The following is a 245,365-nucleotide window of genomic DNA, read 5'->3' as shown; positions in this document are numbered from 1 at the left end:
ACAGAACTTATCAAGAAGTTTTTAATAATAGTTTAAGTAACCTTACATCAATTTAACATTATCTAAAAAGGAAACTGGTGACTGCTGCAATTATTAGCGGAAACGCGGCATCGCAGCGGAACGACTTACGACATGGAATATAGGGTCCAATTGCAAGTATTAGCGTGTTAATTATACATTGGCTGTGTAATTAAATGTGTTTGGAAAGTGCGTTTCAAAATCGCATTGAAAAAACGCGTCGCAAGTGAGTGCATATTTTTGAATTAGTTTTTTGTTGAATATTAGTGCAGTGATTTAATATAATAGAGTAGAGTAAATACATAAATATAACTTTTTCTTTACACAAATATTTCTCGTATACGAAAAACAAAATGCTTCCAAACCGTATTCTTAGGGTGCATTTCTACCAACAATCTGCGAGGAATGAGGATGTGTAGCGAGGAATGTTTTTTGTAAATAACCAATCATATCGCTTCATTTAGTTTGAAGTTTGAAGCGCTGCGTTTGTAGCGATACTATTGGTTATTTAAAACACATTCCTCGCAACACATCCTCGCACATTATTGGTGTAAAAGCACCCTAAGAATACGGTTTGGAAGCATTTTGTTTTTTGTATACGAGAAATATTTGTGTAAAGAAAAAGTTATATTTTAAAGTGAAACTTTTATTACATCGTCTCAAACTTTTTGGTCTGTGTAGCGCATGTCGCGTGACGCACGATACGTACGATAATTATCGTACAAATACGATAATTATTTTTAGTTAAATGTCTATAGTAGGAAAAAAAGTTTCACTTTTACCGTGGTTTCATAAACCACACAACATTTTTTATGTATTTAAAACTATTAAGTTTCGATACTACCTATTTTGATTAAATATTCATGTATAGTTACATATTTTTATTAGATGATACAAAATACATAAAGTTGAAAGATATTTTTCGGCAAGATCTATCTTTAATCTTGTTTATTTTTTACTACCTTTCCACCCGCGGCTTTGCCCACTTTGTCTGAAACCTAATATATTATACACTTAAACCTTCTTGAATCACTCTATCTAATAAAAAAAACCGCATCAACATCCGTTGCGTAGTTTTAGATTTAAGCATACATTGACACATAGGAGCAGAGAAAGCGACTTTGAACATACTATGTAATGATAACCGCGTCAAGTGAATTATCGCTATATCTCATAACTTAACACATTAGTTTGTTGCATTGGATAATAATTTTCGCGGCTAATAGAACCGATATCGAAGGCCTTTGCTCAGAATGATCTAGAAACTTTCAATGCATCAAATATCAATGCTATTAGAAGGGACTCGAATTAATGTCGTGACAAATACATTATATTATCATGTGAATTAATCTTTGTTTTGATTTTACTAGCCGAATTACAACAACAAAGAACAAATACTACAACCAATTTTACTATTAAGAAGTTAAAATATTAGTTTATTACATTGTTGTAATTCAGGGTTCAATAAATTTAAAAACGAATCATCTCATTATTTTAATTATTTTTTAACGCTCTACCATCGATCATATTATTCAAATTTCAAGCTATTACAAAATGTACAGCACTCCCGCTACAATATTGTTATGATCATTATGATCATAGTCATCACCAAGCCTATATAGTTCACTCATCAGAAATACAACCTTATGGGCTCTCTTCACAATGGTCAGCGTTAGGCGAGTAGAGGCAATCACAATATAGTGTAGAGGGCTTGAATGTCTATGATCGGCCGTCATTGTAGAGTTTAGACGTTTATTCATAATCGCCTGGTGGCCAACATCGCCGATCATTTGTTGGGCCAACGCTGCCCATTATGAGGGCTCTTAACGAATTGTCAGATTTCATTCAATTCAATCATTAATTTCATATAATTTTTCGGTTTTTCGTCATGCCGACCAACGCCAATCTTTATATTTACAATTAATTAATTATAATTTGGTTAATTATTGTAAATTAAATGCGAAACATTCGCTTGTAACAACGGAACCCTTCACCGCACGTGCCGCCACGCACTTGACCGATTCAAGTACAATGATTACTTAATTAAAAAGAATTTTATAAATAATAATTTCATAACATTTCGTTAATAAGATTAGCTTCCGGTAATGTAGTTTGTGGTTAGTGAGGGCGGAAATAAATTTAAGGGGTTTAAAACCGATCTAAGTAATGTCCATCTTATATTATGAATTTTAGTTAGGTATGACTATACGTTCATTCATAAAATTAAATTGATGTTATAAACTGCTTTCTGAATGGTAAAAATGTAATATGACGTTTCAAAAGTGTAGAAAAAATAAATGTTGGAGTTTGAATTTATTTCTACCGTCTGCATCGGTTCATTAAAATTCATCAAACTCTCTTATGTAAGTAACTTGAACTTATAATTTGTAAAGTGTGTTTATTAAGAAGGTATTCAGTTACTTTTATTATTGCTTCTATTATCTTTTTTTCCTTTTCTTCATTAGTCTGATCACCGTTTCAAACAAACTGGCAGTCAGAATGTATTTTTTATTAGATAACATAAAAACACAATTTAAATTAATAATATTTATTTAGAATATTTACACTTATTGCTATTTTATTGCACGTAACAGTTATTTACTACATTGATACAAGTTTATTCAATTTAGATTGCAAATGATTTTGCGTACATTTTCTAGAACAAGGTTATCAACCTTCAAATATATTGTGAACTAAAATATAACACAAGTTTATAATTATTTATATTGAACTAAACCTAACAATATTGTGCCACTATTGGTATCTAATTTTTTCATTCACATAATGATGAGATAAATAAATAGCTTTAAAAATCGACCAGTTGTATTGGTTAAGCCTCTTTTCGAATTATTTTGAGCTAATATATTAATATTTTCAAGAACAAAGATTTTTTTATTATATCTAAAACTATTACTAAATCCATTTCTTTATGCCCAAATAAGTTATCAGTTACATTTATAATAATCTCTGTCATGGTATTTTAAAGTTATTTAACAATTAACACACTACAATAAAGTACATTCTAATTATATATATAATTAAATATATTATGAAACTAAGGTTGCTTGACTCATAGAAATTGGTCGAATTATAAATACTAGAATAACTTAGATGGATAATTAGTCCTGACGTTATGGTTAAACGACCCTTACACGTACTACACAAAGTACAAACCTGCACAAATCATGAAATATATTATTTACATTAAATTATACGAAATCAGAGAAAGCATCATTTTTATCTTCCTTAGAATCAGACTCGATCTCCATTTTCTCTGTATTATAATCTAACGAATTAAAAAGGTCCATTGGCTTCACTCTATCATTTGTGCTCTTTTTATTTTGCTTTTTTGTATCGATTTCTTCACTAGACATACTACTAACTGGGTTTGCGTATTTGTCCATGCGTTTTTTACTTGTTCGGGTAACAAGTCGAGCCTTGTGTGTCCGACGAGCTTCAGTAGTTAACTTCGTTGTTGATTCTGTAACTGGAGAGGACATTTTGAGCTCCTGATCCATTTTATCTTCAACCCAGTCCAGCTTTGGACTAATTTGAAATCTGTCGTATTTTGTATTAGTGTCAAGTGTTGTTTTAATTTCATCTTTATCTTCTTTTATGTCTGTTTCAATATTATTTTGGAGCTTTTCTTTTTCTTTGTCTATTTCTATTTGAATTTTATAATCATCAAGTTTCATTGCATCTGCGTTTGACTTTTTAGTTGAAGTCTCTATACCATCATACTCTTCTTCGGCATCGGCATTGTAAATATCGTATTTGCTCTTTATTAATTTATCTTCGAATTCATCTCCTTTGTGCGCTGAATCTTGCTTGGTGCTTATGTATACAGGAACCGAGTCACTTGTTTCTTCTTCTTTTGTATTAAATTTCCTTGCATTATGAATATTTACATTTGAATCATAAGCAGGTGTAACATGCTTGTCAATCTTAATAAATTTCATACTTTCCTCATGACCAAATGATTCAATTGTCTTCAAAAGATTGTCTTCGCCATTCATGATTTTATTTTCAACCGTATTTAAAGTTCTCGAATCATTTTCTAACGACTCCGTGGTTCGCGTAGGACTTGGTCGCACAGGTTTAAATTTGACAACATTCTGTCTTATATACTTTATAGGTTTTATATCAGGTGCATTTTTGATGGCTTCTAACAATAAATCAATTCCATCATTTACTGGAAATAAAAAGGACATTAATAAACTTCGAATTCAGAACATAATGTTGGTTAAGAAATTATTTGCTCCTATTAATATTATTTATATAAATTGTATAATAAAAATATTACCTGGAGTCGCATCTACAGGCTTATTCTGCTTCAGTAAATATTCCATGAGCATTAACAAATATTCAATAGCGTCTTCATCTCCCATTGCTTCTCTTTTAAACCGTTTCTTAGGATTCAATCTCTGGCTTAAATTCATAAGCTTTCTTAGATTTTTAATAACTCTTTCAGAATAAGCATCGAGAGTAGAATTATTAACTTTTGTTTCTCTCGGTTTGATATCTGTGCTGTTCACGTTACCTTGTAAACTTAATAAAGCATTATACATTTTGGACATGAACCTATTCTGAACCAAATTATAACTCAGCAACAATTTCTTTAATCTATTTATTTTATCATCAGTGGTTTGAGCACTGTCTTGTTTTGTTAAATTTTTGGTACATCTTGATGACCTGATATAATTTTTATTCTTAGACTTACTTTGCTTTTCTATTATATTCAGGACATCACTCAGTGTTAAGGCAAACTTTTCAAGTGACTTTACAAATTCCTGAGCATTTTGCTTTATATAATCAACTTGAACGCGTTGCGTCTCCGTTACATTAAAAAGAGAGGGATCTATCAAGTAATTTTCCCTTAAAATGGCCTTCAATTTCTCAATATCATTCTTTTGTCGTGTATTTAAAGTAACATTTTTGTTGTTATTCAATAAATATAACAACCCTTTGATACTTCTAACAATCTTTAGAATATCATAAGTCTCCTGTTTTAAATGTTTCAATTTTGTTTTCAATGTTTTATCTTTTAAATTGGGATGGCAAGCACCGAAGTTTTTACATAGTGCATTAAGAATATTTTTTTGTTGTGAAGGTCCTTTTATATATTTCTTGCTTCGACTTTTCTTCTTATCGAAAATTGTTCTCAACAAATTTTTTAAAACTGACATTATATTGATTTTCTTTACTTTTGCTTTAACTTCTTCGGTATTATTTGAATGTAGAGCGAAGAAAAAGTCTTTAAAGATCTTTTTAAATCTACAATAAGACGTTGAATTAATTTTCTTAGCGATGTTCTGGGATTTATGAATGAATTCCTGATTTTTATATTTTGAATGTTTCATTTGTTGTTTTGTTAATATTTCATTGTGATCTTCCCATCCATCATAAAAAGTTTTGTTATACGTTGAAGCTAAGGATTTTATCAAATGCATGCCAATTTTAGTGTTATTATTACCTTTTGTACATGTTACACCGTTAAAATTAGTCTGTACATCAGTATTGTTATCTTCTATAATCTCATTTCCATCGTATGTAGTACTCATGGTACTTTTCAATGTTTTTTCATCGGTATGGATTTCATATCTGTAATAATTTATTGGTTGAGACGATAATGTGGTTGAATTAAGATGCACATCTTCCATTAATTTTATTTCTGTGAAGTTGTTTGATTCATTAGGCGCTGGTGTAGGCACTGAAATATAAATTAAAATTATTTTATAACTGAGGCATATATTATAGCATTTCTAACATTTTAGCAATTGATATGAACACAGCATCTTACAAGCATAATATAATATATTCAAAATAATGTTCGTAAGAAGTATATGGTAGAGTATTGTTTCTACTATACACATCATTTGCGTATTTTAAAGCTGGCCTTGTGTTAAAATACGAATATTTACAAAAAAATTTACCATCAATATTGTAGATATTTTCCGATAGTGTAACGCTCCTCTTTTGTCTCTTTCCCTTGGTTGGCTTCCCTGTTTGCTTTTTCAATGTTACTTTCTTATTCCACGGCTTTTTGTTCACTTTCTTCACAGTCTTCTTTTGTTTAGCATTTTTGGATTTTGCTTGCGTTGGTTTCTTATGATAATGTTTTTGCATTGAACGTTTTTGAACTACTTTACCTTTAGCTGCATTTTGATTTTTCATTTTATTATCAGACATTATTTTGTCCACTTTAGACATAACTCTTTTTACAATTGCCTCCGCTAACTTGTATGTATCATTTTTATGTTTTACATTCTGTAGAGCGCTTCGATAGGATTTTTTTGATAATTCTTGTGGAGACGGCTTTTTATTCATAAACTTTTTGTTAGCAGGTTTAGTATTTGTTGGCTTTTTCGGTTTTCTTTGTGTTTTATTAATAGAAGGCATTTTCTTAGTTTTATTTATTTTCGTGTTGTTTTTTCTTGCGTTTGGCTTCTTTACGGGAGGCTTTTTTGATGGTGGTTTATTTTTAGGTTTCTTTAGAGGTTTGGTGCTTTTCACATTCGGTGCCTTTTTCGTCCACCCCGTTTTCCCGATACCTTTATCATTCCTCTTGACAATCCTTTTTCTTGATGGTGCTTTCTGTTTGGTTTCTTGTTTATTGCCTTTTTCTGTAAAAAAATATCACGTTTTATAACATCACACATACTGACCAGAGCCAATATTATATCAATGTCTTTGCTAAATCAAGAAGGATTAGATGAATATTAATGATGAAAAACAATTCTACCATGATTTACCGAAATATTATATTATGAAAGAAATCTGCATTCTCATGACCATAATATGATTTCATAATATTATTATTGTGGTAGCTTGTCGCAAACAAGTTTCCCAGCATACCAACTGATGTAATCAAGATTCAAAGTTTCTTGTGAATTTATTCGATTATTTTTTTTTAATTAGGGGTAAACTAATCTAAATTGATAATTTCATAATTTTTAAATAAAATGTCGTTGAAGCTGTTACAATGTATTTTTTACACGAATTTTTAAAAAGATGTATAAAATGAAATGAGTCCAATAATAATTATAGTTATTTTATGTCCTAGAGAAATAGGTATATGGCATACCTATTGCAGTTTTTTCTATACTTACTATTGGGACAGAAACTCAATATGTGACAATCCCATCGGCCATTTGCGTCACAGTCACACACTGTGCAGCCAATGCACCAATCCGCTGCAAAAAAATAAACATATGCTTAATACTACATATATTAATAGTTTAAATTTAAATCATGGCTAACTAGAAAATAATTCAAAATAATATTTATATGTGGCTATGGAAGGCTAGAGGCTGCAAGTTGTTAATTTACATGATGCCTACCTTTTCGCAAATTTTTACGATATTTTAATAGTATTACTTCTTATGAGATGAAAAAAATCCAGAACTCAATAAATTATTCAATGTTATTCGTAACTAAACCGTATGATATATTTATAAATTGTCACCTGGCGGACATCCTTCACTGAAACTCGACTCATATGGCTTGCATTGTTCCGAAATTCGCTTGTCGAAAACTGAAAAAAATTGATATGATAGGTACACTAGCAACACAATAAAGTTCTAAATTAAATGAAAATCCTTGTAGTACTAGTTTTTAAAAATATCAAATACCTACTGATCACTAAAGTTATAATTTTCTATACCTATACTACGAAAAGGTTTTCTATTTAATAATGTAATTACTTGAAATTCATTGTCATAGATTATTATAAGCTATTTGCATAGCTTCTATCGCGGGCCTTGAGCGCGGGGACCGAATCGAGAAATTCCGTAACGAAAAACCTCACGCCCCCCCACTCCGACAGGCGGAGGTGTGGCATGAAGGTGTGGAGGAAGGAAGGTGGAATTCCTTCATCGAAAAAGAGAGACTTCACAACTAGTCTACTCGACTGGCCGGCCGTTAAGGCCCCGATGGATTATGTCGGAAAGTTGTATATATAGCTCTGTAACGAAAAAATTTCGCTTGCGCGATTCAGAGCGAGGTGTCGCGACAAAGGCATAACATGCAATAGCTTTACCGCGGCAGTCCCCGAGTGCCACACGTCGTTTATTTTTATTGAAGCCAGATTATGTTTTGCTCTTTATCAACGTGAATCGAACCTAGAACGCCTCGGCTTTACGCGATAAGCAAAAGTTGTTAGAGACTAGTTACAATTAGAGGCGGTTGAAAGTACAAAAATGTAACATTCCTGAACATTTCAATGCTAACATATATAATTATTATTGGACATATCCAGGAAGGGATACCGGCACTTGGCACCAATGAACTGCGAAACAACTTAATTTGTGTAAAAGTAAACAAGGTTGTATGTAACGTATCCGAAATCATAACGTGATCGAATTAGCAATGTATAACGTTAACATTAACGTTACCTATTTACATATAGGTAGGTATCAAATAGAGCGTGTGTGCCGAACATACGTGTCATAAGTGAAACTTATTTTGCAAGATTCAGAATACCGAAATCGTCGCCTTACTCCATGACGTGTCGGTATTGCCATGACGCGACCTTGTAATTTTACTCTTAACGCGCCTAATGAAGTTTAATAATAACGAAAAACCGACAGAGGCAAATAAGCATCTACTTATTTCTTCATATCTATTTCTTATGTTAAACTGTGCATCGTAAATTGTAATTAATTTCAAACCCAAAAAAAAATATATATTTTAACATTAACTTGAAATTTTTGTAGAGATTATCATACAAGTTCTTTTAGATACAGTACCTAACAAGTAAACTCGAGTAAATAAAACTAAATTGGACACCATAAAACACAAATGGAATTATGTCATAGACCGTATTTTTTTATCGCCATGCCAAAAGACAACATTTCGTAATGAATTACTTAGTCCAATTTAATGCATTCAACCTTATGTATTTCTAAGAATATTATTCAAAATGTATGAGAATGTAGTTTGTTTCATTTAAGGCTTTCAAATATTTAAACATAAAGTAGGCTTCTAACACACAATAACTTTTAAGTCTCAAGTATTTTCCTTGAAATAAAGTTCAAGATTAAAACTTAAAATATGAATAATATACTAAACTAGTTTCAATTACCTTAGTCTAAGATCGAGAATTTAAAAAATTGAGAAAATTAACAAATATTGAATACTTACTGTCTCTTGCAGCATCTCGGAAGAAAATATCAGTGAAAGCAGGACTTCGTTTGACTCTCGTTTCTCTGTAAACAAAAATAAATTGCAAGAAATCACTACCTAGTAAAGAAAACATAATTATTTCAAGATCATAAATAATGTTACTTTTTAAGACCGTAGCTAAAATCTACAAGGAGATAATTTTTTTTTATTGAAATTGGTGGTTCAATTGAATCCAGTTAATCAACAAACACAAGCAGTGGTGGCTCAGTGGTGAGACCTCGGACTTCGAATCGATAAGTCCGTGGTTCGAGACCAGGCGAGCGCGCAGGAAATAAATTGATTTTTCAATTTATCTGCGCATGTTGTAACATCACCACTGCTCGAACGGTGAAGGAAAACATCGTGAGGAAACCGACATGTCGAAGAATTAAAAAGTTCGACGACATGTGTCATCCGCCAACCCGCACTTGGCCAGCGTGGTGCATTATGGCCTGTACCCTCATAGGAGGCCCGTGTCCCAGCAGTGGTAACGTATATGGGCTGATGATGATGATGATGATGATGATGAATCAACAAACATAGTTTGTTACCTACTTACATTACGTTCGCGATTCCTGTAAAAGTAAAACTTGACAATATAATACTTCTTTCTCAGTAGAAAGTCGTATTTAATTGCCAGATCGAATCAGGACCTCTAGGTAACAACGTCTATTCCTGTAAATATAGGAACCTATCACGATAATATAGTTTAGAATTCGTCGGGCCATTCATCTGTTGTATGATGGTTGAACAACAAGGTGACAATATCAAACATGATGACTAAACTAGTATTGTTACTATGAATGGCCAAAATTATTGTTGTTAAATCTAAACAAAGATAGATGCAGTCATCTTATTGAGACTTTGCTTTAATTATTATAGAAACTAAATTAGAAATTTTTTAGTCTAAATATTTCTAAATCTAAAATAATTTTTAATTACAAAATTGTGTGTAAGCATAACGTAACTTGATAATTCAACAATTAGGAAAAACATGGGATGAAATTCAATAATCTTACAGTAAAATGATACAAACACACGTGTCAAAGAAATGTAGAGCTTTTGTTTCAACAATATTATGTAAAATCTGAAACTGTTTTACGAATATAGTAAAGAAAAGTTTAAGAAAATATGTTTGACGCAAAAAATTATAAATTATCACTGAATGAATGAAGAATACGTAAATAAAACTAAACTTAAAAATTCGCATTAAATTGGTAATTTTTAGTTTGTACCACGTGTTCGATGCCATAATTCTGAAATTTCTGGAAACGACTATTTACTAATAAGTAATAACAGAAGTTTTTAAATTTTCTGTTTCAATTCATAATTAAAATGACGCTCTCCAAAGCGAGCCAGTAAGAAAAACAAACTTACAAATACCTGCATAATATGTTTCCGCTCAGGCAGTAAAAACAGTTACAAATATAGTCCTATACTTGTGAGTTTCCTATATTCTTCAAAAAGTGACTGGCATTAGACTATAAAATATCAATAAAAGTGAAGTCCCGTGTCGCCAAGTGGGGTAAGGGGCAGATGCATTATTCATACATCTGTTTAACTGATCGATATTCTTTAGGGACAAGTAGGTGATCAGCCTTCTGTGTCCTGCCAGACCGAGACTTTTTTTTTTGTCTCCACCGGGAATCGAACCCAGGACCCCTCGATTCTACACTCACGCGTCAACCACTGTACTATGGAGGCGGTCAAAAAATATCTATACCTTATACCATAATGCTTATAACTGCTCGTATCACAGCGGCTCCTCTCCCGTCTCCAACACACAGCAGATTGATCCCTGCAGAAGCAGAGCAGACAGGGTCCAAGGTCTATCGCATTTGGAACTACTTCGCGCTGGAAGAAGTAGCCGACGTCGGGGCACGATGTGATGTTCTTTATGATGCTGGGAGCTTGCGGTAGGTCTGATGAAGTAAATATACAATGCAGAAGAAATTATATTTATTTTTTGTATTGTGTAAAGATTCAGAATACGAACACAAGTTTCAATATAAACATATAGGTAGAAACGTTCCTTGAGGAGAAACTGACCAATAGGAGAAAAGGTGTTTTAGATGCGTAGAAATTAAATTATGTTATTTTAATTGGTGATAGAAGAATAATAATATAATTTTAAATTTTACATACACATTCAACATGAACCATAATATTATGATTGAGTGGGGATTAGGGAAATTAATATATTTTCGGCGATGCTCTTTTTTTTCAAAAAGAACGAAATCTAAAATAATTACAACATAATGTAATACAATAATCTCACCCGCCGTTGCCTGCTGAAACAAGAGCAGTAGAAGCAACATGGTGAAGGACTGATATCGGTAAGTGCAACTGTAACACGGCTGCTCTGTTTGTAAACATTGCAATTTTACACGTTTCGCCACAGAGCGGGACTTTCTTTGATAATTACTTATGGTACAAAAATTATTAGAAATTAGATTATGTATCTAATGTAGATTATGTGTCTTTGATAATTATGTTACAAAAATGCTAATAAGAGATGAGATAGAACATAGGAATGCGTATAATATGGCTTTTAAATTAAAGGATTGGAGATGAGACAGACGATTTTGTAAATGTAAATGATTTAAATGTTTACGCCAGAGAAGTTCCAACTTAGAAAATATAGGTTATGGTACGCTACGTAATAAAGTATAAATGCCCTTACGCACTAGCGGTTAACCGCGGGGGCGGCTAACCGCGCGGTTAGCCGCTTTCCCATTTTAATATGCAACCGCTTATGATTGTACGCACTAATCAAAGCGGTTAACCGCTAGTGCGTAAGGGCACTAAGTCTTCTACATGACGTGTCGTGCTCGTGGCCTGTAAAAAATCTTTTGAGATAAAAGTTAATTTAATTATGTTATGAGTTAGATTTTTCTATCGTTGCCGGCTCGCTAGCAAATAACTATATCATCCTTTAGTCTACTGTGTGCATGCCCAATATACTATCGTTACTAACCAAGCTGACTAGAGGTTTTATAACAATAATGTCTTATGTCATGAAAATGTTTTTACTTGTATTTAAATGTTATTTCTATGCTTTAAAAAAGAAATAACTGTAAAGCCATCTCAATTTCTCCTACATCCGAGTCCACCCCATTCCACAAGCTGTAAACACATTACGAAACGCGACCCATTGTTCCTGCGATGCGCGCGTCCGTCCTCCTCGTGCTATGCGCTACCTCCGGTATGTGTTAAATATCTTTCATTTTTACCTACTGTATGAAAAAGAGGGTACTGATACTGGCACTTACGTTGGTAAGGCTTTGTCATAGAAGAGAGAGATTGCGCATGAAAATTAAGACTATTTTTACTTGCGTAAGCTTCCCCCGCTTTTCCCTTTGCCAAAGAAGTAAATAGTCTATATCTGAACTTTTATCAACAAAAAATGTTTACTGAATAATTGATTGTATTTTTTCAAACTCAAACTCAAACATTTATTTATTCAATTAGACTTCTTCGAGAAGCACTTTTGAAACGTCAATACATATTTTTATCATTTACCACCGATTCGGAAAGCAGTATCTATGGAGAAGAATCGGCAAGAAACTCCATAGTTGCTCTTTTAAATCATTTCAGTATTACAATTTAATTTTACAAAATATGTAAGTAACCGTACGTATATATTATCATAATATGCCAAAGAACTGTCCTGCGGTTCTCACGCGACAACCCTCCATGGGTTTTTATCTTCCATATATTCCTTAATGCTGTAGTAGGCTCTCTGAACTAAGACGTTTTTTACATAATTCTTAAATTTAGCACTACTAAACTCTTTAATACTATGAGGAATTTTGTTGTAAAAAAGTATACCTTGACCCATAAATGAATTTTTAACTTTAGCTAACCGGTAAAATGGCATTTCAATTTTATTTCTGTTCCTTGTGCCATAACAGTGTCTATCTCCTACTCTTGTGTGTAAGTCTGCGTTTTTGTGTACATATAAAATATTATTAAATATATACTGTGATGGTACAGTGAGGATACCAGTATTCTTAAAGAGATCTCTTAGTGAGTCCCTAGCACGTAAATTATATATAGAGCGTATGGCTCTTTTCTGTAATATAAATATAGTTTCAATATCTGCAGCCCTGCCCCATAGAAGAATTCCATAGGACATAATGCTATGAAAGTAGCTAAAATAAACCAATCTAGCCGTGTCTACATCGGTGAGATGCCTTATTCTTCGAACTGCATATGCAGCTGAACTAAGCTTAGCAGCGGTGGCGGCAACATGGGCCCCCCATTGTAACTTCTCATCTAGTGTCAATCCAAGAAAAACAGTAGAATCCACAGGGTATAATACCTCCCCGTTTAAAATAATATCCCTTTTTACCTTTTTTACATTTGGAAGGATAAATTCTACACAATTTGTTTTTTTTGCATTTAATAATAAATTATTAGCAGTGAACCAATTGGATATGCGTAAAAGAGCAGAGTTTACTTCGTCAACGTTTGAGTCATGTCTATCCACATTAAATATTAATGAGGTATCATCTGCAAACAGTACTATTTCACACATATCCTGCAAATAATAAGGTAGGTCATTAATATATACTAAGAACAAAAACGGTCCTAAGATAGATCCCTGCGGAACACCTATGTTAATCGGCGCACCGTGAGATTTCTCTCCATTAACAACAACGGTTTGTACCCTGTTCTGAAGATATGAAGCTATGAGGTCCTGAGATAAACCTTTAATACCATAAAAATTTAGTTTCCGTAATAGAGTGGTATGTTCTACACAGTCAAAAGCCTTAGAAAGGTCACAGAATATCCCTAAAGCATTCTTTGAATTTTCCCATGCTTTATATATATGTGACAAAAGAGCTATTCCAGCATCAGTAGTAGAGCGCCCCTTTGTGAAACCAAACTGTTTGGCGTGCAGTAAACCATTTGATACAAAATGACTACATAATTGGTTTAAAATTAATTTCTCGAAGACTTTGCTCAAAGTTGGTAAAATGGAAATTGGCCTATAGTTATTACAGTCTTCCTGGTCACCACTTTTAAATAAAGGAATTACTTTACTTAACTTTAATAAATCAGGGAATATACCACAGTCACAACATTGATTAAATATAAACGCTAAGTGGTTGGCAATGTTTTCTATAATATTATTTACTAAATTTACAGACATTCCCCAGAGATCACATGTTTTTTTTAAGTTTAATGTTTTAAAAGTTTTAACAATTTCCTCTGCAGTCACATGTCGCAATTCAAATAATACATTACACTCAGCAACATGGTCCCTCAAGTAGGACTCCGCAAGCGCTGATGACGAATTTAATTTTTCGGTAATACTAACAGGGACACTACTAAAAAAATCTTCAAAAGCAAGCGCCACATCAGCACTTTTGTCAATGACCCTACCAGCATTAACAAGTTTTATGGTACTATTTGATTGGCTTTTGCCCATTTCACCATTAATAATTGACCAAACCGTTTTAACTTTGTTATCAGAGTTGCGTATTTTATCTCTGACATACAAGCACTTGGCAGTGAAACAAACTTTTTTAAAAGTTTTTGAATAATTTCTAACATAACTAAGAAATGACATGTCTTTGTTATATTGCTTCATGCCATATAACTCATATAAAACATTCCTGCATCTGTGTATACTAGGTGTTGCCCATTGGCTAAATGGTAAATCCTTGGTAATACTTAAAGATTTAACTTTAAAGATTTTTTCAAACTCATTATGAATTAAATTAAAAAGATTTGTAAACATTTCACAAGGATTATTATGAAAGGATTGATCATTCAGGCCAGGCAATTTATTATTAATATTATCTCTAAATTTATGAATGCCTTTTTTAGTTATAGGCCTAACATTAATTCTTTTAAATGTAGGTATGCAATCCCATTCAAAAACTACTTTCTGGCCACAGTGATCCGAAGTCAGTGTATTGAGAATATTTTTTTCTAAAAAGTTACAATCACAGTAAACATTATCAATACAAGTTGCAGAACTAGGTGTAATTCGTGTGGGTTCATCAAAAAGTTTATGTAAATTAAATGATTGAAATAAATTAACTATTCGTGTTGCCGTTTGTGTGTGTGAAAGTAAATCAATATTAAAGTCTCCACATACTATAACCTTCTTTTCACTTCTGCTCAAACGCTTTAATATTTCTTCCATGACTGTCTCAAACATATTATAGTCACTGGAAGGAGGCCTATAAACGCAAACAATAATGTAACGCTCAAGTTCAACACAGGACAGTTCAATGGTGCGTTCTACAGATAGACTAACAATGTCAGTTCGTTCTTTGCATTTTACACTATTGTGTACAAAAATAAGAGAACCTCCATGAATAGCATGTTTCCTAAAGTATATACTTTTTAACTCATAATTATCAACATTTATTAACAACTGACATTGTTTAAGCCAATGTTCTGTTACACAAAAAACTTTAATACTATAATGATTTAAGAATAATTCTATTTCTAATAATTTGCTAGCCAAGCCTTGAATATTTTGATGTACAATGGAAAAAGGCTGCTTAGCTGTTGTCTTACATACTAGTTTAAATCTAGCTTAGGGCTAAATTTTCTGTCAACACTTAACCTAGGTTGGTGTATATAGTTACTACTACATAAAATTATAGTAGATCGATGGTCTGATACAGAACATGTACCAGACTGGTTAATAATTTTATATGCTATTAACATAGCAAGTTCTTTCTTATATCTAAATGGCAGATACACTGTATTCTTTGTCAGACAAAAAGATTTTATACAGGAATTTAAGTCAAAATATATAAATGCATCACTATGATGATTTGTTAAATTATACAATTTCAAGTTAATATTATAGATAAACCTATATTGATTTTGTGTCAAACCAGGCAAATACGGTAATGTACACAACATAAATTTACATTTTGTCTCACCACTAATTTTTAACATTTTTTGAAATCCTATATCAATGTCATGTTTTTTTAAATTAAAACTATCTCCGTATAATATAATAACAATACTATTTTCATTAAAACTAAAATTATCTAAAGAATTCATGATATATGTAAATGAACTATTAGGAGTGCAAAAATTAGTAACTTTATGCCCTAAGTTGTTAAGCAAAGCGCCAAAACCCTGACCTATATTATCTGACAACACAATAATTTCCTGCATGGAAAGATGTTTTGTTTTACTAGATGAAAGTGTTGCCGTTGGTTGAATACTATGTATGTTAGTGCAGTCAATGGTCTTATGGGGCGACGGTTGCTCATTGTCACTTATGGAACACTTACATACATAGTTATTGGTCAGAGACTCGAAGCGTTCCATATTTTCATTGCTTAACTTTAATATATAATCTGCCTCTTTTATGTGTTCATTAATTTGTAACTGGGCAGCAGAATATTTTTGGTTGAGGTCATATAATGTATCATTTAATGAGTCTATTTTCTCCTTAAGTTCTGTAGTTTCTACCTCATACATCATTTTATAATGTTCTAAGTCCCTATGATATCTATCTAACTCTTTCAAAAGGCTATTATTTTTAATTTGCAATTGTGCTACATTTTTTAATGAAAATCTATTTCTCATAACTGATTTAGTGCGTTTAATGAACCTACTTAATTTGAGATATTTTTTTAATTTATTATGTGAATTTAGCTTGATTTTTGTATTGTTTTCAAAGCCACTTAACTGTCCACATTCAAGCAGTTCACCAAGAAGACTGTTCGATGAAGTGCATAGCCGCTTGGAGTTATCTTCTTGAACCTCCATTAAACTGCATTCCAGCTCAACGATACGACTGAGAGCCTTCTCGTGGTCATTGGAACACTGTTGGAAGCTGTCAACAATGTCTTGGAGGGCTGTGCACTTGTTTTGGCTGTCTATATATTGAGTGTGGAGTTCAGCTAGCTCGGCCTTCAAACTTGTGTTCTTTTTTATAATTTTCTGGATTTCAAGTTCATGTTCCTCTCTCTCCAGCAAGAGTTGTTCACACAGGGATTGTGAAGCCTTTAAATCCTGTAATGTGGCCTTTAGTTTGTTTTCCATGTCTTTGGCCACCGCCTTGCGGGTCAGCATGTTGTAATTTTAATTGCTGAAACAGGTGAAATAGATGTTAAAAAATTGTATTTATGATGCAGTTATACTAAAAATTTACTTGTGTTAGATAGATAGTGAATAGATAAAAAGTAGTTTTTAGTAGAAATGAAGTATATTTTGTCTGGAGCTATTAGTTTTTGTCCTCTAAATTGCTTCCAACTTGTCAAGCAAAGTGAGACGATAACTATGCGCTCATGTATTTATTGTGACGTTACTCATAAAATATGAGCAGTGTTATTAGTTAAATGAATGGGAATGTTGTGTGTATCTTTAAATAAGATATATTAAAACTAGTACTCCCCTGGTTTATCCAAGACGAAATTCGAATTTGAATTTCCGTTGCCGTTGACAGCCACGTTATACAAAACGCAGCTTCAGTCACGTAATTATACGTATTTCACATGAAATAACACTTGTACGTTGAATATATAGTTTACTATTACTAATTTATACTGTTTTTGCTAGTAATTATTGAATTTAATATGATTTTTTAATTTAAAACTAAGGAGCTGATATTCACTCAGCTGTTGACATCTGTCCAAAAAAAAAATTAAAATTTTAGTACCAAATATTTCCGCTAGAGGCGCCCTTAATTTAATTGTTTGTTGTTGAATGTCAAGATCGGATTAATAATTTTTTAATTTAGAATTTTAGGCTATTTTCATAATTCACTTTATTTACTAATAATGATAATTATTATGATATAGAAGTTTCAATGTTCAAAGTCTAAAATACAAATTTCAAGTCACATTTAAAACTTTTGAAAAATTCAGTGAATATGTATTTCCATTGTCGAAATAACAATGGATATACTAAATACTAAAAATAAAGCAAACGAAAACTTTTATTTGTACGAACATCGGAAATATGCACAGATGAATATTAACAGAATGCCGCATAGCATTACTTTCTATAAATTACGTCTTTTCTTTTTCAGTATCCATCGCGCTCGTCAACAATTATATTCCGTATTTCACAGACAATTCCAGGAGCGAATATTATGGTAAAGTTAAAAACATTTTGTATACTGATGACGTCACTCAAGATGACCCGAAAATGAGAGTTATTGATGGAATGTTATATGATTATGTTGATATCGGTAAGATAATAAGTAAATAAATTAAAATACCTTATGAAATAATGTAATAAAATACTTCAAACTTAAATACTTTAGCATAGTTGTTGTTCTTTTTATATCGTAATCTGATCTGTATCGTGTCACATAAAATTAAATAGGAACGGAGCATAGAAAAATATTCCAAAAGCGGGAAATAATTTTCCTTTCAAGGGCCGACAAAGTTGCGTAGATCAGCTAGTAAAATATAAATATAATAGATAAAATAGGTAATTCTTTATAATTAAATTGTTTAAGCTTCCACACCACCAATATTCAAGGATTGTGTGCCGTTTGTTTCGCAATATTCTGACTGCTCTATCGGTAAGTAACTCTATTTTATTAAGAAGTTTATTAAATTTTACCCGACCACACTAAAAGGAGACTACTGTTTTGAAAATGTATAGGTACGTATGTTTATTTCATGCATACTTTTGTGCATAGAGATAAAAATATTTTCGTATATGATGTGTTTCACCTCAAGTTAAAAAACCTTTTAAGCTGAACATGTTTTACTCTGTAAAAGAGTATCCTACTGGAGTATGGACGTGTGGCACTCGGGGAATGCCGCGGTAAAGCTATTGCATGCTATGCCTTCAAGCCACACCTCCGAGCCCGTCGGAGGGGGGAGCGTGAGGTTTTTTCGTTACGGAATTTCTCGATTCGGTCCCCGCGCTCAAGGCCCGTGATAGAAGCTATGCAATAGCTAATAAAAATCATCAAGAACACCATTCGCATCTAAACTCAGTGAATGTCATAAATAAACACATGCAATTATATTTTTAAAACGAATAATTTCATTGCAGAAAACATATGCGTCGGCTGCACAGTCTGCCACTGCGATTTGCTCGGCAGGTGGAACTGCAGCCAGCTGCAGAAGTGTAGACCTGATCCCCAACTAGTGGTGGACCATCAAACCCTGGTTATAGCTATGGAGAATTTGTTGGAAGGTCCAGTTACACTAATATCCATAATTTCAAGATAATAACTAATATATTATGTAAAAAGAAATTGAGCGGTTGATTGATGAAGCAAACGAGAAACTTAATTAATCAATCATCAATCGAACAATATATATAAGTTAAAATTATAAACTGCACCAAAACGTATTTCCATAACCTTTAAAAATAATCTTTTAATAGGCTGTAACGATTATGATAGACCTGAAATTATTTGAGGTATAACCTTATGAATGGAAATTATAAAGGAATAAAAAGACTCTCCCTGAAATTAAGTAGTTAATTATTTATTAAAATAAACTAAACATCTGAAGTGAATTGTAAATTTTCTTCCCAAATTATCGACATCACTTTTGGCGCCAAATTGTTAATGCAGAACTATTTAAGGTTGTAGTTTGTTTGTCACGAGTCACGACTGTCTTTTCTGAGTAAATTATTAACCAATAAAATAAAAGCGAACAGAAAGTGGTTGCGGGATGAATATTGATGAAACAATGCTATATAAACTTTAAATCAGAGGTCGCACCTTGGTTTCTTACAATACAATTTCAAATATAGGGAAAGGTTTTCCTGATATCAAATAGATATATGTGGTAATCATGATCGATGTTTTAGTAGGTCATCGTATTATTTATTAATAAAAAGTATGTTGATGTCAGTGCATTATTGTGTTAAATCTTTAGTTGAGAGATCATATATATACAGCTTCCTAAATACTTTAAATCTAATTTTCTCATTCCAAAAATTAAAATGCACGCTCATCAGTTAAGAGCCAGAATGTTTAAGAGTCTTTGTAATCTGTAATCTAACATCTTTGTAAATCTACATTCTGCAAATAAATAAAATTTAAATTTGAATTTGAATAATTCATTAATTTTAATATGTTAAAAAATTTCTAGAAGAGAAGGCATTAGTAAGAAGAAGAAAAAGGTCTCCTGACTTCGAGGAAACTTTGAAAAATTACGAAGATATTTCAAAATGGATGTATGGGATAAGTCCGTTTGATTTTGAAGATATTAACAATGAGACAGAACACTTTGAAATTGATAGTAAGTAAAATAGTAGCTTTATAATAAACTAGCTGCGCTTCGCGGTTTCATACGCGTGGCTCCGCTCCTGTTGGTGATGATAATATATTATAGCCTTTAGCCTTCCTTGATAAATCGGCTATCTAACACCGAAAGAAAATTTCAAATCGGACCAACAAGCGCATTCAAACAAACAAACAAACTCTTCAGCTTTATAATAGTTGTATAGATTTTTGAGTTTCAGATAATATGATACATTTATTCTATTTTTATTTATCAAAATTGGATATATCACATATTCTTTTAAACACCAAAAAATACACTTTATCATTTTATTATTTTTCAGAAACAACAAAGCGTACAAATACAATTGATTCTGAGATATTTAACTTTGAACAATTTTTAATAGACGTTGGTTATGATTTTCACATTGATGAAGAAGAAAATGACACTGTAGATGAAAAAATAAATAAAACAACTATGCATACGCATAATTTAACTGATTATAAAGATTTTCTCAACATGCTTGAAAATGTAACCAAAACTACAGATGCCATTACATCAATACTTGATAATGCTTCTTGTGTCGTTGAACCTAATGAAAGTTCTTACAAAGCTGGTAAACCTATAATTTATCCATTTTTACTTAATAATATTCATACAAAATCTTATAATATAATTTTATTTTAGATTTACCAATAAATGCCTATGAGTTATTATCTGATTATTTGAAGAAGCAAAATGAACTATTAACTCACATTATAATGCCTCATAATATAACAAAAAGAGATGTATTACATACGCATATTGAAAGAAATAATACAAATAATATTACAATCTTCATCAAAAATATAACTGAGAATAGTTTTTATCCTCTGGAAAATATAATTAAAGAAAAACAAGAAGAGTTAAGTGAACTTATTAATATACGAGACAATCTGTTGGATTCAATCAATGCATACGTTGGTTTTGAAGTGTCGAATATAACCAATAGTAGCAAAATTCAAAACACTGATCTTCGCTTTATCATCTTTAAAATAGATAAAACAGATGATGAAAATTTAAGTAACATTCTTAGAATTGATAACCGCAGTCTATTAGAAAAGTATCAAATAAAACTAAAAAAAGACATTGGAGAAGTTATAAGGGACATTGCTGTAATACAAAGGTTGCCAAAATCATCGAATATTGCCCATGAATTAAAATACCTCATTAGGGCATTGAGACACTATGTTAAAAATCTGCCTGGAAATAATAACGTAAAAAGTAACAAAAATATTACAGACAATAACTTTAGACGACGTTTTAATAGCGATAAACCTCGAATAACTAATCCAATTTTATTATTAAGCAATATATTAGAATTATTAGACAAGGGCACACCCCAGGTCAATATTCTCTCTTTATTGTCGAAAAATGTAATGAAATTAATAAAGCGTATAATAAATCAATTATATACTGACGAACTTGTTGGTGTACATTCAAAACTGAACGATGAATACAATTTGGCTAATAATTTGAAAGAAATCGGTAGCAATTGGCCAAATAGAATGACTGATATAAATGATTGTATTCCCTCAGAAAGGCTTTATAAAATGAAATTATTTCATTTAGAATTATCAGGCGATATAGATACTCTCAAAGACGTTTTAATTTTACGTGTATTTGCTGAAAGACGACGAATGTCTTTGATGAAGGATGTTTACAGCGAAAAGAAAGTCATGGAGAATTTGATTAAAATACATAATGATATTAAAATAATCAGCAAAATGGACAACAAACCTTTTAAAAGGAATTCTCCAAGTCTTAATCGTAAAAAGAACAAACACGGATTTCTCCAAAAAGTGAAAAGATTGTTGAAGAAATCTAAACAAGGGATTCGCGGAATGTTAAAGAAGAAGAAGGCCACACCAGATATGATCAAGGAAATTGCCAAGAAACAGCTCGATGATATTATAACCAAGAAAAAGTTTTCAAAGTATGAAGAACCAATGTATAGATGGCAGGACAATTTAAACATTGTACCAAGAAACAAAAGGTCACCAAATGGATTCCAAAATTTTATGAATCGTGTTAAAAATATAATACCAGGTTTTCTGCACAAGAAGGTTAAACCAGCTGTAGATTCCAAGAGAAGACATAAAAATGGAACCAGAAATGTAACACGTCGTGTGAAAAAGCATAGTAAGTACTTTAGTCTGTATAATGATAGAAAAAAATAGATAACTGGTAAACTAGCGACCTACAAAATTATAAGCAATAAAGAGTATCAAAGATTTTTGTTAGCGATGTCGTTTGTGATATATTTAAGTTCATTCCCTTTGCAGTTATACCTACACATATTTATTTTACAATAACTAAATTACTGTTATAGTTACTTAAACAAACGAGCTTTTTTCAGTTTGTCTCTCATTACATTTTTTTTATTACTTAATCTTGATGATACACGTTTTTATTGATATAATGTTGCATCTATTTTCAGGTCATAAGACGAGCAAAATGCCTGAGAAAATCTAAGCACCACAACTGTGAAAACAAGGCAGAAGAATCAAATAAAACATCATTAAGTGTGAAGCATTTCAATTTAATTTCAATAAAGTACAATTTTTCATCGTTGTATATTTTTTTATATTTTATTTCCCAAATACATCATGGAATTTCGAATAAAAAAATCAAAATCTTTCGAATTTCGATGACATATTTTGTTCAATCAGTAAAAAAGTTATGGTACAGAAAAGAGGTGATGTTAAATTATTCTAGAGAATCCGTAAATAAAATAAAAAAAAATAAATAAAATCTTTATTTTGCCAAAAACATAATCTTAACAAAAATAATATGTGCGCTGACTCTTGAACTAGAGTAACTCTGTGTCTCAAGAGCCAGCGTTCCTCCATATAAATACAACTACATAAGTAAGTACATTTTTAAAGCAAAACAAAAATTCGGTTTGATTACAAAAAGTTTAAATTAAAAAAATATATAATATGCATAATATGTATGTGAGAGCGTGAGCGTGAGTGTGTGTGTGTGTGTGTGGGCGCGTGTGTGTGTGTGTGTGTGTGTGTGTGTGTGTGTGTGTGTGTGTGTGTGTACGCGTGAGTGGATGTGTGTTAGCGTGTGTGTGTGTGAGTGCAGAGCGTGAACTTATTTCCCTCAGTTCTTACTATATTTTTTTAAAAGTTGTAATTTTCTCTGTCTCCAAATAATCTAATGTTTGTAATATTTTTGTTAACTTTTTTTTTTAAGTCATGTTTGTTAAGATCAAAAATCAAAGTGCGGCGATTTATTTTATCGTAAATCAATGAACTCAAAACGCGGTACTGATGCTTGGCAAAGCTTGTCCTGTGGGGTACTAAGGGACAAATATCTCAAGAACTCCATTTGGCTGGGTCACGTGAAGAGGGAACTTTTGGATGTTTTTTGATAATAGTTCGCAGAATGTAAAGCTGTCTTACCGTGAGGACTTCACAGTGAGCGTAGAGTTCGTTTGTTGGAAACCTGAATGGTTTGTGAGACATAACTTTAAGCACAGAACGTTGTGCTTTTTCTGCAATAAGCATAATACTCTTACAAGCACCACCCCAGGCCGGTATGCAGTAGCTTAGCACCGATTGACATAAACTAAAGTAGACTAATTTCATAATATCAAAGCTAGCCGAGTTACGCAACTTTTTAAAAATAAATGTAAGTGATCTTATTCGTGCTGCGATAACATTAATTTGTGGATGCCATTTTAGTCGATCATCAATGGTAACACCTAGGTATTTGTAAGTTACTACACGCGATAAGGAAGGACATCCACATGAGACAGTTTCAGTTGTATCACACGAATGAACATTTATTTTAAAAGTTAATGGTGGCGCTCCCCGGTTATTTATATAAAATGGAATAAATTAAGTTTTCACAACATTGACAGTCAACAAATTAGATGATAGCCATGACATAACAATTCTTAAACAATTTTCAGCTCTGTATTGAAGCTTTGTCCAGTCTGAGTCCCAAATTACAAGTGCAGTATCGTCTGCATATGTAAATATATTGCAGTTCTGAAGTTTAATTTGGCACAGTTTATTTATATATATTTGAAAAAGTGTAGGTCCAAGTATACTGCCTTGTGGCACGCCATAGGTAATAGGCACATCGTCACTTAAGTGTAAAGTCACGTTAGTTGCATCATTTATAGTTCAAGAAAAGCTGAATAGGTTTTAATGATTTTCGGTTCTTTAGAATCACTGAAATAACTGTAAAACAATTTGGAAAACTACAAAAAAACAGCGACGCACGGACCGAGCCCACAAATGAAATGCAAAAATTGAACCTACAAAAGTACATAGATTTTTTTAATAGTTCACTAGCCATTTTAAAGTCGACAAAGTTAATAGTTACACCAACTGAAATAGGACTGAATAGTTACAATTATTGTATTTAATATGAATAGAAATGAAAACGTTTAGGACTATCTGCAGTAACATGACGTGTGAAAATAGAAAATCTATCAATTATTCTATACTATTAATATTATAAAGCTGAAGAGTTTTTTTGTTTGTTTGTTTGAACGCGCTAATCTCAAGAAATACGGGTCCGATTTGCAAAATTCTTTCGGTGTTAGGTCATTTATCGAGGAATACTATAGGATAACGCTAAAATCAACAGGAGCGGAGCCATGCGGGTGAAACCGCGAAGCGCAGCTAGTTAGTATTTTTTTTTTTTTTGTGGTGTCTCTCAATGTTAGCCAGAAGGGCTTCTACATTTTAACGCGGACGCGGGGGTGAACTGAAGGTTCACCCTGGTAGCGACATGCACAAGGGCGTCCCCCCTTGACGGGGATCTCGAACCTCGGCTTGGGCTGTCGCTTGAGTGGAGGAGGCCAGAAGGGCCCTAATCGGACGGGAAGTTAGTAATAATGTATGAACATTATTACTAAATAGCTGCGCTTCGCGGTACCTATGAAGGTATTTTAAAATGAAACAACCACATTTCTAATCAAAAAGTTTATTATAAAAGTATAAAATTACAAATACATCCTTATCATTTAGCAAATAATAGATCTTGCTGTTTTTCTCGAATATTTTCTCTAGGATCTCGAATTTTCAGTAATGGTTCTTTTAGTGCGTAAAGAAAAGTACCTTTTAAATCTTTCCTTCCCACTTTTTTATGTGGATCTGCAATTACAACAAAGTATTAACAAAGGGGTTATATTATGTTGTATTGATAAATCTATACATATAATAAATCTGTAGAAGGGTCAATTCTGTACATTGAAAATATTGAAAAAATAACTAGCAGGGGGTGTTACTGGATCGATACCAAACCCAAATATGTGATTAAAAAAATTTTTGTCTGTCTGTCTGTCTGTCTGTCTGTCTGTCTGTCTGTCTGTCTGTCTGTCTGTATGTGAAGACATCACGTGAAAACTACCGGTTCGATTTCGATGAAACTTGGTATAATTATACCTTATTATCCTGGGCGTAAAATAGGATACTTTTTATCCTGGAAAAATATGTAGAAAAAAAATTAATCTCAACTTTTCAGTTATCCATAGACGTTATTCTGTAGTAGGTACCGCGAACACACGTTGCGTATTATTATAGACCTAGCCGTATTTGGGTCCAATCGATATTTATAAGATGTCATTGTCCGAGTTACTCAAAATGGAGAAATAAACCATCCACGCAAAGACCGACATCCGCGCGGACGGAGTCGCGGGCGGAAGCTAGTAATGAATATTCTTGTGTCGAAAAATACTTACTCATTCTCCTAGTCTGATTAAGTCCTTCAATATTTTTGTTTTGCACTAAAATGTTAAACAATTCCCTTGCAAGGCTGCTGTTACCACGCCGTAGAGAAATTAACGCTCTTTTCCCAATATTATAATTAATATCATCTGACTCAACACCTTCTTCTTCTTTTATTTTCAGATACAATTGAATTCGATTAGAAATAAGTTGATTTAATATTTGTTCTCGTGATAGTTTAAAATCTTTATTAACATTTTTAAGAATGTTCGAGTTTGAAGATTTAGTAACATCGCTTGGTATTTTTAAATTACTTTTCCTTTGCCTTTTATTTGATAACTCATTTACAGTAAAGCTTGTATTTATTGATTTGATCTGGCGTTTAGGATTAGCCTTATTCAAATTAGCAATAACATTATTGCTCAATTTAATATTTGTAGCTGTATTGTCAATGAATTCAACAATTTCTTTCTGATTCTCGGAAGGTACATTTTCAACAGCATCATAAGATTTTTTGATGTTTTCCAAAACGTTTTTATGACGTGCTACGTCTGCTTCCAGAGTTTTCAACAGCATGAGCTTTTTGTGTGGTGGTACAACGGACAGCAATGCAAAATTTTTATACGTATTACTTAATTTTTCTATATTATCTATCATCTTTTTCAAATCATCATAGGACTTTTGTTCTTCGAAATCAAAACGTCTGTTTTGCTTTTGCAAATGATTAATATTTGTTATAACACGTCTCCATACTTTAGCTGAAGTAGGCCTTTTTGCATCGCTCGATGCACTTCTTCTTGACAAAGGAATAGACTTAAATTCTAATGTTAAAGCCTCCATTAAATTTTCCATATTTTCTAAAGGGGAAGGCTTTTTAGTAGTTGAATGTTCCTGCTGGTTATCATTCAATATGTGACTTATACAAGGTAGTATATCAGTAATGTTGAAATTTGTATTATTTTTAGTACCACGTTCCTTTTGTAACTCTGCTAAGTCATTTATTATAGATTGTAAGTGTAGTTTTAGTCTCTCTTTAGCAGAAGCGAGCTTTTTCGGTTCTTGCTGGTCTGATTGTCTTAATAACTCAAGTTTTTTAGTTGTCGTTGTCGATTGGGTAGTAGTTGAAGTAGTAGTGGTGGTAAATCTTTCTGGTTCTATTAGTTTCGATAAGTCAATAAAAGATTTAATTTTTAAAAACTCAGTCAGAGTGTCGATTATTTCACCTTTAAGATTAATCGACGGGTTTATAGATTCTTGTGCAATCTGGTTCAATAAACACTGAGGATTATTCTGAATATGATTCACATAATCTAAAACAATTTTGTCTTTAGCTGTAACAGTCAAGTTTACTAAATTCGTTCTTCCATTTCCTTTTATATTATTTTTCATGTTCTCGTCATTGGCTAATTGATTTAATTGTTTCATTTTTCTATGTATTCTATTAGATTTTTTCGTAGGCAATAACAATTTTGTTATCTTTTCTAATACATTAGCGAACATATCAAATTTACTTGTATCTGGGGATACATCTTCCTCTAGGTCAATTTTAATAGGGGTGTGACCTTTTAAGTTGTTCAGAGCTTTTTGTGTATTTTCAAACTTTTGTATTAAATTTAGTACATCTGTCAATTTCTGTACAACATTAGATGTAACATTTTTCGCTGTTTTAATGTTTTCTGGCTCTTTTATAGTCTTATTACATTTACCTTTGTTTTGAGTAACTAAATCCTGTGTATTATTGACTTCATGTTGCAAATTTTTAACTTCAATTGTTTCGCAGATCGAAATATTGTTCACATTTTTATTGTTATTCAGAGTATGAGACAGTTTTTCTAAAGCATTCTTAAGAAACGTTTCTTGTCTCAAATTGAGTGGTTCTTTAAATAGTTCTAACAAATCATTTATTTTCTCGTGTTTTAAAGTTTCAGTTTCAAATGAATCACTGGATTCTTTATCCATATTCCAGAGTTTATTTAATAAATTTCCCGCAATAAAAGCCATTGCTGTTAACGTGTCATTTTCTGGTGTAAATGTTATATTAGATACTGGTATGACATTTTTATCACCTATAACTTCATTACCTTTAGTTAACTCATTAACAACTATTTTGGATAAGTTTTTATCTTTGTCTTTTTGCGAATAATTCCCAATAATGTTCTGCTTTTCTTTATCAAGTGCTAATGATTTTTCATCATGTGGGAAAGAGTCAATTTTATTTTCAGCAAATTGATGTTCATAATCTTGAGGCGTGTTAAACTCAATGTGTAATGAACTCAATTCGGTTTTATTTATTCCTTCCATTAACCCTTTTCGTCGTGATATTTTGACGTTAGGATTAATTTTTTGAACTTCTATAGTACCAGATTTATTTGAATTCTTCAAAGTATCTGTGAATAGAATATAATTTTTTTAACGAATTGTATTTTTATTATTTAAATATGACTATTTCTTTAATCTTACCTTCATTAATCTCATCAATAGTATTGTAGAATTTGACTGTGCCGTTATGTTCTGGCTCATTTTGATCTATAGATCTTTTTTCACGTGCCAAATACGCGTCGAAATCTTCCTCATAACGATTTTTATCTGCAACTTTAAGAATACGTTTTCAAGTCTACTTTTTACATTTTCTATACTACTTACCTTAAAATAAAATAAAATGCCAAATAAACAGTGCTTTGTGCTTTATTTAATAAAAAAGTGCGCTAGTGCTTTTCTTTTACAGCAATTATATAACCTGGAAGAAAGAAATGTATTTGATACAGTTACAATGATTGAAATCGACGACATTTTTGGAAAATTTGAGAAATGCTTTTATTTTTACCTAATAAAACATCTTCTTCAGGTCCCGGAGGAAGAGGCACTAATCGTTGTTTAGTATTTTGCTTTTGTTCTCTTTTTTTCACCTCTGTAAATAAAATATTTTATTACTTATAAATAAAGAAAAATAAATCCATTTTTCTTTCCCAACTTCAGCTTCCGTAAAATTAAAGACAAAATTGTTTATATTAAATATTAATCAATACAAAATAGAGAATATACGGCGACAAAGGTTAGAGGTATTAGTCGCAAATTAATAGATAAGTAATAATAAAAAAAACATTATTTTTAACAATTCAAAAGATTCTCTACTAGTCTCTAGTGCAACAGTTTTGTATGATAAAGATTGCTATGTATAATTAACCGTTAATACGTACCAGACATCAAAACATCAATAGCACTATAGACGCTGTCACCGTTGATGCTGTTGTCTTCACCATCATCATCATCAGGGCAGGAGATGACGTCCTTACATGACCACTCGCCTGCCTCGGTACAGTGGCATTTGGTGCATCCAGTGCACATGTTTGCTGAAAAACATCGTTTTAGGGGTTTAGAGTTTCTTAATAATCTGCTAGTGAATCGAAATTAATATCACAAAACCTATATTTGAAACGGTTATATTACTTTTTCTATTAGTTAGGAGGCATATTAAATGTATTTTGCTAAATTATTAAATCTAAGGTGTCTGGGGTATGCGATATACAAATTAAATTCAATAGTCTCTCTGCCTTAACATTACTGATTTTTTAATAGCAGATGTATATTGAAAATTTCATAATATGTATTTCATTGATGAATGCATTCATGAGAAACCCTTTCTTTGCATTTGACATTATTTATTGAGAAATTAAATGCCCTATCCTTATAAGTTTTATTAAATAAAAAAAACTTACCATCTGTACAATCTGAGTACTCCGACACGAATGGGACACATTTTGAATCATCATTTTTATCACCCACTAAAATATTTTAAAAGTGTAAAGTATTATTCTTAGGTATTACTTATTATTGATTTTTGAAATAAGAAAAGTCGCTATTGCTCACATAAAAAAAGGAATGCATTTTAAATTAAAAATTCGCATTTTTGCTGCAATAATGGTTACAATACAAATATTGTAGAAACTGATCGATTTAATAAGCTCAATAAGATGGTTTAAATTTGAATATACAATTTATTCATTTTCAAAAGTTACAGTATGCTTTTTAAAATCTTCAGATACAATTTCATTTCAATAATTATTATTGTAAAAATACAATTTAAAACGTGTAAGGATTAAAATTAAAGATCAGTTAAATTATGAAAAAAAAGAAGTGCCAGTGCAGTTGAATAGATTTTTGCCAAAAACGTGCAGAAAATTCATTGTGCGGGATGTGCAATTCCTAACAATATCTCCAATTGTAATTAAAACAAAACAAAATTAGTTTCATACGATTTATTTCAAACCATTAAAAAAATATAAAACGATCAATCTCGCTAAATCAGTAACAAACATAAGACAAACGTTCAATCACAAATTCGTAATTTTAATACTGTACCACAGAATACATAATAGTAGCTAAACGCTAAAAATGTGCCAACCATAAAGCGTTATAGGTCTACCAGAATCTGATGGCATATTTTTATTTATGAAATAAAAGATTTTCATGTGGCAACTTATTTGACAACTATCAAATTGGTTGTCAAATTATTTGTCTTTTTTGCAGTTGATGAATAATTTTTAGGATTTTGTCTAAAAAATCTTCGAAAATGTCGAAAAAGCCGCTGCGATCACAAGCAAGAGGTGTTGTTTATAATGTGTATAGAAAAACATTCGATGAAGAAGGGTCAAACACATCACAATTTTCAATTTTGAAGATTTTATTGGTAAATTGGACTTACCCGTTTTGATACTTTAAATTAAAAAGATTATTTTATGTAGGTAACTATAATATTGTTTGTTGATTAGAATATAATTTTATGAAAACTTATTACAGGAGTTTCCAATAAGGCTATTTATTCGTCATGTCCAAGCTGTCCAAGTCATTTTTATAATGTGTGTATCTGTTAATACTTACGAAAATAAACATAGTTTTATTTTTATTTTATTTTATAAAAAATTATAAGCAGTTTTGATCTACATTATCATTATATCGATATTTTCACATGGCATACTGGTAATGAATATACAAATATAGGTATGTGTAAATAATAATATGTATAACCTGTATAAAAGTAATATGTATAATTGTATATTATACATATAAGTATGTACCTACATAATATTATTAAGTGGATATCTCATTATTAAGTACAGACTACAGTATTGTCCACTTATGTAATGTGACTAATGATATTGAGGACAAAATAAAAAATAAGCAGTATCAAGATCGTTCAGTCCATTTTCCCCAGGGTTGCACACTCAAAATTTTGATTTCCCTAATTGCCATCAGATTCTGGTTTACCTATAACACACACATTTGCAGTCTCTACAGTGTGACTGTCAAAACAATCATTTTGTATGGAGTGTCCGGGGTGTGACTGTACTGAGAGTGGAATGTTAATGTGTAAGAACCGTTTTAAAATAGAGAAATATAATTTAGAAAACATTTTCATTGCAATGTTTAAGAAATATAGAATCTTCATAATTTGTGCTACCGACTGTCGTTTCAAACTACAGATATTTTATCTTCTTTTACGCCAGTACGTTTTTCACAATTTATATTCCATAACCTTGCTCTACAATACACGAGTCAAAAACATCTTAATTGAAATAAATAAGTAATTCGCGTAAATTCTAATCATTATTAACGATAAAGTCAACGTAGTCCCCTGTCGGACTGCCAGCTAGAATATTTTCTTTTGGCACTTTTCTTCGCAACTGTCGGATCTTGTTCCTCACTTGGGCGTGGAGGTTCCTCCGATGACCATTCGGATGATTACAGCATAACGTGTCGCCTCCTGCAACCAATCTTACATTTAAACACCGAACATAAAGAAAAACAGTTTAAATTTAAAGAAATTTGGAACGCAAGATTGGCAACAGGGGGCTGAGAGAAGTTTCTAGTATTAAATGGTCATAAATTCCTATACCTACCTAAACAACCAAGACTTCGAATTCGTTTTGTTTTAACCAAATATTCAATTGGAGATATTGCCGTTAACCAAACACCTAGAAACCTTATCATACCCTTATCTATCAACTCAAACATAGAATCGTCCATAGTCCGCCGCAATCTGTACGAAAGTTGTCTGAAATACGCGGGTCGGTCTTGCTGGAACAGTTGCTTGTATTTATGCCTCATCGCGTCTGGTTCCTTAATGATTCTGTAGTATTCACAGAACCAGGGGTCTCGGTTGATGCAACTAGCTGCTTTAGCGTCAACAGAACAGACGCAGAAGAAGCATACATCGATATTATCGTAGTCTAGAAGGGACTCGATCTCACTGGCTACATCTATGTCTGTATCATTCGCATTGAGACTGTTACTGTAGTAGGACGTGCCTCGGAGACACTTAGATTTCGCCTCGTAGGGAATCTCGTCTCTATGCCAGATATAATCTGTGATGTTAATAAAATTTGACATGAAAATAACTTGGCAGTAATGATGAAAAGCCTATTAATATAATCAGATTAATATAAACAATTAGCAATGTTTAGCCTAGCCAACATTGAAGCTGTAAAATATGACGCTATATAAGTGATATTTTATTGCATATCCGGTACCACGTAAAACATTCACCACAAGAATTGACTATTTTTGTGAACCTATCAACTGCACTGGCCCGTTCAGCACGAACCTCTCCTAATTCTATACGCCAAGGCTCTATCGTGTGAATAAGGCAGATTTTTCTCCATCTCTTCTCTCAAAGAAGCTAATTTCATACATTCATTGATATTTCTGGCTGGTCTTTTAGAACAATACTCGTCTTTCCCTTCTACAGAACACACGCAAATTTCACAAGTTTCATCTTTAGCTTCGAAGTTCATGTGACTGCGTCTGAATTCACCCTCTTCTTCAGTTTCATATTGAGTAATGTTTGGTTTTTGAGCTATTTTAATAATGGTACGACCAGGGACACATTTGAGACCTCTGTCTTTTAACTCTTCTATTTTTGGAGGATTGGGATTGTAAAAGAAGTCTAGAAATGTTTTTAAGTTTAGGATTATTATCCAATCTAGTATTTATCATTTAACTAGGATTCTTCGAGCTAAAATTATGCGACAGATAATATAACGACTACAACTTCATAACCTGATTTTAAATAATCACAGCATAGCTACAAGCCATTGCTCTACAATTTTATCAGTTTTTTTTTTACTTTTTGAAGATATTTATCTAGAGTTATTTACTTAAAGGCTATTTTGTTCTAAAGATTTCTCGATGATCTATATTCTAGCATATCAAAGCCATATAAAAAACCGATGTTATTTATTGCTGGACGATTGAAAATTAGCATCTACTTATCATTAGAACTATAATACCTTAGACCATTTTACTCAATTATAACAGTACATTTTCAGAATATAATAATTCTCCTCTAGACCCTATTATGTTATATAACGATGAAATAAGTTTATAGTCTTACCTGCAATCACAGGGGTCCCCACGAAGGCAAGGAACACCAAGATAGCAAACACCAGACGCACTTTCATGGTGAAAACCAACTATGTGACAATACCACGCTCGGTTGGGTTTATATGGGACTTTGTATTAAAATCTTGTTATACTTTTTGTAAGAGTACAGATATGTATTGTGCATATTTCAGTTTAGGGTTAAAATATAATATGTGAATTAATTTAGCACTGGCTTAGCAAACTAAAGAATTATGTTTCCAATAATGCATTAAATATTGAGCAACTGGTATTAAAATGCAGAATGGTGAAAAACATTACTGCAGGTGATAAACTGAAATCTTACAACTAAATTCACGGAGAGCTAAATCGCTTCTAGATAACTTATTATTTTTTACTTATAATCACGACAAGAAAATAACTAAAATCAGTTTCTTACTCTAAAAGAATCGCTATATCTTATACATAATACGTTATACGGTATGATAAAGCCCTCTTTCAAGTGGAAAATTAGTCATCTCTTTTTATGACTAACAGCCATCATGAAATGTTTAGTAGCAATCTTATATTTTTGAAAAACATTAATTTAAATTAACTATATTTGTGTTACATACTTTATTAAAAATTCAACAAAGAATTAGCATAAATTAACAAGAATTTATAGTCAAGTGCGGCCCTGTTCCAATCAATGAATCAGAAATACAAAAGTAACGAACATTGAAATAAGACGACTCGCTCGTAAAACTTTATCAGTGCACCTGTGATTGATGTACTTGCATCATTTTCTTTTATATTTATTATTTACATATTTTTATAATTCTGGCAAGCAGGAATTCTCATTTCTCAATTCTCATTCTGTGGAATTCTCTTCCATCGTCGGTATTCCCGGACCATTATAATCTGCAGATCTTCAAGTCTAGAGTGAATAGGCTTCTTCTAGGCAGGCGTGCTCCTTCATAGATCACACCGCTTTACATCAGGCGGGATAGTGGTCAAACGCCTGCCTATCATGTATAAAAAAAAAGCAGATCACCATAAGTAGACTCTGTTAAAAATATCAAAATTTATTCAATAAGGATGCAATGAAAATCTTCCAGGCACTTTGCTAATAAATAAAACAACAAATAAAAAGTAATTATTTATTTATTTTTTTCATGTTTTCAGAGAGCAATATTTTGTATCATGTTTACCATTAAGAGCCGATTTTTCAATCCTTGGTTAAAATTTATCCGTCCAATAAAGAACACGAACATATTAAAATGTCACCTCTAAACTGTCAAATACGGACAATTACAATACATTTTTGAAATGGTGGTTTAATACGTTATTCGAAGAATAAGTTTTAAACAAGGATTGAAAAATCAGAATCAAAATACTCAATAATTTACAAAAATGCTTTTATAATCTAGATGTAACTGGTTAAAAGTCAGTCAAGATTACAAATAACTATTACATACAACTAAAACGTAAAATTAAATCTTGTATTGGTTATAATAATAACAAAATAACTTTTAATTTTATATCAAATTATAGCGCGTTCAAGCAAACAAACAGACAAACTCTTCAGCTTTATTATAGTAAATTATTCATAAAAATTGTAATACATTAATAATACTAATTTGGCACAACGTTATCACATTTTGTTTTGAACTTTGCATAAAGTATACTGTGAATAATCATTAAAATATGACTAATTGCTATTTGTCATCCATCCAACCCTAATTATAAATTTTATTTTTAAATTAATATTACATATTCAAACCATGCCTCTACAATTTATAAACAAAATTAATAACAAATTAAAATAAAAGCCATTCATAAAATTTACCAAAACAAAGTTTTAGAAAAATCTCTAAAAATCATGGGTTGTGAATTATTGTAATTATGAGAATAATTTCTGTCAAACGTGACCCCCATTTCAGAATCTCATTGAGGCTTATTTTTTTGTCATCGTTAAAATATCCATACATTTATAAATCAAATTAATACTACATTTTAAATAGAAACTAACAAACACAAACATAGTTTTATTATTCTCATAATTACGACCCATTTGTAACCAACATAACGCCCCCTTCAGAATCGAAGACTTTTTATCGTAGTTTTTTAATCTATCAATATAAAAGCCATTCACTAAAACTATCAAACGCACAAAAAGTTTCATTATTCTCATAATCCCGACCCATTTCTAATATACGCGACCCCCATTTCAGAATCTCTTGGGGGTTTAAACTGTGGGCCGATGCTAACCCCCAATACAAACAACTAATCGGTAACCACGGTTTATACGGACTTAAACTACGATCGTGGGTTAAATTTAAACCGGCGGTTTGGTTAGCGACTAGATACGTAAAATAAACATCCTCTAAGTTAATCATGGGCACTTTATATGCCGCTTCTAGGATTTGTTGTATGTATTTCACTGAAAAAAAAACATGGTATTTAGAATTATTAGATTCTCCAAAATAAAATTAGGTTTTACAGTAATGGAGGGTAATAATTCTATAAGCATTTTGTCCCAAACGACTCGATTTTTTTTTTGTAAAATTAAGGCAAATCAGGAACATATGACAAGAAATAGTCATGTTATGATATAAAATGAAAATTAAATAAAATTTTAATTTAAAATAATTATGAAATCGAATGTTTGAGAAGAGTATAATTAATCATAAGATATAAAAGTCCTTTTGCGGTAAATGAAACTTACCATTAATTAAATACCCCGTACCAGAGAGGTATTGTGGTACATGATCATTTCGTATCAGCCATTTTGGTACGAACCACTTGTTGTAAGGATCTCGATGGAGGTAGTTGTTTTCTTTCCTGTACCCTGGAAAATTTTTGTTTTCTACAAAATTTTGCTAGATATCAAAATCGGTTTAGTATTCAGAAACAATTTAAGAATTAAATATAAGTACAATACATCAATAAAAGTCGGCGAATGTCTAGATTGGAATATTAGAAATAAATGGCCAAGATATCGGAATAAACATTCATACGCAAAAAGTATTAACTTTGTGTAACACACTTGAGATTTTAGTTCTTATTAACACCAGCTCATATCTACAAAGTTGTCAAGAATTCAACAAAATTTTCAACAATTTAATAGAATAACTAAATAAAAATTAACCATAACTTCAACTACAATTCCTAGATTTACCTATCAGGGCTGCCTGGGACCCATTCACCACTTCCCTCATCCTCCAAGGGTTAACCAGTACATCATCATCAGTCTTCAACAGCCAGCTGGTTGAGGGACATTTCTCCAGGGTCCACTTCATTATCAGACCGGTCTTGAGGGTCAGGTTCTGGTAGTGGTCGTTGAACTGGTATATTATCATGTCACTGTGTAGCTTCGCCTCTATGTAATTGTCTACCTGTAAAGTTGCTGTTTTTCAATATTCTGTTTTACAGAAGTTTATGTTAATACAGATAAGAGTTTATGTTTAATTCTAGAATAATTTATTAATCGACAATGTTAAGAAATTTTATCAATAGGAATAATTTTACATTATTTTTAATCTTATCCTTTACAGAATCGAATAAATCGAATTTCAATAACTATTAGGATCAGGGCAAACGTGCCACCGATCAGCCCATTATAAAACCTCCATCCCTTTCGTGATAATTAGCTCAATTGATATTAAAGTCTGCCATAGAAGATCAAGTTTTATAGAAGAAGAAATCGAGCAAAAAAAAACATCTTATTTATTATTATTTGGCAGTGTTTTTCAATGTATTAATTACTAATTGAAAAACACTGCCATCTGAAAAAAACCTATATTATCTAATCTCAGTTTAACTCACCAGTAGATCTTCCTCCCGACCCCCATTAACCCCAAGCAAGAATAACGTTCTCAACCCCTTTCCCCATGTCGCGCGAATCGCGTCGCGTTGAGCGAAACGGAGCGGCGATGACGTCACTATTGCTAAGAGATTATCGCATGGTGGTGTAGATGGCTCTATTAGCAGTTGGCTGTAAACTACTGACGGTTATAGGGAAGTTTTGAACAAAATAAATAAATAAATAAATATTTCGGGACAATTTTCACACACGGCACGATCTGATCCCATTCTAAGCTTTCGCTTGTGTTATGGAAACCAGATGGCTGATAAACATACATATATAATTTTAAATGAATAGTTATATAGATAACTAGCGGTCCGCCCCGGCTTCGCCCGTGGTACATATTCACGTTTTCTCTACATAAGAACCATCCTCGTACTTCAAGGAATATAATAAAAAAAGAATTATCGAAATCGGTTCAGCCGTTCTCAAGTTATGCGCTTACCAACACATTTTGGGATTCATTTTTATATTATAGACTAGCTGGTGCGTTGTGCGCGGGCTGCAAGCAGCCCGCGAGCCCCTTTTGCCCCTGGATTGAAGCAATAGGGCAGTCATTACAAAATGTGTTAGAATTCCCAGCCCATTTGTAATTTTCTGCTAACAGCGATTCCAGAGTCAATCGGAAGTGCTTATAAATTCCCAATTCAAATATTTTCTATTCTGGAATGCTGTCAACCTTCGAGGGTGCGTTGTGCGCGGGCTGCATGCAGCCCGCGATACATCCCAGGGACAAAAATCTTCAGTCATTTGAAAATGCGTTAAAATTCGCCGTCAATTTGCTATTATCTGCAAACAGCGATTCCACAGTCAATCGGAAGTGCTTATAAATTTCAAATTCAAATATTTTCTATTCCGGGGGGCGGTTCACCTTCGAGGGTGCGTGGTGCGCGAGCTGCAAGCAGCTCGCGGCTCATCCCAGGGCAGAAATCTTCAGTCATTTGAAAATGCATTCGAATTTCCTTTCCATTTGTAACATCTGCTAACAGCGATTCTACAGTCAGTCGAAACTGCTTATAAATTACTCATTCAAATATTGGTAAAATTTTTGAAACGTCTTATCGATAGCGGGCAGTGACTTTTCATAATAAACTGTTCAAGAGTTAACCTAACACGCTCGTCGCTTCGCTCCTCGCTACCTATTTGAATATTTAGGCCGGCCGCTGCCGCAACTCGCTCGCTTCGCTCGCTTGGCTCGTGCGGTATGTAGTTCAAAAGTTAACCTAACACGCTCGTCGCTTCGCTCCTCGCTACCTATTTGAATATTTAGGCCGGCCGCTGACGCGACTCGCTCGCTTCGCTCGCTTGACTCGTGCGGTAAGTAGTTCAAAAGTTAACCTAACACGCTCGTCGCTTCGCTCCTCGCCACTATTTGAATATTTACGCCGGCCGCTGCCGTGACTCGCTCGCTTGGCTCGTGTGGTAGTTCAAAAGTTAACATTACACGCTCGTCGCTTCACTCCTCGCTACCTATTTGAATATTTAGGCCGGCCGCTGACGTGACTCGCTCGCTTCGCTCGCTTGGCTCGTGCGGCAAGTAGTTCAAAAGTTAACCTAACACGCTCGTCGCTTCGCTCCTCGCCACTATTTGAATATTTACGCCGGCCGCTGCCGTGACTCGCTCGCTTGGCTCGTGTGGTAGTTCAAAAGTTAACATTACACGCTCGTCGCTTCGCTCCTCGCTACCTATTTGAATATTTAGGCCGGCCGCTGACGTGACTCGCTCGCTTCGCTCGCTTGGCTCGTGCGGTAAGTAGTTCAAAAGTTAACCTAACACGCTCGTCGCTTCGCTCCTCGCCACTATTTGAATATTTACGCCGGCCGCTGCCGTGACTCGCTCGCTTCGCTCGCTTGGCTCGTGCGGTAGTTCAAAAGTTAATAAATATTTTCTACTCCGGGAGGCTGTCGACTTTCGAGGTTGCGCGGTGCGCGGGCAGCAAGCAGCCCGCGGCGCCGTCTTTTGCCGTTGCTATTCAATTACCCTTCCTACTATGGAAATTTCCATACAAAATTTTAGAGAAAAAAAAATTTCGCTTTTTACCAAAAAATTTTATATACCTGGAAGCGGACCAGGTTTTGAAGCATTTTTTACTTAGGCGACCCCGACCTACCTGCCACCAGTTCAGAGAGCCGTTGAATTTCGTGATGTATCGAAAATGGAAACCGGGGGTCGGAGAGAAATTCTAAGTATGAAGTTTTGTAAATCTGGCCGATTCAAGCACAGAAGTCAATTTTCAGACCGATCGTGAAGTAACCGGCGCCACCATCTTGCCTCGAAAAATCGGCCATTTTTGAAAAAAAAAATTGCGTCTAATTTAAAATTTCTCGATTGCCCTGGTAGCGCCCCATCTTCTTGATCATTTTTTAGTTCTACACCCCCCACCTATCTCGCGCCGTTTCGGAGAGCCGTCGAATTTCGCGTTGTATGAAACTCGGAAACCAGCGGTGGAAACTCAATTATGAGTATCCCACCTTAATGTGCGGCTCGATTAAAGCCCCTGTGCCAAGTTTCAGCGCGATCGGACCAGCCACGGCCATTTTAGAATTTGTATGGCGGCGGCCATTTTTTCCGCCATTTTGAATTTTTTTCACACTCTGTGGTAATTGCTCGAGGTCTACTACAAGTTTAGTTCGAGCACCCCAGATGTAGCTGCTACCGTTTGCGCGGGCCGTTGACCGTCTCCGCGGGCTGTGAGAAAGTTCAAGATTTCGGATTTTTCTGGATATCCTGGGAGCTGGGCGAGTACAAACGTGGTGAGAGTGTTTTTCGGCGTTGCGCCACCTCGGCTAAATTTACGTTTTTATGTTTGCGCCAAAAATGGAAAAATTCCAAAATCGAGCGTCCCACTACGGCTCCCTGGTAGCGTCCCAGGGTGGTGATCATTTTTAGTTCCGGGACCCCCCACCCAACTCGCACCGTTTCCGCGGGCCGTTGGAGTTTACGTTGTATGGAAGTTGGAAACGGGGGCCCGGAGCCACTCGAACGGGGCACCGATCGATTCGCCGGCTCGAACAGAGCACGTGTGCCAAATTTGAGACGTAAGGATTCATAAACGGCGATTTTGGCAAAGTACGGCGGCCATCTTGTTTTCGCGAAAATCCCCATTTTTCCACCACCCCTGGTAATCGCCACCAGTTCCGAGCATTTTTTGTTCAGACACCCCCCCTCCAGGTATCACCGTTTTTGCGCACCTCCAGGGGTCCACTCTCTTGTCCAGGGTGTTGGAGATGTCAATATTTTTCCGGTGGTCACTCGGCGCACCTCTACACGATCACGTCGAAATCCCCCCAACTTTCCGCGTAGTTTCCGAGAAACCCGATGTCAGTCAGTCAGTGGTAGTGTAGCTTTATATATTATAACTAGCTGGTGCGTTGTGCGCGGGCTGCAAGCAGCCCGCGAGCCCCTTTTGCCCCTGGGTTGAAGCAATAGGGCAGTCATTAGAAAATGTGTTAGAATTCCCAGTCCATTTGTAATTTTCTGCTAACAGCGATTCCACAGTCAGTCGGTAATGCTTATAAATTCCCCATTCAAGTATTTTCCACTCCGGGAGGCTGTCCACCTTCGAGGGAGCGTAGTGCGCGGGCTGCAAGCAGCCCGCGAAGCATCCCAGGACAGAAATCTTCAGTCATTTGAAAATGCATTAAAATTCCCCGTCAATTTGCTATTAACTGCAAACAGCGATTCCACAGTCAATCGGAAGTGCTTATAAATTTCAAATTCAAATATTTTCTATTCCGGGGGGCGGTTCACCTTCGAGGGTGCATGGTGCGCGAGCTGCAAGCAGCTCGCGGCTCATCCCAGGGCAGAAATCTTCAGTCATTTGAAAATGCATTCAAATTTCCTATCCATTTGTTACATCTGCTAACAGCGATTCTACAGTAAGTCGTTAATGCTTATAAATTCCCCATTCAAGTATTTTCCACTCCGGGAGGCTGTCCACCTTCGAGGGAGCGTAGTGCGCGGGCTGCAAGCAGCCCGCGAAGCATCCCAGGGCAGAAATCTTCAGTCATTTGAAAATGCATTCGAATTTCCTATCCATTTGTTACATCTCCTAACAGTGATTCTACAGTCAGTCGGTAATGCTTATAAATTCCCCATTCAAATATTTTCTATTCCGGGGGGCTGTCCACCTTCGAGGGTGCGTGGTGCGCGAGCTGCAAGCAGCTCGCGGCTCATCCCAGGGCAGAAATCTTCAGTCATTTGAAAATGCATTCGAATTTCCTGTCCATTTCTTACATCTGCTAACAGCGATTCTACAGTCAGTCGAAACTGCTTATAAATTACTTTTTCAAATATTGTTAAATTTTTGAAACGTCTTATCGATAGCGGGCAGTGACTTTTCATAATAAACTGTTCAAGAGTTAACCTAACACGCTCGTCGCTTCGCTCCTCGCTACCTATTTGAATATTTAGGCCGGCCGCTGCCGTGACTCGCTCGCTTCGCTCGCTTGGCTCGTGCGAAAGGTAGTTCAAAAGTTAACCTAACACGCTCTTCGCTTCGCTCCTCGCTACCTATTTGAATATTTAGGTCGGCCGCTGTCGTGACTCGCTCGCTTCGCTCGCATGGCTCGTTTGGTAGTTCAAAAGTTAACCTTTCACGCTCGTCGCTTCGCTCCTCGCTACCTAAACTGCTTATAAATTACTTATTCAAATATTGGTAAAATTTTTGAAACGTCTTATCGATAGCGGGCAGTGACTTTTCATAATAAACTGTTCAAGAGTTAACCTAACACGCTCGTCGCTTCGCTCCTCGCTACCTATATGAATATTTAGGCTGGCCGCTGCCGCAACTCGCTCGCTTCGCTCGCTTGGCTCGTGCGGTAGGTAGTTCATAAGTTAACCTAACACGCTCGTCGCTTCGCTCCTCGCTACCTATTTGAATATTTAGGCCGGCCGTTGACGCGACTCGCTCGCTTCGCTCGCTTGGCTCGTGCGGTAAGTAGTTCAAAAGTTAACCTAACACGCTCGTCGCTTCGCTCCTCGCTACCTATTTGAATATTTATGCTGGCCGCTGCCGTGACTCGCTCGCTTCGCTCGCTTGGCTCGTGCGGTAGGTAGTTCAAAAGTTAATAAATATTTTCTACTCCGGGAGGCTGTCAACCCTCGAAGTTGCGCGGTGCGCGGGCAGCAAGCAGCCCGCGGTGCCGTCTTTTGCCGATGCTATTCAATTACCCTTCCTACTATGGAAATTTCCATACAAAATTTTCGAAAAAAAAAATTCGCTTTTCAACAAAAAAATTTATATGCCTGGAAGCGGACCAAGTTTTGAAGTATTTTTTACTTCGGCAACCCCGACCTAAGTGCCACCAGTTTAGAGAGCCGTTGAATTTCGTGATGTATGGAAAATGGAAACCGGGGGTCGGAGAGATATTCTGAGTATGCAGTTTTGTAAATCTAGCCGATTAGAGCACAGAAGTCAATTTTCAGACCGATCGTGAAGTAACCGGCGCCACCATCTTGCTTTGAAAAATTGGCCATTTTTGAAAAAAAAATTGCGTCCAATTTGAAATTTCTCGATTGCCCTGGGAGCACCCCATCTTCCTGATCATTTTTTAGTTCTACACCCCCCGGCTATCTGGCGCCGTTTCGGAGAGCCGTCGAATTTTGCGTTGTATGAAACTCAGAAACCAGCCATGGAAACTCGATTATGAGTATGCCAACTTAATGTGCGGCTTGATTAAAGCCCTTGTGCCAAGTTTCAGCGCGATCGGACCAGCGATGGCCGTTTTAGCATTTGTATGGCGGCGGCCATTTTTTCCGCCATTTTGAATTTTTTTCACACTCTGTGGTAATTGCTCGAGGTCTACTACAAGTTTAGTTTGAGCACCCCAGATGTAGCTGCTACCGTTTGCGCGGGCCGTTGACCGTCTTCGAGAGATGAGGGAAAGTTTAAGATTTCGGATTTTTCTGGATATCCTGGGAGCTGGGCGAGTACGAATGCATCATTGGTGTATTTCTCCATTGCACCACCTCGTCTAAATTTACGTTTTTATGTTTGCGCCAAAAATGGAAAAATTCCAAAATCGAGCGTCCCACTGTAGCTCCCTGGTAGCGTCCCAGGGTGGTGATCATTTTTAGTTCCGGGACCCCCCACCCAACTCGGACCGTTTCCGCGGGCCGTTGGATTTCGCGTTGTATGAAAGTTGGAAACTGGGGCCCGGAGCCACTCGAACGGGGCACCGATCGATTCGCCGGCTCGAACAGAGCACGTGTGCCAAATTTGAGACGTAAGGATTCATAAACGGCGATTTTGGCAAAGTACGGCGGCCATCTTGTTTTCGCGAAAATCCCCATTTTTCCACCTCCCCTGGTAATCGCCACCAGTTCCGAGCATTTTTTGTTCAGACACCCCCCCTCCAGGTGCCACCGTTTCTGCGCACCTCCAGGGGTCCACTCTCTTGTCCAGGGTGTTGGAGATGTCAATATTTTTCCGGTGGTCACTCGGCGCACCTCTACACGGTCACGTCGAAATCCCCCCAACTTTCCGCGTAGTTTCCGAGAAACCCGATGTCAGTCAGTCAGTGAGTGGTAGTGTAGCTTTATATATTATAACTAGCTGGTGCGTTGTGCGCGGGCTGCAAGCAGCCCGCGAGCTACTTTTGCCCCAGGGTTGAAGCAATAGGGCAGTCATTTGAAAATGCATCTAAATTCCCCGTCAATTTATTATTATCTGCTAACAGCGATTCCACAGTCAGTCGGTAATGCTTATAAATTCCCCATTCAAGTATTTTCCACTCCAGGAGGCTGACCACCTTCGAGGGAGCGTAGTGCGCGGGCTGCAAGCAGCCCGCGAAGCATCCCAGGGCAGAAATCTTCAGTCATTTGAAAATGCATTCGAATTTCCTATCCATTTGTTACATCTCCTAACAGCGATTCTACAGTCAGTCGGTAATGCTTATAAATTCCCCATTCAAATATTTTCTATTCCGGGGGGCGGTTCACCTTCGAGGGTGCGTGGTACGCGAGCTGCAAGCAGCTCGCGGCTCATCCCAGGGCAGAAATCTTCAGTCATTTGAAAATGCATTCGAATTTCCTTTCCATTTGTAACATCTGCTAACAGCGATTCTACAGTCAGTCGAAACTGCTTATAAATTACTTATTCAAATATTGTTAAATTTTTGAAACGTCTTATCGATAGTGGGCAGTGACTTTTCATAATAAACTGTTCAAGAGTTAACCTAACACGCTCGTCGCTTCGCTCCTCGCTACCTATTTGAATATTTAGGCCGGCCGCTGCCGCGACTCGCTCGCTTCGCTCGCTTGGCTCGTGCGGTAGGTAGTTCAAAAGTTAACCTAACACGCTCGTCGCTTCGCTCCTCGCTACCTAAACTGCTTAAAAATTACTTATTCAAATATTGTTAAATTTTTGAAACGTCTTATCGATAGCGGGCAGTGACTTTTCATAATAAACTGTTCAAGAGTTAACCTAACACGCTCGTCGCTTCGCTCCTCGCTACCTATTTGAATATTTAGGCCGGCCGCTGCCGCGACTCGCTCGCTTCGCTCGCTTGGCTCGTGCGGTAGGTAGTTCATAAGTTAACCTAACACGCTCGTCGCTTCGCTCCTCGCTACCTATTTGAATATTTAGGCCGGCCGCTGTCGTGACTCGCTCGCTTCGCTCGCATGGCTCGTGTGGTAGTTCAAAGGTCAACCTTACACGCTCGTCGCTTCGCTCCTCGCTACCTAAACTGCTTATAAATTACTTATTCAAATATTGGTAAAATTTTTGAAACGTTTTATCGATAGCGGGCAGTGACTTTTCATAATAAACTGTTCAAGAGTTAACCTAACACGCTCGTCGCTTCGCTCCTCGCTACCTATTTGAATATTTAGGCCGGCCGCTGCCGCAACTCGCTCGCTTCGCTCGCTTGGCTTGTGCGGTAGGTAGTTCATAAGTTAACCTGACACGCTCGTCGCTTCGCTCCTCGCTACCTATTTGAATATCTAGGCCGGCCGTTGACGCGACTCGCTCGCTTCGCTCGCTTGGCTCGTGCAGTAAGTAGTTCAAAAGTTAACCTAACACGCTCGTCGCTTCGCTCCTCGCTACCTATTTGAATATTTACGCTGGCCGCTGCCGTGACTCGCTCGCTTCGCTCGCTTGGCTCGTGCGGTAGTTCAAAAGTTAATAAATATTTTTACTCCGGGAGGCTGTCGACCTTCGAGGTTGCGCGGTGCGCGGGCAGCAAGCAGCCCGCGGTGCCGTCTTTTTCCGTTACTATTCCTATTACCCTTCCTACTATGGAAATTTCCATACAAAATTTTCGAAAAAAAAAATTTCGCTTTTTAACAAAAATTTTTATATATCTGGAAGCGGACCAGGTTTTGAAGTATTTTTTACTTCGGCGACCCCGACCTACCTGTCACCGGTTCAGAGAGCCGTTGAATTTCGTGATGTATGGAAAATGGAAAACGGGGGTCGGAGAGAAATTCTGAGTATGCAGTTTTGTAAATCTGGCCAATTAAAGCACAGAAGTCAATTTTCAGACCGATCGTAAAGTAACCGGCGCCACCACCTTGCTTTGAAAAATTGGCCATTTTTGAAAAAAAAATTGCGTCCAATTTGAAATTTCTCCATTGCCCTGGTAGCACCCCATCTTCCTGATCATTTTTTAGTTCTACACCCCCCACCTATCTCGCGCCGTTTCAGAGAGCCGTCGAATTTTGCGTTGTATGAAACTCGGAAACCAGCGATGGAAACTCGATTATGAGTATGCCAACTTAATATGCGACTTGATTAAAGCCCCTGTGCCAAGTTTCAGCGCGATCGGACCAGCGATGGCCGTTTTAGAATTTGTATGGCGGCGGCCATTTTTTCCGCCATTTTGAATTTTTTTCACTATCTGTGGTAATTGCTCGAGGTCTACTACAAGTTTAGTTCGAGCACCCCAGATGTATCTGCTACCGTTTGCGCGGGCCGTTGACCGTCTTCGAGAGATGAGGGAAAGTTTAAGATTTCGGATTTTTCTGGATATCCTGGGAGCTGGGCGAGTACGAATGCGTCATTGGTGTATTTCTCCATTGCACCACCTCGTCTAAATTTAAATTTTTATGTTTGCGCCAAAAATGGAAAAATTCCAAAATCGAGCGTCCCACTATGGCTCCCTGGTAGCGTCCCAGGGTGGTGATCATTTTTAGTTCCGGGACCCCCAACCCAACTCACACCGTTTCCGCGGGCCGTTGGATTTTACGTTGTATGGAAGTTGGAAACGGGGGCCCGGAGCCACTCGAACGGGGCACCGATCGATTCGCCGGCTCGAACAGAGCACGTGTGCCAAATTTGAGACGTAAGGATTCATAAACGGCGATTTTGGCAAAGTACGGTGGCCATCTTGTTTTCGCGAAAATCCCCATTTTTCCACCTCCCCTGGTAATTGCCACCAGTTCCGAGCATTTTTTGTTGAGACACCCCCCCTCCAGGTATCACCGTTTTTGCGCACCTCCAGGGGTCCACCCTCTTGTCCAGGGTGTTGGAGATGTCAATATTTTTCCGGTGGTCACTCGCCGCACCTCTATACGATCACGTCGAAATCCCCCCAACTTTCCGCGTAGTTTCCGAGAAACGAAATGTCAGTGAGTGGTAGTGTAGCTTTATATATTATAATAATTAAAACCCAGACACAGAACAAACATCTATGTTCATCACACAAATATTTGCCCCGGGTGGGGATCGAACCCACGACCTTTGGCTTGGAAGGCAGGGCCACTACCAACCAAGCCAACTAGCCAGTCAAATAATATACGTGTATACATAATGATAATACTTTAAAAAAATAAAAGCTTAATTTTATGATTTAGACGTTCTAGGATGTACAAACTGAACAGATTTGAAAAATTCTTTAATAGAAAATGTCGAAACAGGCTTTAACCTGAGTAGAGTTGGGACGAGCGGCTATTTATACTAATTGTAATTGTATAATAATTAGTGCCATGCGTTTTCACACCCTATTTCACGTAACTAAATGTTTGATTTAAAAAAACGTGTTTGTCTCATCTATTTTGCAGTGTAATTTCATCCAAATCAGTTCTCCAGTTTGGTCACGAAAAATAGAGACATTCTCAATAATGTTTTATATGTCAAAATAATAATTTAACCTAATTCATAGGTTACACCACAGTTGACAGATATATACTACGTACATACAGTTAGGAAACTAAGCCCCTGCGATGAAATTATGACGTATAGCTATAGGGCTGTTACCTTTTTAATATTTAACCGACTTCAAAAATGGAGGAGGTTATCAATTCGGCCTGTATATTTCTGTTTGCTTTTTTTCACAGTTGACTTTGTGGTAATTTTGAGATTAAAACCCGTTAAAATTAAAAAATGGTGTAGCCTAAATATGAATTTACAAGAAGAAACAATCTCAATAAAATATATACCTTGTAAAAGTAAATAGGTACGTTTTTTTCAGTGCTATATTTCGAAATCTTGTCTTTTTTGGACGCCGAAGGCTATTTTAATGTAGGTACCTACCTAAATTATTTATAATGCTTGATATTTGTATGATACATATAAGTATTCAATAATTATTTTAAACCAGAATTAACAATACTTGTATGTAGGTATACCTACTAAATTATTTTTAAAACGATAAATTAAATTAAATTAAAAAACACAAAATATGCAAAAATAAATTAAAATTATTATTATACGAACATAGAACCTCCTTTTATATAACCTTTTTGTTTTAGGATGAAAAAGAAAATAGTTTGACAGGCTTAGTGCTTGACAAAGTGGTAAAGTCACTATCGATAAAAATACAATAATTATTATAATATCTATCTTTTTCTTCCCTAATATTTACGTAATTATGCACATAAATTTAAACAAGATTTTTTAAGGTTTCCATTTTTTAGATTTTCGTGCTCTTCTAGATTGCGTAAAAAATAGATGCGGTCTTTAAACAGACTGGACTCCTAATAGGTACTATTTGTAGCTATCATTTTGGTAGAAAATATGTCAACATAATTTAAAACTCATACTGCCATATCTATAGAAATTAAAAAAATAGTCTCTTTTTAACTTGTAGTCAGATACGATACAGATATATATTTATTGAAAGGGCTACAAACTGAAACAATCGATATTTATTTAATGTGAAATGACATCACTTTAAACTTTTTTCCATACTATATTCAAAATCTGTGGATGTGTCACCCGCTACTATCGATCCCCCTCAATACCCTCGAAAACACGCTTTATGGGGGGGGAGCCATTTCGAACATTTTGTATGAAGTTTCCTTACTGTATGTATCTGTATATTGTGGTTACACGCTCAGTCTGTCCATCAGTTTCATCCGGCTTAGACTGATGCCAGAATGACGGATGAAAAACACGGTAGGTATATTTTGAACCATCAGTCCGTCAGTCAACCGGTTAGACGATAATTCTCCCGTCATTCTGAGCAGACTGATAGACTGAACTGACGCCAGACTGAGCGAGTAATCTATGTCTAAGAATTTAACAATAAAAATGTGGAAAGTAGAGTTCTAGTAGATTAAAGTACAGACTTTACATAATTTTTAAATTGTAATTTCAAACAAAAAGTAAAGTAAGTATATTTTCAAATTTAAAACATGTTTATCTAACTATATGCCAGTTTCTGAATTGAGAATAATTGATTTGATGAAGGTTTGAGAAATATTTATTTATGTAGGTATATTTATTTATGTACTTGGTTTATATTATTTTGTGCAATAAACCAAGTACTTACATAAAATAACAATTTACAATAAACAAAAACACAAAGAGCGGCCTTATCACTATGCAGTGATTTCTGCCAGGCAACCACGAAATATTATGTCAAATACTCAAATCAGAAACCGGCCGTAAGTCTTATTTCTTATTTCTACGAGCAATTATTGACCGTTCACCTACATATTATCCACATACTCCTTCAGATTCCTGTTCCTTTGCAGATGATCCAAGTCCTGCAGTACCACCGCTGGCAGCAGACCCTGCGCTACCACATCCACGGTAAACCAGCACCACAGCAGTGGTATGAATACCACGAGCGCTAGGGAGAGACGCATTATGGTGCTGCGGCGTGGTACTGGAAGAAATTTTATTTGGTTTTTGGGTTGATGTGTTGGAATTTATTTGTCTACTAGCGGTCTGCCCCGGCTTCGCCCGTGGTACATATTTACGTTTTCTCTACATAAGAACCATCCTCGTACTTCAAGGAATATAATAAAAAAAGAATTATCGAAATCGGTTCAGCCGTTCTCGAGTTATGCGCTTACCAACACATTTTGCGATTCATTTTTATACTTATATAAGAAGATTTATTTGTCTGACATTTAACAACATAATGTTTACCTAATTAGCCGTTTAGGTATAATGTGGAAAGTTTATCTGGATATACTTTTAATACATAATATTACATAGTGCATGTTGCAATAAAGTGTTTTATTACTTAACTAAGTAAGTACACAATATTCTTGGAAAACAAAACTTCCAACTCAGCAGAGCTCGAGAATGCAGCTAGTAAATAAAAAGTGAAAACTATCAATAAATCGTTAATCACTGAACCTCAACATAATCCTAGTAATAAAAATTACGAATTGTTATGCTCATTAACCTATTTTCTAATTATAAGTTTTATCGCACAGGAACTACTAGATATTTTACGTTATTTAACATCGGATGTCGGATTCGTGTAGGATAGTTAGGTATAGTCTTTATCACATTCTATAGTTAGGTATGTCGTAGAATGTAGATACATATTTTACCTACACTTATGCTAGGTAACTTTTAGGTTTAGGCTCCGTCATAGCATTTTTATTATTTAGAATGTAAATTTAGAATACGTTGTCAATTTAAAAACACCACTTTTTACCTACTAGATTTATAAATTGGTAGAATACGAGGAAAAAAAAGCGCAGTCCTAGATCGAATTCTCAGTAAAATTAAAAAAATACCGCTCTATTACACAGAAATCTCATTTACTACGCCCAGTACATTGTTTAAAAAAATACATTCAATACACATGCCCTCTTCGGTCTTCCCTTTAAATGGACAAGGGAATTAACCTTATATATCTATTTAAATAGCCTATACCTTCATTGTATACGTAAAACCATGTTCCGATAAGCGATATTGATATCTTATCGACTATCAGTATCGATAAGTATTTATCATATTTTATAAAATCGTATAACCACAATATAGGCTATAAGTACCTCGTATAGCTTATTTCTAACCGCAATTGAAGATGCAATGGATGCATTTGTATGTGTATAAGGTTTGATATAGATAGGTAAATGTTTTATTTCATGCCAAATACCTACTTGTAGATATGAATAAAACAATATTAAGTATAGGTACCAACTAAGTATCTCGAGGGACCGTGTATCTTTGTAAATTTGATCGATAAATTTTGTTGTTTTTATTAACACAACGAACATAGTAAATATAATAACGCTTTTGTATTTATAATTTTTTTTTTAGTTACATCTTTGTATTTTAAACATACCTACCTACCTAGTAACTACACAATAATATGAATTATTAAATAACTACATACTTATATAGCGATAGTAGTTACCTTACTTAATTGTTTTTTCTATGTTTCATAATAGGTAACCGACGAAAATAATAATTGTGAATTGAAACTGTTATAAATAAGTTCACTACATTGTAATAGGTAGGTTCTTTATTTTTCTTAATGAAAGGGCAAAGTTTGTATCATAGAGGAAGGATGTCTAACTGAGAGTTTGTATCAAACAGGAACTCCAGGAAAAGATAACTGATAAGTAGGTACATAATGACTTACCAAACAACATAACATAATTTTTGTATCTCCTCATATTAACACAATTTCATCACATTGCACTAAACACATTATTTATACACTCATATTAAAATTAATTACAAAATAATAAAAATAACAATCTTTTTTTTTTCTATATCCGGGCGGGCGTTCCCGCCAAAGCGTGGGACAGATAATAAATTATCGATCGTTTGGAAATGGACTCATAGAGTGGACTTCGTTTATTTGGAAATTTATCAGTACTCCTACGTTATCTTTGACGCGCTATGTGCGTTTAAAGAATCTCGTAATCGACATGACAATGAGTAAATAATGATCGCATTTTATAAGGCTGACCAAGGTCTAATCCAGATCTACGGAAATTATAGCTAAATTGACACATGTAGAGTCAAAATTCGATCGCTTTTATTTTTCTGTCATTTATTTATAGGCCGTTTTCATGAGAGTCCTATTAGACCTTTTTGCTGAGCTAGTCATAATACCATGAAATACCATGATACCACGTGATACGTTCATTGCCAAATATGGACTTACTGGCTGAACCGATTTTAGTAAAAATGTTCTACTAATTTACCTATGTACTGTGAGGATGTGAGTAATTTTAAGTGTTAAGTATACGGAACTTGTGCAAAAATAAAATACAGCCTTATCACTTATATATTTATTTACATTATGAATTAAGTAACATTACATTAAATAATAAGATGGTAAGTACAATCACTTTTGGGAAAGTTAGGAAGTCGAGGACAGACTCACGAACAATCGATAAATTAAGTAATATCGATAAAATAATTACTTAGGTATATAAGAATTGGATAAAGAACTATGAATTGAAAATCTCCATAGCTACATACATTAAAAAATAAGTAAAATCTTTGGTAACGCCACAGCGTAACATAGATACAATAAATAAGAAAGCCTTAAGACTATTTGAATCTATATTACTTTATCATGTATGAAAAAGGTAATATTTATTTATCATCAGAAGGTTGCTTCACCCAGAAGCCCCAGGGCGCGAAACCATCGTGTTTTGTTGGACCTCTGTACACCTTGATTTGAACACGTGGTACTTCTTCTGAAAATAAAAAATTAATAATAATTAATAAAATAAATTAGACGATTAACTATGTCGGGAGGACTTTAGAAATTAGTTTATTATATTTTATTACTGCATGGTATATAAAGTTGCTTCCCGCTGTCTGTCTATCTAATGTGTGTTTGTCTTTCTTTCGCGTCTCAACGGAGGTATTTATGTTTAGAGCTGACCGCAGTGCTACTTTTTGCAGTTAAACAACTCATTCCCATGATGATGCGCTTTGAATCACTATAAATTCCAATAGATGGCGTTATATTAAAAAAATGATGTATGACAACAGCAGCTGCTAATTTTCTTTGAAGACGCGAGCGAAGCTGCGGCCTACGACTAGTATGTATATGAAAGAAAATCGTGTTACGGACTTAAATGATTTTTCTTAAATATTAAAAAAAAAAACTACTACAAATATACTTCTTACCTCTGCTGTTATAATCGCGGTCAACATCGTCTTCATCTTCAAATTCCTGCGGCCGAGATGCCGCCAACGCGAGCAAAGACAATAGAAGGAATGTCGTGAGATATTGTCTCTGGAAATAAATAAATGCACATAATATTATAAAAATTGTTCCTCCATTAAAAATATTGAAATCATTTCACATAAGTTCCATTACCTGTAAGGATTACACACAAATTGAAATCTTCAGATATATTTAATTTAGAGAGAAAGAAAATTCGCAAATTGAACAAATTGTTTATTCCTTACTTAACCTACAATAGTCGTTTAGACAGGTACATAATGTGGTATGTAATTTAAAAATTTACAATTTTATAAAAATATTGCGGTTAGAATAAGTATCCCTAAAAAAGTAACATTATTTTTGTCATAGGACAGACACATTCAAATTTTGAACACTTAACAAGGATAGAATAATTAAATAAAAAAATTGATAAAGATAAATTATAGCATACAGTCAATCCACATGTACAATGGATGGTAGCCAATAGCCATACAGATTCTATACTAAGGTCTTATTTTATGCCATTATAAATTATGTTCATAGAAAGGTGTTTTGAGAAATTAAGTTGTAAAAAGATAACTGTAATTTAATGTTGGTATAAAATAAATACATCACATATTTTCTAAAATTAATTTTAGAACATATTTTAAATACCCTAAAGTTGTCTAAAGTCAATTAAACCGTAACAATTACTTCACTAAAATCACACTTTACTACTTTCTGCGGTATGATCAGATTCATTTCCACTATCTGTTGACACAGACTTGGCCTTTGGTTTCTCAACTTCTTCCTCATCTTCACTCAAAGAGGAACAATCAGACAGTTCAGCGTCAATCCACAGCTTAGCTTTCTTTTTCTTTTGTTGAACCTCATCAGATTTGCGTTTCCGTTCATTAGATGACCCCGCAGCCTCCCAACCAGCTTCTACAGCTGAACTCACACGCTCCGGCAGCTCTTCACGCTCTTTTTCATAGCTAGGGTTCAAATTCACGTCAATTTTCGGCTCAGCGAGTAACTTTTCAAGTTTTTTCTGCTTACGCTCAGCAGCTTCGCGCTCACGATCTTCCTGTCCTTCTAACCACTTCCGTAAACGCTTCTCTTCGTTTATATCACGTAAGCGCCTTCCTGATAAGTCACGGCACGCTTCTCGGTTGGTCGTCTTTTCGATTTGGGCGCCAATAGCTCGTAGCATAGATCCAAAACCACCTTTCCCTCCAATTAATCTGGTACATACTCGAATAACGCTGTCCGCGTGTAGGCATTGATCAGAAGAAACTATCTTCCCATTAGATGTTACGTACAGATCGTCATATGGCACACCATACTTCTGTGAGACTATTTGTTTCAATTCATTGGTATATTCACAAACCACATCAGTTAACTTCTGGTTCTCAAAGAAAATATTCATTGAAGTCATCTTGATGTCTGAAGTTAATATTTAACACTATTTATTGTATAAAATTTAATCCTTAATACGATTGGATATAATTTCACAAGAGATTATTCACAATAAAATTAAAATTTTACGTGCTTCATCTATCCATTCCACAACAATAATTCAGAATTGTGACACTTGACAGACGTCAGTACAGATATAGATAATGAAAATCTACAATATTTTTCATTGTCGCTGATGAAAAATACGACGATCATGACGATGATTTGTAAAAATACCTTAAAAATACTGATTCGTCGTAGATTCATGGATCGATCACTTTCGAAAATAATTTAAAGAGCGAAAATTATATTTAGTCAATTTTGAAATCATGTTTGATTTTAAACTCAAAATTACGTAAATGCACTTTATGGCCATCCATGAATATTTTACCTACTTCTAATTATGAATGTAATTAGCTTAAGTTTAGTACACAGGTTTAGTACTTTAGATATGCAGTAGTAGGTACTTACTTTTAAAAACATTTTGAAAATAATATATAGGTTGCTTCACTTTAGTTAACTTTTATACACATACTACAAAAACGCGGCTTCGACAGTATTCTTTTATAGATTCGGTTATACAATCAACGGCTTTGATTCTTTCTTTTTTTTAATTTCACGGTCTATTAAAGATAGATTTAAGAGAAAGTGAAAGTCGGAAATAAATTTTAACGTACATAATAAAACAAAATAAACAATAATGAATAACTTTTACACTTAAGAGTATATATTACAATAGATAGTATATATACTCTAAGCTTTTACATTATTAATAACTATGTATTTACAACGAATATGATCCTCATATTATTATAATAAGCATTAGTTTATATTAGAAAAATTATAGCATGATTTAAGCGAAAACGAATTCATTATACATATTATATTAATAGTTAAAAATATTTAGTATTTACATGGATTACGTATCTTTTTTTAACTGTTTGCATTTTGATAAAGCCGTTGTTCATCGTAGACAGAGTAACTAATAGACCCAATGACGATACCTTTCTCACTTACACAAGAAAGAGAGCGAAAATACCATAACAAATGCATAAGACAAAGACACAAATACCCAATTTTTTGTCCCTTAGTGTGTAACCTGTTTTTCAAGATCCGCAACTTGAGTTGCGAAACAAACTTTGACAGTTCGTGCCTTCATCGTCTAAGAGCAATTAACCTATAGAGTTCTTTTATTAAGACAGAACAAAATACATATTTTCTAATCTACTTACTCTTAGTCAATAACAGCATAAGCCAGATTGAGATAGCGATAGAGTATCTGCACTGTCTTCAAACGTAGCGCGCCGGCAGTCAGTTTGTTTTCCAACCAGCTGGTGGGCTCAGTGCGTCAAGTGTTTTTAACGAAATATTTAGAAAATATAAAGTGTACAGTGTTTCTTTTTATTTGTCAGTGTGCTAAAATAACTATTGTATGTTTAGCAACCGGCTATCACTAGTCGAATGGGAGTTTTGGATAAAAACAATGTAAAAATATCTTTCCATCGGTAAGTGATTTTCAGCAAATTGATAAATATTTATGTTTTAAACCTATTTGAAGGTTTTATCAAGCGCTTTTTCGTAATTTTATGTTGTAACTGTAACATTTACCCACTTTATGGGGTTGTGGAATATAAAATAATGAAATAATTTTTAAAAAACGTCACAATAATATCACGTTTGGCATTTTGTTTACCACCGTAGTGTTGTAACACATCTAGCGTATATTATCGATTTATGACAAAAAATCTATTTCATATTAACGTTGATTTATTTATTTTGTTTCATAAATCAGATTTATATGTAGTTGTTGTTGCAAATAATAGATGTAAATTTTTTACCGCAGGAAAATAAAACATACCACGTGGTTGTTTTATTTGCCCTATGTGTTTTAGTTTTCGTTTGTTGTTTATTAATTTCTCTTTCAGATTATTAATAAATTCATTTTGTTTTAGATTTCCAGAGCTAAATAAAAAATGGGTATAAAACGTGAGACATGAGTTGATTGGACGCCGCCACAATTTGCAATATTGTGTTCACTGCATTTCGAGCCTACGTGTTATCAAGATGGATACTCTAGAAGAATTGTGCAATCTTACGCTTACGTTTTTTTTTTGTTCCTGTAGATAATAAATACATTTGATTAAAGAGAGTGAATTTTTATTTTGAAATTTTTTACACATAAGTTACCTACTTTAAATGTGTAACTATGTGAAAATTAAACGGTTGATTAAATGATAGTTCTCATAGATGAGAAACTACTATTGAAATACATACTTAATATACATGCGTTTTCAAAGAAAAACCCGCATAGTTCCCATTCCTGTTGGATTTACGGGATCAAAAGTAATTTTTCCAAATTTCATTGTAATCGGTTTAGTAGTATTCGCGTGAAAGAGTAACAAACATCCATCCTCACAAACTTTCGATTTATTAGTAGGATGTTAGGAAAATGTTTTCATTAAGACTGTCCTTTTATTAACTTGTTAAAATGCTGCATGATTCCTTCATGCTGACTGTGCCTTTCTCCTCACTCCTTTAACTTTATCATCATTTCCTTCTTTATTTTAAATTACATTTCAAGTTTTAAAATTTCTTTTATAATGTACTAACTTTCCGCCCGCGTTTTTAAAGAAAATCCTGCACAGTTCCCGTTCACGTGGGATTTCCGGGATAAAACCTAACCTATGTGTGTATGTACAAAATTTCATTGTAATCGGTTCCGCAGTGAAAGAGTAACATCCCTTCTCACATAATTTCGCATTTATTATATACGTAGGATTAAACAAATAATGTATTCAACTGAAATTAATTATAAGTTTTGTTTTTTTATTATTTATTATTTCACGAAACCGTAAATGCAAAATACATTCACGATTTTATCGATTGAAGCACATCCCATCACTATCACCTTCTATCTATCTAAATACGTACCTATAGTAAAAATGGTGCCATGACTATGTTGAAACGTAGCTTGTTGTCTATAGCTGTCTCATTCTTTCATACGACGTTTTCTTTAGATAGAGAGAAACAAATATATGTAAATTGTATACGCTCGATACAAGTACTCTATAGGTTAATTGCTCTTAGTTCATCGTGCTTGGTGTTCGAATTTTGGTTATTATTTAGTAAAAAATCGATACGAGTACATTGAAAAGACGGTGAAATTATCTTAATATAGACATCGAAGTAAATAGAATGGTGCGTTGTCGTGTTATTGCATGTATAAGCGATAGTGAGAAGAAAATTGCCGGTGTGTCTTTTCACGCGTAAGTACGACTTTATTGTCCTTATTTATAGTTTCTCAGTGATGATTATTTATACTTTAGCCTAAAGTAACAACAAGTCGCGTTAAAACAAGGAAAATATTAGCGTAATATCGATTTTTACATTCAATAACCTATAAACATCAACAAGTAAGTGTTGCCAATGTCGGGAAAAATAATACCCCGATCATCAATAAAAAAATATTGATTTGACAATATGGCGAAACTCGAAAGTAAATGAATATGAAATCCCATAATAACCCAGTGTTTCGGGAAGACTTCGGCATCGAAAACATATTTTAATTTATTATTTCTCATAGTAATAATTGTGATTGACATAAAATTACACTTATAATTTTAGAGAACCTGAACTACCTGCGAGCATTAATTATTATTAACCTATGTTTATCGATTTGTTTCCAGATGATCCAGACCTACGTAATTAATGGATCGAAGTGGTAGAAAAGATTGGATTCTCACAAAATATTGTAAAATATGAACAAGCCAATGAAAAAGTAAGAAATGTGTTTCGTCATCAATAATCAATCTGCTTATATTTTTTGTATCTACTAAATTGATTATAAAGACAAAAGAAAAATCTCATAACTGGTTTTATTTAATTGCTCCTAAAAATATTTACCCTTTCCAAAACATCCGGGAGCTCGGATACTGTGGCAACATTCAACTTATACATTGACAAACTATCTTTGTCTCAGTCGCGGTTACAGAGTACCTTTGTCTATTAGTTTCTCAGTCTACGTTGTTCATAATATAATATTATTTGTTTCGTATCAATATCCGGAATCCATCTTGAGTCAAGCACCCCCTCTTTGTGCCTTGAGTCAGCGTTTCCCCTACCTCTCCGCTGGTGGCGCCCTCTATCGTACGGTTTTGGTACTACTTACAAGGCGCCTGAGCACCGGGTGAAGTCTCGTCATTATAGCGTCGTTCTTTGTGCCGTGCACAAGTCAGCTAGAAGTGTATACTTTACGTTTTTATTTTAATTAGTTTCTTTGTTTGAACGTTTAAAATTTAAATTTAAATCAAGTGTAAAGTGCAACCTCTCCGTTTTTTATAATTATGGAGAATCAGGACTACGAGCACAATGAGGAACCGGTTAATAAAGAATCGGGTTCTGGGAAGCGTCGCCAGTCTTCTCCACCGAGTTCGGATTGTGAAAGCGTCTCTTCGAGCAGTGACAGTGATTCACAGGATACACGTGTGCACCGAAAAAGGTTTAAAAAGTCGGGTAAAGAAGAACAAACCGTGAGTTTTGAACACTTAAACATGCTATCGTACCAAGTTGCATATCTAACGGATTTAATTACCAAAAATGCCGCGTTTGCCAACGGTCTTTCTACTAATCAGAACGTTGAAAATGTGCTTCATTCGAATAGCGATTTAAATTTACGCCCACCTACCCTAAGTACGGAAGGCGCGTCTACATCTCAATTAAATTTATCCGAATTAAAAACTACCGTCAAAGATCCGATTTATTCGCAATCAAGTGAAATTTATCTAAACAAATTGCACAATTTACAACGATTTAACCGTGATGATTGGTACGCTATTCGTTTTGTTGATGTACAAAAGAAGTATTTGACAACACCCGGTTTTGTGGAATTGAGTGTAAACGATTCTTTAAAACGGTATGAATCAGGTATGCTTCGCGAGGACCCTCGTTCTTATTTAATCGAGCGGTCATTTGCAGCCTTAACTAATGCTATACTATGCCAAAAAGATGAATTACAAAAAACGTTGCAATCATTAGTAGATTGGGCTAGTCAAGAAAAAGAGTCGTTAACACCAAACTCATTGTTTAATAAGATAGAATCGTTATTTTCTAAAGAATCGGCATACAATAAAGTTACTGACGATTTATTACAAATAGTTTGTGGCAGACGGGCAGACTGTATTACTTTACGCCGCGAGTCGTTGCTTAAACAAATTCCGGAGGAATTTCACCGCGACGTTTTATTTAAAATACCTCCAAGTGCGTCAACGTTATTTAATGATGAGTCAGTGCAAAACTATCTCCAAAAAATTGGGGGGGCCGAAAAATTAATAGCATTACCTCGATCAGGGCCTCGCATAAAGGATAATTTCATTCGTAATCAGCACAATCAATCTAAACCGTCAACAAGCTCACAATCGAATGAACATTTTTTTCGACACAACTCGTCATCATCAAAAAAGGGTAAACGCACATCTAGGCAACAAAAATACGCAAATAGAAACAAATCGGGTAGTTATAAACAAAAAGAAAAAGGATCGCGGCCTTCATTTAAAAATAAAAATCGCGAATGACTATCAATTATTTTACGGCGGCTGTCTCAAACAATTTCAATGTGTCTGGAGCAATTTTGGTGCACCAAAACAAATTTGCAAACTACTAAGTGGAGTATGTATTCCCTTTATCCGAAAACCGCCGCTGATATTTCCAAATTCGCTTATAATGGAAAAATATCGAACACAGACGTCTCCAGACATGACCTTACAAATAAAAGACATGTTGAAATCGGGAATATTAGAACTAGCAGAGACAACTCCAAGTTACCTTTCGACTTTCTTTTTGATACCGAAACCCGACGGCAGCCACCGTCCAATTTTCAATTTGAAGCGGTTAAATTTCTTCATCAAAACAAAGCCATTTCAATTATTCAGCCATTTTCGCGTGCCAGCCTTTTTGCAGGATTCCGATTGGATGGTGAAACTGGATTTGAGCCAGGCTTACTTTCACGTGCCTATCTGTCAACGCCATCGCAGATTCTTAAGACTCAATTATCACCAGGATCCAAGTCGGCACCAATTGCTGCAGATGACGTGCCTGCCCTTCGGTCTCTCCTCGGCACCAAGAACGTTTGCCACGTTGACCAATTGGGTGGCAGAGTTTCTCAGGAGCAAAGGCATCAGGTGCGTAGTCTATTTGGACGATTATCTTCTAGCAAGTCAGTCCATGCATCAGCTGGCAGACGACATAGCTCAAACAATCAAAATCATGTCGCTATTGGGCTTGAACATAAATTTCGAAAAATCTGTGTTGGTACCGACCCAATGCCTCGAGTTTCTCGGCATTACCTGGGACACAACGCTCAACGCAAAGTCCCTGTCGGTGCCGAAGTGCCTAACGCTACGCAAAGCACTTCAAAAACAGATCGAAACAGGCAGTTGGTCCCTAAAGCAATATCAATCCTTAATGGGGAGACTCAACTTCGCCGCATTCGTCGTTCCAAGGGGACGACTTCACTGTCGTTCACTGCAATGTTACAGTCGACAGCTGCCAATGAACCATCCCTATCGCAAGATTCAAATCCCGAAAAGAGTGATAGAGGACCTGGTATGGTGGAAGGACGCAATCGAGACGAGCTCGCCAATTCATCTGCCTGCAATAACTCATCTTTTAACGACGGATGCCTCGGATATCGGTTGGGGGGCTTGTCTAGGAGGCAAAAACATATTCGGTCACTGGACAGTGCGCCAATTAGCGTGGCACGCCAATCAAAAGGAGATGTTCGCGGTATATGCAGTGATTTTGCAGGAACAGAACCAGTTAGCAGATGCTCATATTCTTCTGCAAACGGACAATCGAACAGTCGTGGCATACATAAACAAGGAAGGCGGGACAAAATCAAAAAAGCTTCTAAATTTAACTCGACAGCTTCTGGCGATTTTGGACGGGCTCAACATTCACCTTCAAGCGCAATACTTTCCGGGCAGGTACAACGCCGAAGTGGACGCTCTGTCTCGTCAAAAACCTTGTCCCGAATGGCATCTGCTACCACCTGCCACGATGAAGATATTTCGAAGGTGGGGAACTCCAGTAATAGATCTCTTTGCCTCAACGTCAGCTCATGTGATCCCAAACTATGTGACAGTGGACTTGCAAGACCCCATGGCGCAGCATCACAACGCCTTTTGTCACCAGTGGAATTACAGTCTAGGGTGGTTGTTTCCCCCGCCAAATCTCATCCCGACAGTCCTACATCACCTGAACGAAGCTACGGGGAGGTACATTCTGATTGCCCCCAAATGGCACAAAGCGTTTTGGCGGGCAGATGTACAGCGGAGAGCGCTGGATCATCCTTATCTCATTCCAGATCTAGCACAGGTGTTAATCGACACGACAACGGGTGTACACCCACCACAAGTACAAGACCTGCAATTGGAAGCCTGGTTGATGTCGGGTGGCAAGAAATATTAGCAGGTTGGACGAATCAGGAACAAGAACTTTTAATGTCCAGTTGGCGAAGCTCAACATTGAATACTTACAAATCGGCATGGGTTAGATGGAAGAAATGGTGTGAGTCAAATTTAATTAATTTTAAATGTCCGAGTGCCGATCAGGTGGCGCGATACCTGGCACATTTACATTGCGATGTTGGACTTGCATATAGAACTATATTAGTACACAAATCAGTTATTTCAACATTTACTAGTGTTTCTACTAATATTGACATGTCATCAAATTTTTTCATAAAGCACATGCTTAAAGCTATATCTGTTGCTCGAAATAAACCTGTAAAACCGCCTATTTGGAATCCAAAAAAGTTGCTAGATTATATTGCTTCACATAGTATAGATGAAAATAATATTTATCAGGTTTCTAGGCTTACATCTACTTTATTATTACTAGCCTCTGGTCGTAGAGTTCATGACCTTACTTTACTTCGCATTGACAGTGACAGTTTAGTGGATGAAAATAATTCAATTGTATTCTGGCCAGCTTTTGGTTCTAAGACTGATAGTATTAATCATAGGCAGTCTGGGTGGAGGCTTAGAGAACACCCTATTAAGAACTTTAACTTGATTTTTTGGATAAGACAATTGTTGAAAATAACACTACAGCGTCGAAATAACATTAATCATCTTTTCATCACAGCTAGAGGTGAATCTAAGCCTGCATCTAGAACTATTATTGGCGGCTGGATAAAATCCCTTTTGAAAGAGGCTGGTATAGAGGCTTCTCCAGGTTCTATAAGATCTGCTGTAGCCTCTTTAAATTGGGTAGAAAATTTTTCAATAGATAAAATTCTTGAAACAGGTAATTGGAAGGCAATACATACTTTCCAGAACTATTACCAAAAAGAATTGATTGATTATAATAGGTTTAATTGTAATGAATCGGTATCATTGTCTAATTATTTTGATCCTGTTTAAAATTAAAATATTAAGTAAATAAAATTAAAGATTGTATATTCACATTGTATGTTGATTAGTAAGAATAAATAGTGTATTAAACATTCAATGTTTATTATTTCTATTACATACACATTATAGCGTCTATTACAAGCTATGTACATAAGACATAGCTTGCGCACCAGGTGATAACAAACAAATCACTCAAGATGGATTCCGGATATTGATACGAAACAAATAATAGAGAGTTTTACCAACAAATAAAACTTACCTATTATTTTTTCTTCAATATCCGGAATCCAGGTAATGTCTACCTGGTGCATCATGAGTGCCATAATGACGAGACTTCACCCGGTGCTCAGGCGCCTTGTAAGCACAGATTACTTGTAAGTAGTACCAAAACCGTACGATAGAGGGCGCCACCAGCGGAGAGGTAGGGGAAACGCTGACTCAAGGCACAAAGAGGGGGTGCTTGACTCAAGATGGATTCCGGATATTGAAGAAAAAATAATAGGTAAGTTTTATTTGTTGGTAAAACTCTCTATTACTTATTATCAAAACACACTTAAAAAATCGTTAGTCCCAACCCGAGAAAGGAACAAAATAAACATGTAAGGAATAATTTGCACAACTAAAATAACAGATATTTATTAGTTTAATACAGCAATAATTTATATTAATACAATTTATAATTTTAATAAGGTTTCATTTCCATAGCCAAAATTTAAAATAAAGAATTGATTTTTTATATCTATGGTTAGTTTAATTGACCACCATTTCAATACGTCTGTCAAAAGGAGATATCCAATAAAATTGGAGCTTTTTAAAATTTAACAGGAAGTAGTCTCGTTATAACAGACGACGGGTGATAAATAATTTCAATTTTATTAAATACTATGGCGCAGAATATTAATCCACACTATGCATCATCATCAAATCACCCCAAACAAAATGAGGACACGATAAAATTAAAAGACAATCACGCCGTAAGCAAACGGTAAGTTTTCATTTATCAACTTCTACTTTGTACAACTCAAAATTATTTCTAACTCGCTTATTTGTTTCGTAGATTGCAAAAAGAGCTCATGGAACTGATGAGGTGCGCAGACAAAGGCATATCAGCGTTTCCAGAAAGTGAAAACTTGTTCAAATGGATAGGAACGATTAACGGCCCCTTAGACACGGTATACGCGGGTCACAAGTACAAACTGTCTCTCGAATTCCCCAATTCATATCCGTACGCTCCGCCTTTAGTGAAATTTATCACACCGTGTTTTCACCCAAACGTGGACACCTGTGGCTTAATTTGTTTAGACATTCTGAAGGACAAATGGACAGCATTGTATGACGTACGCACAGTGTTACTGTCCATTCAGAGCTTGCTGGCCGAACCCAACACGCAGAGCCCCCTCAACCAGCAAGCGTCGTGCCTTTGGCCCAATCAACCAGCGTTTAAAAAGTATCTAGATGAATTTTACAGTAAACATAAGGACTTACAGTTTGTTGAAATTTAATAATGATTTTTACGAGTGGAATGTGTGCTTGTGATGGAGGGTTAAAATTTATTTTCATATTGACTTTGGAGTGTTAGGCGAATAAACTGTTGATGATTAAAATGATTTTCTAATTTATTGTAATTACTTGATGCCTTCTGTCTCCGGATTGTAACAAGTGTAACTTTATGTATATTGAGATCACTGGCAATTATAATTCTCTAGTGCAATTCAAGTCTTTGTTTTATTTAAACCAGCTTTTACATATAGAAATTTTGATAAGTCAGTGACTTATCGAGTATCACAAAAAATAATTTTGTATGTGATATATCTTTAGATAATCTTGTATTCAACCATACTTTATAAATAAGAAAGTTTTGTTTTTTGTATGTTCTGATATTAAAATAACTTATCAAACCTTACCAGTTTCATATGAGTTAGCAATTAAATATTATCAACAGAATGTTGTTCTGATTTACACTAATTTCTATGAAATTAAATCAAACAAATAACATATGTAAATTATACCTGAGCGGCGAGCACACCAAAGTAAGCAACTATAACAAGTGGTGTAAATGTTCATTTATTAATAACTAGCTGCTCCGCTTGGTTTCACCCCGTGGCTCCTCTCCTGTTGGTCTTAGCGTGATGACATATAGCTTATAGCCTTCCTTGATAAATGAGCTATTATATTATATAACTTATCTAACACCAAAAGAATTTTTCAAATTGGACCAGTAGTTCCCGAGATTAGCGCGTTCAAACAAACAAACAAACTCTTCAGCTTTATAATATTAGTAGATTTAATTAATAGAGGGTACCTATTGTACATGATTGATGAGGATTGAGGATACAATTTCATTAGAATCATAATTTGGTAGATAGGTATTTAAAATGGTCATGATATGAACAATTGACTTGACTATACAATTAATAATTATTATACATACATTCAGAAGCAAGGTATGTATGTATGCTTTTAATTCATCAACTCTCATACAGTGGTACGGTACAGTAAAAGGTTCCAGGTTCGATTCCCGGACTAACTCTCTCTGCTAAAGCCGAAACGGCTGAACCGAAAGGTTTATTAGCGACTGCATCATAAAAATGAGACTGAAATAAGTGTTATACCTAAGTAGAGTAGGTATAGAAATTAGTAACTATGATGCGTGATTACTGTATTTTATCGCTACACGCGAGAGAAATCGCTAAGTAGATACCTAAGTAATAAGTATATAATGCTGTATAGTATTTTATTATCTGTGCTAATACAACGTTACATAGGTTTATTTGTGGGTTTATTGCTCTGAGACGTTACCTACATCATCATTTCTTTGTACCTACCGACTGAAAAATACTGATAAATGCCTTACAAAATTGTGAAGATTCTGCATTATTTTAATTTTGTTTGCATGCTGTTTTATCTAATGGGTGCGGCTGGTTACAAATACGCTAAACCATTTGAGATACTATTACTACGTAGTAATAATAGCTCAATGACGAAAAGTCATTTTTAGATCATATATATTATCTACTAGCTGCGCTTTGCGGTTTGGTCTTACCCTATATAATAATATAGCTAATAGCCTTCCTAGATAAATGGGCTGTCTAACACCGAAAGAATTTTTTAAATCGGACCAGTAGTTACTAGTTCCTGAGATTAGCGCGTTCAAACCAACAAGCTCTTTAGCTTTATAATATAAGTATATTAGTATAGATATTCTATTCTAAAATGCGGTGTAATCACTACTCTCTTTGTTAGTAAAATCAACATTAAAAATTAAAATCATGAAATCCTATTGCGTCATAACATTCTTATAGGTAGGTACGTTGACCCACTTCCTATACCTTAGTTCGCTGAGGTACAAATCTAGATTTTACCTGATTTAGCAATTATTTTTTGTAAATTGTACATGGCGTGAAATAAAAATCTCTACAGATTTAAACATTTTAATAAATTGATTGAACCAAAGAGAATACAATTTATATGTAGGTACCACTATGTGATTGAACCTCGAATTTCTGATAGTAAATATATAGGTAGGTATACAGCGCGCAAAAAGAAAATTACCGCGACCCTAACCGTTGAAAAGTTAAAATAAAATGCTAAAACAATTACAAATACACATTTATTATTCCTAATAATAATTAATTCATAGTTAACAAATTTTAACAATGTGTAATTTCATTTTCTTAAATTAACTAAGTGATTAATAAATTGGAATGATCACTTTTCGCATTTTTCACAGTTGTTTATTAATTCTGGCGCTAATTTATATCCCAAAAAAACTGCAGCGAAGATTCAAGATATTATGTTTATTGAAATTAAAATTTCTAAGTAGGTATATAGGTACTGCACCAAAAAATTCTAATAATGTAATATTGCACTTGAAATGGAATAAATTATGACAATGAAAATTGGCACATACGCAATCAAACTTTCAACAACTTTATAGACTATTTTAAATCAATATTTTGCATAATATTTTACTTAGGTAGGTACTAGGTTTAGGTTATACGTTTTTATCTGGCAATACAAAAGAGGAATAGTGTAAACTAAGCACTAGGCAGTTGATTATAGTCTACAATTAAATACGTTGAAATATTTACAATAAAAAATTTCTCACATTTACAGTGCAAATAAGCTAGTCACAAGCCTTAACATTAAATTTGAATTACACACAAACAATTACAAAAACATTAGCAAGTAAATAAAACATAAATATACCCCAAAAAGGACATAATATGTTGATGATCCATAAGTTTTGCATGGCTAAAGTATCATTATTCAATTTGAAGATAAAAAAAAGCAAACTGCGTTTGTAAAGCAGATATACAATACCTTTACAATACCATATTTGAATTGAAGTTTTTAATATGTAAAAATTCAATGTACACCTATGCTTGACGTGTGTTAGTAAAAATTTGCTTGTGTTCTTTTAAATTAAATAAGCTTTGAATATATTTATTACAACTAACTTACACTAATATAAATATGGACTAGAATATATTATTTATAAACGCACCATTTTTGTTATAAATGGATTTGCTATAAGTTAATAAAACCTACCTAATATTAAAAATTCAATATACTTTTCAACGTTTTGTACAAAATCTATTTTCTCACTTTATTTCATGATTATGTTTATATTTGTTTTCAATAAAGTTAAATTTTATATCATTTTTTGTCTAACTACGGAAGCTTGGTAAATCAGAAGCCGTATTATGAACTCTTATTTCCCCCAGATTACGTCGTCAATTGAACTGACTGGCAAATTCATATTATGATCGCAATAAGAATATGAATTTGCCAGTCAGTTCAATTCACGGCGTAAACTGTCTGGAAATAAGAGGTCATAATACGGCCCCCGATATATTGCTGATGGTTATAAATAATTGTTTATAATGGCTATTGTCGTTTTATAGTTGATAGTATAGGATTTAAATATTTACAATTGGTAACAAAATTCTATTTAAAATTTCACTTTGACTATAACAGAAAATCATTTTAGTTAGCAAAGGTATAACATTTGTAAAGGTATAAGATTACTGTATCTGTATCGCCTATAAGAAATAATAGATATCATAGACAACCTATTCCATTCTTATTTTCGATAATCTATGGTATAAACTCAATGCTACACCTTTGCTAGCAAGTAGATCGCATATTCTGTGATACTAAAAGTGACCAATCAAATCTTTAGTCTTGTATATATATGGAAGTCATTCAATATTAATTATTAAACTCCACGAATCGCCCACTAAAATAACTTTTCAAGGCATCCCTTTGCTTTCGCTAGCATTTTAATCAAACCCATTTACGGGTAAGGCGTATAGCTAACTTTTAACAATAATCAACAATATCGACATAACTATAACAACAACTGCCAATATCAGTATACAATGCATCTTTCTATTCTTCCTTTGGTACCGTTCCGCTTTCTGCAACTGCTTATATCCTTCATGTACTTGCACTTGCGTTTGTTCAATGTTATAATCTATTCTATCCAATATAGTGCCTTGTTCGTGCACCATATGAGCTAAATCCTTGAAAATGTCGTTAAGGTCGACTATCGAACGTACAATTTTGTTCACTTCTTTCTCTCTCTCTGCTATCATTTGCGTGTTTTCTTCTTCCATAAGCAAGAGCTGCTTTTGATTCTGATTCCTACCGTCTTCCTCGTAATTTGACGTACTAGGTAACGCGAAAAGTAAGTCTGTCTGGTTGTTTGTAAGGCCGGGAAGTAGTTCATTATCGTCGAGGCTTAGTTCTTCGAAATTTGGTAGATCGAAATATACATTTGATCGCTCTTCTCTCGATGTTAGCGATTTGAGATAATTTGATTGTGCGGTTCGGAATGTTAGACTGAGGTCTTGTAATGTCGTTACTAGAGCTAGTACTACGTTGTTTGCTAGTTTCTGTTCCGATTTGTTACCTGGAAGTTAAAGAGTGCAGTGTAAAAGTAAAGAGAATTAATTTTGACTTATAAAATTTTTAATACATGTATTTAGAAAAGATATGTCTTCTACAAACTTTTATTCATGTTTAGGAAATAAGGCAAATTGCAATTATAAATGTTTACTTTGCAATTTTATAGCTATTAAAACAAATCAAATTGTTTGTTTTGGATATATGTATATGGATTACAACAAGTAAAGTTGCTTTATACAGTTTCAATTAAAATCTAAATGCATTGAATCAATTACATACAAAACAAACCACATACCATGTCGAACCTGCGCCCTAATATTACTGATCCTCGCGTGTGCCTGCGTGAAATGTTTCCCGATATCTGCTGCGACTCTCTCAATGTGCTGCTGCTCGCTACTGTCATCTAACGCGGGACGACGGATCTGACGCTCGTGGCGAGCTTGTAACTCTGATATTTTGCTTTTTAACCTGCAAATTATTATAGGTTTCAGTTAAGAGTCTCATCATTATAGACGATTGAAACAAAATAATAGTATTTTTAGTATTATTTTTAGTATGAACCAGCCTATGCGACGTCTGTCTACAAAAAAAAACTGCTGTACTCATTATTATACTGTTCTATAGTATGGTTGAATAAAATTAAGTTAAAGATCATGCCTGCAAAGCCGCGGGCTGATAGTTAGTTAGTAAAAATTGATATTATGTATTTGGGTCGATCAACTTTTATTGGTCCGACGGTACACGCATCATGTCCCTGAACGATAATTAATAAACATGAAATCATAAAGAGTTAAATTGGTTTTAATTATATTCCTTTTAATATTTTCTAACATTATTGCGAACAATATTTTACTTGTTTTATTAATTTGTGCGTAGTTTCATGGTTGTCCAGAGACTAAATGCAATTTTCCAGTACTAACACATTTGTCCCCAAGCCACTATGCATTAACAAACTTCGCATCACAAACACATACTATCACGACCATAAATACCAAATACACTCCTTGTTTCAGTACATAATTATTGACATAAAAACATACAAACAATTTTTTTTTATTGGATATAATACGATTTTCAGGCATTTTACTTTTGTCCCTATAAATCATCTACATGGCACAGGTCTCACAGACAACCATAATTTAGTTATGAAACCAAAACACAGATGGCACGGTAGATTCCTAAACAACAAGCTTAACACTATAATTAACTGTCGGGCTCAAACGCCATTTTGATTTGTATAAAATCACGGCAACAGTCATCCGAGCGACGTTGGTGAGTGTGGGGTGGCTTTTTTGTCAGTCCGTCAGACAACTGTGATTAAAACGTAAGAACTTGATGCATTGTTATCAATTATACTACACGGGATGCGCTTTCATCTATATTTTAGTGTGAGCTGAGATTAATATATAAAATAACAATAGTATTTGCTTGGCGGCTCAAAATTTTAAAAATGTCCCGCGGACAACCAGTCACTTGGTCAACCAAAGTGGTTGTACCATGGACAATTTGGTTGTCCCTAGGACAATTATTATATAAAACTTATACTTTAACAGTTAAATAGTTCATGTTTTGTTTATTACTCGGCTGTTTCGGGAACACATTTTTATTACGCGTTTTTATGTCTAGTTTAATTGTAATTTTAACATTTCAAAAATCAAGACGCTACTACTACAACTAAGATGTCCCCATATGAAAATCACATTAAACTTCTTTCATTCAGTTTTATCGAGAATCAGTTCATTTTAATTAAGTTAAATCAATAATACGATACGTAACAACCTCGCCTTAATAGTTTTTTTGTAAAAAATATCACTATTTCCGCTTTACTGAAACTTTTTTATATATGAAACATTATTTGGTTGTTCAAAAGACATCATTCGTTTCAATTTTAATAAAAATATTTCGTATTTTGGGTGTAAATAGAACAAATATCAAAATATTATTTATTATTTAATATTAGAAGAATTTGTTTTAATTCTTAAGGGAATTTAACATTTAAAAAAGTACTATTGTGTAAGTTGTCCAAAGGACATTATTTCCCGTGAATAGATCGATTCGTGAAGTTAAATCCACAAATGTATTTAATCAACATCACTGCTGCTTATATAATCTTAATCTACGAAGAATTATCTTCTAAATGAAATAGTAAAATGCTGAAAATTAAGTAAAAAAAAAAAATACGAGAAAATTATGATCGGGACCTTTAAAAATTGATTGACCCATTTAGTCTTAATATTCTTAGTCAAAATATACCTGGTACAATCCAAAGCCATCTTACCTTGAAATGATGTAATGTGTTTCTTCTAAACAGTCACTCCAAGGTGGTGGTGCATCTGATTCCGATCTCATTTCCATGCCAGCTTCCATGTCATGAGAGTTAGACCGCATGAGCCTAACTTTTTCATGACCATGATCATTGGCCTTAGAACAAATAAAATAATATAGAAAAAACAAATTAAAATAAGATGTATCATGAAATGATTGTATTGTCACCAATCCATGACAAGTGTAGAAAGTTTAAAAATCTGTCCATTTAAATTGGATCAAAATTGAGTCTAAAGGAGTCGGTTACATATAAACTTACAGGTGAAGCCACTAAAAGTGTGTTAAAAAGTGGATATACACTTCCTATTTGTAATAATGCAGGCATTAAGATGTTCTCTGCTTAAGTACATACTTTCACTTTCATTAAAAAATAAAATAGATAGGTCATTTTCAGGACGATACTTCATCAATATTTCATATAGCTTTTAGGTCAATATTGAAAAAAAATAGACAAGATACATCTTCAGGATTTTGGATTAATCATTTTGTTATTAAAATATGAAGCCACTTCAAATAATAATCAATATTACACTAATGTTATCATACCTGTTCTGAAAATATTTGTCGAGTGTGTATTGCATTATTTCGCATTAGCACAAATACTTCAGTCAAGCTTCTGGACGCCATGGTAGTAAAATATTTTATATCACTATAAAATTTTTACGTTTAGACACTATTTGTATTATTTTCATTTAATCCAGTGATTTTTATCAATACCTACTAATCAAACGACAAAGTGACAATACACTTATTATTGTAATGACATTTTAGACATCAGTTCAAAAATGCTAAATGTATTTCAAAGAGAGCTTAATATAAGTTAATATTGAAATTTATGGTAATAAAAATATCTACCTACTTTAAAAAAAACCGATTTCAAAAACGGAAAAGTAAAAAATAAAAAAGGTTTGAAGTCAAGTCACAAGCACTAAGCACTTAGTATTAAGCCCGTGTTACAAACGGTAAGTTTTACATTGGTATGTCTAAGTTGGCTGCACCGACATCCAATAATATGTTTATATTATATTGTAGTAATGAATAATATCAAGGCTTTTTTATTTTTCATTTTTCCGTTTTGTGATCGGTTTTTAAGCTATTGCATAGCTTCTATCGCAGGCCTTGAGCGCGATGGCATAGCATGCAATAGCACTACCATTACGTGACCACGCGAGTGCCACACGTCGTTTGATTTTTTTATTTAATACTTTTTAGTGTATTTTTCAACATGAATCAAACGAGCCCGCACTCGATAAAGTTGATTCAATTAATTACTGAGTTCCCATGGTCATCTTCCGATTCCATCATCAAATCAGCTCTATTGTCATGATAATTTTTCATCGCTATCCAATTTACAAACGTATACAAAATTTCAACTGAATACACAGAACACTAAAAACAAACTGAATAGGTAACCGACCGGGAAGAGAATCAAAGTTACTGGCTCAATTTTCATTGAGTCCCCGAGATCAGACAAAAATACTCATAAAATTAAATTGGGGCCTACCCTCTTGCTCTGTGGGACCAATTCGAAACCATTCCGCATCAAACAAAAAGAATCACGTAAACCGTTCATAAACCTCAGCGTAATCGGTGTACACATACCTTAACACATACATTAAAAAAATATAATTTTAATACCGGCCGAACTGCGTCAACCTTGCGTCATTGTTTTTTATAATAATCTATGTTTTGTGACTTTGTGTCAAATCACAAATGTCAATTAGGTACCTAGCTGAAAATTATTTGAAGGTTATGTTTATATTATTGAATGGATAGTTATTGATTGGAATACTTCATAAATGGTAATTAATAATGTGTGAAATACATACAAACCTAGTGAGCGTGTAATACAATTGATTATAATCACGATGAGTACCGTACAGGATGCCGGCTCCGAGACGTTTCAACAGTTTCCATCAAATAGAATTATTGTCATCCACCCAGGATCCCTCTATGTGCGTATCGGAAGAGCGTCTGATCTGCTGCCCGTAAAACAATTACATTGCATTGCTAGAAAACGGCGCTCCAATGGAAAAATATATCGCGATCCCTTCGTCCCACCTAGTGTGCCAAAAACAAAAGATCTGATAGAGGAATTGGAAGAATGTCGCTTGCAAATATCGCACACGCTACAGTCTTGCATGCAGTCGAATGGAGCCAGGAGATACGCTACGCCTCCTCAACAGATAGCAGCATTTAATCGTCGATCTCTGCCTGAAATCGTGAATGACGGGGAACCATGGCCTCAAGTGGAATGTGACATTATTATCGGCGACTTAGTACTCGATGTAGATCCAGAACTGCCATACAATATACACTTTCCATACAAGAGAGGCGATTTCAACATACATTCTGAAGTGGGTGGTTCAATTTCATCAGTACTTAATGATCTTTATACTATATGGAGTTCCATAATAGAGTTTAAGCTTGGTATACCTCTAATAGAGTTGGTCAAATATAGATGTGTGCTGCTCATACCAGATATTTACTCAAGGACTCATTTAAAATATTTAATGTCTTTATTATTAAGGGATTTAGGCTTTGGAGATTGTTTCTTGGTACAGGAAAGCGTAGGTGCTACATTTGGAGCTGGTATAGGATCAGCCTGTGTTGTTGATATTGGTGACCAAAAAACTGCAATTTCATGTGTTGAAGATGGCATTTCACACAAAACAACTAGATTAAGAATGGACTATGGAGCAGGAGATGTGTGTCAAGCATTATCTTGGATGTTCCATAAGAGTGCTTTCCCATACAAAAATTGGAATGAAAATATACCCCGAGATGTAATTCTCATGCGAAATCTTTATCAAGATTTCTGCCATGTAAACTTGGATGTGTGTGGCCCACAAGAGAAAACGTTTTTGGTTGACCATCCTGGAGATGTTGTAAATAAGTTCACTCTACAAGTTGGTGATGAATGCATTATATCACCTCTTGCATTATTTTACACAGATCTACTCAAAATAACAGGACCTAAAGTTACCAAGATTCAGAATCGACAAGCAAGTGATCCTGAGGATCCTTTTGATGCAGAATTTCTGAGAGAAACAGGAAGGAAGAAGGAAAATGCTGATGTATCTGCTAATGAGAGTCAGCAAATTGAAACAACTAATGAAGTACAACCATCAGCTAATCCTGATGAAGATATTGTTGTAGATACGTTAGAAGGTGGCCCAGCAGACATAGTTTCTCTAGCTCCTGGTCAAGTATTAAGCTTAGACGCAGCTATACTACAAAGTATAGATCGTTGTCCCAATGAGGAGTTAAAACGAAAGATGTATAGCAGTATTTTGATAGTTGGAGGCGGTGTGAAAGTACATGGGTTAAATATTTGGTTACAAAACAGATTGGCATTGCAAATCCCATATGCATACAAGACTGAACAGTTGGAAATAGTTACTTCACCAAAGGATATAGATCCTGCAAGTACTGTATGGAAAGGTGCTGCGGTTATGTCATGTTTGGAGTCAGCTATTGAATTGTGGATTAACCAGAGCGAATGGAATAAATATGGATTGAAGATATTGAGAGAAAGAGCACCGTTTATTTGGTGACCCTAATTTTATTGTTTAAGTTGGACTTTTGAGTATTCGTTCAGACATTTGTCTGAACGAATACTATTACATTTTGTACATAGTGGTTATATTTTGAAGATTAAAGCAAGAAGGACTTAATATAATTATGTTACATAATATAAATGGATTGTGACCCAATATAACTTTTTTTTCAAGGATCAAATAGCTATACATATAATACACTTTTAAGAGCTTGTAAAAGTCTACTTGAATAAAGATCATTTGAATTAAATTTAAAAAAGTGTACATAAGTGTAAAGTAATAAAAGTATGTAATAAAACCTCACATAGAGTAAACAATATTTTTATTTTAAAAACTGGTACAAAACATATAACTGTTAAAAACCGGATAAAAAAGTTTGCGAAAAAATCTGTATAAAATATAAGACACAGTTTACAAAACTACAAGAGATTCACATTCCGATTCTTACAATAATATAAAGTATAATATAAATGCTTAAAATTATAACATGTATTGCCAAACGTTAATTACACTTGAGTATATTTCATTGAGATTTCTTAGTTGTTTTTTTAATGCCCTATAATATCTATATGAGTAAAAAGTCTTTAATTTCTAAATATCTATATGACTTCAGAATCGGCTCTTAGTATAAAATACATGAACTTTATAAATAAATACTACAGTTATTATCATTAAACACAATAGGATAATTCATGGATACAGATTGTTGATTTTTTTTTATTTGGAAGATAAAACGCAGACCTGTGTGCAATATCTTCAAAAATTAAGATTCTATAAAGTAACTATAACGGATAGAGAAAATCTATTCCTTATACAAATATTGTGGTCACCCATCACAGATAGACAGCTCACAGCTGATCGAGCTGGACTATGTAGCGAAAAACACCAACATGAGGTTTCTACTTTCTAATGCACAATTTCAAACGCAGACAAAGCTGTTGTAGGAATGTTAGTATACTCTTTGCATACTATACATAGACTAGTATTCTAAAAAATCGTGGTTTATTCAATATTGAATAAAAAAAGTTCTTTTATAGACATAAAATGGAGATTTTTTTTTGTATTAATTTAAAATGCAACTTTGTACTTGATAACTTAACACATAGGTACAGCATACTTAAATAACAAATAATAATTTTCTATATAATTAGGTCGTTTTTATCGGATTGATAGTACATGATTATTTTGTACGTACCCACATAAATTGAAATTAATTTTACCCACACTAAAAAAATAAAATTTCATAAAACAAAGGCAAGATGCAGAACTTATAATATTTGTTTTTTTTTAGTTATGCAGTTGTAAATGCAAATTATAATATTATGTATTGATCATTATGCATTCGTTACATTTAATTTAAAACCATTTTTCTATGAGAGATAGTGTCCTCACTCTAAAACTACTTTATTTTTTTTATTCAAGCGATTTTTTTATTTTTCTTTACATGAACGCTAATGAGGGTTATGCCTCCTCCACATTACTCGCGAAGTTGAACGAGGTTAGACGAATAGAATAATGTGGAGAGGCACTTCGGCTTACTTCGTCCAACTTTACCTCGCCTCGGCCGACTTCCGTTTGTTGTCGGTTTTTGCGCCCGAGTCAAAGGGCACGAAGTTACCTGAAGTTCGTTCTGAATATGAACGTATGCGCTCCTCGCGAAGTTGAACGAGTGTGTAGTGTAGCACCGCGGACTTCATTCAACTTCGGCCGAGTACTTCGCCGAGGAACTTCGCGAGTAGTGTGGAGGAGGCATTAGAGTTGTGATATCACACTTTCCGTAATCAATACGTTTCCATACATTTCTATTAATTAAATACTACAGGAATATTTGAGCGTTCTAATACTTCGTTCATAATATTTTACATCTTTTGTTATAGCATAATAGTTACCATAAAACTTTGGCACGTTACTAAGAACTTATCTCAGCTTCCTCACCTTTAAACGAAACCGATAAACTTACACTAAGTTTCGGATGAAAAAATCTATAATAAATTAGCATAAATACTAAACCGAACACATATGGCACGACGCTTAAAACTAAAATCGGATAATAAAATATTGAAACGTTCAAATCGTTTCCCGCGTAAATAAACCACAGAACACCACAGACAACATTTTGGACAAAGCATAGACTATAGAACATTGTGTATCTGTATCTAGTCCGACCTTCGACGGGTAGAATGTATGTGAATAAATAAACTCCGCCCAACGCTAATGAGAAAAAAACTTCGCCGAATTTATTTTGCGCGCAAAATGCGGATTGTTCGAGGAGTTGCAGCCAAGTTGTCATTATGAGGATATGGATCGCGCAAGCTAGTATCGTCCAATAGGGGAAGAGATACGATATAATCGATAGTGATGTTATTCGGCTCACTGAAAAAAACGTAAAAAAATTAAATCTTTTAATATTATTAGACTAAATTCTAGTTGACTCATGGTTCACATGCGGGTAGTAAATATTAGCTCAAAATAAACATTTTGAGTTTGTAAAGCATACAAATCATATATCTAAACAAGACGCAGCTCACTCACGAACTATCCGGATAATGAATAGCATAAATGCTATTCCAATTATATTATATTTGGCCGCCTCCTTGGTACAGTGGTTGATGCGTGAGCGTAGAACCGAGGGGTCCTGGGTTCGATTCCCGGTGGAGACGAAGAAAAAAAAATGTCTCGGTCTGGTAGGACACAGAAGGCTGATCACCTACTTGTCCCTAAAGAAAATCGATCAGTGAAACAGATGTATGCATGATGCATCTGCCCCTTACCCCACTACGGGGACGCGGGACTTCACTATGCCATTCCAAACTATAATCTACCTTTCCTATCAGTTGCTATCAGCTGTTTTTTCATAAATGACTAAAAACATGCTCAAAACTGTGAATGATTAGTATAAACAAGACTCACACGTAACCAAAAAGTGCCACAACACTTGTAAAACAGTGCCACACCACGTGATGTTGCCCTTGTCCTGTTGCGCGAACCGAATCGCTCGCTGGTATGCCGCTAAGCACCAGCCCATGCCAATTATGGAGGAGCAGATTGAGAGTATTTGATGCACTGGAATAAAAAGTTTTTTTGGCACTTAATGCTTTGGTAAATCGTTCCTTCTTCTGTGCTTAATATTTTCAAAATTTTTGCTCTGAAAATCGGTTGTCACTACTACTAAGAAATATGACTAAGAATCTTTTTGATACATAAAACTAGGGATGTCGAAAGTGAAAAAAAATATCGATATATCGATACATCGATATTTAAAAAAAATATCAATATCGGCATTGATATATCGCGGAAAAATTATCGATATATCGATATATCGGCAAAATTAAAAAAAAAAAGTGGTTTTAAAATAACAGTGTATTTAGCGCAATAATATCAATTGTAATCTTATCTTAATATACATATATAAATCTCGTGTCACAATGTTTGTCCTCAATGGACTCCTAAACCACTTAACCGATTATAATAAAATTCGCACACCATGTGCAGTTCGATCCAACTTGAGAGATAGGATAGTAAACAACTGAAGTAGTGAAGTGTCAAGTGAAGTGCCAACTGTCAACTGTCAAGTGTGGTGTCAACACAAGTCATAGACTATACAGTTATTTTTTCATTTGTTTTACGGCTTTGAATTCTAGCGACTTTAGCCAAAATCCATAAATAAAATAAAAATATCGTTTTTGATACAATTTTCGATATTGGATATTTTATATCGATATATCGATTTATCGGTTAACAATATATCGGCAAAAAATATCGATATTTCGAATTAAAAATATCGATATATCGATGTATCGATATTTTTTCAACAAGCCTACATAAAACGTTGGATTAAAATGAACCTGAATGCAATACCAAGGACAGGGGTAAGGGCAAAAAGGGCATGTCTAACTTATAACACCCTCTTTACACTTACAAGATTTCAGAAGCCAAACAGTTTCCGAGTTTCGAAATACAAAAGGAGATTGAGAAAAGTTTTCTGGAAGAGTGATTATGGCTAATTGCTGTTAATAAATATAAAGAATTTAAATTGAAAGTAGTAGCGCGCAAAAGTGTGAGAACAGATTTATTTTTCTCAAACAAACATCAGCCCCTTCTTTTTATACAGGTAACAAACGATAGAAAATGTTACAAATTCCAAAACATACAATGTTGTTTTAATTTAATTAGACGCGAACACTGCAATGAATACCTAAAAAGAACTAACTAAAAAAAACTCACCAGCGAACAAATCTCTATCCACATCCGAGAACTGCCTCATCAGCAGGCTCATTTGCAACACTTGCTGCGGCGCTGCCTCCAGGAAACACTCGAAGATCCTCAACAGTGCAGCATCGGAGTCCTCCTTGAGCATCAGGCTGTAATACATGCGCTGGGAGGCCTCATCGCGCTTGCGTTCCGCTCGACGGGACTTCATTGCGTAACTGAAAAATGAAAATTATTTATTTTAGCAAGAAACAACAATACTAATCTGGATAAATTAAATAAAGAAATATATATGTATTGAGGGTAGATCTTTTAATTTTTTACCCACAAAATGCAGCTTAGATGAACGAACCACTTTTTCCATGAATAAACCACTTTTTCCTCATTCAGATGGCTACTTTATCCATAATAATTATTAGTTGATTTTTAGAATAGGTACTTTATACTAATATTATTATCAGTCATCAGTTTAAAATTGGGAAATGAAAAATAGCCGACATTCCTTGTTAAAGGTTAAATAATTTTCAAAATAATTGAAGTAGATTTTAAGTTAAGTCATAATAATTTATGTTCATAATAACAATGTCAAAACACAATTAAACTATTTTTCTATTTACTACAAATAGAAAAATAGTGAATTTGAATACAACTCACATCAAGGCATCAGCAAATCGGAGTATGGGCGCCATTTGAAGAACCAGAATGAATATTCGTAACCACTTCCTCTTTGTGAATTCGTTGCTTAATGAGTTCTGCTGTTTATCTTGAGAATACCTGTAATATGTATTAAACACTTGACCGTAATTTGAAGCTTACTTATTGAGAAGGTACCTAGCTTTTTCCGCCTATTTTCCCTCTCTTTCTCGTTGTATATATGCTATCTCTCTCGCACACGGCACACCTCCCACCAGGTGGCGCGGCCGGCGCACGATAATGTGCAGGCGCTAGATCTTCTTCATTGGCGTCTAGCTTCCGCCGCGAGAAGGTTGTCTACAAGACTACAACCTTGGTGCTATTAAGTATTAAGTATTGCATATTGCAAGTGCTAAAAGTGTGAAAAAGTGTATCCCGTCGGATCGGTACAGTGAGTTATTTTTACATCTATTGTAATGACATTTTACAAATGAGCAAAAATCTTTTAAATCGACGGTATATCCGTTGGACTTTATTTAAAATGCTGAGGTCTTTTAGTGAATCCTTCAGCAATAGTTTATTTTTCAATATGCTTTAAATACTTAATAGCATGTTAGATATTTAAAATTAACGATACAACCGTTACATTTTACGTGAAATAGTAACTTTTCTTTTGAAATATTTTATAAGTAATGCAATATATACTAATGAATATTTGAATTTCTAATACTGTGAGTAAAGCAGATTTTAACGGATTTACCGTTCGGCTTTACTCGTATCGTTAATATTACTTTTGTGATTATTTGATATTGACTAAATATATCAAATACCCTCTCTTTTATATAGATATTTTTATTTTATTTCATTTTTAATGTGTTTTTATTACAAGGTTACAAGTGAATATTAATAGTATGTATGGATAAATCCAAGGCTAATCCTATGAGCCAACTCAAAGCTTAACAGGCATGCAATCCATTGCTACGACTTTATTACATTGTCGTTATCACTAGGAACGGTTCGGAGTATAGTTTATAACTAAAAATTATCGAACGAGATGAGTCAGCTCAAAGAACAAATTATATAGGTATTACCTATAACAGGAACAAATTGATGTTAGCGTAATTGCACGAATCACAACGTGTCCGAACATGTCGAGATATGTTATAAATCGTCCGGGAGTTAGCCGCTCATCTGAATAATGATGGAATACGCACAATGCACATGTTCAGTAGGTACCATGAACGTACCACACATTCAAAAGTATCCGTAGTCTATACGTGTCCTTTTATGAGTATTAATCTGATCCGTATATAAGCGAAAATAGACATAGGTATTACACACAGCAATTTTGGTTTGAAAATTACTTTTATTTATATTACGTTTCCTATGTTTCAAATGATGCAACTTTTTGGTTAAAACGAGTAAGTGCCAAAATTTTACATTTAAATTTTCTAGTTTGGAAAGAGACGTTATCGTATAGTTATCGAGATACCTTAATTAGAAATTAAATTTAGAGACATTTCAAAGGATTTACTATTCACATATTCTAACGTTTTAGAATAATATTATAAACTTGTACACCTTGACAAAAAGTAAAAAATTGCGGGTGAGCGGAGATTATTTTGTGCAATAAAACCGTCCTACGATGGTATGGCCACGTATGGCTGCGTTCGTAAGGAATGTTAACGGATATAAAGCAACTGAATGTGACATCGATTGTATGAACTAAATTAAATATGAATCGAAGTTCATTTTAAAATTTTGTGTAAATGATTTGAATTTTGACTTTATTAAATAGTTAAAGCCTTCTTTTTATATACATATACATAACAATTAATTACCATTGTCAAATCAATTCTTATTTCATCCTTGACAGCTGTTGCTATATTATTGCTATATTTGCTTGTTACTATATTATTATTTTAAATGATTATTAACTTCTAATTTTATATTAGCACCTTAAATCTTGCTCGAAGCAGATTACATAAATGTGGCCGCTAGGTTTAACCGCTACTCCTCGCAGGTTAGGTTCGTTAGCCAGGTTAAACCCACCCTCGCAGGGTGACTATTAAGTATTTTTGGGAAGGCCCTACTTATTTCAAATTACAAACATCCCTCGCGCAGCTGTCGCTCGCAGGGAAATAGGTGCAAATATATCAGCCCTCGCGGGGCTTTGATTACAACCGCCCTCAAGGAGAAATGGTGGAAATATATATCAGCCCTCGCGGGGCTTTGATTACGACCGTCCTTCACGGGGAAATGGTGCAAATATATATCGGCCCTCGCGGGGCTTTGATTGCGGTTGGTGCAAATATACAAAGGATTGATCATTAAAATGATCATAGATATTTGCTTTCATCAACGAGGACCCACGAAAATGTTAGAGATGACAGTAACGGATCTTCACTCTTCTAAGGTAGGTAGAAAAAGGTTTTGAAATCTAATTCACAGTGGGCCATCTATACAATATAAGTATAGTAATATAACCTAATAAATACAATAAAATAGGTAAGAGACGTTAAATAATGGACGCATGAAATGAATACTTTGTATCCTAAAAGGTTAGCTTACGCTTATTTAATCAGGAAACCACCATTGGTTTATCAATTATGGAAATTGCGACTTGAACAAATTGTATTTACCAATGCAGAGCCTCACAATGCAGAGAATCACAACAAAGGGAGGCGAGTCGGATCAAATATCATCTCGCAGATGATTTGTGGCGGTGGTTTCCAGGATTGTCACCAAGCCTTGTGTCAATGGTATATTTGTTATCGTAATTCCATGGCACTAGCCGACCAATTTTCACATAAAATCACCTGAAGAGATTTTTTAATCGCAAAGCGATTGAATGTAACAAATTACGATTGGTTATGTATAGTTGACCTCTCATAGGCCTACTTTAGTTGCCCGATCTTGTAGGCAATTTATTCGACTCGTTTATCAACCCGTTTGGCCTCATTATGGCACCCATGAGTTTTTCTTCAGGGCTCAAACAATAAATCGCTGAGGGATTAGGATAATCATTTGCTTAGACAAGTTTCTTGTCATCCCACCAGGATTATTATATTATATAATAAACTTATATGCAACTATTAACGTAAAACGTTTAAGGACTCAACGAGTGCTGTGAATTCTGACTATTGAGTTACTTAGGATAGAGGATAATTAATAACGGAAGGTCAATCCTTCCAAACAAAAGCCTCGTATTATTAGATATTACTTGGAACCCCTACCCTTCACGAGAAAGCTCTGCCAGATGACTTCACATTTCTTTGATTTGAAGGGGGGGGGGGGGGCAATAAATGCAATGCAATACAGACTATACGGCTTTTGAAACATTATAAATTTACCAGATAAGCGAACTAAACCTTTCTGGTTTAGTTCTTGCTATATCGATATCCGTGCCTGCTTCTCGTGGTTGCGGTTGAATTAAGTTTATCAATGGTCATAAATGCAATTCTATACAGATGATATACTGCATTTTAAACATGACAAAGTCTAGTAAGCCAACTAAACTTTGCTAGTTTAGTTCTTACTATATCACTGTCCGTGGCTGCCTCTCGTGGTGGTTACAGATGACTAAAGTAACGTCCTGTCTTCGCATCCACAACCAACTGTCCTTTCATAATCTTAAAACAGATTCATTCGACATAGATCCCCACGAGTTCAGTTCTTCATTTTTGCACTCGAAAAACTGTGGACAACCCACGAGCAGTGCCTCCATTGGTAGCAGTTACAATCAAGGGGTAACTAAGGTAAGCTAGCCATATTAGGGATGTTGGAACAACCGACCATATTCAGGGCAACTTTCTTTGTCCAGTTTAACGTTTAGGCAGTCGTAGCATTCCTACGGAACAAAAATGGGATCAGATCTGCACCCTTAATGCAGTTAATCGAAAGGAGATACCTTCAGACGACGATAGTATTCAGAACGCACCATATTCCTGAACATAATAATGCATATTAATCTGTTGCCATTGTCCTGCAGCAGAATTCCTTAGCGATAATTTGTTCTCGTTAGAGCGAGCGAGGGTTGTAACGATAATATGAGAAATCCTAGTCAGTTCGAGGCCTGAACGACGTGTAAGAGTACTGCTATTTCAGTAGTAGTAGTACCGAGAAGGGCGAAGGTATTCTGGAAAGCAGAACTGAAGGCCCGGTCAGCAGCACCATTCACCTAATAGACAGTGTTTAGTGCTGCACCACTAGAATCTGACTCTGAAGGTATACAGAAATGTATACATTTTCCAAATATCAAATGTTATAGTCGGAAGAAAAATCCTATTTGTATCCGTCTACCCAAAAGACATACGGAGTAGCTAGTAGAAGTTGGTTGAATTAGAATAAGTATAATTAAAAACCTTTGTTACTTACTGGATAAATTTGGCTCATTTCCTATCTGACGTTCATATAGCTGTTGATGGCCTAGATGTTATGCACAAACACTTTCATTATAAATAAGTCACGTTATGTAGTCCCGAGACTTTTGGTATATAAGTTCTGATGTAAACCATAACTATACCTTAAAATTAATTTGATTAAAACTTAACGTACTTAGCTGTAGTAATTGCAGGTTTGGGACACAGATAAGCTCTTATCATTTTAGTCTCTAACTTCTTGAGTTCATTATATGTTTCCAGTACAGAGTTTAAAACCTATCAGTTTTAAATAAATAATTCATGCATTGCACTGAAAGTACCAGCCATGTTTATATTATGATCGGTGGCGTTGGCTCTAAACATTAATAGACACCGCACGCTTTGGTTGGATGTTACATATTATCTGTATTATAATTTAAACCGCTTACCTGGTTTATTTTATTACCTTATCCAAGGGATGACCTTTTAATTTATTTGACCCTAAAAGTAAAGACCAAGGTCTCTACTTGTCCGCTAGTAGCAGGTTGGGTTAGAACTGTGTGAGTTGAGACAGCTGGTAAATCTATGTTATGAGGATTCAATGGTGCTTCTACAGAAGTCTAATTGAATAAATAAAGGTTTGAGTTTGAGGTATTCTTGCCTCGTCGGTGATGAGCTGTTGCTTAATTTTGTAAGTAACATCTAAATGCGTAATTAAAAGTCGTTACTTGCTCTTTCGCAGATTTACGCTAAAGATAGTGGAAATTGTAGTAACTTTAACTTTTCAAGCCCAAAAGGTTAACTAAGGTACGCTTGAACCAATCTCATAAGTTCTAATACTTTTAATCATTATGATTTACTTTTTGGTTCTTATTTGATTAACTTTTTATTGTTAATATAAATAATATAAAAATTTAAAAATTTGTGTGATTTATTGGTATACTATCTGCACACCTTACTCTTTCAAATAAAGAAATAAGTAATTACTTATGTACCTATTCAAATTCACATTGGCGTCCATATATTGTACACCAGGTGGGTAACAAACAGGTCTCAATAAGTAAGCTTCAAATTACGGTCAAGTGTTTAATAGCTGTGTTTTACCTGAAATAAAACACATATTAAATACTTACCTATATTTGAAGCTTACACTTAACGTCCACCTGTTGAGTATTTCGACTCAATGAAGAAGATCTAGCGCCTGCACATTATCGTGCGCCGGCCGGCCGCGCCACCTGGTGGGAGGTGTGCCGTGTGCGAGAGAGATAGCATATATACAACGAGAAAGAGAGGGAAAATAGGCGGAAAAAGCTAGGTACCTTCTCAATAAGTAAGCTTCAAATATAGGTAAGTATTTAATATGTGTTTTATTTCAGGTAAAACACAGCTATTATTTAAAGAAAAAAAAAAGTTGTTTATGAGGGTATTTGTTTGTGGGACTTCTACAGAGCAAGTACAAAAATATGTCATAAAGTATGATTTTGAATTTTCCAGTTATTTTTACAAAGATTTTTTTAAATAGGACCAGTAGTTCCTGAGATAAGGGCGTTCAAACAAACAAATAAACTCGTCAGATTTATGTATAGATTTGAGCCAAAGTTTTGATTATTCTTCCTGTATGGTAAAACACTTAGTAGCATCACTGTATATTTAAATTGAGTTCATTGACCATTCTATGTTAGAATGTTCCAATTAATGTAACATTTATCAAGACTAAGGTTATGTGTTCTGTTTACAACATTGTATCACCTCTGAGTCACATTTATCATTGGATTCGTGTTTCTATATTCTTTGTTTTATTTAGCTCTTTTTACAGAATATAAAACCCGTATTAAGGATGAATTATAATTTAGCTCCCTAGTTGTAACTGATTAATTGATCTCTGGAGTTGGATATAGCAGTGCGGAAAATATAAATATAGAGAGAAGATGTATAAAAGTCGATGTATCATCTATCATCAATTGAATGTTTTAGGGAGTGATAGGTTGTTATTTCTACGAAATAAATGATACAATACTTAACAAATTGATAATTTCTAGAGCTTTATAAATAAAAGAGATGAAATTTACTTACATCCTCACTGAAACAGCGGTGTTAACAAATGCTGGTAAAAGTATAAAAATCAGGGTCCAGCCAAACTCTAACATTCTGCTCGCTAAGCAGTATTGAACAGCTACATTTATGTCTAAACCCAGATCCACAAAGTGGCCTATAATAGCAACCACATACATTATTATATCCAAATTAGATATCGTAATATTTTTCGGCATTCGATCGGGCTCGTCGTATGAATGCCCATTTTCAAGCATTTCAGTGAATGCTTTTGGCATTTTGTGTTATAATTTGCTAACATATGTATTATGTTAGTTTATAGTTAACGCACAAAATAATAATTAATACCCGAAATTCACCGATCGCGTCATGTAAACAAAAACAGTTTTAATCACTAACGTCAAACTCAAATTATGAAATTATCGACTGATATCTACCACAGACTATGTAATACTACTACAATATGTACCATAGACAACTTTATACATAATCTTTCTCTAATTAAAAGTCTTAAAAACTGTGCTTAAAAATATCGACATTATTTAAGTATTTCATTTATTTTTTCTTCAATTATCATATTTATAAATACAAAGCTTTAACTATATCTTGAGATGAAATGTTTGCCGCAAATAATGTCATGTATAATGGCTCTTGAGCGTAATTTTTTTGTGATTTTGCCCTGAAAAATTCAACCATAATAATTTGATGTTACCGACAAACAAATTTTATATCTAAAATATAATTTTTCATACTTTTCCTTTAAGTTTGCGACTAATTTTCCCCATTTCTTGGGAAATAAGGTTTGATTGCTATTACGCCATTTATCCTGTATGAAGTCAACAATCGATGCATTTATTACCCTTAAATATTCGCAGTTAGCTGAAAACAAAAGAAGATTGTTTTGTATGTATATAGTATTTTTTCTATAGTATGAAATGAAATGGAATTTATAAATGACAATACATAGTTTATTGTTTGAAAAACAAAGTTTGTAAAATACTAGCAGCTCAACCCGAATAGGTAGAATGCTCTAAGGGTAGAATAGTCTATCCTCTGTAGAACTTTATTCCATTTTTTTTTTTAATTTTTACTGTTGTATACAAATGAAACAAACTGAAAATCAATAAAATCCGTTCAACCGTTCATGAATGGTGCACCAAACACGACCTCTTTTTAAGAGTAAAAATTTTATGTAGAATAATATTCTACATAAAAAGTAGAGTACACATATTATGTGAACTTAAAGTATTACATACTTAGCATCTTACCTGAATATGAATCCACAAGAAGTTGTTCAAAGAAATTTGGAACAAAATTATTTAAACACATATGTACATCATGAAATGAGGAATTTACATCTTTTGCGGTCTGCTTTGTTTTTATTTCCACAATAGATACCAGACTGTCTTGCATTGTTTCATTAAAACTGGAATTATTATTAAAAGGTTCACAAAGTTTTGTCTTGAAGATTGTTTTTTTTTTATTATTTTAAAGTTATAGACAGGGTTGCCAGCTAGAAGAAATAGAATGTTACTGATTTCAAAGGACAAAGGAAGTAAATAGGAGTTTACAGTACGGAAACGGTGGGTGTGATTTTAAAATTACTTTAATATCAAAATAGTAATTCTGTTTATTCTCTTCTCATCCTTACTTACAGTACTGCTTGATGCAGTATACAATGCGCAGCAGCGACCTCATCTGGCAGTTCATTGTGGCACTTGTCCACCGTCTCGAAGTGCCGTACATCCTCGAAGTTATTTATCATACCGTGAAATTGGTTCCGCGTGAAGTTTACCTTTTGCACTGGCCCTATTAGACAGTGGTCTAATATGTCCATTGTCTATAGTGTAGAATTGAATTTTAAAAAAAGAGAAAAAAATCAAGGAAAATATGCTTACGTTACGATTTTTACAAACCTCTTCCATACTTATTATGTAATTAGAAAAGTCATGCAAGTACTTAATTCTATAAAACTTGACAACAGCGCTTCTTAGCTCTTTTGCCATCATTTCATTTAGTATTTCAACAAGATCCAAAAACATGTCCATGGCCGTTAAAGATCGCCTTTTCAGTTGATCGTAATTATTACGCCCTTGCACAAATAACGATTTCGCTATTTGGTAGGCTTCGGAGACCAGGTGGAACTTTTTATCGAGGTCATGAAAAGTGCTAGATACCGCCTAGAAATATTGTATACTTAATTAGATTTATTTATTTAGAAAACAAAAATTTCTAAAAATTATTTTAGAAAACATTAAATGGCAATAATATATTAAAAATTTATTATAAATATTCTTTACGAATGCTAAGTAGGTAGGTGCCTATCAATAAATTATTAAAATTGAATAGAAATTAAAATTGTGAAATCATTTGATAATTTATCAAGTTGGTTTACTTAACTAATCAAATGTTTTCATTTTATATTTTATAGGATATCTTTAGCTAACTACAATAATTATTGTTCTAAACTAAATTGTTTAATATTTACACTTTTGATTAAAAATATACCTGCTGTACAAGAACAGTAAATAATACGAAGGAAAAACTTCCAATTACACGCTTGTTCATTTCAATATTTGTTTGAAAAATGTTAAATGCAATGAAATTGTTAAAGTCACAATAAGTTAAATATTTTCGTGATTGTTTTTAAAATTTATCTAAAAATTGTTTACGCTTTATTTTTTTTTAAATATAGATTGCTTTTTTATTTATTGATTTCGAAAATCAAAATATTTTTTAAGGAATTTCTGTTTTTAACACCAGGGTTGCCATTTACTCCCGAATCCCGATTGAAATAAAATACAATTTTTTTACATATAGGAATATATTATGTAATAACTTAATCTAGATACAAATCACGGATATAACATTAAATTATTCATATAAATTGGATAAACAACTCCATTAAATTCGTAACTCGTTGTTTTATCTGAAAGAAGCCAAACTTATTTTATTTGTAAACTTTTACGATCGTTAGGTTAAGGGAAAGTCTTTAATTAAAAAGAATAAGTCTACTTAAAATTCCTCACTGTTACCACACATTACTAATTAGTTTATACATCTACGAGCAAGGAAGATTCTTAAACGCAAGCGCTTATACCTATACTAGCTGCGCTTCGCGGTTTCTCCCGCGTGATCAGCGTAATGATAATATATAGCTTATAGCCACCGAAAGAACTTTTCAAATCGGACCATTAATTCCTGAGATTAGCGCGTTCAAAAAACAAACTCTTCAGCTTTATAATATTAGTAAAGATTACTCATAGTATGAAAAATACAACCCTAAGTAAGATTTGTGTACATTACAGCTTAATTAAATACTAAGCTGTTTATTATAAATCAATTTTTTCTTCAAACAAATCACAATACACAATTAAATAATTCTTACCCAAATGTAATCAATGTAGCACTTTATTGAATGCTCCGTACGATGTCTCCAAGTCGAATATCAGCTGACGAGCCTGCGCTTCCGACAGTTCATCAGACGCTGACATTTCTGACAATTTGTCCAACCATTCTTGCACCTAGTGGAAATAAAGATTATCAGATCTATGTTATGTGAGACCGAAAACGCTCATTTAGCGAAAAAATAGCTCATAACACGTTGTGGTGATTGTAAAAAAGCTACGGCCCACGACACTACATACAAACACATAGTTATAGGTTTTTGTTTCTCACAACATATTATGGCGATAAAGATTTGCCACAGCGCATTCTGTACATTACGCGGTTTTTGCACGCAACATCTAATAAATGTAATAAGTAATAACATTGAATATTTTGAAGTGAAACTTCTTTAGACGCATTGAGAGTAAAATTTCACGTGGGCGTCATGGCATGTCATGGAGTAAGGCAATTTTGGTAAGTATCTTTGATTCTTGTCAAGGAAGTTTCACTTCTGACACGTGTGCTCAGCAAAATTTAAATTATACTTGGTGCTTTCTACAATCAATATAAAAATCAAAAATATAGCTTTTACAATTTTGTCTTCAAATAAAAAAAAAACGACGTGTGTCACTCGGGGACTGCCGCGGTAAAGCTATTGCATGTTATGCCTTTGTAGCGACACCTCGCTCTGAATTTTTTCGTTACAGAGCTATATATACAACTTTCCGACATCTTCCATTGGGGCCTTAACGGGCGGCCAGTCGAGTAGACTAGTCGTGAATTCTCTCTTTTTCGATGGAGGAATTCCACCTTTCTTCCTCCACACCTTCAAGCCACACCTCCGCCCGTCGGAGTGGGGAGCGTGAGGTTTTTCGTTACGGAATTTCTCGATTCGGTCCCCGCGCTCAAGGCCCGCGATAGAAGCTATGCAATAGCTTAAAAAACTTCAACAATTTTAAAAATTCTTTCAAAAATCTTTACTACATTTCGTACTTATAATGAAACAAATTTTTTTTTTCAAGACTATTCATATAATTTTCAAAACACTACCTTAACTTTCCCTTCAAAATCCTCCGGCAGCATAGCAAGGCAGTCCATGGTGTCCCTTAGCTCTCTGAGTTCAGGTTGAATCATATCCATGGCTCGGAGCTCTAGACGTAGCTTGTCCATTAGAGTTATGAACAACTGGAATGTAAGAAATATCATTAATATAATAAAATAAATTCTTTATTAATGTAAATAAAAAATTAAAGAAGATTTTCTTGTGTGTTTGTTAAGGTTTTATAACTAAACTAGTACGCTACTTTGACACAAGTGATAACTGCGTTAAAAACAACCAACTTCAAACTTGCACTTGCAAAATTTACAAATACCTACAGACAAAAATGCTCATAAAATAAAAACTACTGGGCCTATCCGAATAAAATTTTTATGGGACCAATTCGACACCATCCCGCATCGAACAAAAAAAGAATCACGTAAATCGGTTCAGAAACCTCGGAGTAATCGGTGTACATACATAAAAAAAAAAAAATATATATATATACCGGCCGAATTGATAACCTCCTCCTTTTTTTTGAAGTCGGTTAAAAATAATCCCAGGATGACAGATAATATTAATCAGTGTATTATTTTTGGGAAAGAATATCAGTATTATAATTTATACTTATGTCCTTTCTTAAATTTACTTCTTATATGAAGTATTGAAGAGGTTTGGATACATTTTCAGTTTTCATGTAAGTAAAATTAAAATTTATCTGTATAAACAGATGTTTACTCACAGATACAATTTCAGCAATATATTTATTAGTGTTGCCTTTGTCATCCTTAATCAAGTTGGGTTTGTTCTCTCTGATTCTCTCTAAGGCTGCTGGACAGTCCAACTATTTCACAAGAAAAAAATAAATTAGTTTATGAGCAAAAGCTTACCTTACACCATTTTTTTTACATAATTTAATTTCCTGTTTTTCTATACTTATATCTATACTAATATTATAAAGCTGAAGAGTTTGTTTTGTTTGAATGCGCTAATCTTAGGAAATACTGGTCCGATTTGAAAAATTATTTCAGTGTTAGATAGCCCATTCATCCAGGAAGGCTATACGCTATATATTATCACGCTAAGACCAATATCAGTGGAGCCATGCTTGTGAAACAGCGGAGCGCAGCTAGTTAACTATAAGCAGATTGGGAAAATGACAGTGTTTGTTCATGTATCATTCAAGAAATATTATGTCATAGAACATACATAACATGTACATTAACAAATTTTGGTCAATTAATAATCAATTTGCTAATAATAAGACATTAATACTCACTCTAAACTTGCTGACAAAGCTCTCGATCGTAGGAAACTCATCACCCTGCACCTGTTTAAACGCAACTCGGTACTGCACCAGTAACCTACTGCATGCTGCCGTGTACTCCTGTGCTCTCACACAGTCACGCATGTATGCCTTCTCCAAATGCTGTAGTGTGCTTACTACCGCGTACAGTTCTGCCATATTGTCGTGCCTGTAAAAGAAGTGTGTGAAGTATATTTGGTCTGAAATGTTAATCAATGTTAGAAAATTGCTAGTAATATCAGTGTGTTTAAAATCTTATTATTGAATATAAACATTCGTAGGAGGTAGGTTAACAATATGAACAAATTAAGTTTAGACCCAGATTTAGGCTTAGTGATACTGCTTTTGGTCAATCTGATGTGAAAACATAAAATAATATTGTACTTACTTTTCACGCTCCCTGGCATTTCTATATAACTTGATTTCTTCGTACAACTCAGGTCTTGATTCTGGAAAGATTTAATTAAAGTTTAGGTCAGAATATAGATTCGAAGATCAAATAAAACACAAGTATCCATGTACAAACCTTGCATAGTGTTTTTTTTTATATTTAACGTATTAATGGCACAAACTTCGCTCAATTATAATACTTTTCTATCTTTTTCTTTATCTTTTAAAGTATTCTGAATAAGAACAATGTATTTTAATAGCTTCTTTCCATGTAAACAATTAATCATTATTCACTGTAAATTCATATTTCATAAATGACAAAATATGTCAATTACTCATTTGACATCCTTTGAAATTTGTTTGAAATTTACAAATTAGTCACGATGTTGCCTCTTTCTACCTCTCAAACTCCAAGAAAATCATTGAATAATCTCAATAAAATACTAAACATAAAGCTATTTATAATGATAATTTACACCCAATACGAGTCACTACTTGAAAGAAAATTAATTCATATATTCATTTTCAAACCATCAGGTGGTTTCTACAATTCAACAGCATTTTTTCTTTTTATAAATTTTTCTCAAGTCTTGGAATAAGTTTCAGTTTTGCGATTTAACGGGAAAATTTATGAGTTGGCAACAAAAGCCCATAGACTATAGACATTAAGAATAATATTGTGTCTACACCAATGAATAAGGAATCACAGTCTACACACTAATACACGCATTTAATGGGCAAGAGGAGTTTCCGGTTACTGGTAACCCTATTCCAAAGTTGTAGATGACGTAATCATCCAATATGGCGGATGACGCGAGTCAGTGACTTCGACCCTTCATCCCGCACCCCTCAATTCAGTTTCATCGGTTGGGCAACGTAACTGCCTCGTCTCGATTGATTTCACTCTGTGATGAATGAAAATAATAACTACGGTGCATAATCCCTAGTGAAATTTACACATAAACTCAACAACGATCGGTATACGTGAATGTGGTAGTGAGTAAAAAGGTGGATTCGTGGATTTGTGATAAAACCAGTTCCTCCTTTGAAATTGTGACCTACAACTCATGTTTACGTGCTAAAACTTAGTTGAGTGAATAATTTGAGTTCTTCGGCATTTCGTTTCGTCTTAATGGGATCTTGTTGAACTACAGGTACGTTGGAATTAGAAATAAAACCGGCCGCGCTTATTAAATAAACGGTTGAAAATTAATTTGCATACGACGCCGGAAAGGATACCGCTATCCTTGTTACAGAGCCTTAATGCGTAGTAAATGTGTGAAAGCCATTCACGCACGTACTGCTTATGTATTGTTTTTCATTTTTTATCTTATTGGAATGTTCAATGTTATAATACGGTGGCGTAGCCCCGGGCTGGGCGCGGCTTTGTCCTAGTTTTGCGATTTGTATGAACTACTTGGCAAGGCAGCGATGTTTTCTTTTTCGACTAAGGTACTGTTGGTAATTGGTATTATAATATAGTCACATGTATTGTAAGTAAACTGTTTGTGTATTTTATCAGAAAAGAACTTTCTAATTTTATTCTTTTCATATATTCATATAAAGCCTATGTTAGTTTTCAAAACAATTTATTAGTAATGCATAAGATTTAAAAACTTTCCCTAATTTCGTAATATTAAAAATGCGGCACAATTTTTTTGATTCTTCAACCTCGAAAAATGATGTCATACTTATACTTAAGGTCATGAGCAAAAGTTGTTTATTTATACAAATAACTTACTATCATAAGTAGTTACTTATATCTTCAAAGTGGAGCAGAGGGTGTCAATAGTTTGACTTTTTAAGTGTGTGCTATTTTCTACACAATAACTTAGACCCCGGTGCAGTTAAGTTGAGCAGTCTACTAGGTAAATTTTTTGTAACAAATAAGTGTTTATTTGCACTATTAATTAATTGTACAATGAAGATGAATACACAAAATACATAATTTTTACTTACATGGTCAAAACTTATCACTAAAAAGTAGGTAGTGATGCAACGAATACTACTTTTACGAATACGAATATCAAACCTACTATTCGGCGAATACGAATACGAATATCTCGCCTTGGTAATAAAAGACTTATTTATTTAATGAATGTTTACTCTTCTAATAATTAAAATTTACAATAGGCAAATTTTTATTTAAAAAACATAAAATTCGTAGATTTTCTGGTTTTATACGATTTTCAGTCTGGGTTAAAAACCCACCCGTTAAAAAAGTCTTTCCGAAGCGACTGTACATGGCTTCAGTGAAGAATATTTTTGGGCGAGTTTTTTCTGACTTGGAAAATGGACATCTTCTCGCCAAAAGGCCAGTGGATCAGCAATCTCTGCACACGTCATATTTTTTCGCGCGATTTTTAAATTTTGTAGTAAATAGAGTTGCGTACAAAAATATTCGCTTTTAAAAATTCGTATATTCGCCGAATACGAATATTCGGTAAATGTCTACTATTCGGCGAATACGAATATTCGTATTCGTATTCGTTGCATCACTACTAAAAAGTAATTGCTGTTGCCTGTCCGTCTCTTTAATGTTAATTAATAATTCAATTCACATATTTTCCTTCTGAGATGTTTCTTTTTAATGTTATGTTTGAAAGTGATCAGACCAATATAGCAAAAACTAATTAAACTTATAAAAAAGCATTTTGGTTTCAATTTTTTGTGGTAAATCTATAGATGCAATGAAAAAAGATATACCTAAAAGGTAAAGGTCAACTCAAGTGACAGGTTTGAGGCTAACACCCCCTAATGGGTTCTGTGCAGCCTCTGCATGCATTTTTAATGGTATCACCTACTCGCCTAATTTATTGTTAACAATGTAAACACATTTCTTTCTTGTTTTGTATAAACTGTAGCATTCAGTTGATTAAACAACACTAAAAATATTACCTTTATTTTTTTAATTTTCCATGATCAAAGCAATAATATTTGTTCATTTTCCAACTATTCAAATAATGTATTTTCTCTTGAGAAAACTTTTTCCACATGTTGTACATTTCTTATAAAAAAATAATAGTTTAAACATTTAATTAAACCACGAAAATGACCTCTAAAATATTTAATAATAAAAAAATATTAAATTGAAAGTGAACTAAACTAAATAAACGGTAGCTTCAACCTCAACCTTTACACCGGTGACATCATTGCTAGCCAGATGGTAGTTCAGATTGTGCTGCCTCATGACATCATGGTGCAAGGCCAATATTATAAAATTGCCGTTAAATAAGCCTGAATTGCAATTGTTATTTTGTTACAGTCATCGATGTTGGTTTTATTGTGATGTGTGTATGATACACTAGCTTTTTTGTGTTGATAGGTAGTTCTTGTAAATATTATGTCTACTATGATTAATAGTCAATTGCACGCTATATGTGACATTAAAAAACCATTTCATGTATACCGCTAAATCAGCAAATATTTGTATAATATAGAAGTACAATAATCGTACATTCTCGACAAACTTTCAAAAATATGTAAGTCGCTTATGAGTTCAAGCACTCAAGCATTTGTAGATTTTTTGCAATTGCTGCCATTTCTTGATTTACATCCCTACTTGATACAAATAATTTCCAAAAATATCCTGCATTTATTTCCGAATTCCCGCAATCGCGCTGCCCATCAAATGATAAACAGACATCAATAAAATAAACTCACCGCAAATTCCTGTTAACTTCGTGTATGTTAACATTAATTTGAAAAATCTTTTTCCTTTAATAACTAGAAGATTTCATTTGTATATTAAATAATTATTTAAAGCAATAATCCTTTCCATGCAGAGAAAAGCTGTAATCTAATGGGAGCATGGTACATAATTTTTTTTGCAATGATTTTCAATTGATTCATTATTTTACTAGAAGACCGAATAAATCGAAATTCCTAACCTCTTCGGTTATAATCTGGATGTTTTAGCTTTAAACAACACTTTATCATCTTTTCAATGTATAGCGATTTGTTGTATTACATTTTCAACTGAAAACCAGTGAAGTTATCTATTCTAAGGTTTAGCGGCTACAGATAAGACAATATTTTCGTCATATTTATTATTATGCACCCTTATCTCTGGAATGCAAGCAGATAGCGTTTCTTGAATGGCTCTGTTACTACAACGTGAGTCACTCGACTTTGTTTACTGAAGCGTATTTATGTTGGTTTATGGTTATCTTCAGTAATGCTATCTTGAGTATGTAATGCGAAAATAATTAGCTGTTTTTTGTTAAAATATACTCTGTATATATAGCTCGTTAGTTCTGAAAGTTTTTAAAAATGTTCTTCTTTTTGAAGTGCATCTGATGTTTGATGTGATCGCTATGCTATTTATAATGTAGGTGAATTGTGAAAGATATTTTTTTGGTTCATCAGTTTTCGTATTTATCTTAATATAGGAATTAGCCTTTATTTATTAAATTAGCTAGGTATGTCAGGGGCTGCGCGTGGGAAGTCAATACCTTGCGTTTTTTCTCGTGTCTTCGGTTGATATACCTATTTTTGGTTGATGCTCCGCTCACTATTGATCCTAAATATGACATAGCTTTGCTCGATAAATGGGTATGGGATATATTCAACACTAAAATATTGGTTTAATTCAAATCAGTAGCGCTATTCCGGAGATTAGCACGTTCAACTAAACAAACAAGCTTTAGCGCTATAATGAGCGTAGATAGATTTACTGGTGTAATCCTAGCTTAATATAAACGTTTGTATGTGCATAGTTACAAAAATGAAAAAGTTATTGTTTTACGTCAACTTAACTAAGTAACATAATTCAGTCTTTACTTTACTATAGTTTTCTGATCCTTTATCAATGTTCGAAGCGTTGTTGTTAAATATTGGTTAGTCATTGTATTTCTTGTGTTCTATCTTATTATTCTATCTCCTAACAAAATATTGTTTTAAGATATTAAGATAACAATTGTCTTCATACAAATTTAACCCCAAATCTCGTAAACAATTACAAGACTCCCGACCGTGCTGCCATTTGTCTTAATTAATTTATCACAAATAGCGAGTACTCGTTAGTCGCCAAGGTTACTGTGCTTTTGTTTCGAATACAACACAACGGAATTGGTTACGTAGGTACGATTATTCAAAAACAAAAAAAAAAAAAACGAAAATTTAATTAGCCGCAGAAAGACAAGAGATACCTAGGTACCTATTTTGTTTTGTAAAGTGTCGCTGTTAGCCTGAGGGGCTAGTCAAGTGGCTTTCTATTAGCGTAGCGTTCAATAGAATAGACTACGAATGTATGAGATTGACGTATGCTGTAGATACGTTTGTCTACAGCTTACGTCAATCTCATACATTCGTAGTCTATTCTATCGAACGCTACGCTAATAGAAAGCCACTTGGCTAGGGGGGCAGGAGGGCTTCTACAACTGAAATGAATTGAATATATATTTTTTTTGTTTTTATGGCATTCAAATGCTTTATAAATATAAATTTATAAAGGATAGAAAAAATTCGATCACGAGGCGGGACTTGAACCCGCATCCTTCGCGCCATTCCGGGGCGGATGCCTAACCAACTCAGCCACTCGTGACCCGCCTGAGCAATCGAATTTATTCTATCCTTTCAGTTTTATGTGTCTTAAGGGACACACCGCGCGCCATCTATTGAGATGATTCAACAACCATTTCAACCAATATGAAGCACTTTTCAGTGAATACAATATTGTAACGATGGAACACGACCTTTTCTTGAATTTATATTTTTTTTGTTTTTATGGCATTCAAATGCTTTATAAATATAAATTTATAAAGGATAGAAAAAATTCGATCACGAGGCGGGACTTGAACCCGCATCCTTCGCGCCATTCCGGGGCGGATGCCTAACCAACTCAGCCACTCGTGACCCGCCTGAGCAATCGAATTTATTCTATCCTTTCAGTTTTATGTGTCTTAAGGGACACACCGCGCGCCATCTATTGAGATGATTCAACAACCATTTCAACCAATATGAAGCACTTTTCAGTGAATACAATATTGTAACGATGGAACACGACCTTTTCTTGAATTTATATTTTTTTTGTTTTTATGGCATTCAAATGCTTTATAAATATAAATTTATAAAGGATAGAAAAAATTCGATCACGAGGCGGGACTTGAACCCGCATCCTTCGCGCCATTCCGGGGCGGATGCCTAACCAACTCAGCCACTCGTGACCCGCCTGAGCAATCGAATTTATTCTATCCTTTCAGTTTTATGTGTCTTAAGGGACACACCGCGCGCCATCTATTGAGATGATTCAACAACCATTTCAACCAATATGAAGCACTTTTCAGTGAATACAATATTGTAACGATGGAACACGACCTTTTCTTGAATTTATATTTTTTTTGTTTTTATGGCATTCAAATGCTTTATAAATATAAATTTATAAAGGATAGAAAAAATTCGATCACGAGGCGGGACTTGAACCCGCATCCTTCGCGCCATTCCGGGGCGGATGCCTAACCAACTCAGCCACTCGTGACCCGCCTGAGCAATCGAATTTATTCTATCCTTTCAGTTTTATGTGTCTTAAGGGACACACCGCGCGCCATCTATTGAGATGATTCAACAACCATTTCAACCAATATGAAGCACTTTTCAGTGAATACAATATTGTAACGATGGAACACGACCTTTTCTTGAATTTATATTTTTTTTGTTTTTATGGCATTCAAATGCTTTATAAATATAAATTTATAAAGGATAGAAAAAATTCGATCACGAGGCGGGACTTGAACCCGCATCCTTCGCGCCATTCCGGGGCGGATGCCTAACCAACTCAGCCACTCGTGACCCGCCTGAGCAATCGAATTTATTCTATCCTTTCAGTTTTATGTGTCTTAAGGGACACACCGCGCGCCATCTATTGAGATGATTCAACAACCATTTCAACCAATATGAAGCACTTTTCAGTGAATACAATATTGTAACGATGGAACACGACCTTTTCTTGAATTTATGTTTTTTTTGTTTTTATGGCATTCAAATGCTTTATAAATATAAATTTATAAAGGATAGAAAAAATTCGATCACGAGGCGGGACTTGAACCCGCATCCTTCGCGCTATTCCGGGGCGGATGCCTAACCAACTCAGCCACTCGTGACCCGCCTGAGCAATCGAATTTATTCTATCCTTTCAGGTTTATGTGTCTTAAGGGACACACCGCGCGCCATCTATTGAGATGATTCAACAACCATTTCAACCAATATGAAGCACTTTTCAGTGAATACAATATTGTAACGATGGAACACGACCTTTTCTTGAATTTATATTTTTTTTGTTTTTATGGCATTCAAATGCTTTATAAATATAAATTTATAAAGGATAGAAAAAAGACACATAAAACTGAAAGGATAGAATAAATTCGATTGCTCAGGCGGGTCACGAGTGGCTGAGTTGGTTAGGCATCCGCCCCGGAATGGCGCGAAGGATGCGGGTTCAAGTCCCGCCTCGTGATCGAATTTTTTCTATCCTTTATAAATTTATATGAATTGAATATTTCAAACTTTTTAGCTTTAACTGCCGCGTAATCTACAATTAATATAGGTACCAAATTAAAGTAGTAGGTATCATTGTACCAATCTATATCAGACAGCGTAGCTTAAAATAGTTATCTTCCTAGGTTCAGTGGAAACCGCCTCGCAAAAATAATTTAATGCGACCTGAAGAGCAGGTTAGTCCGTCGTAAAATTTTACTACGAAAAAATTACAAGTGGTTCATTATTATTAAGAGTGCGTTTGGTCCCGTGCCAAGGCATAACGAATGCACCGATATAAAAACTCCTCATTATAATTTATTTATATTGACTCAGTGTTTCTGGAAATGTTATCTTGAATTTATTATTGCTTTCCTTAATGTTTGCAACGGTTTTTAGAATAAGGTTGATTGCGCACAAGTTTAGGTCGAGATTCGATGCCACAAAAAAAGCTAATTGGCTTAAGATCAAGTCGATATCGAGTGTCGAAGATTACCTACTTTCTATCAATTTATCTCGTACCACTATTTGTTTGCTATTAAAAAACTCTGAATATTGTCTGTGTACCCGTAGCTAAATAGATATTTAATGAAATGTAAGTAGATTCATTATCATTATTTTAATTCTGAAATTAATAAATATTCTAAAACATAAGCTCAATAATTTAACTATTACAATCGCTTGACAGTAGATAAGTCACGAACTATATTTTAAGGTCATTACTCAGAGCAATGAAGTCATCAAATCTAAGATATACAGTATAAGCTGAGAATTGGCTAGCCCAATTAGAATCAATAAAAATGTTGGAATGTACAATAAAAACAAATCTATTTCGACCGGTGATTAGAAACTTAAATAATTTAGTGTTTATTTTTAATGATTTACTTGTCTAGTTCCGTTATCGTGATTTCTTTTACTATATTATTGAGTTGAATTATCGCTTCCCAAGATTGAGTATCTGTTTCCTGGCTCGGATTTTCAAATAACGGTTATTTTGCATGATATTATGTTAATAAAGTGTAGAGATTAGTAAGACTTGGTACGTGAGTTAACTTTGTTAGCGCGTAGGATGAAAGTTATGATTATTTGAGTAAGATCTCCTTTATCTAACGGGGTCGTCGGTTTTTGCTATCGCTTATTATTGCGAGAACAAGACTTAAATGATGAGGATTATATACAAAAAGTGGAAACAAGTAAATTGTTATTAATTTGAATAAAAAATATCTGAAAAAAGAATGCCGCAAAATATTGGATATACTCGTAGGTACGAGGAAAACACTTAAGAAATTCGTTACAACAATCGTAAAAGATCAGATCGCCAAAAAGTCAACGGGCACAAAAACCTGCTAAACCAAAAAGTATTAAACAACATAATGCGCAATTTAAAAGTCGACAAAAAGGCGAAACGAGCCCCTTTCATAGCAACCGGTTTCGTTCAGGATGCTGCGGCGATCCTTAACTTTTCGATTCCTGATTTGAGCAAAAAACCTCCGGGTTTCTTGTTAGCTTATTATTTGAGTCCACAAAAGAGGAATTATAATCCCTCTATAAAACTCGACGCAATGCTTTTTTATTCATATAAACTTTGAGGAGTGTTTATGAATGGTAAATTATGTAACCACCGATTTGGAATGTCGCTGAATAACACAGAACTAATATACACATTTCACATACTGAAACATAAGACACTATTTAAATTATATTATTGCTTATCACCAATTATGTACCTTAACGTTTAACCCGCAGTCCCTAAATCGGTTCAAGCACCTGTTTCATAACAGGCACAAACTGCAGCCTTCAAGCCTCGATTAGCTCAACCACTAACCCTTTATCTAGGCTACATAAAGAATACAATGAAGCTATTAATCATGGTGACCCACATATCATCAAGTAAGAAACCCGTCTCCGCCGGCCAGCTTTCGTGTCCATATTGGTAGATCTGACGCTGGTAATTGAATCAATTGCTTCTGGAAACTGTGGACTTGTATGGATAGTTTGAATTGATGGTGCGGAAAAACATTCACCTTTTTAGTGTTCATTTAGTTAGTAACTAGATAGCTGCCTTTCCCGCGTTGTCTAAAACTTAATTTATGTATGTACCTTCCTCGAAAACAAACGCTATCGATTGGTCAATAGAATGAAAATTGATTCAGCAGACAGAATCGCTGGAGCATTTTGTTAAATTATAATATGTAATGATTGTATAGGTGTCTTTAAGATAGTTTGACCATAATAATTTATTGATGAATCGATGTTTGGTAACACCGTCTATAATTTGGAGTGGTTTAAGCAAAAACAAACTCATATTTATCTTCAAACCAAGGTGTATATAAGCTCGACGGTACAATATAACTTTTTATATTTATAATATCTAGGAACGGGTTTCGCAAAGATCACACCGGGCACAGTACACCCACGCTCGAGGCAAGCAAGCGTGGGCGACCGAAATTATGATTAACTCTAGGACACTTCCTCTGTTGTAAGGAAACATCATTTGCGTTTATTAGAAGATTCATTTGGACGTAGTATAGTGTGTTTATGGTTTTGGGAGGTGATGTCGCTTGAACTTAGATGACCCCAGATTCGCGTTTGATACATTTCTTAAAGTATATATCTTCTTCTAATAATATATTTTATGTAGTTTAGAAATTATTTTCGTAATTAATTTTAAATTCAATATCTGTACGTGTTACGTGTAAAAGGAGAGTCAAAATTGTTTATAGCTACCCAGTGTGTAATTAACCAATTTTTACTTTTATGTGATTAAATCGTATTTTATAATCCTTAAGTATATGTATACCTCTTGTATTTTCCAATTATATTTTTTTTAATTTATTTATGTTACGAATGATACTCAATTAATGTCGCCTTTCACAATGGTTCAGACTGAAACTAGGTGATATAAGATTTATATGTCCATTCTTTATTATTTCTCACACCTATCACAATACTGTGAATGTCTCGATTCTAGATCCAAACAAATAGGATTATTATTCAAATGTTAACATAATAACGGGTTGTTGCAAATTATAATTTTGCTCCCGTAATTATCTGTAGGTGTGTTAGAATTTGTTTAACGTTTTCATGAAACTTATCTCGAATCTCGATGCTTTCTCGTAAATTTTGTTCTATTATAATTGTTTCCGATTTAAAATCATCTATGTATTTTCTCCTAAGCTAATGTTTTTGACAAAGTAGGATGATGATTACTTCTTAATATCATCAGCATACAAACAAAAATGAAAACAGAATTGATTAAGCCAATGTTTCTAAAAATTCTGCAGAATGTGTTACAATTTATATTATAAACGTTGACATTAATCTTTATCTTAGATCAAAGAAATAAAGATGTGCTGCTATTAGGTCTCTATCAAGTGAATATATCAAAATGTCAGCAGATGTTAATTTAAAAATATGTGTAACCTATCTGAAAGCCGAAATTAATAATTATATTGAATCACAGTGAGCTGTTGTATGCTATTTCTTTTGTATATTTATATTTTTCGTGTGAGAAAATTATTTGTCTTTAAACGTAGTTACACGTAGTAGGTATCCTTTTTAGTACAATACTTTGATAAATTTTTTATTTGTCACAGTAGGTAAGATAATTTCTAAAGAAAATGTTAAAGACTGCAAAAAGTAACTAAATGTAAGGATTAATTAATAAGTACAATTACGTGCATTGATAAATTTTATGAAATTAATTTAACAACAATATACCTACTCACATTTCACATATTCCTCGTTTTTCATTTTAACGACTGGCTTCGTTAGTTACAATCCTACATAGTATTGAGTGGCGCTTGCATTATACAATTATTATTTTAACCGAATATTGTTTACATTAACAACATTATCATAATAATATCCGTTATTCATATTATGTAACTTGTACGAGTGAGGTCACGCGAGAGTCAGGGTGTATAAATAGAAGGTGACAATGAATGTAATCACAAATGTGATAACCTCCGACTCTTACCGATTAGCTGTGACTCAACTGTGATATGAGAAATCGAAGAAAAAGTACTTAATTTACGTGTAAGATTGTTTTCCAAACTCAAACATTTATGAATTCAAATTCAACTACAATTCGTTTAGAAGCGCATTTGAATCATACAAAATACAGAAAAAATAATAATTTACCACCGTCTCAGAAAGTAGAATTGGTTAGTATTGCTATGGTAAACTATGTTGTGACAAAAGTGTTCTAGAAGAAGTCTCATTGAACAAATAAATGTTTGAGTTTGAGTTTCAAAAACTATTTGTCTAATAGAGCTATTACACATAATATATGCAGTAGATATTTCTAAGGCAAAATTTACTATTGTTTGTATGTTTGTCCTTGCGTAGATACGTATATAGTATTTATTTTCAGTCAGATTTTGTTATTTTTTGCATAATCATCAATAGCTCGAGTCATTAAGACAAACATTTCTTAAACTACCTGCTCTCGACTGTTGTTAATAATACCAAAATGAATAAAAATTATTAAATAAACTTATAAATGTATGGGATTCTTTCACATTACATCGGTTTCATGAATTCTGTTAATGTTTTTTTCTTTCACACGGAACTTCATTCATTCTTCAACATTAATTAAATAATTATTCATAAACATATTAACTATGTACAATGCAGTCTAGAGAATGGAAATGTATCAAAACGTGAATTGTAATCGATGTAGCAGCTGTGAAAGGTGATAATATTAATGCATATACATTTTCTCACATGACATTAATTTGCATATTTTAAACTTTTATTATTCCTATTCATACATTACAAATAATATAATTGCTTGAATTTGTATAGTTAATTCTCACTTCAATAACCAAAGAGATCGATATAATAGCTATAAAATAACAGAAAGAAATGTTTTAATTGGTATACAGTAGTCCCTGAAGCAGCAGAATTTGATTCGTAACAATGATCATAAAAAATATGTATTCATATTTTTTGATACAGCGTTCTCAGTCTATACATATAATATGTACCTATAAGAATATTTAAAGAAAAAAACATAGATAATCAGAAATACAAATTTAATTGTCCCATACTCATAATATTATAAAAATTAAAAGAGCGTGATTCGGTTGCTGCCATTACTCCTGTGTTACGAACCGAAAATTTCATCGTAAACATTATATGATAGTATGATTTAATATCCTCGGAGTTGGAACCGACAGCTCCTAACGTAAAATGAGTTGAACATCAAAAATAACTATGACAATACGCGGCCTAATTGCGGAATGAGATAACTTGAGATCTTCGCTGACTCAGGGCAATGTAACATGGCCTCATTTGCTTGTTTATTAGGATAATATTCAACAGCTGTGATTGGAAATGACACACAGGAGATGATAAAGTTTCTAAAATATTGCATAAGTGTGTGAAGATCCTAAAACTTGGTATACTGGGAGCATCGTTAATGGGATATTTTACGGATAATTAATTATAGGAAATAGATTTAGTTAGAAATAGTTTCTTGGATCAGATTAAATATAATCGTTTCAGAAATTTAATTATCCCGAAGTTATTTTAAGATCTCTTCACTAATAGGATTATATTGAGCTGGAGTATCATATTTTTATTAAAGCCGAAGCCAAGCAAGATCGGGTATATATTAAGCTTTGTTTTATAATGCACCAGTTTTAGTGATTAGGTTATGTATTATGAGGAAAAACTATTTGCACTAGTATTATTCTAACTTGATATTTTTTTCTTCGTATCGACCAGTATAGATCTTAATTAATCTTTAGAAAGGATTAACTGATACACGAGACATGACAATTGCGTGTCGTTGAACTGCTACTCTTGATCGTTAGATCGATGACCATTTAAGACAATTCACTTCCTATAATTCCAGTTGACTTAACGAAGTATTTGAAGTGTAAGTACGCGCTTGGAATAACTTCGCTTAGGTTTTCGTCTTCTGAAGAATTTAGGGAGGCCTGTCGTGGGAGTGAGTTGTTTGTTTTGCATATTACTTCGCACACTGTTCAAAATAGTTGTGTAGCTAAAAGCGGATGTTTTGCTTTATCGCCCAAGGGTCAAATTACATCTTATCAATACTTACCAGTTCTAATTTCGCTAGATGCTTTTTAATTCGTCAAATGATTTTCAACAAATATTATTTTAGATTTCTTCCACGAGTCTCCAATTTTATTGCTCGATATTCGGTTACAGCAATTCGCTTCGCTCGCTCCCCGCATTCGGAAGTAAACAAAAGTTTAGCATTTTTACAACACAATGGTATGCAATTTGAGCCGGAGTTTGCGAAGTTTTTGAATATAATCCGCCCAACTATTTATAGGCGCCGTATCGTACAAGTTACGGAATGGTCGGGGTGGTCCCACCCCGTACGGTCAACAAAGGAAGATAATTTATTGAGCTTTGAATTTGTTACTTTGATACTTTTATTTTTATTATGCTGTTCATAAAGCGCAATTAAAATTTCAAAGTAAGCTAGTTGTGTAATGGTAGGAAAATTTTTCAATGTATGAACTTAAAACTATCTGGTGAATTTTCTTGCTGCTTTTTTTGTGTAATTATGTTTTTATCTATATTCCCTGAACAGTATTGAATTACTCTGTCTGTAATTTTCCCTATTACTCATTATAGATTCAGGATATAGTAAATAATCAGTGGAATGTGTAGTTCCCTCACCACTAAGAAGCCGCCCCTTCACTAGGAGGGTAATAAAAGTATGCAGTAAATAACTGTACATTGCGGATGGTTCCGATTCCGTCATTCCGTGCCACTGTTTATGCGTTCGTCTAGACTGAGACACACTCCGGACCAACTTGAGTGGTTTTATGGCCGTTTAACGGCAGGACGGTCGGTCTAATCATCTGCCTTGTATTGGTGTGTAGAGGTTGATAAATTAAGGTGTTATGGGTAAGAGAGATGATGTAAGGCTTCCGTGTGTCGTTGGTGGAAGGAGAAATGTGGTCAATTGAGTTTTGGCAGTTATAATAATTTGTGTTCTGTGGTACTTGATAATGATGGTAATTAATTTATGAGACGTTATACGTTTTGATATCAATGTTTAGTAAAATACTCACATGAGTGATGGTGTTTACAAGATTTTGTCACCATTTTCAAGGTATTCAAATATTTTGTCGAGTGATTTTAAATGAACCATGTTTTTTAGATATAGGACTGTATATTTTTCTAACATGAATTTAAACTGAGACTAAATGCATGAGTCATTATTTTAACGAGACCATTATCATAGATTTACAGTAATAACTTTGCGAGTTGCATCTTATACCTACAACCTTGTATTACAATCTTCGCAATCTCTTGGTACAGACGCTTCACCTTTTTATGGCGTTTTTACTACAATGAACGTACAATACAAAAATCCAAGTACTATTCGAGACTTATAAAAATTGGTCGATGATTTTGACCCTGCAGCCGTTGGACGCGTACAGTATTCTCATCGATGATGTCATGAACTTGAATGTAATCTTTAACGGCCGCGGTTTATTATTAGTTGTCCCTAATTGTGGTACAGGTTTTTTGGCGCGAACAACTCTGGACCGGTCGCCGTGCATTAGCATGCGGTGATGTCACTATAACCTTGCTGGATTGAGATGGTACGCTGGTCCCAACGTTCTGTTTGCTGCACAATGTTTGTAATTTAGGTTGGTTTACCTTTTAGTGGTGTTTTAGAGGGTACTAAACGATTCATATTTTATGAATAGTACGCTGTGCATATTTGGAATTTTATGCGTAAAAGAGGAGTAATTTGCAGTTTATTGTCGTACAATGCAAATTGCAGATGTAACGTTCTTTTGAGGACCTTTACTATTTGCTTTCAATTTATTATTTTAAAATTGTATAAATATAATTATAGGGCAAGTAAGAGAATGTAGTAAAGTGTATTTTACACTTGATTAAACATTTTTTATCCTAAAGGAGGTCACAGTAGCACGTGCTTTGTTTTCTATTTGACTTGTAGTTAGTCTCTGGGTTGTTGAACTTTAAAAATATCAGTTTTGATCTGAAGGATCTTATGCTTATCTTATGCAACTTTTATTACAAGTTATTACCATTATTATCTGCTAGGGATAAGACTTGAAAACTTTTAACAATTAAAAATTGCTTTATGTGGCAGGAAGTATTGTCTGTAATTTTCGATGGCTCCTCCGAATCATTTTGATATGTAATGGGAAGTGGAGAAAAAGAAACAGGGCAATAATGGTTACACCTATTCATAAATTAATACATTTTAAAACACTACATTGAATATGTAAAAAAGTAGAATTTAACGACTAATAGTTACATAATATGACTTCAGATATAAAAGGATGTGTTATTATTGTAAATGATTTTTAAATTAGCCGGGTTAAATGCAGTTTGAATGGCCCCCGACGCCATATTGTACGACATTATTATATTTGCGAGTACAATTGTTTCATTGTTGTTGTGAATTGAAACTTGGATCCCACGTAAGGTGTAATTTGGATAGCATTATGTCCACGATGTGTTTTGTTGTTGGTGTATGGTAAACACCATACATTGCATTATATTGAGAATTTTATTTTTTAGAAATATGAATAGTGTTTAAAGTATGTATGGATAATGGATATGTATGATGAGTTGGTTAGGTTTGTAAAAGATTTCATAAGATGAAAGTATAAACAGTCTATCTTGTTCATCTTGTAATGATGATATTTTGATAAGCATTAGTAATTTTACGCTGTATGAGGACAAAAATTACAAAATATTTTTGAATCTTGATTGGAATTTGGAAACAAGATACCTAACTAACTATTATGCTTTTATTTGAAAAATTATAACGTTTTGGTCTCGTGGAAATTAATTACATTTAATTCGAATATTCATTCATCAGTAGTTAGTGCAAAAAACTTATCGCTAGGTTCTATGACCTCATACAGCAGTGATGATGTCACGGCGTTAATATTAATGACGTCAGAGTCGCAGACAGAAAGGGGATCTTAAAGTCAAATGATGGCTATGCACTTCTGGCTCATTAAAATGCGCGCATAGAGTGCTTTTGGTTTATTCATATTTTATTTGTACCTGGACGGTTTGGTACTTGTAATTTGTAGTGACCTTTCTGGACAATCTTTTGAGACTGACAATTTTTAGCAGCTTGCACCTTTGAGTTTTTTTGTAAGTTGGGTTGCCTTTATTTAGCTTGTACTTATCTACTGAGTATAGAAAATTCGGCTTCTAATAAGAAAGTATTGTAAAATTGTTTTTATAGATTTTTATAACATGTACACCTTATAAATGCTAGGAAAGTTCGAGTTTAACTGCCAAAATTTGAATTTCAGTATGTTTAGTCGCGAAGCTCTTAAAAAAATAGAATACTCCTTCTAAAACAACAAACCAATATTTTGTCAACAACGAACATAGATAACAATTTAGAAACTGAAATATTATCTTTTGTTTTATCGTCGGATAATCTATAAAATAGTTGGACGTTTATTGCATTTGTCTGTTTGTCTGTCTAGACTGTAGACAGACGGGCGTCGAAGGTAATTCGTTTCTAGTAACATAAGGGTAGTTAGATTAATGTAATATTATGAAAATTTGATTTTATCATATTGAGGGTAGATGCGTATCAGATGATTGTTTTGACGTATCGATTTTGTTCATGGGCAGGTTGTTGTTCTTCAGCGACTTACCTAACAAATTTATATATTTTTGATATCTGAGGGATAGTATTTGCTATTGTTTTATTAGAGTGGTTTGGATATGATTTAATATTTTTTATGGCATTGTAGTTAATGATTAAACATACGTTTGTTTAAACGTTGCAATTTTTATAGATTTACTGTTTAGTTATAAAACTAAACTAGTTTTATCAGCTTTTAATCTCTTTATTATCGATTCTGCATAATGAGTGTTCTAATTAGTAATGCATTTTTTCAATAAATCATTCTGATTTATATTTGCACAACTATAACGTATCTATGTATACTAATACATATTATAAAGCTGAAGATTTTGTTTGTTTGAACGCGCTAATCTCAGGAACTACTGTTCCGATTAGAAAAAATATTTCGTTTTTAGATAGCCCATTCATCGAGGAAGCCTATATATAGGCTATATATTATCATGCTAAGACCAACAGGAGCGGAGCCACGCGGGTGAAACCGCGAAGCGCCGCTAGTTTAAAATAACAAAGAATAAACTGGACTAAAATAACATTTATGTTTTCAAATATCTCTTGTAATAGAAAAGCGTTTAGCACGTTTTTCTGTATTACCATCATCCATGATTGCTCGTGACGAATCTTACAAAAGATTATAAAAACTGAATTCAATTGTATTACATCATTTATTCTTGTATATTTCGTGGAAGTGACATGACGAAATCGTCGGAGTGCGGCGCGTGTCTGAATGTGAAATGTTACGGATTGTGATGTCATTAGCTGATGGTTTATGTTATGAGTATACATAATTATTAATTAGTAAACTATGTTAGTTTTTTATGTATAAAATAATTAAATTAACATTGCAAATAGGTGAGATTGGATATATAACATTTGTTTATAGGTACATATTACAGTTTCGCTTAATAACCACTCTCTCTTTAAAAATATTGAATTAACTAGTAAGATAGCTCTATCGTTTCTGATTGACAACGGATATATATTTTTAACCCGGAACAAGCCCGGAACCTTTATGCTAAAGTAAAATATATTGTTTCATCGCGATAAGTGCAGTGGAACTCAGATGAGATTCATTATATTCAGTACTAGCTTTCCGCCCGCGGCTCCGCCCGCGTTTTCAAAGAAAACCCGCATAGCTCCCGTTCCCGTGGGATTTCCGGGATAAAACCTATCCTATGTCCTTTCTCGGGTATCAAAATATCTCTATACCAAATTTCATGCAAATTGGTTCAGTAGTTTAGGCGTGATTGAGTAACAGACAGACAGACAGACAGAGTTACTTTCGCATTTATAATATTAGTATGGATGAGTGCCTATGTCGAATGTTGTCTACGGTCTACCTGCTAATTGCTATAGACTATCTACAAATCTAATTTTACGTTGGTAACGTAAATAAATGTATTGTTATGTTATCGTACGCGTGTAGTAAAAGTAAAGCGAGCAAAAACGACAAGATTAGAATTTGACTCATATCAATGATATAGTTTGTAAAATAGCGGCCAGATGGTACTGTAATGGCATTCCCGGAGGTAAAGGGATTTTCACAATGGTGTTAGTGTTGTTAATAGGCTTATTTTTGATATAAAAAATTATTCTTTACTGTATTATTAAGAGATCAGAAGGATAATTTAAATAAATTTAAGAAAGAAAGTTCGTGGTATATTATTTCTGAGCTTTTGGCTGTTCATTTCGAAGTAGATATTAGTAAGAATATTGACAAAAAAAAATTGGTTGTCTGTAAAGTCGGTTTACTGACAATAGTTGAACGTGACAACGTTCTTTGTCGCTCTTTCCGCGCTCTCACTTGCACTTCAAGTCTTACATGGAACGCCTCAGAGTGAGGTAACGCCGCATGAGTCATGTTTTTTCGTGAGTGTAGCCGGTTCTATCGAATTATAAGACGTTGTCACGTCAAAAATGTTTCGAATGATTTAATTCCTTCTTTGCACACTGACAAAATACTATTTATGATAAGTATTATAACAAGGTAAGTAACAAAAATATATTTACAATAGTTATGTGCTTTCTCCATTACATTAACATTTCCTAGACACCAATCCCTAGGCATTAAACACATAATTGTATAATATAATTAACTAATTAATTATTATGAAACGCGCCCAAGGTTCTGCGTATAAATAACGCGGTTCGCGGTTAGATGTAGTACTGTTTAGGGCGGTGACGTCATAACCGTAGCGTGATTAAAATAGGCGAATTACTTAATGCTGTTACGGGTTTTGTGGAATATTTAATGTAAATATGAAGGATTGCTGGAAATAGAATGATGTGATATGAGTTATGACAAGCTGGTCCTGATGATTTGTAGGGCGGAATTAGCTAGATGGTTAACAGTAGTGGTTCTATGATATTACAATACAATAACAATACAATACAAAAAGATTTATTTCAACCAAAACAGAACATACACAATATTAAATCAAATAATACAATAAAGAAAATAACAATAATAGAACATGATATACCTACAACAAGTTTTTTAAACGACAAGAACAACAAGTGTGTGTGTATGCGTATTGGCTGCAAATAGGCCCTGGCTCAGCATATTGTTGTAGCAGCATGCTGCACAACGCTGATATTCTATACAAAGAGATCATCGTTTTTTTCAATGCAGTTTTTTATTTCGTCTTAACTATAATGTAATCTTCACGACGCTTTGAGTCTTACCGCGTTACACTTGCAATTAAGAGGTCCTGTTAAAAAATTATATATCTGTTTCCGAAAAATCGAATCTAGGCAATTAATTCGCACATAAAAATAAACTTTTTAGTACAACGTTGGAAGCTGTTATTTTGAATTGTATCAAGATTAAATCCGCTTACGCTTTATCAGAAATCATTCATTATTGTTAATGACATTGTTTGACTTATCAATTAAAATAATGGGTTTGTTAAACTTGTACAGAGATAACCTTTTGTACGTTATTTCATGAACTTCTACATTCCTTTGGCTATTTAAGTGTAGATTATGTTTTTTTTTATTACTTATTTCATATTTGTCATATAAAATATGTAACTATGATTACTAATAATGCTATAAACACGAAAGTATATTCATATTTATGTTACTAAATATAAAGAAAGATCAAGAAGGGATAGTAGGTATCGGATATGATTAGCTCTGGCTTCTTATTCCGATACCACGCGAGTAAATTGCGGTTGCTTATAACACATTTAACTTGATATAAATAGCATATACATTAAAGACTAAAATTATTTGTAAAATAAATAAATAATCCACACCACTATGTCTATTGTATATTTATTGTTCGAGTAAATAGTAGTGGATATATATAGTTAATTACTTAATAATTAATGAATATGAATTTTGTTACAGGTATGTCCATATTAAGGTTGTCTTCATCGTTGATTTTATCTCATCAGTATAAACTCAAAAACGTAAAGAGTGAGTATAACGGTTTTAACATTTTTTTTTACATTTCTGCAAAAGTTTTTATACGCAATAGCGTACTATAACGTTAAGGTCAACCTTCTATGAAGGTACAGTGACCCCAGTTGTGCCTGACCAAATATCTAAAAACAACGTCCTATCAAATTTTTCACGAATCCTTATCCCTACATACATTTCTTACGATCACTTCCTACATACATTTCCTATTATATGACCAAGTATTAAACCGCATTGCGAAGACAAAATAGCGCTAAAAACGTCACATATACAATATTGTGTAAACATTGATGAAACATATCCCCTTCCCGGGAAAGCCACCCCCTTCCGCTCGGCAGGATATTGTGTTCCAGAGAAACCTACAGACGATTTTGAACTCTTTACGATAGGGATAAGGTCCAATATAGCTGTGTCGTATTATATAGATAATTGGTGTTGATAAAAATGCTTACGCTATGTACGGGACGAGGAAAATTTCCTGGTCGATGTTAATTTTGTATGTAGTATATAATTTTATATGTATTTCAACAAAGAATCGACTTATTTTGCGTTTGATCATTTAATAGGAACATTTTTAACATAGTTATAACAATTATTTTTCCTCGTACTGAATAACTGTTATATTTCAGCCGTCTATATACGTTAATAATGTGCTGGTTGAATTGTACATCATCAATATGACATTTAATCATATGTCTTTTATAGTAAAAACATAGCTAATAATTTCATAGGTACCTTTACTTATAAATATTGCTTTTAAACTTTTAATTAATCTTTAAACAAAACAAACAGTTACATACAGACGAACATAAAACCTTTTCCTTTTCGCTTTTGGAAGTCGTTTACAAACTGGGTCCATGCGGACAAGTAAGTAGGTTAAAAACTAAATTAAACCCAAAACTCTAGCTTAATTCGTCCGTTCATTCTAAAGTTTCCAACATATTTAACTTTGCAAATATCCAAGTGAAGTTTCGAAGTAAAGTTTAACCATTTTTCTTTCAAGCCAGCTAGTTCATAATAATTAGAATCATCAACATCTTAGTTTATACGAACAATATTATATTATATAATATTAGTGAAAAAAATCAATCACTGAAAATCGATATTCGACAAAAAATCAGCTCCTCACGGTACTCCTTACACCGTAAGTCTTCAGTGGCAGATGGTGACGTCACGGCTGGCAGATCGCCCCGAGTCACGTACCGTCTATTGATCAAGCGGAGGGTACTCAGGGTGTAAATCTGGTAGTCATGTCTTTTTTACGCTTCCTTTTATACTGGTAGTGATGTCTTTGTAACGTCTCCTCTTATGAAGATGGTAGGGAGATGCTCGAGTTGGATAGTGGTAGAGAAAATTGTTTAGTTTTTGCTGAGATGGTCATTGGTAAGGGTGGTTGATTGAACTGGAAACTGTTGTTAATTTTATATTTTATGTGATTGTCCTTTTATGATACAGAAAGAAACCTAGCTAGTAGGTATCTTGATTCTTGATGATGGTGTTAGGTAATAGGCATTTTATGTTTGTAATATTAATAATAGATCCCACCAAAAACATTTTCATGTAAAATGTTGCCAAGACGAGCCCATATGACTCGCACTGTCAAAAAGTTATCAGATCTCATGTAGAGCCAAGCTTCTAACACTACACGCCCTAACTCTACAAGGCCTAACTTCACAAACTCTACACCTTAGTCAAAATATGTGGCTTGGCCATTTCGCTACATTCACAGCGGCGTAAGGTGAAAAATTAATTCACTGTTCATTACTTTTGTGTTATACAATAGTTCTTGTAGTAACGAACGGCCAAGCCACATATTTTGACTAAGGTGTAGAGTTTGTGAAGTTAGGCCTTGTAGAGTTAGGGCGTGTAGTGTTAGAAGCTTGGCTCTACATGAGATCTGATAACTTTTTGACAGTGCGAGTCATATGGGCTCGTCTTGGCAACATTTTACATGAAAATGTTTTTGGTGGGATTTCATTTCTTTTTGTAAGTTGTTTGTAACAAATTTTTTTTTATTTTTTTCCTCTTTTTTTGGGGTGTATTTCTTGCACATCAGAGACGCCTTTTTTATAGCCCTCTCTCTTGTCAAGGATAATTTATTTTTATTTTTAGCTACTGTGTGGACGTAAGAGGCAGGAGACGTTCGCAACACTTCTATTCATTCATATTTATATGATCTGATCTGGAAGTATAATATGTCTCAATATATGTCGATTAAATTTTAATTTTTTTTTAACAAGGAGTACCTATACGTATATATATCTAGGGGAACCAAGTTTTAGATTATTAGATTAGACCTCTAGCGTCATCAAAATTTAATTTAAAATTACAGGTCTCATACAAACTCCCATCCCCTAGTTTAAGGGGTTGGGGGATGAAAGTTACAAGTTTTATAATTTTTTTGTTGTTTGTGTGCTAATAATAGCTTACATACAAAATTTCAGCTTTCTAGGAGATTAGGAAATACCTTAAGAATTTTGATGATCATCAGTGAGTCAGTGACGAAATTAGCGTTTTTTAGATATAAATAAAATCTGAAGTATAAAAGCTAATGTAATTAAAACTTAATATATTCAATAAGTCCGCTATTGACAATATATCCCGAAAATTTTGTTGATCTAGCATAATCCAAACCCAAGTTATGAGGGTTCAAAAAAACGTCGAAGCGCTTCGAGAAAAGGTAGGTAGTGCCCGTGCGCTTCGCTTTCGCTTGGTTCGTCTTGGCGGGGGCACTACCGTGCCCCCAGATATTTATTGCAAGGAATAAATGTCAGTAGACTATTTTTGTCATTTTTCTTTGAAATATAATCGTAATAATCATTTCTGGGCTGTTAAATTGTGTAAATAAATGTAGTCGATGGTTTTACAATCGTCATGAAGGTCTTAATTCCCCTACCTACTTTGTAGAGATTATCTTTTACAATTTTCTCCAAGTGTCCTCAATAAAAGAGCCATATAATACCGGTTTTATAAAACCCCGTTACGCAATAGCTGATGACGCAGTTCAGGAGTTCCATGGCCCTTTAGAGGGTTCTGATCCGTATCAACTATCTACTTATCACGCGCTATTGTTTTATTTATACCCCCTAACCTATATTGAAGAGCGCTTGGAAAATGGTCTAATGAGGTACGGAGGGTCAGTGTACTACTCGGAAAGGGAAGTTTTTAGGTGCTCATTAATTGGGAGGTTATTTTGTTTTTAGTTAAGAATTGAATATGGGGTAATATCCCATCTAAATTGGCTTATTGAAGCTATCCAGGATCAATTGTACTTTGCTGTTGACGTTTGTTCAAGATTATATGAAACATAATACGCACAGTGGATAGACTCGCAATTATGCTGGACCAATAGTAAACAAGCAACTAACAGGCATAGATACTTGCATTACCAGTTTCTTAGTAAATCTATGATTAATATTATTAAAAAACGTGACAATAATGAGCTATCATGATAATAGCGAACGGCTATGTTTTAAATTGTTACCTTGCAGCTTTAAGTAAAAAAGTCTTTCAAAGGAAATTATATGTTATAAGGCCAAAGAAGAAAAATTCATTCACATTTATTTCATTGCACTTTATTTTTAGATTTTAAATTGCTTTTTACCTGCATTGAAACCATTACATTCTGATTATATGCAAAAAATAAAAATAACATCACGAAAGTGTTATTAAGTCCCAAATTGTATGCTCAATTAGTTTAGAAAGCACAAATGTACTGGCTTTATTTAGCTCCTGGCTAATTTATTATGTTTTGATTTGGTTTTCGAGTTGCTTCTGTGAATTTTAGCTTAGCTTAATTAGTTTAGTACGTAAGCTTTTAACCCAATTGGACTATTATGCCCAACTGTGTTAGAATGCTTATAAATTAATGAAGCAAATTGCTCCGTGGTTGGTCTTTAATTCGTGAATGTTGGCCTATTTAACCTTATTAAATAATACAAATTTGAAGCTATCAAATTTCGTGTTGTTTCTAAAGTGAGAAATAACCGTGCGATGACAGTTTCACTTTAGTTGGTACGTTATACGATTTAATAGCTTTTAAAATTAACTTGAAGGACAGACGAAAAATAGACAGTAAAATATAATTGACAACGAATTAAGAAGTTACGTGTAGGCTTCTATAAAAGCTGAAGATGTACAAAAACAAATCGAAAGATAAGCTCAGTAATGATGTACATAACGAAGTGTCGTCAAGGCAACGTTGGAGTCTTCAATAGGAAAAAGTAATGAATACGATTGGGAGTAATAAAAGTAATATAATGTTCCACGTGTAGCTGTAGGAAGATCCGTGATCTATACTAATATTATATTACAAGCGGTTCGCCCCGGCATCGCCCGTAGTACATGTTTACGTTTTCTCTACATAAGATCCATCCTCGTACTTCAAGAAATATAATAAAAAAAGAATTATCGAAATCGGTTCAGCCGTTCTCGAGTTATGCGCTTACCAACACATTTTGCGATTCATTTTTATATATAAAAAAGAAGAAGAAGAAGATAAATAATAAAGCTGAAGAGTTTGAGAACGCGCTGATCTCAAGTACTAGGTACTGGTACGATTAGAAAAATTCTTTCAGTGTTTAGATAGCCCATTCATCGAGGAAGGCTATAGGCTATATTATATCTTGCGCTAAGACCAACAGGAGCTGAGCCACGCGGGAAAAACCGCGGAGCGCAGCTAGTATTCCATAAAAGTTTTATTTAAAATCCAGGTTATCTACATTGATCTGACGGTTTGTAAACGCACAATCTGAGCTAGTTCGGCCCGGATGACCTACATACGTGGGATCCGGGATCGATCGAGATGCATCTGGCGCCTGGCTGCTCCCAGGTGACCTGAACGGAACTAACTGTTGACCTGACGGCTCGGAGCTCAATGAGCTGTGATCGATTGATTTATTGGTGCTGACCTGTTGGGATTGTGATTGGCCATGTCAATTGATATTGTAAAGATTTGATTGTTTTGAAAATTTGATCTACAATTTGATTACTAAAGTTGTGGTTTAATCGAGTTTTACAGACTGTTTTTGCTCATGGGATTCATTGTGAGTGCTTCTAGTAGAAGTTTCGAATTTTCTGCGGGTAATTAATTGCCTGTTTCGTAGTGTATGTATGTTACAGTTAATAACATCATGCTGCATTTCAAGTACCACTTCATGTTAGGATTACAGTTTAAGTGACTAATATAGCATGGTTTTAATTCAGTATATCCTATTTACCACATAACAAATGACGGTTCTTTCCTCCCTAATGGCATTTTATTTGGCAACCTCTAACGAATATTATTATCGTCTATAATGCTCTATATTTTATTTTCATTATCTTCACGATCAGTTTAATCGCGATAAAGTAATCTATACTAATATTATAAAGAGGAAAGGTTTGTATGTATGTATGTATGTATGGTTTTCACGCATAAACTACTGGACCGATTTTGATGAAATTTGGCACAGACAATCTTTAGACCCTGAGAAAGAACATAGGCTACCTTTTATTGCGAAATATGTACCACGGGCGAAGCCGGGGCGGACCGCTAGTTGTTGATAATTTGAGGAAATGTTTAGTAAATTCTAATAATACTCGAACCTCGAACACGGCAGGTATAATTAGCTACAGCCAGATACAACAGGTAGGCTAGATAAGGTGTCAGTGAACCTGGCTGGCTCGGTGCCAGGGACATTACTATTGATCTTTCGTCTGTTTGTTTGTTATGTTTTGTATTTGAATTTCTGTCGGTTCTTTTTTGATTATTGTGTGGTGTGTAGAGGATTTTGTGTTAGGTATGCTACAATCTGTAAACATGGGGGTTTAAATTTTGAAGCTAATGCGGAAATGGCTGTTGGAACACGTAGCTAAACTTGATCCTTGTATTTAAAGAAATGCTTTCGAAAACGCAGTCTTGAATAGACATCATGACCACAACATTAAGCAAATAATTCAGACAAATATTTTAAAGTTATCGATCAGAAACTGATATTTGGTAATCCTAAATTTTCTTCCAATAGCTAAGGAGAAACAACAACGGAATCGCCTTGACCCACAATGAAGAAGTTCGATGACATGTGCCACAATTCACATACTTCAATATTACCGTTTATGGCCGTAAACTATGCGGTATGACTATATACGATTGATCTAATTGCCTTTAATTATCGTATAGGAGGTATCAACGTTGACAAGAGAGAATTTTAGTATAATTTTAGTATTTAAATCTATCTAAAGGCAAAAGATTAAAAATTACGCGTTAAAAAATGACTAAAGTTAAGTATATCTTCCTGTGCAGATAAGATGCGCACTAATAAACGCAACCGCTACCGCCAGCCAGACAGCCCGGACTCTAACCGAAATAGCAAGAGAAACATATCAAAAACCCAACTATACTAAAATGACTTTTTTTAAAACGTTGGTAGCTCCCGTACCATTAGAGGAGCAATTCATTTGATTGAAATGAATATATTTTTTTTTTCAATATATTTCAATTTGCAATTTTCTTAGAATTACATTTCAGAGTAAAATTGAAATCTTCTTCAATGTACTTTTTGACTTTCACAATGTATATTCGACTCCCATAACATACATAATTCAACGCTTGCTTCAAAATCTATTCATTTGGTGGAACCATTAGTGAAGACAGCAAAAATAAATTTCTGTCGTTTCTTAAAAATTTATGGCTCCATCGTCCAACTAAAGGACGACTGACTACCTACATATATAAATTACTCACTTCAAGAATGATACGAATTCATTCTAGTTCCGACATTCCAAAAAGGTACATTTTTCTATAAAGATGTCTCGTAAGGTAAACCAGCCGGAAACTTGCACTCGTTGCCAAATTACCTAAATCATAAACATGTTTTTTCAATAAATCTAGATGGAGAATGAAGTGCTTTCCAGTGAAAACAAAACGTGAGTAATTTGATATAAATCAGTACATTTGGATCGGTTCCAACGTGTTGTTTTCACGAGACTGTCGCCAGTGTCTTCATTGGGTGCTTCTACAGGTCTACAATGCAATATGGTTTTATGGGTTTCCTGTGCACTGGAGTTTTGATAGATGAAGGACTAGAGGTCAACTTTGACTTGTATGAAATCGAGTGTGTGGTTTGGTGTTGGATCATGAGTTATGAAAGTAACGGGAGATGTGAAAACGTGTTTATAGGTGTTTTTGATGAACTTCTTGAGACACTACTGCAACGGAGGTTATCTATATATCTATTATATAGGCTGTCTTGCTTCTATGAAAACGAATGTAGTAGTTTTATCTTCGAATCAAACGAACTACATTTATTATGATACTCTTTAACAGTGGGTGGGTGCAGTCAGCAAAAGTAGGATAATAAAATATGTAATCTGGTATACAATCATTTCGTCTGGTATACAATTACTTGTGAAAAATTAGGAAGACGGTATGAAATAAGAATAAGAAAAGCTTATTAAATAAAGTGTGAGAAATTCGTGTCATTAGCCAAGTCGAGTTCACAGTCGAGGGAAGCACTCCGAAAATTGTTTCCGCTGACACGTGTAGAGATGCAATTACGAAATCTTAACGTTTGAGGCTTTGTTGAGGTTTTTTTTGTTACGCAATTTGAGTGAGAGTTGAGTGAAAGTGGTGCGTGCTGCGGTCGCCTGGGTCGTGGATTGGAAGTTTTGGTTTTGTGGTTATGTATTGTATCGATTGGCTAGCCGTGGATCATGTTTAGTGTAGTGATATGTGCTGTTGGGCTATTATATTTCTGTACTGGGTGGTAATTAGAAATATTGATGGTGTCTTTTGCAGAGATAAATTTCTAGGGTTTAGTTCTTAATTTAATTATTTAACCTCTTAATGTAAGTAGGTACATCTTGTAGTAAATGTAGTTATGTACTTGGATGACTTTTTTTAAATGGAAGTCAATTTCGTTCGACTTACAGATATTCTCTAGATAACATATCGTTTATTCTTCTGATAACCATGCTTAAAATGTTAATATATGGCTTGTTTAATATGCAATATTTAGGAAGGTACCTAAAGTAAAATGCATTATAATATGATGTAATTTCAAAACTAAATTTTAACGTGTTTTACTTTCTGAATTGCTTGAGCACGTAAAAATAATTTCACTGTATAACTACTATTGTATACTGTATACTACTGTATATTACTTTTATGAGACGGTAACCGTCCGTCCCTTTACTTTAACCCCAAAACTGAACAGGGCTCCACACAAGTACCGTCAATAATTTGTAATAGCACTATTGTATCACTATGTAGTATGTGTGTTGCCAGGGGAGTGGTCCATCGCACGAGAAAACGCAAGGTCGCTCTGTTATTGTGTATTATCCCATGGTATTGTGATGGAATTGCTAGAACGGTTAACATTTAACCTCTACAGGAAAAAATATTTGTTGATGAACGAACACACGTAATGACTAATATCAATAAATTTATTGTTTATGATTTCTGAATACATATTTATTTATCTCGGAGTTATAAATATTTAATTTACTTACAGAGATTATTATACATTTATTCATCTAGGTGAGATTACATTGGAGGATGATTTCTTGTTACTGAAATATACTATTCAGAAAAAACACAATAATATTCATGCTTAGTTAAATTCATATCCATTCATTCTGTTGTAAGTAGGGCTATGTTACGCGTAGTGCTAAATAGTCACAATATATTTAATCTTTTCTAGACTATACAGTATTATATTTTGTGGTTACAATTTTATCGCCTGTGTCGAATCACACCTCTATTATATTCACACAACTCTGAAATTAAAAAAAAAAAACTTATATTTCTCCCCTTAATTATAAAAATTGAGGCAAGTGCCAACATTGCATGGTACTTGTCACGCTCGCGCTGCAATTACATACATATAAAAATATGACGAATGATTGAAATCCATGAAAAACTAGTCCAATTAAAAGTCGTGCAGTTTCATGGAAAATGTAATTTAAAAATTCCAAATGTAACATGGTGGAAAGCTATTAGGGCGCGGTGGTTGCGTGAGGTCACGGCAAGGTGGCGTCATTTGGTTGCCAGGGTTGGTAGGTGTTCGATGGTTGAAGCTTTGTAGGATGACAAGATGATCTGGAATGATCAAGATCTGTTTAATGTGGAAAAGGAACTAAAGCAAATAGGCATCGTACAACTAATGTAGGATTTTGAAGTTAGGTGTGTTTTACAGGATATTTTTTGCAGACAATCCTGTTTATCAGAATTTAATAAAAGCTTTTATTTTAACACAATAGTGAATAAACTAAAAGTGAATCTTATTTCGTTTATATTTACATCGTAAATGTATACTCGTTTGATCTGTAAGGATTCTAAGAAGAATTTCCTGAATTTTTAACCATTTCCCAGTTGCATTTTCTGCATACAATTCCTACAGCAAAAAGTAACAAAACGCAGCCACGTTACAAAGTGGCGACTTGCGGCCTTGCTTCTCGCAGGCTTTTGTGCTCACAAATCGTAGAGCCATGAATATATAACGACGGCTGCGAGACGTCGCCCGTCTGATGCTGCGACATCGATCCGTCAGCTGAGATATTTTATCTGTAGGCGTATTGGTTGGAGAGATTTGTATGTGTCTGTAGGTATATTGGTGGTCGAGATGATGTTCTGTTGGGGGGAGAGTAGCTGAGGTTTGAGATTCGTGCGTGTATTAGGCGTATTGGTTGATGAGATTTGTGTCGTGATGATAAATACAATTTAAGGAATAGGTAGGTTGTGGGTTTTGGGAATGTTGGTGGTGTTTGCAGGTGTATTGATACAGTGTAGGCGAGATAAGTGGATGCTCTGATGCGTTATGTGGAGATGTTTATCGATTGTAGGGTTTGTTAAAAGGCAAGAAAGTAAGCTGGTTGCATTGTCTGCTTGCATATAGAACAGCTTTTTGCAGCTTAAATAGAATACTTTATTTGTGATTTGAGACAATGAATCATGTCTTATTACATGTTTTAATTTTAAAAAACTAGGAAGCGTAAAAATCCATACAAATAATGCGTAAAAAATTACATTAATAAGTGCATTGTTTGATATTCACATTCTTCCATTACCTACGGATTCCAATAGAAATGTGCAGCATTAAAATAAATAAAAAAAAAAACATGTATTGTATCCAAGTCTGGATTATGCATGTAGGTATACCATAATAGGTACCTACGTATTATAGGTAAGCATCTGTCTTTTGATTAGGAATAGCTTTTGAATGGTGGGGGATGGTGCAATCTTTTTGGAATTTGGAATATTGGAAATTGGAAAGACTTTAATGTAGCAGTTTATGAAGCTGAGCTTAGAATAGAATTTATATTATGTATATGGAATACCTAGATGCCATTTTTTTGAGAATATGCTGTTAGAGTCGAAGATGTAGCGCTTCGTTTGAATGTTTGTTTTTCGATTTCTTTGATTATTTCATGGTTTTAATACCTATCGACCTGTACAAAATTTATAATTGGATTTTTTTCGGACACTTCAGTAAAAGCTAGTTTTTAAACTATCAATCGTATCTTTAGTTTTTAACAGATTTCAATGAACAACAACAATCACGCGAAATAAATGCTACGAATTAAAATAATCTCGAGTTGTTATTTGTGATATACAATTTAATCTAGTCTAGTCTAAGAAAACAACTTATTATATTTGTTTTCTCATCTCTCAGATCAATCAGATACGTCTGTTTTCCAATAAAAATATTTCCAAGTACCTACACGAAAGCGTAAACAAACTTTCGTAGACAATTTATTCTTAGTATTATAGGGAGCGGTATTTTTCTTACGATGTTTATGTTTCGTATTAAGATGAGGAAAAGCGAAGGGCGGAAAAGGTAACCTAGGTGTCTATCGTGATGTTATTATATATATTGAGCTAAATATCTTGAAGACAATTCTAATGTAAATATGTTTGTGTGATGTGATTTGATTATTTTATTCGCAACCTGGCAAGCAATAAAAATATTAGCTATCGGTTACAGTAGTAAGTATTGATTCCACCAGAATTCTTGAAAAAGGAACTTTGTATTCTCATATTATATTGTGCTTATACTAATCGAGTTTCGCTATAATTGCGAAGATCATATTACCTTATCCTAATCTTACTTATTAGTAGAGATGTCCCGACTAGTCGGCGACTAGTCGGTAAAGCCGACTATCCGGCCACTATTGTAGTCGTCGATTAGTCGGCGACTAATTGGCAAAGAGCGCCGACTATCCGGCTTTTTACGTAGTATGTATTTCTCAATGAAAAATAACTACATGAAATAAAAACCTTAATTATATATTATTTTATTTTTATTTTATAATCAGTCTTATCTATACATATAATAAATCTGTAGAAGGGTCAATTCTGTACATTGAAAATATTGAAAAAATAAATACCAGGGGGTGTTACTGGATCGATACCAAACCCAAATATGTGATTAAAAAAATTTTTGTCTGTCTGTCTGTCTGTCTGTCTGTCTGTCTGTATGTGAAGGCATCACGTGAAAACTAACGGTTCGATTTCGATGAAACTTGGTATAATTATACCTTATTATCCTGGGCGTAAAATAGGATACTTTTTATCCTGGAAAAATACGTAGAAAAAATTTATCTTAATTTTTCAGTTTTATCCATAGACGTTGTTCTGTAGAACCGCGAACACATGTTGCGTATTATTATAAGCCTAGCCGTATTTGGGTCCAATAGATATTTATAAGATGTCATTGTCAGAGTTAGGTACTCAAAATGGAGAAATTAACCATCCACGCGAAGACCGACATCCGCGCGGACGGAGTCGCGGGCGGAAGCTAGTACATTATAAAATGTAAAGCAATCTTTCCTTTGGTAATCAGTTTTTAAAATTACTTGCTTGTAAAAAAAAACATAATTATGACATTTATTGAACAAAATTAGTTCCTATCCTAATTAACATAAAAAACAACATAATATCTTCTTATCTTCAATGAACATTTATAAGTTTTTCTTATTATTTAAATAAAAAGTAGATTTAATAAATTAACAAACTCAGTTATATGTATTAAAGCAAGAAAATATTTTTTTACCCTAAAACACCGCTCTCGACCATTACACAAGCAAAAATGAAGGAAAAATGCGAAGTAAACAAAACATGTTCCGACACGCTCGCAGGCGGTGTATGCGATTGTGCGCGAATCAGCCGTAAACGAAGCGTTACGGAAATCCCCGAAACCGTAATCGGCTTAGCCGACTAGTCGGTATTATTACAACCGACTAATCGGCTAGTCGGCTAGTCGGCAAAAGTCATAATCAGCACATCACTACTTATTAGGTTATACTAACAAATAAGGTTTTAATAAAATACCATAAACAAATATTTTGAAAGAACTTATCATTTCCGTGATGTTATATTGGATCATTAGCTCAGAAAAAATGTGATTTTCAGATTTAATAACAATATCTAAATTCTAAACTTATTAAATGCAAGTAAAACAGTAGACGTACATTTCGTAATAAATCATAATAATGCACTATGAATGGAGTGTAGTATGAGTTATGAATTATGATGTATTGTATATTGACAACGATGGGTTTACGATACTTCGTTGTTTTATTATTAGTAACTAAGTAATAACGACCTTGTATAGATTTAGATGGTAATGTTTTATTATGTCTAAATGCCTATTCAAATTGAAAAACAGATTCAGAAATAAGTGAACGAAAATTATAATTTTATACAAATGGATTTTAAACGCAATTAATATTGCTAACTACAAACAATTTGTCGAATAAGCTTGGTAGAATAATGTACCTAATATCTCTTCTTCCATCTCAGAAATGAATTTTTCCAATATTCAAATGCATAGGTACGTCTAATCATACAAACATGTAGATAGACGCTCGAAGCATTCAAAACGTTTATACTTATACGCATATGAAAAAATAATACAATGGTGTGCCATGGTATTGATTGCTCGCTATAGAGTCGCGGCTCGAGATCAGAAAGCATTGTGGTAATGTCAATGACTGCAACTACTTCGTGTGAGTACGTCGCGCATATTGGATCATCTGCATATTTACATTACTTCGATTAAAACATGTATTTATGATCTTTTCTATTGATATTGTAAATGGTGAAAAGTAATTGATTTATCACGGTATTTTTTCAATGAGAATTGGGAAGATACGATTGATTTGGAACGTGGAAATATTTTGTAACGTACTTTTTGAAGGCAAATATCTGAAAAACTTCTCCTAGCTAGCTTCAATTCCTAATTTTTTTTTATAATTTTAATAAAGTGCTATAGATTTTATCAAGGTATTATCTGATCAAAATAATAATAACTAAACAACACCAGAAGAGACAAATAAAAATGGTAATAAAAAGGGAAAAGCAACACTGATAACAACTCGTATCCTTTCTTTCAACAGTTAGTTAACTTTATCAAATTTACGCACGAAGCCAGGGCGGAACGCACTAGCGTAATACCATTATCGTAATACGAGCAATTGACCTGGATTTTTTACCTGTGACGTAGATAACGTGGTCGGTTGTTTATTATTTTTGTGGTTCATAGTATTTACTTTGAGTAATCGTCGCATGTTTGAAACTGTTTGGTAAACTGTAGTCTACATTATTGTAAGGATTTTTTTTGCCTTGTGTGGTGGTAATGCTAGTAGATTTTGTAGTGACTGATGAGTGACGTGGTTTATTTTTGTTGGACCGTGTGTTTGTATTTCTCTATGGCTCTGGGTCGATATTATAAAGTATCCGTTTAGTTGGCTTATAATAGGTACAGGGGATTATCGCCAATTTGTCTTTTTGGATGAAAAAGCGTGTGTTTGACTTGGCTATAAATAAAGCGTTCAGGAGATTACGTTATTCCATTGTAATGTTAATTGAATGTTTGGGCGGAGATCTGCATGCCTTTTTTATTATCATAATACACTACTCAAAACAAAATAGGGCCCACCTACACTTATCTCAAAGTTTTGCCTACACGTAATTTATAGGGTAGTTATTGGGGTACTTGAGTATTCCCTTACGTTGTTGACATGTTAACGAAACTTTATTGCTGTTTTAACTATTCTTTTTAATGTTATTCTCAAGTGGGTAACCAGAAAAAGTTAAATGTTTCAAAATCACGTTATTTCCATATTCTCAATCAATTGTGTTCAAAGTCTCATTCTGAATGTTACTGTAGCACATCGTTATTTTTTAAAGTTTAATTTGGTTTCGGTATTATTCGTGATTATTATGCCTGGATCTCGCGTTCATATGGATATGGAAACGGCAGCAAGACAAGTTGCTTTGCTTCAAGAAGAAAATTCTCAGAGGTCGGTGGCAATACGTCTTGGTGTGTCACGTCGAGCTATCCGAAATGCTTGGGATCGTTATCAAGAGACAGGTAGTGTTGCTAGAAGACGTGGAACAGGAAGTACTCGGGCTACAACAGCCCAAGAGGACCGGTACATCAGACTAACAGTGCGTCGGCAGCGGACGGTAACCGCCCGTGCCTTACAAAATCAACTGCGTCAATCTACTGGCACGCGAGTGAGTGATCAAACCATTCGGAATCGACTTCATGAAGGTGGCCAAAGGTCCAGAACTCGCGCTGTTCGACTGAAAATGACAAGTGCTCATCGTGCAGCACGATTAAGGTTTGCTCGTGATCACTGAGACTGGTCTATGGATAACTGGGGGACAGTACTGTTTACGGACGAAACTAAAGTGAAGTTTTTAAGTGACGATCGTCGAGTGCGTGTATGGAGAAGGGAAGGTGAGCGTTTTTCTGAACCTTGTGTCCACGGAACAGACCGATTTGGAGGTCCAAGCGTCATGGTGTGGGGCGGCATAAGCCTACATGGCAAAACGGAGCTCGTAGTTCTTGATGGAGGTACCGTGACTGCTACTACCTATGTCGAACGGGTCATCCGGCCTCATGTGATCCCATTTTCACAAAGAATTGGCGAAAAATTCATCTTAATACAAGATAATGCCCGCCCACATACAGCCCGTATCACTCCAAGAGCACTCTCTGATGCCAATATAAGAGTTCTGCCGTGGCCAGCCATGAGCCCTGACCTCAATCCAATAGAGCATCTGCGGGATCAATTAAAAAGGAGCGTCAAAGCAAATTTCAGCAACGTAAACAGCCAACAAGATCTCATAAATGCTCTTAAAGTCTGTTGGGAGCAAATACCTGAAGAAAATGTAACCCATTTGATTGAAAGTGTCCCAGATAGGCTCAGAGAGTGCATACGGAGCAGAGGGGGTCCCACACGCTACTAATTACAAAATAAACCAGATTTTTTTTGTTAATAAAGATTTTATTGAAACTTTTGTCATGTGTCTTATTTGTGCAATTTTTCTCTAATACTGTTAATTTTGCATAATTTCCATAAAATCACTAATTTTTGCTTAAGTTTACGTTAAAACAATTGTCCTACACCTTGTTCGTTTATACCCATTCATAAAATAAGAAAAAAGTGAAGAGTTTTTACAACACAGCAAAAAATCAGGGTGGGCCCTATTTTGTTTTGAGTAGTGTATATATAAATCTCGTAATATATATAAATCTCGTGTCACATTGTTTGTCCTCAATTGACTCCTAAACCACTTAACCGATTATAATAAAATTCGCACACCATGTGCAGTTCGATCCAACTTGAGAGATAGGATAGTTTAAATCTCAAATCGTTTTAGCGAAAGCGGGCGATGCCGCGGGCGGTAAGCTAGTAGATAATAAAAACCAATTAAACAGCAGTAGGTACCTAGTCCAGCTAGTTAATATTAAAGCACAATATACTGTTCAACTGAACGATTACAGTGATTACACTATAACAATAGTGTGACGTCACCACCGTTTTATACACGCTTCACACCTGACTGCGCTCGGAAACGCATTGTGCAGTTCGCCATGTGAACATTTATACAGTGTTTATGTTTGTGGATTGAGATGGGAGAATATTTTATATGGTGTTTTATTTTAGATCTCATATGCGGGTAGTTATTGAAATTTTTCAATCTCATCTGATGTAGTAAATGGAGGCTACATTTTAAATTGTGTAGTAATAGAATATGCATTGTAAATGCCGCATGAAATTCTTTGTACCTTGTAGCTTTTACGTCATGCCTGTAGGATTTTGGAATTTTGTTTAATTGTTTATACTGCTACAATATATTTATTATTAATTTGGTTGTGTTATTTATTTTAACGATTAATTCTCACGGATTGTTTATTTCACATGCATTTACTGATCTACCATTTCCACGATAAACATTAATTTATGGAAATCATTCTCACGAAAGGAAAATTGAATCGTAATGAATCAAACACTAGACGCAGTCTGGCAACCGCCCATGTCTGGATTCATTATTTGATAGTTCATCTTATATTAGCTTCGTGGTATCAATAAACCTACATATTTTATTGACTATCTGCATTATAGCAGGAATGAAATCCGATTAATCGACTTCTATATTTGTTTCGATGATTCATCTAATTAATATTTTAGCTGTTGCATTGAAAATCTGAGTAGTTTTAGCTCAAACTGCTAGGAAATAAGGAATACGTTTTTTGTTAGAATACAAAATTGTATTACATTTAAGTGTCGATTTAACTACCTAGAATTTTTAATCACTATACATAGTATAAAACAAAGTCGCTTTCTCTATCCCTATTTCCCTATGTCCCTTTGTATGCTTAAATCTTTAAAACTACGCAACGGATTTTGATGCGTTTTTTTAATAGATATAGTGATTCAAGAGGAAGGTTTTAGTATATCATTTATTAGGTTTAAGAGAAAGCGGGCGAATATGGAATATCTCTTCATTAACCAAAGATCAGTTGGGTACTGAAATTCCTTTCACGAGATCCTTGTATTATTTCACACGGTAAAAAGGTGAGACGGGTTCGATCCTAATCCTAGTAAACACAATCACTATTACATCGTATTATACTCAAGAATTATATGGTGTAATATGATAATGGGATAGGTGTGTTCATTACATTAAAGTAATGTGTCAATAGTAGTTTAAAAATAACTTCAATTTAATAAATTATCTTTTCCTCTTTCCTTACATACAACTTTCCTTAAACATCATCTCAATAGGAAATCATTAACATCAAAGCTCCATAACTAAACATTGAAACTATTTGTTGATTCTACGCATACCCTTTTAATCTATCTGAATATCAAACTCATTAGAAATCACATTATAAACAAGTTGAGATGGCAATTTGTCCATCACGCTAAAAGCAGCGGAAGCACGGTCGGTATTTAAAAGCAGGAAACTCAATCGAGCATTCCACATTTCGGCTGGTTACTGTTTGAAATATCCTGTTAATGTAGACAAGGTTGCGTCATGTTGGTCTGGATGTTTGGATGATGTGAAACGATGTGTGTTCTACGTTGATTGTAGTTTATAGATCAGTTAAAAATTCTAGACCTTTTCTGCTGTAGAATTATTCTTTCGGCACCTATCCAAGATATATATAAGAAACTAGCTGAACCGACCGTCGATATCCTGTCGGATTGTCAAACGAAAATGTCATTGTCAAACCCGTGAAGTTTAAATAAAAATAATCACACATCAAGACATCAAAATGAATTATCGAATGCGGTCCAGCCGTTGTACCAAAGAATGTTAAAAATTTTGTTCAATAAATTCTATAGGGTCATCATTAAAATATCTTGTTCATCAATTCTCATCAATAATAACATTGAAGGAAGCCTTTAACGGAGGCGATGTGGCTAGTAAGTCAATTACTGCACTTTGCTAATAGTCGGTAATTGAATGCGCTCTCAAACGGTGACGTAACGGTACTTTACAGAGAAGCTTTTAGAAGTTTTCCTTTCAATTAGAATATTAAGAGGCGAAAATTCTTAGGTATATACTCTTTCATGAAGCAGTATATCTATAATCTATACTAATATTATAATATTATAAAGCTGAAGAGTTTGTTTGTTTGTTTGTTTGTTTGTTTGAACGCGCTAATCTCGGGAACTACTGGTCCGATTTGAAAAATTCTTTCGGTGTTAGATAGCCCATTTATCGAGAACTAGGTTATAGGCTATAATCTATATAACATCACCCTACGGCCAACAGGAGTGGAGCTACGGGGGTGAAACCGCGCGGAGCAGCTAGTTTAATCATAAGACAAGAAATGACGTAATTGACCCGTCTTGATGTTTTTATCAATTTGTTATAATATCTTTGATTAGTCTGATACTGATGGCATAGGAGTAAATGAAATCATGTCAGAAGATGACCCTCTAAATGGCAAGGTACTTCATATCAATAGGGATATAAATCCGTTTAAATTTAAAGTAGTTTATATGTTGCTGAAATAAAAGATGACGTGGCTGGTCAATTGGTCTATTAAGGCCACGTCTTGCCAATGCCATGGAGGTCACATACCATAAGTGACAATACTGCTTGGAACGAGTGGGTTTGAAGGTATGTTGGGAGCATGAGAATTGTCCTTTTTGATGTTAGAAGGGATAAGGAAAACGTATCAATAATATTGTCAAATAGTTCTTTAAAGACTATTTGATTTCAGATTTTAATGGAGTAATTTGTGAACGCTGGATGAATGAAAATGTTCAAATTATAATGATAAAAAGATCACCTCTTTTATCGAATTCATCGTCGTCGCTAATTAACATGAATTTCAATTAAAATTTTCATGTTCGCAGTATTGAAACTAAAATTGAATAGAAGGTTTATAACGACATTTATTTTATTGTATCATTTACAGAGACCGTGGTAAATTTCTTTATGAAAAACGCTTACGTAAAATCAAACACATAAAACCGCTAGACAACCAATTATGAATTTGCTCATTCAAGACGGCTAAACCACTTGACTTCGTCAATGTGAAGATGTTCAATGAATCAAAATGTTGAATGAAAACAATATACATAGATAATACAAGAGGTTTCTATGTAGTGAGTCACGTGGTAACTGATTGCGTTAATAAAGTTAACTACTATTAACTACCAGTAATTGATTCGCCAATTTTGCACAATTTTTCTTAATAAAGGTCTTTATCAATTGCTTTTAGATCCTAAAATAGATTCAACTGACCACTTGAAATTTTATCAGATGGCTGTGTCCTCAGCTATATTTCTTTTGAAACCATTATCACGAATTATGAAATTACCTGTAACGATAGCTTATACACTCTATATATTATATTTTGTATTTCCTGGTTCGTGTTATAAGTTCCTTTTTGTATAGAATTACTTGTGTTACCCGGGATATTGGTCCTGGATATTATTTACTCAGATCAATCCCTACGGATCACTTTCCCATTCCAACATATTACATTTCGTTTTATTTATTTGTGTAGTATTAATTCCTGAAGGCGTCTACCCACCTACATTATGAATGGCTTAATTCAGCAATATGCGTTACACTATGGAATGTAGAACACTATGAAAAATAGATGTTGCCCGATTCTCAAATCTACTCGATATGCACACAAAATTTCATGAGATCGTTCAAGCAGTTTCGGAGGAGTATGGTAACTAACTTTGAGACACGAGAATTTTATATAGTTATTGGAAGATAAATGTTATGATAACTGAAGAGGCATAATTGAACATTAGCATCTAGCATGCTAACAATAGATTAGACCGTACAGAGCCTATTGTCATTCATATTCTTTCGAGTGATGGTCCCAAATAGGAACACAATGGCTCATGTAATGTGTGTAATCAATTTATTGGTTTATTTATTGTCGGTCACGTACGACATTTTGCTTGGAGACTTGGAGTGTATTAAAGGTACATTAAATTGCAATGTTTACTAGATATGAGCAGAAGAATTTTGTTAATCTGAGCTTGAATGTGTGAATTGTTCTGTATTATCTGTTTGGTAGTGAATTTGTTGTTCACCTTTAACGCTTTTTGGTAATATTACATTATTGGATTAGGAACTAACCGGGTAAATTTGGAGTATATATCATTTTGAAATATAGTTTAGGTCAATGGTATCTCGGTGGTTGTTATGTTGATTGTAATTGAAAGATAATGTTGTATCACCATTGAAAGTCGCAGATTCTATTGTTCTTCGGTAAAATCAAGGGTGTTTTATATGAAGTTATTTTTCGTCAAATATTAGCTTTATTTATACTGTAACAATTTTACTAAAGTCATTACGGTGTAGAATTAGGTCTATAATAATTAAAAAACCGTTATTTACTTATATTCAACCACATACGTAAATTATACTGTATACGTATATAATTGAACGTCTCGAATCAAATAATTGCTTGTTAACAAGTTTAGACACAACATTTGTTATTTACAAAGTGGTTATTTACCGTTCATGAAATGATAATTTTCTATGCTTGTTTTGATAATTACTTAAATGTTTGCGAATAAAGATGTGGGAGTTGATGCGAGGTATTTATTAAGGTTGAGAATTTGTATAGCAAATGTAATTTATTTAGTACTGTTTAATGGAGAATCGCTTATTTTAATCTTTAAATTGGTTTAGCCATATGATAATTTTATTTTAGTTAAAAATAAATAAAGACGCAATTTACCCGCATTCAGTCTCTTTAAAAAATTTCTTAATACAATTTTTTCAAATACATATTAATTATTATTAACCCAGTAATAGTTTTTTATCGTTATGTGAGGATAAAGAGTGAAGTGAGTACAGGAAACGCCTCTCTTTATGTCTTTCCTTTGTCAGATTTCCTGTTCAAAACCAAATTGGCTAACTGATCGTGCGTGTCATCTTTTACATAATATTATAGTCCTTTTTGATCGTTACACACAACTCAACGTTCAGTAATTTTTTTTTATTAAAATTTCTTACATTTGGTCTTGTACTATGCAAAATATTCCTAAATCTAGCTTTGTTACATCGAATTAAAAATACTCAGCATCTTATGTGGGGACGTAAAACGATGTGTTATTTGAATTCGGAAAGTTTATTCATCGTTATCAAACAAGACTTGATCATAATATTTAAGACTGTTTAGAGAAAGCAAGTTAAGCCAAAATTCAGAATGTTAGTTAGTAATCTTCTTTATATATAAAAATGAATCCCAAAATGTGTTGGTAAGCGCATAACTTGAGAACGGCTGAACCGATTGCGATAATTCTTTTTTTATTATATTCCTTGAAGTACGAGGATGGTTCTTATGTAGAGAAAACGTAAATATGTACCACGGGCGAAGCCGGGGCGGACCGCTAGTTATAATATTCTTATATATAAAAATGAATCGCAAAATGTGTTGGTAAGCGCATAACTCGAGAACGGCTGAACCGATTTCGATAATTCTTTTTTTATTATATTCCTTGAAGTACGAGGACGGTTCTTAATTCTTATGTAGGGAAAACGTAAATTATGTACCACAGGCGAAGCCGGGGCGGACCGCTAGTAATTGAATAAATTGTTATCCCTATTTTAACCGTTATCTTTGTATCTTTCCAGGTGTTGAAGGCAGAGCGGCACAATGCCGGAGGGCGTGGCGAAGGATGGCAAAGACGCCAAGGATGGCAAGGATGACAAGAAGCCGAAGGACAAGGAGTCGCCGAAGCGGCGCGGCAACCTCGCACGGGTCAACGTGGAGCTACTGGACGGCTCCGTGATGGCGCTGGATGTGGATGTGAGTATGACTGACTGACTGACTGACTGGCTTTCTGACTGACTGACTAACTGATTCGTTATTGCAATTTAATTGATGGAATGTTTTAAATTCCATTTTTTAGGCACGACTTCTAAAATCGCGTCTGCGTACGGATAAATCGGTACTCAGACAAAATATTTCTGTAAACGGTACACACAAACAACATCTATCACACATATTACACACGTAGTACACATATCATCTATATACTTATTGTATATTCAAAACAATTTTTACTTTACAGAGAAAAATTCGCGGGCACGAGCTCCAGGAAAAAGTTTGCGCCGAACTGAATCTCGAAGAGAAGGACTACTTTGGGCTGCTGTTCGAAGACCGAGGGGACCCCAGGGCGTGGATCGACCCGGAGAAACGCGTCTCTAAGATGATAAAACGTATGTTTATAAACAGATTTCATAGTTGACGTTGTACCGCCGTTGGAGACAACGGTGTAGTGCCGCCTTCATGTGTTGAAGTAGTTAGTGCCGCCGTTGTGCTATAGTACAAGTTAATGCTGCCGGTGCGTTGTAGTTAAATTTGAATCTGCTTTTATAATATGTTGTAGTTTTGGTAATTGTTAAAATTGCATTTTCACAGTGTATCTTTCTGCTTATAAATAATTGTAATGATCGATTTATTATAAATATGAATTTAATTGCAAAAAAATAGAAAATAGAAAGATTTATTTAAAGCAATTTAATAATTTTATCTATTGGATATAGGGTTTGTTTTATTTCGCATCTGATGGCGTTAGTCACCTAACGAAATTTCACAATCTCTTTATTTTTTTCATGTATATATTACCATTAACAATCTAACAATCTACCCTCAATAATTTATTCCAGATGAGCCGTGGTACGTGCGTTTCGCGGTGAAATTCTACCCGCCGGAGCCGGCGCAGTTGCAGGAGGAACTCACCAGGTACCAGCTCGTGCTGGCCGTAAGGAAGGATCTGCTGGATGGTGAGCGAGCATCTATTTTTGACAAAAAAAATTATAATCCATACTAATATTATAAATGCGAAAGTAACTCTGTCTGTCTGTTACTCAATCACGCCTTAACTACTGAACCAATTTGCACGAAATTTGGTATAGAGATATTTTGACACCGGAGAAAGGACATAGGATAGGTTTTATCCCGGAAATACCTCGGGAACTATGCGGGTTTTTCTTTGACTGCGCGGGCGATGCCGCGGGTTGAAAGGTAGTATATATAAATTGACGTAGAAACGGTCTATGCGTACAAACTAGCAGGTAAAGCTGTTCCGCATTAGACAAAGATAGAATATACATTTAAATTTTAAACCATTAGCCGAAAAAGTTAGCAACGTAACTGACTAGACGCAACCAAGCTAATTAGCTGACTTCAGACTGAACGTGTTTGTACATGTATGCTGCTACCTCAGTTTATATGTATTATCTATATTCTATACTAATATTATAAAGAGGAAAGGTTTGTATGTATGTATGGTTTTCACGCATTAACTACTGGATCGATTTTGATGAAATTTAGCACAGACAATCTTTAGACCGTGAGAAAGAACATAGGCTACCTTTTATTGCGAAATATGTACAACGGGCGAAGCCGGGGCGGACCGCTAGTAATAACTTATAAGTAAACATTTTGTTTTTTAAAGTGAAACTTTTATTACATCGTCTCAAACTTTTTGGTCTGTGTAGCGCATGTCGCGTGACGCACGATACGTACGATAATTATCGTACAAATACGATAATTTTTAGTTAAATGTCTATAGTGTGAAAAAAAGTTTCACTTTTACCGTGGTTTCATGAAACCACACAACATTATTATTAAGTTTTTTTAACCTAGTTGAGTTGGAGTTAGAGGTCTAATTATAGGCGATTTTTATTTGTTCAGGTCGCCTCCCCTGCTCGGCGGTGACGCACGCACTCCTAGCCAGCTACCTGCTCCAGTCGGAGCTGGGCGACTGGGACGGGTCGAGCGCGGGCGCGGCGCCGTGCGCGCAGCTGCGCCTGGCGCCGCCCGCCAGCTGCACGCCCGACCTCGAGGAGAAGGTGCTCGAGCTGTACAAGACGCACAGGTCGGTGGGGGGAGGGAATTGCATTGTATTAGGTTGTGCCGCCGTTGGAATGTATTAAAGGGCTGATAGACGTACGAACTTTAAAGTCGCGGTTTTAAAGTTCGCGTACTTACTCGGCTCGCGGCGGTGACAGACGTTCGAGCCAAGACGGGCTTCGAGTAAAATTTCAAACATGTTGGATCGTCAACGAACTTACTCGACGGTTTTTAAGTACGCGTACTTGGGGTGACACACGAGCGAAAAAGGTCGTCGAGCCACAAGTTCGCGTACTTACTCGTACGTCTGTCACCCCTTTTAGATTGTGCCGCCGTTGGGATTGTGCTGCCGTTGGGAAGTAGTGTAGGTTAGTGCCGCCGTTGGGATGTAGTACGACAGTTTGCTGTCTTTGGTGAGTAGTGTAAGTTAGTACCACCGTTAGAGCGGAGTACAAATTTGCGCTACCGTCGCTGTTCGAGTCGAGTTGCAGTTAGTGCCGCCGTTAGGTGTGTAGCAAATTGCAATGTAAATAGCGCTACGGGCACTCGAGTGCAGTCGAATTATGTTTTAGAATTAATGTACGACAGTGTTAGTGGAGTAATGCTTTTTTTTATTTTAATATGAATATAGATATCTGGATTGGTATAGATTTTATACTTTTTGTTTAACTTGATAAATTAAAAGATACCCACAATTACACGAATTAAATAACATAATATACACAAAATACTTATAATTTATAAATATGTAACAGGGGCCAAACGCCAGCAGAAGCAGAGGCAAATTACTTGGAAAACGCGAAGAAACTCGCAATGTACGGGGTCGACCTGCACCCCGCCAAGGACTCGGAGAATGTGGACATTACCCTCGGCGTGTGCTCCTCTGGACTGCTCGTGCATCGGGATAAGTGAGTATTTATTTGTTTTTTTTTTGGTAAGATATAGATACGAAAAATAAACAACAAAAAAATAAGCAATCTTTTTTTTACATTTTTTGGAAACGAATTTTTTTAAAGTATTTATTCGGTTTGTGAATTGAAATTAGCTCATAATTAATTAACATTTCAGATCTTTTAATAATCGTTATATTCACTGTGCAATTTAGTGAACACCACATTCAATTGGTCAGAATCACCTTCTTTATATCTATATTCAGCTGTCTAGTTTATTTCGAATTTACAGGTATAAAACTATTACTATACCTCATATTATCCGTCCACAGACTGCGTATAAACCGTTTCGCGTGGCCCAAAATCCTCAAGATCAGCTACAAGCGTCACAACTTCTATGTGAAGCTGCGCCCGGGCGAGTTCGAGCAGTTCGAGTCGACGGTCGGCTTCAAGCTCGCCAACCACCGCGCGGCTAAGAAGCTGTGGAAGGCGTGCGTTGAGCATCATACGTTCTTTAGGTGAGCGATGGTGTTAACAATTGAGTATTTGAATAATTTTTTTTTGTGCTAAATGGAAAGATTATAATATATTAGTTTTATAACAAAACTTTTTTTTTAAATTTTTTTTTGCAATAATTCGAAAGTTATTTCAAAATAAAAATTAGTTTTTGAATCCAGTACCGAAAACACACCGACAACTCCCGAAGCGTCACCCGGACGCGTGTGACGTCATATTATGTTAGTTTTCACTCATTGCAGTTGATAGAAAAACGTATACAACTATAACATTTTGACGTCACATCTATGGTGACCAGTCATGGCGCGTTTATAGTCACGTGATTTTAATTTTAGTTTCATCAATTTTTAATTGCTTATAATGAATTGAAAAAATTTTTTTTTTTTGGTTTTTTGCATTAAATATCAATATTATTGATAATAAAGTTTAAAAAATACATTAAAAAAATCAATAATTTTTTATTATTCAAATACCCAATTCTGTATATTTCTTGTTATTTACTGCATTAAAAAATACATTTTGGTGCCAAATCATTGAATTTGAATTTGATAAGTATCAAGTGTCGCTCTACAATCTACATGTCGATCAATCTCGTTGTTCGTCTGTCTAGTTTTAAATTTATATTCCTATAGTATTTGCATTAAATCAAACAAAAGAGAGCGCTGTATCGCAGCTTTACACGAATGTTCGCGTGCGCATACGTGTGTGTACTGTGTGTGTGTGCACGAGTTTGTGTGAATGGGCGAATTAGTGGGTGAGAGCTTGTGTATTCGTACCTGCGTGCGTATGTGCGTGTGTGAATGTGTATAGGGGCATGTGCGCGCGCGCGTGAGTGCGTTATGAGTGTGTGAATGGGCGAATTAGTGGGTGAGAGCTTGTGCGTACCTGCGCGCGTATGTGCTGTGAATGTGTGTACGGGAGTGTGCGTTAGATACGTGTACAATGCAGAGTGTGCGCGTTGCAGGCTGACGTCGCCGGTGCCGGCGTCGCGCGGCACGCTGTTCCCGCGGCTGGGCTCGCGGTTCCGCTACAGCGGGCGCACGCACTACGAGTCGCGCTCGGCGCTGCCGTCCCGCCCGCCGCCCGCCTTCCCGCGCGCGCTCTCCTCGCGCCGCCTGTCCTCGCGCAGCGCGCTCGGTGAGTGTCCCCCTGCAGCTCTACGTGTGGCTCTACGTGTGGCTCTACGTGTGGCTCTACCAGCGGCTCTATCAGGTGCTCTACCTGCCGCTGTACGAGCCGCTCTAGTTATGGTTCTACATCATGTGGCTCTACGTGTAGCTCTACCTGCGGCTCTAGTTGTAACTTTTTTTTTTTTTAATATTTAATGGCCTGGTTACGAGACCAGTTGTAACTTTACTGTGGCTCTACCTGCCGCTGTACGAGCCGCTCTAGTTATGGCTCTACATTATGTGGCTCTACGTTCAGCTCTACATGTGACTCTACCTGCGGCTCTATTAGGCGCTCTACCTGTACATGAGGCTGTATGAGCCGCTCTAGTTATGGCTCTACATCATGTGGCTCTACGTGTCGCTCTACATGTAGCACTATCAGGCGCTCTACCTGCCGCTGTACAAGCCGCGCTAGTTATGGCTCTACATCATGAGGCTCTACGTGTCGCTCTACGTGCAGCTCTTGTTGTAACTTTACTGCGGCTCTACCTGCCGCTGTACGAGCCGCTCTAGTTATGGTTCTACATCATGTGGCTCTACGTTCAGCTCTACATGTGACTCTACCTGCGGCACTATCAGGCGCTCTACCTGTACATGAGGCTGTATGAGCCGCTCTAGTTATGGCTCTAGATCACGTGGCTCTACGTGTAGCTCTACATGTGACTCTACCTGACGCTGTGGATATAGCGCTATCTGCCTACGGTTCTAAGCTATACCGACTATATTGGTAGGTGGTAGCGCTATATTCCGCACCAAAGCTGCTCTATCAGCGCCTCTACATGACGCTCTACCTGCCGCTGTACGAGCCGCTCTAGCTCAACTACAGAGCTGTCATCATGAGGCTCTACCTACCGGATCTACCTGCCGCTGTGTGAGCTGTAGCTCTACATGCAGCTCTACAGTAACATATCAGTAGCTCTTTGCTCTACATGTGACTCTATATGGCGCTCTACATATCAATAGCTCTACCAACTGCTCTATATGCGTGCCTATGCTGCCTATGTGCCGCTCTACGGACGCCGCCGCACATTTTATCGCTCGATCTAATTCAATTAATTATAAGTTATAACGTTTGCAACGATACGTAGCATTTTCAAATAAATGACAATTTTAACAGAATAATCCCTATAAGTGTAAATTATAAAATTTATACCGCAGCCAGCGCCAGCTGTTTACGAATTGATATTATGTTTACAATTAACGAAATTCCAACACTTTAATTTATATCAATAACAAACACTTGACTCACATTCAATCACACTTATTTACTTATAATATTGACCTATATCGTATTATTAACCCACAGTAAACTATTCCAATAAACAAGATGTCTAATTAACCCCTCGGTCACATCACGACCTTGGTCACATTTCGCGACACTTTGTCACGCTGCCAGACTGCATCGGATGCTGTCATAGCATCAGAGATCAATATATATATATTTTTTAGTTAAAAAGCACTTAAAAGTTAATCTATTTCGATGGCTCGAATAATATAATAAAAAATGTGTGCGTGTACTAGTGTACACACGTAAGAAGTGAAACTTCTTTATGACCTTATTTTTCAAGAAATAATTTACGATATGCAACTTTACAGAAATACGTCGAATCACGCATGGTAGGGATAAGAAAAAATGGCGCGTAACGAAAAATGTTACACTAAATTTTTTTCAAACCCCGATAAAAAAGTTTCACTTCAAAAATCTCTAAGTACTGCTACAAAATAAAAACTTAAACGTATGTATTTGAAATGCGATTTATTCATCATATTATTTATCACAATGCTTCAACAGTTAGCGTACTTACGAGAGAAATTGCGAAGCCGTTAAAAAGTTTTTTATATAATAATAAGAATATTTGTTAAAAGACGTTAAAACGTGTTTAAATATATAATACAAGCGTTAAATTAAACAACAAACTACTAAGATATCAACTAATTAACCTCTCAGTCACTTTGTCACTCTGCCAGACTGCATCGGATGCTGTCAGCACGTGAGATCACTTTTTATTTCATCTCGTGATATTAGCTCATAATAAGTGACTCACCTTTTGGGTAATTCGTTTTTTGTAAATGTATTGTGAGAATAATGATTTGAGGTTATATGAAGGGTATTTTTAATTTTAAATGATGATAAAATGATAACAAAAACAATTAATTGGTAATTGTTTAATTTTTAATTTCAATGGGACTGATAATAATAATTAAGTAGTCTGATATTTTTCACATAGTGCCTTCTACAAAAGTAATATTATATATTATAAATAATTTAGTTCTTTATTAAAGGTCCCTACTGTATATTCCTACTATATTTCCTACTATGGTTCCTATTATATTTTTTTCATTATGTGTGCAATTTGATAAATAAATTTTCGCAAAACTTCAATGATAATTTGTAAATTTGGATAGATTCTTAATCTGTTTACAATAGGGCTTCTTAATCTAATTTTAACAATTTCCACTTTCACTTCAGTTTTAGTGGAAACCGCAAATAGGAACACATTACGCACTTTATCAGTCATAAACTGACAGTATCTCTATTTTTTACACCAGACAAACAATCGTCCAAACGTATTTAAATATCTATGATACCTTTGTATTTTTCCGCCCAGTGTGTCACCAGCCTTATTCCCACGCATACAAATTCGCCTAATCTTGAATGCAGCTCGCAAAAATTAGCCTAGCATCGGTATAAGAATAATGAAGTAGTAGTTATTTTAGTTTTATTTACGATTACGTCAGAACTGTGTACTTATTCAGTAGAGAGGCGGCACCCGTGATGAGCAGACGTGTTTCGCGTTGAATATTTAATATTATTTATATTTATTTGTAAACGTGATAATGGTGTTCGACGATTGTTGGAATCCGGCGTGCACTTGTGAGTTTTGTTTGTGCGTTTGTTTTGGTGTTACACCTGAAAGGTTTGATGGTTAGGTAGAGTGAACTACGGAGATTGATATTGGCTATTGATTTGTGGTGAAAATTTATTAATTTTCATTTAAATTGTTATTACAAAGAGTAAAAGGAGGGGGGGGTGGAAATTTGTGTAATAAATATAAAAACACATAAGAATGATAAGAAATAAAAAACAAATAAACAAGTTTTCAGTCACCTGAGATTCAGTTAAAAATAGTGGTGTGATTAAATTAATTTATTACTCAATCCACGCAGAGTTTTTTAGCGAAAACGTTCAATAATGTAAACAAGCATTTTGCCGGAAATTCGCGGAATTACATGTAAATAAATAACGTAAACCAGATGTACATCACGCTATATTATAAATTCTCAAGTTTGTTTGGACGTGATGTTGTTTTGAAACAAAAAATTGTAAACGATTTTGGTAGAAAATTCATATACTTGTGTAGAGATAGGCGGTGTGACTCCACAAAGAGCTATTTTTTATTTGGGAGAAAAGTCGCGGTCTTAAACTTGTATCATAGAAAAATCAAAGTGATAATTACTGTGACAAGGGTAGAATTTTCATGTTGATTACTTAAAAAACAAGGTTACTCTCTAGTTAACACATATTTGTGCCTAATTTATGTCTTCTCTGAGAGAAATCGTTTAAAAGTGATGATAAATCAGATGATTGCTAATGTACTTAAACAAATATTATTAACATTTCTTTGGTCACTGGTTATTTATGTAGTTGTGCTAATGCATATTTATTACGAGTAAACATGAGTCATTTAAAGGTTCTCTATTCTATTAATGTATTTATCAATTAAAACCAATGTAGCTATTTTATTGTCGTTAATATTTAATTTATGTATTATGTTTATTACAATATAATATGTGTTGACTTGTTAAAATGAATAACCGCGTTTTAACACCTGAGTACTTATCAATTTCATACTGACAGTGAAAGGTTTTTTCTCACTAGACAAACGAAAAACTTAATTTTTCCTAATATTTTTCGATTATAATTATGTAATCTTTTTTCTTAACTGTACAACTATTAAAGGGTTAAATAAATAAATAAATAATCTTAAAAATTTACAATTATACACTATATTAATATATTTTTCCGTAAATTACAGCGCTATCATCAGGCGACAAAGATGACATGCCCCCAGATGCAGCGAAGAGGCACACAATGCCCCCGCAGCCTGCCCCAAGACCGACTATTAAGGATAAGGTAATGGGGCAATGTTTTTTGACATTTTTTTTTAGGATTTTTTGACTTTTTTTGTTTTTTCAAGTCGATTAATGTTGCGGTTGTGATTTTTAGTTTGGGTAGGTTTTAATGACGGGTTATTACTGTTTTTTTTAATATTTTGTATGAAGTTAATTCTAAAGTACATACTATGATGATTTTTTTTTATTTTTAATTGGGATGATCTAGGAATTTTTATTCATTCGTGTAAAGTGAATTTTTCTTTGTTATTTATTTCTCGTTAATGTAGTTTAGTTTCACATGCGCAATTTATGTAAGATTCTCGCTAAGTGTTTAATAAAAAAAAAAATGTAGTTACAAAACCAATTATTTTTGAAATATTCAAGTTTTACACAATAGTAATTTAAATAATCAATTAACAACTAAAATAGAGTTTGCATGTTTATCATCTTACTCATACTTAATCAAACATGGTCATTTTTCATTTAAAGGGTTCAAAATTTTTGGAATTAGTAACAGAGTTGGCGTGTTGATACGTCTTATATTTATTACAAATTAAATCAAATTTGTGATTAAAGTTTAAACAGAGAATAAGTTATGAAACTGCCAAGTATTTAAAATGGCAGTCCTTAGTATGTGGTATTACTAAGACTCATTTTTTTATGCGTCAACTAATGCATATCATCAATAACGAAACAGTACCAAATGCCCGGGTATTATACGCAGTACATTGAAATACTTAATATGTATGTATAAATACTTAATATGTTGCTTTTGTTGAATTTTACCATGAAAATATAAACTAGGCTTTACATTCTCAAGATTTTTTTTGAGTACATTAAATACCTATAGTTTTAAAGAAGGATGCTTCGAACTATTCGTACAATAAATACAATTTAAAGTAGTTCTAAAGAGTGAACTATGTTTTTTTTTTCACTAAAATAACTTACGAAATAAATTAATACTATACACATAATTATTATACATATAACAAGTGATAACTGCGTTAAAAACAACCGACTTCAAACTTGCACTTGTAACATTTACAAATACAGACAAAAATGCTCATAAAATAAAAACTACTGGGCCTATCCGAATAAAATTTTTATGGGACCAATTCGACACCAATTCGACACCATCCCGCATCGAACAAAAAAAAACCGTAAATCGGTTCAGAAACCTCGGAGTAATCGGTGTACATACATAAAAAAAACATACCGGCCGAATTGATAACCTCCTCCTTTTTTTTTGAAGTCGGTTAAAAAATTAGCACAGTCTCTATTATTAAAATACAAAAAATTGCCAAAAAATTATGTTAAAATAATACCCGGGCATTACTTCGTAATATAAGACGTGGTGGGTTGTGTGGGACGCAGCTGCGGCGGCGGTCGGGCGGCGCGGCGAGCGCGTCGTCCGCCAGCTCGCTCGAGGGGGAGTACCTCGCCGAGCGCACACAGGTGCACACATACACACCTCTCGTGGAATGCCGTGTGCTTTACATTCACTTTTAGCTTACTGCCATTTGTAACTAGCGGTCCGCCCCGGCTTCGCCCGTGGTACATATTCACGTTTTCTCTACATAAGAACCGTCCTCGTTCTTCAAGGAATATAATAAAAAAAGAATTATCGAAATCGGTTCAGCCGTTCTCGAGTTATGCGCTTACCAACACATTTTGGGATTCATTTTTATATTATAGAAGAAGATAACAAATAGATAATCAGTGACAGTTTTATAGTGCACTTGCTTCACTGGTTTCCGAACCGGTGCATAGTCAACCAATGTTTGGATGGGGTTGAGTTACATAAATAAACTCGTGACGATTCAAATAAATGGGCTTGAAATTTAATTTTAGTTTTATACGTACCATTAACGATGATTTTTAAGCTTTCAACCACAAAAAAATCCCATCAAAATGTCCACACAGGAAGTTTCCTAAAGGCTCACTAAATCCAACATTTGAAATAATTAAAAAAAAAATCGATCGAGTTATTGTAACTTATGGAACCGGAAAGACGCGGATTTTTTTAAACTACCCTCTTGTTTATTTGAAGCTATCCACATATTTGTCTAGCTAAATGAGGGAAATCATATAGTTTTGTTTAATCGGACCTTAAAAATAAATAACCTCTGTAATTGCGTCTGTTACAATAAGCTTAAAGCGTAAGTTTAAGCACACGGTTAGAGCATCCACGAGCGGTATCCAGTCCAGTCTATAGCTACGGTTTCGATACACATACATTTGTGATCACTGTATTTGGCTTGTTTTAGCGCGTATAGATAATTTTAGTGTTATTGGTACTTATAGAAAAATTATTGATTCGAAACTTGAATGAAATTAGGGGATTTTACAGAAGCTTTCGCCTATTAGTATTTTGTAGTACTGCTGTCTCTTTCTATCAATCAGATAAGTTGTGCGTTAGAGCGAGATAAATTGCTTTAAATTCAATGAATTGCTAAAAAATAATTCATAAGAGTTTTAAGAAAATGCTTAATTTTGTAGTTTGTAAGAATTATCTATACGCGTAGGTATTTATAAAAAGCACTTTGTAATAGCACCTTATTATTTGATTTCGCGAGTGTGTGTAGACTGTAGATCCATTATCATGAACCTTACCATGTGTCTCCATTCATTTTGCTTTTTAGATTTGGTTTTATTTTTCTTTATTTCCTCGAGATTCCTGAAATTTGGAAATGGTATACTAATTATTAATCGGGATTTTAATTGAAATACCGAATTACAATTTTATAATTCTAGTTATTAATTGTACCTCAATAAACACTATTTTGTCAAATTTAATCAATCATGAATAAAAAATGACATCTTTTCTATAACTTACAACAATTAAAATAGGAAATTATTAAAGAACAAGATAATCATGTTCTTTAATAATTTTTCCAGTCCATTTCTAAATTACAGGAAACCAGTTTGTCGTAGTAGTTGAAGAGTGATGTAGTTAGTTATAAACCTTATCTATGAAGAAAACGAATAAATTTTTAAATAATTATTTCAGAAACCACCGCCCGGTGCGGTTAAAGTGATGCCCACAGCGCCACCGGAGAAGAAAGAGGAAAAGAAATTGGCAGAGCAAAAGAAACCGGCTGAAAACGGTAAATATTTTTATAGATAGTTATAAAATAAACGAAGAAATTTAGATTAGAAATCTACAAAAAACTGTCAAGAGCATATTGGATATTACAATGACATTAAATTATAATGGAGAGTATCAGTGTTTAAAATTACTTCTCGAACATAAATTTATCTTACTATATCCTAGGACCTAGAGAATGGTCTCGAAAATATATCATTTCACTTTTGAAACTAAAACAGAGTGTTTTATTGGCCAGGTACCGACACGACAAGCGACCCAGGCGTTGCAAATAACATTGAAACTACACCTAAAAAGTCAAAGGTAAGTAATAAACTGCAATGATGAAACAACACTTGTCCATAAGAAGGAATGGTAGTTTCACTTTGATGAAAAATGCATAAGAAATAGATTGTATGTTCAATTCAAATGTTGTAAATATTCTCTATGTTAGATCAAGCAAAGCATGAAGCGCATACAATGTTTAGTTCGCACTATATGTTCGTAGATGTCCACGAACGCATTTTATTTTCTAATTATTGAGTTTTGTTTTTAATAATTTTTATTTTTTGTTCTCCTTCCCCACCATCCTGACCAAACAGGGAGGTTTCGGCTTATTCGGTAAGAAAGACAAATCGCCTAAAGAAGAAAAGTCGCCCAGAGAAAAATCACCCAAGGGTAAAGATAAATCTCCAAAAGAAAAGTCTCCGAAAGACAAGGATAAGAAACTCAAAGATCCCAAAGCTAAGATAGCTGTGCTCGATACATCCAACGATAGCTCTAACCTTGATAGTTCAGTGGATAAGAGTCCAACGAAGGAAGAGAAACGTTTTACAAAACCGTACGAATATACAGACACAGAGAAGAGCCCAACAAGAAAACCTTACATTCAAGGTGCATTTAGTTATGAAAAAGAACCGATCAATGATGAAAAACAGAGAGGTATGGATGACAGTCAAAGTCCAGGCACGAGGAAGGCGGGACTCGCTTTCAATTACGCTCCTGGTGAAGATAAAAAGGTGGCTGAAAGTGCAGAAAAACGTAAAACACCTGAAGATCCGAGCAAATTAAAGACGCCAGGAATTGATTACGTTCAATCCGCAGCTCTTAAAGAACAAGCTAAATCTCCAAAGCCTAATGTAATCGACCCAACTTTAGCTTTGCTTGATTCAGAGAGAGCGCATCATGAAACACCAGCGGCAGCTGTAATTCCAGTTATTGCTAAGCCAGATAACGAAATTCAAGTTGTTATAATAACAGGTCGCTACAATCCTAAATCGAAAAAGTTTGACGATGCAAATGGCACTATTTTGGTCACTAAAGGCACGCTTAATAAAGCAAACGGCAAAATAACGACAGAAAAAGAAACAATTAATACGAAATCGGGTCAAGTGAACTACACAGACCCCGCAACTGGTAAACAAGAAGTAAAGAATGGCCACGTTGATTCTAAATCAGGTCATATTCTCTTCACGTCTGGTGTTATTGACCCCAAGACTGGAAAGATGGATCCAACGTTGGCTCAACAATACTGCTTCGTAGAGAAAGCTGATGATAAAGTTGGTGCTAAACCGGGCAGGGAAGTAGACCTGGTAGTTATTACAGGAAAATACGATGGTAAACATAAGAAACTGGATGCAAGTCACGGACACGTTGAAGTTTCAAGAGCTGTTGTTTCGGCGGATGGCACTATTAATTCCAACTACGGTGTTATCGATCCACGATCAGGAAAGATTGAATTTGTTGATCCCAAAACAGGAAAGCAGGATCCCAAGCAGGCATACGTCGATCAAAAGACCGGCAACTTGCTCGTAACTACTGGCGTGTTGGATCCTAAATCAGGCAAGGTCGATTCATCATTGGGTCAACAGTTTAGCATTGTTGAAAAAGATGCAACTAAAGCAAATAGAGAAGTAAGATTAGTCGTGATTACCAGCAAGTATGATTTGAAGAGTAAGAAACTCGACCCAGCATTTGCTCACGTAGATTCAATTAAAGGTGTGCTCAGTGGTGCTGATGGTAAAATATACTCCGAATATGGAGTCATTGACCCTAGAACCGGTAACATACAAGTTACGGATCCGAAAACTGGCAAACAGGAAGTTAAACAAGCTCAAGTCGATCCTAAGACGGGTAATATTCTTCTTGTATCCGGTGTTATTGATCCCAGAACTGGACAATTAGACACCTCTTTAGGTCAACAATATAGCATTGTCGATAAACCTACCAGCACATTCGCCGTTGTACCTGGAAGGGAAGTACAAGTTGTTGCTATTACTGGTAAATATGATACGAAGACCAAAAAACTTGACAATCCTAATGGTTTCATCGAAACATCTCAAGCCATTATAAGTGACAAAGATGGTAAAGTACACACAAACTTCGGTATATTAGACCCTAACTCGGGCAAAATTTATTACACAGATCCCAAAACTGGGAAAAGAGATTCGAAGCAAGCCTCTATCGATGCTAAAACAGGCAGCTTCTTACTTACGTCTGGTGTAATTGACCCGAAGACTGGTAAATCAGATTCGTCTCTAGGACAGCAATTGACTGTTGTAGATAAAGATGCGCCAAAAGGCATGCCAGAGAGATACATGAACTTAGTTATTGTGACGTCTAAATATGATCCTAAGACTAAGAAACTTGACCTTACCAACGCACACGTTGACACTGTTACTGGTAAACTTGGAGATGATGATAAAGTTTACACTGATGTTGGTGTTATCGACCCGGCGACTGGTCAAATAACGATAACTGATCCAGTGACAGGAAAACAAGAAACAAAGAAGGCGACAGTTGATCCTAAGACAGGAAATATGCTCCTCACTTCCGGTGTCATTGATCCTAACACTAAATTAGTCGATCCTACATTAGGACAACAGTACTCAGTTGTAAATAAGCCTAAAGACACGTTTGCATCTGTACCTGGTAAAGAAGTTCAATTGGTGGTTATTACTAGCAAATATGACTCGAAGTATAAGAGATTAGATAATCCTAATGGCCACGTAGAAACATCCCGTGGAATCGTTGCCGCTGATGGTAAAGTTCATAGCAACTTTGGTGTTATCGACCCTAAGACCGGTAAGATTGAACAAGTAGATTCACTAACTGGCAATCAAGAAGTGAAGAATGCTATTGCCGATCCTAAAACAGGACACCTTATCGTAAATTCAGGTGTAGTAGATCCCAAGACAGGAAAAGTTGATTCATCTCTTGCGCAACAATTTACCATTGTTGATAAAGATGTTAAGCCAGTTGAACGAGAAATTCACCTTGTTATAATTACAACTAAATACGATCCAAGAACTAAGAAGATTGATCCCACTCAGGGACAAGTGGATACAGTCAGTGGTACTGTTGGCTCAGATGGCAAAATACGCACAGAGCTAGGTGTTATTGACCCAGCAACGGGAGAGATTACAATCAAAGATCCAAAGACAGGTAAACAAGAAGTAAGAAAGGCACAAATTGACCCAGCCACGGGACATATGCTATTAACCAGCAATGTTGTCGACCCGAAGACGGGTAAAGTAGATCCCTTATTGGCACAACAGTATAGCATTGTTAACAAACCAGTCGTGTCACATGCCAAGCCACCATCAAAGGGTGAAATAAGACTTGTGATTATCACAAGCAAATTCGATCCTAAAACTAAATCTGTGGACGCTAGCTCTGGTAATGTAGACGCTGCTAAGGGTTATGTCAGTCTTGAAGATGGAAAGATACATACCGATTTCGGTATTATCGATCCGAAGTCAGGTCAAATCCTGTATAAGGACCCTGTAACTGGTAAGCAAGAGCTTAAACAAGCAGAGATCGATCCCAAGACGGGAGCTATAATCGTAACGACATCAGTAGTTGATCCTAAGACAGGCAAAGTTGATCCGACATTCGCTCAACAATTGATGATTGTTGATAAGCAGAATGTTCTGCCTAAAGCGGCACCAGTTTCACAAAGAGCTAGTGTGTCCCCAGCAAGACAAATTCCAACTCCCGTTAAAGCGCCGACTACGCCTGTACAAACCCCGTTGCAATCTCCTGTGCGTACATCATCTCCTATGACAAATCAATATCAAAAAGCAACACCTATTACATCGGTTCAAGGTGTTGCTCCTACCAAACCTACTACCGCTCCGCCTGCACCACCTAAGAAGAAGATCGTTAAGATAATGGTTATATTTACAAGAGTCGATCCGAAAACAAAGAAACCTGATTTCTGCACTGCTGAAGTGGAACATCTTACAGGAGTACTAGACCCTAACGGTTTTATTGAAACCAAATACGGAGTTATCGATTCTAATAAGGGAAGTATGGTGATAACTGATACAGCAGGACAGAAACAAACTAAGGATGGTACAATTCTTAGTGAAACTGGACAAATCTTCATTAATTCTGGTGCTATTGATCCGAAAACTGGAAAGATTGATCCTAATCTTGGTATGATTTTGAGTGTAGCTAAACAAGACGATCCCGTTGTTGATATTACTACTATAACAGGTCCTATTGACAGTAGAACAGGCAAGGTGAACATCGAAGAGGCAGTAGTCGAACATACAAAAGGAAAAGTTGATGCGGAAACTGGCAATATCTCTACTAAATATGGTGTTATCGACCCATCAAACGGAGTAATGTTTGTTTCGGATACAACAGGTTCTCAAGATGCTAAACCAATTACCATCGATGAAAACAATGGCCAGATCTTTATTAAGGGTGTTGTAGATCCAAAGACTGGTAAAGTTAATCCAAATCTTGGCCAGTTGCTTGTTGTAGGCAGTCATATTGATCCAGTTGTCGAAGTTACATCTTTCGTTGGAAAAGTTGATGCTAAGAAAGGTGTTATTGAACCTAAGAACTCGGTTATTGAAAGCAGCACAGGTCAACTCAATCCTGATAACAACATCATCAATACTAAGTATGGACAAATTGATTTGGTCAAGGGAACAGTTACATACAATGATCCCAAGACAGGCAAATTCGAAAGCAAAGAACTTAAAGTCGACCCTGTTACTGGTCAATTCTTATTGCGAACTGGACAAATCAATCCTAAGTCCGGTAAACCAGACAAGGATATCGGCAGGTTAATGTGCCTCAGAATAATCCAAACTAAAATCGATCCCGTTTCTGGAAAACAAATTGTTTCAAACGATCCTAAAAACGTCAAAGTCGATCCTAAAACTAACCAAATTTGGATCGCTGGACCGAAAGATCCTAAAACTGGAGAAGTTCTGTACACCGCTGGCCAAATCGATCCTAATACGGGTTACATCATTTCTATCTACGGTCGTTTGGACCCGAAAACTGGAACTATCTCTAGAGCTACAGATGTTGAGAAATCTCTTATTAAAGTTGACCCAGTCAATGGCCAGATTTACACAGCAACAGGTGATGTTGATGAAAATAATGAACCTTTGTACTCTGCTTCGCAAGTCGATCCTGGAACTGGAGAAATTTACACCAAGCTAGGAAAGATCGATTCAAGAACGGGTAAACTAATAATCGTGAAGATCTACATTATTACACAGAAAGATGAAAAAGGAAGAGTCAAGGAAATCGACCCAAAGGAATGTACCATTGATGAAACAACCGGAAGAATTATCACAACTAAAACCGTATATGTATATCAAATTATCGACCCGATTACCGGTGAAACGATCGACGTGGATCCTGATGATCCAAGACTTAAGGGAGCAAGGACAACCGTCACACAAACTATGACGTTGTCTGGCAAGATCGACCCTGTAACTGGAAGAATTAAAACGGAATACGGAGACATCGACCCGGACACAGGAGATATCGACCCGAGCACCGCCGTGAGAGATCCCGTCACCGGTCAACTCATTTTGCACTACTCGCAAATAGATCCATCGCACTTCGAAGACAAGAGCGGCAATTACACAATCGAAAAGGAAACGCAAGACCTGCCCGCTAATATCGACATACAAACGGTCAACACGCATAAGTTCTCAACCTTCGGTAAGGACGAGAGTCCCGCGCGAGGCGACGAACCCAAAACGTTCACCGAGTACACGACCAGCGAGCACATCCGGCACCAAGGCTACGTGGCCTCCTCGACCCCCGTATCCTCCAAGATCCCGATTTCACAGCGATCCAAAAAGACCCCCACACCGCCCGTCGTCGTCAAAACGACGACCAAACAACTCCTCACCAAGAACGACGAGGGCGTCACCCACAACGTGGAGCAAGAGGTGGAGAACCTCGGAACTGGAGAGGTGACCTTCTCCACGCACACGAATAAGGTTCGTTTCTTGCTTATCTTAGTAACCGGCAAACGAGACGCCACCTTTTTTTCTTTGTTTCTGTTTTATTTTATCCTAATTTTGTGTTCAATTTTTATTTTAACGCGTGGCATTGACGCTTCTTTAGTAACTTCGATGTTAGCTAGTTCTGTATATAGTGTAAGCATGCTAGTCTAACATTATTAGGCGGAAAACATTGAATCGACGGAGGGGCGGAGTCCGTACGTGACTGCGCGGGCTGTTACTACGCGAATGGCGACCACACACCACGATCTCGACACGAAGGCGAAAACACAACAACTGGAGGAAAAGACAGTGGCACATACTCTGACTTCGTCCGCCACGAGGCAGGAACAACGCGTGGTCACGCAAGAAGTTAAAACCACGGTTACGACCGGCGATCAGGTAACATTCTTGACTTATAGCAAATGATTCATTGCCATCCGCATGTTTTTTGTTATCATTTTATTTTTTCGTTCTTTTTGGTTGACGCTTTTATATGGTAGCCTTTTCACGACAGCGATGCGATTGATATGCATAGCTTTGAGCTTTTGATATTTCATAACACATCTGGTTCATTATTGCCTATGAATATAAAAATATTAAATTAATATATTGATTGAAATGATAGTGAAAATGCAGTCATATAATGCACTTATGATTATGTTCTAATTTTTTTTCTCTTCTTTCCAAATCGTCATGGCCGCCCTTAACATGCATGGTGTGAACTCCGCATTTGTGAATTAAACCCGTATTTAATGACGGTTTAAAACCTGGAAATGTTTAACTGATTTGAAACATCTCATTATAATATTACATTAAAATTTAATTACACTTGCATATCTCGATGAATACATTATTCATTTTACCATGAATTACATAAAAATTAATACTACCCTCTTTTTTGTAATGCCAAATTTTTACTTTTTCAAACATTAAATTGTTTTCTTTATTATGTACTCTTATCCGCGAATATTTAAACTGTTAATGTTTTCATATCATAATTGTGGCAAATAAACACCATCTGGCAAATATCCAATTCAAATGAATTGCTGTTTACTTAATCTATTTATTAATTATTGTTTTTAAACAACCATTTAATGGTTTCTTCATAATTTTCGAACCACATTCTATAATCCAAACTGTTTTCCACTACCCCCTATTACATTAACTTAAAACTGTATTTTTCATTTACTATTTCTCCCTATCAAACAAAATTTCCAACTACCCTCCCATAACGTCAAACTACCCGCAATCACACCGCACGTCACGGGCCCATATAAATAACCGCGCACACGCGTTATGACGCATTCCGCGCTCGACCGCGCAGCTGACGAGACACGGCTCGCAGTCGTCGCTCAGCAGCGGGGACTCCGGAACACCTATCGACTTTGAAGGCGAAGGACATTATTATGTTACGGTAAGTTTTAATGGTGCTTTTGTTACAGGTTATCGACTATTTGCTAATTTCATAACTTAATTTAGTATTAAAGTATTGATTTTCATTTTCATTAGTGGGATTCAAACTTAAAAACTAATTTATTCATGTAAACTTTTACAAGCATTTATGAATATTCATTTTTATAAACTACCTCCAGGATTCATGTTATATTTAATAATTGTAATAGTAATTTGGCTATTTTGTTGTAGTAACTTTAAATAGGTATACATAAGTACGTTAATTTTGTTCTGTTATATAGTTTTTGAGAAACGATTTTCATGTATAATTTGATGATTCTTTAGCTCACTGTAAATATAATATATTTAGAATTCTTTTGTGTTAAATGATAATTGTTATTTATTGTGTAATATTTTAATTAATAAATTAAACAGGATATTCTTCACAAAATCAGGTAAAGTTTGGTGTTGTACTTGTGTTAGTATGCATTTTGATAGCATGGAATTCATGAACAAAACGTGATGTGATTTAGAAAAATGTGCATGGAATTAGCATGGCATAGAAATGTTACTGTGTTACCGTTGTTTACTAGTTTATTTTGAATTTTACAAAGTTTTTGAAAAATTGTTGAACTTAATAGTTTTTTGTTTTGTTTCGTTAATAGTTATTATAGTTTCGTTAGTTTACAATAATTCTAACTTAAATAATTTAAATTAATTTAATTTTTTGTGTAAAGTTTCAGTTAAGTATTATAAATATTTTAAATAGCATACAACTATTTATTGTAATAATATAATAAAATACTCTAATCTAATTGAACGAATTACATAAATTGTTAGTTTAATAATTTTTGGGTAGTGCGGACTGTAAAGTACACTCTATTTATTTTAAGTGGTAGTTTATTCACCAGTTAAAAATATGTTGTTAGCTATGTTTCTAAGTCAATCTAGATTTACAATGGGGCTAATATTGTGCAAATATATAGAGCTAAACGGCCCTAAATAAAATTATTTAAACGACTGATGAAATATTGTTCACCGGGTCACCACATAGATTTTTTATTCTGATATGACTCAATCAAAATCGTGGGCTGCAAGGTATGAGTAAGAGTGAGCAATATGGTAGGTAAACTTGATATGATCTTCAGTCTGGATTAGCATATATTTCTTTTACCACGTGAGTAAAGCCGTGGGCTAAAACTAGTGTACAAGTAGTAATAATGATTTTCAATGTATTTGATAATGCGCAGGAGCCTGGTTCATACCGCACCACGACTACAAGTACTGTGCTTGGAAACGCACCGTTTGGCAGCATGTTGCAAGGTGCCAACACTAAAGTGAGTATAAACACATTTATATACTTTTTTAAAGTTACACACACAGTTACAATCATGATAGTACTTCACACAAAAACGTTGCACGAACAATTAAAGACTAAAGATTGATTATAGTCTGATTTAGTTTGCTAGAGAGATTTCAAACTTATTATTGAGCGAAACAATTTCTGCAACAAAAGTACGGGGAGTAATTTTAACAGATTTTGGTCGGATAGATTTCTGGGTGTGGTAAGCGAATAAACAATAAACATGGCTTATATTTTTTCAAATATTTCGAGTTCTTTTAAAATCCTTTTTTTAAATAACTTCTCTTATATTACAGAGTAGTACAACAGCGGTCGGCCCTCAAGTGACCTCCCGTACTCCAGAGCCCATTGAGAGTGAGCTGAGCGGTGAGGAGGTTGTCTCTTCGCAGACCATCAGCTCGAAGACACGCACCGTTGAGACTATCACCGTGAGTTGGTTTTATTGTGGAATAATCTATACTAATTTTATAAAGCTGAAGAGTTTGTTCGTTTGTTTGTTTGAACGCGCTAATCTCAGGAACTACGGGTCCGATTTGAAAAATTAATTCGTTGTGTAATAAAAAAAATTAAGCTATAGGCTATATATCATTCGACCAACAGGAGCGAAGCACTGCGGTTAAAACCGCGAAGCACAGCTAGTCACAAATATCTTTCTTTAAATAATATTGTAAAAAGATAAGAATGTTTAAATTGTAAGATATGTTGCTTGCGTTATCGGAAACCAGCTAGCCAGCTGCTTCTCCCGCGTAGTTAAAGAAATCCGGAATAAAACTCATCCTATTTCCTTTCTCTGTAACTAATTTCATTCAAACAAAAGTGTCAAAAATCAAACTTCTTGTGAAAACGTTATGCTATGAAACAATAAATAAATATCGAATTCTAATAATAAAATAATATTTGTACCTACAATTTTGTTATAAAATTAATCTCTTCCAGTACAAAACGGAGCGCAACGGCGTGGTAGAAACTCGCGTGGAACAGAAGATCACCATACAGTCGGACGGTGATCCCATAGATCACGATCGAGCGCTCGCTGAGGCCATACAGGTCAGTTTTTACTTTTTTGTTTGTTTATAAATGTTTAATACATTTTTACATACAACAGGTTTGTTCACTATGTACATAAAGAGATAAATTAGTGCATCACTTGGCAGTGAGTTAGACAAGCATCAAATAATTTATTCCACTGATTTTGGACGATGTTTTACCGTTGGATAATTTCCCTTATTCTCAACGAAAAAAAAAACTACGATTCGGTTTCAGTCGTCTTTATATTAATTGTAACTGCAAATTTATTCATTTCACTCACAAACTTGTTTACTTTGCTATCAGTACTAAATTTGTTGTAACGTTCTTAGCATTTGATCCTTTGTAGCTTATTTAAATGCAAAACTATTTTAATAAATTATTTGATCATTAAAATTTTTATTCTTATCACAGGAAGCCACAGCGATGAACCCCGACATGACGGTGGAGAAGATCGAGATCCAACAACAGAGCACGCAGCCCTAAACACAACCTGTACAATGTACATCCCGCGAATATTATCATAAGTTATTTAATTATTAATGTACTCGTTTATAATTGTACTTTATTATATCGATGTTGTGTCGGAAACGCACTCTATTTATAGTTACGAATTGTAAAAATACATGGTAAGGTATGTTGCAGCATTTTTTAAACGATTTTTTAAGCTTAGGCTAAGGAAACGGAACCTGGGCTTAGCGATGCCATAAATAGTGTTCGTGTATTTAAAACAATTTCATTTTGAACTTTCGATTTTAGCTTTAAAAGTGTCACGAGTTAGACCACCGTTATTTAGTGATAATTTCTCTCAACCTTGACAACGTAGGACGGGACTAAAAAGAAATATAATAACATTGAGATAATATTACTACGTATGGAGAAGACACCAACAAAATCTGTGCGCCATTTTTTTGCCCTAACTAAGTTTTAAAAATTATTATCTAGTTAGGTACTTACCGTTGAAAGTTATTCCTTTGAACTTTTCCGTATTATTTGTATTATTTGTGCAATATCGTAACACACACGGTATATTTGATGCGTTTAACTTTAAAACAAATAAAAAATGAGCGTGCAGTTACGCCATATGGCGTATGTTGAGCGGAACATAAGTGATGTAGGCGGTGTCGTCTCCATATGTATATCTCAATGTATAATAATGATAATTACGCTCGACTGAAACCTCCATGACAAGTGCGATCTTTTGGCGGGAAAAGTTTACAGTCGGGAGCTAAAAGTTTTAAGATATTTAAAACATGTTGCTATTAATGTTTCTGTATTACACCATTTAGGTGCTATTTAGGTATTAGAATGTAAAATTCTGTCTTGTGTGTTTATTGAGCGTTGGATATTAAAGGCTTGTGCGGGAGTAACGTTACGATGATGGCATAGATAAGCTATATTCGATCTTATTCGCATTGAATTTAGAGTGGATTTCGCGTGAGAACATCTTGAATGATCGTTGTGAGAAATATTTTTCGTTAGCGGCAACAAATATGTGTCAATAAGGTCGGATATAGCTTACACGAATTAAAGACTGATGCCACAGATATTATTATATCTATAAATTGTTTTACTCCAATTGGCTTATCGTTGTTTAGGGTCTCACATCGCAAGCACAAATACTTTTAAAATACGACCAATGCAAAAATCTAAATGCATCACCGTTTTTTATTTTTAATGACAGGACATTCCAATATACCTGGGTTTCACACATTAGAGTCTAGATTTTTTTCAATTCTTAGAAAGCGTTTTATTGTTTTAAAATCTGTGGTTATAATGTATTGACTATCTTATATTTAATTAAGATGAAAATATAAATTGTACATTAAGTGACATTAAAACATCAATGACATGTGATTTGCCGCCTTTATTTGACAGGCCACAGATTGTAAAACCATAAACAATTTTAGTATTGTACAATTACTACTTCGGTAATCGCTAGTTATACGTTTTTTTCATTTAATTAAGTGTATGTTACGCTGATTGTGAATCAGATTTTTACTTTTTTTATAATTTGACATTTTATTGTTCACGTGTGACGTCACAGGCTGATGTGTTGCCATAATTATTTTTAATGGCGGTTCTGTGGTGGCCACGGGTTGGGCAGTTGAGGAGATTATTTATTAATATACATATAATAACTGTTTTAGTGTGTGTATGTCTATTGGAAAATACATAGTCTAATGTTCAATTAACTTCAATGTTAAATCGAATTTGTTTTCGGTTTGAATAAATGTAACATCTTTAATATGAAATTGAAAAATGGTTAATTGTAAAACTGTCTGTTTCTATTAATAACAAAATAACAATAAAACCGATTTAAATCACGTCACAATGATATAAAGGGCTCAAGTAATGTTCAATTCTCCTCAACTGCTCGAATGTGTAACTTGTGTTGTCTTTATATTTATTAGAGATGTTTATTTTTCTAAGAGTCCCCAACTCCGGATTTTATATTGAGAAGAAGTAATATAATGAATACAATAAAATATGCTTTGTTTTAAAATGTGTTTTATTTCAACCTCACTAAGAATAACATTTGCTTGCACTTATACGATATCACTCTTATTTTATTAGTCTAAATACAAACAGACACTTGTTCGGTAACTATTTTCATGTTTACATGAGAAACTGTACATAATATAATAAACATACTATATTACTATAACGTCTTGTTATTTAAATGGAACGTTTTTATTTGTACCTACATAAAGAATAGTTTTATTTCGACTATGCTTACAAGAATCAAATACAATTTTTCGTACTATAAAACGTATACAAACAAATAATATTAATCATATATTCTTTGAATTTGGCTTAATAAATCATAACACAGTTTCAGTCACACTTAATTATTAAATTAAATTCTAAATACACTATCATCCAAAAATATTTCCGATGCTCTGAACAATGCCCTCATTATTCACATACCGCAGACCATCCTTGCCCAAACTATATGGGAAGGTATCGCCCGTGCGGAGGTAATACTGTCCTCTCGTGCCGGGCTTCGCGGAGTAGCCCATGTAACTGAAATGTAGAAAGATGGATTATTACATATGTGGATATATCATATGTTACAAGCAAAATTGTATATAAGGATTGTAAAGAAAGAGAACATGTAGATAAAGGCCCGATTCAGTGCGACGCGGACCGTCCGCACGCGGACTAGGTTTTGCGTCCGTCGCGGATGATTTTGTCGTTCAGTGCGATGCGGATCGGGATCGACTGTTAAAGGGCTGATAGACGTTACGAACTTTAAAGTCGCGGTTTTAAAGTTCGCGTACTTACTCGGCTCGCGGCGGTGACAGACGTGCGAGCCAAGGCGGGCTTCGAGTAAAATTTCAAACATGTTGGATCGTCAACGAACTTACTCGACGGTTTTTAAGTACGCGTACTTGGGGTGACACACGAGCGAAAAAGGTCGTCGAGCCACAAGTTCGCGTACTTACTCGTACGTCTGTCACCCCTTTTAGATTAAAAGGGCTGATAGACGTACGAACTTTAAAGTCGCGGTTTTAAAGTTCGCGTACTTACTCGGCTCGCGGCGGTGACAGACGTGCGAGCCAAGGCGGGCTTCGAGTAAAATTTCAAACATGTTGGATCGTCAACGAACTTACTCGACGGTTTTTAAGTACGCGTACTTGGGGTGACACACGAGCGAAAAAGGTCGTCGAGCCACAAGTTCGCGTACTTACTCGTACGTCTGTCACCCCTTTTACCCTCTCGGTTTGCACATTTGACGCAGCCGCCATGACAACGACAGTACTTTATATCCGCTCCGCGTAACTGTTGTCCGCTGAGCACTGAACAAATACATTAGAACCAAGCACCGTCCGCCCGCGGACATCCGCGGCGCGGAGGAGCGGCGCGGAGCGATTTCGTCCGCGCGCGGATAGCTCTCCGCGACGCGGACAGCTCCGCGTCGCTCTGAACGCGCTGTAAGGTTTCATACATTTTACCGTCCGTCGCGGACGTCCGCGTAGGTCATCCGCGTCGCACTGAACAGGCCCAAATAATTCAATGCAACTGTTCAAACTTCTATCATCAAAGATCACTTTCGTAAAATTCTATTCAATCGAGTCGTTAGATGAAAAGACAAAATAATATCTTGTACAGCTACATTTGCCAAAAAATATAGAATGTTTGACTTTAATATTAACCCGCGCACCTAGTTACATTCCGTCGATTCATTAGCAAAATACACACCATTTTATCTAGATAGTCTGCTAAAATACATTTTACACTTTTAAATTAAAATTTGAACGTCATGTCATACCTGATCTCATTCTCACACTGTCCCTTCTTAAAAGCGTCCCAATCTTGACACCTGACCGCCGGGAAGGCTTCAGGCGATATAATGCTGACTCCATACAGCAGCCAGGCGCGGGAGTGTGAGCACGTTTGGAGCACGCAGTCCGGTTGCATAGCGCCGCTGTTGGGGTAGTAGTCTACGTGCCCTGGGGATGTACGTATAATTGAAGATATAGGCAACTGCAGGAATATTTTCGAGAAATTTTTAAAGATAAAAAAAAATAGATCACGAGTTAGGATTTGAACCCGCGTCTTTTTGCCATTCCGGGGCGACGCCTAGACTCAGTATTCCGTAATGCCGCCCGCCTGAACAAGCGAAATCGAAAGGAATGATTTTGTAATATTTTTCAGCAATAAAATCTGCAACTCCATAGCAGCCAGAGTTATCCCTTCAATAAATTCCAATAGTTACGATTATTTTTCAATTCGAAAAAATTATTCGCGCGTACACTTCGAAGCGGTCATCGTGTTTCATTAGTGAATGTGTAAAAGTTATTCATAAGCACTTGTAAAAGATTGAGCACATGAATAAATAAATTTTGAGTAAGAATTTGAGTTTTTATTTTATCCCTTACCTTTATCACCTTTAAGTTATGTAACACCTATACTTTATCTTTACTAATACCTAGTATATTACTTATTATTAGTCTGTGCTAATACTTATTATAAAGAAGAAAGGTTTGTAATTATGTATGTATGTTTTTCACGCATAAACTACTGGACCGATTTTGATGAAATTTGACACAAACAATCTTTAGACCCTGAGAAAGAACATAGGCTACCTTTTATTGCGAAATATGTACCACGGGCGAAGCCGGGGCGGACCGCTAGTTAAACATAATTTGATAACACTTACCAACAGCATCCTTAATCCCATAAACTCCTGCATCCGTATGTATAACATCCACAAAATCCGCATCCGTATGCTTGAGCCGCAACTCCGGTTCCACATGACTGAAGCAGGGTCCCGCGGGGTCCAGTCCGGATATCCGACCGATGTTGCGACGTGTTAGTTCCTGGAATGTCTTGCCGGTGAAGCCAGCTATGTGGGCTCCTAGACTGTGCCCGATTATGTGGATTTGTGAAGGGTCCTGGCCAACTGAAATTAAAAAAAAAAGTTATGCGTGGTTATAGTTTAAGTGGCAACATAATATTTTGATTAGATTTAGAGGTTTTGTACAATTTGTTTCGTGCTAATAAATACATTTTACAATGTTATTTCTTTCTTTTGTCTATTACGTCATTATTTCTTATTATGTTACCTAATCATGTTCTAAAACGGCAAAAAATTTCCGATCACATTAACGAAACAAACAAATGAGCTATGTAAAAAACGAGTTTAATAGGTATCTAATAATATGGTATCAAAGCCTTTTCAAGAACAAGGTAATCAGGATTGCTAAACCTCAATTAATAAGAAAAACATCTAGATATGACAACTTTCTTGTAAATATCCGGAATTAAACAAACAAGATACATACTTATAAAATTCATATTATAAAGGTATTAATTACAGTATTTAAAATAGCATCACCGATTAGCCTCTTTTTAATTACTATGTTGTTTGACATAGTGAACATAATTATGGTTCTAGGTCAACTATGTTGGTAGTATGTTTATTAGGTTTTCCTTAGTCTTTAAAGATGGCTATAATATATGTGAATTATTTAATTATTGGTATGAGGATGATAAAATTTATATTACTGATTTAATAAGATTGAAGTCATTCGCATATTGTTAAATATTACCTTTATGTTTCATTTTCAATACCATATTGGTAATGACAACCGTAATTTGATAATGACACAAAACTTAATTAATAAACGTTAAATATAATGAGTAAGTAGGTAGTTATAGTTAGTTGTCAATTATGTGCTCTAGCTAGAGTCAAGCCTATGTCCTTTCTTGGATACCTATCAAAATATCTCTATACCAAATTTCATGCAAATTGGTTCAGTAGTTAAGGCGTGATTGAGTAACAGACAGACAGACAGAGTTACTTTCGCATTTATAATATTAGGTATGGATATTAAAGTAGGAAGTATGATATATTATACTCACAACCAACTAAGACGGCGAGGAATTCAGCCAGGGAGCGACCAATGAAGCGCACATACGTGGTCGATCGGAGGTACAACCAACGGATTAGAGAACTGCCGTCCAGGGCTAGCACACTGTTGTGGTCTGTAAGGAAGGGAATAATTACCATCTGCTAAATATATTAGAACAGGACACAGAGGGAATGCCGATACAATATGTGAAAACTTATTACGAATTTTACCACTAAAATGTTAAATTGCAAGTCGAGAACGCATTGTCCCATACCACAAAATACTCAATTTGGATAAAGAAATTTAAAAAAAAAAATCTGACATAAAATATTAGGATCAATTTAATGATTCACTGACTACTGAAATATATCGTTAAAGACGTGATTCTTTTATTTAAGTAGTAGGTACCTATAGGTAGTAGGAAAACAGATGCCAGTATTACCTACTGCCCAATGTAGCTTTGTCCAATAGCCTAGAATCTAGATAATTTAAATCCTTCTACTTTTCCCCTTGATACTTGAAGTAAGTTTTTTAACTATATTTTAGATATTCATGAATAATGCGCTCTTATAGTTAAGTTTCAATACATTACGCAATAAAATAGAAAAGCAAAATATTTTTCTTGTTTTTGTTCACGGAACTACGAGAACATAATCGATTTCAAGCTAATTATTCCATTATTTATAATTATGCGGCAGATGCACGTCACATAGTTTGACTGCTAGATTTTCTTTAGAATAATTATTGTTTTGTATTCTAAAATCTAAAAGATATGTTCTTTCTAACCCATCGGTATTGTACCCACGAGCTCACAGTCCTATTTTCAATTGCGTTTATGCAGGCTCTACATGCTCTAGCTAAAGCCTCTTTTATTATGTTTTATTATACATATTATATATTATATTACCTTCTAATAATAGTAAGGAATATATGTAATACTAATAATAATAAATCATTTAATAATATGTCCTCACCTCTGGGCTGTCCCGGTGGCAGTTCGGAGTGAACAATGACGAGGTTCAGGATCCCCTACCTCTGGCTTGCCTTTGTTGGCCGTCCAGAGTGGAGCCGCTAGAGCTATATGCTCGGGGGTGGAAGTGTCTAATGGCGTAATAGCGGGGAAACCCGCTCCGGGCCCGCGGGCCTGCGATGGTGAAACCGGTGCCGCACCTCTCTACACCCCAGCCGTTCAGCTGATGTTGCTCCCTTGTTGCCATTATCGGTAACCTTTTTGGGAGCCCATCGACCGAACTGGCGAGTCACCGTCTGCCATAATTTTCAATTTTTAATATTGAAAAGGCAGACGTCCATAGTCCCCATAGACCCAATATACCAGTCCATCTAACACCCCCTTCCAAAACCTAGTTTTATTCATTTCCATTTTTCTGCAATAGTCCTACATTGGCCGCGGACTGCCCAGGGCTGTATCTCTATAGTGCAGCCATGGGCAGGCTGCGGCTGGTGTCCCACAACACATTAAATTCTCTAAAGGGCCTCTGCGTGTTGGACATGTGTCCCCACGTAAGCCTTCCAAAGGACCGGGTATCATCCTTACGGCGATACCCGTGTATTATGGAGAGATACATAATAACTTCTCATAATAACTCTATAAAACCAACAAGGTATTTATTCTTGAGTCGAAAAGACTTCTCGCACATTTTATTACAAAATACAATTAAAATATTAATTGTTATAAGGTAAACGCAGGTATTAACGACCCCTCTAAGGCAATTTCAAAATCAACCATATTTTTTAAGTATACTGGTTCTTCTAAAGATTTATAGTTTCATTTTATATGCTAGTGCTATGTCTAAAAAATGTTTTTATTGAAGAAAATACATTCTAATAAAGGATTATCTTGTAAAAAATAATTTACAATGTGACTTAGTCGATTGTTGCTATTACCGACCCATAAAAACGGCTGTGAAGCTATTAACGATTTTTATGCAGCTATTCCCGATCGTATGTGAGAGGAGGCCTTTTCCAGCAATGGAATGTATAGAAGCTAGTGATGATGATGATTACCGATCTTAATAAAATGAAATAAAAATGCAAATATATTCGTATTTTTTTTTAGTATAGTTATTTTTAATAAAACAAATGAGTACTTCTTAGTAATGAACTAAAATAATTATAAACTTTTAAATTAATCAACATAATACTATTAATATAATATATCTTAATATATGTATATAAATCTCGTGTCACAATGTTTGTCCTCAATGGACTCCTAAACCAGTTAACCGATCATAATAAAATTCGCACACCATGTACAATTCGATCCAACTTGAGAGATAGGATAGTTTTTATGAAAAAAAAACGTAAACATGTAGGTACCACGGGCGAAGCCGGGGCGAACCGCTAGTGTACATATATTAAATTAAGGATTTCAAACTCTAGGATATTTCCTTATGCTATTTGATTGATTGCTTCAGCGAGTTGTGTCTTACTGTATACTTTTCGCCGCTTTCGTGGCTCCATATTTCTGGAAAAAAATATAATTATATGTTTTATGTTAATTTAACCTAAAAAAATATAATTTTTAATAGGCACCTATTATTTCATAAAAGTAATAAAAATATATTTGCACGCTCAACTACGAGCAGAATGTTTAAGGATCAATATTATCTTTATCTACAAACATCTTTATTCTACATTCTGCAAATAAAGCAATTTGAATTTGAATTTGTAGATGAGAAACTAAACAATCTATATTCGATCGGTAATAGCTTCCTATAGTTGCTATTGCCGACCCACATGGGTCGGTAATAAAGTATGTAAGTATAAACCTAAATTGTATTACCGACCCATAAAAAAAATGGTTATTTTAATTCATTTGACCATCAGACTATAAAATAGATTATAATTGATTAATGTCACACAAAATATGAACAAATGCATATTGTTTGAACAAAAAAACAATGATTTACTACTGCAACTATTCGATATCGATCCTCGAAAAATATCATAACTTTGTATAAATTGACAACGCTAAAAGGTAAAAACTAGACAAAAAAGTTTAGGTCGCTAATAGATTTTTATGAAGACTCATAGCTTAGATTTAAACTGGTCTATAAAACCACTTGTGTTAGTGTGATACAATAACATAAAAGAAAATTAAAACAAAAAGTTACGTTGCTGCCATTGCCGACTTATGGGTCGTTGATACCTGCCACGACTTAAACTGGTGAAGCTAACACCGTCCCATTTTAATTTAAAGTTTTATCGTTTCAAATTACTTTCTATTAATAAAATGTTGTGAGAAATGAAAAGTTGACACTTAAATGCATTGACATTTAGTAATATAAAATAAAGTATAGATGTCATTTGTTTGTAAATGTCTTAAAAAGATAAATCACAGTACTTACCCGAAGGAACAACGGAACAGTACGAAACGTCCTGCGTCCACGCTACCCCGCAGCAACTTACGTATTTTAACTCTTTTTTGCACAGTTACTCACACTATCGTAAAAGTATACGATGCTCAAGTAATACATTCGTGTATAACTTTGCCTACCTATAGCTAGAATAGTTCTGGAAACGTTTAAATTTCGAATTACTTTTATAGGTCGGTAATACCTTCAGATTTTCAATGGGTCGTTGATAGCTGCGTTTACCCTAGTTTTATTATACTTTAGTTATTCCCTTAAAAATCTATACTTACTATTCTTCAAGAAAGACGAGCTAATGTTAGTGAAGCTGTCTTTCATTGGATTATCAGTAAATCCGTGCACAAATATGATCAGTCTATTGTCCCGTTCGAACTGGCGCGCCTGCCGCAGCCAACCCGCTGCTTCTGATATGTTTAAGTTTATAGCCGACTGCCTGAAATTATTGTTTAATATAGTAAAATATTAAATAATTTTTTTATGTCTTTCCTTAATAAATTAATCAATAACTAAGAGGAACATGTACGAGAAAATATTAAGCTTATAGTTTACTCGTTAGGATATTACAGAAAATTTAATGAAATAAGAACTTGTACGACATGTAGAGTTCCAAGATATGAAAAAGTACAGTCTGTGTATACTGTATAGAAATAATTTAGCTTCCAACTAGGTACTAATGGACAAACCGCGATATTAAGCAATAAAAACAAAGCTTTTTTTACATTTAATTTTGTAGTAGAAAACACATCGAGTAAAAATTATTTCATTAAGTTCCGAAAAATTAGAGCTGAATAATTAATTTGTGCTTTAATGCTGGAACGTAGTAGATGAAAAGAACGTTACAGATTGGTATCTACTTATATACTTAAATTAAAATTAATAAATACGTACCTGTTTTTATAGAATATTCTCAATAGATTCAAATCAGGCTCGTTTTCACCCGCTAGCTGTTCATACGACACACCCACTAACTTCTTTACATGTTTACCTTAAAAATAAATTCATCTCAATCTACAAGTTGCATTGAAAAAAATTTAAAAATATTTTTCAAGTGTAACTTTGGATTGTAATTTTTATTATATCACTAGCTGCGCTTTGCGGTATCGCCCGCGTGGGTCCGCTCCTGTTGGTCTAAGCGTGATGATATAATAAATAGCCTATAGCCTTCCTCGATAAATGGGCTATCTAACACCGAAAAAATTTATCAAATCGGACCAGTAGTTCCCGAGATAGCGCGTTCAAACAAACAAACTCTTCAGCTTTATAATATTAGTATAGATTCATCTGATAGCTGATATTCATTAATAATTAAAATTAATTCTTCACAATCATGCAAAAATAATCATTAGATATCCTGTATCCAATTTTTTTCGTACCTAAATTGCGAACATAGTACTCACATTGTGAAGAACCAACAGTCGCGATGGTTTCAACTACAGGAAGTTTTGCTGCTACGATCTCACGCTGTAAGCCCTTGCCAATAGTGTCAAATATCTGGTCCTTTTGCTGAGCTGATGACAGCGAGAAGAACGCCACCAGCAGGGATATTACCTTTTGTGGATTCTGTGTGGAAAGCACGTTTATAGTTAGTGAACCGAAACATGTGAAATAATTACGATGTGTGTGTTTACTAGAGTATGTATAATTTATGTAGTGTAAGACACGTCAATATTTTATTTGTACTATATTTCCAAAAACCTATTAAAATGCAATAGAAGGTTACGCTTAGTTGGAAAGTATATCATGAAAAATAAGTTTTGTATTCGAGAATATTTTTGTATCGATTATGATTTGATTGATATGATTATTTCAATGATTATATACCTAGTTTTCTTATATATTTGTTTTATTTACGTACCATGTTTTTCATTCCCTCCTCGACCTGAAAAACAATATAATTTTTATAGAAATATTTTCTATAATAAACAATCAAACATAGACACAGTGTGCAATAAAAAAATCAAAACGTGCAAGTAAAAAACAAACAACAAAAAACAACGAACACATAAAACAAGGATGAAAATCACGTAGACTAAAACCCCTACCAAACACATACCTAACAAGTAATACACACACAAAAACACACAAACATACACACAAACACACACACACACACACACACAACTTACTCCATCATGTACAACTTTGTACCAGACATACAATTTATCTTCAATATCCATGGTGCTACTGAAATTAAAATAGGAAAATATCGACTTATTTTTTCTCTAAAACATAATAATTATATTGTATCTACACTAATATTATAAAGAGGAAAACTTTGTTTGTTTGTTTGATTGTAATGAATAGGCTCATAAACTACTGGACCGATTTTGATGAAATTTGGCACAGACAATCTCTAAAGATTGTCTGTGCCAAATTTCAGCTAGGGGTCATTAGTCACTTAGGGTCTAAACCCTGAGAAAGCTTTTATTGCGAAATATGTACCACGGGCGAAGCCGGGGCGGACCGCTAGTTTATTATAAATTCGGAATACTTTAAAACCTTAACACCTTATTGAATTAAATTATAATCAAATATATCAATTTAAGTTTGCTTATCGGAGAATATAATATGTTATTGTAGCTCTACATAACATATGTAATATGTAAAGTTTGCATATTAAATTTAATATACATATATCCAAAAACAAAAAGGTTTGCTTCTTCTGTTCGTCACTTTTGGCGCCAAATTAAAAATTCACAAACCATAACAACATTTAACACCGCGATAACTAGGTACTTCTCTTGATAATTAGGTGTAATTTCATTTATCTTTATATTGAAACTGTTAACAATTCTCTCTTTAATATGTATGCTAAATCAATCGACACAGTAACGATGACATAAACCTACATAGGAAGTGTTAAAAACGCCGCGAATAAACTTAATTAAACGATGCATTATAAAAAAGAGCGTATGTGCCGAGCACACATGTCAGAAGTGAAACTTCTTTTGCAAGATTCAAAGATACCAAAATCGTCACATTACTCCATGACGTGGCGGTTTTGCCATGATGCGACCTAATAATTTTACTCTCAACGCGCCTAGTATAAAAATAAAATTTAAATTTAACGAATTTCAATATATTTTCTTGAAATGTGTTCACACTCATAGCACGCAAATAAAAAAATCATTCATAATCATTGAGATAATATTAATATGGAGACGATACCGCCTACATCACTTATGTTCCACTCAACATACGTCATGTGGCGTAACTGCACTCAGTCGCTTGCTCGCTCATTGGCGCGAACGTCACGCTCATTTTTTATTTGTTTTAAAGTGAAACGCATCAAATATGCCTACGTGTGTGTTACGATATTGCACAAATAATACAAAGAATACGGAAAAGTGCAAAGGAATAACTTTTAATCAGTAAGTAAATAGATAATAATTATTAAAACTTAGTTAGAGCAAAATTTTTGGCGGGCGACATTTTGTCATAGATTAAAAATTTAAGATATGACATTGGGCATGAAATAAGTAGTAGGGCCAGTAATATTTGCTGGCGTATATTTTTATAGTATAAAATAATAATTTTACATAATATTTAGAAAAGCATAGACTGGTTGTTAATTGAAAAAAGGTGAAATCATGAAATATGAAAATCAATTACTCAATCACCAATTTTTTTTGTTAATTGATTTTAATCAAGTTTTTAATTGATATTGTATAAGCTACTGACTTGAACGTATAATTGAATTATTATTTATTTATCTGCACTAATATTATAAAGAGGAAAACTTTGTTTGTTTGTTTGATTGTAATTAATAGGCTCATAAACTACTGGACCGATTTTGATGAAAGGAGAATGCCCATTTTTGGTACTGGTTTTTCTTATGCATCAAGACAACAATACTATTAAAAAAAATCTCGGCAATTTAGGGGCCTTCTTACCATCGGAAAATATATTTTGAACAGGGAATGTTTTGTAAAATCTAATAAGACATGTAATTGTTTAGATCCGTTATTATAGATTTAGTGTCCATTACCGGTTACCACGGTAACCAAGCGGTAACTTATTACATTTACTATGGTAAATAGCTAAATGTATTATTGTTTTCATTGAATTACAAAAAAATCAATTAACATAAAATCACTCTTTAAGGTATTGTTTATACACTGTAGGTTATTTTAACAAAGATAGTGAAGTAAAATAATATAAATATGTATATATAAAAAAATATATTATTATGACATAGCTTCGTAGGTAACCAGTTATTTCTTATTTGTTTCTTTCTTCGAATATGTATATGTGTAGTGAAAAAATGATTCAAACAACAACAACAACAACAACATGTAAACCGAATAAAAACTCAATTGGCATTTTTTAAGTATATATTTAGGTTTTCTTGAAATCCGTCCCGGAAGATTTCTGGTGCCTACCTACACTAGCCGATGAACAGATAGACTTTGTCTGAAAGCATAAGCTCTACGCATAGATTAAATATGTTAATCGAAAAATAACCTTTGGATGATAAAATGTTACCTAAATCACACATAAACCTAACTAAATCGGGGTTATTTAAGTTTTGAGGTTATTTCACATTTTTCTGAATATCTTGAAAACCCCTGTTTTTATCACAAAAAAATCAATTGGTAAAAATCTTTTGAATATCGAAGAACCCTCCAAAACCACTCTGGCATTGACGCAACACTGTACTGTGGTCCATACTTTCATGGGCATTCTCCTTTGGCACAGACAATCTTAAGACCCTGAGAAAGAACATAGGCTACTTTTTATTGCGAAATATGTGCCACGGGCGAAGCCGGGGCGGACCGCTAGTTCATAGATAAGTAATTAATATTTTTTCTATTCAAGGTTTCCATGTCTGGGCCGTGAAGAAAGGGAAAAATTATTTTTTTTTTCTAAAAAAGGCTCAATTTGTAAGGAATAAAACTTCCCATAACCCTGACTGAACCTAAAACACGAAAAAATTAAATTATTCCATATGACGTCACTATTTACATCATCCTATATTATATGCCAGATATTGTTAGCCCCGCGTAGTAAAGTCAGTTTATACCTAAAATAAATATTAAGTAAGTACAAAGAAAATTTCAAGTCAACGTGCATGTAAGGAGTGGCACCCAATAAAATAGACAGAATGAAACAAAGTGTCGCCTCTATAGCGGTGAGTCAGTGACATCGCATAATCTATGACTGTCTAGCCGTCATTCGCGCGCCCCGCGCCGCCGCGCTTGGCGCACAGATTTTGTTCGTGGTGTCTGCTCCATATTAATATTATCTCAATGTTCATAATTTAATTTATCTTCCAGTGCCGCTGATTTATTTCTGGCAAGGCTGTACCGATTATAAAGAGACTTAGAAATCCAATAGCTTTGCTAAACAAAGTTAAAAAAGTTAAAAATAGCTTTGCTAAAAGAAGGTTTAAATTGTCATTTTCTCAGTTACTGTATCTTATTACTATTTACATAAAATGTTTATAAGTCTATATCTATATATATATGAGAAGAGTAGATTTTATACACAACTAGCTGCGCTTTGCGGTATCGCCCGCGTGGGTCCGCTCCTATTGGTCTTAGAGTAATGATAAATAGCCTATAGCCTTCCTCGATAAATGGGCTATCTAACACCGTAAGAATTTTTCAAATCGGACTAGTAGATCCTGAGATTAGCGCGTTCAAACAATCAAACAAACAAACTCTTCAGCTTTATAATATTAAGTATAGATAGGTAATATGTAGCACAGACATGAACTTGAACTTTATCAATTATGAAAGGCTTGTATTGTGATAACTTTAAGGATATTAAAAAAAAATTTAAATTAAAAATTTCATCGCCCATTTTTGGGTGAAGGTAAACTCGATATAGGTTCGGATGTAAACTTCGATAAGAGGTAATGTCATGGTGCATTCTTTCCCTTATGATTAAATTCAAAATATAATAAAAAAAAAATACATTTAAGTAATTTAACATTTTACTGACCGCGTAATTTTTTACCTTTTATTCCTTTACTAGCTTTCCGCCCGCGGCTTCGCCAGCGTTTTCAAAGTAAAACCCGTTTCTGTAGGATTTCCGGGATAAAACCTTTCCTATGTCCTTTCTCGGTTATCAAAATATCTCTATACCAAATTTCATGCAAATAGGTTCAGTAGTTAAGGCGTGATTGAGTAACAGACAGAGTTACTTTTGCATTTATAATATTGGTATGGATTGTTTTTTTTTTTCTTATTACTGTAACAATTTTTTTTTAAAGCAACTTATTCGCAAGAAATATAATATAGTAATCAGGTAATATTAAACGTAAAACGAGAAAGCTTTATAAAATTAATTATTTTGTCATTTTAATGTTACATCTATTATTAACTAAGATAAAATTAAAATCAATAAAATTAAATTTTTATTTATGTAACAATTAAAATAACTTAAAGCCAAACGAAACTTTTAAACCCATCAGACTTCATTATAAATTACAATATATTACATTCAATACATATAACTTACATTTGCAAGAAAAACACAAAATACAACACACCACCGCACACCACACCTACACAAACTACAAAACACAGAGCGTGCAAGTAGTTTTATATAAACCAGTCCTTTGCGAACTTCGTCCATTTTTATGACATATTTAATTTTACTTCCGATGTATTTTTGTATACTTCTTCTTGGGATTATAATATTTTGAAGTTATCCTAATCGAAGTGGAGATAAATCATCATCATCATCATCAACCACATCGCAGCTTAACAATGCTAATGGTACATAAAATTGTTAAATAAATAAATAACATCAGGCGAAATTGTGATCAAGCGCTTCCCTATTCCCAATAAAATAATCTATACTAATATTATAAAACTGAAGAGTTTGTTTGTTTGTTTGTTTGTTTGAACGCGCTAATCTCGGGAACCACTGGTCCGATTTGAAAAATTATTTCGGTGTTAGATAGCCCATTTATCGAGGAAGGTTATATAAATATATAGGCTATATTATATCATCACGCTACGACCAATAGGGGTCAGAGCCACGGGGGTGAAACCGCGTGGAGCAGCTCGTTATAGATAATTTTAACAAAGGCAAAATCAATTAAAGCTGTTGTTTTTAATTTTATAAATATTTATTCAACTTTAAATTCTAATAAAATCCAACTCTTGGCTTCATTCTCGTGGAACCTGGACACAATGTTTCCTGTGGACCCTGTGGTACCTAATTTATTTATTTCTGACACTTCATTGTACATGTAAGAGAAATTTAAAATAAATGAATACATAAAATTGAAAAGTGTACAATAGGTGGCCTTATTGCTTAAAAGCAATCTCTTCCAGGCAACCATAAAAATAAAGGACGTCTAAGACATTGTTAAAAAGCCTAATCTGCTTATGCGCAAAAGGTTTCTTAGTTCAGCGGTTTTAGTTAAGACGAAACATTCACGCTCTATAGTAGGATATATTATGTAGCAAATATTATGTTAATTTTAATTGCCGTAATTTTTTAGGTGTTGATCCCTTTATATCATTTTTAAAGTCTCAATTTCCAAGGTTTATTTATGAGCCAAAATTAGAAATATATATTTTTTTCTTGAAGATTTCTATGTACCCAATACTTCGAACTCTACAGCTCTAGTTTTCCAAGAACTATAATAAGTTAATTTGTAAAGAACATTAATAAATGTCATCTATTCATGGTATCGTGTATATTGTATCGTATCAATATCTCGGAAGTATATTAATTCATTTCTAATAACTGACCTTGCGGCCGTGGGAACTTCTAGGGACAATACAATGTTTTTCCATGTTTTACAATTAATGCTATCGCTAAAACCTACTATTTGAGATCAACATGTTGTTTATTTTTTAACAAAAAAAAACTAAACAACCTTCAAATGGTCTGAACTTGACAAAATTTTAATGCGGCCAACAGGATTAATCCAAATGGGTTCACCTAGTCGGAAGTAATGTGGTAGCAAACCCAAAAAAAAATCGCTCGAAATATGAACTTCCAACTCCTCTTGAAATCGGTCCAATTTTTCTTTTACAGGAAGATGCTTGACATAAGTAGACTTTTTTTAAGATTTGTCAGGGTTGGTGGCATGAATAACATAATATTCTTGGTTTTAAATAAAAAATAACTTACAAAGATTGAAACGCGTGAGGAAGTAGCATCCAAGTCCAATTATTTGCCGGCGGAAAATTTCCATAGTTTTATTAAGTTGTTGTGATATTGTGATGTATAATAACTTATGTAGATTTAAAAAATATGATGTAAATGATGGACAAGCTTCCGACAAGTAACATTTTGTTTAAAAAAACCGGCCAAGTGCGAGTCGGACTCGCGCACGAAGGGTTCCGTACTTAATATATCGCGGGTCTCAAACCATAGGGGCGTATATGCAAAAATGCGATTTTTCGATTTTAATGCCATTGGATTCTACTTTAAGCAATACATAACCTCAATTTTTCTTATAATTTAATACCGCTTACTTTTGGTATAAAATGCAAAATATTATTTGCCGTAAGCTAGACAGTCTACAATTATTGTTAGGCCATATAGCCGTATAATAGACGTAAGAGCAATATTATTGCTTATTGAGGCAGTTTTGACGTGCCTTATAGACGTATGCACATACGACTGTTTGTTTTATTTTAACCTGAAATCATTGTGTCGAGCTATATAGACGTATGCACATACGACCACCAATGTCAACATGATCCTGGGGATATTTAGTCATCACTGCGGACGTATGCACATACGTCTACATATTTTAGTATTGCTGTCTCCAGAACTCGTCACTAGGAGGACGTCACAGAGCAAGTTGGTGGACGTATCGTCATGTCAACAACACGGAAACACGATCATTCTGCAGTGAGATGCCAAAGCGAGTAGATGTAATTCTAATGCGTGGAATAACTTTAGTGAATTTACTATATATATTATATCTTAATGGACTCCTAAACCACTTAACCGATTATAATAAAATTCGCACACCATGTGCAGTTCGATCCAACTTGAGAGACAGGATAGTTTAAATTTCAAATCGTTTTAGAGAAAGCGGGCGAAGCCGCGGGTGGTAAGCTAGTTATTTTATAAAGAACATTGCATGGAGAATAATAAGGTTAAGATTTTCACAAGCCGAGGATAGACCAATGTTGGTGTCATAAGTTTGAGCAGTTACCCGAAGAAGAACAGAAAGAAAAACAGGAGGAGTATAATGAAGAACATGTTAATAGGAAAGAATATGCCAAAGAAGAAAAGAAGAAGACAAATTAAAGGCAATGGTTGACTGTACCTGTATTTGATTTCGAAGCAGTATTATACTGTCCATTAGTTTTGGGTAAACCTATCTTTTATAAAAGGAAATTGGGCTTTATGAATTTCACAATACATAATGCAGTGAGCAAACAGGGCTACTGTTACTTTTGGCCAGAGTACGAGAGAAACAGAGGGGCAAATGAAGTCTCAACATGTTTGTATACTTATATCACCAAGCTTACCAATGTGGAACACCTGATTCTTTATTCTGATTGCTGCCCAGGACAAAATTGAGTGGTAGCTTCAATGCTAAGATATGTAATGATGTCTCCAGCAAATCATGTAAAAATTATGTTATCAATTTGGCCGGTATATTTTTTTTATGTATGTACACCGATTACTCCGAGGTTTCTGGACCGATCTATGTGATTATTTTTTTGTTTAATGCGTAATGGTGTCGAATTGGTCTCATAAAAAAATTATTCGGATAGGTCTAGCAGTTTTTATTTTAAGAGCATTTTTGTCTGATCTCGATGACTTAATTGAAATCTAGCAAGTAACTTTGATACACTTCCCGGTAACCGATTAAGCTGAAATTTTGTATACGTATGTAAATTGGATAACGATGAAACATTATCATGACATAGAGCTGATTTGATGATGGAATCGGAAGGTGGCCATAGGAACTCAGTAATATATTGACTCAACTTTATCGAGTTTGGGCTCGTTTGATTCGTGTTGAAAAATACACTATAAAGTATTAAATAAAAATAACTACGTTAAAAACAACCGACTTCAATAACGGAAAAGTAAATAATAAAAAAAAAAGATCTGATATTATTAATTACTACATATTATTTAGATGTGCTAGTTATTTATTAAATAGCTTTGAAGTCGGTGCCAAGCACTAAGCACTTAGTATCAAACCTATTTAGTAAACAGCACATCTAAACAATATGTTAAAATTAATAACATCAAATCTTTTATTTTTATTTTTTACTTTTCCGTTACATATTGAAGTCGGTTGTTTTTAACGTAGTTAAAAATGTTTGTGACTTTAGTCATTTAAAGTAGGTACCTAAGTAACTATGTTCAGATTTATAAATAAATTTATTTTTTTTATATGCTTATTTTTATTTTCACACAGAAAATATTGTGTAATTACTTCCATTTGTTGTTTTTGTCTAGATTGTAGAATAAAACTGGTTTATACCTCTACTTAGAATTCAAACGCCTCTCAATATAAATGCCATGCCAAACAGGCGTAAGAATTTTAAAAACCGCGTAAATAACGTTAATTTCGATGGGTTCTCATTCCTAAATTACAATATTTTGAGTTACCGACTAGGTAAAAATAAATATAAGTATAAATATTAATAATTTACGGAGAAGGGTTTTACGTCCATAAATTCCATACATTTATGGGGGAAATTTGACGGAGTTTTGCCGTCTATTCGTCATGGCAAATAGACGTATCAGCTAAAAACTAGTGTTACAGAGGGAATATCTTAAAACCAAGCATTCCACATTAACTGCAGTGTTAATTTATAGCTACATGCAAAAACACAACAAGGTGGCTCAATCACAAAAAAAGTTATCTATTAAGTTTTTTGTCTCTCCTGAAAAGTAGGGGTTTTGTGGATACGCCCCTATGGTTTGAGACCCGCGATATATATTTTTTTAATTTTTAGTATTTGTTGTTATAGCGGCAACGGAAATACATAATTTGTAAAATTTCAGGTTTCTAGCTATCGTGGTTTAGGAGATACAGCCTGGAGACAGACAGACAGACAACGAAGTCTCAGTAATAGGGTCCCGTTTTACCCTTTCGGTACGGAACCTTAAAAACATATCATAAAGAACATCAGATAAATATTTTGCGAGTAACCTGTTTAAATGGAGTACTTAGAGTAATGGACTTGCTTATAAAAAAAGTATACGTGGTAAGGCAAGGTATGACCTCATCTTGGATCCGCTTTGATGGTAGATAGGTCACCCGCCTTAATGTATTCAAAATTCTAAGTAGTGTCATGTTTTTATACGCTTTATTAAGCTTAGGTTACAATACGAATTATACGGACAATAACTAATATACTTTACGTAATAAATAACTTGAATTAACTCTTGTTTTCGTAGTATTTTCATAGAAATCATCTTTAAAAATGGTCAATTTATATACTGCATGCGAAACCTAATGTAGAGTACGCGTCACGTAAAAAGAACGCTGGATGAAAGATGGGGTGTGTTTGCACATGGATCGAGTTTTGCACGAAAGCTATGTGCCGATTATTTTATTTTTGAACTAGGCTCGCGAATCGTGGGCCGTAGCTTCGCAATTACCTATTTGTTATTCTTATAACCACCTCATAACACCAAATAGACTGATAAATCGCCAATGCGCAGCCATCCGTCAGCGTTCTTTTTACTTGACGCGACTTATACATACTACTACTACTACTACTACTACTACTGTTGCATCCATAACTTAGCTTTGAAATAATTTGGTTATATTCACAAACACGAAAAAATAAACTGTATGGTATTGAGGTGGTTTACCTACGGCAACATTATTATATTTTTGTTATTTTTCATAGTACTTAACTAAGTAGTTACTGAACTACTGAGTTCACTTTCCAAGTAAAATAATATATTATCCAAGATTATTAATTTTTTCTGTTATCGTTTTGCGATGTCCACGTTGTATATTAAACTTAACATGGTAATTCTTACGTTAAACAAACATAAATATAAACTGTATCATAATTGTGTATTCCGATGTCGGAAAATCGAGTCATTTGTGACTATCTTACATTTCAATTAATTTTCAATGCGGTTTTTGTATGACTAAGATGTATTTCCTATATGTTATAATCAAGTCGATAGGTATAGTATTCTTAGTCTTTTTTAGTTTTATGCAAATTTACAATCTTATCAAATCGCGTTTCTAAACGAACTTTCCTTAAAATAATGTCTCAATGATGTAGGATGGTAGTACACAGTTCATATGCGTCTAAATTATTAGAAGTTATTACCAATTCGTATAGATATTAAAATATAGACTATTAAACTTAAACGCCTGATATCGCTTTGCTCGAAGACAAAAGGCTAAACAATCTTCTTGCCTATATAAATTAATAAATAAAGCCTTAAATATATATCCTAAAACAGCGAAGGAGTGTAAATTACAACTCATTAAATGGTTAAAATATAAAAATTATGAGGATATAGAGGAATTATTAAAATTAAATTAAATATTTTTTTTAAATAAAGCAACATATATAATATATACACATTACACACACACACACACACACACACACACATACACAAAGATACACACCTGTTCTGTTCCTTATAGTATATCTGAATAGTTTTTACTTTTTACATACCCATTTATCTTTATATCACTTTTTACTTTATTAAGGAAATGTTATTCGTGTAACAATAAATGGTAATGTACTCTAGGAAGAGCGAGATGTTCTACCACAAGCTTATAAATGCTTAAAAGGATGTCTCAATGACTGATATATTTGTAAACATATTTGTTAACGAATAAATATTTTTGATTTTTTTTGATAAAATATTTATAGCAACTTCTCAATATGAATTGCTTTAGTAATCTTTATCTATCATGATTCTTTTGTGTTATCTACAAGCTGTTACAACTGCATGTTTCATAGCTATAATGATAATAGTTACTGTCAGTCACTGTTTTGACTGTTTTTAACCGACTTCCAAAAAAAGGAGGAGGTTAGCAAATCGGCCGGAAGGTTTTTTTTTATGTATGTACACCGATTACTCCGAGGTTTCTTAACCGATTTACGTGATTCTTTTTTTGTTCGATGCGGGATGGTGTCGAATTGGTCCCATAAAAATTTTATTCGGATAATCCCAGTAGTTTTTATTTTATGAGCATTTTTGTCTGTATTTGTAAATGTTGTAAGTGCAAGTTTGAAGTCGGTTGTTTTTAACGCAGTTATCACTTGTATTTATTATTTTAAGCTTTGAAATACCTAACCTTCTAAATAAAAAGCTTTATCGCGAAGGTTAGGCAGCTTCCATCTTTTACACCATGGATAACTCGAAATATTAAATACAGCGACGAGGTTGTTTCTTTTAGATATTATATAATATGCTCATTTACCTTTGAAGTAGTGCAGATTGGCATTTGGCAGACATGTTCAATTTTTTTATGGCCTCACGATATTTTTGATTGGTTTATTGTATAAAGATTTATTAATAGCCTTTACTTTAAAGTTAAATATATTAAAAAAATGAAACTAAAGAATCATGCCTTAACATTTTATTTATAAAAAATATTCCAAAACAGTAAATAACAATAATAAAATTTATAACAAAAATATTTTTGGCAGAATACAATCACAATTACTAAGTTATTGTTATACATTTTTGTACGATAAAATTTTTTCTACTAAATTACATTTTTTTTTTACTTTTAAGTAACTAGTATAGGTAACTTTACTTACTTTTAACTTTTAAGTCTTTATGAAAAGCAAATAATTATTACAAATAAGAACAATAGAAAATCAGTCTAATTTTCTCATTTCAAAGCACAAGTTTATTTATTCATAATTATGTTAGTGAGTGATGTTTGATAACATCAGCGGCGTAGTAGTGAGCGGAGGCGCGCGGCGTGCGCGAGCGAAGCGGGTCAGAGAAGTCCACGCGTACTATGCCGAATCTAGACGGAGAAAATTGTCATAAAGTATTAGCACTTAAGAAAATGAATTTTTAATGAAATAAATATAATTCTGGTAAAGGAAAGTACAATTCGCCTCCAGTATTCATTAATTTATGATTGGGGTTCATCCAGGAAAAAAGAACTACTAATCAAGATACTAGTAGTTATACAACTTATCTATACATCTATACATATAATAAATCTGTAGAAGGGTCAATTCTGTACATTGAAAATATTGAAAAAATAACTAGCAGGGGGTGTTACTGGATCGATACCAAACCCAAATATGTGATTAAAAAAATTTTTGTCTGTCTGTCTATCTGTCTGTATGTGAAGACATCACGTGAAAACTACCGGTTCGATTTCGATGAAACTTGGTATAATTATACCTTATTATCCTGGGCGTAAAATAGGATACTTTTTATCCTGGAAAAATACGTAGAAAAAAAAATAATCTCAATTTTTCAGTTATCCATAGACGTTGTTCTGTAGTAGGTACCGCGAACACACGTTGCGTATTATTATAGACCTAGCCGTATTTGGGTCCAATAGATATTTATAAGATGTCATTGTCCGAGTTACTCAAATTGGAGAAATAAACCATCCACGCAAAGACCGACATTCGCGCGGACGGAGTCGCGGGCGGAAGCTAGTAATATAATAAATCTGTAGAAGGGTCAATTCTGTACATTGAAAATATTGAAAAAATAAATACCAAGGGGTATTACTGGATCGATACCAAACCCAAATATGTGATTAAAAAAATTTTTGTCTGTCTGTCTGTCTGTCTGTATATTCAGGCATCACGTGAAAACTAACGGTTCGATTTCGATGAAACTTGGTATAATTATACCTTATTATATCCTGGGCGTAAAATAGGATACTTTTTATCCTGAAAAAATACGTAGAAAAAAAAATCTTAATTTTTCTTACGGACGGAGTCGCGAGCGGAAGCTAGTCTATATTATTCATGTTAATACTAAGCAAGTGTAAAAGTAAATAAAATAAGGAAAAATACAGCTAATACTTACGTATAACCGCTATTCCATTCATAATTTATTATTGTCAATGAGTGCGCGATGTAGCCGGTCACGTTCACATCATCCTCTGTGATTGCTAGCAGCACCTGCAATTATACATTATACAAACAGTTATACAGTAACAGAAAAAATAACATTAACATTAACAGTATTAGTTAGGTACCTATAAAGCAAAATAAAAATATATTGTTAGTTAGTAGCTTTCCGCCCGCGGCTTCGCCCGCGTTTTCAAAGAAAAACCCGCATAGTTCCCGTTCCCGTGGGATTTCCGGGATAAAACCTATCCTGTGTGTTAATCCAAGTTACTCTATATGTGTGCTAAACATTGTAATCGGTTCAGAAGTATTTGCGACAAAGAGTAACAGACATACATACACAAACTTTCGCATTTATAATATTAGTAAGACTAGTAGGATAGGATAATATAAATGTGACCTGTTCCAAATGGTCCTTGTAGTACTGTATACGTGTGACGTCATCCAGCTCGTCGCTGGCGGTGGAGAAGCCGTTCTCCGCGATGATGATCTCCCAGTCTCCGAACTGCTCCTTGATCAAGTTTAACTGCGCGCGGAGACCGGGGGGATTGCTCTGGGAATGGTATTGGTATTCAAAATAGGTACTTATAAGTAGTATGTATTTTATTGCAATCCACGTGCACGTAACATCATAAATCATAATATAAACACAGAACGATAAGACTGAATCATATATATCCATTTTTATCTCAGTGGGTATCGTATTTTGACGTGCTTTTATCACAAAAATTAAATATAAAGTATTATGAAGAAGTTCACGTGTGTCTAAGTTCGGTAAAAGTTATCTAATCTAATCTAAGTACTATATAAAAATAAGTCGGGTTTTCCTTCCTGACGCTATAACTCCAGAACGCACCAACCGATTTCCACGGTTTTGCATTCGTTGGAAAGGTCTCGGGCTCCGTGAGGTTTATAGCAATGAAAAGGTGGTGGCGAAACGGAGTTCGCCCGGTTTGCTAGTTAGCATGTAATAATTTAGATAATGACGATAATTAACAATAAGATATTTTTATTATTATTATTGATAGCTTACTTTTAATTATTGCTTTAGGATTAGATGCTAATGTTCGAAAAAATTTCATCGAAATGATCTTTATATTTTGGTAGTACCTAATAAATAGTTTGATTGTCCCTAGAGACGCAGGTTCGATTCCCGAACTTCCTGACTCAATGTAAATAATAAATATTATAATTTTATATTACATTATTTATATTTATAAATAATATAGTTAAGTATTTATATTTATAAATAATGTAATATAGTTAGGTAGTGTAGCTTTGAATAAAAGAACAAGTAAATAGACGGAAAATTTACTTATTATCTTTGTCCTCATGTAAGTAATATATTTTAAGCGTAGATAATTAGATACTTTCACATATTTTGTTATCTTAAAAAGAAATTTATAATTACTTCTTCTATACTTACTACCGAACTGTTTTTGGTGAACATTACAGTCATCTAAATTGAAGAATGTGTGAGAACTGTGAATAATATGCAGGAAAATTAAACCACTTTATTCTAAGTTCAATCAGAAATGATCAGCTGGATCGATGGTTGATTAAATTTTAATTTTTATATTTACACTAGTTAATCGTAATGATACAAAAATCATAAAATGTTCACTTCAAAGTTGACTGCATGCTTTATAAAATTCTTGAAAATTTCATGAAATGCCCACGAGTGCCCACGACAGTCATTTGTTTAAGTAGGTATACAGACAATATTATGATGTTTGTATTATTAAATTTATTTACGTTAGATGTTCTTAAACCATTGTACAAAATTCACAACAACAAAAGCACGAAAAAAATTAGATAAACTTGTCTTTTGAAAAATTTGAAAATCGATCCACAATACGCGGGTAAAATCAGTTAACTTTTTTATGACGTAATATAAAGCTGTGTACTCACCGCTCACGTTCCAAGCGCCCTCGACCTGGTAGGCCGCAGTGGCCGCTCCGAACTTGAAGCCCGCTGGGAACTGCTTCGCTGAGCATGTCAGCGTAACTGCACTAAAACAATCGATCATTTACATCAATACACATGTGTTTATATTTTTTCCCATCGTAGGTACGTATACAAATAAAGAAGGATATACAGGGTGTCCCACTTTCGGTATACTAAGCTCAAAAGAGGTTATAGTTTTGCATACTCTGAGTACGTAAAAAAATACTTATAAAATTCGAGACTCCTTTTTTTTTCGCATAGATGAATTCTTAAAACTCTATGTGTACACCCCTAAGGCCCTAACAAGCAACACGCCCGAATTTGCCACCAGCACGTGAGATATCGTTTAAGATTATATTTTCATAGACAAAATGCTCACATTAGCGAAGCGGTATATGCCAGCTGCGCGAAGCTAGAGACGAAAACATGAATTTTAAGGAAAAATTTAGCAAAAAATTTTTGGCGTAATTTTGTTATTTAAGTATTTTTTACGTGATCAGTGTATGCAAGACTACAGTCTCTTCGCGCTTAGTATACCGATAGTGGAACACCCTGTAGAATAAATAATTATGAATCAGCTATAAAAAAAATTATGATCCAGCACGCTGTCAAAGTGCGGGTTAGTTGATGTGAGTGTGACACGTCGAACTTTGGTTTCCTTACCTTGTTTTCTTTCACCGATTGGAGCAGTCGGTGTATAAAAGGATGTTGAAATAAATAAATCATATCAAAAATTAAATTCAATGAAATTTCTTTAGGTAACAATTATAGATTACTAGCTTACCACCCGCGCACTATGTGTTTTTAGGCCCGAAAAAGTTTCAGTCTTGTTTTATTGGAAATATCTAAGGAGCTTCTCTTTTTAAATGCACGAGTAGAACACCCAGAGTTTTATTTCAAAAACACGATTTTTAAAAAAATATTTAAAATATTGGAATTTTCGCGGCCGACTGAGCTAAATAAATTCGTATAAAAAAAAATAGATACACTAGATAATTTATTATGTTGCTAATATATGTAGTGATTACAGGCGCAAATTATCCCTTTTTGAAATTTTCGATATTGTCGATAGAGGCGAAAGTATTGTAATTTTTACTGATTTTAGTTTTTATTTTTTTATATTATATGCAGGCGTTAGTAGAATCTCTGTTTAGTACCAAAAGAAGCCTTGAACTGAGGTCTACATGTGACAAAAATACCACATTCTAACCACGAAGTTATTACGAGATATCGATTTTCAAAGAATTCAATGTCAGGGTTGTCCCTAATAAAAAAAAGTCAAAGCTGTTTTTTAAAAATTATATAAATCGTCTATCTATTACCAAGTTTTTGTTTATGGTTTAAGTCGTTAGTTATAGTCGATATTTTAATATTATTCAACGATTTTTAATAAAATATTAAAAAAATTGGAATTTTCGCGGCCGACTGAGATAAATAAATTCGTATAAAAAAAATAGATACACTAGATAATTTATTATGTTGCTAATATATGTAGTGATTACAGGCGCAAATTATCCCTTTTTGAAATTTTCGATATTGTCGATAGAGGCGAAAGTATTGTAATTTTTACTGATTTTCGTTTTTATTTTTTTATATTATATGCAGGCGTTAGTAGAAGCTCTGTTTAGTACCAAAAGAAGAAATATCGACTATAACTAACGACTTAAACCATAAACAAAAACTTGGTAATAGATAGACGATTTATATAATTGTTAAAAAAACAGCTTTGACTTTTTTTTTATTAGGGACAACCCTGACATTGAATTCTTTGAAAATCGATATCTCGTAATAACTTCGTGGTTAGAATGTGGTATTTTTGTCACATGTAGACCTCAGTTCAAGGCTTCTTTTGGTACTAAACAGAGATTCTACTAACGCCTGCATATAATATAAAAAAATAAAAACTAAAATCAGTAAAAATTACAATACTTTCGCCTCTATCGACAATATCGAAAATTTCAAAAAGGGATAATTTGCGCCTGTAATCACTACATATATTAGCAACATAATAAATTATCTAGTGTATCTATTTTTTTTATACGAATTTATTTAGCTCAGTCGGCCGCGAAAATTCCAATATTTTAAATATTTTTTTAAAAATCGTGTTTTTGAAATAAAACTCTGGGTGTTCTACTCGTGCATTTAAAAAGAGAAGCTCTTTAGATATTTCCAATAAAACAAGACTGAAACTTTTTCGGGCCTAAAAACACATAGTGCCGCGGCTTCGCTCGCTTTGCCTAAAACCAAATAAATTATGTACTAAAACCTTCCTCTTGAATCACTCTATCTACTAAAAAAACCGCATCAAAATCCGTTGCGTAGTTTTAAAGATTTAAGCATACAAAGGGACATAGGGATAGAGAAAGCGACTTTGTTTCATGCTATTATATGTAGTGATTAACTGATTAGCTAATAGATTATGAGGAGAATACAATTACTACGAGGAGTACTTTCACAACATTATTTATTTGAATTAATTATCAGATTTGTTTATTAATAAATTTATTTATAAATCACTAGACTATTATTAAAGCAACCCTTTATTATTATACACTAATATTTTACTATCTTTCTGTTACGACAGTGTAGCTTATGCTAAGACTTAGAAACTTTCGTTAGGTAGGTACAGCATACATAATATATATATAAGCTTAAAATTTAAAATTATGCTAATAGAAATCCATATATACTATAAATCTGTTTGATTGTCCGTGTATTTGATACTTTATTTCACCTCTTGATTATTATTTCAAATAGATATTATTTTATTAATATTAATTTAACGAATAACATTTCACACTATAATTATTTTAAAAATGATAAAAAATAAATATTTTTAGTTAGTCGTTAAATATTAGTTACCTACTCAAAAAATGATTAACAGTTATACACTTACCCTATAACAAAAATTAGTATTAGAGCACGCATGTTGAATGCTATATACTAGGTAAATTGAGATATACATATGGAGACGACACTGCCTACATCACTTATGTTCCGCTCAACATACGCCATATGGCGTAACTGCAGGCTCATTTTTTATTTGTTTTAAAGTGAAACGCATCAAATATGCCTTCGTGTGTGTTACGATATTGCACAAATAATACGGAAAAGTTCAAAGGAATTACTTTCATCGTTAAGTACCTAACTAGATACATAATAATTTTTAAAACTTAGTTAGAGCAAAAAAATGGCGCACAGATTTTGTTCGTGGTGTCTCCTCCATACGAAGTAATATTATCTCAATGACTAGGTATAAAGATTTTAGAATTTTTAAATAACTCAGGCCCCGGAACCACAGATACAATAGAAAATATATTGTGTCTGGGACCGACCGGGCCGCTTGGGGCTCAATGGGTTAAATCAAAATTTTGCAGTCTCAACAGAGACTGTTATGAAAATAAAATTGCGCTGAATTAAATAAGAAATCTATGCCGCTGTTGGAAACCTTGTAAAGAGCTGGGATGATGAAATTTAGCGATAATTTCTGATGATAGATATATAATTTGTGATCAAGTGAATCATTTATGTATTAAAGAAAAAAAAGATGGTTCAGGGTCTGTAGGTACGTTGTATTTACAAAAATATAATTGAACTAGTTGTCCTGACAAACGTTGTTCTGCCTTACTCTTATCACTTAGGGGTAATAGATGAGTTGATTCTCCGACCCAATGTGCATACAAAGTTTCATGAGAATCGGTGAAGCCGTTTCCGAGGAGTATGGTAACTGACATTGTAACACGAGAATATCATATATAACTAGTTATATAGAGATGACAACAAGCAAAACAAATTTCTAAAAATATATAATCCTTTTGTATGATTGTTGTGTGCCGATGCCGACGTTGTGCCAAGCACTAAGCACTTAGTAGCCCATGCACCGACATCAAATCTATTTAGTAAATATATCACATCTAAATAATATGTAGTAATTAATAATATCAAAACTTTTTTTATTTTTTACTTTTCCGTTTTTGAAGTCGGTTGTTTTTAACGTAGTTATTTTTTTATCATATAATTTCCTAATTTATTTGAAATGTATTTCGTTTAACCGTATTCGTATAAGATAAACAATAAAAAGTAAGTTTGCATCGAATAATATATTACCATTTCATTATGTTTATCAGTAACTAATTGGGTATTTCTTTTCAACATTAAACAAAATTATTTCATTTTAAATTTTTATTATTTTAAGCTAAGACGTATACTCATATAATAATATTATGTTACCTTAAAAACCGATAACCGTTTTACCGAAAAAAATAGCTCACAAATCAATTGTTTCAAGTGATAAATGCCAGTGTTATGGTAAATCAATTAATCTTCAACGTTTCACTGTAAGTAGTAACTATTTAGTAGTTGACGACGCGGTTGGCGCAGTGGTAAAGTAACTGCCTACTGAGCCGACGGTCCCGGGTTCGATCCCAGGTCAGGGCAAATATTTGTGTGATGAACTCAATTATTTGTTCTTGGGTCTGGGTGTTATTATCTATAGGTATATGTATTTATTAAATATTATATTTATCGTCGCCTAGTACTCACAACACAAGCCTTAATTGAGCTTACTGTGGGACTAGGTCGATTTGTGTAATAATGTCCTATAATATTTATTTATTTATTATTTATTCATTTAGTTATGCACAGAATAATAACTAGTAGCTAGCTACCATGAGTTAGCAATCGAATCTTGTGTTCATTTACTGTAATCGATAGCGAGTAAGCATTACGATCGAAACTGTATTTATTTCTCGAGAGCATGCGTGATGATACATTTACTCGATAAATGTAATATCTAACAGTGACATAATTTTTCAAATTGGACCCGTGATCCTGAGATTAGTGCGTTCAACAAACAAATTCTACAATCTACACCTTTTTATAATCTTATTATATTATATAAATCTCGTGTCACAATGTTTGTCCTCAATGGACTCCTAAACCACTTAACCGATTATAATAAAATTCGCACACCATGTGCAGTTCGATCCAACTTGAGAGATAGGAGGATAGTTAAAATCTCAAATCGTTTTAAAGAAAGCGGGCGAAGCCGCGGGCGTTAAGCTAGTATTAGTATAGATTTAGTAATCTCAGGCACCATAGTCATTCCGTGAACTTGGTGACTCGACATGTTTACGCTACAAATTCGAATATTATTCGTATTAACACACTAGCTTTTGCCCGCGACTTCGTCCGCGTGGAATAGTGACTTCCGGCAGAAAAGTATAGATAGCTGTGCCCGCGACTACGTCAGCGTGTAACTCCTTGTGTATTATTAATTTAAAATGTATTGGTAATATTATTTACATCAGGTTCACATGAGGCTTAAGGACCTATAGAATCAAAATACTTTAGCGCAAAGCTTCCGGGTAAACTATATTGAAAGTTGACCCGTCCGGCACGTGAACATAAAGATTTCTAGAACTGCTAACACGGGAAAGAGCAACGTATAACTGACCATGCGAGAAACAACTGACACCGAGATCTACTCCGGCAACATGAAAAGTCTGCCCTTGAGCCTTATTTATTGTCATTGCATAACACACCGATACTGGGAATTGCGTCCTTTTAAATTGGAATGGAAAATTATTTGGTATTAAGGGTATTCTGGGGATAAAGACGGTTTCTCCTGCACCGCAACCTGTTAAAATTTGAGCCTCGATTATATTTTGTTGCAACTGGGTTACTTTTAGTCGAGTTCCATTGCAAAGTTGTGGTGGTCTTAAATTTCGGAGTAGAATAATCGGAATGCCAATTTTTAAACAAATTTCGTGAGAAGGAAGTCCGGGCATATTTAAAGAATTTAAAAATTCTATCGGGTAATTAGTTGCTTCTTGTTCATCGACCATTCTATTTATTGATCTATAAACTTTGCTTTCCCCCTGTATATTCGACAGTATTTTGTTATTAATCTCAGATGCCTGGTCATTGCGAGGAGTTAAAATAGATCTTTCGCATAGCCAGGAATTGTCCCTATTTAATATATTTGTTACGTCACCGTAAACCGACGATATAAGATGTGGTTGAGATTGCACTATACAACATAATTCAGGCGTCAGAATAAGTTTTCCTTGGTGTAGTTGTGGATAGGTACCTTCACCAATCTTTAATAATGAATCAGAAAATTGACTATCATCCGGGTTATCTCCAGTTCTCACTCGCATGTTTATAGTCAAATGCACCGATTGTATATCACGCCACAAATAAGAGCTTTTCAGGCAAGCCCTAACCTCATCAGCTCGGGTTCCCCGTGGTATTACCGGTAAGGTTTGTCGGAAATCACCACAAAATAAAACCGTGATACCGCCCATTGGTCGATCATTTTGTCTTATATCCCTTAAAGTTCTATCTACCGCTTCTACTGCTTTTCGATGGGCCATCGTACATTCATCCCATATGATTAAATTACACTCGCGTAATACCTTTGCTTTGTCGCTATTTCTTGAAATACTACAGGTTGGACTTTCCGTGCGATCTAAATCAATTGGTATTTTGAACATAGTGTGAGCCGTTTTACCTCCTGGTAGCAATGTTGCAGCTATCCCAGATGAAGCTACGGCAAGAGCTATTTTACGCTGATTTCGAACATAAGCCAATATTAATTTAGTCAAAAAGGTTTTCCCAGTTCCTCCAGGTGCATCTAAAAACCATATTGTTCCCAAATTATTTTGAACACTTCCGCACACACGGTCATAAACTGAACGTTGTTCTGCAGTCATCATTGGGACACCGTTTTCTAATGTTGTCAGCAGTTCCATTAAGTTGTAACCAATCTCTGCGGAATATTCCCTATTAGTTACCTCTCCGACTGAGGTTGGTGTTGGCAAACCATATTCACATAGTGATTTACCGCCAACTGCTGTTAACTCATCCTGAAGAGCTAATAAGCACTGATTTATGGCAAGATCACGGAAATTATCATTAGTTGTGCCTTCATCATTGTTAGATATATTTCTAAGAAAGTCTTCTGAAAATTTGTCTTTATATTTTTCCCATAATTGTACAGCATCTGACAAATTACAAAATGTAAGTAATGTTACAAATAAATGACGTAACCGTCTTGGATTATCACTAACACAGGATTCTGCTAAAGCGTCATCCCAATGCTGATCATTTTCAAGCAAATGACGCGCTTGGCAAGCTGCATGATAACTGGGATAAACAACATTGTCTACTTTTCTCAAATCTATAAATGAGGTTGGTCCTCGCACAGTATGTAATAATAATCGCAAATAGAAACACTCAGCGTTGTTAGGATGAACGGTGTATACTGTACCAAGAACATGTTCTTTGAAAATACCTGACTCGCCATCTACAGGCCTGCCACGGCGTCTACGATTAAAGACACCTCGTTGCTTATCGTAGGTATAATACGATGGAACTTCTTCATATAAAAGAGATTTTGCAAAATCATCAGTTTGGCAAAGTCGAAAGAATGCTAATAAAGTTGTTTGTCTAGGGTTCTCTAACCGTTCTGTGACATTTTCGGTGTTGAAATATATACGTTGACCGCCTTCAAGATGAACATCCAGATGGGTCACAGGTGGATATCTTTCATGAATGTTGAAACTTAAGATCCGCCACACAGCTTCTGAAGAACTTATATATCTGCCTGACTGAAATCTTGTAACTTCATCATTTTCATTTCTCAAAGCAAATGTAGCTTGGTCACTGCCCTTATTAATGTACTTACAAATATATTTTATTGACTCTACACTATTACACATTTCAACATTTATGTGAGCTTGAAATGCTCTGGACAACACAGGAGAATACGGAACGACCCACCTATTGTCTAAAATAACCTGTTGTCCAGACACTCGCTTTTCAACAGTGAAACCACCAGTATCTCTTGAACGGCGACGATATTTCGGGTATCCATCATGTCCTGTTACAGTTTCTTCCACTAAGGCTTTTGGATATCTTTTAGTGCAACGACCGTCTTGCATGCAAGAAGAATTCACGTTAAATGCACCACATGGACCATGTATCATATGAGTTTTAACAATGTCGTATAACTCGGAATCTGCAATCGGACTTGGAATTTCGGCACTGATTAAACTGTCTACATCATTAGGTCGAACCTTATCTTTTAACCAAAGCAGGATATGTGCGTGGGGTAAGCCGCGTTTTTGCCATTCAACACTATACATATAACACAATACTTCTCCAAAAATGTTATCTTTGGTAAATAGATCTATCATTGATTTTAATTTTAAATGAAAAACTCTTGCGATGATATCATGGCGGTCATGCGGTGCTTGACCCTCAAGAAGCTCCCGAGTGATTTCATCCCACTTAGGATTGGTAGTTACAGTAATAAATAAGTCGGGACGTCCATATTTTCTTACGTAACAAAAAGCATCTTGAGTACGTTCGTGCATGTAGCGTGGACCACCAGTAAAAGAAGAGGGCAAAATAACTAAACGGCCCATATTCACCGTATCATTATCTTGCTGCATGGCGTCGCGAAGGTGCACGTATTCTTCAGCGCGCAGCTGCCTTTGATTAGATCGTATATAAACTAATCTTTCGGTTTCAATTTTTGCGTACATGTCTACAATAAACTGATTGAATAAGCCACGAAAACGTTGCAAGTATACAAACCTATTCCGTCTTACTTGCAATTGGTAACAGTAAAATTGAAGGCATGAAATCTTTTTATTATAAATAGGTGCGCCTGTATGCGGATCAGTTTGGTATATAGCAAAATTATAACCATCTTCCCCTCGACAATATATCAAAGGATATTGCAAACCGTCGTAAGCCCTGTGGGTTTCGTAAATACGTTGTAAACGATTGTCTCTGGAACGGATAACGATATCACGCCTATCACATTCCTGGTCGACCAATACCACAGCAACTTCATTCGTGGATGGAGCATTATAACGCCCAGGGTGTTCCTGCGTTGGACGCCTATCGGCATTTATAACAATTTTATAATTGTTATCATCATCTCGAGGAAGAGCTTCTAATGCCGATTTAAAACTGCATACATACGAATTAATCTGATGCAACATGTTCTGAAGTTGTGAAATGAGTTCAGCATTTAAATTTGGGAAATATTGATTTCTTTTATTCGACTGTTCGTTGTAGTCGGATACAAAATATATTTGAAGAAACTTAGGTTGGTCTTCAGGCAAAAGAGATCCTATCAAATGGTAAACCTGACCTTGTATTTTAAAAGTAGGCATGAAAGGACCTTCGGAGATTTGTTGAGCACCAAAGGATGTCATCTGAAACGCACTATTATAAGTGCGAATGTTGTCGAAAAACTGTTTAGATTGCACATGTTCCCCTAAAAGTAATGATTTCAAAGGTTCCGGTGGGTCTTCGAATGAAGGCAAATTTATTTTACCTCCAGAACAACAGAATCCAGCCGACTCCTTACTCCACTTTAAAGCATTACAAAAAGAACATACCACGTTCATATCGCCTATTACAGAAGATGATCTGTAATCAATTGTGAAATTATAAGCAAACCCACTTTTATATTTGTCTGACCACGCCACCGTATTTCTAGATTGATCTTCTATGTGTACATCTAAGTTATTAAGACTATGACGAAATCTGTCTGCAGTAAGACGGGCCTCTCGCTGTTCGTCCGTTTCAAGAGACCGAATATTTTCGATTCTTAATCTTTCATTAGACAAACTTATTAATCGTTCTTGTGTCAAAGAATTGTAATGTTCGCGTACCGACTCTAGTCGTTGTTCATGCTCATGTTCATCTTCGAGTGATCGAACAATATTATGGTGCACCCTATCATTTGTCAAACGGTCTTCATATTGAGTAAAAGTTTCAGATTCTCGAGATAAAATATGACGTTCGCGGTCAGCTGTGAGACGCAATTCCCTCTCAGTGAAGGTTTCTGACTCGCGAGACAATATATGACGTTCGCGGTCAGCTGTGAGACGTAATTCCCTCTCAGTGAAGGTTTCTGACTCGCGAGACAATATATGACGTTCACGGTCAGCTGTAAGACGTAATTCCCTCTCAGTGAAGGTTTCTGACTCGCGAGACAATATATGACGTTCGCGGTCAGCTGTAAGACGTAATTCCCTCTCAGTGAAGGTTTCTGACTCGCGAGATAATGTATGCCGTTCGCGGTCAGCTGTGAGACGTAATTCCCTTTCAGTAAATGTTTCGGACTCGCGAGATAATGTATGTCGTTCGCGGTCAGCTGTGAGACGCAATTCTCGTTGTGAAGCAGTTTCAGCTGCTCGGGATAACACATGTTGTTCTTGGTCAATGGTAAGCCTTAGCTCTCGTTGAGAAAAGCTTTGAGACGCCCGTGATGTAGCTCGTCTCGCTCTGTCAGCTGCTAATCGCATCTCTCTCTCTGAAGAGCTTTCATTGGCTCGAGAAGTTGAGGCACTAACTCTCATAGAGTTTAACCGATATGCTCTTTCCTCTGCCGATTCTTGAGAACGCGCATTTCTCATCCTCTTAGCATCTCTAGAATTTCGAGATAAAGATGGTCTTTTTTTAGGTGGCATTGTGTATTTTTAATCAACAGTAACTGAAGCTACCTTGCACTTATGAAATCTATTAATATTATATAATATAAACACTACTAAAATAACTAAAATGCGTACCTACTACTACTTATAAAGAAATAAAATGTAAACTAATAATATGCTTAAACACTACCGAAACCTATAGAATAACAACAAAAGAAATCTATAAATGAACTATAATAATTATAGTTAAACACTACTATAATAAATATATGATAATTACGAAAATAAACTATTAATACCTACCAAAATAACAAAGATACGTACCTACTGCTACTTCACTTATAAAGAAATAAAATGTAAACTAATAATATGCTTAAACACCACCAAAACCTATAGAAAAACAAATAATTACGAAAATAAACTATTGATATAATTAAACACTACCAAAATAACTAAAATACGTACCAATTGATACTTCACTTATAAAGAAATAAAATGTAAACTATTAATATGCTTAAACACTACCAAAACCTATAGAAAAACAAATAATTACGAAAATAAACTATTAATATAATTAAACACTACCAAAATAACTAAAATACGTACCTACTGCTACTTCACTTATAAAGAAATAAAATGTAAACTAATAATATGCTTAAACACTACCAAAACCTATAGAAAAACAAATAATTACGAAAAAAAACTATTAATATAATTAAACACTTCCAAAATAACTAAAATGCGTACCTACTGGTACTTCACTTATAAAGAAATAAAATGTAAACTAATAATATGCTTTAACACTACTAAAACCAACAACAACAACAAAAGAAATCTGTCAATAAGGTCGAACACTCTGAACGTCTATTCGCATCAACAGCCAAATATTGTATGAACCTCGCACGCGGACCCGCCGCCTTTTTATAGCTCCCACCGCGAAGCGCGTCGAACGCGGCAACTGATACACAAAAATAATCCTTATGGCATGATTATGTATTCACGCGCGATGACTTATAGCGTATTTCATGTTCAGTAGCACCTCGTTAAGTCGAACCTCGATAAGTCAAATACCTCCAAATCTAGAAAAAATGTTTTGTTCCCTTCCCCTCAAACACCAAAACCTCCATTACTTGAAATCTTGACCCTCTATTAGTTGAAATAATCACCGAGTCCCTCCAAGCCATTTTGGTACATATTTTCACTCTTTAACCGTTCAAACTCAAACTCAAACTCAAACATTCATTTATTCAATTAGACTACTATTTAGTAGCACTTTCGAATCGTCATTAAGTACATAATTATTTTAACATTTACCACCGATTCGGAAAGCAGTGATCTATGGAGAAGAATCGGCAAGAAACTCCATAGTTGCTCTTTTAAAATCATGTCGATATTACATAATATGTAAATTATATCTAAATACATAATATATCATAATATACAAAGAACTGTCCTGTGGTTTTTACGCGACGACCCTCCATGGGTTTTTATCGTCCATATATTCCTGAATACTGTAGTACGCTCTCTGAACTAGTACATTTTTTATATAAGTTTTAAATTTAGAACTACTAAACTCTCTAATATTATGAGGAATTCTATTGTAAAAGCGTATACCTTGACCCATAAATGAATTTTTAACTTTAGCTAATCGGAAAAATGGCATTTCAATTCTATTTCTGTTCCTTGTGCCATAACAGTGTCTATCTCCTACTCTTGTGTGTAAGTCGGCGTTTTTGTGTACATGCAAAATATTATTAAATATATACTGTGATGGTAGAGTAAGTATACCAGTATTCTTAAAGAGATCTCTTAGTGAGTCCCGAGCACGTAAATTATATATAGAGCGAATGGCTCTTTTCTGTAAGATAAATATAGTTTCTATATCTGCTGCCCTGCCCCATAGTAGAATTCCATAGGACATAATACTATGAAAGTAGCTGAAATATACCAATCTAGCTGTATCTTCATCGGTGAGATGCCTTACCTTTCGGACTGCATATGCTGCTGAACTGAGCTTACCTGCAGCGGTGTTGACATGGGCTCCCCACTGTAGTTTCTCGTCCAATGTTAACCCAAGAAATACAGTCGATTCTGTAGGGTGTAATACCTCCCCGTTCAAGGTAATATTTCTGCTCAACTTTTTAACGTTAGGTAGTAAAAATTCAACACAAGTTGTTTTTTTGGCATTTAATAATAAATTATTAGCAGTAAACCAGTCGGATATGTGTAAAAGAGTACTGTTCACTTCGTCAACATTTGGGTCATGCCTATCCACATTGAATATTAATGAGGTATCATCTGCAAACAGAACTATTTCACACCTATCCTGTAAATAATAAGGTAGATCATTGATATATACCAAGAACAAGAAGGGTCCTAAAATAGATCCTTGTGGAACACCAATGTTAATTGACGCACCGCTAGAACGTTCTCCATTAACAACTACAGTTTGTATCCTATCATGAAGGTATGAGGCTATGAGGTTCTGAGCTTGTCCTTTAATCCCATAGTGATTAAGTTTGCGCAATAAAGTACAATGTTCAACGCAGTCAAATGCCTTGGAGAGGTCACAAAATATCCCCAAAGCATTTTTTGAGTTTTCCCATGCCTTATATATATGTGTTAGTAGTGCAACTCCAGCATCTGTGGTTGAGCGCCCCTTTGTGAAACCAAACTGTTTGGTGTGCAGCAAATTATTAGAAGCAAAGTGACTAGTCAATTGGTTTAATATTAACTTTTCGAAAACTTTACTTAATGTTGGTAAAATCGAGATAGGTCTATAGTTGTTACAGTCTTCTTGATCACCTTTTTTAAATAGAGGTATAACTTTACTAAGCTTTAGTAAATTAGGAAATGTACCATAGTCACAACACCTATTAAATATGAAAGCTAAATTGTTTGCAATATTTTCTATTATATTATTAACTAAATTTACGGACATTCCCCAAAGATCACAAGTATTTTTTAAATTAAGTGTCTTAAATGCTGTAACAATATCATTAGCAGTTACGTGACGCAATTCAAATAATGTACTGCACCCCGCAACATGGTCCCTCAAAAAGGTCTCTGCAAGTATTGAAGACGAATTTAAATTATTAGTAATGCTAGCAGGGACACTACTAAAGAAATCTTCAAAAGCAAGCGCAACATCAGCATTTTTGTCAATAACCATGCCATTATTTACAAGTTTTATGGTATTACTTGATTTGCTTTTACCCATTTCACCATTAATAATAGACCAAACTGTTTTAACTTTATTATCCGAGTCGCGTATTTTATCCCTGATATACAAACGCTTCGCAGTAAAACAAACAATTTTAAAAGTTTTTGAGTAATTTCTAACATAACTAAGAAAAGATGGATCTTTATTATATTGCTTCATACCATATAACTCATAAAGAACAATCCTACACCTATGTATGCTAGGTGTCGCCCATTTACTAAATGGTAAATCCTTGGTAATATTTAAAGATTTAACTTTAAATATTTTTTCAAATTCACTATGAACTAAATTAAAAAGATTTTTAAACATTTCACAAGGATTATTATGACAGGATTGATCATTCAGTACGGGCAGGTTTTTATTAATATTATCTCTAAATTTATTAATGCCTTTTTTAGTTATAGGCCTAACATTAGTTCTTTTAAATTCAGGTAAGCAATCCCATTCAAAAACTACTTTCTGGCCACAGTGATCCGAAGTGAGTGTATTGAGAATATTTTTCTCTAAACAGATGCAGTCGCAGTATATATTATCAATACAGGTTGCAGAAGTAGGTGTAATTCGTGTGGGTTCATTAAAAAGTTTATACAGGTTAAATGACTGAAACAAATTAACAATTCGTGTTGCCGTTTGTGTTTGTAAAAGTACATCAATATTAAAATCACCACATACTATAACTTTTTTTTTACTCCTACTTAAACGCTTTAATATTTCTTCCATGACTGTCTCAAACATATTAAAGTCACTGGAAGGGGGTCTATAAACGCAAACAATAATGTAACGCTCCAGTTCAACACAGGACAGTTCAATGGTCCGTTCTATAGAAAGACTAACAATGTCAGTTCGTTCTTTGCATTTTACACTATTATGTACAAAAATAAGAGAACCTCCATGAATAGCATATGTCCTGAAGTATATACTTTTTAATTTATAATTATCAATATTTATTAACAACTGACATTGTTTAAGCCAATGTTCTGTTACACAAAAAACCTTAATACTATTATGATTTAAAAACAATTCTATTTCTAATAATTTGCTAGCCAAGCCTTGAATGTTTTGATGTACAATAGAAAAAGTCTGCTTAGCTGTTGTCTTATATACTAGTTTAAATCTAGCTTAGGGCTAGATTTTCTGTCAACACTAGGTTGGTGTATATAATGATAACCGTTCGAAGAAGTTTAGTTGATCTGCTCTTAAACATGCAATAACCTATCTTATTTTGCGTCCCTCTACTTTTATCTCCAATTCTTAATTTATTTTATTTTAATTGCCATGGCTAAGTGCACGTTTATATTTATTTTTTCTTATTCGCATTTGTTGCACGTATAAAAATGTATGTATCCAAACTGTGGATAATGTTGTTGGTTGGACAGTTATACCTGTATTTAGATTAAGTTTTATTGTACAATTAACCACTGTTCTGCTGTTTATTATCCCTAATAAAGAAAATAAAATAACTCGAAAAATTAACTTTCACCTTTGTATCTCGACCATAGCAACGTTTTATTTTACAACCTTTATCTACAACTTGATCATTTGGAATTTATTATCTCTATTGTTCGAACAAAAATAAGTTGCCGACTTTAAGAACTTGAACTTTTTTGTGTACTTTTTATGTAAAACAATCGATGTACAGCTGCTAATGAGCCTTAATAAAATAAAATAAAATAAACTTGCCGACAATGTAAGTACACTATTGTTTCTTAGAAAACATTTTAGGACTATACCATAATAAATTTATGACTCACGTAAACACGTGTTTGCATTATCTGATGACGAAATTATTTTTATTTTAATTGCCATGGCTAAGTGCACGTTCTGATGAGTCTTTTTCCCAGACAGATGAAAAGAACTCTGCGAACATATTACTTATTTTCAATATCTGTATGTGCTGAACGATTACCCAGAGTAAGCGTGGGAACGGACGAAGCGCGTTTTTTGTCTTTAATGTAAGACCAAAAAAGTTTTGTAGATTGGGGTAGCAACGCAACTTATATCGGTCAGTTTCCTAGCGGTCCGCCCCGGCTTCGCCCGTGGTACATATTTACGTTTTCTCTACATAAAAACCATCCTCGTACTTCAAGGAATATAATAGAAAAGAATTATCGAAATCGGTTCAGCCGTTCACACGTGATGCCATGACAACGCGAAACGGGTGCAGACCCGCCGCCTTTTTATAGCTCCCGCCGCGAAGCGCGTCGAACGCGGCAACTGATACACAAAAATAATCCTTATGGCTGCATGATTCTGTATTCACGCGCGATGACTTATAGCGTATTTCATGTATAACTTTGGTGTTTCTACACCGATTTACATGATTCTTTTACTATAACCTGCCCAGGAGTATGAAGAATAATTGTGCCAAATTTGGTTAAAATCCGTCGTGTAGTTTTTGTTTCTATAACGAATATACAGACAGACAGACAGACAGACAGACAGACAGACAGACAAAAATTTTACTGATTGCATTTTTGGCATCAGTAGCGATCCCTTATCACCCCTTCATAGTTTTTTTTTAAATATATTTCATGTACAGAATTGGCCTCTCTACAGATTTATTATAAGTATAGATAGGATAGTTTTTAACCCGGAAATCCCACGGGAACGGGAACTATGCGGGTTTTCCTTTGCAAACGCGGGCGAAGCCGCGGGCGTAAATCTAGTTTATAATAAAATTATAAATCATACTATTTTTTTTATATTGAAATTTTTGTTAAAATTATTGCATATCAACATTTTTTATATGTTGTGCATATATTGAATCTGCTTATTACATATTAGGGCGCTATAAATTACTGATAATGTTTTGGGCCAAGTAAATGTTGCAGTTCGCATTTGACCTCTTTTATTTAATATTGAATTGGCAAAAATATTTGAGTTTTTAGAAAACTAGGAAATTTCTTTTGTTAATTTACTAACAAAGATAGTAAGGGATGCATATAAGTACTTTTAAAATTGCACCTGATCCTACACACCATTCGTAGTAAGTAATAAGTAATTGAATTATTTTAGTAAATTCTCAACCCTTATAGAGCTAGCGCCTAGCGCGCAAGAGCAACTTTTGTCTCCGCAACTATTTTGTCTCTCCCATCAACTCTATGGGGAGTTGCGTCGCTACGTGCGCGCACTTTCTTACTATCCCATAGAGGTGATGCGAGAGACAAAATAGAATTGTTCACTATCATTTTTTAAATCTCAGTCATAATAACTTGAAAATTTGTCTGATTTGTCATGTCATGTTCATTATTCACCCATCGTTACAAATTTTTGATTATCGATATCAGATGTGAATGTGATCGTATGATTAGGTGTGATAACACGATAATGCAATGAAGATTGTATCTTTACATTACGATTCCGCACTAATTACACTTTAAATCTTTTCTATTTTTATATATCTTCAACTTTGAATTTTGTTTTTCCGGTTAGTATTTCAGGTGTAGGAAGCGATGGCCTTGACCTTTTTCTCTCTTTTTCTTTTCCCACGCTACAATTTATACCTCTTTAAGACATCCCGGTAAAATATCCCGGTTGTATCTCCTAGTTAGATATATCATTGGTGATCATTTAGTTATTCCGAGATAATGGGCACGCGAAACGGGGCTCGCTGTCGCAGGGTTCTTGTAGAAGGACCTAATCCTTGTTTATTCACAAAAAGCTCTTTTCTTGGTAGGTAATTTAATAGCTAACGATGATGATGACTATGAATAGGTATTTTTAGTATTTACAGAAGTATATTTTATTATTTAACAATCAAATAATTTTGTTTACAATTTACTTGACAAATGAAGTAACCTCTTCGAGTTAATCATACCTAATTCTATAATCTATTCACTCACCTCTCGACGTTATCTATGCTTATGTTATCCGCCCGTGTCTTGCCAACAGGTGTGAGGTGAGGTGTATTTAAAACTGCATTTATATCAATAAGAATACGTTTTTGATAATTACCTTTTCTGGTATGTGAAGGCACTTATTTTATGTACCTACTAGTACTGTTCTGTTAAAAGACAATAATTTCTACTTTTATAGTAAAAATTGGAATAATAATTATATTATTGTTGACAGACAGGCAGACAATTTTTACATTAATGCCAATTATTATTATTATACTTCAAAATTTGTCGCAAAACGAATGTTTTAAAAATCATGATTTACAAAAAAAAAAAAAACAACAATGATACAAACAATTTGTGACAATTATTCACTGTAGGTGACTGAAGCATAAAACCGGGCAAGTGCGTGTTGTAGCACGCGCAGTGAATGGTTCAGTAGGTCCTCTTTGGATATGGAACACTAAAAACCGTATGTGCTAACTGCTAACTGCCAAGTGTAAAATAGCTAAGAAAAATTTTCATTGTTGAAGATAACACGAAATTATGTAAGGAGTAGTTAAAAAAAATAAAAAAAAAATAATGATACCTTAAAATTCGCTAGGAAATTAAATAATTAATATCTATAAAATGCTCATTTACATTGAAAATTAAATATTAATATATACAATTTCCACGTGATATTTGATAATAATTAGTATAAGTAATTCTCATTATTTCTTCATCAGCACAATTTCAAGTAGATATTTTTTTGTCGATACATCATTAAGTTATACTAGAATAAAGTTGTAACTCACGTCTCAAATCAGATAGAAATCAAAAATTATTATCGCCAAATTTTATCACTCTGACTCGATTGTTTTTCGTTTTTAATAAAAGTTCAGATTTCTTATTTATGTCAGCACTATTTACTTTCCATCACAGTCTCTTCAGAGAAGTCTCCTAAAGGAGAATGCCCATGAAAGTATGGACCACAGTATAGTATTGCGTCAATGCCAGAGTGGTTTTGGAGGGTTCTTCGATATTCAAAAGATTTTTACCAATTGATTTTTTTGTGATAAAAACAGGGGTTTTCAAGATATTGAGAAAAATGTGAATTAACCTCAAAACTTAAATAAACCCGATTTAGTTAGGTTTATGTGTGATTTAGGTAGTATTTTATCGTCGGAAGGTTATTTTTCGTTTAACATATTTAATCTATGCGTAGAGCTTATGCTTTCAGACAAAGTCTATCTGTTCATCGGCTAGTGTAGGTAGGCACCAGAAATCTTCCGGGACGGATTTCAAGAACACCTAAATATATATTTAAAAAATGCCAATAGAGTTTTTATTCGGTTTACATATTGTTGTTGTTGTTTGAATCATTTTTTCACTACATATTCGAAAAAAGAAACAAATAAGAAATAACTAGTTACCTACCAAGCTCGTTCATAATAATATTTTTTATATATATTTATATTATTTTACTTCACTATCTATGTTAAAACAACCTACAGTGTATAAACAATACCTTACAGAGTGATTTTATGTTAATTATTTTCTTTTGTAATTCAATGAAAACAATAATCGATATTATAATAATACATTTAGCTATTTACCATAGTAAATGTCATAATAGTTACCGCTTGGTTACCGTGGTAACTGGTAATGGATACTAAATCTATGGTAACGGATCTAAACAATTACATGTCTTATTAGATTTTACAAAACATTCCCTGATCAAAATACATAATATTATATTTTCCGATAGTAAGAAGGCCTCTAAATTGCCGAGATTTTTTTTAATAGTATTTTTATCTTGATGCATGAGAAAAACCTGTACCAAAAATGTAAACGGTAATGAACACTAAATCTGTCAATAACGGATCTAAACAATTACATGTCTTATTAGATTTTATAAAACATTCCCTGTTCAAAATATATTTTCCGATGGTAAGAAGGCCTCTAAATTGCCGAGATTTTTTTTAATAGTATTGTTGTCTTGATGCATGAGAAAAACCAGTACCAAAAATGGGCATTCTCCTTTAAATAACTGGAGTTTAAAAAAATCGACATGCGTGCTCTTGTACTAGTATTTGTTATAAGGTAAGTGATTTACTATTTATTTTTTGTATTTTATCAAACTGTGAAGAATTTTCTGATATTTAATAAATGGAAGAATCATACCTTATTTTAAGTTGCCTTTAATAAAAAAAACTCGAATCATTTTTGCTCTTCAAATTCGTGCTTGTTTTAAACCCTATCTGTTGTATTCAGCACGCTACGTGCAATGGACCAATTCAACTTTATGGGGTTTCAAAACTGATTTTTATTAATTAATAAAAACGACGTGTGGCACTCGGGGACTGCCGCGGTAAAGCTATTGCATAGCATGTTTTCAAGCCACACCTCCGCCCGTCGGAGTGGGGAGCGTGAGGTTTTTTCGTTACGGAATTTCTCGATTCGCTCCCCGCGCTCAAAGCCCGCAATAGAAGCTATGCAATAGCTTAACATTTTTTTCTCAATTAATAGTTAGGAAATTTAAAAATTAAATTTAGATTAATTAAATTAGATTAACGAATTTATTAGTAACGAAAAAATGGTCTAATCCTCATATTATGTGATAGATACATTTTTTTTATATAAAAAAGCAAGCAAACAAACTGTAGGGTTGCCCGGTAATGAGTGATCACCATCGCCCATGAGCTTTCACAAATCACGAGAATCTTTGTGAAGGTGTTGCCGACCTAAAACAAATTATTTCACAGGGAACAAATACAGTTTCTTGATGTTTTATTTGGTTCCAGTGCACTGACGCTGACATGTTCAGCGAAGCAGTTCCCAGCGGGCTTCAAGTTCGGAGCGGCCACTGCGGCCTACCAGGTTGAGGGCGCTTGGAACGTGAGCGGTGAGTACACAGCTTTATATTTTCTTTTTTTTCCTTTTAAATTTTCTAATACCGATCTATCGTCTCATAGGCACCTATTTATTTATCTAAAATGGTTCATTATTTTTAGAATACAAAGAAATATTTTTAATACATACGTATGCTGGTAAAGTGACAATTAATCCCACAAAAAAAAAAATTAAATTCATATAAATTCACTCTTTTCTGATTTTTTTTCTTTGTACACACACTATTACCTAGTTGATTACAAAATTTGAACTTTCTAGGTCATCTGGAAGTGGGTTAGATTTTGTATATATCTATGAGTCAGTTAGTCTTAAAAATGGCGATTTTTGGATATTAATATCTACGCAACTGCTTAATCTGTATTTATGAAATTTAAGTTTCTTGTTTATCTTGGGGTCCTCTTTATATGTACCAAATTTGGTTTGTTTAAGTTAAATAGTTTTCGAGTTATAAGGGGGTGAAAAGTGGCTCCAAATGGTTCGTGTAAATATACACACGGCTGCTGCTTGCCAGTTCTCTTCGCTTGAACTCGGCTTGACACGCTGCCGCGTGTCTAGATAAAGATTTACTATACTATTAATTAGTTATTTTCTCGAAAACCGATTCAATATAATAATTTGAAAGAATTCTTTCACGTGGCGGGATTTGAGCCCGCATCTTCCGCCCAACATGGGCGACGCCTGACCCTTCGGCCACCCGTGATCCCGCCAGAGCGATCGAATTTATCCTATCGTTTCGGTTTTTTGTGTCTAAGGAGACACCCCACGCCATCTGTTGAGATGATTAAAAAACCAATCTCAACCAATATGAATTTTAAAAGCTAATAAAAGCGTGTTAAAAAGTAGCAAGTTAGTAGTAGTAAGTAGTAGAAGTAGTAGATAGCCGCTCTACATGCAACTCCCACACACATGAACTTTTTTACAGATCACATAAAATACATTGCTATATTTAATTTTTGTGATAAAGCCACTTCAAAGATATCTATTGAGATTACGAAGAAAATTTGCAGTTCTCTCTTATCATGTAGATACTACTTATACTACGATTTATAATGCCATATTGGCAGTTGGCACGTGCATTGCACTAAAATATACTATATTTTTTTATACGTAAACTAGTGTAATTCGCCAGTAATAGATTAACGATATCTCTTCATACACTTCAGGGTATAAAAATAAATTATCTCGTGTCATACCTACCGAATAAACGTATTAACTTCATAAAAAATCAAGAATACGGCAACTTACATAGACATTTTAAACACATAAGTTATTGACAGACACACAGTCTGTTTTTTTATTATTTTAATGAAATAATAAACGAAATAATACTTTCACCCTATAGGTAACCTTTGCATTTTATTTTGATTAAACGGCTCCTTGTCTGGCTTCAAAAATACCCAGCTTAAAATTATTTTTCACTAATAACTTTCAGATAAAACCCCAAGCATATGGGACATATACACGCACGATAAGCCACATAAAATTCTGGATGGTTCCAACGGAGACATCGCCTGCGACTCCTACCACCTCTGGGAGACAGACATACAGCTGGCTAAAGATTTGGGACTGCATTTTTATAGGTAGGTTTTAGCTTAATTAAACTCTATATTAAATAAAAAAATGTTAACTTACCTATAAACGTTTAATATAGGTAGTTTTAAATTTAATTGTAAATAGGTAGGTATTGAAATACTCAAAGACATGAATTTAAAATGGCAGAGTGGCAAGTGTGGCAAGTGGCAAGTTCATCATATTATGAGTTAAATAAGGAATGGGCGATATAATTTTCTAATATTCACAATTTTTTATTTTATAGATTTTCCTTATCATGGACGCGTCTTCTGCCCAATGGTTTTGCCAATAAAATAAGTGAAGATGGTGTCCGATACTACAACAATCTGATCGACGGTTTGTTAGCGAACGGCATCGAACCCATGGTCACGCTCTTCCACTGGGACTTACCACAGAACCTGCAGGATCTAGGTGATTTCATTTAGATATAAAATAAATAAATATATAATTTGACTGTCCATACTACTTAGATACTACAGGATCAAAAATCAAAATAGTTAAAATACATAGACAAAAAATATAACGCAAAACATACAGAACGAATTAGCAACCAGAACAGAAACAATGCTAAATCAAAGGAATAATAAAAAATACCTTGACTAGTACATATAAATCAGGATTTATCCTAGAACTTATTATTTTTATAAAAATATCTTCGATAGAGATATCCATGTAAAATCTATAAGTTAATCAGATATTAAATATATCTATGTATTCACAAATAATTTTTACTTAGTTAAAAAACTCCTTGCAGGTGGCATGACCAACCCTCTCGTAGCGGAATGGTTTGGCGACTACTCCCGTGTGGCCTATACCCTATTTGGTGATAGAGTCCAAACCTGGTCTACCTTCAACGAACCTGTAATTATTTGCGATGCGGCTTATGAGACTGGTGACCTGGCTCCAGGAATAGTTAGCCCAGGGATAGGCAATTATATATGCGCTAAAAACCTTATGGTTGCCCATGCGACGGCGTATAGGATTTACGATGAGGAATTCAGGGCGAAGTTTAATGGTAAGTAAGGATAATATGAAAGATTTGGGAATGTTAGAAGAAAGAAGGAAAATACATTTACTTACTTACTATCTATAAAATAAAATAATAAGGAATATTTTACATGACAATTATACATTTTTCAAGGAATATAAGCCTTTGTGATAGTCAGAATGTTTAGAACGCGTCATGGCTTTTTTTTAATTTCCACAACGCGTTAAGTTTGAACAGCATGACGGTCACAGCACGAATTTGGCTGTAATTTTTCTCTGATTGTTGTGAGCATTTTCAATGAAGCCACAACACGAATTACACCGTGCGTTTTTTTACTGTGACTACATGGCGTTTTGAACTATTATTTCACCTAATGCAACATAATATACATAAAACATTCGGCAATTTTGAATTATTTTATACTATCCTTATAAAACAGTTAAATAATAAATATTCGAATTGCAGGTAAAGTGGGTATAGTAAACAATCACGTGTGGTACGCCCCATATTCTTCTGAACACGAAGACCTCACATTCCTCGCAAGACAACTTGTAAGTATTACAATCACTAAGCACTTAGTATCAAGCCCGTGCACCGACATCAAACCTATTTAGTAAATAGCACATCTAAATAATATGTACTTAGTAATTAATAATATCAAATCTTTTTTATTTTTTTACTTTTTCGTTTTTGAAGTCGGTTGTTTTTAACGTAGTTATTTTTATTTAATACTTTTTAGTGTATTTTTCAACACGAATTAAACTAGCCCAAACTCGATAAAGTTGAGTCAATATATTACCGAGTTCATATGGTCACCTTCCGATTCCATCATCAAATCAACTCTATGCCATGATTATGTTTCATCGCTATCCAATGTACATACGTATACAAAATTTCAGCTCAATCGGTTACCGGAAAGTGCATCAAAGTTACTTGCTAGGTTTCAATTAAGTCATTGAGATCGGACAAAAATGCTCATATAATAACAAGTGATAACTGCGTTAAAAACAACCGACTTCAAACTTGCACTTGCAACATTTACAAATACAGACAAAAATGCTCATAAAATAAAAACTACTAGGCCTAAATTTTTATGGGACCAATTCGACACCATTCTGCATCAAACAAAAGAATCACGTGAATCGGTTCATAAACCTGGGAGTAATCGGTGTAAATACATAAAAAAATATATACCGGCCGAATTGATAACGTCCTCCTTTTTTTGAAGTCGTTTAATAAAATAGGTATGGCATAAAAGCCTTTTCTTCGAACACGCCGATGTAGTTATCTTTAATTTAGCAGTTCTAATATTATCTTCTAAGTGTCAAATTGTCAAATAGATCGTACCGGTCCCAATTGAGTGAACTATTTCGAGTGACGTCATCAAAATTGCTAGAAAAACAAAATCGGTTTAACGCTGCGACAAGCTTGCGTTAAGGGTGTCACGATACGAAAAGACATAGTAATATTATAATAAGCTTGCTATAAGAGGTATGCCGGTTACCCCCCAGATGTTCAGTAACCCATTTCACTTAGTTTTGCATTGAATATTGTCAGAATTAAATATGAAGTCATAAATCATGATCTTATATTTCTTATTCACGTTATAAAAACTATGTTTGTTAATTCAGGGCTTCTTATACTCTCACCCCATATACTCTGAATCGGGTGGGTGGCCGCCCAGCATTGAGTCTTTCATCGCAGAGAAGAGTGAGAAGGAAGGATACGTTACATCTCGACTGCCTGGCTTCACTTCTGAAGAAATCGAATTTATTAAAGGTAATAAAGACAATAATAAATAGAGTCTGACCAGCCAAAGCTGAACCCAGTAAAGGGCGGCAAATTTAAAAAATATGGACCTGGTAACATCGGCTTTTGTAGGAAAAAAACATTTTGATACTTTTGATATTCATAAAGGTGATCGTAGTATATAGGTACATAAGGTACACAACACAGCAGGATTTAAACGTTATTAAAGTAAAGGATTTGAACCGTTTTCAACAAAACTGACAACTAACTACGCAGAAACGCCATGATGACATTCCATAGTGTGGCCGCTACAAAAAACACTGGGTTCAGCTTTGGCTGGCCAGACTCTACAAGATTTCCGCCAGCAGTTTTGCTCACATCAAATTACAGTAACTTACTTAATGTCATTCAATGCCTATGACCTTCTCCAACTTTATTCCCATTTTTGTTTTCTTGACTTAAGTAGATATCTCTATCTCTTATAACCCTCGCAATCTATCTCTATTGGTAAGCAATCTCCGTGCATTTGAAGCGTATTAAAATTTAAAACTAAACTTTTAATTATAAGACGTTATATAAATTATATTATATATCTCAGGTACCGCAGACTACTACGGCATAAACTACTACACATCTCGCCTAGTGCTTGCCGCTCGTGCGAACAGCACCCTCACATGGCCGACCAACGGGCAAGTTGACTTACAAGTGGAACTTGTGCCAGATGCGAGCTGGACAGCCGGTGTGGAGTGGTTGGTGGTGAGTTACAGTACATAGAGTATATATAAGTATTTAAAATGATATATGTATGTTTATCAGCCATCTGGTTTCCATAACACAAGCGAAAGCTTATTTATATATTATTTATTTAACAATTTTTTGTACCATTACAAATTTCTATACATAATATTAAAAGAAAAGGAAAACATGCATAGCACAAAAGGTAACCTTGGGCCTTAGACAAACGTACGTAACGCCATGGAATAGAAACTGCTAACGCTAATTATTGACATAAGCTCATGACATTTTGGTAATGGTTCGATCACACTACCAACGACGCAGACGACCACGACCAAAGTTCCAATCTTTCCGAAATTTGTTCAAAATCAATATTAAAATCTCCCGTCATTCTGGTACTCAGGAATAAAAAAATTCGAGGTCAATTAATAAAAAGAAATAGGGTTTTTTGCGATTTTCGCCGAGACGGTAAGTTTATCATACAATCACCTGAACCAAAATTGTATATAATCTAATTATCTATAAAAAAGGTTAAATACATTTTTTTCTAGGAGCCACCGTTTCTATGAAAAACCTGTTTGTTTATCCATTGATCTCAAAATTTTTTTTTCCAAACACCAATACGACAGGAAATTCTTAAATTTCATTTTTAATTGTGTTTTGCACAATTTTATTTAATTGCGACTGGATGAAAATTTTGTTCGTGGTCGTCGTTGTCGTTGGTAGGGTGACCGAATCCTTATGCAAAACATCATACGCTTATGTCAATTTCTATCGATAGCGTATTCTATTCCTTGGCGTTTTGCCGTTTGGCTAAGGCCCCTGGGGCCTTAGACAAACGTATGTAACGCCATGGAATAGAAACTGCTAACGCTAATTATTGACATAAGCTCATGACATTTTGGTAATGGTTCGATCACACTACCAACGACGCAGACGACCACGACCAAAGTTCCAATCTTGCCGAAATTTGTTCAAAATCAATATTAAAATCTCCCGTCATTCTGGTACTCAGGAATAAAAAAATTCGAGGTCAATTAATAAAAAGAAATAGGGTTTTTTGCGATTTTCGCCGAGACGGTAAGTTTATCATACAATCACCTGAACCAAAATTGTATATAATCTAATTATCTATAAAAAAGGTTAAATACATTTTTTTCTAGGAGCCACCGTTTCTATGAAAAACCTGTTTGTTTATCCATTGATCTCAAATTTTTATTTTCCAAACACCAATACGACAGGAAATTCTTAAATTTCATTTTTAATTGTGTTTTGCACAATTTTATTTAATTGCGACTGGATGAAAATTTTGTTCGTAGTCGTCGTTGTCGTTGGTAGGGTGACCGAATCCTTATGCAAAACATCATACGCTTATGTCAATTTCTATCGATAGCGTATTCTATTCCTTGGCGTTTTGCCGTTTGGCTAAGGCCCCTGGTCGCTTATCAGCGATCTCTTCCACGCTGCACAACTTAACTTGCTTAACAACTTAACTTCAGTGAAAATTGTCCTGTAATATTTATAGATACCAGGCACAACACACTACTACAGTATACTCTACTACACATCTCGCTTAGTTAGTTTATAAAGAGGCATGCATCCCCGGCATATATTCACGGGTGAAGCATAATTACTCAGCTAAATACAAAATTTACTGTTTTGTCCTCTGCTTTATTTAATCAAAATTTGAGCATGATTTTATCTAGATTTTAGCGTGTTTCGATGAGATTTCTACATTGACTAAGAATTATAGCTTTTTCTAAACATTATCACATATTTGAACACCGATTAACATTCCCAGAGCAATCCCCCCGGTCTCCGCGCGCAGTTAAACCTGATCAAGGAGCAGTTCGGAGACTGGGAGATCATCATCACGGAGAACGGCTTCTCCACCGCCAGCGACGAGCTGGATGACGTCACACGCACACAATACTACAAGGACCATTTGGAACAGGTATGTTAATGATGTTGTGTGTATGTTGACTGACCGGTTGGCTTGGTTGGTAGTTGCCCTGCCTTCCAAGCCAGAGGTCGTGGGTTCGATTCCCACCCGGGGATGTACATGTAACTCTGTATGTTTAATTGCAGGTGCTGCTAGCGATCACAGAGGATGATGTGAACGTGACCGGCTACACCGCGTGGTCACTCATTGACAACTTTGAATGGAATAGCGGTTATACGTAAGTCCGATTTGTTTTTACCCTCATTTAAGTTATTTAATTACTCTAGTTTCTATTTACATTAATAGTATTTTATCACCGGTATAAAATGTAATTAAAATTTAACCACTATACTTATCTAAGTACATACCTACACATTCTTGGCTCGAATAATCCTTTTTTTTATCCCTCTAAAATAACATAGGCCTTTTCTTGTTACTTGGAGCTAACTTTTGTATCAATATTTGAGCAATATATCAACGTACATAATAATACTAATAATAACATAAATTTTCTGATTCCAGTTATATTCAACTCTAATACTATATTACATTTCCAGGTCTAGATTCGGCATAGTACGCGTGGACTTCTCGGACCCGCTTCGCTCGCGCACGCCGCGCGCTTCCGCTCACTACTACGCTGATGTTATCAAACATCACTCACTTTAAACTTTAAAACATACGTATAATATTATGGAAAAAGAAAAATAAAATTACGTCCATTTAAAACATATTGAAAAAGAAACTTACGCTTTGAATTGGCTTCTTGTGGTATTGTGTTGTTTGTTACTGTTGTTGTTATATTTGTAGAAATTATTAATAAATTTTGTATGCATTATTCTTTAGTTTCATTTTATTTTAATATATTTTTATGATTATTCCCCACAGTTTTTTTTTATAATCGATAGGCAGACGTTTGACCACAATCCCACCTGATGGAAAGCGGCGATATGGCCTACTTGGGTGCACACTGCACGTCTGCCTAGGAGGTTGTTTAATAATACGCACAGTAATACGTTTGGCACGTCTTTTGCTCCAAGGTGGCATCTAGCCGCGCCTGCTCACAAGTGGCTACAATACTCCACACACGAACGGACTTGAGCTTGGTAAAGATTAAGAAGCTGTCTCGGTGTATTGCTTGATCTTATTCAGAATACCGGGCTTTTTGGCGGCCAGATGGGCCTTGGATTAAATGAACTGACCGAAGTTGAGTGTAGAAAATAAAGTGACACCAAGCAACATAATATTATTATAATAGTACTGATTCCACTACTATATCCTATCAATTGTAACTATATTAGAAAAAAAAAACACGTAGGCTTGAAAGATAGAAACAATCTAATAATACATTATTTTAGTATTATCAATAGATAAAGTACCGAGTAAATTTCAAATGGTAGAAACTTCGGTACATTTTTGTAGAAGTTTTATATCAGGATGTACCAAACGTTGAGAATACTATACATCAAATCCTAAATAGAAATCAATACATACCTAGGCCTAAAACCCATCATCCAATGATCCAATACATTTACTGACCTTTGACCTGATTTACATAAAAGCGACTTTTCACAAAAAAACGATATTTTTAAAAAATACCGATTTTTCACGAAAAATCTAAAAAGACACTTTTCTACCTTTTAGCTACTTTCCCATATATTTACTGACCATTGAACCTACAAAAAAGCGACTTTTCACAAAAAATCGATATTTTCACAAAATATCGATTTTTCACTGAAAGATAATTTTCTACCTTCTAGCTACTTTCCCATATATTTTCTGACCAGTGAACCTAAAAAAAAAGCGACTTTTCACAAAAAATCGATATTTTCACAAAAAAAAAAACGATTTTTCACTGAAAGATACTTTTCTAAATTCTAGCTACTTTCCCGTATATTTACTAACCGTTAAAACTACCGAGCGACCTTTTTCTCTCTTTTTCTTTTCCCACGCTAGAATTTATATACCTCTTTAAGACATCCCGGTTGTATCTCCTGGTTAGATATTATATCATTGGTGATCATTATTATTTAACAATCAAATATTTGCGTTTACAATTTACTTGAGGCAGGAAGTAACCTCTTCGAGTTAATCATACCTAATTCTATAATCTATTCACTCACCTCTCGACGTTATCTATGATTATGTTATCCGCCCGTGTCTTGCGAACAAGTGAGATGTATTCAAAACTGCATTTATATCTGTTACAGTCAAATCCTGAACCAGTCAATATCCTTATTAACTGATTTAAAGAGCAGACATTCAGTCAATATAGGTTTGAATAGATTTTAACACTTAAATCTTTCTGTAATGGTCAAGCAAAACAATAGCGAGTTTAATTTCTTGTTTTGTAGTAAAAATTGGAAATTATATTATTATTACTAGATTTCCACCCGCGGCTTCGCCCGCGTTTTCAAAGGAAAACCCGCATAGTTCCCGTTCCCGTGGGATTTCCGGGATAAAACCTACCCTATGTGTTAATCCAAGTTACCTTTTCTATATGTGTGCTAAATTTCATTGTAATCGGCTCTGTAGTATTTGCGTGAAAGAGTAGCAAACACACACACACACACACACACAGATCCTCACAAACTTTCGCATTTATAATATTAGTAGGATTAAAACTGCTTTTTACATTACTCTCTGACTAAATTTTTTAATTTATATATCAAATCAAATACTTAATTAAATAAATAATAATATTACCTTCACAATCGCCTATCAACGGTTTAGAGCAATCTTCCGTATCCTCTCCCATCTCACGGAACCATTGTATTAAGTTTTCTTCTGAATTATTTCTGAGAAACACGAAATATAAGGTTATTTATTATGCAATTATGCATACCATGTTTAAATATAAATTTATAGTTGAATCGTTTCTATCACCTTAAATACGTATTTTATCATTGGCTTTTTTATTGGCTTATCGAGATTTTCCTGACTTATAGAAATTTTCCCCACAAGAGAAATTTTCCTGACGTATAGAAATTCTCTTGTCTTATCGACATTTTCCCGACTTATGGATTTTTCGTGACTTATAGAAATTTTTGCGGCAAAGAGAAATTTTCCTGGCTTATAGATTTTTATCTGAAGTAAAGAAATTTTCCTGGCGTATATAATTTTTCCTGACTTATACAAATTTTCCTTGTCTATATAATTTTGCGGCAAAGAGAAATTTTCCTGACGTATAGAAATTTTCCTGACGTATATAAATTTTCCTGGCTTATTATTATAATTTTGCGGCAAAGAGAAATTTTCCTCACGTATAGAAATTTTCCTTGTTTATAGAAATTTTCCTGGCGTATAGATTTTTTCCGGATTTATGGAAATTTTCCTGTCTTATGGAATTTTCCTGACTTATAGACATTTTTCCTGACTTATCGTAATTTTCCCGACCTATGGATTTTTCCTGACTAATAGAATTTTTTGCGGCAAAGAGAAATTTTCCTCACGTATAGAAATTTTCCAGACGAATAGAAATTTTCCTGACTTATGGAAATTTTCCTGGCGTATAGAAATTTTCCTGACGTATAGAAATTTTCCTGACTTATAGAAATTTCCCTGGCTTATAGAATTTTTCCTGACGTATAGAAATTTTCCTGTCTTATAGAAATTTTCCTGGCGTAAGTATAGAAATTTTCCTGGCGTATAGAAATTTTCAAGTAGATATTTTTTGTCGATACATCATTCAGTTATACTATAACTAGTTTACCGCCCGCGGCTTCGCCCGCTTTGTTTAAAACCTAATAAATTATAAACTAAAACCTTCCTCTTGAATCTATCTATTAAAAAAACCGCATCAAAATCTGTTACGCAGTTTTAAAGATTTAAGCATACAAAGGGACATAGGGACAAAGAAAGCGACTTTGTTTTATACTACATAATATGAAGAGAAGTTGTAACTCACGTCTCCGATCAGATAGAAATCAAACATTATTATCGCCAAATTTTATCACTCTTACTCATAGAGATAATATTTAGTACGTAGTACATATTATCTCTATGCTCTTACTCGATTGTTTTTCGTTTTCAATAAAAGTACAGAGTTCTTATTTATATCAGCACTATTTACTTTCCAACACAGTCTCTTCAAAGAAGTCTCCTAAATTTTAATAACTAGAGTTTAAAAAAATCGACATGCGTGCTCTTATACAAGCATTTGTTATAAGGTAAATGATTTACTATTTATTTTTTGTATTTTATCAAACTGTGAAGAATTTTTTGATATAATAAATGGAGGAATCATACCTTATTTTAAGTTGCCCTTAATTAGAAAAACTCGAATAATTTTTGCTCTTCAAATCCGTGCTTGTTTTAAACCCTATCGGTGGTATTTAGCACGCTACGTGTAATGGACCAATTCAACTTTATGGGGTTTCAAAATTTATTATTACTTATTAATTAATAACATTTTTTTCTCAATTAATACTTAGTGAGGAGTTTGAAAAATTAAATTAGATTACCTAACGAATTTATTAGTAACGAAAAAAAATGTCTCACCCTCATATTATGTGATAGATACTTTTATTGTTTTATAAAAAATCGAGCAAACAAACTATAGGGTTGCCCGGTAATGAGTGATCACCATCGCCCATGAGCTTTCACAAATCACGAGAATCTTTGTGAAGGTGTTGCCGACCTAAAACAAATTATTTCACAGGGAACAAATACAGTTTCTTGATGTTTTATTTGGTTCCAGTGCACTGACGCTGACATGTTCAGCGAAGCAGTTCCCAGCGGGCTTCAAGTTCGGAGCGGCCACTGCGGCCTACCAGGTCGAGGGCGCTTGGAACGTGAGCGGTGAGTATACAGCTTTATGTAACGTCATAAAAAGTTGAGCTAAGTATATTTCGCGCTAATGGTGAATCGATGTTCATTTTTTTTTATTTGTTTTTTTTTTTGTGAATAACAATTGTTGCTTTTATTACACTGTAACTGTATATTTCTATTTCTATTTATTAGTTATTTCATTAACGTCAATAGCGTAAAATTAACGGATTCCCGAAGGACTGCTACCTACTACTAAAAACTAAAAATTAATTAATACTATTGTGATGTTAAATTATCATTTTTTTTTAAATAAAATGTTCCATATAAATTTTCTTATACCTATCTATCGTCTCATACCTATTTTTTTATCTAAAATGGTTCACTTATACTCATAATTTCATTATAGTATCATTAATTATTCATAAATTAATCTAAAAATAGCTTTCATACATTTGATATCTCACAGTCACATTGTTAAAATTATCGTGTACCGATAACATCCAGAAACTGATTATTTTTAGAATACAAAGAAATATTTTTAATAGGTATGCTGGTAAAGTAATAATTAATAAAGATTTACTATCCTATTAATTAGGTAGTCATCTTCTCGGAAACCGAAATATTTCACGTGGCGGGATTTGAACCCGCATCTTCCGCCCAACCTGGGCGACGCCTGACCCTTCGGCCACCCATGATCCCGCCAGAGCGATCTAATTTATCCTATCGTTTCGATATTTTTTGTCTAAGGTCGTCCCCACGCCATCTATTGAGATGATTAAAAACTATCTCAATCAATATGAATTTTAAAAGCTATTAAAGCATGTCATAAAGTAGCAAGTTAGTAAGCCACTCACACACATGCAACCACACACGTGAACTTGCAATATAAACTCGCTTTTTACAGATCCGATAAAACACATTGCTATTATTAAATTTGTGATAAAGCCACTTCAAAGATATCTATTGAGATAATGAAGTTTATTGCATTTATCATGTAGGTATGTTTATACTATGATTTATGGCGGCACGTGCATTGCACTAAAATATACTATATTTTTTTATACGTAATCCGGTGTAATTCGCCAGTAAGAGATTAACGATATCTCTTCATGCACTTCGGGTTATAAAAATAAATTATCTCTTGTCATACTTACCGAATAAACGTATTAACTTCATAAAAATTCAAGAATACGGCAACTTACACAGACATTTTAAACACAAGTTATAGACAGACACACAGTCTGTTTTATTATTATTTTAATGAAATAATACTTAAATAAAAGAATACTTTCACCCTATAGGTAACCTTTGCATTTTATTTTGATATTAACGGACTTGTCTGACTTCAACAATACCCAGCTTAAAATTATTTTTCACTAATAACTTTCAGATAAAACCCCAAGCATATGGGACACATTCACGCACGATAAGCCACATAAAATTCTGGATGGTTCCAACGGAGACATCGCCTGCGACTCCTACCACCTCTGGGAGACAGACATACAGCTGGCTAAAGATTTGGGCCTGCACTTTTATAGGTAGATTTTAGCTTAATTAAACTCTTTATTAAATAAAAAAATGTTAACTTACCTATAAACGTTTAATATAGGTAGTTTTAAATTTAATTGAAATACTCAAAGACATGAATTTAAAATGGCAGAGTGGCAAGTGTGGCAAGTGGCAAGTTCATCATATTATGAGTTAAATAAGGAATGGGCGATATAATTTTCTAATATTCACAATTTTTTATTTTATAGATTTTCCTTATCATGGACACGTCTTCTGCCCAATGGTTTTGCCAATAAAATAAGCGAAGATGGTGCCCGATACTACAACAATCTGATCGACGGTTTGTTAGCGAACGGCATCGAACCCATGATCACGCTCTTCCACTGGGACTTACCACAGAACCTGCAGGATCTAGGTGATTTCATTTAGATATAAAATAAATAAATATATAATTTGACTGTCCATACTAGATACTACAGGATCAAAAATCAAAATAGTTAAAATACATAGACAAAAAAATATAATGCAAAACCCTTAGATTATGGATTGGTCTCCGCGCGCGCTACGACTAGATACCGCCGGCGTACTCGAAAAATGCGGCAACTAAAAGTACGCCGAAATCGGCGTACCCGAGCCAGTCGTGTCACAAGCATTGTGTGGAGAGGGCGTACCGATAGTTTCTGAGGATTATGGACAAAACCTGAAGTAAAATGCCTGTTTGTGCCATAAAACTCTTTAAAAAAAATACAAAAAATAATAAGAAAGACACTGGGATCACGTACCATCAGGAATAATCGTATTATTCAATATTTCACCTGTACTTTGAAAATGTTGTTTACGAAAATACGACGCCATTTAGTGTTGCCGTACTGCATATCCCAAAAACACACTTTTAATTTGAACTTATTTTATTCATAATGTTTTTTTTTTCAATACTATTACTAACGCATATTATAAAAAAAATGATAATAACAATAATTTATTTCTGTTTAACCTTGTTTAACTGACTCATATAATATGTTATTTTTTTTATTACCGCTTTTTTACTTTTAAAAACCTTTGTGATAGTATAATGGCATCGCAAGTGGATTTGAGTCACATGTTCATGGGTTCGATTCCCGGCAAGGCCAAAATGAAATAAAAATATTTTTCAAACTTCTTTCCAAGATAGCCCATTTCCCATTTATGGGGTAAAATTTATGTAGTTGGCAGTACAATTCTTCACACACACTAGCGTCCTTACAAATTGCCTTACACACACTACAGAACTGAGTTGCCGCACTCACGGAGCTATTGTTTTTAGGTGGAGCGGTATCTAGTCGTAGCGCGCGCGCGGAGACCAATCCTTAATCTAAGGCAAAACCTTAAAACATACAGAACGAAATAGCAACCAACAGAAACAATGCTAAATCAAAGGAATAACAAATAAAAAAAATACCTTATTTATTTTATTTATTTTATTTATAAAAGGTACCTTACAGCTTATAATACAATAAAGAGTAATTAATAATAAAGTACGCCAATAACAAGGTACACCATTATCCGAACAACGTAAGTGACAAAAACAAAGAAATATAGATATAGTGTTTAAATTACTTAAAACTATACAAATGGGAATTGATTATTATAATTAAATAGCAAATTTCAACCCGAACAACAACAAGTATGTGTGTGTATGTGAGTGTGTGTGAATGTGTGTGTGTGTGTGTGTGTGTGTGTGTGTGTGTGTGTGTGTGTGTGTGTGTGTGTGTGTGTGTGAGAGAGTGTGTTATATGTAGAAATTAGTGTAATATATTAGTAAATAATTAGAAATTATCCTGGAACTTAACATTTGTCTAAAAAATTATCTTCGATGGTAACGGAAAAGCAGTTAAATAGATATAAAATGCATCTTTGTATTCATAAATCATTTTTTACTTAGTTAAAAACCTCCTTGCAGGCGGCTTCACCAACCCTCTCGTAGCGGAATGGTTTGGCGACTACTCCCGTGTGGCCTATACCCTATTTGGTGATAGAGTCCAAACCTGGACTACCTTCAACGAACCTGTAGTTATTTGCGATGCGGCTTATGAGACTGGTGACCTGGCTCCAGGAATAGTTAGCCCAGGGATAGGCAATTATATATGCGCTAAAAACCTTATGGTTGCCCATGCGACGGCGTATAGGATTTACGATGAGGAATTCAGGGCGAAGTTTAATGGTAAGTAAGGATATGAAAGATTTGGGAATGTTAGAAGAAAGAAGGAAAATACATTTAGACATTTACTTACTACATGAAATATAAAGGAATATTTTGTATGACAATAAACTCATTTGTCAAAAAATATTTGTCTTTGTGATGGTCAGTTAATGTTTAGAAGTTAATGTTAAGAGTGGGCATAAAGGCAGAGAATTTCTAAAGTTATGGGCCCCGCCCTAGCGCGCCATGCCGCGCGCAATCTTTCTTCCATCATACACTCCGCACCCGGCTCATCGTACTTACGTAAAGTTCATCGGACGCTAAATTAAACACAATATTCTTCGCTCGTTCTACGCGTATTTTCGGTAGTTAGTATATTAATGAAATAATTATATAAAACAGTGAAGTTGAAATCATGGCAAATTATGTAATATGATAATTTATTATTATTTTTTATTTATAATTATTGATGATAATCTATACGTATATAATAAAACAGTAAAAAAGTGTAAGTATGTATGTAATATATTCAAAAAAACAATATTAGGGAAACAGTATAGAGCACGAATCCGTAAAAAAATTCTGCCTGTGTGTTTATGTCTGTTTGTTTGTATGATTTGAATGAATGTTATATTGTTGTGTTTATATTATATTTATTATATACTAGCTTTCCGCCCGCGGCATCGCCCGCGCAGTCAAAGAAAAACCCGCATAATTCCCGTTCCCGTGGGATTTCCGGGATAAAACCTATCCTATGTCCTTTCTCGGGTATCAAAATATCTCTATACCAAATTACATGCAAATTGGTTCAGTAGGAGTGATTGAGTAACAGACAGACAGACAGAGTTACTTTCACATTTACAATATTAGTACAACATTAGTATAATATTAGTACAAGGTAAATTAGCTTGAAGAAATATTTGCATATCTAGTGGTGTGTATGTCGTGGTCATATTGTAGATTTGCTCATTTCATGAAATGGCCAACATAGTTTGGTCAGATCGTTAAATCGTCAACGTTTCACGATTTGGTCATCGACATTTGGCCAGAACGTATAAAATATAGGTTAGGTTAGACTTTAATAAAGAACGCACGAGCCGAGCGAGCAAAGCGAGCGTGCCGCGGCAGCGGCCGGCGAGTACCAGAAGCGAATCGCTTTAACAAAAATGGTCGAACTTCGTGAAATGGCCATCCCAACATTTGGCCAGATCGACGATCTGGCCAAATGTGGATGACCAAATCGTGAAACGTTGGCAATTTAACGATCTGGCCAAACTAAATTGGCCATTTCATGAAATGAGCAAATCTACGATATGGCCACGACATGTATATTACTCAGATCTTAGAGCGCGTTTCCACTATAACGTTCAGGCCTATACAAAAATGTTTCGATATCCTAACATTACTATTTAATGTTATACTTATTCCTAGCAACACTCTGATTTTTGTTTTCAATAAAAACAAGTTTTTATTTGAAAGAAAATGGTTTTGACTTTATAAAAAAAAAATAATTATCATTCAATTTCACGTTCTTGAGCAAACGACAAGACGACTACCGTGAAACAATAAAATATCGAGTCCATAATAATTTGTTTCGTTATTAATATTTGACCATAATAATTACGAAACAAAACAAATAAATAAATCGTCACTTGATAGTTGAAAGTGGAAACACGCACAAAACCAGAATTTGCATTCGCGAGTGTATTCATACTTAGGGTTGCCAAACAGTATTCTACTGTTTTTCACTAAATTATACTTTTTACTGTTTAACAAAAAAAAAGTACTTATACAAAAGACTGTTTTCAGCATCAAAGTGCAGACACATTATTATGTGTTACATTTAGACGCTCACAATTTTTTTTATTTAGTCAGAGGGCACACACTACAATAAATAATGTTTGTTTTGCTAAAATACTGTTTAATAATCTTCATAGACCTGAATAATGAATTATGAATATACGTACTTTATTTCTTGTAAAAAAAGTTGGCAACCCTATTCATAGTGTTTGTCTACACTAATCTACACTAATATTATAAAGAGGAAAACTTTGTTTGTTTGTTTGTTTGATTGTAATGAATAGGCTCATAAACTACTAGACCGATTTTAAAAATTCTTTCACCATTCGAAAGCTACATTATCCACGAGTAACATAGGCTAGGTTTTATCCCGGAAATCCTACGGGAACGGGAACTATGCGGGTTTTTCTTTGAAAACGCGGGCGAAGCCGCAGGCGGAAAGCTAGTGAATGATATGTATTTTATTTGTAACTAGCGGTCCGCCCCGGCTTCGCCCGTACATATTTACGTTTTCTCTACATGAGAACCATCCTTGTACTTCAAGGGATACAATAAAAAAAGAATTGAAAAAACACGTGATAGCGTGACAACGCGAAACGCGAAATTTTATTGACACTAATTTTACGATAGATTTCAAATAATGAGCAGGTATAACTTTATAATTATTTATACATACACTAATATTATAAAGAGGAAAACTTTGTTTGTTTGTTTGATTGTAATGAATAGGCTCATAAACTACTAGACCGATTTTAAAAATTCTTTCACCATTCGAAAGCTACATTATCCACGAGTAACATAGGCTAGGTTTTATCCCGGAAATCCCACGGAAACGGGAACTATGCGGGTTTTTCTTTGAAAACGCGGGCGAAGCCGCAGGCGGAAAGCTAGTGAATGATATGTATTTTATTTGTAATTAGCGGTCCGCCCCGGCTTCGCCCGTACATATTTACGTTTTCTCTACATGAGAACCATCCTTGTACTTCAAGGGATACAATAAAAAAAGAATTGAAAAAACACGTGATAACGTGACAACGCGAAACACGAAATTTTATTGACACTAATTTTACGATAGATTTCAAATAATGAGCAGGTATAACTTTATAATTTACTAGAGGTCCGCCCCGGCTTCGCCCGTGGTACATATTTCGCAATAAAAGGTAGCCTATGTCCTTTCTCGGGTATCAAAATATCTCCATACCAAATTTCATGCAAATTGGTTCAGTAGTTTAGGCGTGATTGAGTAACAGACAGACAGACAGTTACTTTCGCATTTATAATATAAGTATGGATTATAATAATTATTTATGGGAGTTCACTCATCACTGCACCAGTGATTAGTAATACAGATTGTGAATATATTATATTATATATACCTACTATTCACAACCTATTTACGTTATTTACTGGAACAACCATAGGAATCTACAAATAGGTAGTAGGTAATCATAGTAGTAATGGTAATAAGTAATAATATAATAATTCATAAAAAAATATACCATAAATCTTTCTTGATTTTATTGATGTAACACTATGAATGAAATATTTGTATCCATATAATGTATATATATATATAATATGTAATATCTAAACTCACCTGCATAAAGTTTCTGAAATGAATCGAAAGTCGTATTTTTTATTAATACATATTAATAAATAATAATTTATTATTTATTATAAATAACTAATAATTATTTATTAATAATATGATTACAATACTATATTAACTTATCTTCGAAAATTAGTTAGATATCATTTAAATATGAATCTCTTTTAGTTCTCGTTTCTGAAGTTTCAATGTTCTTTTGTTGTGTACCATTTTCAAAAAAACAATATTGAAACAATATTATTAAAAAATCGGCGCGCGGCACAGCAATTTGAGCATGGTCTACTCGTCTCAACGGAGCGATAGCGTCTGATGTATGAAATAGAATTATGTTTTTAGCTCCTGGAACGTGCGATGCAAGATGATTTCTTGCGTAATTAAAAATATAGTAAGCGCCAAAAGTGTTTTATCGTGATTAAACCAAAACTATAAGTAATTACAAAAAAGTGGTCGGACAAAGTTCTCACAAATGTTTCAATATAATTGTTTATGAAAAAAAGAACATAATAGGCATTACCATGTCAAGTAAAAAACGTAAAAGTGTGAAATTTAGAGGTAACTTCGTGAATTTTTTCTATCGAGTCAATTTCAATATTTTATGTTTTTGATCTGACAGTATAATCGAAAATATCATCAAGTTTTACATATATTTTATTTTTTATATTTGGTCTTGAATATTACACGTATCAACTAAATGTTGATTGGTGATTTGACTTTATTCGCGTTCTTAAGAAGGCGTCATGGTTTTTTTTTTAATTTCCACAACGCGTTAAGTTTGAACAGCATGACGGACACAGCATGAATTTGGCTGTAATTTTTCTCTGATTGTAGTAAGCATTTAATAATGCCACAACACGAATTTCATCGTTCGTTTTTTTACTGTGACTACACGGCGTTTTGAACTATTTTTTCGCCCAATGCAACATAATATACATAAAACATTCGGAAATTTTGTATTATTTTAAAGTATCCTTATAAAAACAGTTAAATAATATTCGATTTGCAGGTAAAGTGGGTATAGTAAACAATCACGTGTGGTACGCACCATATTCTTCTGAACACGAAGACCTCACATTCCTCGCGAGACAACTTGTAAGTATTACAATCAGAAAATAAAATATGGCATAAGAGTCTTTTCTTCGAACAAGCCGATGCAGTTATCTTAATTTAGCAGTTCTAATATTATCTGCTAACTGTCAAATTGTCAAAAAGATAATTGAGTGAACTATTTCGAGTGACGTCATCAAAATTGCTAAAAAAACAAAATCGGTTTAAGGCTGCGACAAGCTTGCGTTAAGGGTGTCACGATACGAAAAGACATAGTAATATTACTAGTGGTCCGCCCCGGCTTCGCCCGTGGTACCTACGTGTTTAAACTATCCTATCTCTCAAGTTGGATCGAACTGCACATGGTGTGCGAATTTTATTATAATCGGTTTATTGATTTAGGAGTCCATTGAGGACAAACATTGTGACACGAGATTTATATATATTAAGACTAGTGGTCCGCCCCGGCTTCGCCCGTGCTTTCTACATGTTTAAACTATCCTATCTCTCAAGTTGGATCGAACTGTACATGGTGTGCGAATTTTATTATAATCGGTTAAGTGGTTTAGGAGTCTATTGAGGACAAACATTGTGACACGAGATTTATATATATTAGATAATAAGCTTGCTATAAGAGGTGCCTGTTACCCCCCAGATGTTCAGTAACCCATTTCACTTAGTTTTGCTTTGAATATTGTCCGAATTAAATATGAAGTCATAATTAATCATGATCTTATATTTCTTATACACGTTATAAAAACTATGTTTGTTAATACAGGGCTTCTTATACTCTCACCCCATATACTCTGAATCGGGTGGGTGGCCGCCCAGCATTGAGTCTTTAATCGCAGAGAAGAGTGAGAAGGAAGGCTACGTTACATCTCGATTGCCTGGCTTCACTTCTGAAGAAATCGAATTTATTAAAGGTAAGGTAAAAGCACCTAATACGGAGGTATTTCGCAACATTTGAAAGTAAGTATCAAAAATAAGCATTTTTAATTCTTTCTAAAGGTGCCAAACCACTTTATCGTTAAAAGTGGAACTTAAATTTTGTATTGCTGTTCAGTCTATGTTTATTTTCATGATATTTCTTATTTTAAAAAAATATTTAAATAGTCAAGTCGATTTTCCCTAATACGGAGGTATGATTTTGGTCAGAGCCTAATACTGCGGTAGGCGGCTCCTAATACGGAGGGTCAGAAATTATATTCTTTGAAGTTCCGTACAAATAATATTTGTTAAATAATAGGAATGTGTTAGTAAAGTAAATTGTAAGTTTTTTATTCATTGACCATTGGTTTGATTACGTTGATTCACTTTTAATGTGTTTTATTTATGTTTTTAGTTTTATCGAAAAAAAAAAACACGCATATCAAATAAGAATCCACAAAAAAAGACACAAAACTTCTTATTTATTTACGCAACCCTAAATCTGGTAATTTTAAGTTCTATGAATAGGGCCGTAATAGGAGATCATATAACCTAATACAGAGTAACCTGGAAATATCTACCACCGTAATAGGAAAACTACTCGTGTTTTTAATAATCCTAATTCTGACCCATCAAAAATTCGATTAACAAGAGAATGTAAATGCTTAATCAAATGATAACAGTTTTTTGGCTCAGATGTGTAAAACTCAAATCAACAGTTATACAAAATAAATGATTTGTGATACATTAAAATACACCTTCCTATTTTTACCCCTTCTAAGAAACAAACATTTTGTACTCAACCGTTTTCATATTTAACTGGATTTGTAATTAAGAACACATACCGCAGAATATGGTTTCTAATTTATCAGATTAATAATTATTTCAACTAATCTTGGAATTAATTCAATAAGTAAATAAAATGAAAGTTATAAACAATTAAACATGCCCAGTATTTTTCCTATTTCGGAGTTATGCCACCGTATTAGGATTAATCTATAAAATTTGTATCGTATTACGGCGGTATTTTATTTCTAATTTTTTGGGTAGAAAATGACTTACAAATATGAAACAAGCTATTTAAATAGTGAGTATAATAGTAGGAAAATGCAATAAACAATACATATACAAACTTGAATGGCTTATTAATACGAAAAACTTAGTTTATAAATATTAGTGTACTTACTTTTATTGTTTCGCGTTTGTATGGAAACACCTCTCATGTCGATGCCGTTACACAGATTGATTGATCTTGTTGTGTTGTCTATGTGCTATACTTGCAAACGTTAGTTAAGTCATGGAGTAATAAATTTGTAATAAATAGTTTACGTTTTGGTGTACTTAAAATTAATAAAACAGGAATAAAACTCGAAAATAGAAATACCACCGTATTAGGAAGCGATTTTGACTACCGCCGTATTAGGAGCCTTTACCTTAATAAAGATAATAAATACAAGATTTCCGCCAACAGTTTTGCTCACATCAAATTACAGTAAAATACTTACTTAATGTCATTCAATGCTTATGGCCTTCTCCAACTTTATTCCCATTTTTGACTTAAGTATATATCTCAATCTCTTATATCCCTCGCAATCTATCTCTATTAGAAAGCAATCTCCGTGCATTTGAAGCGTATAAAAACTTAAAGTTTAATTATAAGACGTTATATAATATAAATTGTATTATATATCTCAGGTACCGCAGACTACTACGGCATAAACTACTACACATCTCGCCTAGTGCTTGCCGCTCGTGCGAACAGCACCCTCACGTGGCCGACCAACGGGCAAGTTGACTTACAAGTGGAACTGGTGCCAGACGCGAGCTGGTCATCCGGTGTGGAGTGGTTGGTGGTAAGTTACATCACACAGACACCAGGCACAACACACAACAACTGTATACACTCACGTGGCCGACCAACGGGCGAGTTGACTTGCAAGTGGAGCTGGGACGCGAGCTGGCCAGCCGGTGTGGAGTGGCTGGTGGTGACATTAGATAGAGTATATTTTTAACTATTTAAAATTATATATGTAAGTATGTTTATCAGCCATCTGGTTTCCATAACACAAGCGAAAGCTTAGTATGAGATCAGATCGTGCTGTGTGTGAAAATTGTCCTGTAATATTTATAGACACCAGGCACAACACACTACTACACATCTAAGTAAGGCATCCCCAGTATATATTCACGCGTGAAACATAATTATTCAGCTTATCACAAAATTTACTGTTTTGTCCTCTGCTTTATTTAATCGAAATTTGAGCATGATTTTATCTAGATTTTAGCGTGATTAGAGCGTGTTTCGATGAGATTTCTACATTGACTCATTGATGAAGAATTATAGCTTTTTCTAAACATTATCACATATTTGAACACCAATTATTACCATTCCCAGAGCAATCCCCCCGGTCTCCGCGCGCAGTTAAACCTGATCAAGGAGCAGTTCGGAGACTGGGAGATCATCATCGCGGAGAACGGCTTCTCCACCGCCAGCGACGAGCTGGATGACGTCACACGCATACAGTACTACAAGGACCATTTGGAACAGGTCAGAATTATATAAAAAAAAATCTTTATTTTCTTACTGTTGCTGCTATGTTACTTTTTCTGTTACGTCTTTTGCTCTTACTCTTATTGTTACTGTTACTGTATAACTGAATGTAAAATATATTATTGCAGGTGCTGCTAGCAATCACAGAGGATGATGTGAACGTGACCGGCTACACCGCGTGGTCACTCATTGACAATTATGAATGGAATAGCGGTTATACGTAAGTCTGATTTGTTTTTACCCTCATTATTTAAGCGCAATACACATTGAACCCGCCGGGATACATAATAATACATAATAACCTAAATTTTCTGATTCAAGTTATATTCAACTCTAATACTATATTACATTTCCAGGTCTAGATTCGGCATAGTACGCGTGGACTTCTCGGACCCGCTTCGCTCGCGCACGCCGCGCGCCTCCGCTCACTACTACGCTGATGTTATCAAACATCACTCACTTTAAACTTTAAAACATATAATAATATGGAAAAAGAAAAATAAAATTACGCTTTGAATTGGTTTCTTGTGGTATTGTGTTGTTTTGTTACTGTTGTTGTTATATTTGTAGAAATTATTAATAAATTTTGTACTCATTATTCTTTAGTTTAATTTTAGTAAACATATTTTTTATGATTATTCCCCACAGGTTTTTTATAGTACTGATACCTCCATAAATTAATTTTCATGATGGAATAATTGTAACTAGGTATATTAGAAAAAAAAAACACGAAGGACAATCTGATAATACATTATTTTAATCATTTTATCAGTAGATAAAGTACCTAGTAAATTTCAAATAGTAGAAATTTCGGTTACCTTTTTGTAGAAGTTTTATATCAGGATTTACCACACGTGGAGAATTCATCAACTCCTAAATAGAAATCAATACATACCTAAGTCAAAACCCATCATCCCATACATTTACTGACCATTGAACTTACAAAAAAGCGACTTTTCACAAAAAAACGATATTTTCACAAAATACCGATTTTCCACGAAAAATCGAAAAGGACACTTTTCTACCTTCTAGCTAGTTTCGCATATACTTACTGACCAGTCAACATACAAAAAGCGATTTTTCACAAAAAATCGATATTTTCACAAAAAAACTGATTTTTCACTGAAATATACTTTTTACCTTCTAGCTACTTTCCCATATATTTACTAATCATTGAACCTACAAAAATTCGTAATATAGGAATCAAGCAATAACCAATACATAGTATATTTGTGAAAAAAGCGTGGTGTGCCTTGTAGGTATAGTCAGTTCATGAAAAGCGCCCCACGCTTCTTTCACAAAAATACAATATATTGGCTATTGCTTGATTCATAGATTAATCATTAGTTTCAAACTCAAACTCAAACTCAAACATTCATTTATTCAATTAGACTACTATTTAGTAGCACTTTCGAATCGTCATTACATAAGTATTTTTAACATTTACCACCGATTCGGAAAGCAGTATCTATGGAGAAGAATCGGCAAGAAACTCCATAGTTGCTCTTTTAAAATCATGTCAATATTACATAATATGTAACTTATATCTAACTTATACATAATATGCCAAAGAACTGTCCTGTGGTTTTTACGCGACAACCCTACATGGGTCTTTATCGTCCATATATTCCTGAATACTGTAGTACGCTCTCTGAACTAGTACATTTTTTATGTAAGTTTTAAATTTAGAACTACTAAACAGAGGAATTCTTTTGTATAAGCGTATACCTTGACCCATAAATGAATTTTTAACTTTAGCTAATCGGAAAAATGGCATTTCAATTCTATTCCTGTTCCTTGTGCCATAATCGTGTCTATCTAATACTCTTGTGTGTAAGTCGGCGTTTTTGTGAACATGCAAAATATTATTAAATATATACTGTGATGGTACAGTAAGGATACCAGTATTCTTAAAATGATCTCTTAGTGAGTCCCGAGCACGTAAATTATATATAGAGCGAATGGCTCTTTTCTGTAAGATAAATATAGTTTCTATATCTGCAGCCTTGCCCCACAGTAGAATTCTATAGGACATAATGCTATGAAAGTAGCTGAAATAAACCAATCTAGCCGTATCTTCATCGGTGAGATGCCTTATTTTTCGGACTGCATATGCAGCTGAACTGAGCTTACTTGCAGTGGTGTTGACATGGGCTCCCCACTGTAGTTTCTCATCTAATGTTAACCCTAGAAATACAGTAGACTCAGTAGGATGCAATACCTCCCCGTTCAAGGTAATATCTCTGTTCAACTTTTTTACATTAGGAAGTAAAAATTTAACACAAGTGGTTTTTTTGGCATTTAATAATAAATTATTGGCAGTAAACCATTCAGTTATGTGTAAAAGAGCACTGTACACTTCGTCAACATTTGGGTCATGCCTATCCACATTAAAAATTAATGAGGTATCATCTGCAAACAGAACTATTTCACACCTATCCGTGTTTTCTACTTTTTAGTTGTAAGTATCTATCTTGAAAGCGTGTTTATTAGTTTTTCAAACTATATTTTATTTTTCATATAGTTTCCGTCATGATGCAATGTTATGTAAACAAAAACAATTTCACTTTTGACTAAAAACACGGGCGGATAAGATTATCATAGATAACGTCGAAAGGTGAGAGAATAGATTATGGAATTAAGATAAACTCTATAGGGGGTACTTAGAGATTCAAGTACATATTTTGTATATGTTTAGTTTAAAAACTTAGAGATTAGAGTGGGGAGTCTATTATTGACATCTCTGATAGAAGTTCTATTTATTTTAGTTTTGGATATTCAACGCCATCTATCCATTGTTGCTATGAAGTATTTTCTTTTCGTTATTTTAAATTTAGTATTCGAAGATTTGTTGTTTTAAGTTAATTCTCGTAATTATTTAAGACCAGTAATTAATATGTATCTATTTTTCTCATTTCTGAATCTTGATAATGTACATAACATAGATGAAACTGAATATGAAATAATCAGAAATGTTTATCATTTTAAAATAGTTTGTATGTTATCTTAAAAAAGCATACATACAAGAAATGCATACATATTCTACATCCACATTAATCTGCAAAATGTCTTCGAATTAGTGAAACAGTTCCTCCATGTACTTCAACTATTTTAAATTTTCTATAAGTGCTAAAAATATAACAATCATTACTACTTACCATAATTATTCCAAAATACAAAACAAAACGATTCAAATAATAATAATAAAAAATCGTACCTTGCACTTTTCAGCTAACGTCCTGAACTACCTCGGGTTTCTCACACCCGGATACACTTTACAGGTAACTGCGCTTGCTACGCTTATGCTTTATCACTGTTTCTATGTGTTTTAGCAAATGTGTACTCAATAACTAAAAGTTATATTTTGTTTCAATTACAATAATTCAATTTTTAATTAAAAAATGACTTTAGAGAGTTTGTGTACTGTACTGTGTTGTCTACTGTATTTCTAGGGTTAACATTGGACGAGAAACTACAGTGGGGAGCCCATGTCAACACCGCTGCAGGTAAGCTCAGTTCAGCTGCATATGCAGTCCGAAAAATAAGGCAACTCACCGATGAAGATACGGCTAGACTGGTTTATTTCAGCTACTTTCATAGCATTATGTCCTATGGAATTCTACTGTGGGGCAGGGCTGCAGATATAGAAACTATATTTATCTTACAGAAAAGAGCCATTCGCTCTATATATAATTTACGTGCTCGGGATTCACTAAGAGATCATTTTAAGAATACTGGTATCCTTACTGTACCATCACAGTATATATTTAATAATATTTTGCATGTACACAAAAACGCCGACTTACACACAAGAGTAGGAGATAGACACGATTATGGCACAAGGAACAGGAATAGAATTGAAATGCCATTTTTCCGATTAGCTAAAGTTAAAAATTCATTTATGGGTCAAGGTATACGCTTTTACAATAGAATTCCTCACAATATTAAAGAGTTTAGTAGTTCTAAATTTAAAACTTATATAAAAAATGTATTAGTTCAGAGAGCGTACTACAATATTCAGGAATATATGGACGATAAAAACCCATGGAGGGTTGTCGCGTAAAAACCACAAGACAGTTCATTGGCATATTATGATGTATTATGTAGTTAGATATAAGTTTCATATATTGTAATATTTACATGATTTTAAAAGAGCAACTATGGAGTTTCTTGCCGATTCTTCTCCATAGATCACTGCTTTCCGAATCGGTGGTAAATGTTAAAATAATTATGTAATGACGATTCGAAAGTGCTACTAAATAGTAGTCTAATTGAATAAATGAATGTTTGAGTTTGAGTTTGAGTTTGTATGGGTGTTGAAATAAATAAATGTTTTTGTATATAACACATTTATTTCTACATTATAATATAAGAATGGCACTGTTTATAATAATATAATTATACGTATATAACTATTTATCTATACATTAATTATATCACCAATCGGTGAAGGAAAACATTGTAAATTGTAATTAGACCGGCATGACCAAGAAACAAAAGAGCGTGTGTGCCGAGCACACGTTTCAGAAGTGAAATTTCTTTGGCAAGATTCAAATATACCAAAATCGTTGCCTTACTCCACGACGTGATGATATTGCCATGACGCGACCTTGAAATTTTTCTCTCAACGCGCCTAAAGAAGTTTTACTTCAAAAAGTTCGACATATTGTGATATCTTCCCACTCTTATTTGGATTGGCCATCACGATGAGTGAATGATCTTTGAATACATGAATGAATTAAATTCTTTATTCTTTATTGCACACTAAATACAGGATAATAAACTAAGAGCTATACAAGTAATAAATAACATGTATAGAGTGCGGTCTTATCGCTGTAAGCGATTTCTGCCAGACAATTCGAAAATTTGGAAGGATTACATTTATGGGTGCATAATGCATTACAGACTTTAAAATTTTACTTTGAACTAAAATAAAATGTATAATAAATAAATATCAATAAATGTATTGTACATTACATACATGTAGGTTTACTTAATAAAAGAGGTCCATTTGATTTGGCTATCTTGAATATTCGATTTATATTGATTATACATATACATAGTTAGCATACATAGTTTAACTGAAACATAAAATTTTATGCATAGTAATAATTATAATTAGAAAGCATTTTTCATATCAGGCGACGACAGCACAAAATTTCCCCCGTCCGACTAGGGCCCTTCTGGCCTCCTCCACTCAAGCGACAGCCCAAGCCGAGGTTCGAGATTCCCGTCAAGGGGTCCCTTGCACATGTCGCTACCAGGGTGAACCTTCAGTTCACCCACGTGTTCGCGTTAAAATGTAGAAGCCCTTCTGGCTAACATTGAGAGACACCACACAAAAAAAAAATTCTCTATTTATATTAAATCTAATGTTTATAATTTTATATGATTAAAAAAAATATTCTCTCATATATCACGATAAAGATTTGTTTGGACGGGATAATCTCTGGAATTGATAAGATTGGAAAAATAATAATGAAATTCTTGACGATACGTAAACACACAATAAATAGTACGTGTTTTAACATATCAATTGTGCATAAAAACGTATTTTTTTAGACAATTTTACTATAATATTTGTAAGGCACTAATGTGAAACTGGTGATACCTACTGACAATAACAAATTTGATATTAGTTAACAATAATTACCTACTACTGAAATTCATACTGCATTATTGCTAAAACAATGACATAGGTAATAATATAAGACATTACACAACTACAATTTCTTACATATTCATCACCATCCTAAAGTGAATTTTTACTAATGATAGTTCTTGTAAAAAAAAAAACATTTTTTCTATACTTTTTATTTTCGAACTGATACCCCGCGTGCGTCGTTGCGTGTTACAGTAGTAACGTAAGTTAGTCAGTATAATCCGTTATATCAAAATAAGAAATTACATCAAATACAACAAGAGAACAGATTTACAACGTTATTTTACAAAAAAAAAATGTGTACGTGTACTAGTGTACACACCTAAGAAGTGAAACTTCTTTATGACCTTATTTTTCAAAAAATAATTTACTATATATGCAACTTTACAGAAATACGTCGAATCACGCGTGGTAGGGATAAGAAAAAGATGGCGCGTAACGGAAAAATGTCACGCGTAACGAAAAAATGTTACACTAAATTTTTTTCAACCCCGATAAAGAAGTTTCTCTTCAAAAAAAGTTTTAACAATATTTTTTCAAAAACTTATAACATATAGCTGTAACTGCGTCACGCGTGTCTCGGCAACCTGTCGCGTATTTGCCGCAGCGTGTTGCGGCACGAGAGCCGCCGCGAGCCGAGCCGCGGGAACTGAGCTATACGGGCCACTGCCACGGGGCTTTCGCGTCTAGGGATAATGTCAGTCAGTCAGATATAGTGTCTCAATAATATTTTGAAGGATGAAAAGTAAAGAACACCGAACAAGACCATTAATTTTGTTTAACAAAAATGATTATAATATAGTTAGAGCTTTGGCAGAAGTTTTGCAAGAACTGCGTAATGCGGGCCACCGCCATGAGTCTGTTGCTTATTAAGTTGTAAAACGTAAGCTATTTGTAGCGCGGCGTGCTAAAGTGCTAAGCGCTCTGCAGTTCAAATCGACCAAATAACAGTTAGTGGATCAGTTGACCGACTTTGACAGAATTTTTAATGCAAATATAAATCTTCGAAATAATGTACGCTTAATTCAAATCTACAAATCAAATCAAATAACCACAAAAACTCACCTAAAAAACATATGATGTTCCACACTACATCTCCACAAGGATTTACTCGCTCTACTTGATAGCAAGCGGAAACTCACGTGCGACTCGAACTCATCGAACTCGCTCGAACGTAAGCGCAGTGTGTATGTGCGCTTATTGTAGCTGATTTTGAGGATCTTGGGCCACGGGAATTTGTTCATTATTACACTGGAATAGAGGTTATTTTTTTATTTATTTATTTTATTAGAAAAAGGAAGACAAAAGATGTAACTACATTAACCGGTTCCTTATCTATTCATGACATACAAATACAGGGTGTTCATTACAATATTTTTTATTTATTTTTATTTTGTTGTTTTAATTAATTCGTGAAAATATCTTTTGTATATTATTTTATAATAGTTAATAATATAAAAATGAATCACAAAATGTGTTGGTAAGCGCATAACTTTAGAACAGCTGAACCGATTTCGATAATTTTTTTTATTATATTCCTTGAAGTACGAAGATGGTTCTTATGTAGATAGAGAAAACGTGAATATGTACCACGGGCGAAGCCGGGGCGAACCGCTAGTAGTTAATAAGAATAACATTGATAAAACACTAGCTGTGCTCCGCTGTTTCACCCGCATTGCTCCGCTCCTGTTGGTATTAGGGTGATGATATATAGCCTATAGCCTTTCTCGATAAATGGTCTATAATATATCACCGAAAAAATTTTTCATATCGGACCAGTAGTTCCTGATATTAGCGCGTACAAACAAACAAACTCCTTATTTTAATTACCTATATATTGAAGTGAAACTTTCATAAACGCATTGGGAGTAAAATTTCAAAGTGGCGTGATGGTATCTTTGAATCTTGCCAAAGAAATTTCACTTCTGACAGATGCGCTCGATACACTAGCTCATTTTTATATTATCATAACACATTTATTTATATTGTTTGCAATAAATTTTGTAGTGACTTGGTTACAATTTTTTCATTTCCTACATTATCATTAATTTAAAATCCTTACCCATCCCTCAATACAGTGATTCCAGACGCACTAACAGCTATATTAATATCGATATCTTCAGAATCCTTAGCGTTGTGCACCTCAGCACCGTACAGTAGTAACCTTTTGGCATTTTCTAAGTAATTTAGTTCTGCTTCCGCCGGTGTTTGCCCTCTGTAAGGTGAAATTATTGCAAAAAGTTAATAGTTTCAATATTTTTTAGGAGACATTATTCAAAATGTCACAATAAATGTACCACATATTATAGTTATTATATTATGTAAGTTGTCTGTTGTGTTGTAACCATGTTTGATTGCAAATAAATGATTTGATTTGATTTGATTTGATTTTATTTTCATTACTGGAATAATTAAGAAGAACGCTGAAATCCTGTTGAATCATACTAAAATTATGAAAATGAACTTTGTGATGGATGAATAAATGTTTATTACTTTTAACATAAAACAACTAATTGGGACAACACAATTTGGATTAGTTCATGGACATTTATTAAGATCGTTTTAAAAAAGGGAACTGAATAAAACTGTTTAAATTCTAGAACAAGACACTCAACTTTACTCGCTCAGTGTGGTCGGGTTTACTACACCCAATTTGTCACCAACTCTACTTGGAAGCGAGTAGCTCGTAAATTAAACGAAAATAAGATAAAAAAATACTTACTTATGCTTTGCATACAGTTGTTCAATATTATCTCTTTGATTATCGTTCAAAGCGTGCAGAGGTATTGCCTGATACTCGCTCAGTGCGGTCGGGTTTACTACACCCGATTTGTCACCCAACTCTGCTTGGAGTACGTATGAAGCAAGTAGAGCGTAAGTTATTTGGGAACATGTTAGACGACCTGGAAAAAGTAAAAGAAAGACTGCAATTATCTGTCATTTAGCAAGATCAGTTGTTTAATTATTTATATTCGACAGGGCTCTATTTTTCTGGAGCCTACAATTTTAACAGTGTAAACCGAAATGAAAAATTAATCACTTCTGTAGCAGGTAAAGTGTGAATTTTTGCTGATAGACAAATAAGTAGGATTAGTTTTAGCATGTCCATTTTTTTGCAATAGTGTTTTTATTGCTCAATAGTCTACATGTTAGTTTATTTTACTATTAACTGAGTTACAAAATGCATCAAGTTTCTTATGCTACAATGTTTATCAAACGATTATAAACATAACACTCTTTTCAGTCGGGTAAAACTCACCCTCAATAAGATCACGTCTCACAGCCAGACTGAGTTGATACCTCGTGATATCATCTTGTAATTCTGACGGTTCTGGCGGGTAGAATTTGACAGCTAAACGCACGTCCCATGGTTCGTCTGTAAGGACAGCGATATTATAATAATGTGATAAAAATCTGGGTAGAAATAACCCAACTACGTAGTTGTGGTCACGATATTTATATAATTTATTAGATTTACTAAATTGGTCGGAGCCAATATGCCCATATGTAGCCTAAACTTGAATAAATATGTGCTTATAATAAAGAAGGAAACATAGAAAAAAAATGTTGTGTGGTTTTATGAAACCACGGTAAAAGTGAAACTTTTTTTCACACTAAGTATAGACATTTAACAAAAAACATCGTACGATAATTATCGTACGGTACCGACCGTCACGCGACATGCGCTACACAGACCAAAAAGTTTGAGACGATGTAATAAAAGTTTCACTTTAAAAAAATACCCATGTTTTTTTAATAAGCTATAAATAAGTTCCAACTCGATCGAAGAATTATCTTACAAACTATAAAACGTTCATGTTCTGTGGACTGTGGAGCTACGCAGAAAATAGAATTTTAATTTTTTTTTAAAAGACGTGTGGCACTCTGGGACTGCCGCGGTAATGCTATTGCATGCTAAGCCTTCAAGCCACACTCCACAGCCCACACCTCCGAGCCCATCGGAGTGGGGAGCGTGAGGTTTTTTCGTTACGGAATTTCTCCATTCTATCACCGCGCTGAGCCTGAGTTATTATAACAGTTACTTACTCCTAAAGGTCTTGGACAGGCGTCGTTTCAAATCCACCCACACCCTCGGGTCTCCTCGCTGTGCGTGTAATAGCCCAAAGAAATCTTTCTCTAATATATCTAGATTGTCACATACTTTGTCCAGAAGATCAGCGCCGTTGGCTTTACGCTGAAATAGAATGTGTCATTTAAATGGAGGATTTGATTTCAAAAGTGTAGTTGTAGCAATATTTGGAAATTTATTTACCTAAATTATTTTGGGACTTCTTTTTCGCGTATATTTAATAAAAATGGGATAACATTTTCTGTGTTTATATCAATAAATTTAACATGCTATATATGATAAAAGTAGATTTTGGCTTTTTATATTAGCCGTGGATGGAATGGAAAGAAAAACATTTAAACACACACACAACAAATAATAATTTAAAAGAATAAGTTCGAGAAAAAAGGTGTGGGTAGTTTTCAAAAATTCTGTCAAGTATCATCAAATTTCAAAATCCGTTCAGTGATCTCGTGAATAAGTTACACAAAAAAATACATTCTTAGAAACCTACGCGTAATATTAAAATTTAAAAGGTCTTAGGAAATTATATATGTACTTACATCAACATCAACAGTAATATGCTCTCCATTGAACAGTTCGACCCTCACTCTGCCAGAGTTGGCTCGCCTCAGGCCCATGCTGGTGCCGTCGTCGGAAGCCAACCCTCGGAGACTTTCTCGCATGGTCTGTTGTTTGTAAAATTATTATTAAAAATACAATTAAAATTGCGCTATAGGAACCTATAAAAATACACTTTCAAAACGTTACATAATTATTAAGAGCGTGAGCGTCTGCTTAGCATAAGACGTGTCAGAAGTGAAACTTCTTTGGCAAAATTCAAAGATACCAAAATCGTGTCCTTACTTTAGGATATGACGGTATTGCCATTACGCGATCTTGAAATTTTAGTCTCAACGCGCCTGAAGAAGTTTCACTTCAAAAATATAATTAACATGTTAGAACTTACAAGAGTTATTTAGGAGATCTTTCATTAATTGACGGCGAAAATAAGGCGAAATTTCCTTTTACATTACATTTAAACGTGTAAGTAATAAATCCGTAATGAATAGTTGTTTAAATACTAGATCATTCTATTTATTTGTTAAACTAATAACTGGAGTGTAGTATGGCGTGTGGTTTATAATAAATTTTAGTTCGCAGGCGTCGCTAAATGCTTGTTTTGTTTCATATGCATATTCATAAATATAAACAACTTGGCTCAACAGATTTTAAAAGATTTTCCTAAAAGCAATGCTTTGCTGAAGAAAGACAATTTGTCTAAGGAATGTTAATCAATTAAACAGTTTCCAATTTACGAGGTGAAAACAGTAATGAATGTAATTAGATTTTCCATTCCAGATGGAATAACTAATCATCATGTATATTGCACAGTTAGCTTCATCTTATGACATCTACAGCTATAAAATTACCTTCTTGGAAATTTCATTGCGTTTTGTCCATGTTTCCAAGATTAATCGAGAAAAAAGAGAGGATAAAGACCAGTTATTTTGACAATAGTAGGATACACAGATACGCTGATTTTATTTATTTATAGATATTTTATTCTAAAATAGCACATACGATATTTAAAACTAGTGAACAAGGATGAATCTATTAATTTTATGTTCCTACAACTCAACTCTGATACATTTCTACAAAGCTATTTCTTTACACAACCAATAAAATTGATAAAGCACCGATAAACAAGATTTCCACCACTGATGGATGGACACTTGGACAGACGAACATTTAAACTGTTTACATTCACGTCAATGGTTCAAAGAAAATATCTTAATACAAAACAGCTCTATAATATGTATATATATAATATACCTAATTATATTTAAAACTACTTATAGCCAATCTCACAACTTCGTTTACTTTATGAGATATTTCTATCCATTTTTGTAACATTTTTCATTGATGCTCTACTTCTATTAATCGTATTATGATTTACTAGCTGTGCTCCACTCCTGTTGGTCTTAGCGTGATGCTGTATACCCTATATAGCCTTCCTCGATAAATGGGCTATCAAACACCGAAAGAATTTTTCAAATCCGACTAGTAGATCTTGAGATTAGCGCGTTCTAACAAACAAACATAACATAAGTATACATAGAAAACTAGTCAATCCACGCAACTTTCTTTGCTCTGAAAGGTTTATTACCTTTAGTAGTAGCTAGTAGTAGTTTTAAGCAATTTTTGCCATCGAATTTTTCATTGATGGTCTGCTTCTATTGATCTTAGTTTAATTTAAGTATCCTTCCTCGAAAAATGAACTATCAGACGCAAAAATAATCTTTCAATCGAACCAATAAGTGGCTAGGTACTTAGTTCATGCGCGTTCAACAAAACAAACAAACAAAGTCTTCAGCTTTATAATATCTCTTAGTAATCTTATTCTACACGAGCTGAACAGCGATAAAACGAAAATAAAATACTTCGAATTATAACCATTTTTAAACAGCTTTCATCTATTTGTTAGTGCAAGTTTTATCAACATCGATACAACTTAACTCACTCAAAATACCTTTTAACAAAATTACCGCATTCAACCCTTATAAAAGAAGCTCTTTAGGATTCTACGTCCATTGTATCTATTGTCATGGTTCAGTGTCGTTAAAATAGCTAAATCAATATAGGGTGGAGGTCGATTAAGAGCCAGTAAGTAGATACTTGACCTTTCCAAATCATTTTTACCCTTAGCCCTTAGGACAGATTTATGTAAGCTCAAATATTTATTTACTTGACTAGAGTAGAGAATTGTATCATATTACATAGTAAATAGTTGCCATTGGAAGAGCAGTTTCTAAAGAAAAATTTGCTAGAACCTCTGTTATTGAATAGAAAAATAATAGAGAATGTATGTAGTAACGCAGGTAAGAGTCGATAGAGTGAGGCGATTTTTTCTTGGCTTGTCATAACTACTGCGCCAATTGTCACCTAAAGAACGAATAAGAAACTATAAAATACAAGACCTTTCAAAATCCTTTCATATCTACATGAGACATGACGGAATTCTAAACACGTTCATTGTTTAGCTTCAAAAATCAGCAAAACGGAGAATCTCTTCAGAAGTCGATTAATATTGACGTAAAACAATGAATCAAACGAACACAGTACTTATACTCAACCTTGCGAAACACGATAAACATAAATTTAGACGCATTTGAAAGCTCGCACATAATGTTTTCATATGAAACATAAACTCGTAATGTTAACAGCTAAATAAATATAACTGGAGTATAATTTAATGTAGGTACTCATTTATATTGTTGTGTATTGGCAGTGCGCCTGAAATAGTAGACCGTACGTTACGCTGCGCCAAAGGACGGTGTCGAGTTAAAATATTATAGATTTTATCGGATTTTCAATGCGATTTATTACTCAACTAGCTGTGCTCTGCGGTTTCACCCGCGTGGCTCCGCTCCTGTTGGTCTTAGCGTAATGATTTATAGCCTATAGCCTTCCTCGATAAATGGGCTATCTAACACCGAAATAATTTTTCAAATCGGACCAGTAGCTTCTGAGATTAGCGCATTCAAACAAACAAAGAAACAAACTCTTGAGCTTTATAATAGTAGATGTAAAGTTAATAGTTGTGATAGACGAGAATTACTATTATTATGAAAAGAAAAACCCAACTGCGTATTTATGAAGCCACATATTCAGACGATTACAACGACACCTCTTTTTTTTTTTTTGTGTGTGGTGTCTCTCAATGTTAGCCAGAAGGGCTTCTACATTTTAACGCGGACGCGGGGGTGAACTGAAGGTTCACCCTGGTAGCGACATACACAAGGGCGTCCCCCCTTGACGGGGACCACCAACCTCGGCTTGAGCTGTCGCTTGAGTGGAGGAGGCCAGAAGGGCCCTAATCGGACGGGAACGACACCTCATAATCAAAATCCGCCCAGCGGTTTGAGCTGTAGGGGCTAGGGCGTGCCAAATACATACATACATCGAACACTCGAAAAACATAACCCTCCTTCTTTCGCAGTCAGGTATTAATACATAATTTATTGAGTGATAAATAGCGATTTTAATCCGTTTTTAAGTGTTCCGTGAATTTCTGGGTTAATTGGTTTTACGGTAAAAATAAGTCCAAAAATAGTGTAAAGAGCTTTTGTTAAAAAATATGAATTTATATTGAGTATTTGCCTACAGAGTATTGAATGAATAGCGCTTAATTCAATTGATGAATGAAAAAGCTTGAGCTGAGGAAATATCATATTGACTGATAATATAATTGGTATAATTGCGAAATTTCCCAAAAAAGATGTTTGTTATTGCTCTTTCACGAAAAAAGAAACAAAATTTGATTATTGGCGCTTCGAATCCATACTAATATTATAAATGCGAAAGTAACTCTGTCTGTCTGTCTGTCTGTTACTCAATCACGCCTAAACTACTGAACCAATTTGCATGAAATTTGGTATGGAGATATTTTGATACCCGAGAAAGGACATAGGCTACTTTTTATTGCGAAATATGTACTACGGGCGAAGCCAGGGCGGACCGCTAGTACATAATAAATTAGAATTGAAATATATTTATTTCCATAAACATTTGCGTATATTTTCCGTATATTTTATGTACAATAGGAAGACTCACATGTCTCCTGATTCCCTGGTATTTTATAGGGAAACCGTAGAAGCTTAATTATTATATTACATTGTGGCCCCTTCTATGGGGTTAATGTAATCCTTTGTATAAACACTAGGTACTTTAAAGTCTTTAACCGACTTCGGAAAAGGATGATAAAAATAAATAAATGATTTCGGCAAGTTATTGATTTGATGATAGTTTTAAAATCAACGACTACCTACAAAAATATTTTTCAAAGTTTACCTGCATGATTTTTTTTTTTTAGTTCGAGTTTATAGTAATAAAATAATCTTACTTAGTTACTATACCTACATATACTACTAAAATATAAATTAAGTACTTACTATGTATTATTAAAATATTCATAGATAGATATTATTATAGTTTCGTCATATAGCTTTGCTTGCTATGCCATTAAAAAGCCATTGAAGATTATCCTAAATTCCTTATACCTAAGCTATTAGAATCATGAGTCATTGACCGAATTGACCATTTGACTTAGAAATGACCTATAGAGTCAAAAGGTGCGGGTAATTTATTAACGCTTGAAAGAAATTATGAGCACGAATACAAAACTTATAAATATTTGATTTTTAAACAATTTTTACAAAATATAAAATATTATTATGTAAAGCTAGGGTTAATGTTATGTTTCATTCATATGCAAAATATAATTTAACATTACTAGGTACTTACATCCTTTGGTCGACTGTAATATTATTCAAATTTCAAATTTCAAATTTCTTTATTATTAAACATACATACATACAATTACAATTACAATTTATTACAATAGGTATACAATTAATATTCATGTAAAAGTATAATATAAATAAAAAGGCTACCAAAACAATTATTTATACAAGCCAATGTTTCCCTAGCTAGGTTACTGGGCAACCTGTGTTTAGGAGAATTATGTAAAAAAATACTTTTAATTTTACGTTCCGTATCTTTATAATATTACTAGCTTCCGCCCGCGACTCCGTCCGCGCGGAAAAATTAAGAAAAATTACGATTTATTTATTTTCTACGTATTTTTCCGGGATAAAAAGTATCCTATTTTATGCCCAGGATAATAAAGTATAATTATACCAAGTTTCATCGAAATCGAACCGTTAGTGTTCACGTGATGCCTGAACATACAGACAGACAGACAGACAAAAATTTTTTTAATCACATATTTGGGCTAGGTATCGATCCAGTAACACCCCCTGCTATTTATTTTTTCAATATTTTCAATGTACAGAATTGACCCTTCTACAGATTTATTATATGTATAGATAATCTGATATAACTTAACATTAACATATAAAGTGTAAAACAAGAATCAAACCCAAGTCCTCTCACGCTACTTTAACCACTGCACCAAAGGAGTAAGAGAAGAGCTTTTACCAAGTGGGTCAGTCGCGCCTGTGTGACGTCATCAGGCCGGTTTGCGGACGATTTGAAGATGCGAGGGGACTCTATAGATTTATCCTGGTTTTTTAATAAAAACAGGAAAAAATAATATTATGTAGATTTTTTCTTTTTAGATACAACAAATTCGAGAATTTTGATGTAGTTAAATTATATTAATAGTAAAAATAAAGACTTATCAAATCATTTATTGGATCTGTTAAAATTTTAATTTTAACAATTTTTTTTTTATTATTATCTTAGTTGTATGCAAAACAATCATGATTTCTGCTTCTCATATTGTATGGAAAATCTACAGCATACAGTGCATACTTAGTTGTTATACATCTTATTCCTTATAGTTATCGTCTTTATCTACCTTAGTAGGTATATTGTCCTAAACTATAATTAAGCGGGATGGTGCAACAAATTTAGAAATGTGTTTGATAAAATAGATAACAAGATAACCCATTGCGTACGTAGCAATATTTCGTAATTTACTGTAAACATGAAAGTTCGTTCAAAGTAGATTAGGGATATAATTTTCAATGACCACAGCCGTTTGTAATATGTTTTCCAATATTCTTCATCCAGTTCTTTCTCATAAATCATTAACTATAGCTGCGCTTCGCGGTTTCACCCGCGTGGCTCCGCTCCTATTGGTCTTAGCGTGATGATATATTATAGCTTATAGCTTTTCTCGATAAATGGGCTATTTAACACCGAAAGAATTTTTCAAATCGGACCAGCAGTTCCTGAGATTAGCGCGTTCAAACAAACAAGCTCTTCAGCTTTATAATATAAGTATGGAATTCGTATATAGTACCTAGTACCTACTCGTAGTATAAATGATGTTTTAAAGTATTGGATATATTTTGTAAAAGTATCACCGGATAAAACAATTCTTTCCATTATTGATTCTCGGTACAACTCCTAATACCAAGATCAAACCGTTGTTCGTTACCCTTCAATAGTTTCACGTACTTAAATTGTTTTGTTTTTACTCTGATTAAAGTAACCGGAACTGCCGAACCGAAGAATTGAGGAAAGATGTTTTAAATCTAACATTGTAAGATAATTTGATACGATTTTATGTCATAAATCATGTATTTTATAAAGTTTTTCAATACAGGTATCAAAATAAAGAGGGTAAAAACTTAATATGTATGCAAAATACCACAAATCTGCGGTTACCTTGTAATAAGATAGGTATCAAAATAATTTAGAACAGTTGCGGTTTAAAATTAGTGTTGCAATTGATCCTTACAAGAACAATTACCTATGTACTTAGATTTCGTAAGTTTTAAGGTTAAATAATCGTGTAGGTCTAATTGTTTTGAGGCGTCGAATCGATAGAGACCTTTTCATAACAAACTGCTTCGCGGAAATATTATTCTTGCCTGTGTCGTCCATAAATGGACCACCTGAAATAATATTTCAAATCGGACCAGTAGGTACTTCTTGAGATTTGCTTGTACAAGCAAACAAACTCTTTAGCTTCATATTGTACCTAGGTAGTTCCATTAATTATATATTATACTAGCTGTTCCCCGCTGTTTCACTCGCATTGCTCCGCTCCTGTTGGTCTTAGCGTGATGATTTAGCCTATAGCCTTTCTCGATAAATGGGCTATCTAACACCGAAAGAATTTTTCAAATCAGACCAGTAGTTCCTGAGATTACCGCGTTCAAAAAAACAAACAAACAATCAAACAAACTCTTCAGCTTTATAATATTAGGTAATAAATAAATGTATGTATAAAATAAATGTAATATCTTCTTTGTCACATAAAAAGACGCGACTAAATGTATGGAGTCCCTTCACCGGGACCCTTATGAATGTCTAAAGGTTAACGACATGATATGCTTAATCAAACATGCCGTCTTCGTATCCTTCAGACTTATTGGAATTTGCTTTTAATTTAGTTACAAATTCGATTTATTTAACCTTCTAGAATCTAGACTAATATTAATTTATTATAATTTAAATATATAGTGAATGGTATCTTTAATTCTAATTAATTAATGTTAAAAATTACTTCAAGGGAAAATCTAAAGTAGGTATGTACGTGTTTGTACGAAAATAATTATGTACCTACTTACCTACATACCGATACCATCAAAATTTGTAAAAAGAGTTAATTAATAATTAATTCATTTATTCACTGTAACATCAATGGTCCACTTGTTAGTAACAATATTCTTAGTTAAGTAGGTACTTAGGTATCTAAAATTAATCTCAGATTAACTAATCTTAATCTTACGTTTTTCATAGAAAAAACTAAGAGGTCGCACATCTCTTCTATACATATATTATGTTCTGTGGGTCGCATCGCATTCTAGGAACAGCCATAGGTACACGATCGGAATTTAATATTTATTTTTTACTAGATATCCGCCCGCGGCTTCGCCCGCGCAGTCAGAGAAAAACCCGCATTGTTCCCGTTCCCGTGGGATTTCCGGGATTGCGTAATTTTCCCGGGATAAAAAGTAGCCTATGTCCTTTCTCGGGTATCAAAATATCTCCATACCAAATTTCATGCAAATTGGTTCAGTAGTTTAGGCGTGATTGAGTAACAGACAGACAGAGTTACTTTCGCATTTATAATATTAGTATGGATAGGAACCTCTACACATTTTTTAGTAGATAGTGCTTAAGATGGTGTTTTTTTTTAACCCAAGTAATATTATAACCCTTTTGTTACAATCTGAAGTTTTAATAAAAGAAAATAAGGATTACCTAACAAATTCGTTCGAATTATAAATTAAAATTAAATAATTTATAGGTGTTTGCATCCTATTGTAATAAGTTATTATATTATTCGAGTATTGTATAATAATTATGAGAATAAAATAACTCTATTTAGGTAACTTATTTACATAATAAAAGGCACTAAACGCGCGTCTCGTGCCGAAAAATGCATAAAAAAAACAAGAATGCGTTACGCGGGAAACCGCGGTCAACGCCTTTTGTATGCAACGCATTTTGTATGCAACGATGTTTCCAAAACTTCCCGTCACGTCCCGTCCGGGTAAAATCCCGTCACGTATGCAGCGGCCTTTAAACTTGTCAAACAACATTATTAAATAAAAATTAAAGAACATACCTTAATTTTTAACGCCAGAAATCACTAATACTCTCACGAAAATCCACATTGACTGTTGCACCTTTTTTATTTTATTTATTTATTTAATTTGAAATTACGTCACACTTTCTCCGTAAATACGCGGTAAACTAGTTTACAATTTGTATGCGTCCGTCCATAGTCTCTGGCTACAGGGAACAACTGGGAACAACCGAGAACGGAATACATTCATAAATCTAGACAGGGATGGCGCTACTTCATCTCTGTCTAGCTTTAAAGTTGGAACTTGTACGGTGAGCTTACGAACTTGAACTAAGAATAGGTACATGGTAAGAATACTTAAATTAATTTTACTGAATAACATTTTATACTCAGAAAAAATAATTTGAA

The 245,365-nt window shown here is 34.2% G+C and overlaps 15 protein-coding genes, 2 long non-coding RNA genes and 1 pseudogene across 20 annotated transcripts; 7 read left to right on the top strand and 11 right to left on the bottom strand.

Moving 5' to 3' along the window:
* Positions 1–3,227: 3,227 nt before the first annotated feature.
* Positions 3,228–11,510, bottom strand: LOC123702000. Its single transcript, XM_045649631.1, has 9 exons — positions 11,459–11,510; positions 10,904–11,102; positions 9,160–9,224; positions 7,484–7,552; positions 7,128–7,211; positions 5,952–6,641; positions 4,322–5,728; positions 3,752–4,210; positions 3,228–3,637 (listed from the first exon to the last, which is right to left on the bottom strand). Exons 1-9 carry the CDS (start codon positions 11,496–11,498, stop codon positions 3,228–3,230), a joined length of 3,423 nt encoding a protein of 1,140 aa, XP_045505587.1. The 5' UTR covers positions 11,499–11,510.
* Positions 11,511–12,244: 734 nt separating this feature from the next.
* LOC123701655 lies at positions 12,245–22,979 on the top strand. The gene is made up of 8 exons (XM_045649141.1): positions 12,245–12,385; positions 18,200–18,361; positions 18,635–18,700; positions 19,183–19,326; positions 20,235–20,384; positions 20,710–20,982; positions 21,054–22,547; positions 22,846–22,979. The coding sequence occupies exons 1-8, from the start codon at positions 12,346–12,348 to the stop codon at positions 22,878–22,880; spliced, it is 2,364 nt and encodes a 787-aa protein (XP_045505097.1). The 5' UTR covers positions 12,245–12,345; the 3' UTR covers positions 22,881–22,979.
* Positions 22,980–25,391: 2,412 nt separating this feature from the next.
* Positions 25,392–33,738, bottom strand: LOC123701999. The gene is made up of 8 exons (XM_045649630.1): positions 33,489–33,738; positions 32,089–32,460; positions 29,815–29,880; positions 29,296–29,448; positions 28,923–29,006; positions 28,559–28,690; positions 26,113–28,485; positions 25,392–25,525 (listed from the first exon to the last, which is right to left on the bottom strand). Exons 1-8 carry the CDS (start codon positions 33,553–33,555, stop codon positions 25,392–25,394), a joined length of 3,381 nt encoding a protein of 1,126 aa, XP_045505586.1. The 5' UTR covers positions 33,556–33,738.
* Positions 33,739–34,851: 1,113 nt separating this feature from the next.
* Positions 34,852–51,345, bottom strand: LOC123701729 (beta-1,3-galactosyltransferase 5-like). Of its 2 annotated transcripts, XM_045649239.1 has the most exons (6): positions 51,099–51,345; positions 49,202–49,376; positions 37,283–37,451; positions 36,636–36,852; positions 36,183–36,305; positions 34,852–35,897 (listed from the first exon to the last, which is right to left on the bottom strand). In XM_045649239.1, the coding sequence occupies exons 1-6, from the start codon at positions 51,130–51,132 to the stop codon at positions 35,590–35,592; spliced, it is 1,026 nt and encodes a 341-aa protein (XP_045505195.1). In that variant the 5' UTR covers positions 51,133–51,345; the 3' UTR covers positions 34,852–35,589. The 2 variants fall into 2 exon arrangements, with proteins under 2 accessions (XP_045505195.1, XP_045505196.1); XM_045649240.1 differs by lacking the exon at positions 51,099–51,345 and having other exon boundaries at positions 37,283–37,458; positions 49,202–49,328.
* A 1,525-nt stretch (positions 51,346–52,870) lies between these two features.
* On the bottom strand, positions 52,871–54,205 carry LOC123701731 (replication stress response regulator SDE2). Its single transcript, XM_045649241.1, has one exon. The coding sequence runs from the start codon at positions 54,064–54,066 to the stop codon at positions 53,353–53,355; it is 714 nt and encodes a 237-aa protein (XP_045505197.1). The 5' UTR covers positions 54,067–54,205; the 3' UTR covers positions 52,871–53,352.
* Positions 54,206–57,179: 2,974 nt separating this feature from the next.
* Positions 57,180–57,952, top strand: LOC123701732. The gene is made up of 2 exons (XR_006752774.1): positions 57,180–57,352; positions 57,773–57,952. It is a non-coding gene; the product is annotated as an uncharacterized LOC123701732 (long non-coding RNA).
* A 5,307-nt stretch (positions 57,953–63,259) lies between these two features.
* Positions 63,260–64,213, top strand: LOC123701693 (ubiquitin-conjugating enzyme E2 C). Its single transcript, XM_045649195.1, has 2 exons — positions 63,260–63,482; positions 63,555–64,213. The coding sequence occupies exons 1-2, from the start codon at positions 63,382–63,384 to the stop codon at positions 63,997–63,999; spliced, it is 546 nt and encodes a 181-aa protein (XP_045505151.1). The 5' UTR covers positions 63,260–63,381; the 3' UTR covers positions 64,000–64,213.
* A 1,877-nt stretch (positions 64,214–66,090) lies between these two features.
* Positions 66,091–71,444, bottom strand: LOC123701782 (syntaxin-16). The gene is made up of 4 exons (XM_045649338.1): positions 71,282–71,444; positions 70,689–70,831; positions 68,706–68,878; positions 66,091–68,414 (listed from the first exon to the last, which is right to left on the bottom strand). Exons 1-4 carry the CDS (start codon positions 71,360–71,362, stop codon positions 67,816–67,818), a joined length of 996 nt encoding a protein of 331 aa, XP_045505294.1. The 5' UTR covers positions 71,363–71,444; the 3' UTR covers positions 66,091–67,815.
* Positions 71,445–72,468: 1,024 nt separating this feature from the next.
* On the top strand, positions 72,469–74,447 carry LOC123701797 (actin-related protein 8). The gene is made up of 2 exons (XM_045649356.1): positions 72,469–74,318; positions 74,359–74,447. The coding sequence occupies exon 1, from the start codon at positions 72,604–72,606 to the stop codon at positions 74,290–74,292; it is 1,689 nt and encodes a 562-aa protein (XP_045505312.1). The 5' UTR covers positions 72,469–72,603; the 3' UTR covers positions 74,293–74,318; positions 74,359–74,447.
* A 1,503-nt stretch (positions 74,448–75,950) lies between these two features.
* On the bottom strand, positions 75,951–85,961 carry LOC123701632 (XK-related protein 6). Its single transcript, XM_045649117.1, has 5 exons — positions 85,572–85,961; positions 79,159–79,278; positions 78,520–78,722; positions 77,206–77,358; positions 75,951–76,668 (listed from the first exon to the last, which is right to left on the bottom strand). Exons 1-5 carry the CDS (start codon positions 85,826–85,828, stop codon positions 76,205–76,207), a joined length of 1,197 nt encoding a protein of 398 aa, XP_045505073.1. The 5' UTR covers positions 85,829–85,961; the 3' UTR covers positions 75,951–76,204.
* Positions 85,962–86,109: 148 nt separating this feature from the next.
* Positions 86,110–88,115, bottom strand: LOC123701633. The gene is made up of 6 exons (XM_045649118.1): positions 88,059–88,115; positions 87,467–87,730; positions 87,206–87,390; positions 86,819–86,976; positions 86,303–86,429; positions 86,110–86,229 (listed from the first exon to the last, which is right to left on the bottom strand). Exons 2-6 carry the CDS (start codon positions 87,596–87,598, stop codon positions 86,130–86,132), a joined length of 702 nt encoding a protein of 233 aa, XP_045505074.1. The 5' UTR covers positions 87,599–87,730; positions 88,059–88,115; the 3' UTR covers positions 86,110–86,129.
* A 227-nt stretch (positions 88,116–88,342) lies between these two features.
* Positions 88,343–91,966, bottom strand: LOC123701634 (vacuolar protein sorting-associated protein 28 homolog). The gene is made up of 7 exons (XM_045649119.1): positions 91,809–91,966; positions 91,671–91,731; positions 91,256–91,451; positions 90,719–90,820; positions 89,988–90,122; positions 88,939–89,074; positions 88,343–88,479 (listed from the first exon to the last, which is right to left on the bottom strand). The coding sequence occupies exons 1-6, from the start codon at positions 91,813–91,815 to the stop codon at positions 88,949–88,951; spliced, it is 627 nt and encodes a 208-aa protein (XP_045505075.1). The 5' UTR covers positions 91,816–91,966; the 3' UTR covers positions 88,343–88,479; positions 88,939–88,948.
* A 546-nt stretch (positions 91,967–92,512) lies between these two features.
* LOC123702003 (protein 4.1 homolog) lies at positions 92,513–156,626 on the top strand. 2 transcript variants are annotated; one of them, XM_045649636.1, is made up of 18 exons: positions 92,513–92,826; positions 133,624–133,798; positions 134,064–134,211; positions 134,662–134,778; positions 135,692–135,875; positions 136,606–136,758; positions 137,073–137,258; positions 138,221–138,393; positions 142,463–142,560; positions 145,552–145,648; positions 145,886–145,950; positions 146,229–151,886; positions 152,073–152,291; positions 153,217–153,306; positions 154,535–154,621; positions 154,944–155,075; positions 155,584–155,694; positions 156,088–156,626. In XM_045649636.1, exons 2-18 carry the CDS (start codon positions 133,646–133,648, stop codon positions 156,157–156,159), a joined length of 7,743 nt encoding a protein of 2,580 aa, XP_045505592.1. In that variant the 5' UTR covers positions 92,513–92,826; positions 133,624–133,645; the 3' UTR covers positions 156,160–156,626. The 2 variants fall into 2 exon arrangements, with proteins under 2 accessions (XP_045505592.1, XP_045505591.1); XM_045649635.1 differs by lacking the exons at positions 92,513–92,826; positions 133,624–133,798; positions 134,064–134,211; ... (3 more) ...; positions 137,073–137,258; positions 138,221–138,393 and adding an exon at positions 141,180–141,300.
* Positions 134,666–140,351, bottom strand: LOC123702004. Its single transcript, XR_006752802.1, has 3 exons — positions 140,231–140,351; positions 135,640–135,858; positions 134,666–134,790 (listed from the first exon to the last, which is right to left on the bottom strand). It is a non-coding gene; the product is annotated as an uncharacterized LOC123702004 (long non-coding RNA).
* Positions 156,627–158,333: 1,707 nt separating the features above from the next.
* LOC123701735 (pancreatic triacylglycerol lipase-like) lies at positions 158,334–171,937 on the bottom strand. 2 transcript variants are annotated; one of them, XM_045649246.1, is made up of 9 exons: positions 171,893–171,937; positions 167,283–167,306; positions 166,825–166,987; positions 166,316–166,412; positions 165,700–165,860; positions 162,046–162,168; positions 160,841–161,083; positions 159,950–160,130; positions 158,334–158,700 (listed from the first exon to the last, which is right to left on the bottom strand). In XM_045649246.1, the coding sequence occupies exons 2-9, from the start codon at positions 167,292–167,294 to the stop codon at positions 158,553–158,555; spliced, it is 1,128 nt and encodes a 375-aa protein (XP_045505202.1). In that variant the 5' UTR covers positions 167,295–167,306; positions 171,893–171,937; the 3' UTR covers positions 158,334–158,552. The 2 variants fall into 2 exon arrangements, with proteins under 2 accessions (XP_045505202.1, XP_045505201.1); XM_045649245.1 differs by lacking the exon at positions 171,893–171,937 and adding an exon at positions 167,554–167,611.
* Positions 171,938–201,936: 29,999 nt separating this feature from the next.
* LOC123701997 (myrosinase 1-like) lies at positions 201,937–210,462 on the top strand. The gene is made up of 11 exons (XM_045649629.1): positions 201,937–201,968; positions 202,670–202,770; positions 204,211–204,358; positions 204,595–204,761; positions 205,105–205,365; positions 205,804–205,889; positions 206,970–207,117; positions 207,686–207,843; positions 209,624–209,776; positions 209,911–210,002; positions 210,322–210,462. The coding sequence occupies exons 1-11, from the start codon at positions 201,937–201,939 to the stop codon at positions 210,428–210,430; spliced, it is 1,455 nt and encodes a 484-aa protein (XP_045505585.1). The 3' UTR covers positions 210,431–210,462.
* A 3,436-nt stretch (positions 210,463–213,898) lies between these two features.
* Positions 213,899–226,630, top strand: LOC123701996 (annotated as a pseudogene).
* A 5,661-nt stretch (positions 226,631–232,291) lies between these two features.
* Positions 232,292–245,158, bottom strand: LOC123701733 (protein 4.1 homolog). Its single transcript, XM_045649243.1, has 8 exons — positions 244,997–245,158; positions 236,448–236,573; positions 235,863–236,010; positions 235,075–235,191; positions 234,538–234,718; positions 233,878–234,030; positions 232,881–233,066; positions 232,292–232,501 (listed from the first exon to the last, which is right to left on the bottom strand). Exons 2-8 carry the CDS (start codon positions 236,568–236,570, stop codon positions 232,384–232,386), a joined length of 1,026 nt encoding a protein of 341 aa, XP_045505199.1. The 5' UTR covers positions 236,571–236,573; positions 244,997–245,158; the 3' UTR covers positions 232,292–232,383.
* Positions 245,159–245,365: the final 207 nt, after the last annotated feature.

The sequence above is a fragment of the Colias croceus genome, chromosome 22 (genome assembly GCF_905220415.1).
Source record: "Colias croceus chromosome 22, ilColCroc2.1".
In the NCBI taxonomy this organism is placed as follows: domain Eukaryota; kingdom Metazoa; phylum Arthropoda; class Insecta; order Lepidoptera; family Pieridae; genus Colias; species Colias croceus.
Note: the sequence above shows the minus strand (reverse complement) of the source record. Positions and strands in the feature narration are given on the sequence as shown.

Coding starts and splice junctions, on each gene's coding strand:
- LOC123702000 (XM_045649631.1), bottom strand. CDS start 11,498: ATGTTGCTTCTACTGCTCTTGTTTCAGCAGGCAACGGCGG. Junction 7,212..7,483: donor CAGTGAAGGATGTCCGCCAG/GTGACAATTTAT, acceptor ATTTTTTTGCAG/CGGATTGGTGCATTGGCTGC. Junction 5,729..5,951: donor AAATATCTACAATATTGATG/GTAAATTTTTTT, acceptor TTTATATTTCAG/TGCCTACACCAGCGCCTAAT.
- LOC123701655 (XM_045649141.1), top strand. CDS start 12,346: ATGCGCGCGTCCGTCCTCCTCGTGCTATGCGCTACCTCCG. Junction 12,386..18,199: donor CGTGCTATGCGCTACCTCCG/GTATGTGTTAAA, acceptor TTTCTTTTTCAG/TATCCATCGCGCTCGTCAAC. Junction 19,327..20,234: donor TATGGAGAATTTGTTGGAAG/GTCCAGTTACAC, acceptor AAAAATTTCTAG/AAGAGAAGGCATTAGTAAGA.
- LOC123701999 (XM_045649630.1), bottom strand. CDS start 33,555: ATGAAAGTGCGTCTGGTGTTTGCTATCTTGGTGTTCCTTGCCTTCGTG. Junction 29,881..32,088: donor GTTTGAGTTGATAGATAAGG/GTATGATAAGGT, acceptor AAAATATTTTAG/TGGGTGATAAAAATGATGAT. Junction 28,691..28,922: donor TGAAGAAGATGTTTTATTAG/GTAAAAATAAAA, acceptor GTATTCTTAAAG/TTGCAGATAAAAATCGTTAT.
- LOC123701729 (XM_045649239.1), bottom strand. CDS start 51,132: ATGAGGAGATACAAAAATTATGTTATGTTGTTTG. Junction 36,853..37,282: donor GTCGGGAGGAAGATCTACTG/GTGAGTTAAACT, acceptor GCAACTTTACAG/GTAGACAATTACATAGAGGC. Junction 36,306..36,635: donor GTCCCAGGCAGCCCTGATAG/GTAAATCTAGGA, acceptor AAAATTTTCCAG/GGTACAGGAAAGAAAACAAC.
- LOC123701731 (XM_045649241.1), bottom strand. CDS start 54,066: ATGACTTCAATGAATATTTTCTTTGAGAACCAGAAGTTAACTGATGTG.
- LOC123701693 (XM_045649195.1), top strand. CDS start 63,382: ATGGCGCAGAATATTAATCCACACTATGCATCATCATCAAATCACCCC. Junction 63,483..63,554: donor AATCACGCCGTAAGCAAACG/GTAAGTTTTCAT, acceptor TTTGTTTCGTAG/ATTGCAAAAAGAGCTCATGG.
- LOC123701782 (XM_045649338.1), bottom strand. CDS start 71,362: ATGGCGTCCAGAAGCTTGACTGAAGTATTTGTGCTAATGCGAAATAAT. Junction 70,832..71,281: donor GACAAATATTTTCAGAACAG/GTATGATAACAT, acceptor ATTTGTTCTAAG/GCCAATGATCATGGTCATGA. Junction 68,879..70,688: donor ACACATTACATCATTTCAAG/GTAAGATGGCTT, acceptor AATAATTTGCAG/GTTAAAAAGCAAAATATCAG.
- LOC123701797 (XM_045649356.1), top strand. CDS start 72,604: ATGAGTACCGTACAGGATGCCGGCTCCGAGACGTTTCAACAGTTTCCA.
- LOC123701632 (XM_045649117.1), bottom strand. CDS start 85,828: ATGCCAAAAGCATTCACTGAAATGCTTGAAAATGGGCATTCATACGAC. Junction 78,723..79,158: donor CGATTTGCTGATGCCTTGAT/GTGAGTTGTATT, acceptor TTCATTTTTCAG/TTACGCAATGAAGTCCCGTC. Junction 76,669..77,205: donor GTGGCACTTTTTGGTTACGT/GTGAGTCTTGTT, acceptor CGTTTTTTTCAG/TGAGCCGAATAACATCACTA.
- LOC123701633 (XM_045649118.1), bottom strand. CDS start 87,598: ATGGACATGTTTTTGGATCTTGTTGAAATACTAAATGAAATGATGGCA. Junction 87,391..87,466: donor ACATAATAAGTATGGAAGAG/GTTTGTAAAAAT, acceptor TCTACACTATAG/ACAATGGACATATTAGACCA. Junction 86,977..87,205: donor ATACTGCATCAAGCAGTACT/GTAAGTAAGGAT, acceptor TAATAATTCCAG/TTTTAATGAAACAATGCAAG.
- LOC123701634 (XM_045649119.1), bottom strand. Junction 91,452..91,670: donor AATGCCAGGGAGCGTGAAAA/GTAAGTACAATA, acceptor CTTCTTTTACAG/GCACGACAATATGGCAGAAC. Junction 90,821..91,255: donor GCTTTGTCAGCAAGTTTAGA/GTGAGTATTAAT, acceptor CTTGTGAAATAG/TTGGACTGTCCAGCAGCCTT.
- LOC123702003 (XM_045649636.1), top strand. CDS start 133,646: ATGCCGGAGGGCGTGGCGAAGGATGGCAAAGACGCCAAGGATGGCAAG. Junction 145,649..145,885: donor AAAGAAACCGGCTGAAAACG/GTAAATATTTTT, acceptor TTTATTGGCCAG/GTACCGACACGACAAGCGAC. Junction 155,076..155,583: donor GCACCGTTGAGACTATCACC/GTGAGTTGGTTT, acceptor AATCTCTTCCAG/TACAAAACGGAGCGCAACGG.
- LOC123701735 (XM_045649245.1), bottom strand. CDS start 167,604: ATGGATATTGAAGATAAATTGTATGTCTGGTACAAAGTTGTACATGAT. Junction 162,169..165,699: donor CTCGTCTTTCTTGAAGAATA/GTAAGTATAGAT, acceptor CCTTCCTTACAG/ACCACAACAGTGTGCTAGCC. Junction 161,084..162,045: donor CCTCGCCGTCTTAGTTGGTT/GTGAGTATAATA, acceptor TTTTAATTTCAG/TTGGCCAGGACCCTTCACAA.
- LOC123701997 (XM_045649629.1), top strand. CDS start 201,937: ATGCGTGCTCTTGTACTAGTATTTGTTATAAG. Junction 207,844..209,623: donor CCGGTGTGGAGTGGTTGGTG/GTGAGTTACAGT, acceptor TAACATTCCCAG/AGCAATCCCCCCGGTCTCCG. Junction 210,003..210,321: donor GAATGGAATAGCGGTTATAC/GTAAGTCCGATT, acceptor TTACATTTCCAG/GTCTAGATTCGGCATAGTAC.
- LOC123701733 (XM_045649243.1), bottom strand. CDS start 236,570: ATGCGAGAAAGTCTCCGAGGGTTGGCTTCCGACGACGGCACCAGCATG. Junction 233,067..233,877: donor ATCACTGTATTGAGGGATGG/GTAAGGATTTTA, acceptor CCTCTATTCCAG/TGTAATAATGAACAAATTCC. Junction 232,502..232,880: donor GAACATCATATGTTTTTTAG/GTGAGTTTTTGT, acceptor CATTATCCCTAG/ACGCGAAAGCCCCGTGGCAG.